General features: G+C 36.7%; 2 protein-coding genes and 1 pseudogene across 2 annotated transcripts; 1 reads left to right on the plus strand and 2 right to left on the minus strand.

Annotated features, from left to right (window-relative positions):
• Positions 1–282: 282 nt before the first annotated feature.
• Positions 283–130,560, minus strand: Taf4b (TATA-box binding protein associated factor 4b). Its single transcript, XM_063231824.1, has 15 exons — positions 129,759–130,560; positions 100,693–100,838; positions 99,554–99,661; positions 94,695–94,856; positions 94,471–94,593; positions 91,155–91,244; positions 87,671–88,288; positions 76,257–76,374; positions 75,390–75,492; positions 55,443–55,612; positions 50,454–50,584; positions 43,977–44,102; positions 38,208–38,264; positions 26,527–26,631; positions 283–1,357 (listed from the first exon to the last, which is right to left on the minus strand). Exons 1-15 carry the CDS (start codon positions 130,108–130,110, stop codon positions 1,193–1,195), a joined length of 2,574 nt encoding a protein of 857 aa, XP_063087894.1. The 5' UTR covers positions 130,111–130,560; the 3' UTR covers positions 283–1,192.
• A 13,003-nt stretch (positions 130,561–143,563) lies between these two features.
• Psma8 (proteasome 20S subunit alpha 8) lies at positions 143,564–192,102 on the minus strand. The gene is made up of 7 exons (XM_003474105.2): positions 191,913–192,102; positions 184,485–184,611; positions 182,802–182,926; positions 178,284–178,406; positions 146,357–146,476; positions 146,118–146,180; positions 143,564–143,845 (listed from the first exon to the last, which is right to left on the minus strand). Exons 1-7 carry the CDS (start codon positions 192,012–192,014, stop codon positions 143,753–143,755), a joined length of 753 nt encoding a protein of 250 aa, XP_003474153.1. The 5' UTR covers positions 192,015–192,102; the 3' UTR covers positions 143,564–143,752.
• Positions 192,103–206,171: 14,069 nt separating this feature from the next.
• On the plus strand, positions 206,172–206,742 carry LOC100715617 (large ribosomal subunit protein uL11-like; annotated as a pseudogene).
• Positions 206,743–220,807: the final 14,065 nt, after the last annotated feature.

Raw genomic sequence — 220,807 nt, forward strand, 5'->3', positions numbered from 1 at the left:
GCAGCACCTTCCTCAGAGGATCCACATCTCACACCACGCGCTCCTCACACTTGGAGCCGAGAACCCCAGGCTCCGAATCTGACAGTACCTTCAAAGTGTAGAATCCAAAGGGGACTCCTATTGCTTAAAACTTCTAATCACCAATTAGGATTTTTTAAATGTACCAAGATGCTTAAAATTTAAGGTAACTAAAATTTTTTTTTAAAGGAAGAGGAACTGCCCAAACCATCCTTTTTGGAATTTAAAACAATACAAGACAATAAAAAAAAAAAAAAAACTTCCTTTTGAAATAGCACTGTAATTCAAAAATGTTTGATATGCTTTCCTTTTTTGGTGAGGCTATGATTTTTTTCCCATCAACAAAGTGAACACCTGATGTTCTGGGCTCCAACTGCACCCCTTCCTCTTTGGACACGGGCAGCACATACCCTGTGTTATAATTCCATTTTCACTTTTCCCTGCTCAGCTTAAACTCAGTGCCTCACCATTCCTTCTGGAACTTTCTACCTTTTCCACTTCCAACGAGGTATATCTGTGGAAACTTTGATTTGAAGGCTTCCCTGACAAGGATGTCCCCTCGCTTGGTATCAGAAGCAGCACGTGGTGAGAGGAGCCAAAGAACTGGTAACCTCAGGCACAAACTGGCCCATCAGTCTTGTTTTGACAAGCACGGGGCTCATCCCAGCCAGGTCATCAAAGTGGTCTGTCACCTTGAACTATGATGACTATTACGGTTAACTAAGCAACTTGTGATTCCAGCACAGGAAACCTAATGTTCTAAGACAGGCTCAGCTTAGGATGAAGTACATTCTCGTACATTCCTTTCCTCAGTATCTCCACACAGGCTGTGTTGGGCTGCTATCCAGGGAGACACCTCGCTGTTATAGTCAGGCAGAGGAAGCAGGTAGTAACAAGCAGAGCCTTAGCCTGCTGTAAGTAAACACGCAGGAAGCAGCTGCCACTTCTGTGTAAAGTGTGCATCACATAACTGATTGTCAGAAGACAAAGCTGAGTTCTAGTCTGTAAGAACCCCAGGAGATGTACAGTAAGGTTTCACAAAAGCTTATTAATGGTAAACAGTGGTCTTCCATGTTGGTAACTGTTCCCCAGAAACCGAGACTTCAGGACAGTGCAGCAATCCTCTTTTGGTCTTCTTTGGCAGTAAACAAGGCTCTGGACGGTGACAGAGCAGTCACTTCAGAAGGGCACGGTACAGCGCTCGTGAGTACTTCATCTCCCTTTCCTGTTCCATACAGAATATCAAGTCCCTGAGGCAGATTCTCGTGATTCTTGGTCGGAGAAACTGTTTGGTGGCTGTCAGGCTGGATGTTCCACAAGCAAGATTGTCTTTTGATCCCTAAACAGAATGAAAAGAGAAATACTTTAAAAGAGAACTTTTTCATAAAGGAAAAGCCTGTCCAGTGCATGAGAGCCCAGGCAGGTACAGAGATCAGGTTATGTTGAAGACAGCCCTGTCCTCTATCAGCCCGGTGTTCAACCCATCTGCCTGGTACATGGCCTCAGTCATCTCTCCCTGGAGCCCAGCAATGGCCTCTGAACTTAGGAATTTCTCTTACTTTCACGCACTGTCTTGATTACTTTTCTCTCATTGCTGAGACAAAATACCTGACCCTCACAATTAGGGAAGGAAAGATTTATTTAGCTTACAGTTTTTGGAGGATTCAGTCCATAGTCAGCTGGTTCCAAGGCAGGGTGGCACGGTTAAGGGGCACCAGTTCATGGTGGCCGTAGCAGCCTCAATGAACAATGGCAAAAAGAGCAAAGCATGCCTCCTTCCTTCTCTTAAAAAGTATTTCGGCTCTCTACCCCTGGGTGGGCACAGCACTCACCAATCCCAATGCTGGACAGCAAACCCATCACAAACTCTAGATTCAGCTGCTTCTATGTGTGGAGCTTGGAGGACACCGCTGCACAAACTATAACATGCTCCTCACTCCATTTTCCTGCACATTTCAAATCAGACTTTCCACTTTAAAAGATCTTACATAAAACCTTTTTAAAGTGATGGATACATTTTTCATTTTGATAATGGTGATGATTTGATAGGTACATGCACACATAAAAACCTGATCAGACTGTATACTGTAAATGTGTGAGATCTGCTGTATGTCATTAGCAAAACTCAAAATCAAAGACTTGTATGATTCAGTGCTCCCAACTGTCCAGTATAGCTACATGGGAACTTGTGAAATGTTGAGAACTATATTATTCACTTTTTACAAATTATGTCTTTTTCTTTCATACAACATTGCAGTAAGTTATTTGAGTGCTATGTCCATTTATCAAATGAGCAAAGTGAGCTTAGAGAAATGAAGCCATCTGTTCAAGGTTGCATATCAAGGCTGAGTTGGGAATAGATTTCTAATTTGACCTAAATTAAGTGCTGTTAATCACTGTGCTAGATTATTACTCATATCAGGTATAAAATCAACATCCTGGCCGGGCATGGTGCCTCATGCCTGTAATCCCAACACTTGGGAGGCTGAGGCAGGAGGATCGTTGCGAGTTCGAGAGACCAGCCTAAGCTACAAAGTGAGCTCAAGGTCAGCCTGAACTGCATAGAGAGACCCTGTCTCAAAAAGACAAAAAAAAATCAACAACCTGGATTTTTTTTTGGCTTTACTTCTCACGTCTTCTTTACAAAGCATTTTTACTCCAGCCACACTATCCCTCTGCCAAAAGAAGGAGTCATCCCAGGCCACTCTATTTATCTTCTGAGATCCATTTCAAACGGGTCTACTGGCCCCCATCTGAAGAAATTCCCCCTGTGTCAACAGCCTTACACTAGTATGATGGTAATTTATCTGCTTCCACCACTATCACATGTCCACTAGAGCAGAAGCTTTCTGAGGGCAATGATTATTGTTTGTGTCCTGCCAGGGCTTAGTAAAATACAGAAAAAAAAAAACACAAGGCATCAATAAGATTTTCTGAATTGAATTTATGCATTCAAATCCATGTTAGGTCCAAAAGTCATTCATATTTACCATATTTTGCTTCAAAAATTATGTTGGTAGGATTGGCAATTCTCCTTTATCCACTCAAAAGACAGATATGAGAAAAGATGTACGCTTAACACAAATCTTCTGGTTTGTTACTGTTACTATCCTTTTAAAACTATCACATTTTGTTCTCTCTCTTTATATATATTTTTTAAATATAATTTTTAAATGTAGGGAGGGAGATTATGTTTCCAAAACATCAGAGTAAGATACCATGAATTTAATTCCATTCACATCCATATCATGATTTGGGGAAAACTAATTTGGTGGTCAAGTAAATTCTCCTAAAAGATACTTTCCAGTTTTTTTTTCATATTTCTACATTAGTTAGGCTAAACTTGTTTATGAGAATCCATGGAACAAACTAAGGAAAGCTCGGATTTTAGAAAAGGGAAAAGAAGTTGTTCTTGACTGTCCAACTGCTTGGCAACCCATCCTGGAGCTGCCTGGCAGTACAGCGCTTTCTGCAGGATTTTTAGTAAGAATGCAACCTGCACATATCACAGAGAAACCTCTGTGGCCCTAAGGACGGCAGGTGAGCATGTGGGCACGGCACACCTTTCTGCAGAGGTGGTACAACTATAACTTAACTACTATAAGTCTTGTGGGGAGATTTTCACAAGATTTTTTCAAACTGGGTCAACAAATTAGCTTTGAAAAAAATGAACAAAAAGTAAATATTAGAAAGAAAGTAAAACTTGTCATTAGTAGTGAGAAGCAACTGTGTTATTTATAGGAGTTCTCTGTTTAAAATTATAGTACACTTAACTAAGGCATTGTTCTTAAACATAAATTAGACATATTATGCTAAAGCTGACCCTATGTTCAAAAATATTTCCTACAAGATTTGCCTAAGATCAGTAGTTCAGTGCTTCACAACAATTTTTACATTAAATGGCCAGATGGATATTATGTCACAGTAATTTTGTTTTTATGGAACATCCAGAAATATGTATTTTATCAAAAATCATGTACGAGAATGTTTTACGCCACTATTCACAACAGCCATAACTGGAAACAATCCCAGTGCCCATTAACAGCGGGCTGCACTGGGGAATATCACACACTGAAGATATGGCTTAATGGTACTTCACTTGCCTAGCATATGTGAGGGCTCTGGGTTCAACCCCCAGTATCACATACAAGATCCTGGGGAATATACCATGGAATACTGCACAGCAATAACAGGAGGGTAACGTAGCTATGTCAACGAAGTCAAGTGAGAGCACGCAGAAGAGGGGAAGACATACTGACTGATTTCATTTTCATCAAGTCCCCAAACGGTAAAAGCTACAAAAAGGCAAAGCTATAGAAGTGAGCAGAGTGAGTCCCTTGAGAGACAAGTGGAGGCGTTTCTGAAGTTCCCAGAGGTGATTTTCCCTCTGGGTGTGGCCACTGTCTACAGGAGTGTGTTCTCACTATGAGGAGGCCTGTGATCTGTGTATTTTCTCCTTCGATGTTATATCTTGATAAAAATTAAATTGCTTAAAAAAATGCTATCTCCTTAGGAAATTAAATGAAGGTAAGGGGTAGAAGAAAAGAAAAAAGACAAAATTATTAAGTGATTTTAAAAACAAAGACTGCGTCAATCATTTGGGCTAAGAACAAAGGGGTCACAGTCCACATTTGTCATGTGACAAGCCTGAAGGGTGGGGGTGCAGTACAGTTGCCAGCATAGGGTTGAAAAGGAGGTCATTCCAACAGGATGCAGCAGAAGGCCCGAGGCGACGTTATAAATGAAACAAACCCCGAGGGACAGTCTGTGAGCTGACAGAAATGTCTTCCATAATTCACAACTTCTCGAAGGTGATAGCATTCTCTTTCCCCAAATAGTGGCTTAGAAAGTCAATCTTTTTTGATCTTGAATACAAATATATGTCTAGCATTTTCATTTCCTTGTGTATCATTTAGGAAAGCCACAATTCATGATGACTTGGTCAGCATAATGGGCCGCCTCTCGCCATCCACAGTGAAGAGAACAGAGAGCACCCTGGTGACTACACAAGCACTGCATCTGCCTTTTCACGACGTCTTCGATTTGCCTTCATCCCACCAAGTCCCTTGCATGAGGATCAATCAGCTGACATGTGGTCACATCACACTGTAATGCCTCGGAACACTAATGTAGTTAGAGGTGAAGTACTGAAAACAAAAGCCAGCTCTTGTCACAAGGCACTGTTCATTTCTGCAACAGTTTTATATTTTTTACCACCATTTGGGGGAAGGGGTACCAGGAATTGAACTCACGACCTCAGGTTTGCCAGGGAAACACTTAGGCCACTAAGCTAGATGAAAATATTTTTTAATCTGGACTCTTCATCTGTAGGAAAAGAGGGTGGGCGAATGTAAGATGAAAGAATTCGCTTATCAAGCACCCAACACATGTCCTAGGAAGCCTCAGCAAACTTCACTACTAACATACTCCAACACTGCCAGGTCAGTCAACACTCATTAAAACTTCTAAGGATGTCTTTGCTTTCATAAGAAAAAATAAACTGAGCATCATTAGTTATTGGTTTTAGAGAAACAGCACTGTTTTAAGAATGAAACTGAGCAACTAAAAGTAATCGGTCATCCTGGTTTTTCTCCCTTTAACTTAAGAGTGTCGATGTTATGAAATACACCTTGAAAAGCTTTTCTATACTTCTTTTTCCACGTTTCCTTAAGTCAGATTTCTGCTTTACTATGTTAGAAGCAGAAACAACAGGATTAGGAACTCAGTGGCTTCCTGACTCCTGCTGAGGTTCTGTGGCTTCATATTGTACCTGTCTCCCAGTGGATCATCCAGGGTAACTGAGCTTCACACGAGCCCATGTTCTGACCCAACTCAAAATCAGCTGGGTACCGGACTCCTCCTATGGGTGAGGAACCAAGCTAGGCAGCACATGGTAAGCGTCAGTTGTCAACTTCATAAGCAATTTTCAACAAATTACTTAACTCTCTGTGCTCTAGTTTCCTGGCGTGTAAACCAGGGATAGGAATTACCTTTTAAAGCTGGTTATAAGATTGGTTTGAACACTGGTGCACACTGTACATCTTGGTCCTTATCATCAGAGTGAAGTCACTCAGTAGAAGGCAGTGAATGTGACTGCAGCTCCAGAAGTTTCTTCCTCATACCAGTTAAAATGTCTTGTCTACATTCCTATTTTTTGAGTTCTTGTTAAATCTCTGGCTAACTTAAGGAAAATAATTCACGCTGTCACACTTATCTTGTGTTACACGATCTTGGATCTTATCTCAGTGAATTTTTAAAATTTTAGTAGAGCCCAGAATGCTTAAAGCTAAGAAGCAGATGAAAGCCATTTCAGCTATGTGGCAGGTGGATGAAAGATATATGCAGGGCCAGAGGTTTTCTTTACACTCTTCTAGTGACACTGTTGCTGTAAAAAGCCAGCTAGATCCTTTGGTTCGTGAGTGTGATACTTGGGTGTTTGTGTCACACGTGTAAGATGTTCTTTCCTCAGACCTATTAAGAGACCTTGCCTGTCAGAGTAAAATCAAAGACTCAAACCAACATACAAAAAGCCAACTGATTGTATCGATACTGCCTCTAGAAACTCAAAGTCAACATGTTTCATTCTGTTCCCCCAATCAAAAGACAAAGAAAACACAAGTTTCCTGAATCTTAAGTTAACTAAGCACAAAACAAGGACATTTTTAATACCCATATTTCTCAGCCTCTCCACCCAATTTATAACTAAGTCCTAACTCCATGTCACCATGATGGCCCTTAGGGTTGATCCCTTTTTAAACTTCAAAGCGGAAACGAAGACTAGACATGAGAAACATGGAGTAGACTAAAGCTGTAATTTGGAACAAAAACTGAACATCTTTTAAGGCTCAGAACCAAGGATAAATATAAATGCCCTGGGTGCCGGGCCCAGTGGAACAAGAATGCTGAAAACCTGTATTCCAAAGACTGAACTTTCTAGGCCTAAAGGGAACACAGCAGAAAATACTGAGCTTTGAGATCGACTGCCCTCTGCTGGTCAACAAGCAGAACTTTTGAATCAACAGCCCTATCACTCTACCACTTTCACTTTATTCCTTTTTTGAGTTATTTCAGAACACAGACAACTCAGCTTGTTAACTTCTGCCCTAGAATTTTGTCATTCCTAAGTACCTGCATTTCAACAGTCTTTTACAGGAGTAAAAAGACAGATATGGCATGTAATTATGGGCTTTGAGTTCTAATTCTAGTTCTGTAATTAGGCAAAGTACAAAGATAATATGCTAATTGTCATAATGCTAGTTGTCATATGCTAATGACTCCCAACTTTATCCCAAACAGAGCACTGACAGACCCATTGTTCAGTTTTCTAATAGTCTTTAAATACTACAGGTATCCCAAATTTAACATGTTTTGAAGCATTATTCTCTCCCATTCTTCTGTTTCAAGGAATAGAGGTAACATTTCTATCAAATTCCCACACCAGAAAATTGGATGATGCCCTCAATTCTTTTTTCCTAGTCTCCAGTCTCCCTGCCACTCTTAGCAACTCCTCCTCCTTAATGGCTTCCAAACCATCTGCTTCTTTCTACATTCCTGTTTCCATTATTTGCCACCTAGATTACTTCAGTGTCCTTCTTTGTTAAAAAAAAATCTCTTTGGTATTAATGTCACACTAATGACATTAATTGTGCAAATCATCTAAAATAACATTACATAATCTGACAAGACTTTCTCCTTAAAATGTTCCAATGGCTAACTTTCTATTGGAAAGTTTCCTATAAAATCAAGTCCAAGTACCCAAGTATGACATGAAGTGATCAATGACCTCTTTCCCCAGTCTTCTTTCTCATTCGTTTCTTCCTGTCGCAAACTACTATCATGCAAAAATTATTTTTGCCTTATGATCCAAACAGTGAACTGCCAGAGCATCTTCTCGTCCTAGAACTCCACTCTCCAACCCATCTGTCTGTCCTCGTGTCCCATGACCTAAGTTATTCAGAATTCAATTTACATCCCATGTTTATTCATTGTCTACAAGCACACACTGACCCCGGGTCTGGGTAAGGGGACCTCTATGTATGTCTGTTTTTTCCATACCATTCTATGTCTGTATTGCAATGCAATAATCCTTAACTTGTCATTCACTAAAGGAGGAAGATTTTGAACCTTTGAATATTTTAGTGTTTGTCACTTAAGTGGAATTTAATCAGTGTTTATAGGACAGCCACAAGTCCAATGTCTCTCAATAACACTACTGTTATGAATGAACAATGAAAATAAACCACTCTGTGGGCCTTGGGCCTTCTCATTAAAAATACTGTGGTCACTCTTAGCTTTAAGCCAACAAATGCGGAAGGAAAATGTATTCCTTTGATGTCTTATTCACAAGTATTAGCCTCTAAACAACTTTCTTCAGCTATAACTCCCTTACCAAAGTGTCACTAGATGGGATTTATTCAAAATGATTTTTTTTTTTGTCTTGCCACTTTAACAGTGAAAGAGTGCTTCGGCCACTAAGTGATATAATACATTGGAATACCAAATAGCAACATGAACAGCCAACTGAAAGGTAGGAACTTACTGTTTCCTACCACCAAGCTGAGAGTCCCTGTCAGGACTTTACTATCTGTATCATAGTTACTTTCGTTAAACTTGCATTAAAACACCTGCAAAGTCCTCAGAAAACTACAAACTATGACCACTGATTACTTTTTCCTACTGTTTTATTAAAACTTCCTCAAGGACTGACAGTTAAATCCTTTTCTTTACGAATGAGTTTTGATCTTAACCTTGAAGAACTGTGAACATAAAACAAAGACTGCAGTAACAGTAAGGGCTGCTACTTCCCGGAGAAAGGTGAACCAGCTATATCCCTAAACATATTCACAGTAGCATTGTGGAGAAGCCTCCAATTCTAGAGCTGGTGAGCTGCATACAGGCTGGTGGAAAACATTATCAGAAATAAAGATGGTTTGTAGGAAGAAAGCTGGAAGAGCACTAAAAATGGTAAACATTAAAAAAAACCACATTTTTCCTTTAATAGACATATGACCCAATAATAACAATATATGATGAAAGTGAGCTGAGGGTACATTACGTGAAAGCAAACTAGGTGGTAACAAAAGCACAGTGGATAGGAGAGGTGTGTGTAACACAATTCTATGGCTTAAATCACTCTCGTGTAAGATAGTGTTAATTTAAAGTTGAGCACTAAGTTGAAGATGCATAGTTTACCTTTAAATAGCTAAGTACAGCGACTAATGAAAAAATAAAAGCAGTATAGCTACAAAAGTAATGAAGGATATAGAATGAAATACTAAATTATTGTTTAATAAACACAAATGATGACAGTAAAAGAGAAACAACAGAATAGAAAAAAATAGATGGTGGACTTAATCTAGTAATACTTATGATGTGTGATAAATACAGTGAATGCTTACATTTTTAAAAATATTTGCTGCAGTAAAACACATATTCCCCATTAATTTCCCTTAAAACACCGCCACCCCTGCTTCAAACACGCTTATCCTGTCCTTCTTTCTCCTTTCCAAAGCACTTCTGGAAAATCTGTAGCTGCACTGTCCTGGCTGTCTTGATACCCTAAATGAACTCACAACATTTACTTTCCGTGGTCATTTTGACTTTGGGGAAGAGCCGAAAGGCATAGGGGTGCCAGCAGGTGAACACTGCACATGTTTTTAATGAGCCTACCTTTCCACTGAATTACATTTGGCAGCTATGTGCATTCTAGATTTGCTCAAACTGTGCAAAGACACAAAAGAGGACTTCCTGAAATGTTTTAGAAAGTGGCAAGAATGGTGAGCTCAAAGTAAGGGGAAACTTCGAGGAGAATTAACAGTGTTGTGTTTTTATGGTATGTTCTTTTTCTCAAAGGGGAGAGCAATTTTAATAAGGTAGAGTAACAGAGTATTTATTGAAACTCCAACCCTCATCTCACATCAGACACAAAACTTAACTCAAGACAGACCTTGAGTAGTAGTTACATTTAATCCAGCACATTTACATACATAAATCATAGCCAGAAGACAAATGCAAAGTTTACATTTTTAATTTAAAATTTGAGATTGCAAAATCATTCTTCCTCAGGACGCCCCCCAATAGGACACATCACTCTTCTCTGTGTACTTCTATATAAAAGTTTAGGAAGTCTATGATATCTACAAACACATACAAAAACATTTACTCCAATATTTATGTGGAAATTTGTTTATTAAATTAAAAAGCTGCATGGAAGATACTGTAAGATCTTAGAATACGGTTACCTCAATACTGCAAGTATTGAAATGCATGGGAAATTCTGTTATCAGCACTTCTCAGTGGGGATGTTATTAGAATTCAGGGTAGTTGTGTCGTGTGGATCTCCCCTCTACATTGTGTGATTTTTAGTATGACTGGTCCCAAGCCACCAAATGCAAGCAGTCCCACCCACCGCTGAGTCACTGAATCAAAACAGAACACCCACAGGAGGAGGTGCTGCCCTTAGTTGAAAATAGCCTATAAGCTAATGACCAAAAGCATATATAAGCAGCTTTAAAAAACCCATCCAATTAATAGGCTTAATCTACCTTACCGTTCTATTTCTAAAACTGATGATTTAATCAACATTATTTACTTAATCTCCAAGGAGAAAAAAATACATGCTTTTATTGCTATATATAAGACTGACTTGAATAAATGAAGAATAACTGATTTTGCTGAAATTTCTACTGAGGGAAACCAAATACAACCCCTGAAAGCACTGTTAATAGCCACAAACTACAGCACACAAGAAATAAGATTGGAAATCAAATTACTGAGTGAAGTAATAAATCCAGAGATGACCTGTCCCAGGCAGCGTATGAGAGGCTAATTTATGTCTAACACTGGGTTGAAACATGCACAAAAACACAATGATATTCCCAAAGTATCCCTTGTGGGACAACCAGAATCTCCTTAAGCAACACAGTCTAAGCTAAATCGAGGATATATTAACTTCTTCTTAAATGGTTTTACATTTAATCTTGTTTTTCATGTTGCAATTGAAACAAAATAAGCACTTACAGGTTTTTACAAAGGTTTATCAATTTACTGTACTTTCTTCATACATGATGAATTAAGAAAACATACTGAGAGCAAGATTAAAGAATGAAAAAGGATGCAAGATACATACGTTTCTAGTACTAAGAGGCAAAAGATTAAACCTCATATGGTCCTATAACAAGAAACTGAATTAGTCAACAATTTTTTTAAGTCAAACAAAGGTCAGGATTAAATATTTTTTAGTAATAAGGCCTATCAAACATTTAAAGAATTAGTACCAATATTTCACAAACTTTTCCAAACAAAGAATGGACGAAAATACTGCTATTCCACTTTACAAAAACGGTATTAGTTTGATAACAAAGACAAAGAAATCAGACACACAGGCACACATATGTGGAGGGAGGGAGGTGGGGGGAGAGATGAAGAAAAGGAGAGGGAGGTAGGGAGGGAAGGAAGGAGACAAAGAGAGAGGAGATTATTATCTCTTATGACTATAGATTAAAATTCCTTAATAAGATACTAGAAATGAAAATGTAAAAGCATTTAAGAAGTATAACATACCAATGAATGAGAGAAATTTATCACAGAAATGCCAGAACACCAGACAAGAATGCCTAATATGTGCCAGATCCTGGGTTTCATCCCCAGCACCACAAAACAATCAATCGATCAAACAAAGTAAAATAAAGGTAAATGATCATCTCAATAAAGGCAAAATTTTTTTTGATGAAACCTTCTTTACATCTTTTCAAGATAATACTAAGAAAGAAGTGAACCTCTTTGGTTTAGATTTAAAATATCCTCCTGGAGTCTCAGGTGTTGAGATGGGATTTTAGGAAGGGGACTGAATCATAGGAGCTCAGTACTCATCAGTGGGTTGATCCATTGACAAATTCATAGTGCTGTAAGGAGTGGGGGTTTGGTTGGAAGAGGTAGGTCGCTGGCGTGTGACCTGGGAGGGTGTATTTTGGTCACTAGTTGCTCTCTTCTCTCTCTGCTTCCTGGTTGTCCCTGGTTCAGCAGCTTTCCTCTGACAGATCCTTCCACCATCTCATTTCTGCCATGGAACCAGCTGACAACATATTTACTCTACCTGAAAATAAACCTCTCCTTTAAAATATAAAAGTTGGTAATTTTGTGTCATGGACAGTAATCTGATTAATAACATTTTTCAAATTTATATTCACCTCTACTGGAGGTTCTAATCAGATCAACTTTGTAAAAAAATGAAATGAAATGTGTGTTAGTTAGCTTTTTGTTGCTAAGACAAAATACATGGCATGCACAACTTAAAAGTGAAAGGGGCTACAAATCCAGAGGCCTCAGTCCCTGGATGTTGTTACAGTTTGTGTTTAGAAGACCCCCCAAAGTCTCATGCAGTCACAGGGGCAAGCTTCTACAGATTCTGATTGATTCATGGTCCTACGCTGGGATTATGATTGTGAGTGCTACACCCACCCTGGGGCAAGTAGCCTGCATACAATGTAAGTGAGAGAAAGAGGCTTGCTCTATCGTTTTTGGCCCTTTTGGCTCTTGCTGCTTTTGCTGACTTCTGTAATCATGAACTATTGCCCTCGGCCATGTGCCACTCCACCTTGGAGCCAGCCAAATAGGGCTGAACCCTGCATAAAGTGTGAGCTAAATAAATCTTTCCTATCTTAATTTTGGACATCAGGTATTTTATTACAGCAGTGAGAGAAAAGTAACCAACATAGATGTATAGCTTCAAGGTAGAATAATCTTGGTGGAAGGGCATGGCAGCAGAAAGCTGGTTATCTCATGGTACTCAGGAACCAGAGAAAGGAAAAGAAAGAAAAAGAGAGGAGAGGGGAGGGAAGGGGAGAGAAATGGAAAGGGAAAGAATCCAGAGAGAGGAAGAGGAAGGGGCTGGAGACATGATATGCCTCAAAAGGCATGCCCCTGGTGACCTTTTTCCTATAAGTGGGCTCCACTTCTCCATAGCTCATTCCACTGTAATATTATCAGTGAGTTTAGAGACCTCATGACCACTGTTGGAGACCACTACGAAGTGTCTCTGAGCAGGATTTAAAATTAACTAATTGGCTTTCTATGTTTCTGTGTGAATCTATCCTAGACCTAGATCCCTTGCTTGGTGATGGGAGCTGGTTTACAGTACGTGCATCTCTAAGAATCATTGGTTCTGGCCGAGGCCTGTGGTGTCAGAGATACCTCAAAGAGCAAACTAAGGCCACAGCCGAGGACATTTGGTTCAAACATCAATTAAGTAGATAGAGACTGCAGCTGCAGGCATCTCACCCTTGCAGTCTCACTCCTACCATAAATGTCATCATGGAGATAAGATGGCTCTCCTAAATTTACTACTTGGAGATGTCTTTGAAGTGATTTCCAAGGTCCTGCTCATTTCCTGCACTTTCCTGAGTATCCCCACTCTTTGTTTGGAGATAGAATAAATATAAGCAGTCCAGAGAAGCTCTTTGTCTTAGCTCTCATCATAACCACAGAGTCAAGAACTCTGAAAAAGGGTTTTGATCCTCCTGGAGCTCTAAAAATCATACCACTTGTCTCATTTATTTAAGCCTTCACTGTACACTTGTTTGGGAGACTGGGGATCCAGGTCAGACATCAACAGTCCTCTCTAGAGCCCATCTCTGAATACTGCTACATTGAGGATCCAGCCCTCAAAGAATAAATCTCTAGAGCACCACGTTTAAACCATAGCAAAGTTGTATTTCTTAGACATGGTTTCAGTGTATTATCCAAGGGCTGGTTGTATTAGAAGTTTGTTCTCAGTGTTGCAACACGAGACGTGGTAGAACTTTGAACAAGTAGAGCCCAGTGTGATTTGGCTGTGTTGTTGGCACTGCCACTTTTGGAAGAAAGAAGACAGTGTTTGTGGGAATCTCAGTTCTCATAAGAGCAACCTGTTATAAAAGGAGGCCTTCCTTACTCTCTGGTTTTCTGTCTGGCCATGTGATCTTTCTTGCACACACTCTCACCACTGTGATGTCATCTGCCATGATGAGATGTATCATGGTCCTCACCAGAGCCAGCCCCTTTCAACTTCTAAAACTGGGAACCAAATAAACTTCTTACAAATTACCCAGTGTTACACAGTTATAGTAACAATAAACAGACTAATAAACAAGGCATTTGGAGGTGAATGGAAGAAGCTAAACCACCAGTATTTACAGATAACATCATTTTGTTTATAGAATATCTTACAGAACTAACACAAGTCCAACAAGGTTGCTGGACAGAAAATTAATACACAAAAATCATATATTTGCACATACCAGCAATGCAAAATCCAGAAGTGGAATTAAGAAACCAATATCATTTACTTATTACATCAAAATGAATACTTAGGAATAAATTTAACAATAGAAAAGCAAGACTAGGGCTGGGGATTTAGCTCAGCGGCATAAGCGCCTGCCTTGCAAGCAGGCAGTCGTGAGTTTGATCCCTGGTACCAATAAAAAGACAAAAAAAAAAAAAAAGAATAAGAAAAGCAAGACTCATGATGAAAACTACAAAACACTGCTGAAAGACACTCAGTAATAGCAATAAAAAGATATCGTACATTCACAGACTGGAATTTTTAATATTGTTAAGAAAGCAATACTACCCACATTTATCTACATATTCAATGTAATGCCTATCAAAATAACATCTACTTTTTTGGCAGAAATTAACAAGTTACATATATACAAAAATGTAGTAGCCAGAACAATTAAAACAACAAAAGCAAACAAACATGCTCAATAACTCATACTTCTTGATTTCAAAATTTACTATACAAAGCTATAGTAATCAAGACAATGCAGTAGGAGAATATGGGCAGGTATACAGATTGATAGAATAAAACTGACAATCCAGAAATAAACTCAGTATCATCAACTGAATTTTAGTAAGGTTGCTGAGAATATTCAATGGTTTACCACAAAAATCGTCTTGTAAAAAAATTATGCCAGGACAACTGCATATCTATGTGCACAAGAATGAATTTGGGCACCTACTTCACAGCATATACAAAAAGAAATAAAAATGAATCCAACATGTAGTAAATATAAGAGCTAAAGCCATATAACTCTTGGAAACAATAAAGGAATAAATCTTCGTGAATCTATATTAGGTCATGGTTACTTAGATATGACGAAGTGCAAACAGGCAAAAAAAGAAAAACCGGATTGAGCTTTGTTTCTACAAAGTAAATGCTCAAATGACTAAAAATGCAAAATGATGCTTAACATCACTAGTCGGAGAAATGCAAAAACAAAATGAAAAGAAGATATCACTTTACATCTGAATGGCTATAATTTTAAAAAACTGATCACAGTAAATGTTAGCAAGGAGAAACTGGAACCTTCCTGCATTAAGTGGCAAAGTAATATGGAGCAGCTACTATGAAAAAGCAGTTTGTTGGGGCTGGGGGTTTAGCTCAGCGGCATAAGCACCTGCCTTGCAAGCAGGCAGTCGTGAGTTCGATCCCTGATACCGATAAAAATGAAAAAGACAAAAAAAAAAAAGCAGTTTGTCAGTTCCTCAAAATATCAAACATGACATTACCATTTAACTCTGAAATTCTACTCTAAGGAGTTTTCCCCAAGGGAGATGAAAATATGTCCACACAAAAATGTGCATATAAATGATTATAGTACACTATTCATAAGAAGCAAAAAATGTAAATAATCAAATGTCGATAAGCTGATGAATGGATACGTAAAATATTATACATTCACACAATGGAATTTTATTCAAACAAAACTGGAAATATAGTATTGATATGTTACAATAAAGATAAACCACAAAAACAGTAAGTAAAAATGCCACCCAAAAGGGCACATATTATATAATTCCATTTATAGGGAAGTTCATATGGATTACTGTGAATGCTTTTCTCAATAGGCAAGTCCTCAGAATTTCAAAATAGTTGGCAGGAAGGGATAGGGAGAGTAACTGCTATTGGCTAAAGAAATATTTTTTTAGGATAATGAAACTCTTCTGACATTAGATAGTGGTGATGACTGTACAGTTATGAATATAGTAAAACTACTCAATGGTACACTTTAAAATGTTGTACCGACCGTACTATATGAATTCCATCTCACAACAACAAAAAGAAAACTTCAAACCTGGTAGATACCGATATGCCAAAAAAGTTCAGTTGTATTGTTTCCTCTTTATTCAACATTCTGTGGAACTCTTGGGAAAATGCATAAATAGGAGTTCTAATGTCATTAGATGGTACCATTGCAAGTATACCTGAGGCACATTGATTTTTTTCATGGAGACGTGGGTTTTTACTGGTAACATTAATTGAAAATGTGAACATCCAATTTAGGCAAATTGCACAGAGAAATTAACTGTCATTTAAACTATGGAAAGAGATGTTTAGTAATAGACTAACAGACAACATTAGCTTGTTGTTAATTAGCATTCATCTATCATTTTGGAAAGCTCTCTAAGACCTGACTGATACTTGCTACAGGTAATCCTGTATAACAAGCAATTACTGCTTATCATAGTCACTAAAGTGTGAACAAAGAGCTGCCTAAGAGTTGAAACAAACCCTACTGGTAAAGCACTAGGGAGTGCTCATAACAATATAACTGGTAATGTGAGACTACTCCACCTTAAGGAGCATGGAGCTAGTCCCAATTACAGAAGCATGAATAGAAGCAGCACACAGATAAATACAAGTTTTCAAGGACCCTGAAAACTCAAAGCATTCTTATTAAAGCTGGATGACTTTAAAAACAAGCAACTTTCTCAACATAAGTTCATCAGTAGGCTTGTTAATCAAAAAACTTTGAGGACAAAACACCAAGTCAGGGCTATACCAGTAAGATACGATTTGCCCTAGAAGCAACAGTGACCAAAATACTGAATGTAGCATGAAGTATAACTTGAAGAAAAGGCATGGGAGTTTTAAAGATTTATAGACAGCCCTGTATGGGTAAGTTTTATATACATTCTGCTAACTTTCAGCCTAATTGCAAGTACTTGTGGACAACTGCTAAAGGACCAGACCACCAACTACACCCCTATGCTCAGTCATAAGGCAGCAAGTAAAGGCCAGAGCAGCATTAATCAACCACTCCTGTGATAAAGAAAACTGTAACTTTTGGACTGTTAACTTGCAAGACAGTCGGGGCCTCTTCAATTCTTCTCATCACTGGGCACAACTGGGCAAAGAAATGAATTAAAGACTACAAATGGTAGCTGAAAAGTTTACTATGCTTCTTAATGGAAGGTGAAGAAAAGACTGACAATTTAAAGACTGAGATAACAAATGGCAGGATACAAATGGAAATGGGGACAATCTCCCCATTTAAAAAACAATATGTAATATTGATGAGATGCTAAAAACACATACTTTCATACACTGCTGGTAGAAATATAAAACTAATTCCATTTTGAAGGACAGCAACTGGCAATAAATACATTTTTAAATTTACTAATTAATACATATCCAATCTGATCCTCCAATTCTATTTCTGATATTAAACAATCACTGCCTCCATAAAATAAAAATATGGCTCAAAGATTTAATTAGCAATAGGTTTGTACAACATTACACTGACAACTAAACAAGTTCAACTTGCTTAGACAGAGATGAGTAAATTATGTCAATGAAATGTGTACAACCCTAAATGACATGGATTCAAATTACAAACATATCACTAAATAAAGTTATTAAAATATTATTACAATACAAATTTTTAAGGAATTTGATAAAATGTGAATAACTCAATTTCTTCTTACTTTTAAACACTTATTTTGATCAAAAGTCTTAGATTGAAAAATTCCACTAAAGAGGACGGAAGAAGTAAAAAGAAATCACCACTTTGGGGAGTTAAAAGGTATAAGTAAAAAACAAAAGACAGAAACTGGGGAAGAGGTGACAGTAAGAATGAAATCATAAAAGAAAGATACTAAATAGAAATGCAAAGGCCACTTTGGAGCTGCTGCTGAGGGCCACAGAGCCAAACAAGACTCATGAAAAGGGGGACAATCTCCCCATCAAATAAGCACAAGCTGCCTTTAAAATCCAAAAGTACCTCTCTCTTTGTGACAGCAGAGGCCAGATTCAGCAAATGGTATTTCCCATGCAATGGTTGTCTCCACATGCTCTTAACTACTAAATCCCTAGAAAGTCTGCCACAATGGAAGGCCTGAGTTTTGGTAGGATTTACTGCTCACCAGGCATGCACCTTATCAAAATGTCTAGAGGTGTTGTGACTTCTTGCTCACCAGGTCAATCAGTATGGTATCAATACAATGGACAGGCATAATGTATTGAAAAAAAATCTTGAAGACTGCCTTGTCACACAAGGTTCAATGGAACCCTGCAGTTATATGAGGCTAATGAAGGTGCGTGCATAGGTGACCTTGCCAGGCAAAAGCAAACTGACTGTGATGTCTAAATGGGCATCGAGAAAAGCAGCCGATGCCAGATCAGTATCTGCGAATCAAAAGCCAGGAGCTGCACTGAGTTATTCCAGTAGCAAAACCATATATGGAAAAAAGACCACTTGATGAAGCTTATGCCAATCTCCTGTCATTCTCTTTAGATTCACTCATCTTCCTCTAAACCAAATAGGCACACTACATGGGACTGCAGGAGGAACCACTATGCCTACATTTTTCAAATCTCGAAGATGGCTCTGTGATCTCCTGGGGAACAGTGTAATATTTTGGTAGGTAGACACCACTCTTGTGACTTTTACTTGACCTCCTCTTACTTCTACAGACCAGGGAACCAATGTGGGAAGCCTGTTAGTTGCTGACTATGTTAACCCAATTATGCATTTCAGAAATGTGGCGGCAATCAGTGTGGCTTCAGGGTCCAATGTGAGATGGACCAAAAGCAAAACTCCACTGACACTGATGGAAAACAGCAGTGTTTTGGGTCTTTTGCAGTCCATGTCCAGCTATTGCTAAAAAGTCTAATTGTTTTCTCCTTCTCCAACGCTTTCATTACTGGCTGCATATCCTTCAAAGAAAGGTTAGGAGATTTAAAGTATAAATTCTGTGCTGTCTGGCAGGGCTTGGGCACAAGAATCCCTGGCCTTCTCTTCATTCAACAGTCTGGTCTGTAATCTGGTTTATGTATGGGGATTAAGGGTCCACGACTCTGTTCACCAGACCTTGTGCAATTTATATATACAAATCAGAAAAGACTATACGGCCAGCCTAGCTATTTCAGACCTAGGACACCATGATCAACTAGTGAGTCCCAAAGATCTCTACAGCTCAAAGTCTTCTGATTACTGCACTGACTCTGCTGACAATTAGACTAACCATCCCTACCTGTGTTTGGCAATTAAGTGCCACTACCTGTCTCTGCCCTCTGGGGTTCCATCATTCCCAATAAAGTCAGGGAACCTAGTGTGATAGCAGCCTCTGCTCTCTCATTATTGGCTTAAAGCCAGTAGCCAGTAAGGCTAATAAATACATTTCTCATAGGCATGACAAAAGTAGCCTCTTGCCCCACCCAGGGAACATGTGTGATCAAAGTTTACCTGATAAATCCCCTCTAACATCTCAGTTGCCCTAGCCTCTGCCAGCAAACTTTTATAGTTTGTGAATAAAATTCCTTGTGTATCTCAAGTTCATTTAGTTTAGGCCACCTTCAGACCTAGCTTTCAACCAACCAACTCAAAACTACTGTTTAGGAGCCACTCCTAGACCTCTGATCTAACACCTTCTTATCCCAAGTCTCTGCTCAGTGAAGCCCAGATCAATATTCAACTTCATCCAACTTTACATTCCTTCCATTCTGAACTCACACCTTTAGGGTCCATTTCAACACCAGCTCCCCAGGTTAGGCAAAATTGCATTATTCATTTAAAATGTATCACCTCATGGGTAACACACAGAACCTCACCTGCTGGGCTGGTGAATTTGAGTCAAGTCATAGGTCAAGAAGGAAGAGAGGTGGTGAGGGCAGGCCCTAAGGAAGAGCAGTAGTCCCTTGTATGACAACTATCTTAAAGTCATTACTGATTCATTGGGAGACTGACTCTGCTCAAACAGGACAAGAAAGACTGTCAAAGGCAGTTGGGGAAACTGAGGAGTTCAAGATACCTAGTTTCGTAAGAATCTACCCATTGTCTCCAACCCAATTTTTAGTTTTCCTCTCTCTCCTAATACATATTATAACTTTTAACAAAGAAAGATCCTACAAGGCTGGAAATTCAGTTGGCATTTAACTTAAGTCATCTTCAGCATTAGACTTTGAGTATGGTTTTTGGAAATCTGTCTTTAACCACAAGAGAAAAAGATTTCTTTTAGGACAATTACAGAGTCTTTAACACTTCTCTGTGTATTCCGAAGTTAGAATTTAAAGGTTTTTCCTTTCCTCAGTTTTCCAGCATACTAAGAGGGGTCAGAAGTATCCCCTTACTCTTATTTTCTCTCAAATAGTCTGTGGTAGTAAATACTTGGTCTTTCAGTGCCTTGTCTTCCAAGAGCATTTGTCCACAAGTTGTAATTAAACTATTTTGGCATCAGGTTGTATGAGGCTTCCTTGATCTTTTGCCACTAGAAACAGGGTCATTACTGTCTTTGAAATGAGACCTAGGAACCAGTCCTCCACAACCCAGAACTAACTCAGGAATGCATCCTAATGTTCTATCACTCTCCAGCTACTTATGACATACATTTCTGTATCAGTGAGCATTTGCTTAGGGAACAGGGGACGTGATATAGGAATGACATGGCATTTGTGAGAGTGATTTTGCTGTACAGAGTGCTTATGTTCAGCTGTTAACTCTCAAACCATGCTGGGTCTGGCCCAGGCTCCAAAGAAGCCAAGAGAGAGGAAGAGCTGAAAGGCCCAATTGCTGATCCATGTCAACAGCTTCTAAGGCACAGCAGTGCCTTTGTCCTCATCCCAGCCTTCCAAACACAAAAGGAGTATGGCTGGAGTTTAACTTCCATTTTCCAAGATCAAAATGCCTCATGGCACATACTACCGAGGAACTACATAAGAAAAGGGATTCTGGGAAACACCAGCTCATCTGACACAGTGCGCGCTCAGCACATTCCTTCCCCTGCTTTCTCCTCCCTCGTTCTCCTCTTCCCCTCCCTCTCTCCCTCACTCCTGAGGGCTGCCATGACTTTTCAGTGCTAACTTTACTATCACTGCTTATTTCTGTCATTACGTGTCCCACTTCCAAAGACTCGTTCACATCCTCCAGTGATTTTTAAAACAGTCTTCTAGTTTTATATTTATATAGTTACAATACCTGCCACACTTCCTCTCGAAGTCTGCTGTAATAGATGATAATGAATAGTTCAGAAAGCTATGCCACCCTGCAGCCCGGTGGAAGAAGGTGGTGAAAATGAAAGCCTACCACGTGTGCCCGGTAAGAAAATGAAATTTAAAGCTGGCCTTTCACGTCAACAGTCCTTTGGTGTAACTACTTATGCACCCTTCCAGATTGAAGGACTGCCTGCAACAGCATCCAGAAAAGATAATTCTCTTTAAAAACAATTTGTTCTCTAACAGATTTCAAACTTCTGGATTTTCTAAAATCATTTCAGACTTAATATTTCAATTATAATTTACGTACATTTATATAATGATACATTAGTACAATTATAATTTACGTACTACTCAAATAATAAAAATTAATAAATTTGGTAAAGAAAACAGCATCGACTTAGGTAAATCAAATGCCCATATGAATTCAACCTATTTCAAAATATATATATTTCTCTCAAGGAAAACTATCTGTAAGTGTTTAAATATCCAAAAATTAATCTCATATTAAACATTTCTGTATATTATGTTTCCATATAGAATCACAACCTCAACATTGAAAAAGGTACATAGGAAAGGTAGAGAGACAACAAAAAAACCACAAATTTCCTATGATGAATATGTTCAATGTGTATGGCAAATATATACCAATAAAAAAAGAAAGCTAAGAAAAGAAACTGAGTTCATCAATATATATGATATTCACTGTTTATAACAAATAACTGGGGTAAAAATGAATAACTGAGAATACGCTAAATGTCTATGAGTAGATCACACACATGTATTAATTAACAGAACTCTCCCAGTTATCATTCTTTCTAGCTAAAACATGAAATACAGCTGCCAATGTGATGTAGCATGTTATGTTAAGTGGTCTCGCTGGTCTTCTTTTCTATACTCCAATACACCTGTTCATAAAATACTATAATATGATGATCTCTATTATTAATCTTAGCAGGAACATATTAAGAATAGGGCTATGCAACTGAATTATAGATCTGTTCAAATAACATTTACCTCATTAATAATATTTTAACAACAGTTGGTTTAAAAATAAGTATTTAGAAGTGTCCCAGGATGAAATTTGTTTTTTTTTTTTTTTTTTTTTTTTTTTTGTCTTTTTCGTTTTTATCAGTACCAGGGATCAAACTCACGACTGCCTGCTTGCAAGGCAGGTGCTTATGCCGCTGAGCTAAATCCCCAGCCCCTGAAATATCTTTATTTAAAAAATAGTTTCAAGGCCCAAAAAATTTTAAAAGTTCAATAAAAAAATACATTTTAAGAAAGCTTCAAATAGCCATCGACTGAGGAATGGATAAAAAAGATGTGGTATTTCTATACAATGAAATTCTACTCAGTCATAAAGAATGATAAACTAGACTCATTGATAGGTAAATGGATGCACCTTGAGAACATACTTATTAGTGAAATAAATAAGACACGTGTAAACATCATATTGTTTCATTAGTGTGACAAGCTAGAAAAAATGTGTATGTGTAGGAATATATATATAAAAAATAGTTAAGACAGTTTAAAAAAAAAGTAGAAGATGCATAATGGCCTTCTCTGTCATCCACATGGTGTGTTTAGAAGCAAATTCAGTGCCTCCCTTCACAGAACACCTCTGTAGGCTCTGCCTTCCCTTCCACACCCAGTCTTTTTGTCCCAGAGAGAATGACCTCAGCCAAAGCAATGACTCAGGTTACACCACCTTTACTTTAACTAACCCACTGTGAGCCATTTAGAGTTGACTTTTGGATGTCTTAAGTTTTTGACGTGCAGTAAGGTTTGAGATTTTTCCATGTGGATATCCAGCTATTCCAGTTTATTTATTGAAGGTACAATCCATTTGCCACTTAACTGTTTTTGCATCTTTGCCAGAAATCAAGTATCTATTACATGGGTATTTATTTTGGGACTTCATATTGGTACCTTGGGGGTTTGTCTATCTTGGTATCAATGCCATTTTGTCATGACTGGTATAACTGTGATAAGTCGTGGGACTGGGGAGGGTTGGAGCTCTAATTTTGTTTCTTTATCAAAGTTGCTTAGACTATTCTGAGTCTCTTGTATTTCTACAGAAATGTGAAAATCAAAATGTTAATTTTTATGAAAACTGATGCTGCCTCTTTGATAAGGGATTGTGTTTTCAGATCTCTCTTACTTCAATTGTGGTTTTATTCTGTCTTTTATTTCTAATTCCTTAAGGAAAGATATGAGGACATTTCATAACTTTCTTCTTTGCTAATAAATGTACTTGGTATTAAAAAATTTAAACAAGAATGCTTCAGCTGAGAGACATAGCAAAGCCAGTATCAATATCTGACATTCCGGACTTAGAACTCAGCTATAGCTAAATCAGAATTACACAATGTGATAAATTTTCAAAGCTTTCAAACCTATTTCCAAGCCAAAGTTCCAAAAAGTACTTTATAGACATTCCTTGGTGTTTTTTTGTTTTGTTTTGTTTTTTGAGGCAGGGTCTCACTATGTAGTACAGGCTAGCTTCAACTCACCTAGGTAGCCCAGGCTGGCCTCAAACTCATAGTGATCCTGCTGTCTCAGCCGCCCAAGTGCTACGATTATAGGCCTGCGCCATGACACCTGGCCTTCAGACATTCCTTGTTTAATGAACTACCTGGTTGACTGTCTGGATTGTTCAAACTTAAGATCTTCCCCTCCTTTTCTGGGTACAGTTTTGTACATTTTGTTTATAGAGTCACCTTGTTTATATAATACTGTAATTTTTGCTGATCATACAGTACAATGCAGTAGTGTAGTTTTATGTTCTGTTATACAGTACTGTGTGTAAGAGTTATACAAATAAAAGCAAGTCATCACGTTGGAGTTTCCTTTGGCCATTTCTTTGCTTTGAATATTGTAATGTACGTGAAATATATAGTTCTTCATTTAATCACCAGTTCAGTTATGACCTAACTGCTGAATCAGTTGTTAAAGGAGGAATGTTATCTGTAAGAATTAAGAGTTACATTGGGAAGCACTTAATCTTCTAGCGAGAAAGAGGTTATATACGTACACGTTTAAACTTCACTTTGGCTAACAAAGGAACACTATTTTAACTAGGTATACCAATACTATAACGCACCATGTAGATGTTCTGGTACTGTAAAACACTTAACGTTTATAGAAACCATGTTTCTGAAGCCAAGTACATAATTAAATGTTCTTGGCAGATTTCACTTATTTATGTTAATAAAAAACTACTTAAAGTAAAACTGGTGACACTGCGTAACTCATATAGATGCTCCTTATCTTCCCAGTAAACCTATTTTAAACTGAAAACATAATAAGCTGAAAATTTAAGTAATGAACCTAACCTACAGAGAAGGTTAGGTTGCTGATAGCCCAGCAACACAGAGCGCAGGAAGCCGCTGCTCTCCTCCACTACCCAGCAGCTGACCGGAAGCCGCGGCTCCTCATCACTACCAGCCTGCACTGCAAGAAAAATCGCACTGCACTGCGTAACACTAACCCGGGAATAGATCAAAATTCAAACGATGAACTGTATTTTTTACTGGATACATATATTTTTTATACCATCATGAAGTCTAGATATTGTTAAGTTCAACTAATGTAAGTTGGGGGCTATCGGGACTTTCAAAGCTACAAAAATTGATTTTATGTACAATGATGTGATTTCTTTTTAATATAAGGTTAAAACAAACTTAATTTTATATTTGTCAAAAATAAACATTGTATTTATGATGGGTCATCAACAGATCAGATAACTATCTTAAATTATTGCAATTGGGAAAAAAAGACAGATCCTTTCTAAGCAAAGCTCTTTAACATAGAATTAATATTTCAAAATTCCCAAGGACCACAAACATACTACCTTCTATCCACACAAAATACATATGCAAATTTTAAAGTAGTTTCTATTTCTCTGTATCACTTAACTGTGCAGCTACATAAATTTTAAAACTAATTTCATATATTTCAAATCACAATAGTAAACAAAAATCACACGGTATTTTCCACATATAAATTTTAAAACTACTATCCCCAAGCCAACAGGCTCATGCTACAAAGATCTGATTCAAAATGGTAACTGGCACCTGCTGCTCTTAGGGTAACATGAGGAGACAGCAGCTGATGCTACTCAGCTTTACCAAGACTCCTGAGAATATCAAGTATAAGTTTCCAAAGGCCAGGTTAATACACAAGTTGTACAATCAGGATATTTTTAAGGAAAGGGAGATTCACATTTTAATCATGACACAAACAACACAAAAGAAAACTACTAAAGAACAAAGATCTAAAAATAATTCCTCCAAAATACAGTCAACAAAAATGGTAATCTCTGAATACAAAAGTCATCAAGTTTAATTTTCTGAATTTTACTGTTTTTAAAATAACCATCGTTCTATTTAATCTTTCAAACTGAAACCATTCCTTTTTTAGGAAAAAACCTAGATTTAAATGAAGAGTTACTCTTTGAAGAACTATACTTTTTCTTCAGATTTAAATCAAACAGGTAGAACCTCAAGTTCCCATCTATAAAGTAAGAAGCAAACCAAAAGGAAGTCTGTTTCCAGGGTATAGAATATTAAAAAGCAAAAATAATTTCACAACAGCATGTGCTCCATTTCCCATTTTTAAAATATATCATAACTGAGTTCCTGAGGATCCATCCCCAAGTATAACATTATCTCAAATAATTACTCTAGAGAAGTAATACCTTTTTATGGTGCCACACAATTAACAATATTTATTGAACACATACAGCCCAGCTCTACAGGGAATACAGTAGAAAAGGTAAGAGTCGTTAAGAAGTTCATAATCTAACAGAAAAAAATATTCAAACAAAAAACAATAACAAACATTTAAGCCATGCAAACACATTCCATGCTCTGAAAGGGAGAAGCTGATGTGGGAATAGTCAGGGCTCATGGAAGAAAAACAAGAGGCCAGCTTCAGTCTTAGGAGATGATACAGATGCACAGGAGAGGATTACATAAAACCGCTAGAAAGAATACACAGAAATAAAAAAATTGACTCAGTATGACTGGAGATGGAGATAGGAAGAAGTACTAAAAAAAGTAATATGCAGAAATAAGATCCAAGATGATGTACCTCTTAAAAACCTGGCAAAACACTGGCAAAGAAGAGTTTTAAGAAGAGTTTGGCAGCACTGGCAGGCAGAGCAGTACAAACTACCACCGTATCTTTGCTGCTTTTTGGCTTGCTTTCTTGACATGAAAAATAAAATAATCAACACATAGTATCAGTACCTCGTTTCCAGATTCTAGTGGTCTCTTCTTTCTTGGTCCAATAGCTGCAAGAGCAGTGAGATTAGCATCTCTGTGCTGTATCTGGGCAAGCTCCAACTGCTGCAACTAGAAGGGAAAAAAACCAATGTTTACACACAGTCGGTCTCGGAGAGAGAAAGAAACCAATCACTACTCCAACTTCTGTACCCTTCCCCAACCAAAGTACAATATGAAGTAAGTATTAGGGGCACCTACAGTCAAAAGAGGGCTACCTGATATCTTAACTCCATAACTGCTTACTCCTTGAAAGGCAGAACTTGGGTAAGGGGAACTACAGGATAGAAGAAGAAAAGAAGGTTTCTAAAGCATAATTTCTGCCATGTTAAGCACAAGTAGGAAATTCTAAAGAAAAAACTGAACAGCAAGTTGAAGAGAGATTGGGTCGCTCAAACTATAGTCAATCTTTTTAGATTAAGGAAAACTACTTTCAAGTAAATTTTTGTACATTATAAGACACAGTTCTACCACTTTATATGATTAACAAATCACCTCGTTAACTCTCACAACCACACTGAAAGGTATTCACTAAAGGCTGTAAAATACAAAAACCTACACATATATATTATCCCCTATTTTCTAACAGACAATGAAGCTCGGAGAGGTTAGGACTTCATACAATTCACAGACACAGTACGTGACAAAAACAGTACTTAAAGTCAAATGTTCCATTACAAATGCGTTTGTACATTATGCTCTCTCTCTTATGGATTTAACTATATTTTTCTTCATAGCAAAAACTGAGAGTGATATAAATACTGTTTTGTTGTACAGTTTCCCTCACATTTATTTCAGAATGCCCAATTCTATGAAGTATTTTTCAGTGTGTGGGCAACATAGGAGAAGGAGCTGGGGGAAGAGTGAGGGAGACTGGGACAGGGACAGGGAGAAACAGCATCATTTTATCAAAGCAGCTAAGTGTCAAGTCAGAGGTTCTTAAAAAAAAGGAGAGAAAGTAAAAATAAAATACCACTACACAAGTCCTTAAGCTTTTTCAGAGGATAAATAATATTCAACTTCATCAAAACCTTATTGCTATGGAGGGAGATGGGGATGAAGCTCAGACTGTGTTAGGACTGGGCCTAAAATGCCCCTCCAAAGTTCCCTGTGCTGGGGATTGGTGGCCAGAGGTGGGGTCTTTGCAGAGTGATTGCATCACGCGGGCTCTAACTGCACTGATGTGGTAAGTTCACAGCTCACTGGCCTCATTCAGATGTGGGACACAACTGGAGGAAGCAGGTGGGGAAGGCGGCTATGAAGTGTAGGTCGATTTTGCTCCCAGTGTCCTTCCTCTCTGGCTTTTTCCCCCTCTCTGCTTCCCGTAAGCAGCTTTCCTCCACCAGGCTCACCACCAGGCTCTTCTGTCTGTCAGAATGTTTCTGCATTGCTGCAGGCCTGAAGCAATAACCTTTCCTTCCTTAAGTTGTTTATTTCAGTAATTCTGTCACAGTGATGGAAATCTGACAAATACAGGATGTTTGATAGCTTTGGATTTAAATAGAATCAAACCAGTCCATTGAAAGTAACCTGTGGAGACATCCTATTCACTGGGAATAGTCTTTTAAAAGCACTAAAGAAATGTAAGCACATGCTGTACAACAGAGTAGGATAAAAACAGGGAATTGTGAAGTTGTCAGTCTCTCAAGAAGTTAGCACAAAAATAAACCCCACTTTTAGACTACTTCAAATTATCTACGTATTAGGACAGACACTGAATGCCACAAGTAACTGAATATTTAGTAAAATAAATAATTGCTATGGTGGAATGTTTCCGTCCCTCTAAAATTCTAATGCTGAAATTTTAATCCTCCAGGTGATGGTACTTTTGCCTACTTATTCCAGCCAGGGTGTGAAGACAGATGTGCACCTGTGCAAGGGCAGGGGCCTAATTCCAGTAAGCACCAGTTAGAAAGCACAGATGGGCTTTAAATAGGTCAAGTTCCCTGCCCATTTTCAACATTTTCACTTGCATCACTCTACTGAGCTCCTGCTCGCCTCCCCCAACTCCTCTGCTCTCCCTTCAAAAATGCCCAGCAAACTCTACAAGGATCAGTTGAGACTGGTCCAATCATGTTGAACTCTTTTCCTTATTGCACAGGTCTATTATGATTAAAATCCACCCTTATCCCTTTAGTATCCAGTAAAGTCTTTTTGGAAAATGCTGTAGGAGCAACTGTTTGTCTACTGAAAAATATATCAATCTGCATTTACCCATTTTATACAAAGTAACTCAAAATATAAAACTGTAAATTTTAGGAAAAAAGCTCAAAACAAATTAGTTACAATTGAGGTCTCAGACATGGTATGCAAAGTATATGTAAGAAAAATTGAAAAACTGGTCTTTATCAAAATTAAAATTTTTGATTTGTGGAAGACACTTAAGAAAATAAAAGGACAAGTTATTTTATTTCTCTGCCTTTATCTGTCTTTTCTTTTCTTCTTGCTCTGGTGAGGATGTATAGTGTAATATTGAACCGCAATGGTAAAAGCAGACATGCTTACCTTTTTCCTAACCTCTGGAAGAAATCATTTAGTTTTTTACTATTAAAAACACTATGAGGCCAGGCTGCAGTGCATGCCTATAACTCCAGCCACATGAAAGGCTGAGGCAGGAGGACTGCACACTGAAAGTCAGCTGGGAAACTTAGCAAGACCCTGTCTCAAAATTAAAAATAAAAAGATGAGAAGTAGTTCAGTGGTAGAGTGCTTGCCTAGTATTCCCAAGGCCCAGGGTTCAAACTCCTGCACTTGGGGGTGGGGGAAATAATACTAACAGTAGAGTTTTTAAAGCCACCTTTATCTGACTGAGGAAGTCTCTTCTCTTCTAGATTGAGGGTTTTTTTTTTTTAAAAATCATGAATAGATTCTGAATTTTAACAAAGCACCTCTGACATGTAATCACATCATTTTTCTTCTTAGACTATTCAACATGATACTTTATATTAACTAATTTTTCAAATATTAAACCAACTTTTAATTTCTGGAGTAAACTAATGGTCATGGCATTATTCTTATTAAATATTTCTAGATTTGACTTGCTGTTGTTTTGTTGAAGTGAGCTTAATGAGAGATTCTGGTCTATTAATATTTTTTTGTACTACCTTTCTGGTTTTTATTATGAGCATTAAGCTAGCCATATAAAATGAAACAGAAGTATTTTCAATTCTTCTTTTCCCCAAAAGAGACTGGGTAGAGGTGATAAAATATTTGCTAAAATTTAATTTAAAAAGTGATTTGTGGCCATGTTGGAACTTAGGACTCTGGGAAGCCAAGCCAGCACCTCCCCTCCCTGGTAAGCAGTGGTAGTGTGGCCCACTGCAGCCCTTCCAGGGGGAGAACCAGCAGTGTCTCCTGAGATCCACACCATGCTGGAACTAAGGACGCTGTGAAAACAAATGACCATCCTGCCTCCCTGCTAAGCAATAGTGAACCTACTGCTACATGGCCTAGAGTTAAATATCCTACTCCCCCTATCCTCCTTCTGAGCATCTCCTGGCAGGCTGACCATAGCAAATAAGGGGGACTCCCTTCTACCATTTCTTTGAAGGCAAATATTTTTATTACTGTTTTGCTCTTTTCTGATTAATGGTACTGCTCTATTCAATATTCTGTTTTGATAAGTTCTATAGTGTTCTATATTTCATCTCATTTTGATATACAGGATTGAAAGAACAACTATTATAAAGATAACAAAATATACTGTGATACCTAATACTGTTATCCCTGCTGTGAAGTTCTGTACCAATTTCACTGTACGATCTTAGTTGGCTTTATTCTGACTTGTTCTGTTGTATACTTTCAAAATAAATATTAAAAAAATTAAAAAAAAAGTGATCTGTGTTTTAGGTTTAACAGCAAATTTAATTTGTTTACTACAAATAAAATTTATTTAATAATTATAGAACTACTATACTATATTTCATATTAGCTTAGACAGTTTATATTTTTCAAGAAATTGTTAAGTTGACAAGCTTATACATAATTGTTTGTTTGTTTGTTTGTTTTGCTTCTTATCCTTTTGAAACCTGCAGGGTCTATAGTGATACTCCATCTTTTATTCTTGATATCTGTAATTTGTCTTTGGTTTTTTTTTCTTTCTTAGTCTAAGAGATTTATCAATTTTTTGAGCAATGAACCAATTTTGAATTTCATTTGTCTTCTTTTTCCAGAATCACTGATTTCTGCTCTTATTCTTGTAATTCATCTCTTTTTGCTTGTTTTGTGCTTACACTGCTCTTCTATTTCTAATTTTTAAAAGTAAAATGTGTATTATTGATTTGAGACTTTTCTTCTTTTCTAATACAAGCATTCCCCATTCTTTTAACCTACCTATATTGTTACCAGAATCAATTTTCTTATAGAGGTAGTTCAGTCAGTTTTTAATCCATTCTGACAACCTGTTGTCTAGTTTAGTTGTATCATGAACATGTATTTTGAATATTATGTGACTCTTCATCTTTTTAAACTCCTTTATAGAATGCTGATACTTCTGTTTTTGCATGTAATCAACAGGTCAGGACACCAGCTCCACCAGGACTTTTGTTGGTTTTGGCTCCAAAGCCAATTTAGTTTTCAGTGCTAATTAGATCTGTCCCAATTAGGCATTACCCAGTCTGGGACCTGGTGGTAGTCTTTTCATTCAATTCTTAAAAGCTTTTAGCATGCTCATCAAAATCACATGCATGCCAAGGATGTAGCATAGAAATAGGCATAGTAGTTTAATCAATGACATGGGGTTGCTTTCCTGAATCCTCCATTCTCTACGTCTTTGCAGCTACCTGCTTCTTCTCTACAACTCCTCTTTTGTCCTCTGGCTAAAAAGACAGGGCTTCAGTCACCTGGCTTTGCCATACACCTTTCTGCTCCTGTTCACATCTAGACAAGCAGCAGGAAAAACGGCAGGACACAGTGGCAGAACGGTAACCTCACTATGGGCTCAGCAGTCTTTTGAGTCCTCCTCTTCTTCCCCAGTCTGCTACTGTTTCCTTTTTTAATGCTCTCAAATAGCTGCTCCATGCATCAGCCTACATTATATGGCTGCATTCAGTAGGAGAGACAGTAACTGGAATCTTTAGGAGGTATTTTAAACAGAAGCCTAAGAGGTTTCTGTTATGGGACGTTCTGTTCAGTCTGTGCTGAATAAAATGCAAGCTTGTTTGCTCGCCAACAGCAGCGATGCGTACCTTTTTCTAAACAAACTAAACAGATCTGGCACTCTGTCTTTAGTATTCTCACTCCTTCCTTTAAGGCTAATGAAAATGGCAGAATTTTTCATTCCCCTTATCACTGTGTCTTTCATATGAAGTAGAAGTTCACTACAATTCAAGTCAGTGCCCTAGAGAACCACAGAGCAACAGTAATTGAAGATTTTTTATTCTTGGAGTTCAATACTTGCCTGTTAGTCTTTAAGTACAACTCGAAAGTACAGCACTTAATCAAAACTCAAAACCATTAACAGAGTGACTTAAAGATCACATAAGCTTTGAGAGGTTGAGTTCAACAGAGGTATTTCTTGATGCTAAGCACACAAATTTTAAAAACAAAGGAAAATAAAAATTAATAAAAACAAATACTTAAAGACTAAGAATCAGAGGCAATAGATTAAAAAAAATGAGAAGTGTCACACTGGTTACTGCCGGGAAAAACATGTGGATATGTCCTACAAGAGGGACCAAGTTAATCCAGATAGTTATGACATTGGAGTATTAGAAATCCAAAAGTGTGTTTCTTTTTCATGCCTAAGGCAGCCAAGATACTGGGTCAAAAATGGGAGCACTGAAAGTACGAAAGGTGACAGCAGTCTTACCACGGGCTCAGTCTTTCATTAATAAATGATTCAAAACCATGAGGTGGTGTCGCCATCAGGCTGATTGTGCCATAAGCTTTAGAAAAGGAATAATAAAGCCCGAACAATGATATAAGGATAAAAAAGGGAAAGGCTGAGAGGTAAGTTTTCGTCTTTCCAAGACTGCTGTGTATCCTCTAACAGTACATGAATAACAACCAAGGGAGCTCATTTCACCAAACCGAAGTATCTGAAAGAAACTAAAGAAATGAAAGAGCTAAAGTATACTTCCATGCTTTGAAGTCAGCATTCAAAGAATTAAGCTAGTCCTTTACGATTTTACAAGGAAGGTGAAGTATGCATAAAGATAACAAACCCAAAAAATTAAATTGTACATATGCTGTGGGAAAAAGTAAGTGACCACACTTTAAAATTCTCAGTGGTACTTACCATTACTTCTCAGTTAGTGCTAAAAATATCAAATTTACTAGAGAAAGCAAGTTTAAATCCTACAATACTGTACTTCAAAATGAACAAAATAAATATTAAATGTTAACAGGTGATATTAAAGCAAAAAGCATATTACTCTCCCCCAATCACAACCCTCACTTCAACCAAAATGCACGGAAACCACAGTAGAAATACAGCGTCCTTTTCACGCTCTCAAAGACAAGCACCAAACAGGTATTCTACCACATCCAAAGTTGGTCTGACTAGTTTCTTCTATCACTAAAGCTAAGGCTATCAGAAAACACTGGGATTCTTTCAGTTACAAAGATAACTCCGACGCCTCACGAGATATGCCGTCACTTCTCATCCATCCCAACCTTCAGAAAGACAAAATATTCCTCATAATCTCCATTAGGCACTTTTGCCTTTAACTTAAACGTAACACTTGACTTAATTTTAACATTTAAAATAAAAATCTACTAGTTACTTAGATTACTCTAAAGTTTTCCCTGCCCTTCTCAATCTTATACGGCTTTTTCTTCTTTTCACTTTTCCTTTGGTTCACTTTAGTGGTGGCTAAAATACCCATGGCAAATCTCAAACCTAAGACTAAGAGCTTCAGATATCTATCATCAATGTTTCCATTGCTATATTTAAGCCAATTATTTTCCCTCTTATGCTTCACCTTTCCCTAAATTAAGACAGCTTTGTTCATAAGCAGAACAGGCACTGTTCAACACACACACACACACACACACACCCCCACACACACACACACACACACTGAAGTAATTTAAAGAGATAGAGTAACTTTCCAAAAGCAAGATCTGGACAGAATGGCAGTCTGAACATGGAACTCAAGATGCTTAGCTTCTGGGTCAATGTTTTGGTTTCTGGTTTTTTTTTTTTTGTAAATAACATGTACCTCTTCTATAAAGAAAATGATGTCTCTCAAGATACGTAGAACCTATATCTCCAAAGTAAGTATGTATGCATTCTTCTGATGAATCTCTACCACCAATAAGTCTCCTAAGAATAGCCACGAAAATATCTAGTGTAGTCCTGTTCTCAAGAAAACACTTACTGAATATTTACACTGAATATCAGCTGGATGCTAATTGAACTCTGCCAGTTCAACACACCAAGTCTCAGATCCTCAAATCATATTTTAACCTCCACTGTCCAGTTAAGGGAAAAATAAAAGTGACAAATTTTAAAGCCCTCTTTTTTCTCCTCCCACAGCAATAGTTCAAAAATATGATATGCAACAGCAGCAGCATCTGGGAATTTGATAGAAACACAAATTCTCAGGCCCCACCACAATACCTACATGTCATAATAAACTACAGATGTCAGGCCCCATGTCTGTATGCTGATAACCTTCCAGGTACTTTTCATGTACACTGAAGTTTGAGGATTGCTCTTCCAGACTACCAGTGCCTCAGTCACTGTTTTTCTGCTATGTCATATACAAGGTCTTCATATCCTGTCATTTTAAGAATGTCTTCTCCATACTACATTAATCTGCTTGCTAAAATGTACTTTTATGATAAATTTGCTTTTGCACTGTCCCATGTCCCATGAATTTTGGATCAGGTGGAGCTAGCATTATTTAAATATGTAATTTAATAGCCTAAATTATTGTATTCCACTGGCCAGATCTTCAAATATTACTTCAAAATTATACCTTGCCCTTCTTATTCCTAAACAATATATTTTCTAGTCAGTAGTGAATTCTGTAATTCATTAGTGATGCTTTATGGAGAGCCATACATATAATTTTTTTAAACAAAAACCCTAAATACTTCAGGATACATGTTTCCTAATCTGTCATATATTTTAATCATTCGATACTTCTTGTATTCCCTAATTCCTACAGGTTACTCTGCAAAGTCAATGTGCCAGCAAGTAGATGTCTTCTATTCCTTTTTCTCCCCTCTCTAAAAAATGATAGAATGCTAAGAATTTCTAAAAAGAAAGTAAATGTATTCTTTGTCTCACTCTGCACAGATGCACGTTACTCAAATTTCCCAAAAGAGAAAGAAGAAATTCAAAAGGAAATAAGGGTCACAAAGTATATAATAAATGTTTGAGAAAGGATGTTTGAAGTGCAAGGTCAGACAGCTTGTTCTGCAGAATTCTGGATGATAAGAAATGAAAACACTGGGGGCTAGATGTTAATTTAGAACACACAACTCCAAAAAGTATTGCAGTTGCAATAAACAAAGATGTGCCTGCTTGTTTGAAGTAAGAATTTGGCAATTAGTAGTCTATTTAAAAACCTTCACAAATTGATCCCAAAGTGAAAGAATGTCAACACTTAACATTTTAATGAAGTATCCAAAACACAGATTTTGAAAATGTTAGTATTGAAAATTTGGTTACAGGAAAGATAACTTTGATTTTTTTTTTCCTGGCAAACATATTTAAAAAAGGGGAAAACACCTCCTAATTTTCAAATAATATGTCTGAATTATAAGAATACTCACAGACATTATGCTAGATGACAGTAAGGTTTTCAAATAGACAACCTGTCAGGTCAATGAGAACAGTGCGCAACAGGAAGTACTTCAATGGTTTAGGCTAGACTGGAGGCAAACCCAAAGACAACTTACTTATTTTTAAGTGCCAAACGAGAATGACAAAGTTGGAAGAAGTTAACAGGCAGAATGAAAACAAACTATTAGACACCACCATAAAAAATCTACCCAATTTAACAAAATTTGTTCATATACTTGGAATGCAACAAAGATATTAACGGTCTCTAAAATTTAGAGAAAAGAAAAGACTCAGGAGAAATGCTCAAGATCAAAATTCTAGTACTTAACAGTTGAAAGCAAACATGGATTATGATGTAGATTCAGGTTGGATTTAATGTTTAAATAACTGTCATTGTTGAACGATTTTCCAGCAGACAGCCTATACAGAATAGCATTTTGTGATTATAATATACTATCACTGATCTATTTCCTGTGGCCATCTTGGTAAGCAGGTAGATACCTGGGAAGGGAAAGCAAACATTTCTAAATCAAGCAATTGTAAGGGCTCTGTGTTCATTTTTACAATCATACAAAGAAAGCTTCCCAGGTAGTCAAATACCAAAAGAATCACAAACCAAAGTACTATAGTTTATACCAACGTGATAGCAATTAGTACATAACTCTATAAATTACCATCCACAAAAAGAATTCAACTCCACTAAGGTAGCAATAATAAGTATTCAGTCAAACAAAACATGCTATCTGTGTGTTTGATTCTGATTGGGAACCTCTTTCAACACTGAAGTCACTAAGAGCTATGGGGACAGCAGAATGACAAAATGATAACATTTAACTTTCAAATATTTGCAACTCATACAGAACAGCTCTATTTTTGGACCAGAGCCAGTACATTTGATTCCTTTTTTGATCAAAGAGGATTTATGGTACAAAGCCACTAAAAAAACTTCCAGAATACTTGGAAAGAAGCTATTTTGAGTTCTTTTAATCTTGCTTTTAAAAAATTACATGGTGATACAAAATGGAGAGAAAAATCAGGATTGCTACCACCTGTTCTCTAGTAAGAGGTTTTTTTTTTTCCCTGTCTCTCTCAATATTCTTTGAAAAATGCTGTCCACTTATTTATTCTTCAGAAAATAATTAAACACAATACTAAAAAATAAATAAAACAAAACCACCCTATACAAAGCTAAAGGAAAAATGAATCTAAGATAGAGATGCTTAGGAGGATTTATGAAAGAGGAACAGACAGGCTAAGATCTTTAAGGGTAAATGGGTGAGCTTTCTAATAAATATTTTCCAGCACAGTTATATACTAGAAGGGAGATAAGAATGCAATCAGACCTTAATTAAAGAAAAGAAGGATACCCACGATTCAGAGGAATGATAGCTTGCTCCCTAAATAACCTATCATCAAGCCTGGTTTGCTTAAAGAGCATGACAGGTATACTTCTTCATGTTTTTAAACACTTTTTCCACTGGAAAGGAATTAGTATGAGGGAAATTTTGTTGTTCAAAATACATGATTCTGATTTAAATCCTTTTAAATATTCTCCCTTTCTAGAGCTCCTTGTCCTGATCCTGAAATCGACTAACAGTTCACGCATTTTCTTTCTTTACGTTAACGAAAACACAACACATTGATTGTAAGACTCTTACTAGATTTCCATTTGTTTTGCCTCAGCTCCTACATTAATCTGAACAATAAGGGCCTTTAAAACATTCATAAATAACCTGCTGCTGCTGCTGCTGCTGCTGCTGGCACTGAGGAGCCAAGTGCAGCAATGTTAAGCAACAACAAATTTCATAGTTCAAGAGGCACAGTTAAGGAAAAAGGTTACTAAGAAAATCACTGTTATTTAGCACAAAGATCCTTAAAAATTGCATGAAATCAGTCAAGTAACTATAGAAACCAATTTCTTCAGCTCCATATCACACGTCTCACACCTCAACTGTCTTTATTATCGTCTGCTATCAGATCCTTAATCAGAAATGTGAACAGGCTTGATGATTTATTCAGGAGAGAAAAGAATCTGTAGGTCAAGTGAAAAATTTCACACACACAAGCATGCGCGTGCACACATGCACACACACACATACACACCCATACACACACACACCATCTTCAACCTTAGGTGCTTTCATTTCATTCTGTTCTCAGCTGCTCTGGGGGCAACTCCAGTGAGATCCAATATTAAGGCTCAATTAAAATAAGCTCCAATTAGTGGAGCTTTTTTCTCTGGGGCTAGAAAAGTCAGGAAATGGATATTGGGAAATGTAAAAAGTCAGCTACTGAGAGGAGGCTGCAGACATAAATGAACTTATTTGTTGATTTCTACAGTTGCTACGCAGAGGCCTCTGGGAGTAAAAGCTTAACCAGTCTAAGCTATAAACTAAAACCCCTGCAGCTAAACATGAACTGTGTGAAACAAGGGCTCCATTCCAGAACAGAAAACTGCTGGGCCCAGAAAATTAAAAGCCAGAGGCGTTTTCCATTTAAAACTAAATCCCAGTACCGCCTCCCAGCCAAAGAATTATAAGCAGTATCAGATTTACAAAACGAACAATTACCCTGGAAAAATGTAGCCTATTGTACAGTCCCAGATGCTAAATCTCAAAAGTTTCTTCTTCTTTTTTTTAATCCCACATTATATTTCTCTAAGTACACTGCTGTAGTTTACAAAGAGCCATTTCTAGACAGGCCTAAGCCCTGAAAATAAATTTTAAAAAGAGAGCACATAACTCATTGACCTCATTTGAAGTACTGCCCTTGCCTTTAGCAGTTCCTGTCCTTCCCCAAGGCTTCTGCAAATGGTATGCAACAGCAAAATAAACCCTGACCTAATTGCCAGGAGAGCGATGCCAACCTTCCCTCCAACACAAAGACAAGCATGGTAACTTGAAAGTCCTACCTCTTTGGCTTTCTGCTTTAATCTCAGCTGTTCTGGGTCTTCTTTATTAGAACGACTCTATCAAAGGAAAAGAAAATTTTAATAGAAATGACAAGAATCTAAACACCATAGTCGCAGTTAAATATTTAATAAATGACAATTTCTCTTGTGATTGAAAATCCTAGCTCCAGGGCCAATGCCTGAATCCAGTCTGGCTGCACAGCCGCCTGCCCTCCCCCCTCATCATGTGGGCCGGCTGCTGCAGTTCTAGCCTGGAGGAAGCTTATACTGAAAATGATGCTAACGATGTCAGTCAGGTCCAGTTGAGGCATGATGCTGTTCTTGCTGGAACACTGGAAACTAAAAAAATGGATGGTGCAGATGATAAAAAGAACTATTGGCTCAAATGAATGAGACCATAAAAACTGGTTTATCTTCAGGTAAAACCATTTGGGGAAAACATATGGTATTTCAAGGACTATTAAAATCAAGAACCTGACTAACCTTGAACCAAATCTCTGTCTTTTAAAAACATAATGCCAAATGTAGGGAATACATCCCAGTATTTTCATTACACTATTTTTTCTTTGGGTCCTTTATAGCATTTGATAGACTACTACACACAAATAAATGTTCATACATGTTTATTCGATGTCACTTTTCATAACACAATCATAGTATAGGACTGGAATAAGAACAGTTATCTATATGTGAGGCATGACAGACAAAGGGTGAGGAACTTCATTTATGATACCATGACTATTTTGTTCACAGGAAAACATGCTTAAAATAGGTGTATCTTTTTTTTCCTTTTTATTTTAACATATTTGCTTAACTGCTATAAATCTGAATAACTGTTCTATAAAATGCAACCTTGGCTAACTAAGCTAAAGGCAGATAACAAAATAAAAACCAAAGTATTCTCCTATTTCATAAGTTTTCCTGATATTTTTATTGCTATTTTCGTTAAAGGAAAACACAAGACACCATCTGTTTAGACTTACCTAGGATCTTCTCATCTCCACCACTTAAATACTGACCCAAAATTGTGCTCAAAGCTAGTAATGATTTTCTCCATTTACTTCCACAACCTACTAAACCAACTTTACTTCAACCCAAAGCAGGTCAAACACCATTATTATCCTACCGACAATATTAGGAGATAATGAATGCGTAAACAGATGTGTTTATATTCAAATGTGTATTTGTTATATAAGCATATTTGTATGAGTCTGTACAGTTTTTTGCCCTAGTATAAAATTGACACATGTACATATTATAAATCTTTATCAGGCCTTGTGTATTACTGTACACAGTCAGTAGAACAGACTTCATGTGCCATTGTTTTAGACTTTGAAGACTCAGGACAAATAATTAATAAAGCCTCTGATCTCAGGTAACTCACATTTTAAGAACAGAAAAATAATAAGACAAACTTTATAAAAGCTAAACACATTTATGAGATGTGAAACATTTTAGATGGGTAAAAATGAAAAACCAGTCATTACTGGTACAAAACCATATAAAGAAACTACAATACAGCAATGTGATAGAAGAGAGACGACTACTTCTCCAGTTAAGACAGTGGGGAAAGCATTTCTAACTGTGTAAAGTCTGAATGACAAGATCTGTGAGTCCACGAAGAACATTAAAGCAGGAAGCACAGTAAATGCCAAAGATTTAACATGAGAACATAGCTCTGAACAGAGAGAAGGCCCAGGAACTTAAAGCACAAGGAAACTTCGAAGGAAGGAAAAGCTGGAGATCATGTGTTACCATGAAGGCCATGAAAAGGAGCTGGAGGTTTAATTCCACGTACAACAAGCCACAGAAGGTTCGCAGCAAAGAAGGATGCAACTTGAGGTGCCTCTTTTGAAAGGTGGCTCCAGCAACTACGTAGCAGGCACCAGGAACACACCCCAGACTCTGTGGAGACTTTTCAAAGCAACTGCTATGAACAAGTGAAAGATTGGCAGAAAGATGAGAGGAGCTTGGACTAGTTTCGTAGCAAAGAAGATGATCACAAACATTTAAAGCACACTATGCAAGGAAAGCCAACCAGATTTATTGATGGACTGCATAAAGGGTATAAAATAAACAGGAAACCAACATGGCTTGTAGGAGTTTGGCCTCAGCAAGTGGGAGGGTGGTAATTTCAATTTCTGGAGAAGGAAGACATCTGCAGAACAGCCATTAGGAAAAAGAACTCAATGACCAGTTTTAGATGCCTAATTACAAGTCTAATATCCTAAGGTGGGCATAAGCATGGCACACTCAAGAAACAAAATCTCATGCAACTGTTGTAGCGTGAAATGGCACCTAAAGGTAACACTAGGCAAGCTCAGGGAGGGAGGAATGTGCCAAAAAGTTTAAGGCCTTTTAAAATTTGGTAAGAAGTTTGGATTTTAAGTGCAACAGACCAGAAAAAATAACCCAACAAAACAAAATAAAAGAACAAACAAAAGTACAACAGAAAGCCATTAAAGGCTTCTCATATTATTAAAATAGTATTCAAACAATGGCATGATGAACAGATTGTAGAAGGGTACAGAAGTCATCAGGAAGATATAGATGCCCAAGTGAAGACATTTCAGCCTGGAATAGTGACACTGATGATGAAGAGGAGATGGATACACTTTGGAATGAATAGGAAATGAGCTGAATAAGAAGGGAGAAGACAAAGGGGTTAAAGATGACTCCTCTAATTTTTTGACTTGCACATTGGTACAAATGATGACCTCATTCACAGAGCTAAGAAAAGTTATACAAGAAGGAGAAAAATCAGTTTTTAAAGAAATATTATATTTGAGATGCCTATCAGCCAACGAAGTGATGTCAACTCTGCAGTAAGCTCTATGAACCCAAAGTTTCAGAATACAGACTGAATTGAAAACACAATCTTAAAAGGTAATAAAGACACAGAAGACAGGCTGAAACCTGGGACATTCGGATGTTTAGAAGTCTGGTAAAAGAGGAAAAGCCAAAAGACTAAGAGCAAGTATAATGCCCTAAATCCATTATAAATAAAATAATATTAATAGTTTATAAACTTGTTTACAGCCCCAATAATTGGTACTAAACACCAATAAATGACCTCATTACAATAGCTGAGTGCTAACTTATAATACACTCAGAAGAACATCGTTCTGTCCCATTTCCCTGTCCCTTCTTAAGCACAGGTCAGCACTGGGTTTGAAACTGGGGCAGATGGAAGCTGCACAATGCCAAGGCTGTGGTGCCCACATCTTTATGCGGGTTGAGGCAATTCACCACCAGGTCAGTGGCTAAGAACATGGGGTAGTAAAGGACTAAGGAGCCCCACTGAGGCATGGATCAGCCCAAAGCATGGACAATGAAATGAGGAGGGAGAAAATGAGTTGTGATAGTGTATCAGTCAGCCAGCGTGGGTGGTTGAAAGAAAGTAAACTGATTTAGGACCAAAGTTTAATACATCAAGGATAATGGGAGCCAAGTTTCTTACTACTGGAAAAAATTTTTATAAACATGGAAATATTAACATTAAAAAGATCCCTGAGTTACTGGTCTGCAGTTGGAACTATTCATATGAACTCATGGTTTTATAATGTATGTATACATACAGATACATGTGTATACACACACATTCATAACGTGCAGTTATTTCCAATACCTGGCCATAAGCTATGAGAACAATGTATGCTCTAATATTGCATTCTAACAATTTGCCTCAACCAAAAAGAAGCAGGGTGCAAATTTTTAAAAAGCTGATTCCAGGACTGAGGCAGAAACAGTAAAAGCTGGGGGTGGGACATATATTATGCCAGAAAGTAAGGAAAAGCTCAATGAATGATGAACAGATGACAAAGGACCAAAGTGTTAGCTTGGGAACAATTTGGGCATCAAAATAAACAACGACAATATTATAACTGATTTGGTCAAACAGAATCCATGATCTTCTACTGATATGAATAAAGGAAAAAAGAAAGCTCTTTCATATGGTAGTTTCTAAAAACAGAAAGTTGACAGGAATAAAAAAATCAGAAACTTCACAGAAATGGCTGATTCAGGCATACATCACAATGGACGCTAAGGGTGATGCATGATGAGGGACTTCACCTTAAAATATGTTCCTATGAAAAACTAAAAAATTATAATAGGGGGTAACAGTTCATTCAGAATGGAGAAAACTAGTAGTCACTCTCTGACAGATCAAGGCTGCCCTCTGATACAACTAGCTGAGAAGAACGTAGCACCGTTTTTGTGTAGTCCTGCCAAGAATGCATGATTTAAGTCATAGGGCTGTACCAAATGAATCCAGGCTTTTCACACAGGGTAAAGCCAATGCTCTTGAGAACTGATAAAGATGTGAACAAACTTATTAACTGAAGAATCTGAAAAGAGATGACACTAAATGAAATGTACATTCCTAAATGAGAAAAGAAATGTGAAAAGAGACAGGCTGAGATAGCAGGTAAAATCAGAACAGGAGCCTGTGCAATGGATGGCATGTCACTGTTACTTCCTGCCTGGGAGAGGCACTTAAGAAGGTCCTTAACACAGAAGAACGTCGAGAATGGGACAGCCTATCTGGAAAACACTTTCAAAAGGTTCAGAAAAAATAATTAGTTCCCATAGTCCTATAACTGCAACCATACTAAAAAATTCTAAATCAAAACAGGGAAGGAGGGAAGACAGAAGTATAGAAGTGTGTGAGCATACACATATGGCCTAAGAGGGCAGAGGTGGAGAAAATGCCTAAAATATTTCCAGTGGGGGAATCTGGGAGCAGGAGCAGAGAATGTGCACTTCTGGTCAGCTTTTCCTGGGAAAGAAGATTGAGAATGTAGACTTCTAATTAACTTTCTGTAAGTTTGAAATTATTTCAAAATAAATTAGTTTCCAAAACAGCAATGTTAATGTATGTGAGTAGCAACAAATATTCTAGAACGAGGAGGCTTCCAAGAACACTAAAAATTAGAACTAAAGTGCTTAGAACAAAAATTAAAAACTTTAGTGTTCTAACTTTAAGCCTTCTCAGAAGGACCTTAAGCCTATGAAGAAGCAGGGTGCTACAAAAATGCAAAATACCAGAATTAAGTTTTCCTTCCATCTGGCAGTAACAATCCTGAGAAACATTTAAATAAAGGAGAAAGAAGAAGTTAAACAGCCTCACTTGCTCTCCTTTTTAATCTCTAAGCCATTTATACTCCATATATATTATAGTCCATGTAGTTCAAATTATACCTAACTTTACCCATAATCTTCCTGTCAACTTACTAAATTTTTTCTTTTCTTTTCTTTTTTCTTTCTTTTTTTTTGCAGGCAGGGTAGGGGCAGGGTCTCCCCATGTTGTTCAGGCTGGTCTTAAACTTGCTTATGTAGCTTAGCCTCAAACTCATAGTGATCCTCCTGCCTCAGCCTCCCAAACACTGGGATTACAGGTATGTGTCGCCACATCCGGCTACTTTCTAAATTTCCTCTCTCAACTTCCCTTTGGAACAACTCCCTAAAAAAGACCCTGAAATTTTCACAGAACATTTTTACTGAGGGGAGGAGGCGAGTGGGTATGATGCCAGGCACACAGGAAATGAGAGTGAGGAGACAAGGATCATAACTCATTAAACTAAATTAACCAAAAGTTACTGTACCACACCATCCTGGCTGTGAGACATTCTGTTAGTAGTTTCACTTAAGTAAGAAACCCTCCAGAGGAATCTAAAGGTTTGATCAAACCAAGACAATCAACAAATGATGACAGCAATTCTGACTTCTGCCAGGCCATGACCACCCATAAACTACACAGGCCCTTACCCTGGCAGCCTTAAGTAGCATTTCTCTTTCTTCTAAGTCCTTTCTCTGCTTCTCCAATTGATCCAGCTTCTCAAGAAATTTGAGCTGTGACTTAGTATCACTAGACAGGATGTAATTTTCACTTGCCTGGAAAAAAAAAATCACGATGACCCTGGGTAACACATTCTGCATTAGTATTAGGAGGCAATGTTTTTACTTACATTAAACAAGCTCAACAAAACAAATAACACCCAGGAACTTGAATTATCCTTAAAATTTCACAGATGATTAAGCACTTACATTTCAAAGTGATTCTATTAAATCTCATTCTGAGGAAGGGAAAGATATTAAGACAAGCAGATTCAAACACGAAGAAGAAGCATACAAGAGGCTATATGCCATTTACTTATAACTTAACCTTTTTAACTAAATTATTTTCTGTTTTGGTAAAACAATATGAGTAATTACTATTTAGGCCTGTGAAGACAAACAGCAAGAAATAATCTTCTCATTGAAAAACACACCAAACATGAAAGCTATCATTCTGGTTAGCATTGTTGGATTGGTTTACCCTTGAAAAATGAATATGATTTCTATCAACAAAATACAAGATATTGGCTGGGGATTTAGCTCAGTGGCATAAGCGCCTGCCAGACAAGCAGGAGGTCGCGAGTTTGATCCCCCATACAAAAAAAAAAGACTAACTGGCAAGTGTCAAAATCCTGAAACTCAGAGGATTCACTTAAGGTGTGAATTTGGACATAAACTGTAGCCCAAAAATTAAGTACAAAATTTATGAATTTATAAAATTTATGAATTTATTAAGCACGATGGTAGAAGTATAATTACATGTCTTAAGTGTTCCATAAAATAAGATTCAAACTGTTCTGTTTGTTCTGCTATGCCACAGTATAAAACAGTGCTTTCCAATCTAAGTATTTTCCAATTCTCTTCACAATAACCACCTCTCTTGATAATATATATACAGTACCTAGTGTGTGTGGTTTATTGGGTTTGGTGGTAGGATCCTGGGACTCTTCCCAGTCCACACTTAGGACACCGAGCCTTCTACTCAGCTCCATAATTCAGAGAGCCGAGGGGGTCTAGACAGCAGAAAAACTGAAATATTTAGTTGGATAGTGAGTGCCAGGCCTGGAGATCAGGGGACAGCACACCCTCATCCCCACCTCTGCTTTATTCCCATCTCTGCTTTATCCCCATGCTTCTGGTTGATTCAATTAACCCAGAGATTTCATATGCCCAAGATTCTTTTTAAATTAAATTTTATTGTGGGTATTTAGGTAGATCAAAAGAGTATTACATAGTTTAAGGAACAAGGATGTATTCATGCTACTTGTTTTACTTCATATTTAACATGAAAAGAATTCCTAAATGTTTTTTTTAAAGTTAAATAATATAAGATAGAATATGGAATACATTACAGGTCAACCTTAGAGATTAAACATAGTAACAGTGGTCTCTAAAATACTTCATCTTTACCAGTCATGTGCTCAGGCCCTCTTACTGACAGGATTTAATTTAAAAGAGACAACAAACACTAAATCAAAAAGGAGTGCAGACTTTCTAAATTTTAACCCTATCACATTCCCATGGTAAATTACTCTTTCTCTTCCAACACAGATACAACTGCCTCTGGTATAATGCATTCTTTCTTTTTAATTCCAGATACTATTAAACAAAGAAGTACCTCCCCTAGTCCTATTGAGTCGCTAACTTTCTTTAAAAAACAGGAGAACAGGAGAACAGGTGTTCCTTCCTGTCTCAGTAGATCCCATTAACTGAACTCTTCATGCACCAACAGAGTAGGGCTTTGCAATCTTAGGGCCACTACATATTAAATGGCTTAGCAGTGAAAAATATAATGACCGAGTCCTAATGGTATCAACACCATCAAGTGAATCCCACCTAAAGGAAACACTCTAATACCTTCCAACTGGAAAACAATGAAACTTCCCCCTTAGCCACAGGCATACAGAAGACTGTAATATATCTTTAGTGGGAAAACACCTGGCAGCCAGATCAAAAGCTCTCTTTCATATGTCACTTTCCACTTCTTTACTCAAATCTCAGTTTATGGCCTATGATTAGAGAATTATACCTAACCAGGTAAAACATTATCAAAAGCAAATGGATTTCAAGAGTGTAAAGAGATGGTGGGATTTTGCTTTTAATAATAGTGGCTTGCATTTTTATATAATTCATGGAGTAGAATTTCAAAATATTGTATAGATAAAAATAAATCCTAACAAATATAAGCTGAAATACAAAGTCAGAGCTAAATCTATAATCCAAAGATTATTACAATTAAGGCCTATAAAATAAGGGTGTTTTTGAACTAACTTCAAATATAATTAAATGATTACTATTTCTGTTTAAAGGACGATGACATCCTTTCTGCCCTTCTGAGTGTGTAAATTTAGACAATATCCTTAGCTGTATGAAGCAATGTGTAGGGAAACGTGAGCAGGGAAAAATCAGAGTAGGCAGTATAGAAGATAGGATTAAGGAGGTTTTAGCTTTAAGCTAAGTTACTGAGGTCTTCCAGGTGGCATAGATATTACCCATTTTGCCTAGGGCAACTAAATCCTTGGAACACAGGCTAGTGAAGTAAAACAGAAAAATCATGTCTAAAACTACCTCAATAGAACTTTAAATAGCACCTTCACTAAGCCCTAAATTGTATATATTGCTAAATTGTATACACTAAATTGTATATATTATGTATTTGGCCTTTTGTTTTGGTTTTTGTTGTTTTTGCTACTGTTTTTATAGTGCTAAAGATGGAAACCACAGCTTGTAGGGAACCAACTCAGGCTGCTTCAAAGCTCAGGGGTGTCTAAGAAAACCTGAGTATGTGACCCCGCTGTCCAACACAAGTGCACAGTGGGATATATGGGGTCATGACTTAGTAGTAGACATTTACGCAGGCACTAATGAGGCTAGCATGAAAGAATGTAAATATGAGGTACCAACCTGTATAGGAATGATACAATAAAAACCCAGGTGCTCTGCGCTCTTGTGCTCTGCTATTCTCGATGCTGCCTGCTGTTGCTGATGTCATGCACCTGTGTATTCTTTAACCTAGGGACCACACCTGCAAAAATTTCCTTGGGCCCCAAAAGCTGGCCAACACAGCCTTACACACACGAGACAGGCACTCGCCACTGAGTACATCCTCAGTCCCGTTTTATAGAACTCTCTCAATATAAATGGTGATATACTCTCCTATTTCTGAAAGAACAATGAGAGTAAGGGAGGAGTGGGAAAATCCTGATGTAAAAAATTAGGACATACTTCTAAAAGTTACAAGGAAAAAGACTGATTTCCCCACAAAGCTGAAGATAAGCTAGAATCAATTTATACTAGATTTCTGTAGATTTTGGATTTTTAAAAAAATTTATTTATTTATTTATGTCTTTTTGACATGTGGTCTAGTTACGCATTTCAGGCTGGCTTTGAGCTCACTGTGAAGCCCAAAGTGGTCTCAAACTCATAATGATCTTCCTGCCTCAGCTTCCCAAGTGCTGTGATTACAGGCACACACCACCACATCTGGCTAGCTTTAGAATTTTAATTATAGCTTCCATGAAAACCACTAAGAAAATAACTAAAAAGTCACACACAATAGAAGAAATCAAATAACACAAAACAAAAACAATCAAATGCAAAAGACAGTAGTAATGGGAAAAGTGAGGGTCAAAAAAAACATTGGAAAGAATACAGAAAACACTTTTCCTATCAGTAATTACTTTAAATGTAAATGGATTAAACTCACCAATCAAAAACCAGGGAGTGACAGAATGAATTAAAACCATGATCCAACTATATGCTATCTACAAAAGTCTCACTTTAAATAAAAACATACATGTAACTTGAAAGTGAAATTTAAAAAAGATACTCCATGAAAAAAATAAAGCACTTCTGTTTATAATAACATTAGACAAGCAGACTTTAAGTAAAATTTGTTTTAAAAAGAAAAAAAAAAAAAAGAACAAGCTGGGAGTGGTGGCATGGACCCATATTTCTAGCTTCTTGGGAGGTCCACTTGAGCCCAGGAATTTAGGGTCCACCCGGGATAACACAGTAAGACCTTGTTTCTTAATTTAGAAAAAAAAGAGAGATAAGAAGACAGCACTTGATACAATGATGAAAGAGTCAATTCAGCAAGGACACTGCAATACTTTCTATCTTGAAGGTCTCCCCAAGTCCCATGTGTTGCAGACTTAGGCCCCTGCCAATGGTGATGGGAAGTGAGGTGGGACCAAGCAGAAGGAAGTCAGGTCACTGGGACACTCTCTTCAAGGAACTATTTATTGGGACCTTAGCCCCTCTTGCTATTTTTTGCTATTTGGTTATGATGAAATCAGCAACTTTGTTCCACTATGCATATGCCTGCCATGATGTGCTGCCTAGCCACAAGCCCAAAAGCAATGGTATCAACTGTATGAGTGGAACCTTCAAAACTGTGAGCCAAAATAAAATTTTCCCCATTTAAATTGATGGTCTCAGATAACTGTTACAGTAATAGAAGATACCTAATATAGATGTATCTATTAACAGAATTTCATGTATGTACAAATGAAGCAAGCAGTACTGGAAACTATTTTTGGTAGTATTGGGGATTGGCTAGGACTCCTTGCACACTAAGCATCTATTCCACCACTCTTCTAATAGCTGAAGACTTGTTAATACCCTGCTTTCAATAATGGATAGTAATCTAGATTGACAATCAACAAGGAAACACATTCCTTAACATTACAATCCAGCTAACATATCTAACACATGTATCAACCCAACACCCAACTAAAACAGAACACTAATTCTGCTGCGGTGCATGTGGAAGTTTTTCCAGACTTCATGCTATAAAATAAGCCTCAAAAAATATAAAATGTTTAAATTATACAAAGTATCTTCTCTGATCACAATAAAATGAAACCAAAAAACAAACAAATAAATAAAATCATAGACAGAAGGAAAACTGAAAAAAAACCACGAACGTGGAAATTAAACACCGTATCTTCCAATGGATCAAAGAGATCTCAAGAAACAAACTTAAGAGACAAATGAAAATGAAAACATAACAAACCATAACAAACCAAAACTCTTAGTATGCAGTGATAGCAGTATGCAGAGGGAAATTTATAGCAGTAAATACTTACGTTAGAAAAGAAACATCTAAAATCAACAACCTACACCTACACCTTATAGAATTAAAAATAGAATAGCAACCTAAACCCAAAGATAGAAAGAAGAAAATAATAGACTAGTGTTGCTCTAAGTGAAGAAGAATAGAAAAATAGAGAAAATTAACGAAAGCTAAAGTTGACCAAAAAAAAAAAAATTCATTAACTAGGCTGACACAGACAGAAAATGTGAAAACCTACAATCAGAAATGAAAGTGGGATTATTAGTACTGACCTTACATAAATAAAAAGAATCAAAAAAGTATGAAATTGATTGGTCCACAAATTGGATAACAAAGAAATGAACAAAATCCTAGAAGCACACACACACACACACACACACACCTGCTACCTTATTTTTCCATAGGCTTTTTTCTAGGTGATCACATATTTTAAGTCAGCTTAGAAAATTCTCACAAAGATTTGTGCAACCAAGGACCTCTAGAACTATATATAGTCCTTCCAAAGTTCTTTAACCAAAGCAAAAAGGAAGGAAAACAGAAAGATTCTTCCAGAGAATTTACTTGTGCTACGATAGCCAATATTTTCCTGGAGTCTTCTCAGTCTATGGCTAGAGAGCCATGCAATCACCATTCTTGCAAACTCAAAACCCGGTACTCAAAACTTCACAAGGTTACCTATTCTCCATTGTGTTAAAAATCTAGTTATCAATGTTTTAGATAAAGAAGGAAAAGATTTTCTTTTATTCCAGTTGTTTTAATTTATCATCCAATTTACCTGTCATCCTCCAAAATTACAATTCAAATATATCAACTGCTTTCATCTTAATAATGAATGGCAAATGGTTTAGTTCATATTACTAGGGACAAGACAAGCTATTTGTGCATTTCATTTTTTATAAAAGTAGCCAGTAATTGTAATGATTGGCACCAGTATTAGCACTCAATGAAATCATTTAACTTTCCGAAAGGAACAGGAATGCTGGCAGAGTCCAGACCACTGAAGAGAACACAAGTAGCCAATATTCCAACCTAATAAATCCTCCTTCCCAGCTGAACCCTGGAGCATGAAAAGCCTCAGGCAGAACACATGCATATTCCAAACTATTCTAGCATACAAGCTTCGGATACCATTTCCAATGGTATTTTATTTGTCTTGCAAGCATATTTGAAGCCAATTAAGAAGAAGACTTTTGATTTTCCACTAACATGAAATACAAGTTTCAATCATTCCTTTGAAAATATATGTACAATATGAATCCATGCTCACAAAACTACCTTTAGCATTACAGAAGAGAGACAGGAGTATATACTCCTTTAGTGATTTCCTTTACCTTGTAAGTAGTCATTCGATGCTGAGCAATTGTAGTCAGTTTTTCTAGAAGGCCTCGTAATCTCTCTTGTGTTGCATGGGAGATCAAGTTCACAGCATCAGAGTTAAATTCTGTAATGTCATGCTTTTTACCTGTGGAAGCAGAGAAAATCCATTGCATGTTTTAGTAGTGGCTGATAATTGAAATAATTAGCACAGCAGGTATTCTGTTCCCCTGGAAGTCATACCCATTATGAATAAAGGTTTGGAGATTATAATTTTCCTGGTAAAGTCACAACTTCAAAGATCTTAAGACATTACATTAATAAAACCTAGCCTGAAGCCTTAGAAAATACAGACATTGTTTCACTTAGCCTCTAGAATCATTCTTCTCACAAGGTCATTTATAGGACAAAGTTAATAAGAACACAAATCAAGTCTACTGTTCAGGGAGAAAAATGGTAACTGCAGAAATTAGTGCCCTACTCTGTTAATTTTAGTAATTAAAAAAAAATAGAAAATTCTATTTCACCCTGTTTGACACTGTTAACAATTTATGGCATTTATTTCAATGACTACAGATTGGAAATCTCTGTTAATGTCTTGTCTATAAGATACACCTATACTGTTTTTGTCCATTAACAATCATGCCTATGTTTTACATTAATGTTCTGATTTGACCTGGTAAGCAATTTATAAGATGATATGGGTTCAAAGCTTCATTGTTTCACCCATCCATATGAATAGCTTGTCTCTTCTTTGAATAACTTTTTTCTACTGTTTGCTAACTAGAAAGTTTCAGGGAAACAATTTAGACCACATATGTAAAGACACAGGTTCATTTATAAATTAACCTTATTAGTATTTAACTAGTATTTCTCAGATACAGTGAAACCACCTGTATCAACAGAGATCTAAATCTAAAGATGCAGGCAATTAGGCGGTCTAATTTAAATGAGCTTTTAAAACTGCAATTATGATTCTTTTTAACATATGTGTGTAAGTACAAGAATTTAAAATTTCTGACTTGCATACCAACTTATATGAAGCAGTCAAACTCTCATCAAAGGGTGTATAACTACAGCAAAAATATGTTTCACTTAAGCCAACAACTTTTAAATATACTTTGATATTATCACAATATCAAACATGAATTCAAAACACGGCCTATAGTAAACCAGATAGGCAAAACACACACAATTATCCAACTTCTCCTAATCCAAGCCTTCAAACTATAATTCACTATCTTACTGCAAGGCTGAATTCACGCCTAATTTCAGAATCCAGTAGAGGTCCAGTAGAGGGGAAAATACACTATACAGTGAAATTTACACTATTAAAACCCTTCACAAGGCCAAGGATTTAGCTCAACAGCATAAGCACCTGCCCTGCAGGTGTAGTCATGAGTTCGATCCCCAGTACAAAAAAAAAAGCCTTCCCATAAACAAACCAGGAGTTCTGTAGGAGTAGTAAAATTGCAAAATAGTTCAATGATTAATTAAATACAAGGTGGATACGGTATAATATGTCATTCTCTGCTCAAAATTTTAAAATGAGTTTTTAAGAATATTTATGTTTGGAGAAAGGAAGCTTTGAAACTAATTTCAAACGTACTTACAAAACATCCAATGTTTAAAAATTCATATATTTAGCTAAGCATACCAGCACGTGCCTATAAACCCAGCTATTCAGCAGGCAGGCTGAGGCAGGAGAATCACAAGGTCCAGGCCAGTCTCAGCAACTAGTGAGAACTTGTCTCAAAATAGAAAACTAAGAAAACACATACACAGGCAGACTATATTTTTAAAACATTAAAAGTAACCAAGTGCTAACTTTAACAAGCAATTCCATGGTTAAAGAACAGTAAATGCTCTAAAATACACCTTCACTAGACTGGTGATAAAACATGACTTAAAGTTATTAAGTTAAATACAATAAAAATTTTCTCCCTTTTAAGAAAAATACTCTTTGTTTACCATCACCGTAACTGAAGAAGATCTACCATATTCCATAGTCAGTGCTTGCAAGCTTACCACTGACTTTATTATAAACATCTGCATGGTTTAATTTAGGCAATTACAAAAAATTATCATTTAATATCCTAACATTCAAGTAGAAAAATATTTTTTAAAAAGCTTCGGATAATATAATTTCTGTTTAGGACTCAGCAGCACAAGTGCATGCTAGGCAAGTACAAGGTCGTGTGTTCGATCTCTGGTACCAAAAAACAAAAACCAAAAATAATTTCTGTTTAAGTAGTGGCCTTGATTACTTCATCTATACAGAAGGAATTTTATTGAGTGGAAAACATTCCTAGAAATACATGAACATCATTTGCTCTGTAGTTTCACTTTAAAAAAACAAAAAGCTTAAATAGTTGCAGTTTACCTTTTTTTTTTTGGTAGCAGAGATCAAACTCACAACCTTGGCACTTAGCAGGCAAGCATTTGAGCCACTGAGCTAAATCCCTGGCCCTACCATCTTATTATATGACAAGTTTGAGTTTTATTATAAACAAATAAAAATGAAAACAATTGTCACCTTATTCTCCTAAACTTAGTTTATCAAACTATGGCCAACAAGCTAAATCTCATCTTTTTTTGTGAATAAAGTTTTATGATAATACAACTGCATTGGGCTGAATGTTAGCCCCTCTCCCCTAGTTTATGCTGAAACCCTATCCCCTGTGATGATATTTGAAGTGGGACCATCAGAGGCTAATAAAGACATACAAGTAAATCCCTGATGAACAGGCCAAGGAGAAGTCAGAGAGATCTCTCTATCCCATGAGAGCAGAGCAAAAAGACAGCTCTCTGAAAACCAGCAGGGGGGCCTTTACCAAAACCCAACTCTGTTGGCACCCTGATCTCAAACTGCTACCTTCAGCTCAATGAGAAGCAAATGCCTGTCCTGTGAGCCTTGTAGTTTATAGTATTTTGTTATGGCAGCCCCAGCTGAGTAAGATAACAGTCTTGACTCTCTGCTTATTGTTTTTGTCTATGGTTCTTTTGCCCTAGGATAGCAGAGCCTAGAAGCTGTGACAGAGAATGCAAATATTTATCAAGCAGCCCATGGAGAAAAAAAGGGGCCAATCTCTGTCATAAATGATCAAAAATGACCTTTAAATGCTAAAAAAAAAAAAAGTTTTATCATACAATCACAGTTTAAATCAAACTAGAAATGAAAATTGGAAGAAGAGGAAAATTAATAAACTTTACACATTTTCTAGTCTACCAATGCTTTATATAACTTGATGGCATGAAGGAGTTAAAACATCAGTAAACTTTCTAAGCCACCACAGGAAGGAGCTTGAACTTATTCCAAAACCAAGGCGCTGGCACCTGTGCAGTACAAAATATACATGCAAAGAAGAAAGTAGGAGAGACTAGAAAAGACAGAAGAGGAAGGAGAGAAAAAGACAGAAGCAGGAAAAAACGAGCAAACAGCAAATGTTTTATAGGCATTTTTAATTCTTACCTATTGAACTACTCATATATTCTAGCTGTTCATAATAAAAGAAATATATTCTTTGTTTAAATGAGAAATGAAAAAATGGTCACTTGTGCAGCATATGGCAGCTCAAACATTTACTTGTGAAGTAAAGGAACAGTAATCCTTAAATATATCATGGGTGAAGAAAAATCAGAAATCATCACATTTATTATTAAGCCTTCAATATAAAACACAAAGGTTTCTATCTAACTCAGGTATACTCAAAACTCATTGGTACCTGTCCCTAGAATCTGACATGGATAAAGAAGAAAAGGTGATTTTGGAAAGTACTAGAGTATAGACACAAAAAATGGTATAACTCACACAGAAATCTCTCCCTAACCTTTCCCCTTTTTTAGTTAATATGGAGAGACTGCAGACTTTCACGTGATATTGAATCTAAGTTTAAAAACCAATAATCTCGTCATCTTTATTTCATAAACACAAACATATAATATAAGCATATATTTGTACACACATCTGCCCAATAGCCAACCAAGGAAGACCAGTACAGAAAAAATTAAACATTATATACTTACTGTAAAAATACACATGTCTATTACCCCATCAGGAAATAAGAATACTGATTTCTATTATCTAAACCAGAAAACATAGGTTATATGATTTAGACTATATTAGTAAGTTCTAAAACAAAACACTTCTTTTTATAACACCCAGGAAATCTTGATTACTTGTAGAACCGCATTTAAGTCTTAGAGTCCCAGGCTTTTTTGATAACACTTTCACTGAACATCCCTTTGAGGTCTGTAGAAAAATCCTTTCCAGTTCTCATCTCAGTCCAGGAAGTTTATCTTTCTAATCCCATGGAAAAATTATTAGATCTCCAATAACTTAATTCCAATCTACCACTTCTAGTGCAGCCCACGGCAAGAATGCAGACACTAAGACATATTTATAGTCACGGGGAGCCATGTGGCCCTAAGTCTGGTCAAGAAGATTCATCAGAACAAAGGCCTCAACCCAGCGCCCAACTTGGATTTTATTAACTTGTGAAGAAGGCAGTGGCTTAAGGATGAATAACTATGAGAATGGTGGGAAGCATGTGAGTACTCTGAGCTGAGCTAGGTAGGAGGCCTCAAATCATCTCTGCAATATGCAGAGAGAAGGCAAAAATACTAATCTGAATAACACAACCTAGGTAATATTTACTGTTTTGAGAGATTCAGCTCTGATGCTGAATGTAAACTTTTCTGCCTGGTAAATCACAGCCTCTTATCTCTTATCTTTGTCCCCCCAGCTCAACCATATTTTTTGAAGTGGGGAAACAGTGACTGTTGCCTAACTTCAAAGATTATGCATCAGCACCTCAGCCAGCCCTATTTACACTGCTTACAGCCAAATAAAGGGAAAAGGAAATGTCCTAGCCAGCTCTGTACATATCAATTAGTATGTGGAAATAGGGCCACCTGTAGCAAAAATGGAGGTAAGTATTCTTTACTCAAGGAGAGTCATCCAGGAGGTCCACCACACAGGTCAATGATCATAATTCCCTACTTACCAATGTCTAAGATTCTCTTTTGTAGAGCTCCAATAAAAAGAAACGGTTCATCTTTGCATGACTGAATGAGTGTGCCGACCAATTCAGAGTTTGTTTGTAAGATGCAGGCATTTTCTTCACTGAGGTTGACTCCTGCCATGGAAGTCACATCATTGATGTCATCTTCATCTCTAGTAGAAGGAAAGGGTAATGTTTTGAGGGATTGGAGTATATATATGAATGCATGATTTCAAAGAACAAAAGATCAAATCTCTCTTTACAGCTAATGACATTATTTTACTTATTTCATCCAAATAAGAAAAGAACTGGCAAAGAGCTACCTTCCCTCATAAGCCTTTAAAATTAACTGGATTCTCTAATCACGGGTATACATTTAGTAAGAAAGATGAATCAGAAGCAACTGTCTGCTAGAGCTTATCTTTCCCTGTCTGGTGTGAGATACACCAACTGGAATTTGGAGTTACACTGAATCATCCACAAATCCTCTACAATGAAAGACACAGAAATAAAAAAACAGACATCTTTGTTTTCAATCAAGATGGTTAAAACCCCCTCAGGCTTCCCCAGCACACCTCACTGCTCCATTGTGTGGCAGCAGATCCCTCTCTCACTGCCCTCAAAGGTCTGAACCCACATGGAGGCCTTTGAGAAGCTGCTTCTTTGTTAGTTATTGTGGGATTAAACTGTTAAAACTTCTAGTTTTTCTACTTTAGATTTTTGGTATGCTTTATCTATATCAGCTACATACATTAAATCACATCTGTAAGCAATTGGCTACAAAAGACCTATATACAAAAATATACAATTAAACACATATACTTACATGTGAATGTATAAAAGATATACATATAAAATACAAAACGTTTGGGTTTGTTGTTTGCACCATCAAAACTGAACAGTTGTACATATTGCCTAGAACTCCCACACGGCTACAGTACTAAGATAAGTAACATATTTAAGGTGTGATAGGAGAGAAAAGAAATACTAAAATTCTCTCTCTGGATTCTTACCATTACATATAATAACAGGCAAGTTGCTAGTCATAATTCAACACCAATGCATGATGTAATTTAATTTACACAAACATGATTATATAAAAATATGTTATTTCTCTTTATTGTATGGGCCAAGTGGTATATCAGGTGGTTTTATGTCATAGACTTAAATTACAAAGCTCCCTGTGGTAATACATTTGTGCATAGAAAGGGGAAATAAATTTTAATTGTCAAACAGTCCAGAAATAATGGCTGCTGGTTTTCAATTTCAAAAAGTAATACATTAGTGGTGGGGTAAGGGGAGTCCACACACAAATATAGAGGAGGAACAGCAAAGAAAGAAATTGGCAGACACAGCAGTTGAAAGTGAAAAGAACAACTGTCTTATCACCTAAACAGTACCTGAAATCTCAACATTAAAAGGCATGTATCTGCACTGAGAAAAAGACAAACTAAAAATCAATCCCTCGAACCAATGAGTGAAATGTGCTTATAAAGAAAAAAACAGGGGGCTGGGGATTTAGCTCAGCGGCATAAGCACCTGCCTTGCAAGCAGGCAGTTGTGAGTTTGATCCCTGGTACCAATAAAAAGGAAAAAGACAAAAAAAAAAAGGAAAAAAAGAAAAAAACAATGTCTCCATCTTATCAAGTATTACAAAAGGATATTTGGGATGTTGAAAATGAGTCTAAGAATCAACTTCAAATCTATATATATTTTTAAAAATCGAGATTTAAACATCTAAACATTTAAACATCTACGTTATAAGAATGGTAGAAATCATAAATGTCATGAGGGATCAAATTCTGAGTTAAAAAAAAAAAACTGTTTTTGAGTAATAAATATTCTGAAATAAACCCCAAATATTCATGGGTACTAATACACAGTCAGACAGAAGTAACAAATTTTAGTGTTCTACTGCACAAAAGAGTAACTACAGGTAACAATAATGTACTCTATGTTTCAAAAAGAAGCTAAAAGTATTCTAAACATCTCCACAAAAAATGATAATTGTTTGAAGAGATAAAAAATGATTACACTGAAATGAACAATGCACAATATTTACAGAAATAAAAAAATTACATGGTACCCTATAAATACTTACAATTATAAGGCAATTAAAATTAAACAAGATCAAGAACACATCAGTGAAAAGTAAGGCATGCCAAAATAATTCACTCTTAACCAGTTATTTAATATCTTTGGGACTCAGTTTCCTTTTCCATAAAATAAGCAAAATTAGCTGCTTTCTACGGTCCTTTTTGGTAGTTTTTTTTTTTTTTTTTTTTTTTTGATTGCTATAGGGTGAAGAGACTGTACCTTGAATACACTGTGTGCTTAAATGAACATAATACAGACCTGGAAAGGTACCTGAGAAATTCTCCAGAAAGGGAAATGGGGATGTGGGAACCGGAATAGACTTACTTGCAATATTACTTCCCTTTCTATGTCTTGGAAAGCGTACAATATACAGGGACTGCCCAAGCACAAGAAAACTAGAACTAAGACAGGAAATAAGATCAGACTTAGACATACGACCTCTTTCTTCTCTTAAATAAAGAATTGGACTTATCAGTAACTCTCCAAGAACTTACACAAACACAGTCAAGACTGAGTGTTTACAATCTCACATGTGTACTGGCACACAGGCCCCAGTAAGCAAGATTGTTTCTTTAGCAGGGTGCCTGCACAGCCCCTGCTGAGCTCTCACACATGGGCTGGAGAGAAGAGTACCAGTTCCTAACACAGCACTAGCATTAATGAAATTTAGTTCATGAAGATCTATTCCCCTGTCTTTTACAATCCTGCAGCCCTTCCCTGCAAATCAGCAGGGAGCTAACTGCCCAGTAAGATTTGTTCCTACTTGTGGTTCCCCCTTCTATCTGCCCCCAAGCCGAAAACTTCCCTATAGTGTAGCTGCAGTTGCCATGGTTACAGATGGCAGCAGGTGCAGAGGAAGACCCCTACTGAGGAAAAAAGAGAAGGTGCCACAATGAACAGCACCCGGGCCACTTTTTTCTTCTAGGAAAACACTGTCCTGACAGCATTACCAATAAAGTCAGGACAGGCCAGCACAACAGTCAAGGATACAATGTGTCAGGCTACTTCTGATTCAGATTTGTTTCTACTTAATTTTAAAGAAGTGAGACTCAGGATACCAAGACTTTAATTTAAGGTTAATGTGTTGGCTTCTGTTATTTCAAAAGATACTCAGAAAAAGAAACATGCACAAAAAACCTTAGAGTCAGATGTGCATACACTTGCAATCCCATCCACTCAGGAGGCTGAAGCAAGAGGATCTCAAGTTCAAGGCCACTGCCACAAAATAGTAATTTTTTTTTTTAAAGGGCTGGGATGTGGCTCAGTAGTAGAGCTCTTGAGTAGCATGTGTGAGGCCCTGGATTTAATTCCCAGGACCACAAAAAAAAAAAGAAAGACAGACAGACAGATGTTCAGATCTTCAAGTCAGCATTCTATGGAGTGTAATATGGTTATAGGCAAAAAAAAATAAGAAGTATCACAAACATGTATTTTGGTTTTGAAAACTGGTCTGATTAACGTTGCTTTTTGACAGTTAACCACTGCTCACACCAGCCTTCTTAAATCTCTTCCACGCTCCTTAAAATCTGCAATAACGCTACATTAATTCTGAGGTAGACCGGGTCACATTATTTTCCTGCTCAAAAACTTTTCGTGCTCCTGTGAAGTCCATCTACAGCCTCCGAGGTACTGATCCAGTTCTCCCCGCTCCTCTCCAGTACTGTCAATAGTTCTCTCCCAACCCCACCCCTCCTGCAACCTTAGCTCAGGGACCCCTTCCCATGCTGCTCTTTATGCCCCTTGCTTGCCCATTTTCCAGCTTTAACACCTTATCTAAGTACCAGGCCTACTTCAAATGCCCACTTCAGAAATATCAGCTTTGTTTCTGTAATTCTAAATTCCTCCAGTGCCTACAACTTTTAGTGTCTCAAGGCACATTTTTGTGTATTTTACACTGGATTTTAACATGACTTATAACCTAATTACCAATGTGTTTACCTTGAACTCCAATAACACTAACTTTATTGATCACATTAGTCATCTTTCTAACAGACTATATAGGCTACACTTAAATGTTGTGGGGTGCTTTGTTTTGTTTTGTTTTTGAGGTAGGGTTTTGCTATACAATTCAGGCTGGCCTTCAACTCACTCTGTAGCCCAGGCTGGCCTCGAACTCCCAGAAATCCTCCTGCCTCTGTCTCCCAAGTGCTGAGACTACAGGCATGTGCCACCATGCCAGGTTGCATTTGAATGTTTAAGGACCTTCCTTCTGTGTGCTTAGAACAACACACTGGATATCTATCATAAGGTACTGAGGAACAAAGAACAGTGGGTGGAAGTAAAGGTTCTGAATCAAACTGCCTACACATTGGAATCACGAATCTGTAACTTATTATAAAGCAACTTTTCTTAAACTGCATCTTTAGTAAAATGAGAACCATAACAGTCCCTGTTCAGACTGAGGTTAAAGAAAGTAATTTTTATCCTATAAAAAGGAACTATAGATGTTCCCTGACTTATGTCAGGGTTACTTCCAAATAAATTCACCTTAAGTTGGAAGTACCACAATTTGAAAAACATTTAATGAAAAACCCATCATGGTTCAGCCTATTTTAACACTTATATTAGCCTACAATTAGGCAAAATCACCTAGCACAAAGCCTATGGTAAAACAAACTGCTGAACAGCTTGTGTAATTATTAAATACCTATGTGCAAAAACATCTGGCCACGGAGTTACCACAGAGGATCAGGCATTGTCACTGCTGACTACACAGCTGAGCGGGAGCCAGTAACGCGGCCGCTGTCCAGCATCATGAGACAGTAGCTCACCATGCAGGACTAGTGCAGAAGATCGAAGCTCACAACACAATCCCCACTGAAAGCATGAGTATTTCCACATCATTTGAAATAATAGGATTCAATAAACACTTTACAACAATATATTTCAATGGCACTTGTCTGAACCAATCAAAAGACACAAACTGGTAGATTGGATTAAAATCTGCAATCATATACTGCCTACTGAAGATACATCTCAGCCAAAAGGAAGGATACAGATTAGAAGTGAAAGAATGAAAAGTGATATTCCACATAACCAATAGTCAAAAACAAGCAGGAGTAGCTACCTATATTCAGAAACCTACTTCAAGCCAGAATTAACCAGAAGACAGATGGCCACTATACACCAGTAAAGGGAACAATTCACCAGGAAGAGATACTAACTGTTTATGTGCACTGAATATTGGTGCACCCAGCTCCATAAAACAAAAACTACCCCGCTTAAAAGGACAGACACTAATACAATCACTGTAAGGGACTTCGATACCCTCCCCTCACAGTTAGGTCAAATAGACAAAACAAACAAAAAACTAAACAAAGCAATATCAGAATTAAACCACAACAGACCAGGCATGGGGGTGCAGGTCTGCAGTCCCAGCACTCAGGAGGCTGAGCGAATTCGAGAACAGTCTGGGTTACAAACTAAGTTCAAGGACAGCCTGAACTGCAGAGCGACACCAATATCGTGTCTCAAAAAGATTAAAAAAAAAAAAAAAATCAAACCAGTTAAACCACACCACTGAACAGACTTAACAGGTATCTACAGTGTTTCATCCAGCGGCAACAGAATACACATTTTTCTCAATAGGAGATGGTACTTTTTCCAAAACAGACCATATCTTGAGTCAAAAGAATGCTTAAATAAATACCAAAAATTTAAAAAATCCTATTGGATCACAGTGGATTAAAGCTAGAAATCAACAAAAAAGAAGAAGAAGTAGTCACAGAAATTACACAAATATATGGAGATTAAAAGTAATATAATTCTGAATAATCAAAGAATCACAAAAAAAACTAGATAAGAAATAAAAATAGTTTCTAGACTCAAATGACATTGAAAGCAGAACATATCGAAAAACAACAAAAGCATTTCTAAGAGGGAAGTTTATAGCTATGAATGCACACATTAAAAGAAATGAGCAATCCCTAACAAAGATCCTAATGATGCATCTCAAGGTCTAGAAAGACAAGAATCATCCAAATTTGACAGTAATAGAAAAAACTTATAATGATCAGAGCAGAAATCAATGAAGTTGAAAATAACAAAAAAGAACACTACAAATCAGAGAATCAAAGAGTTAGTTCTTTGAAACAATGGGAAGGGAATCTGGAGAGTGTGGAAATGGGAGAAAGTGGAGGGGAAGAACAAAAGCATCAAGATAGAATATGTATGTGTACCAATTTCCCCTCTGTATCACAAACAGGGAAAAGTAAAACCCCGAGGAAACACAAAACATTAACAGGAGTGATTCTATAGTTAGAGACTAAGGTTTCAGCATCTGTTCTGGTAATTAACAGAATGATGGGAGACAATTTAGGTTGAGGGTAAAACTCAGCCTATTACATGATTTTAAATGAAACATTATATACCAAAACTGTATTAGAAACTAAAATGGACATTATTTATCAAAAAATAAATTTATTATACATTAACAAGTAATAGTTTTATGAAAACCATCAAAATTTTAAAAGTGAGAATGTCCTGTTTCATATTCTTGCAAATCTATTTCAAATCCACTGGTTCTCATATACTCTGAGTGAGTTTTACACCCATGCATGGTTTTGTAACATCACACCAACTAGTAATGTGGAAAAGAATTCACAGAGTTACACAGATCATCCAAATTTAGATTCATTTTATATAATCCAAAAATCATACTTCCAATCAATCTCTACCAATCAGATCAGAATATATCAGTGTTAAGAAGCTGCCAAATTCAAGGTAGCATAAACTTAGAAAATTTTAATTTTTGCTCAAAAGCTCAAATTTTACCATTGGTAAAAAAAAAAAAAAAAGTCTTTTCTTTTTCCCCAGAAGTAACAGTTCATTTTATTCATTTGTATAAAACTGTCAGATTTCTTTTTTCTTTTCTTTTTAGCACCAGGGACAGAAAAACGTCAGATTTCTAAGTCTTAAATAACCATAGTTTGTGTGTTCATCCTTCATTTATGGTATTACACAAAATACGTGGTCAGCTCAGCTCACTACTCACAAGCAAGCACAAGAATTGTCTTGAGATACTTTTGTACTATGGCATGCAGTAGAAAAGCTCTGAGAGAATATGAAAGAGGTACATACTCAAGAGGCAGTAAAATAATTTTTGTGGCTACATTAAGAACATTCCTTTAAAAAAAAAACCCCAACTATCTCTTTTTTGTTTTGTTTACTCCAAGTGTGTGAGGGTAAAGAACAAACAGCCTGCAGTCCAGCGGGCTACTGCTGGCTTCGCTCTGTCTGAGGCATGAGCAGCTAGGACACCATGAAAACTGCGAGTGACACTATGATGACAGGAATACCTTGCAAACCCCCTGAAAGGTTCAGTTTTGAAATTCTTTTCTGCAGATCATATTGAGACCTGATGGTCTAAATTTGTACTTATTTAAACTGTAACAAATATTAAATATCAGAAATATTATAATTTGGGGAGTATTGGGATCAAACTCACAACCTTGTGCTTACCAGGCAAATGCTTCTTGAACCACTGAGCTAATCCCCAGTCCCTTTAAATTTTTTCCAAACATATATTCCTCCCCAAATTTCAAATATTTCATTCTGAATAGGTATCCAAAATTTTAATTAGTTCTCCAGGTATCTCTGAAATTGTTAATCTATATCACACTAGCAAATATTTACTAATAAATCATTTCAAAAGTGTCTAACTTGCTGTGTTTATACATATATATATATATATATATATATATATATATCCTCATTAGAACTATTAATTCTGTTAAAGTTTTAGTGTGACTCACACCACAATCACAGAATTATCACAGTCTTAGTTTTGATCCTTCTTGAGAATGCCTATAACTGAGCTTATGGTGCACCTAACTCTAAGGCTTCTCCTTCTCGGTTTATTTTGCACATAAGTACAAGGATAACTTTCACTGAACATCATTTTACTGTGACAAAATGTGACTAAAAACTTCACAAGACTTCACAATCTCATTCGCAAGTAATTCCTCTGTGTGGTATAATTTAGAAATCTAATTTCCATAAAGAGCTATCATGAGAACTTTTTGTTGGATTTTAACTCTGTGACTAATCTTGGGCAAGGCTACTACAGATGATGCTTCTTTGTGTAGTTTGGCTCTCCAAGGTAAGAAGGGATTTTGGTTTTTACTTTAGACTGGTTTCTCTCTTTAAAAGAAAAAAGTCTTGCTCTGCCATGATTAACCCCTGTATCATATCCTGTACTATATAAACAATGTATATTATTAATAGGCTTGTATACAAAATACTAAAAACAATGAGTTACATCTTTTGAAAGCTAAACTAAACAAACATGCAGAAGCACTATAATACTCATCACTTCTGACTCAAAAGTATGACATAAAAAAATGAGTCTCTGGCACCCTCTGGTGGTTAAGCATCATACAGCTTCCACTCTTCATTCCAGCTATGATAAACTGAATAGAAAATAGTATTTTCTAGTGGAAAGAAACCAAAAATCAACAAAAAAAATTTAAGTTAACCAAATCCCTGGAAAGTAATGCTCAAAACTGAAAAGTGCATCTTATTGCAAAAATAAAGGATATCTACAAACAGCCAAGATTATAAGCATTCCTGTTAAACTTCTCAAAACTCATTATTTCAACAAATATATGAGTGTAGCCAGACACAGTAGCTCACATCTGTAATTTCAGCACTCTGGGAGGCTGAGGCAGGAAGACTACAAGTAAGAGGCTTGACAACTTAGTGAGATCCCATCTCAAAATTTTAAACAAGGTGGGGGCGGTGTTAATGAGAGAATTGGGGCTGGGAGAGCTCAGAGCAAAGGCCCTGACTTCAATGCCCAGTCTCTCTGTCTGTCTGTCTGTCTCTCTCTTTCACATACAAAAAATAATCTGAATTACTAGGTATTACAATAATAGAAAATTTATCACAAACTCTCAAAGCAATTTAAACAAGATGAGAAATACACACAAGTGGACAAATACATGAAATAACTTAGGTAAGTGCCTCAAGATATCAGATATGACTGAAAAAGCTACTTTACATTCCTTGGCTAGGCAAAGACCCTCCAAGGAAGTAACTGAAATACAAAAGACCATGCCAAGCTGGGCATGATTATATCTGTAATCTCAGTTCTCTGGGAGGCTGAGGCAGGAGTATCGTAAGTTCAAGCCTTACATATTGGGCAACTTAGAAAACCATGTCATGAAATGTCACAAAATGAAATATTGCAGCTCAGTGAGAAAGTCCTGGGCTCAGTCCCTAGTACCAAAGGGGACACAGGAGACCACGCCACATGAAACTTGAAGATGAAACCATTTCATGTTCCACAACTACACCTGTGCGGTGGGAACCTGTCTGCAAACAAGAAGCCTGAATCCCTAACACCATGAAACACATTAGCTGCAGCAGTTGGGCCGCTTTCTGATTTTCCTGAACGTGAGAAATAACCTTCATCTTGAGAATGCAGCCGTTTTTCAGCTTTTCTGTTCTCTATATCCTTAACATTGACAAATACAACCGGGGTTCTAGATGGAAATATTTCATATCATAAAGTTTATTCTTCCCCCAAGTTAAATCTCAAAACAAAATTTTCATGGAAAACCATTTTACTGAGCTTTTGTTGGATCATTAAACAGAATTGTCTCCAATCTCACTGTATATGCTTTATATTTCCACTTTATATGCTTTAATTTTATAATTTGGACAACTGTTTCTAAGAAGACAAAATGTAACCTATTAACTAGTGATTTCTTACTGTATATTTTTTTCTTGAAATTCTGTATTACTTGTACCCTTTTACTGCTTTGTTTATTATATCCTTTCTTTTTCTCTTTAAATAAATAGTGAAAAAAAAATTTCATAGAACTGCTATTCTCACTTCAAAATTCATGCAGCAGAGAAAAATAACTACTAAAATCAGGATACTTTCAGTTCTAACAAAAAGATTTATCACATTATACATAAAAACAAATATTTATAACATGGAAAAGCATCAAAGTAGTAACATAAAATAAAAGCATAACAGTTATGTAAGTAGAGGTTTACTAAGAAAAGGATGACATTTCAAATCAGATAGGCAATGAACTCTTCAATAACTACTATTGAGACAAAAATTACTGAAGAGGTAAAGGTGAATGTGAAGTAAACATGTATCTTAGAAGAAAACAGGTACACATCATTATGAGCTCATAGAGGCAAAGCATTTCTTAGAGTTCAAAACCCAGCAAGAGACTGGTAAATCTAAAAATGCAAATTTAAACTTCCCCATACCAAATACACTAAATACAAAGAGATAAGTTAAACTTAAGATTGCGCGAAAAATATTTACAAAACATGTAACTTTGAATTACTTTTCACCATCTCTGTCTCTGTCTCTGTCTCTGTCTCTATCTCTATATATTTAGAAAGCAATAAGCATCCAACAGATAAATGAGCAAAAGTAGTAAGAAATCTCCCAAAGAAAATAACAGTGGTAACATTTTTGCTTTAAGCAGTAAGTGAACTACATTTACTGAGGAGTAATTACGCAGTATTATACTTAGACCAATACAATACATTTTTGTTCCATGGTTGATTTCATAGAATCCGTATCCCAAAAAAGTGTCAGGAAAAGTAAGTAATGAGCGCACCCTACAGAAAAATTGCCTTGGGGCAAGTGCCCATGGCCAGCAGTAGTTCTGAGGGCTCTGCTACAGTGGACCACTGTATCCGAGTCTGATGAGAACAGGGCACAACAGGGCTAAAGTGGCCCCAGGCCAATAATCATCAAGATTCCTACCAGAAGTAGTCACGAATCTCCGAAAGAAAGATAATTTAATTTAGACTCCCAGGTTAAATCTGATTTATCCATGTGATGAAATTTTTGAAGTCTGAAGGTCAACTGCAGTTTTCATTTCTAAATGTTCTATTTGGTTTTTTCCTATTTTTGCATTCATTTTTAATAAATAACTTTCTCATCTTTTATTCCATATATATTTCATTTTTAATATTTCATAATAGTTTTTAATATTCAACAAGTGACTTATCCAATGATTGTGGTCATGAGAATTCCAAGTGTGCTACTGCTGTTTCCCTGTAATTCAACTCAAGGTGACTTTCTTATATGTTTACTTTTGAATGTAAACTCATATAAATATGAGAAAACAACAGAATCTTTTAAATATTGAAAGTCTCACTCAAAATGTTTACTCACAATTCTAATGTCATTCCTGACACTGTATATATAACCTAAAATAATAACCTAAGTATTCTAACCTAAAATATTCTAAATTTATTAGAAATAATAGGACTGTAAGGATACTAGCAAATGAAGAGGAAAAGCAACAGAAAAGGCAGTTATCAAAATTACTACTTCCAATAATAACAAAAAATAAGGTACTCAGAAATACACCTAACAGATCCATGTAACACAAATTGTACAAAAACTACCCACATAAGATTGTAACACTTGATGGAAAGATACTCAAGAACGTATGAATAAATGAAGACATATATCATGTTTACAGAGGCTTAAAATTACAAAGAAGTCAGCTGGAAGTCTGGACTCAAGGCCATGCCAATTCAAACTGGAACCAAAATTTTTGGTGGAACTTAACAAGTTGATTCCGAGATTTATAGGAAACAGCAAAAGCCCAAGTACATTAGAGAAAAGTGAAAGATTAAGAAGTAATGGAGAGGTAAACAGGGGATGTGTCTTATCAGAAGGGAAAGTTATTCTGTAATTAAGGTAAATCAAACTGTACTATTGGAAATTTAAGATAGTTATTATCAGAAAGAAGAGACAGGGCAGAAAAGACATCTACATATATGATACACAGAACATTGTAGGTAACTAGGGAAGGACGGACTCTTCAGGAATGCTGCTGAAACTAGTATCGACTTCCGGGAGAACATGGCGGACAGACAGCAGCAGACGGAGGCTCTCTGAGATTAACAGTTTAGAATCCAGGAGTGGTACCATGTGAGGAGTCCTACGCGAAGGGAGATGTACCCTGCCGACCCAGGAACGAACTAAGCTGAGAGAAACCAACTGGAAATGCAACCCCGTAATAGGAACAGATAAAATCTCAGTGCGGAAGCTGGATCCTGCGCCATTGGAAGCAGTGATTTGAATTTCCTGCTGCCAATACTGTGTCCCAATCTGCACGGCAGGGAGAGAGACATGCAAAAGCTCTGAGAGCTGGAATCGGCGAACCAAATGGTGTTGAGAGCGGGACTGGCAGGGAGCCCTGCATCGACCTGCAGTGAGTGAGAGAAATGGGGACCCTTTCATAGGCTAGGAGACTCCAACAGAGGACATTCTGGGAAACAGCAGACTAGCCAGAAAAGGGCCCTGCAGTGACTTTAGTCGCATATTCCCTTCTCAAGGGGGAGTGGTGGGGAGCGCTTGGCCTGGTGACGTCGCGGACTAAGATCCAGTAGGCTAGCCCAAATCAGGTCCCTGCGCCTGGCAGTGCACCCTAGCAATGAAGCATTCAGTAGGTTGACCTGGAGGGGCGGGCCCAGCAGAGGCTACCCAGGTCTATGTCTCCCTAGTACACTGCAGTGGGCGGGAACACCTAGACGGCGGATTCAAATGAACTGTAACAGACAGAGAGAAAAAAAAAACTGGGCCTCCTACATACGCTTGTATGGAAGGAACAAAAAGTATGGGAAAAGGGAGCAACAAGAAAGGGTCCTCGTCCCCAATTCTGAGAACACTGATCCAGGAAAGGTAAATGCAAAACAGAATGAAGACAGAAAACATGCAATATCAGACACGGCACCTATAGACATAAAGCGGTAACTCCGGAGCCTCCTAGACGAGTTCAAAAATGAAGTATTTAATGAAATAAAGCAAGAAATAAGTAGAATAGTTAGAGAAATGCTAAGCACCACCCAAGAAAAAACAGATGGTGGAATGGAAGAACAGAAATAAAGGGAGAATTGTTTGATGGAGAAAACAGAGAAAACATAGAATATGTGAAACAGGTTCACAGAGATTACCAGGAAACTAAAAACTCTATTGAAAGCTGGTATAACAGCTTGAAACAAACTAAGGATAGATTATCAGAACTGGAGGACTGATTTGTAATGTGGGAGCATGAAATGAAAAACTTCTTAAAAATAACAAGAAAACAAATAGCAATAATACAAAGACTTGAAGATGATTAAGAGGATCTATAACTTAAGAATTAAGAACATAAAAGAAGAAGTAGGGACTCAAACAAATGAACTACAAAAGCTATTCACAGAAATAATCCAGGAGAATTTCCCTAATTTAGCAAAAGGTAAAGATACTCAGATGTATGAGGCATACAGGACCCAAGCCACCTACAACCCAAACAGAGCTACACCCAGGCGTATAATAATCAAAATTCCAGAAATCCAATATAAGAACAGAATATTAAAAGCCGTCAGAGACAAGAAACAGATCACCTACAAGGGAACACCCATCAGAACTACAGCAGACTTCTCAGCACAAACCATCAAATCACGAAGAGCGTGGGGGGAAATAATTCAAGCTTTGAAAGATAATAACCTCCAGCCAAGATTGATATATCCTGCATAACTGTCCCTAGAAATTGATGGAAAAACAAGGTGCTTCCAGGATAAAGAGGAACTAGGGGAATTTGCAACCACCAATTCAACTCTACAGAGAATACTGCAGGATATTCTAAAAATGAAAAATATCAAGATTCCAGAAACAGTGGCAGAGTATCCACAATGAATAGAGCAGAAAGCAAAATGAAGAGGATAAACTGACAACTAATGACAGAAAAAGAGCTCAACAGAAATGAGGCAGAGAAGGTTGGATGGTAGGAACAGCCATTTTGGAGAAAACAAGACCTCATAATAGGTAGTGCTGATTTAATATCCTCTTGTTTTGAAGTCCCATCAGGCTTTTGTTCTTCTGTCTCCATCGGTTTTAAAATGTTGTATCTTATTGGATTTTATTATATGTGATAATATAAACAAAAACTTTTATAGACAATGAGATTATCCAGAAACCATTGTTTATTTTCTGTTAGTTGATTCTAAATACCCTGTAATACTGTCATTCTCTTGAATGGTTTTACATTGTCTTGATATGTTTGATGCTACAGTATATGAAGTTATACCCAAAGATTTTAAGGGAAGAGACACTATGGTAACTACTATTACGTCGAGACTATCTTGTTGTGAAACACTATTTTGCTTCAATGGCTATGTTTTGACCTGCACTGCTTTTTGTTGTTATGCTATTTTATCTCAATCTCCTTTTTATTATCTACTTTTTCATTTTTATCTTTTTAATTAAGGGAAAAAATAAATAAAAATAGCAGGATATATTATAGTAACCCACTTTGATTTCCTATTAACTTGATTTGAAACTCTGTATTGCTGTCACCATCTTGTTTTGACTGATTTTCCTGTATTCTGTTGTGCTAGATAGTACCAAGTTTGAAAGTATAGGCAACAACTATGAAGACAATAAGATTCATTGTGATGCCCATTCTGGTTGACTATTATCTTCTTTTGAAGTCCTCTAATGTCTCCAATGTTTTGGTTTTATTGGTCTTATTCTTTACTGTTTTGTTCAATTTTATTATAACTGATGATATAGGCAATTCTTTTTAAGATAACAAGAGGCATTATGGTAACCTTGTTGATCACCTTGTATTTTGTTTTTACATTATGTGTTATGTCCATCCTTTTGATTTGACTGACTCTGTCCTGGAATGTCACATTTGGTTTTACTTTCTTCTTCAAAAAAAAAAAGTAGTAAGAATTGTGGGAGTAATGAAACCCAAAAGTGTAATTGTCATTGTACAAAAGAAAGTTCTCTAAAAGATATAACTGCATATATATTTAAGTGTATAAGATAGATAACGATATTAGTGAGTTTTGTTGGATCATTGAACAAAACTGTTTGCAGTCTCACTGTTTGAATGTCCCCTGTATCTGCTTTAATTTTGTAACTTCAACAACTATTTCTAAGATGACAATATGTAATTAACTAGTGATTTCCTACTGTTAATTTTTTCTGAAATTCTGTATAACTTGTACCCTTTTTCTGTTTTTTTTTTCTTTTTTCTCCTTAAATAAAATTTTAAAAAAAGAAACTAGGATCTACAATCTACATCACAGAGATAAATACATACAAAATTAACTCCTGATGATATAAAGATTTAAGTAGCAAAAATAAAACTTTAAGACAATATAGAAGAGCATCTTTATAATTTCCAGGAAGAGCTTTAAATGAGGCCTAAACAAGCACTTTTCATGGAAGAAATTGCCAGCTTTACTTACGTAAGAACATGTGTTCATCAAAATATGCTATACAGAAATAGAAAGTGAATTGTAAACTAACTCCAATAGATCCTTGAACACAAAATACATAAAAAATTGCACACAGAAGCCTGTTTCTGTTTATAGACCATTATTCATATGAAACAACTGTTCTGAGTACAGAACACTGACAGCACCAATCCTTTTTAAAAGTTTGTCTGAAGGCAGCAGAGAGCTGCCAGGAGAGCAGGCCTGAAGGGGCTGCAGGTCTTGGAGCAGACAGCCTCACTGAAGTAACCAGGTTTTCTTCATCTTGTTTTTCCCCCCGGCCAGGTGCTAATTCTGGATGTGGAATAAGACACTGAATGGCCACAGAGATAGCAGCTTCCACAAGGTGGAAAAGCCAACATCTCTAGGCAATCTCATGAAGATGGAAGAAGCTGCAGCTCAAAGCCTCCAACACTTGAGGGATGGGCCACAAACCTAGGAAGAAATAAGGCAGTTCCCATTGAAGCACCACCAAAAAAAATTCAAAGAAGTCAAGCAAAGAAAGCCTACGGAAAACACAGTGAGTTGTAGGTACCAGAGAAAGTATCGGAGAAATAAAATGTTAGGGTTCATAACCCAACAAAGAAAAGCATCCTAAGTCTTCTGGACATACTGAAATGGAAGAAACAAAGTTATGCAGAGACTTGGAAAGGTCAAAAACCACCTTTAGCCAGCTCAGTCACCATTTAGATGAAGACAATTCCTCCTCTGCTGTCCTCCGGGATACATGATGAATTTTTTCTCAAGTAGGTTAATTCCAAACTCCTATAATTTTTTTCTCAAAATTATACAGACACTAAATTAAATATAACCAAATACACCAAGAAACAGAACTAAAACAAGAAACTCCAAGACAAACTGAATATCACATATGGCAAAGCACTGACTTTAAAATAACTGAGTAATTACTTTAAAGTCAGTGCTTTAGAAAGAACAAGAAAAGATAGATAACTACACCAGAACAATAAGCCATTAAAAAAGAAAAGTAGGCTGTGACTTTTTGACATGGCAGAATGGCTTGATTAACAGCAATTACAAAAATCAGTTTACATTTTTTAAAAAGTAAGATCTTTTGAAAACTGTACAAAAACAAGCACAAGTCAGAGGGCTGCAACTACTGGATAATGGGAGCACAAGGGGCAAACTGCATGCAAGTTTATGTCTTGAGGCTGTAGCACCCCCACTTGGTCTGCACATTCCATTCCTAACAGCTGAGGTGCTGTCAGGCAAACCCACAGCTGGAGATTTTCAATACCCACTCTGATTAAGAGATACAAGTCTAAAAACCAAAGCAAAAGGAGCCAGGATACAGAGTTATAAACACAGGTACCTTCACCAAATGAACATTTACAAAAGGGAAAAAAAAAGCCTCTCAAAACTAATTACAAACATTTTTCCAAGTACTCATGAGACAGTCCTCAACATGGGTCATATTGAGGTGAACTAACAAATGTAAAAAGACTGAAAAACCATGTTCTCTGATCACAAAATTTTATAAGAAAAAATCTAACCTGGAAAAGTCTCAAGTATTTATACTACTAAATAGAAGGAAAAGAAAAAATTATTTCAACATGAATGCAAATGAAAATAAATTGTATTTAATTGGATATTAAATCACTACTTAACAGAAATTTAGAGTTATAAATGCTTATATAAGAAAAGATTCACACTTAAAGATCTAAATTTCCAACCTAAGAAAAAGAGGAACACTGTTACGGTACGGCTAGATGTTCCCCCAAAGCCTCATGCAGTCATAGAGTTTTTTGGAAGGTGGCTGAATCTAGCGTTTGTAATTCATGGTTCAACACTGGGATCCAGGATGCTCTAATGAAGGGTGGGTGACTGCTGGATCAGTCCACTGACTGAATAGGCATCGCCCTAATTCCAGGGTCTGGATAAAACAAAGGGGCAGAAAGAGGCTTGTTTTCCCCTTTTGCTCTTCTTACTTTCGGTATCTTCTACCACCACGAACTGTTGTCCCTCTGCCATGTCATCCTGCCTTAGAGCCAGCTGATTATGGACTAAAACTTCTACAAACTATGTGCTCTCTTCCTTTTACTTTTAGGTGTTGGGTATTTTGTCTCCGCAATGATAGAGAAAAAAGTAAGATATGCCTTTTAAGCCTGAAGTTAGGGCTTATTTTTGTTTAAAATCAATGAAATAGACAAAATGAATACATAAGAATAACAAAATTAAAAATTAACTCTTTTAAAATGGATTAAAACCTTAGGTAAATACAAGAAATTCCACTCTAATAGATATGATTAACAATTATATATCCAAAAAAAGTCAGTTATTAAGATACCCAACATTCTTTAAAGCATGCATAGTACTACATTACAAATACAGATGTACAGATATTTAAAATAAAAGAAGTATCTGGAACAATTCCATGCCAATAAATTTAAAATACACAAGTGAAATATGTAAGATCAAAAAAAGAAAAAATTAACTCTGAAACTGACATTAAGACTGATAGCAAGGGGCTGGGGATTTAGCTCAGCAGCATAAGCACCTGCCTTGCAAGCAGGCAGTCATGAGTTCGATCCCTGGTACCGATAAAAACGAAAAAAAGACAAAAAAAAAAAAAAAAAAGACTGATAGCAAATCAAAGAGCCTATACATTTAAGTGAAACTGGCTTCATCACAAACCATCCTCTAAAGAAAACAAGAGATCTATTTAATTTCAATGGTAGATCCAGTATTCCTTTTAGGAAGGAAAAACTAATTTTACAGAAAATTTTGAAACTCAGGAAAGGCAGCAACTTCCTGAGTCATTTTTTTGAGTTTGGGATAATCACAAATACCAAGGACTGGCAAAGTCACCGTAAAAACAGGAAACTACACACTAAAGTTCATCAACATACACACAAAACCCTCAGCAAAAAATTTATCAAAATGAGAAAAATATAAAAAAAGCTAATAGTAATGCAAGGTTGACTTAACATTCAAAAATTTAAAAACCAGTACAATTCATAATACTAATACAAAGAAAAATCAATGATCATCTTAAATTTACTAGGAAAAGTTCATGACAAAAGCAAGCAAAATATGTGAACTACCATTTCAGAAATTACACAAATGCACAATAAGACAGGAAAATAAAATCATCATTAGTTACCATGGAAATGCAAATAAAAATCATAATGAGTTCCAACTATATACCAACAGGGAAGGGTTAAATTTTAAACAATTTGGCAATTTTCCCATGAGTCAGCAAATCCACTCCTATGTATTTACAGCATGAAAAAAATGTATGCTCAAAGCTTGGACAATGTTTGCAGCAGTTTTATTTAAAATTGCTACAAATAAATTAACTCATATTTCCATCAAGAGAGGAAATCATAAAATAATTTTGTACAAATAAAGGATATGTTTAGCAATAAAAAGTAGAACTATTTTATACATACACACAACAACAAAGAAGTATATCAGACACACACTGAGAAAAGAGGCTGAAGAACACATTTTATAAAGTCATTTATGTAAAATTCTAGGAGAGACAAATCTAATCTACAATGTTAGGAAGCAGATTAGGGGTTGTTTAGGGTCATAGGTGTAACATGGGGACTTGCTGGGGAGAACAAAAGGGTCCTTTGAGGATGCTGAAAATATTCTTTGTGGTGCTTGGATTTAACCTTTTTTCAAAACTTAATTGGAAAACATGACTACCTATATCACTATCTTCGAATGTTTCCTCTGAAAACCACATAGAATGATAACCTGAGCCTTAGCACAACCTGAAGAAAAAGAATATCCAAATTTCAAAAAATCCGTAAATGAAAAAGAAAAATAACAAAACCTAGTTCACAGACTCTCAAATATCTTACTTTTTGCTGCGTAGTACCCTTCTTGTTACGATCTGAGATGATACAATGTCTACGTGATGAGCCAAAGTAAGGCAAAAGACAAGCAGAAAAGAACGGCCTTGGCACCGGGAGGGAGCCTTATGCAGCAGCATTCGCTGATGATGCTGAGAGGTAACGGGAAGCTACCTGAACATAAGCACCATGCTCGTCAATCTGGGAAGGAAGACAGCGGTGATAGGATCAAGCAGTGGACAGCACGTCCAGCATGGACAGGCTGGAGGAAGGGATGATTCTCCTACGGGGTGAAGTGATTTCATGCTATTCAAAATAGCACATGATTCAAAATTTATTATTTGTAGGATTTCTATTTCATATTTTTAGAGCACTGTTGGCTGCTAATAACTGAAATTACAGAAAGCAAAAGCACAGCTAAGGGAGGACATGACAATAAGGAAATAGTCTGCTTATGTGAAGTTCAAGGAAAGCAGAAGAACAGTGACCACCAGAGGAGCGGGGGAAGGTAACTGATCTGAAAGGTAGAGAATGGCTCTGTTCACTGTCTTACTCCAGATGGGACTACACAGGTAAATGCTTCTGAAAATTTATCAAGCAAAACATTTAAGATTTAGGGATTTCATTTTTTATAAATCATACTTAAGTACTATTCTGTTTTTTAAAAGCATCAATCTATCTGTTTTATTTAGGTATTACTCTTGACATTTTTTTCTTAAATATTACTTCCTTCTAGTCAAAACCAGACCAACTTTTAACTATTTTTTTTCTTTACCTGAAACATGTTCCATTCTCTTTTATTTGATTTTTCTGGGTAGTAGATGCTTGAAGCGACAAAATTTTATTTCCAGGCAAAGTTATTTGCTTTAGAATGGAAGCTATAAAACAAAAATGAGAAAAAATAGAATATAAAAAAAAGCAATCATGCCATGTTAGAGTTTTTTGGGGTTTTTTTTGATATTTTTACCAGTACCAGGGATCGAACTCATGACCACATGCTTGCAAGGCAGGCGCTTATGCCGCTGAGCTAAATCCTCTGCCCCTAGAACAACAGTTTTTAAAATGTATAGAATAATAAAAGAAAGTTTTAAGCTGCCGTAAAACTATATTCCCATAGGGTGATATATATACTCCCTGGATAAGAAATTATCTTAAAAAGATTTCTGTGTTTCTTTTTCATACAGTCTCAAATTATTATAAAAAGCTGCATGAAAGGTGACTGAAACATGCTAATGATCTATCACTTAGATTGATATATTTTTTAAAACATTTAAAAACTCTACCTGACATGTGAGAGACTGATTTCCAATCTCAGAGAAAAAATTTTTAAAAGGAATCATGCTACAATGAAATTTTAAGTTAAAAGAATATATATTTACTAATATTGTTTTATCTAATTTCAGAATACCATGAGCATTTGCTCCTTTTATTTCAAAACAATATATATCCCAAAAAAGTATCTGTATTTGTACAAAGATGTAACCAACGAACAGTTTACCTTCCAGTCTTCTCTTAGGAACAACTTTATTAAAGGTCAAACTTCTCTTAATCCAACAATAAACAAATTCAGCAAAACCCACTATGTTCCAAATTCCCTGCAATGGAACACACAAGAGCTAGTGTCTACCTGGAGGAAACTTACTAGTAGGTATTACAGTGTTCACTGGAATCTTCTGTGCAGGTTTCTGAATGGTCAGTGCTGAGGAATGGGAAACTGTGGTCCCTTGTTTTCCAATGCCTCCTGACGGCTGCTGTACCACCTGAAGTAAGGAGAACTGTCAGTCATTCAAGCAAACGTGCTTTAGGAGAGGACAAAGATTTCACTTCTAACAGCAGCTTGTGCTCACCCAGTTATGCATGCTGTATATCTTTATCTTCACATAAGAAAAATACTTAAATTTTATATTTGTATGTGGTAAAATTGTCTTGCTCAAAAGTGAAAAACATGGCCATTGCATGCATTTATACTGTTTTTATTAGTGCATATTAATTATACGGATCAGCGGATTTCATTTCAGCAGATTCTTACTCATGTTAACACACTCAGATAATTTCCACCTGCTACTGCTTCCTCCTTCCTCTCCCTTCTCCCTCTTGTTCCCCACCTCTTCTCTAATAGCCCACTTTTATATTCAGTCACCTCTCTCTTTTTTGTTATTTTGTTTTAAAATTTGACATATGAAAGAAAACTTTCAAAATGTTCTTAGTCTGGCTTATTTCGCTTAACATGTCCAGTTTCATTTTCCTTTATGGGCAAGTAAAACATAGGTATATAAATTTTCTTCTTTATCCATTCATTTGCTGACAGACTCCTAGGCTGATTCCATAGCACAGCTATTGTAAATTGAGTTGCAATAAACATGGATATGCTGATATTTCTATTAAATACTATCTTTAGAGAAGTTGAAATTGATAAAAATTTCCATATGGATCTTATTTTCTTTTTGTAATTATCATTGAAAATTTAATGTACACAAAAGTAGAGAAAATAAAATGAAAGTACTCATACTGTTACCCAGCTTAAACAGTGATTAATTCGACAATTAAGCTTCATCCTCTGTACACTTCTCTAGCACTCCCAATTATGTGAAAGCAAACCCAAGATGTATCTTTAAAACTGTAAGTATTTCAAAATATATCTCTAAAGGATATGGGCTTTTTATGTGCTGTTTTTTTAAAAGTACCTTCCTAAACCATCTGAGAAGTGACAATGCTAAAGGCATCCTCCAAGATAACAGGTCATGAAATGCAATGAGGTTTGGGATAAAGGGAAAGAAATAACAAGGTTATTGCTTTTTAGCATCAAAGAAAAAGAAAACAGAATAGTTATTTTTTTTTTCAATTCAAAGAAGAAACCTTCACCATGAATTAACACTAGCTCTTGACAGTGAACTATTTAGAATTATTTAAACCCCTACAAAGTTAATACAAAGAAGTCATTGTCTGGGCAGGAGACAGACTCCTTACAAGAATTATGAAACTATAATTTATTCTCCTTTCTAATTATTTGTATAAAATTTAAAAATCAATTGTGCACTATGAAGAAAAAAGTAACAGTGCAAAATATTTAGTAAGTAATCTTATAGAAACTAATGTCCTTAGAGAAGAAATGTAAATTGGCATAATTCAATTGCCATTATTCTTTGATAACAGAAAAGAACTCCTGGAAAAATAATGCATTTCAATGAACCTGAGATCACATTCATGTCTTGAAAATTTCTCAGGATGAGGCTTAACATAAGAAGTAATACATACCTGAAGTCTTATTTTTGCATTCAGGCTGAAACTCAAGACAATGCAATCAACAACTTAAGACTTATTCCCCTATTTTTCATATTTTCCTTCTTGATACCCTTTATTAGGTACCGTTTTCAGCATTTCAACTATGAAGGATTTTAATAAAATATTATTATAAAATTGTTTATCAGGGAATCTTCATACTATTTTTGATAGGTACTTGAAAATATAACGAAGTTTTGAGCTGAAATTTAGCAACCCATGAGTAAGATTTAGATTCCCATCACTTCTCATATTAATTACTCAAATACTTGGATAGCACATGTACTTAATCTAAAATATATGTAATGCACAATGTAATGGACAGATACTCTGAAGAAGAGGAGACACTAAGATACCCAGTGCTAATTCTGTAGCATTATGATATAAAATCTAGCAATACTATTATTCACTGTTCAGAGTGATATTAGTCTAGTCCCTTATGTTTAATTTCAGCATATGTGAAGATATGGACAGCTACTTCAAAAAGAATGAGAGACATTGTGGCAGCCATTGTTGACTTCCATAATGTCAGGTCTTAAAGACCTAAAAAGTCTTCATCATCCTGTTCTGATTAGATTAGTTCTATAATGTTCAGTATGTATTCACTGTGTGTGAAGATGGGAACAACTATTTGGAAGAAAACTAGAGACAATATAAAAGAGACAAGATCTCCAGCAGACTTGCTTTGAAATCCATGTTTCTTAAAATTGCTTCCTTATGATCTGTTTTGTTCTGTTTAATCTTACCCTCTTTTAAAAAAAAATCTAAAATATATGAGCAGCACACTCCTACATACTACCCGAACAAAATAAAACATGAAGCCTAGCATGGTGGCTCACACCTGTAATCCCAGCACTCGGAAGGCTGAGGCAGGAAGATCATTTCGAGTTTGAGACTAGCCTACGCTACAAAGTGAGCTCAAGGCCAGCCTGATTTGCATAGAAAGCCCAAAAATAAAACGTAAGCGACAACATGTAAGAGACTTGGCTGCTATTTTTCCTAAGAAATGACCATAAAAAATCACATTGTTGGACAACTCTGGAGACTGAAATTATTTTAGAGAAATAGAAGCTGATGCACAGTACAGACATTTGTTCTTAAGTGGCAAGAAAAAGAAAAGCTATTACTTTGCTTAACATTAACACCTTAGCTGAGTGCAGTGAGTGGTACATGCCTGTAAATCCTGCACTTTAGGAAGCTGAGGCAAGAGAGTGACAAGTTCAGATCCCACCTAGGCAAATTACTAGGCAAAATAAAAAAGGCTGGAAAAATAACTCAGTGGCAGAGCACTCACAGGTTTAATACTCAGTACCCTCTATCCTCAAACTCAGTTCTTTATTGATCTTCCCTCCAAAACAAACTATAGAATTAAGGAAAGAAACATAAAGAGTACACATATTCGCTTTTTCTCGCTGCATACCAGGGCCCAGTGTTTCATTTGGGATATTAATTCAAATTAACATCCCAGTAGTTTATTAAATCTACTAATAACTACATTAATCATGATCTGGCTAGCTGACATGGAATGATTCTTATATTCCATCAGGAAAGGAAGCAAATAAACATGAGCACAGATTAAACAAACAGATGGGAACACCCTTACTGTATGATTCCACTTCCACTGAGTTCTAGAAAACTAATCTGTGGGGAAAATCATCACAGAGCGATTGCTTCTGGGAAGAGGGGGTTACACACCGACTAGGAAGAGCATGAGAGAACGCCAAGGTAATGGGAACATTAAATATTTTCATGAGTTACAAATAAGGAATGAACCTTAAAAACTTTTCTGATGGAATCCATAAAACCTGTGTGTTACTGCATATAAATTTTATCTCAAAAGAAAACAATAAACAAATATTTAACTGTAGGTAGTGATATCTATGTTTAATTATTTGGGAGTTTTGAAATCAATAAAAAAACAAGATGGATTGAAAGCAGACTACATGATAAATCAAGCTTAATGGCTATAAGTAGTGGAATCTAGGCAGTTGATATATAGATGTTTACCACAAACTTCGATATTGCTACATTCAAAGTTTTCATAATCAACCACATTTTCTTGGCTAATATAAAAATAAAAGGACATATGCACTGTAAATATCTCTAGCTTTATTTTCCATAAATTCTAATGCATTCTTACAGAACTTAAAATAACATTCAAGCAAACTTAAATAAACAGTCATGAACCTACAGATCGAGACTACTGTTTCAGGCTATCCTGGCATTCCTGGTGCGTGCCCGTCCTGCTTCCCCTTGGGTATATTTTTACTTTTTTCCTCTATTACCTGGCCCAAGTTCACTCTGCAGAGCCAGATTCTTTCTCAGACTTCACTTTTACTTTTTCAGATAAACTTTGCTGCTGCTTTTTGCTCATTTTATTCAGTTCTCCGTTTGAGACAAGAGGACCCTCCAAGGAAAAGATTCCTGCTTCAAGTGTAAGAGGACTGATTACTGGGCACAAGTTTGCACCAAGCCCCTGCCTGAGCTCTGCTCAATATGTAAACTGTGCAAATGAAGGCTCAACTGTACCAATCCCAGAGGGACTATACCAGGCAAAGCCCTCTGTCCCTGCTCTGACAGCTGAAGTAGCCCAAGGGAATCTGCAATATGCCTGTGATTCATGGACATCGCCATTTCTTTTAAGGAACCCTGGATAATCTTAGCCACCATGGTTGAGCCAATTCATTTACTTTATTCTGTTTTAACTCACTTCGCTAGAAAACTCTCCTCTGAATCTATTCAGAGTTGGGGTTGAGGGCACCTCTACCAAGATTCTTTGAAGCTGCAAAGTTAACTTTAGGACAGATACTAGAAATCCTGACTCTCCCACCAGATCTGAGCTATTCTGGTGACAAAGGCTACCTATGGTTAACAGCAGAATAGCTCACCAAGTATTTCTTAGAAATCCCTAAGGTTATCAGAAAAAGTTGCACTACTAGAAGCACCACTCTGCTTCTTTGATGCCTACAGTCCTAGAAGTTAGCCACTCTTGTGAACAAGTGATCTCCCAGACCTTTGGAAGCAGGCAGGACAACAGGGACCTGTCCATCTAAAACCTTAAGGAGGTACAGGTCACTGATGGAAGTAGCTTTATCCATCATCTAAAAAACACAGGCAGGAAATTCCACAACTTCTAGAGAAGTCCATTTTCCCAAGCAGGTCGAAGCCATGAACTGTAAAGGGCACCAAAGAGACATGCCTGAAGTCTCCTTGGGAAACTAAAAGGCTGACGGGGAAGCAGAAAGGATAGCCCTACAGCCCCTCAAGGCCCTAGTCTTAGGCTCAGTTTCTGATAAACTGTTCTGGTCTTTTCCCAAGAGACACAGTGATAAGGCATAAAACTCTACATGGGAAGTGGGCCTTAATCTTCTGGAAAAGAGATTCTTTTGGTCAAGAGAGCCAACAAGACCCTAAAGCTAGCTCTAGCAAAACTCAGCAAGAGAAGTCCTAAGCTCAGACTGCTGTCAACAGTGCTCATGAGGATTCTTAACACATCCAAAGATGGCTAGGTTAGCGCCCACTTATGTCCTCTGGTATGAAGGCAGACCCTGACACCAGGAGGCTCATAAAATATCTCACTAACTGGGCCAAGAACAACAGGCCACCCAAATGTATAAGAACAGAGTCCTGCCAACTCTTAGCCCAGAAGGATCACACACTTACTGTCCATTCTGGAGACCAAGTGCCAGTAAAAACCTGGAGAGAAGGGACACCCACTGACCAATGAATGCCAATATGAGAAAGCCGTCCTCAGTGATACTTGCCTCATCCACTACAATAAAGGTGGCAGAGACAGGTAATTGGATGCATCTTTCTGGAATACAGCCAGTCTCAACTGAACTGTCTGGAGACAGCTGCTCCTGTGAGCTGAAGATGTGAAATTTCTCTTCAAAGTAAGACTTTAGTGCAGCTACAGAAGGTGTAAAAATCTGACTGCTCTTCCTATTTGAGCTAAAAGTGAAGATGATGATCATTAATTCTTATTTCACTCTTTTCCGAAATGTTTTTTCTTTCTTCAATCTAGCCATTAAGCCACAGTGTCCCAAGGTAGTCAGAGAACACACAATCCCCATTAGTTGGCTCTATGGCTTTCTCCAGCTTGAGAAGCTATAGATGGAAGACTGAGCCCTCCACTCCTTTGGCACCTCAGGAAAAAAATCACAGCTATCTGTGTCTCTCAGAAGGAAATGAACAGGAGAGCAGGGCGTAGCAAAGATGAACGGGGCAGTGAGTGTGACCTGGTAATTACAAGATCCTGCACACAGGCACAGAACAGGTCCCAAAGCCCTGAACACAGACCTCTCACAAGAACTGGACCTGATGCTTTTCTGCCTTTCCTCACCGTAGCCCGTCCTGCTTTTTCTTGTCCTCCCCCTAACGTCACTCTGCAGAGCCAGTTTCCCTCACTCTTCACTTTTACTTCTTAAAAAATAAACTTTGTCACTCCTAAAAAAATAAAAAAACACCACTACTATTAAAATGGTGATTACGGCCTATGAAAAATGAAAACTTTTCTGTGTAACTCCTAATTATATGTGGTAAATAAAGGGCAGATCGTACTTGGATTCAACCTTTTTTCACTAAACCTTTCATTAGCCCTATTTAAGTGACAGTAAAATCAGTAACTAAATTCCACCTTTCCTCTCTTAATGCAAAAAAGGCAAAAAAGATAAACCACTTTGGCTCCTAGGTTAGCATAAAATATTGCAGGTCAACTACTTGAGTCAATGAAATAATTTTAGCCACTTTTATTTCTTGCCTATTCAATTTTTATTTATTCTTTTCTATAGAAATACTGGTTACCAGCACACTAAGAGACTAAAATTTACACCATGAAAATATGTTTCCAGAAGCAAATGGCAGGCTCATATCTCACTGATTATTTCATATAAAATGTTGAAAGTTCTTTTTTAAAATTTATTTTTATTGATGCAAATTTTTCAAAGAATTTCTTCTTCAAAATAATTAGCACTCTGGAGGCTGAGGCAGGAGAACTGTCAAGTTTGAGGCCAGCTAGTGCTACATAGTGAGACCCTGAATCAGCAAACTAAAATAATAACAATAAAAAAATAATTAGGTACAAGTAAAACTACAATGCAGTACCATTTTTTAGACTATTCAGGATCAATTTCTTTTAGGAGTTCAGCTTCACTGTAATATAATGAAATTGAGAGTTGCCACATTAATTATTTTCAAATATTTATTATTTGCTTTTTCTTACACTTATATAACTGGTATTTGAAGAATAATTGCTGAAAATACTTGGCCATTTATTTATTAAATATCTGTGATATTAAAGAAGAAATGCAAGTAATAGAATTAGTTGGAAAAATATTTCCTTAAAATAGGAAAATATCTTTAATGATACTAAAACTTTCCTTATCTTGAAGTATAAAATATTTTAAATGTTCAATAAATAGATTACCAAGAATAGCAATACCCAGCTTACTTTCTAAAACTATGTCTGCCTTTCTTGGCAAAAATAAAATACCAGGGCTTTTGAATTAATTTGCTCATTCATGAAGTTTATTTGCATGTACTGTAGATTTGAGAGGTCTTATTTTTAATTTTATATGCTGAAATTAGTTATCAAAATTTATATTTCAAAAATGAGTACCATGAAACTAAAATTTAAGTTTTCTAACTTAATTTTTTAAATTTAATTTAGCTTTTGTTCAAACAAGTTTATTAACAAACATCCAAAGGAAACTTTTCAAGCACCAGGTCTCCTAAAAATGCCTATTTATTATCTAGTAATTCATAACCCAATTCTTCTACTCTCTTTCACTAATTTTTTTTTGTTTTGTTTTACGGTACTGGGATCAAACTCAAGACCTCACACTTGCCAAGCAGGTACTTGTATCACTGAGCTAAATCCCTGGCCTCTTTCACTAATTTTTAAATAAAAATGAAGGCAAAATATTAAGTTCAATATTTAATTTGCGTGTACAATACCATATACTAACTGCTGTGCCCAAATTGATGAGCAGCCAGTAAGATCTACCATTTGTAAGAACAGAACTCATTAATTAATAAGAACTAAATCCTTATCTAAAATCCTTGGAACTAGGTCCATGTTTCAACATTCCAAGCTTCTGAGTAAAAAAATAAAAAGCTTACACCTAAAATAAAACAAAGAATTCCACTTAATTTTCTTGAAAGCTTTGGCAGAATCCCCAAGTACAGTAATATGTAACAGTCAATGAAACAGAAAAATAGCATGCATTGATAAATACATCTCTTTTATAATGGTAGTAGATACACTAAAAAATGAATAATTTCATCAAATAATAAAGTCTAAATACTGCAGTGGTAGAATTCTTTTTACAATTTGAAAATACAACACTTAAACATTTTATCCAAGCAGTAGGAAACCTACACAATGCTTCAGAACTACTACTGCAATCAAGAAATAATTAAGAAGGAATTCCTAAGTCCACAATCGTTAAAAGAAATAAATGATAAAATGATAATTAAACCTGACATTAAACAAGACAACCATATGCATATCCCTTCACACTATACTGGGTCACACCAACCACAAGTCTGATACTTACATTTTAAGTTATTTGCCATATTTCATAAATTACACAGAATGCTTTCTACTTTTCTAGCATCCTGAGCAAATTCCTCCTCACTTACATTGAATTAAATGGAACTATTATTAATAGTGGACCCAATAGTATTCCTTATTTTCAAACTTCAAATTAAATTTAAATTTATTTTTAAAAAATATTCTCAACTTGTTGGGTGTGCTGCCATACACCTGTAATCCCAGCACTCGACAGGCTAGACAGGAGAACTACCATGAGTTTGAGGCCAACTGGGCTACATAGCGAGATTCTGTTTCAAAAAAGCCCCCAAAATTAAATAAATAACATTTTTAACAAGTTAAAACACTGGTTTTCTAAATTAGTTGATTTGAAAAAAATACCTTTGTTTGGTACTCTGTAGCATTACCATATGAAGGGTTTATGTTGCTTTGTCCCAGGTAAAACCTATTCTAAAATAAGTTCACAATGCATCTTCAGTGTCTTACTACTGTGCCTTTCTCCAATCTACACATAACAATATTCAGAACAAAGACACATTCAAAGGAAACTCCAACTTGTTGACTTTCCTTTTATTTGCACAACTCTTATATGCAGCACTGTAATGTATAACAGAATACAAAACTACAAAAAAACTACAGCACTGCGCTATGCAGTACAATCAGCAAAAATTACAGTACTGTATAAACAAAGTGTACTATACAAAAAAAGAAATGGAAGCTCTATAAACAAGATGTACAGAACTGTGCAAAAAAAAAAAAAATTCTAAATTTGAGTAGGAAGTCCTAAGTCTGAATAGTTGATAAGCAGGTTGGTCATTAAACAAGGAATCTTTGTATCTGCTGACTGCTACAGGATGAGTTACTCAGAATTTCTGGGTTCTTAGCTTTTTCCCCTGCCTTTTCCTCACCATAAAATTATTTAAAAATCTACAGCATATATATAGAGGACAGTTTTCGAACTCAAGGTAGCCAGCTAAATATAAATGCATCTGAGGGACCTACATACTAGAGCTGGGCAATAAGGATTAACACTGACTCAAGAATCAGCTATGACCCGGAAAGAGAATTTAAAGTCTTCAGTTCTACAAAACAGTGGCCTCTCTTTGGGGCAAATCATTTGTTTCAGTGGCTCCCAAACCTGGCTGTCTGGAACACTGTTTAAGAAGGACTGCTTCTCAAAATGTTTCATAGCTAAGGTTAATTTCAGCCACCCTAAAAATCTAACACAGCAGGCACATATTTCTCCATTTGAAAATCAGACCCAGGCAAGGAATAGATAAGAAAAGCTGTAACAGTCATCTTTTGGAAAATGATTGTTACTTCCCAGCTGCCTAAGACTTAGAATCCCTCCAAATCTGACCAACTGATCTTATGTGTTAGTCTCTATTTCTGATCACACAAACAAGGATGGGAAATACATAGAAGGGGCAGAATAAACTAAATTTGATTTGAGGCCAGGTGTAGTGTTGAACACCTGTAATCCCAGTTCTTGAGAAGGTGAGGCAGGAGGACTGCCACAAGTTCATGGCCAGCCTGGGCTACACAGTGAGTTCAAGATCAGCCTCAACTACACACCAAGACCCTCTCTTAAAAGACAAAACAAAACAAACAAACAGAAAGATTCAAAATACAGTCTTTAACATAAATGTTTATAAAAGAAAACAGAGCAATAGCCAAATATCAAAAGAAATCAGCCAGCGCTGATATAGTATAAAGGGAAGGACTTTACAAAGAAACATTGCTATTTCTAATGAGTTCACTATGTACTGTATAGCTCCCATGGGTTAACAATGCTTTTGTAGTCTTCTGATTAAAACTTGTCTTACCCGAATAAAGAACATTCTAAACATCAAATAATCAATAAACAGCTAAAACTTGCTTCTTTCATTCAAGAGCCTCCCACCCTACCAAAGTTTAGGAAAAACATACAACTTTTTATTTTATACCCCCTTCCTGTTTCCTTCTCCTCTCAGCACTTTTTTGTTATCGCAGCACAAAACTGTTATCATGATATCACCTATTTAATAACCCTCCTCAAAATATTTAAAACTGAATCTAATCTTGCAGAAAAAATCAGCCAAAATAAAATAAAATAAAGGAACATTCTACAGAATTACTAGGCTGCGCTTTTAAAACACTGCCATATAATGAGGAACTACAAGAAGCTGCAGAACTGTTTTAAATTGGAGACCCAAAGAGGAAAATAACTAAATGTATGTAAGAAGCAATTCTTCATTTGAAACAAGATCACAAAAATATAATGTCAAAAGAACATTATTATTTTTTTAAAAAGAACATTATTGGGACAATTGGGAAATAGTGTACCAATATTAATGTCTGATATTAGACTATATGTTCCTGTGATGTAAAAGATAAATTCATTCTTTTGTGTTTTGAGGATGTAGCTCCATGGTAGAGTGCTTACCAAGGCCACAAAAAAGAAAAATTCTTCTCTTTAAGAATTTAAAGGATGTACTGCCTTAAATTCTGCAACAACAATTCAATAAAAAATTTTAGTGATGCATGCTTATAATCCCAGCACTCTGAGAGGCTCAGGCAGGAAAACTGGAAGTTTGGGCCCAGTTTAGGCAATTTAATGAGACCACTAAAAGCAGAGGCTATAGCTTAGCACAAAGGCCCTAGGTTTAATTCCCAATGCAAAGGGAAAAAAAGGTGCGCACATCTGTGTATATGACTACAACACAGGAAACAATGCACATGAGATAAAAATTAACAACTGGTCATATTTGATAAAGTGTATGCAGTCTTTTACTAGTCTTAGCAGTTTTCTGAGTGCTTGAATATTTCCAATAAGGCCAGGCGTGGTGGCTCATACCTGTAATCCCAGCACTCAGGAAGCCGAGGCAGGAGAGTTGTTGCGAGTTGGAGACCAGCCTGGGCTACAAAGTGAGCTCAGGGCCAGCCCAAACTATATAGTGAGACCCTGTCTCAAAAAGACAAAAAAAAAAAGAAGAAGAAGAGAAGGAGGAGGAGGAGGAAGGAAAAGTGGAGGAGGAGGGGGAGGGGGGCAGAAGAAGAGGAGGAGAAAGAGGAAGAGGAAGAAGAAGAAAAGGAGGAGGAGGAGGAGGAGGAAGAGGAGGAGGAGGAGGAGGAAGAAGAAGAAGAAGAAGAAGAAGAAGAAGAAGAAGAAGAAGAAGAAGAAGAAGAAGAAGAAGAAGAAGAAAATTTCTAATAAGTAACTGAAGAAGTAAAATGTTACTCACTAGTTGCTTGACTTTGACGGTTGGTGGCATCCCAGCTGGCTGTGCGAGGAGGGTGCCCGGCTGGGTGAGTTTGATTTGGAGGGGCGTGCCAATCACAGGCTTGTCCAGCTTGGTCCCGGCAGAAGCAGCAATGGGCTTCACAGGTGGAAGACAAAGAGCTGCAGCTGACTTGTCTCCAAAAGTTACTGATGGAAGAGCCAGTGTAACTGCTGCTCCAGAGACGACTGGCTTCTCAGGCTGCAGAGAAACTGTTGTCACTGCATTTGGTACTGATGTCACCAGTGGTTTTGAGGTCTGGAGCAAAACAGTTCCAGCTGTTGTTCCACCTGCCACAGTAGCTGGGCCCACAGAATGTAGGGTCACAATGCCAGTTTTTGCTCCAACTGGACCACTGAGTGGGTTCAGAGCTTGCACAGACACGGGTGCGGGCACTGCTGCAGTGGGAGCGATGGTGGGCTTTTCAGTCTGGGCTGAGGACACAGAAGTCGTCACCGCAGGAGAAGTTGTGACTGTTGTGGTACAGGTGGAAAGGATGACGTTGCTGGAAGTTTCCTGAACACACTGCTGAATGAAGCTCTGGGCGTTAGGCAGAAGTTGTCGTAAGGCAATCACACTTTTCTAGAAACAGAGAGAGGAGAAGGAAACATTTGATAAATTACTAGTAGCACAAAATTTTGTACAGGGATTGAAATATACACCGGGGTCTACCAATGAGCTACATCCCCAGCATAAACCTTTGTATTTCTTGTTTTTACAACATAAAGCAAATTCAAAGTGTATCAGGTATTTCAGTGGAGAAAACTTGTACCCTTTATTTTATCCTATCTGTATCCAAGCTACGTTCAACTTAAAGCCAAAAAGTATTTTTCAATATAAAGTTAATCATGACTCAATATCAAACTTATTTTGGATACCTCAATTATCAGTATGGAAAGTAAAACACTATGTTATACTTCTCTGTACACATCTACAGCCTATAAAAGATTAGTAACCTTGGTATCTGTAAGCTTATTTACAACACATCCTTTGTTAAGTAACTTTCCAACTTTCAACAAAAATAGTCTTTACATCAAAATAAAACTAATACAAAGTAAATTTCAAGATCCACAACCATTTCCATAACTGAGGTCATATGTTCTCTGACCAAATTTTAAGTCACTGTCCGTCTTTCCAGTCTTCTGAAAAAGCAAAGAGTTCAAAATAAAACCATGCTTTTGAGGCGGGAGTTGTCATGTGTTAGGGAAAATATCCAAAACTAGATAGGTGGTAAAGATTATCTTCACTGACTGTGAAGATTTCCTTGTTGTAACACCTAGATTCATCTGGACCATCTACTAAAAGCTGGAAACAAAGTACTTAAGAGACAAAAAAATTTCAGGAACAAAAATAAAACCATCATCCTATCTTACATAAAGAACTACTGTTCCCTTTAACTTCTGGGAAAAAAAAAGAGATAGATTCAGGATATCCCTAGTTGGGGAGGTTTTCAAAATTTACACATGTAAAATCCCTCATAATCTTTTCCTAAATTCAAAAATGGCAGAAAATAAACCGCTTTTGAAATATATTCGGAAAATGACTTAAGTTTAAATTGGAAATTTAAGAGGGATTATCAGGAAAACATAACTGGAAAGACATTTTAAGTATCTCAAAGTATCTCTTAAAGAGATGTGTTTTGAATTATCTTGATTGCTTGGCCAGAGTTGAGTTAAAATGCTGAATCGCTAATCTCTATGCAACATCCACTCCCTCTAAAACTCTCAAAGATGAAAGAAAAAAAATACAGGTAAAACTGTTAAGAATTTTTTTAGAAAACAGACACAAAGCGCAAATCCTCAATAGTATATAATTTTAAGTAGAGTCAGATAAATTCTAGACCTGTGAGTTTTATCTAAAGTTAGCTGATCTAAATGGTTTTGCCCTCTCTAAAATGACAACTTGGGGCTGGGGATTTAGCTCAGCAGCATAAGCGCCTGCCTTGCAAGCAGGCAGTCGTGAGTTCGATCCCTGGTACCGATAAAAACAAAAAAGACAAAAATAAATAAATAAATAAAATGAAAACTACTCCCTAGCACATATTCTCCGAGTAAAACAATTGAACACACGCAGTGCAAATCATGTGACAGTACCCACGGGGTCATCTGCTGTGGCCTGGCTCTTGGTATCCCTCAAACGCCCGTTTGTCAGAGGCCTGGTCGACAGTGGTGCTACCAGGAAGCAACAGGAACTTTAAAAGGCAGGGCCTAGAGTTCAGCCTCATCTGTGGGAACTGGGAGCCCACCTCAAGGGGAGCTGTGGGACCCTGGTGTCTTCCTTTCTCTGTTTCTCTTCCTGGCCATGAGGCGAAAGGCTTTACTTTCCCAAACACTTCCACCACAATGTGCTACCTTGCCACAAGACCAATGGGCCAACGGGTCACAGACAGGAGTTCTACACCTGGGAGCCAAATAAACTTTTCTCCTTAAAAGCTTATTTTCACGGGTATTTGTTATAGTAATGAAAAGCTAATACAGTGCTATCACACTGTAGAAAGTCACTCATTTTCTTCCTTCTCCCTCTGTGTGTACCAAATCAATACAAACTCCAAAGTAGAAAGAGCTGTCATTTTTATATCTAGAGCTCAAGAACCTTTGCAATGAAAGCAACCTGGGAAGAAGGCCTCTAACTTCTCCGTCAAGGGAGTCAACCAGGAAGAGCACAGGCAATCACAAATAACCCACCTCTGGCTGGTACATTCTCAGTTTTACTCAGCCTTTACATCACATATTTGTACTCTCCTAGTCAACTTGGTCACCACTTAGAAACAGTTTTTGCTGTTTGAAAATCCTTATGAAAATGGAGTGCTCCATCCTCCTTGCCGTTCTTCTATAGTGAGACAACAAAAGGAGTCTGAAGTATGAGGCCCTTTCATCTTGCCTACACAATTATTCCAAAATTATTCACAAGGCAACTCTTGATGATATTATGTCCAAATTTATGGTGATGAGTGTTGGTCCATAATAGCTCTGAGTGCTTTACTGACTTTATAAATTTCACTTTAATTCCTTTGTAACTTCCAGGAATCTAAATGGATTTTTTAGGCTGCTAAAACAAGCTCTTGTTATATAAATTAATTCTTAAAAATTATACCCTTCCAGGAAATGTGACTGTGTGATTTATAATTCTACAATAACATGAGTTGTTAAAACAGAAGACCCTATTTTCACACACATATATCAAAAATTTCTTGAATATATTCCTGTTCAAGTATTGAACAATACCATCAAGTAACTTCACAAGCAAATGTTATTCCTGCTTTTCAAAAGTGTTCAAATGAAAACAATACTATGAATATGCTTGCGTTATAGTTTACTGAGGTAGTAAGGGTTGTCCCACACTGTGAGCACCTTCACACTGAACTACTACCATACCGAAATATCCCAGTTTAAAATTGTTTTATGAAATCAGACATAAAAACTGCCTTCAAAGAAAGACACAACACTACCTTGAGGAAAGGAACTAGGTGAGGCTGAGGTGACGACTTAAGTTCAACATACAGTTTCTTAGTAAATTCTTCCGCTTCAATTTTTGCATCCTAAGAAATTGGAGGAAAAAATATTTTTAGACATACATTTTAAAAGACACAAACTCAGGCATGGTACCACATGCTAGTCCCAGCCCCTCAAAAAGGGAGAACCAGGAAGTTCACTGGAGCCAGAGCCATGTCTTAGGCTGCCTGGACAGCACAGCCAGCTCGCCAGACTCTGTCTCTTTAAACAATAATCAAATTAAAAACTAAAAGAGGCAAAGAACGCAACTCATGATTGCAGGCAAGCTTTTCAGAAGCTGCGAAGTCCTTCATTAGATGGAGGAATTTTTTTTCCTGCCACTGAAGATGTGAGAGAGACAGCATAAATAATGCGGTGCTTATTCACAGACATCACAATGAAGAGCTGACTGGCTGAAGACTGCTCCATTATTACGACAGCTAAGAACAATAAAGAAGGGAAAACATGGAATCCTAAACTTAACTGCAGGAAATAGGAAGCTAGTTGTTTTGGAGCCTTTGAGGTGTTTTTTTGTTTGTTTGTTTTTTTAATTTTGGTTCATCAATGTTTAAATTATCTTAATCAAGGTAAGATGGTTTTAGAAAACTGCTGCAAGACCAGAACGGCAGTTGCAAACACTGGGGACTCCTTATTGATCATTTTACACTCCTAAGCATTCCAAGGGACTCTGAGATCTAAAATTATTTTCACTGTAATAGAAAGGGTGTGTGTGTGTGTGTGTGTGTGTGTGTGTGTGTGTGACAGATGCAGCGGCACACGCCTGCGATGTCTGCTACACCAGAGGCTGACCGAGGAGGGTGGCAAATTCAAGGGCAATCTGGGCGATACAGGCAGACCCTGTCTGAAGATAAAATTTTAAGAAACTACAATAGGGTGTTTATCTAGCATGTGCGACTGGGTGGGTTCAATCCCTAGTACATGGGGAACAAAAAGGAGGCAACAGCAAGAGCTGTAGGCACCAGTAGTTTTAAAAAGAGTCAGTTACTCTTTTAAACATCCAGGATGAAACAGTAAAACTTAATGTTACTACATCTCAACTCCACTACACATGTTCTTTAGTCCTGAACATAAAGAAGAATCACATGAAAAACATTTCTGCTGCAAACAAAGTAGAAATATGCTCAAGGAAAAGCATTCTGCCACTGAGTCACCAGCTGAGCCCCTGCTAGCTTTCATTTTTACTGGAAAGAATGACAAGGCAACTGAGACAAATGACCAAATACTTGAATATTTGGTAGGCATTTTCTAAAAACTAAATGAAGTCTGTTGTCATGAGCAAAAATAACTGATAGCAAAATGATAAAATTAAACTCTCAAGCCAAAATAACAATTTTGGAAAATTTATAATCACTACTATGGACTTGATAGTTTCCTACGAGTTAAAAGAATTCTCTTTTTTTTTAAGAGTGAGAAGTTCATTGGGGAAAAGGAATAAGGAATGGGAATAGCTCCCAGAGACAGGAAGGGTTCAGAAAAGGTTGCTCTAAAAGAATTTTCTCATAAGACTGTCCTGTTTGGCAAACTCGAGGTCGTGAGTTCAATCCCCAGCACACACACAAAAAAAGACCGTCAGTGAAATTAAGGACCAAGTTATTTTGTCATGTTAAATAAAGTATCTGAAAAAATGTGGAAATTTGTATAACTCGTAAACTAATATTTTCCAAGGGACCAACACAAGCTATGGTAGCAATTGTACATGGATAAAAACTCCATTCACTGTGTGAAGTAAGTCAGTACACTCTAAAGAACACCCACACTGTACTGGAGGAAGTTACTCCAATGCTCCTTATTCCAACCACCTCGTCACATGAGACCAGGTATTTCTCAAATACTCTATGAAAAAAACAGCACAAAATAGATTAAATGCCAAAGCAGGAAGGAGAATGTAGCTGTCATCTGTTAAACTAGACATTAAAGAGATTTACAAAATGCAAAGCTGTTTTCATCACTCAGTTTTACTGTTTTGGATACTACACTTTCATTCAAATGTTATTTATGTTAATAACAGGTTTATTATTACTTTCAAAGATAAAATTCTTTAAATTTCACAGCCAGAATTCCAGGTCCCCAGAAAAATAAAAATGCCTGAAGGAAGCCTTGATTTTAGGAATATAAAAGTATCCCAAGAACAAAATATTTGAGTGTTACTGTTTGCTGTTCTAAGACAAACAGTTCTTAAGCTAGAAAGGACATTTGATTAATTCTAACTATTGCTGTCTCTCTGCAAAATTCACACATATCTTTCTGGCTTAAAAACTTTAAAATCTTTTATAGACTATATATGGTCTCTCAAGTATTTTATTTAGAGAATCAAGTCACTATATACTTTTTCAAAACTAGTGTACTTCAGGGAAAGGTAAGAACAAAAGTTCAGTGTTTACTTTTAAAAAGACTCTCAAATTTTAAATTAAATCTGTATATAAGACATATAATTTTAAATACCTTAAAAACATTTTCCCAAATGGGAAACTAGCCATTTCAAATATCCTATTTCTATTATCTGTAAGAACATTTTTAAAAGACAAAGAATGTATGACATATTTGAAATACACATGGGTTCTACTTGGAGAAGGTGCCAATTTTACAATTTTTAAAATACATTAAAATGTTAGTTATATGACAAGATAAATCTATGGATTATAGTAGTTCAAAAAGTTCAAAACTGGCCAGGCATGGTGGATCACACTTGTAAATCCCAACACTCAGAGGCTGCAGCAGGAGGAGTACTGCAAGTTGGAGGCAGCCTGGGCTTCACAGTGAATCCCGGCCAGCCTGAACTACATAGCAAGATCCTGTCTAAAAAGAAAAGTTCAAAATTGGGGTGGGGTGTGGCTCAGGGCTCCTACCATGTGTTAGGCCTTGAGTTCCATCCCCAGTACCCATCCCCCCCAACATACACAGCTCAAAATTATCTTTGTTAGATGGATGTGATGGTACACTCCTATAATCCCAGCACTTGGGAGGCTGAGGCAGGAGAATCATTTGCAAATTCGAGACCAGCCTAGGCTACAAAGTGAGCCCAAGGCCATCCTAAACTGCATAGCAAGACCCTGTTTCAAAATGATAAAAGAAACAAACAAATAAACAAAAACCTCAAAATTATCTTTGTTATATTCTCAGTTCATGTCTTAAATACATGTACTTTTACCAAGAAGCACATTTAAAATAAACCTCATCAAAAATACATAGATATTCCCATTCAAAACATGTTCTATGAATTCCTATAAAACTTAATAACATTTACTAACTTACCAAAAGTTGTTCCACCAGCTTCTTCACATTCTGCCCCATCTCTGGAGACTGTGACCCACTGCATGCTAGTTTTATTAACATGGCAAGGAAATTTTTACATTTCTTCACATTTTCTAGCATTGCCTAAATATCAAGAAATATAAAATCACAAGCATGAGTCAGCATTAGCCAAGATTCAAGACCACTAGTAAGAAATTATTGGTGTACAGCCAGTAAGAGCTTACCGGAGAAAGATTAACCTGAGCAGCTGCTGAGCGCTCTGCTTTGGAACCAGGCTCATTTGAGGGTACAGATGATGCTCCCAAATCTGAAGGCTTCAGGGTAGTTACAGTATTCACCGGCTTTACAGGAGTAACTGTGACAACACTGGCTGGCACAGATATAGACTGAAATCCAATTAGTACATACTGAGATAAGTATTGCTGGGTACTTCACTTCACACTTACCAAACTACAAATGAAGCTCGACATCTTTGCTTTGATGGGATGCGCTAAGAGTCTACAAAAATGTAACCCAGAACCCTGGACTCTAGCATATCTGTGTTTGATTCTACTTTTTATTGCCACTTACTACAATATTAAGTACAGACAAGTTACTATTCCCACTAATCCTCAGATTCCTGCACACGAACAAGGATAGCAACAGTGCCTGAACCCTAGGATTGTCTATGAAAGAGAGTACCACACAGATGAGTACTCAAAAAATATTGTTCACACTTTTCTGCAAGTATTTTAAATAGCAGGTCTTTATAAGAAAACAAAGAATTATCTGTCTGGTAATTTTCTGCTTCTTCTTACATATTAAGCAAAGTGATCTATTGATTATCTTATATTCAAACAGTCTGCTTTTAAACAGACCATTAAAATAAGCATTAAGACTGTTATAAAATGTGATCTTTTCACGCTGAAAAGAATTTCTCCCACACTCTGTTGGACTGATGTATGACTCTAGCACCATCTGCAGGGCAAAAAATTTAAAGCAAGAAATCACAACAGGTAATAATTCAGAAAACCATACTGTCTCAAACATTAAAAGTTGCTGAAAAGCTTGGAGTGGGAGGCAGATAGGAAAGAATAGTATTCATAATTTACATAGAAAACCAAACATTGTACCATGATTTTAATTTACATGCTTGTGTTCTGCAAGCACACACATAGAAAGGTGCTATAATCCTCAACAAAATTTCCTTCTTCACAGTCAAAATAGGTCAGTTTCAATGCACAACAAAATTATCCATATCCACTCTAAGAAAACTGGCATATATATCAGACAAAGCTTTGAGGCAAGAGAGAAGGAAATTTAAAATATTGATAGGGACTAGAACTAATGCTGAAATATTGAACAAAAGAGGCAAAATTAAAAACTACAAATAAAATAGTAAAATTCTATTAAGTAGAGAACACCTTAAAAGCAACAATAAAACAATGTCACCCACCTTCTGTTCACACTCTTATTCCTACTTTCCAGAGGCAACAACTGTGCAGTTTCTTCTAAAACCTTCTAGAGATTTTTAAAATTAACCTTCAGGCTTATATACTATAAATAAGACTTTTTTTCAGAGTATCTTAAAACCGGTCATGGTAATACCATATTTAAGAACACATAATCTAGAATTCTGGTTAGTAATTATGTCTTTGATAACTGGTGAGACTCCTCAGAGGAGTACTGTCCCCTTACCTTTGAAGCAAAACAAAATCCAGTGAAATGTGAACTGAGGAAAAATGTTCCAATGTTTGTGAGAAGTGTAAGTACTTACGACATTTTACTTTCTTTGTCAAAATTTTACTCTTTGTCCATACTACAGCTTGGATCATAAATGTTCCCAGAGGTCCATGCATCAAGAGCCTCGGGGCTGGGGATTTAGCTCAGCAGCATAAGCGCCTGCCTTGCAAGCAGGCAGTCGTGAGTTCGATCCCCGGTACCGGTAAAAAACAAAAAAGACAAAAAAAAAAAAAAAAAAAAAGAGCCTGGTTCACAGCCCAAGGTGCTCCTGGGAGCAGGTGAAATACTGAAAGAGGTGGAGCCTACTGGAAGGCTTCCAGTCACTTGGAGTAGATACTTGAACTAGATAACTGGGACACAGACCCCCACCCTTCCTCTTATCTCTCATGGTTTCTGATACCTGAAACCTTCAATCAACCCATCTGCCTGTCTGTCTGTCTGTCTCTCCAGAGTCTCAATATGTAGCCCAGGCTAGCCTCAACTCATGATTCCCCTGCTTCTACATCCCAAGTTCTGGAATTATGCATGTGCCACCATGCTCCAAAACCTTTCCAAATCAATCTACCTCAGATATTGCTGATACACACCAATACAAATCTGTCCTTCAAAATGCTTTCCAATAAAGCCACTACCTGTGTCACTACCTATACCTTTCACACTACTTACAACTTTTTAGGGACATGGAAAGTATATAATCCTGGCCTTCCTATTCTAGTGTTGGATGAATGCTCATATTTAATCATAACTTAAAACTTAGTTTTCTAGCATAGCCAATGGTAGATTGTGTTACAATGATTAGGCATGTTTTGGTGACAGAAGTCAAAGGCTTTGGAGTATTTATGAAATAAATCCATGTGAAAATCAGTTACATATACAGCACAAAAATAAACTACATGCAAATTTAGCAGACCAAATCTCATTTCAAGAAGGTGATTTCTGTCTGAAAGAGTAACCCTTTTAGGATTGTTCATATTTGATCAAAAATGCTAATTCTAAAAGAGAAATCATTATCACAGTTACATTCTAATCAAATAGGCAAAACTGTATCTTCCCCATTAATACAATCTAAGACTGAACATAAAAGTTTTTAATTAGTTTTCTTGTTATAATTATTAGCATAGGCCATATAGCAAGCCATTTTAAACAAATATTGATACCTATTAATAGGAAAATACGTATTTTCAAAATTTCTTAACACACAAATTTGCCTTTCCAATCAAATAATCAAGTATGAGGAGTCCTGTGTTGTCTCATTTCCAAGTTCTTCCTTATTTTTAAAAAGTATCCCCCAAAACTAAAAAGTTTTGTCTCTCAAAGTGGATACAGAACCTTTAACTGCAGTCTTTGAAAATTTCTACTGCCCCAGACAATCGATGAGGAATAACCTAACTTAAAATATGCATCAATGTAAATTAGGAAAATCAATCCACACATAAAATGCTAATAATCAATGAGAGGCATAAATTAGTATATGGAAAAATAATCTAAGAACAATACATAGTAAGTAGCTCAGGTATACCATTTTATTAACACTATGTACAAATTAAAAAAATAAAATAAAATAAACCAATCTGTACTAAATCTTTCTTTGATATGTAGCTTCTCTATGAGTATACTAAGTAACAGAGGCTGGAGGCTGGGTAGTGGCACCTATCCGTAATCACTGGGAAGGTGAAGGCAGGAAAACAGCAAGCTTGCGGCCAGCCTGCGCATCTTAGCAAAACAGGTCTCAAAATTTAAAAATCTTAAAAATAGCTGGGGACATAGTTTAACATTCCCCAGGTACAATCCCCATTACCACAAAAAGCAAAACAAATATTGACATGGAGTTAATAACTACATATAATGCTAATTAGTATGACTTTTACGATAATTGTAACATTTGAGAAAATTTTTAAAAATCTATTGTGAAAGTCTTGGGTATACACTAACACAGCACAGCATGCCATACTTTCAGTTTGAAGCCTACATTCACAATTGAAAGAAATTCTTAGTTTTGATTTGACCTTTATACTTTCCTACCTATATGAATTCAGGTCCCTAGATGTCCTTTTTTTTATAAAAATTATGAATGTAATTAGTGTCCACCAATTGTGATTAGTAATTAAATGAATACAAACTTCACTTTTGAGAATTATTAAAACTTCATTAAACATTCAGAGAGCACAGACATGAACCACAGCTTCAGTCAGCAAAGAGGAAATCAAGGTCTATGAATGTGGAGAATCTCTTAACACAGTGTAAGAACTAACTTCCAAGAAATTTCCTTTGTCCTTGAAGGTGAGTACAGTGGATTCCTCCAGTTACCGAGCTCAATCTGTTCTTCATGTCATGACATCCCCTGATGTACAAATAGTAACCTTAAGTTTCTAAGGTCATGTTGCTAAGTATGCTTTCTCTCTACACTATCTGTCTTTAATCAATATTATAAATGCACTTAATGTCTAAGAAATACACCCACTGAAAAAAATACTAAGGTACTGCTAGTCTAAATACTTAATAAGATAATTGGCACAATAATCTTACTAAAACCAACACAGTTGGTAGTTTAGGATCAGGGAATATGAACAGAGTAGGGAGAGGATTAGTGTCAACTACAGCCCAACATCAACTGCAGCAGTGGATTTGCCATCCAACCTATTAATCTCTTCTCTGTTTCCCCCAAGGAAGAAATTAATCAGAACAGAGAACAGCCAGTTCCAACAAATATGACATAGTAGATCCAAGTGAGGTAGACTATGAGCAGACTGTGTGTGATGAACAATCACAAAGGAAAGATCTATGTGGCCCTTCCCACTGGGAATGCTCATGGACAGCTTCCAGCTTCCAGCTCCATCAGGTGCAGATACTCACCCTGCTCAAAAGTCGAACTTTCCCAGCACAGTTCACATCCACTGACTGATCCCAGAAGAAACCATCTGACTGTGTTGGCCCAGATGGGACACTGTTGACAAGCCATATAGCTCCAAGTTCTCCACTAGGTTGGCTGATGTTGTACTGGGTCTACATATAGTTTAAATTCTCACTCTCCTCCCTTTCTACAGGTAATGATCCCTAGTAAACATCTGAGACACCAAATTTTATCTCATTACCTACTTCAAGGGAGTGTGACACATGGCTATTAGATGTATTTGCATTGCCTTAACACACTTCAGTAAAATATATCCAAGAATATACACCATATTTTCTTGTTTCCCATATCTCCAGCATTTCCCATTTTAATTTTTCCCATTATCAGTGAACTGCTCTCTTCAATGTCACATATTCAGCGACTTATACATTTGGCAGGAAACAACTAAATAATAAAGAAAGAAGCAAAAATAACCAGCATGCACATAGCCACAATTAAATCACAACTCACTTGAACTGAGGAAGGGTTTGGAACAGTGGATGCCATACTAGTTCCTATTTGTGCCAATGTTTTACCTGGTGCCACTGCTACTTTCTTGATTAACTGTGAGCTAGAATTCTGAAAGGAAAGAGACAAGATAATAAAGTCATCAGTATTAGTCATTTACAATTAACCAGTACTATGGAGAATAGAAGAACAATTTCCCATAGGAAATTACTTGCTGTAACTGGCTTTGTAATGGTAAAGTTTTATGCACATTCCATACTATCAACCTAAATGGTCATCTCGCCATTGACATTCATTTCATATTTCCAAGGAGGCAATGATTCAGTAAATATCCCTTTTATCTGAAGTCTCACACTAAGTAATATAGCTTCTTGTATTAAAATCTGAAACTTGACTCTGACTATACCGAAACCATATAAATTCTTGTATTTAATATTTAAATAAACAAAAATGTGCTACTTTATATTCTTAACCTATTAGAAAAAGCAAATTAGAAAGGGAAATCACCAAGCATTATTGACAAATGAAATAACTAATTAAGCACTTACAAGCAAATTAGGAAAACATAAAAACAAACAAAATGGGCAAAGAATAATACTTGCACAACAAATGGAATTTTTAATTCAAAATGCCTTTGAGTCATTAAAAAATGTTAAGACTATATTCAACATTTTGTGTTTAAATAAAAATATTCACAGAAATATTTTTAAAATTTTATCACATAAGCTCAGTTATCTAGAAAGATCACCAGGTATATAAAAAAATTCTAACAATGTAAAGCTAATGAAACATTATAGCATTTTTCTATATTTCTTACTTTCTAAAAATGAATACTATACATAGAGTCTTATTATTTTACCACAAATTAAACTGAATCAGAATATTTTCTTTCAAGATGCAAGCTACCCTTTCGAACATGTCTTCAGAGAACTATAAAATCTTTGAGTATAAAGACTGAATTTTCATTTCTTTGGCAATTATTGAATGATAAACCAAAAATCTTGATTAAACTAGTATATTTAAAGAAAGTCACTTAATTTTAAAAGCTGAGTCAAACCATCTCAAATTATTCTTACTAAAAATATGTACATCTTCATAGTAAGAGATTAGCTGAGAAACTAAGGAAAACTAAGGTACATTACCGTCATCGTACAGATTTTGACAGTTTGGGCGTTGACTGGTACTGCTGGCCTGGAAGATACGGTACTCGCAGTCTCTGCTCTTGTCACCCCTTGCTGAGGAGATACCAACATCAACTGACCGCTGTTACTTTTGATCAAAACTGTTCCTAGAGTTAAAAGGAAAAATGTGACTTCTAAGGCTAATAAATATAAGCAGCATCATGGACAGTACTTTCTTCCCCAATTTCAACACTGTAAATGAATGCCTAATTCACAATGAAATCCCTGCCTGCTAATTACCATACAAGAGGGTGGTAAAATGTTCACTGAAAGGTATTTAACATATTAAAAATCCAATAGGCATATGGCAAAATAAATGAACACGCAAAATATTTTTTCTTCATGATATCAAAACTATAAAGCTCTATTATTAAGTTTACATGGTAACAGCCTAAAATTAAACAGGCTGGCCAAAAGTATAGAACAAAGAACCTCAAGATAGACTCAATTAAGTATGACTTATGCAAAAATGCTTGGTGTTTCAGATTTTGGAATTTTTTGGATTTTTAAATACTTGAATATACTTCAAAAATCGAGCATATCTAACCTGAAAACCCAAAATTCAATATGCCTAACACCCCAAAATTTCAGATTTTGAGCCAGTTATAATGGCACATGACTTTTAGGGTTATGGAAACCCAATACAGGAGGGTCAAAAGTTTGACCCCACCCTCAGCAACTTGCTGACTTGGAAAGAACCTGTCTCAAATTTTTTTAAAATAGAGAACCTGGGGAAATATCTCAGTAAGAAAGTCCTGGGTTCAATCTCTAGTACTATACACACACAAAAATAGTTTTAGATTTTGGATTACAGATTCTCAACCCATTTTAATTTTTTATAAGCGGCTCTACAGACTTGCAAGGAAAAATCTGACTACAAAATAAATAGGGTTGGGGCAATTAGTTGTCTATATGTTAAAAATGAAATTAGATGCCTGTTTCTCACACATTCACTAGGACCCAGACAACATTAATGATACATAGGTTTAAAAAAAATCCTAAATTTAACTTAGTGTAGAAAATTATCTTTTGAACTTGAGCTAGGGAAAGACTTCTTAAAAATAAGTAAAATCTGATACATTCAATTACATTAAAAGAACTTTTGATCAGTAAAGGATATCATTAGGTAAAAGATAAGGCACAAAATGGAATAAATTTTAGTGCACATATATTTAAAGGACTAGTATCCAAGAATGCATTCAAAAATCCATTTATACAACTAAGCCAAACTGATAGCCATTTGCATACCCTGCAACCCAGTACTGCTAAAAAACATCAGAATTAAACCACACCACACCAGCCATGGTAGTGCACACCTGTAATCTCAGCACTCAGAAGTCTGAGTCTGAGGAATCAGAGCAAGTCCAAGGCCAGCGTAAGTTCAATGCCAGCCTAAACTGTATAGTGAAACCCTGCCTCAGAAAGATAAAAAACAAAACAAACCTACACACACACACACACACACACACACACACACACACACACACACAAAACCACTGAGAGTTTTTGGAAGTTTGTCTAAAGGATACAGAAAAGAAATATGTAACTACCAATGAAGATCTACTGAAAATCATGAAGAACAGTAAGAATTAGTGGCAAGTGAACTACAACCCTTCCTTTCTCCTTTCTCAGCTTAGCATGACAGAAGCTGCACTCCTGATAATGTGGCCAAGAATACAAGCTCTCTGAAGCTTCCAGCAAAGGCTACGGCATGTTCCTGGAAGAAGCAAGTCCCAGCATTTCTCCCCTAGAATCCCCCACCCCACTACATAGCAAAGAAGACAGATTTATGACATATACATCCAAGAGGTTCCAGGCTCCTTTCTTTCACCCATCCCTACTCAGAAAAAAGAAGGTTCTACTTCAGAGATGTACACTGAGAATGTTCGACTCCAATGGCCCTAACCCCAGCTCTTTCAAAGGATCAAGGCTTTATGTGGAGTCAAACAGGAAGTAGCACCCAGCCGGCCCAGTAGCCTGTTCCTAAAGCAAAGGTGTCACTCAGAGAGAAGCATGCTATAGTCCTGACGCCTGCTCCAAATTTCTGCCCAAAGGAACAGAATTGTTTCAAATACAATGTGAAGAAGACCAAGGGTATTCTCAAATACAGCAGAGTTATTATAAGAAAACTGATCTTTTCATGAGAAGCTGAAGCTAAACCACAGGTACATACCAGACAGAATCAAGCAAGAGACAACTAAGAAGGGTCTTTCCCAAATTTGATGGAAAACAATCTAAACAGCTCAATAAAACTTCAACCAGGATAAATACAAAGAGCCATGTCAAAACATTTCATAGTAAACTGTTTAAGGAATAATGAAAAAATGCACATTACAAGATAAACCAAAACTGAGAGTTTTTAAGGTTAGTAGATTTATCATCAGGGTATATCATACTACCTGAAGTTCAAGCTAAAAACAATTGCCCTCAGACAGTAACACAATTTCACAAGTAAGAAAGAAGAGTACCAGTAAAGGTAATTATCTGTATAATTTGACAGTGTAAAATGCACATTATTTGTCTTCATTTAACTGGTTTTTAAAAATCATCTGTATACAACTTATATAAAATTTCATTTTTGGAACTACAGTATACATAAATATAACATTTTGCAAATATTAATGCTCAGGAGGTAATGGAAAAACTGTATTGCACTAATGAACTGACTTAACATGGTAGCTCACTTTCACAGGGAGCAAATAAAAACTAGAAATGTCATATGAGAGGTAATATAAATGCTAAATTATATCCTTATTCTCTCACAGCTTCTTTTAAAAACATGTTATATAACATAACATTATTTAATAGTATCAATTATATAGCATTACATAACAATTATAACAAGATAGTGCTGAGTTTGTACATATCTAGATGCAATAAATATAGCAAAAATGTATGTATACACACACAAAGAGTTAAGGACTTTTAAACTGTATACAAGAAAGGCTTACCTATCTCACCTTAATAAGTTAATATAAATGTAAACTAGGCTTCAGATTTATACCATAAGCGCTATAAGCAACCACTATAAAAAAAATTCAAATAAATATGTCGCAAAAATCACAAAGAAATAGTTACACTATAACAGTATTGCTAAGCCTATGATATCAGTTCCAGAGGGATGTCTGTACTGTTAAAAGCTCTAAAAGACTTGCCGCCAATGCACTAGACAATATCCATTTTAAAGAGAAAGAAGGACTGGAGAAACGAAAAAAGCAAAGAAACACAGAAAACAAAAGTAAATGGTGGACCTTAATCCAACCACATAAAACATTAAATGTAAATGGATTAAATATTCCAAGTAAAAGCAGAAAAAATACAGCTGGATTTTTTTTTTTTTTTTTTTTTTTTTTTTTAGGGATTGAACTCAGGATCTTGTATCTGCAAGCAGGTGCTTATGCTGCTGAGTTAAACCCCCAGCCCATGCAGCTGGACTTTAAAAACCCCAAATCCATCTATATGTTACCTACAAGAGACATATATTAGATTGAAAGATTTAAAAACATTCAAGTATCCAGGCATGGCAGTACACACCTGTAATCCGCGCATTCTGGAAGGTTGAGGTGGAACAACTGGAAATTCAAGCCCAGCCTAGACAATTTAGAAAGACCCAGTCTCAAAATGAAATGAAAAGAAAAAAAGTAAAGGGCTGAGGATGTACCTCAGTAAGAAGGCTCTGGTTTCAACCTCTAATATTATTAACCCTTTAAAAAAAAAAAAAAACATGATCAGAGTGGTCACACTAGTATCAAAGTAGTTTATGCAAGAAAAAGTTATTAAAAATTTATGTAAAAAGAGGTGTTCTATAATGATAAAGGGTCAAATCAGAAAGCTATTACAGCCAGAAGTTATGGCACATGCCTATAATTCCAGTACTCAGAAGGTTGAGCAAGGAGGATCACTGTGAGTTTGAGGCCAGCTTGGGCTACATAGCAAATTGAAGGACAGCCTGAATTGTAGAAAAAGACCCTGTCTCAAAAAAAAAAAAAAAAAAAGCTATAACATTTTTTAAAGAAAAGCTTTAATACCCATAGACTTCAACACTTCACTTTCAACAAAGATTAGGGATGTGGATATAGCTCAGTAGTACAGTGCTTGCCTCGCACATTTGAGGCATTTAATTAGATCCCCAGCACCACACATGCACAACAAACACATGTATGACACAACTAGACAGATCAATGATATGGTTTACATGTCCTCCCAAAGCCTCATGCACTCATAGGTAGGACTTTTGGGAGGTGACTGGATCAGGCAGTATAACTAGCTGATAGTTCATAGTTAAATGTGATGGGAAGAGGCAGAAGCGTATTCACAGGAGACAGGTCAAAAAGGGTATACATTTCCTTTACAGCTGCATTGATTGAATATTCTCAAGTTCCTGCCATGCCATGCCATATGCTGATTCTTCTCTACCATTCCCCTCAAACTCTTTCCAAAAAAACCACAAGAAGGAAATATGTCTCAATCCATTCTGTAAGATCAAGTATCATCAAGAACAAAACAGACTTCAAATGTAAGGTCATATTACCTGACACAACACTTCATCTATAAGCTCAGTATTACCAATGCCAAAAGCAGACAAGGACATCACAAGAAAACTGCAGACCATTACCTCTTATGAACACAGTTGCAAAAATTCTCAATCCAGTACGAGCAAACTAAATTCATTAACATATCAAAAGGACCACAGAACATTTTTTTCATGCAAGGTTGGTTTAATACATGGAACACTGAGAAAAACATCACATTAGATCTAGCATGGCTGATCAAGGGAGGAGTGACATCTGAGAAACTCAAAACAGCAACCAAAAGTAATTAGAAGAAAAGTGAGACATATGCCTTTATACAAAAAAATTGATTTGAAAGAAGAGACGTATAGATTAAACAAAACATATACGCAGGAGTTAAAAAGAGGAGAAGTAGCCAGGCAAGGCTGGCCTGCAGGGCCCCATGAGAACAGCCATTTTGAGAACTTCCCAAATAGTTGGCAGGACCCAAGGAGTGAGGCAGAGATTAGCCCAACAGGACACATTTGGGGATATATGTGCCCCTTCACCCTATCATCTGCTCTCCAAACACGGAGACGGATATAGCCAAACATTTTTGCCAGCACACATTAGGGGTCAGGCAGGATCAGTGGCTTAAGAGGCTCCCTCTCTACCTATCTGAACGCCGAACGGATAAACAAGTAATCTCTGCTTGTGTCAGGAGTCTTCAATAAGGGACCCTGGACATGCTGGAGTCACTGTCAAGAGCCTGAAATTTATCCCGTAACAGCTGAGACATTCATCCAGCACACAGAGCTAATACTGGTCCAATTGAGTCGTAGCTGGCCCCTTGGGCTTGCTTCAGTCTATACCCAGTTCTGGCAGCCTTCCTCAATCCTAGACTAGCTAGCGACTCTGACACTAAACAGCACTGCTGGGTACCTGGGTCTCCCTAGGGAGCTTCAATCACGTGCAAGTTCCACCATGTACAACTGGACAACAGTACCTGTTTAGCACCAGGCACACTGCTTCCTCTCTGGGCGCAATCGAGTCTCCGCCTGCATTTTACCAGAGTCCTGGGCATATCCCTGCCTCGCACAGTAAGCCAGTCCTTTACCTGGTTAGCAACAAGGGTTAAGAGTCTGCCAGTTTTGCCCAGTGCTCCAGATACCCATGAGATACCACCAACTGCCCTGCACCCTCAATGGGCCCGCTAGAATCTTCCCGTATCGGTCCTGGGAGCACCTGAATCTCTTCTGGGTGTCCAGTGAGACATAAACCCCCACTTGGTGTCTAGAGCTACTCCCAGGAACACCAGAATACACATCAGGTACCCAGCATTAGCTCCCAACCAGCAAGAATCCACACCAAGAGCCAATGCTCCACATCAGTCAGACAGTGTGAGAGCTTGACCAGTTGCCACAAACAATGGTTTACAAATAGGGAGGGACCCCACTGAGCTGAGAAATCTCCACACAAACCTACAGACTACAAGGAAGGGCAAAGGGGAATGTGATGTTTAAAACTAAAGTCTGCAGGCTTGGAAGAAAACACTCTTCTAAAAATACATAGGAGTTTTTTTTTTTTTTTTTTTTTCTTTTCCTTTTCTTTTCGCTTTAACCCAAAGTTTCTTTTCTTCTCTACTGGTATTTATTATAATTATTATAATTTTTTAAATTTTATTTAAAAGGAAAAAGAGAAAAAGCAAAACGAAACAAAGCGGTGTATGGGTACAAGTAATATAGAAATACAAAAAAAAAAAAAAAACAGTAAGAAATCGCCAGTTAATAGATTATACATTATCATCTTAGAGACAGTTGCTCAAGTCACAGTATCAAAGCATACAAAGTGGACATTCAAACAGTGAAACTGCAAATAGTTATGTTCAATGATCCAACCAAAAACATTAATATGGTCAGCTATTTAACACCCATAAACACACTTGCAGTTGTATCCTATAGAGTACTTTTTTTTCCAAATTTTACACATTTTGGGTTTTATTACTCCTTAGTTCTTAATACATTTTTTTGGAAGAAATTAAAGATAAATATTGCAAAACAAAGCTGTCAGTCAAAAACAAGGATAGACATAGCACATGATGTAAAAACAGAGTACAAGGTTATCAATAATGGTTACCCTAATGCCTCTTGCTTCCTTAAATAGAATTGTCTATCTCATTAGGTATTATAAAGTTGAACAAAACAGTAGAGAACAAGACCAATAAAACCTAAATCTTGTAAACATTGCAGGACTTTCAAAGAAAATAATAGTCAAACTAGATCGGGCATTATAGTGAATCTTATTGCCTTCAAAGTAGTTGCCTATACCTTCAAAATTGATACTATCATACAGAATAGAACAGAGTCTAATCAGTCAAAACAAGATAGTGGGAGTATTACAGGACTTCAAATCAAGTTAATAGGAAATCAAAAATGTTACTATAATATATCCTGCTAATTCTTTTGATTTTTCCCCTTAATTAAAAAAATTGTAAAAAATAACTGATTTTTTTAATGAATAAGGGAAGGATTGAGATAAAAGAGAACATAACAACATAACAATGCAGGTCAAAGCATGACAGTTTCAGCAACCTAGTGCTTCACCACCAAATAACTCGATTTAATAGTAGTTACCATACTGTCTTTTTCCTTGAAATATTTGAATATAACTTCATATACTGTAGCTTCAAACATATCAAGTCAGTGTAAAACCATTCAAGCGGATGAAAGCATTGTAGGATATTTAGAACCAGCTAACAGAAAACGAACAATGGTTTCTATATTATCTCTTTGCCTATAACAATTTTTGTTTATACTATCACATATAATAAAATCCAGCAAGATACACCATGATAAAACCAATGGAGACAGAAGAGCCATAGTTTGGTGAGGCTTCAAAACAAGATGATAGTAAATCAGCACTAGCTATTATGATGACTTATTTTCCTCAAAATAGCTGTTCATTTCATCACAGCCAATAATATCAAGCAGCCCAGAATAAAGTTATTCCAATTAATAAATGAAAACTTTATAAGGCTTCAAGGTCACATAATCGGGAATCATGATTACCACATACTTTTATATATTTGAATCATTACTTACATTAGGGAAACTATTTGGTATTCACACATGCGAGATTGATTTATTTCACTTATGAGTATGGTCTCAAGCTGCGCCCATTTATTGATAAATATCTCAATGTGATCTTTCTTTGTAGCTGAGTAATACTCCATTGTATAGAAATACCACAACTTTTTTATCCATTCCTCAGTTGATGGACACTTGGGTTGTTTCCAAGATTGGGCGATTACAAATTGTGCTGCTATAAACATAGATGCACATGTATCACCGTAGTATGATGCTTTCAGTTCTTCTGGGAATATGCCTAGAAGTGGAATAGCTGGAAAAAATGGGACTTCCAATCCCAGCTTTTTGAGAAATCTCCAGACTGACTTCCACAAAGGTTGTACCAGTCTACACTCCCACCAACAGTGCAGGAGAGTTCCCTTTTCCCCACAGCCTCTCCAGCATTAGTTGTTGTTGGTTTTCTTGATCCTGGCCATTCTTTCAGGAGTGAGATGGTATCTCAGTGTGGTTTTAATTTGCATTTCTCGAATGAGTAATGATGATGAACATTTTTCATGTATTTGCCATTTGTATTTCTTCATCTGAGAATTGTGTGTTTTTCTCAGATGCCCATTTTTGGATTGGATCTTGGAATTTTGGGGGTCTGATTTTTTTTTAATACTTTGTATGTTTTAGACAGAAGTCCTTTGTCTGAGGGACAGTTCACTAAGATTTTTTCCCAGTTTGTGGGTTTTCTTTTCATTATGCTGGAGATTTCTCTTGACATGCAGAAACTTTTTAATAAGAAGTGATCCCAGTTATTGATTCTGGGAAGTATTTCCCGTGCCGTTTGATTCCTGTTTATGAATTCTCTACCTACCCCTATGTCTTCAAGGGTTTTACCCAATTTGTCTTCCAATAGATTTAGTGTTTCTGTTTTAATATTCAGAACTTTGATCCATTTAGATTTTAATTTAGTATATGGCAATAGGCATGGGTCTACTTTAGTTTTTGGCAGGTAGAGAGCTAGTTTTTCCAACACCATTTATTAAAGAGGCTGTCGTTCTTCCAGTGAACCTGCTTGGCTCCTTTATCAAAGATAAGGTGCTTGAGTGTGTTTGTACTTGTGGTTGTATCTTCTAATCTATTCCATTGATCTTCGGCTCTGTTTTGATCCCAGTACCATGTTGATTTTACTACTGTTGCTTTGTAGTATAACTTCAAGTCAGGGATTGTGATGCCTCCTGCTTTGTCTTTGCTGCTTAGAATTGTCTTTGCTATTCTAGATCTCTTCTGGTTCCAGATTAATTTTAGGAGTGATTTCTCTAGATTTATAAGGTATGTTGATGGTATTTTTATTGGGATTGTACTCAATCTGTCTAAGAGTTTTGGGAGAATAGCCATTTTCACAATGTTTGTTCTTCCTATCCATGAGCAAGGGATGTCTTTCCATTTTCTGAGATCATCTTCAATTTCTTTTTTCATTGCATTATAATTTTCCCTGTATGGGTCTTTCACTTATTTCATAAGCGTAATTCCTAAATATTTCATTTTATTGCTTGCTAGTGTCGAAGAGTATGGTTTCTCTTATTTTCCTCTCTGTGATTTTGTTGTTAGTGTATAGGAATGCTATTGATTTCTGAGTATTGATTTTCTATCCAGCTACATTACTGAATTTATTTATTATATCTAAGAGTCTTTCAATGGAGTTTAGGGGGTCTTCTATGTAGAGTATCATGTCATCTGCAAACAATGATAATTTAACTTCTTCTTTTCCTATCTTTACCCCTTTTATTTCTCTCTCTTGTCTAACTGCTCTGGCTAGTACTTCCAGTACTATATTAAATAAGTGTGGTAATAAAGAACATCCTTGTCTTGTGCCTGATTTTAAAGTAAAGGATTTCAATTTTTGGCCATTTAGTATGATGCTGGCTGTTGGATTCTAATAAATGGCCTTTATATAGTGAGGTAAAGACCATCTATTCCAAATTTCTGTAAAGTCCTTATCATGAATGAATGTTGGACCTTATCGAAGGCTTTTTCTGCATCTATAGAAATGATCATGTGATTCTTACTTTTGGTTTTATTGATATGGTGGATTACATTTATTGATTTATGTATGTTGAATCATCCCTGCATTCCTGGAATGAATCCCACTTGGTCATGGTGTATAATCTTCTTGATGATTTGGCTGCATCCTATTTGCCAATATTTTATTGAGGATTTTTGCATCTGTCTTCATTAGGGAGAGTGGTCTATAGTTCTCTTTTTTAGTTGGGTCTTTCTCAGGTTTTGGTACTAGAGTAATATTTGCTTCCAGGAATGACTTAGGAAGGATTGCTTCCCTTTCAATTTCATTGAATAGTTAGAGGAGTGTCGGCATTAGGTCTTCTTTGTATTTCTTGTAGAATTCTGCAGTGAATCCATCTGGGTCTGGGCTCTTCTTTGTAGGTAAGGACTTAATTACATTTTCAATTTCATTAATAGAGATTGGGTTATTCAGCAGTTTTACATCCTCTTGATCTAGCTTTGGTACTTCATATGTTTCTACGAAGCTGTCTATTTCTTCTGTGTTATCAAATCTTTGAGAGTAGAGGTTTTCGAAATAGATGTTGATGATGTTCTGTATTTCTGTAGAGTCTGTAGTTATTTCACCTTTTTCATTTCTTACTGCATGGATTTGAGCTTTTTCTTCCCTTTTTAAAATAAGGTTGGCTAGGGGCTTATCAATTTTATTTATTCTTTCAAAGAACCAACTCTTTGATTCACTGATTCTTTGGATTGTGTTCTTAGTCTCTATTGTGTTGATTTCTGCTCTGATTTTTGTAATTTCCTCCCTTCTTTTGGCTTTGGGCTTGACTTGCTCTTCTTTTTCTAGCTGTTTGAGGTGTAGCATCAGGTTATTTATTTGTATTCATTCTGTTTTCCTGATGTGGAAACTCAGTGCAATAAATTTTCCTCTGAGGACGGCTTTCATTGTATACCACAGATTCTGGTAAGTTGTATCTGTATTTTCATTTTCTTGTAGGTATTGTTTAATTTCTTCTTTAATTTCTTCTGTGACCCACTGATTACTCAATAGTGTGTTATTCAGTTTCCATGTGTTTGTGGGATTTTGCCGTATCTTTTATCATTAATTTCTAATTTCAAAGTGCTATGATCTGATAACATGCAAGGGATGATTTCAACTCTTTTGCATTTGTTTAAATATGTTCTGTGAGCTAATATATGATCTATTTTAGAGAATGACCCATGTACTGCTGAGAAGAATGTGTATTCTGATGTTGTTGGGTGGAACATTCTGTATACGTCTATCAAGTCTATTTGTTTACAGGTGTGATTCAGTTCTGTTATTTCTTTGCTCATTTTGTCTGGTTGATCTGTCCCTTGGTGTCAATGGCATATTAAGGTCTCCTGTTACAAATGTGTTACTGATAAGTTGAATTTTCATTTCTGTTAATTTTTTTTTATATAACTGGGTGCTCTGGAGTTTGGTGCATATATATTTAAGATAGTTATCTCTTCCTCTTGGAGTTTTCCCCTAACGAGTACGTAGTGACCTTCTTTGTCCTTTATGATCATTGTTGGTTTAAAGTTCACGTTGTCTGCAAACAGAATGGCTACTCCTGCTTTTTTTTGGATTCCTGTTGTGTGAAGTATTGTTTTCCATCCTTTGGCTTTCAGTCTGTGAGTATCCTTCTGGGTTAGATGGGTTTCCTGTAAACAGCATATGGTTGGATTTTGTTTCTTGATCCATTCTGCTAGTCTGTTTCTTTTGATTGGTGCATTGAGACCATTCACATTAATGGGTATAACTGTTATATGCTGGCTTACTGTTGACATGTTATCTCTCTGCTGTTGCATCTTTATCTTTCTGTTCTGTTTAATTATCTGCTTTGCTTAGTGATTTTTTTCCTTTGTGTATCTAAACTATCTCTCAATATTTTTTGCAGGGTTGGCTTGGTGTTCATGAAGTTCTTCAGCTGTTCTTTCTCATGGAAGTATCATATTTCACCATCCATTTTGAATGATAGTTTTGCAGGGTACATCAGTCTAGGTTGGAAATCATTTTGCCTTAGGATCTGGAATACTTCACTCTATGCTCTTCTTGACTTTATTGTTTGTGCTGAGAAGTCTGCTGTGATTCTGATAGGTTTTCCTTTATAAGTGATCTGTCTTTTCTCTCTGACAGCTTTTAATAATCTATTCTTGTGTCGGATTTCTGGGATGGTGATTATTGTATGTCTGGGTGTAGTTTTATTTTGGTTATGACTATTTGGAATTCTATAGGCTTTCCTGAACCTGATGTCAGTTTCTGATCTCATGCTTGGGAAATTTTCAGCTATTACTTCTCTAAATATCCTCTTGACATCCTTTATGTTGTCCCCTTCTTCTTCATTAATCCCTATCAATCTTACGTTGGTTTTCTTTGCATCATCTTGCAGTTGTTGAATTATTTCCTGATTCCTTGTTATTTTTAAAAGATCTTTCCTTTCCTGTTCACTAGCTGCAATCCTGTCTTCAAGGTTTGAAATTCTATCTTCACTTTCATTGAGGCAGTTTTTACAGCTTTCAGTGGAGTTTTTTTATTTCCTGTATATCTCTGTACATCTGCTTTATGTATTCTGTTTGTTTCTTATATTGCTCATCTAGGGATTCTATCTTTTTGTTTAGTTCCTCCAATTTTTTAGATATATTTTCTTTAGATATATTCATAATCTCTTTCATTTCTTTTATCATTTCTTCTTTTACCTGGGAGATTATTTCAAGTTTGAATTCCTTTAAAGCTTCCTGGAGTTGCTTTTTTATTTCAGTAACTATTATGTCTGATATTTGAGGTGTATGGTATATATTTTCTTCTATATACATCGCTCCTAGGGTTTCTTGAGATGAGCTGGAGGTTTGAGGTTGTAATTTGGTCTTTTGTTTTGTCATTTTCCTGTATTTCTGCATTTTAAGTGTTATTCAAAAGCTTCCTCAGGGTCTGTTGGAAATCTACTTCTATGTTCACAGCTCCTGGGACTCTGGCACCCAGTTCCCCCAGGCCGCTGGGCCTCTGGAACCAGTGACCATCTTTTGCCTGTTTAGAACTCCGTAGTTCCAGATAAGCTGGGCTCCAGGGACACTGTGCGGGCGCCTGCTTGCTCGAAACTCCACAGTTCTCTGAGCACAGCCAGAATGGGGAGGCGGATATAGGTGCCTCAGACTCACTTAGCCACTTCACTGCACCCGGAAGCCTGGAGGGTCCCAAACAGTCTGGGATTGGGGCAGAGTGCACTGGGCACTACAACAGACCACAGGGCCTCTGGAACTGGTGATGCTCGCCTGCTTGCTGAGAAATCCACAGTCCTCCAGACACATGAGGTGGCAGATGCAGGCGCCCCAGATCCGCCCAGCCCTTACTCTGCACCCAGACGGTGCGAGAGTCCCAAATAGGCTGGGCTCCAGGGATAGTCAATAATTATTATAATTAATGTCAGTGGAGTTTAGAATTGTATCACCCATTTTCTTATTCCTCCCTTATTAAACATGATTTTTTATTTGTTTGAATAGCTTCTCCATTTTTTTCTCTCTTCTTACTATCTTTAATGTCTCTCAAGTATTTCTTCTTATTCTCTTTTCCTCTAGTTTAATGTCCATTCTTAGTAATCTCTTAGTAACCTTTATCCTAATTGGTTTTTTCTGTTACTGTTATCTAATACTACTAATGTTCTTTACTCCTTAATAGTACCTTTTACATCAGTCTTACCACCTTCCATCATTTAATTTTGCACAATCTGTTCCCTTTTTTCTTCATCTTCCCAAAGCCACATCATTTACCCTTATGAATCTTTAGGTAGTTAAGGATGTCTTTCTACAACTGAATACTGTTCTATTTTGAAAGGAGGCAAAATTGCTTTAATGAGTAAATATTTACCATATATAAATACCTGGCTGTGTTACAGTTTGTTCTATAGTTACAGATCTTGTTCCTACAGTTAAAGGTGTTAGTTATTAGAGTTCATTATTATCCAGTTTGTGCTTGATACTTCTGTTATCCTGGAACAGATACAACAGCCAGCTTAACCGCGAGGACATCTCTGAAAAGTTAATGCTGTTATAATCAAAAGTAATTCTGATTTCAAAATACAGGGACAGAGACCAAATCACTTAATGAAAGTAACAGGGAGTGAATACTATTAGTGGACTTGTAAAGCTGAAGAGACTTCATAGAGGTAATACCTTACAAAAAATCTTCAGATAAACCACAAACTCTCCTCAATCTACTAAACCTTAACCCATGCACACTGTTAGGGTTTGTGTTTGGAAGGTCCTCAAGCCTCATGCAATTATGGACACAGCTGAGTCTGGCATTTGTGATTGGTTTGTTGTCTGGGACTGGTGGTGTGAGTGATGCATATGCCCAGAGGCAGAGCCGACATACAGTGTAAGGGCAGAAAGAAGGCAATTTTCCTTTCTTTTTTGTTCTGTTCACTCTTGCTATCTGTAGTGGCCATGAGCAACTGCCCTGCCATGCATCCTGTCTTAGAGCCAGCTGAGCATGGACTGAAACTTCCAAGAACTGTAAGAAATAAACCTTTCTTCCTTCATTTCGAGCATCAGGTATTTTGTCTCAGCAACAAGAGAAAAGTACCAACACACACACACACACACACACACACACACACACACAGAGTACAGATATACAAATACATTGGAACATGCAGAAACAAGGCAAGAGAAGATCCCTGAAGTATTCTGACTCTTCCAAGACAAAGCAAGGAATCACAAAGGAAGAGGAAAGCAAATACCAGGTAGCAGAACTCCATGAAAAGTCTATAGAAGGAATGAAGAAACTAGACCAGTTTAAAGGGGAAACGAACCAGAAGTTACAGAAATTTCACTAAAAATGTTCACAGTGAATTCAGGCAACATAAGTTAAAAAACTGGTTAAGCTAATCCAAAATAGTCCAAAAGTGATTGACAAATTCAACAAGGATACAGAATTCTCAAAAAGATGTCAGACAGAAATACCTGAAATAAAAACTGTAGAGCATTTATACACTGCAAAATGACCAGTGTAAAGACAAAGTATCTGCAACTGAGGACAAAATAGTGAGTTATGATGAAGTACTCATAGAAGCCACAAAGAAAACAAGACATTATCCTGCAGCTACTAGAGAATAAGAGGCTAATTGCTGTTAGAGAAAAACTAGAAGATAACCCAGGTGGATTTACTAACATGTTTCCAAAAATCAAAGAAAAATTTCCCAAATACAGTGAAATCTCAGTTTTCAAACAACTCCAAGCTTAAGCATTCCATGACTCAAACACCAAAGTTGGGGGTGGGGGCGAAGGGCGGAGAGGACTCTGCTTGGTGTTCCTAATTTAGCTTGATGGTGACCCAAAAATCCAACTTGAAAAACCCTGTGTGGTCCAAGAGTGAGTCATGCATTGCATCTCACAGAGAACACAAAGAAGCAATACTTCAATATAAGCACCACTCTTTCTCAGACAACAGAGAGTGCTTGTGCTAATGTGCTAAAACATTCGCCACTGTATTTTTTTTTCAGGATTTATTTGCATAAAATAACATAACCATGACTCCAAAGAATCTCAACAGTAAAGCTGTGAGAACCATGGCAGAATTAAGAAAGAAATCACTGAAAAATTTGCTAAAGTCCTAGAAAAATGATTTATAAGTGTAATTTTTGAGACTCAGAACCAATTATTCGGTTTTTTGATATTTTCCATGGGAAAAATTTGTTCAATTCTTGAATTTTTCAGTGTTCAAACATGAATCTGATATGCAGTGAGCGCAACTACATAAAAAAAAGTTTAAAACACAAGTGACGCTTACATAAAACCAAATAAATCTGACGAAAAAGCTCATCACAGCATATACTTATTAAATTACCAGATATCCTGCCAAAAAATAAAAAAGCCCAGAATTTTAAAAGTAGCCAGAGAAAAAAACAGATCACATATATAGGTAAATCAATTAGAATCACAGCAGACTTCTCAACACAAACCCTGAAGGCCAGAGCTTGGAAAGAATTATGTCATGCCCTAAGAGCAAGTAACTTTCAACACAGATTATCTTACCCTGCAAAGCTATCCTTCAAAACTGAAGGAGAAATGAGGTATTTCCATGAAAAAGGCCAGCTCAAAAGATATCTGGGTGCTAAACCAGTACTCGAGAAAATACTTAACACTACTGATGACAGAAAAAATGAAACCAACACAGTTAAAAACAGGGGAAATGAAAACACTAAGTAAAGTCAATGGATAAACAATAACCCAAAAAATTTTCAGGAAAAGAAAACCAAGTCATCAACTGGTAAAAAAAAGGCATTGACAGTAAATAATCAACAAATCTCAGTAATATCTCTAAATGTTAACTGTAAGGAACAGTGCAAGGTAGAAATTAACTGAGATTACTAGGCTTATGTAAAGGCAACATAATCGCTTATGTAAAGGTGTGGCATTTACTGTGCCTGGGTGCAGGCAGACAGAGGGTGAAAAGGCCTTCTGTAGGGAGTAAAGAGAAGTGGACTTTTTCTTTATAGGGCTTGAAAAATGGCAAGGGATACTAGGCAGGAAGATTTTGGTAAACATCAGTGCTCAAAATTCTCTGGATATCTTGTTCCTCAGCGGGCAAAGTTCTTGAGGCATCTGTTGTAAATGTTTGGGTATGCACATGTGTTTCAAAGATTCCAGGCTCCATTTCATCTTTTATGACATCCTATGTTTGCCAAGGACACCAGTGCTAACAATGCCTCTGCTGGTAGAGAGACTGAATATTGGGAGAGTCATGTTTGAATAAAGCCTTATATTAACAGATCCAACTCTCCAAACTAAAGAGTTTTGGAAGGGTTAATCAAAACACAGAATCCAACAGTCTATTACATTCAAGAAACTCTTCTAATCCAAAACATTCATAGACCAAAATTTTAAAGGATGGAAAACAGTATGTTATACACCAGGACCCTGAAATACATGAGTAGCAATTCTAATACCAGACATGGTTAAGTTTCAAGCTAAAACTGATTAGAAGAGGCAAAAGTCACTGCATACTAGTTAAGAGAGTAATTCAGCAAGAGATAGCATTGATAAATATATATGCACCAAATTCTGGAGTACCTATCTTCATAAAACAAAAACTGCTGAACTTAAAAACACAAGTAAACACTAACACAATCATAGTAGCCTACTGTAGCAAAGAGATAAACTAAACAAAAGATTAATTTAAAAAAAAATCAGCACTGAACCAGGCGTGGTGGTGCACTCCTGTAATCTCAGCACTTGGGAGGCTGAGGTAGGCAGACTGTGGCAAGTTTGAGACCAGCCTGAGCTACAAAGTAAACCCAAGGCCACCCTGAACCGCATAGCATGACCCTGCTTCAAAAAGACCAAAAAAAAAAAAAAAAAAAAAAAATCAGCCCTGAACTACATCAGAGTATTCATTCTTTTCGGCAGTGCATCCTCTTTTTTCCAAAACAGAGGAATATATTAGTCTACATATTAGTCCAGGCACATGTTAGTCCACAAAACCTACTTAAGTAAATATAGAAAAACTGAATAACACTGTGCATATTATCAGACCACTGTGCAATGAAAATAAAAATCAATGACAGAAGAAATTTGGAAAAGGTAAAATCTAGAAAATTAGCAACGTTCTCCTAAATAGTCAATGAATAACAAAAGAAATTTTAAAATTTCTGGGAGTTAATGACAATAATCATACAACCTACTGAAACCCCTGGGACGCCATTAAGCAGTTGTAAGAAAATTCATCATAGTCAATGCTTACACTAGGAAAACACAGCATGCCTAAATAAATAGCCTTATAAGAAATCATAAGATACTTGAGAAACAACAACAAATTAGCCGCACGCTGAAATTTAAGAAGGGAAATTATAAAGATGAGAGTGAAAAACCAATGAAATTGATACCCCCCAAAAATGGTAGCCCCCCCAAAAAAAAGAAAATCAATGAATCAAAGACCTGGTTCTTTGAAAGAATAAATATACAAGTCCTTAGCCAGACCTACTAAGAGAAAGAGAGAAAAGATTCACAACAATGCAACTATAAATGAGAAGTTGAAATCAAAACACACTGTTGAAATACAGAATTTGAAAAATTGTACTTCAATAAATTAGCAAATTTTGAATAGATTCCTAGATTCATACAAATTACCAAAGCTAAGATAATAACACATAAATATGATCAACAACCCAATAACAAGCAATGAAATGGACATAGTAATAAAGAATCTACCAACTAAAAAAAGCCCAGGACCTGATGGATTCACGGCTAAATTCTACAAAACTTTTAAGGATGTTATATCACCAACACTTCTTAAGCTCTTCAAAAAATTGAAAAGGATAGAGTACTGATAAATTCATTTATGGAAGCCAGTCAGCAAGCCAAGCCGCCCCAGCATTACCCCAGCAGCTAAGCATCAAATAACAATGCCACAGGGGATGCACATACTCAGAAATGTGTAGTGGCTTCAGGTGATTCCATGAGCCACAGCTCATTAGCCATGACTCCCTTGAGCTTTTTCCTGGCTGGTCAATGCACTGCTGCTTGAACTGTTTGTGAAGTTTTTTGTGTTTTGTTGTTTTTGTTTTCGTTATTACAGATTGTACCCAGGGCCTTTGCTCTTAGCTATATTATCCTCAGCACTGTTTTTTTTTTTTTTTTTTTTTTGTTCAGAGGATTGAACTCATAATCTGTGGCTTGCCCAGGCAGACACTTGTGCTGCTGAGCTATATATCCCCAGCTCTGTCCGTGAGTTTTAATACATATATTTTCATCAATTCAAGATTTTAAGTTTGAGTCTTCTTATGAAAAACTAAAATTTAATATCAAAGATTTAGCAAAGACGTTTTACAATTAAGAGACTGAAATTCTTTTATCGTGCTGTCTCCCAGGCATATCTGAATCTGTAGCATCATATCTAGTTGCTTGTGAAGATCTGTGAAAACAGAAGCAAGGATATAAACACTTGCTTGGACTGGTTGTGCTATTAGCAGAAGCCCCCACCCATAGGAAATGCAGGCAGTTGCCTTTTTCAGAGCAGTTCAAAAGCTAGTGGTCAGTGGAACATTGCCCTTTTCTACTAATGGTCAGCAAATTCAAGAGGAGCCCCAGCAAAGAATCACTGCCATCGACTGTTAATTCAGGAAATAAACAGTTCTTTAGTGTTCAACTAATAGTGTTAGCTATTTTTGGTAAATGGACAGATTTATATTAGGTGCTTCATTTTTTTTTTTAAATTTTGTATTCTGGTAGACTCTACATCTCGAACACCAAAAAAAAACTATAGTAAAAAAAAAAAAAAAGAAAGAAAAAAACTGAAAATATACAGTTGGAAGATCATTCCAATAGGGCTGGACAGCGATATCTGGAATGCCTGAATGCAATAAGAAAGTTTATAATGTATTCTGAGTACTGAAAGTATTGTGGGTTACACGTCAAGCACCACATTGGATGGTACTTTGACACCTAAAACAAAAGTTTCCAAACTTTGTGAAATTGAAAGTTTCTTAAAAGGAAACTGAAGAAATATCATTCCTGTATCTTAGTTTTCACAATTACCTTTCTAAAATAAATGATCTGACAGCTGCCAGCTTTCAAATTGCACTGTGCACAATAAAATATGGTAAGCCCCTCTTTGATGGAGATTTTAGCAAAATGACCATATTGTCTGGGTGTACTTCCCTTTTTCATAATTCCTCAAACAAGGGTAAAATTATGTGATGCATCTCTGAGGTGCCACTTAGCAGAAATACTGTTAAAGACTGAGTCCTTCTCATGGCCAGTGATGTTGTTAGTCAGCAGCTCACCACTAATTTACAAAAGGCAGCCTGTAACTCCTTGTGCTTGGATGAAAGCACAGATATAAATAATCATGCAAGGCCAGCAGTAATTTTGCTATTGGTGACATCATGAGAGAAGATTTGGTAAAACTGGTGTCTCTGCCTGGAAGAACACAAAGGATAAATATCTACAATGATGTGACAGAGGCTTTTTTTGTCACAAGACACAAGACCAGAAAATGCAATTTCAATTACTAGTGACAGGACACCATGCATGGTGAGGGCAACATCTGGTATCACATAGTTTTTCATTAAAGAAGCAAAACATCTAGTCATTCAGTATCATTATATTACACATCAAAAAGCTCTTTGTGACAGGGAAAAGCAGCAAAAAAATAGACAATACCTCCAAGATGTCACAAAAATGGTGAATTACATCGTGGCTGGTGCTCTTAATTTTCAAGCACTTCTTGATGAAGTTCAGGTATAGTATAATACTTTACTTAAATATAATAATGTCCCATGACTGAGCAGAGGACTAGAGAGATTTGTAGCCTGCTTGGATGAAACTAGGCGATTTAAGAATAAAAAAGGGCAGGAATGGCCACACATCACCGATATGGCCTAACTTCACAATCTCCAACTTTTTAGATTTTACATTACACTTCAAAGTACTGAACAAAAAGACTACAGAGAAAATGGCAGAAAGGATATTTTATGATATTAAAATATTTCAGAGAAAACTGCAGGTTTTTGACAGAGACCTTGAAAGTGGGCAGCTGAACTATTTCCAAATCTAAAAATGCATTTAGAAACTTCTACATTTGTGGAAAATCCTGCAAGCCATCAGGAAATCTTCAAGGAATTTTCTAGCACTGCAGCAGCTGCAAAGAACTTTAGTAACAGATTTTTACAGTTCTGTAAGTAAGCTAGAGACAACCTTGACTTTTTTCTTCTCTAGATGAAACCAAATTTGAAGAGCTTAATCTTTCTTGCCTATACTGGTTATGGACTTTGGAAATCTAAATAATGGAGTTAATAGAATTTTAAGAAAACTCTATCTGGAAAAATGAATTCTATGATCTGCATGCAACACTTGAGAAGAGAGAGTGTGAAGGAATAACAAAGGACAGCACAGTAGGCAGTTTTGAAAATGAAACCCTTAAAGTGCAGAATTCTCTGCCAAATAATGTTAAGTCAATGAAAGCACTTGAGATTGCTTTTCTCACTTTGTTTGGATCACCTTAGGCTTATGAGTAACTGAAGTATATCAAATCCAGAACAAGAAACAGAAATAACAGATGACCTGAGCGCTGCACGTGTTGCTCTCAGCTAAGTATGAACCAAGGTTTGACAAACTGTCAGCATGCATACAAAGGCAAAGACCAGATCACATTAATTGTGCAAAAACATACCAAATGCAAACTTTTCCCTTTCAGTAAAAAGCTATTTATACTGTTGAAAGCTCTGTTATTGTGTTTTTCTTTTAAGACAAAAAAAAATGTTATTGTGTGAGTTGTTTTTCCTAAACTAAAACCACAGTATTCAGGTTGAATTGTAGTGTTGTGTTGGCACTTTGCCATAAATAGGTGAGTTTTAGATTGAAGTTTGAGCACTAGGTCTCTAAAAGGTTTGTATTCACTTCTATAGGTCAATCTCCTTAATGAACAGATGCAAAAAAGCTTCAACAAGTTATTAGCAAACAGAATGCAGCACGTCATCAAAAAGGTCATTATCATAGATCACGACCAAATCGGTTTCAAACCAAAGATGCAAGGACGGTTGAACTTACATATGTCAATAAATGTAGTGTATCATAAAAACAGAAGCAAAGTAAAAAAAACCTCATGATCATATCTATAGATGCAGAAAAGGCTTCTGACAAACTCCAACATCCCTTCCTGATAAAAACCCTAAAGAAAACAGATATATAAGGGCTACACCTGAATTTGATAATAGTTATTGTAGTAGTTGATTGATTGTGTCAACTTGAGACATTAAGAAGCTTAACTAAATGGGTTTAGCAACTCTACACCCAAGGATGTAGAAGAAGACCCGCCCTAGGGGTGGCTCATCACCTGGAAGTATAAAAGGAAAGGAGGAAGGAAGAATGCATTCCATTCTTGGGAGAAGCCCCAGTCTTTGACTTTGGTTTGGACACTGTCTCCAGGTTTCCAGTGTAGACTCTTCAGCTTTTCACCACAGAGCCTTCGGCCTTCTGTCGCAGACTCATCAGCCTGCTAGTGGGGACTTGCACAAGACACTAGGATGAAGGCCAGACCTCTGCACACTTCCTCATCAGACTCTGTCGTAAGCCAATCTTGTTGTTTCGTTTACATCTGTATATTTCGTGTTATACCTGTTCTCGCTAGTAAAACCCTGACTAATACAGTTATTTATGACAAACAGCCAACATCATATTAAATAAATGGGGAAAAAAATAAACGCATTACCCCTAAAATTAGGAAAAAACCATTGATGCCCTCTATTTCAACTTACATTCAACACGGTTCTTGAAACATTAGCCAGAGCTTAATAGCTCTAATGGCAAGAGAAAGAAAGAAAATGGATGCATACAGGAACTCAAATTATCCTTATCTGCAGATGATGTGATACTTCACATGGAAGACCCAAAGAACTCTACCAAAAGCTCTTACAATTCATTACCTGCCCCAACAATGTAGCAGGATACTAGATCAAAATAGCAAAATCATTAGTATTTGTGTTCACTACTGGGGACCACATAATTTAAACCCAGTCAAGGGGTCATCCAAGCTTGTTGTCCTGTCTTTTTGGCCCATAATGGAATGCGGAACCTCCCTACTCTTTTCTGGCCACAGCTGGAAGCCCTAGGACTAATGACTGCTGTGGAGCTCACAGGGCAAGATAAGACCTGTCAAAGAAGATAAGGCACCTCCAGAAACTACAGTTTCCTTATTGTCCCCTAGTTTCATCCTTGTCCTTGCAAGAATGTTTTGATCTCCCAGCGCACCTTGGTTACCATTACTGTTCCCAGAAACACCCACTGTCCTTCACTCATTGCCCTTGACTCAGATACAATAAATGCTAAGAGTCCAGTATTTTGTTCCTAAAAAAAATAGGAGCAGGGTCATTCCCTATCCCTGCTATGCTTAATCTTTCTTTCTTTTCCCATCATGTACCATGACCCAAGCAAGAGACTAGAACCCACTGCAGGGGTCTCTAATAGTTCACCAATAACAAACTTAAGGAGAATAAAATTATGAAAACAATACCACTCATAATAGCATCAAGAAAAATATCTAACAACTAACCTAACCAAGGAAGTGAAGGACTTCTACAAAGAAAACAACAGTACTCTGAAAAAGGAGACTGAAGATATGAGAAAATGGAAAAATATCTCTTGCTCCTAGATAGGCAAAATCAGTATTGCCAAAATGGACATACTCCCAAAACTGTTACAGATTCAATGCAGTCCCAATCAAAATACTAGCAGCATACTCTATAGAACTAGAAAAAACAATTCAAAAATTTATATGGAACCAGAAGAGATCAAGAGTAACAAAGCAATTTTAGGCAATCTGAGCAAAGCAGGAAACTTTATAAATATCAGATTTCAAGCTATACTACAAAGCAATAGACAGTAGAAAAAAGACTTGCATGAATAAATGAAATAGACATATTCAGCTATTTGATCTTTCACAAGGAACCCAAAGGCACACATTGGAGGAAACACAGCCTATTCAGCCAGTGGTGGTTCAAAACTGATTATTTGTTGGCATAAGGTTGAAACTGGACCCATATCTCTATGTACTAAATTAAAATCAAAATGGATCAAAGAGTTAAACATTAAAACAGAAGCACTTAAATTACTAAAATATAAAATAGGTAAAACACTGGAAGATATAGGACTAATAAAGGTTTTTCTAAACAGAACTTCAATTGCACAAGAAGTAACAGCAATAATCAACAAATGGGATCATATCAGACTTAAAAACTTCTATGCAGGAAAAGAATCAGTAAATAGAGTGAAGAGACAATCTAAAGAATGGGAAGAAATGTTTGTCATCTATTCCTTAGACAAAGGACTAACATCTAGGATGTATAAAAATTTTTTAAAAATTGACCACCTAAAGTTAAAGATCCAGCCAAGAAACAGGAAGTGAAATGAAGAGAAACTTCACAGAGGAAGATGTACAAATGGCCAACAATACATGAAAAGTATTTTCAACACCTCTTGACATTTGAGTAGATTTGCTAATGGCTTTATCTTTATTAAACTTAATATTTTAGGTAGGCCATTAAAATATTAGGTGTTCTTAACTTTCTTCTTTTTTACTTTCTATATTTGTTGTTGGCTTTATAAATATATAAATTATATTAAAAAACTATGGTTGATGAAGTAAAATTCAGTTCAGAGTAAGGCACATAAATTCAGAAAATCTATTTGATTTCCAGAAGAGGAATTCTGTCTGCCTTAAATACTATCATATCCATGGTGTTTATCATAGAACTCAGCATATAGTGAGCAATAAAAATGCATTAATAATAAAATACACTAATAACGAATTACTCATATTTCTTTGATCCAGAAATTCCAATTTTTACTATGTGTTACAACAAAATAATTAAGAAGTGCATTGCAGCCTAAATATAGGAACACTTAAATTTACTCTTTTTAATTCTAAGTTATAATTCTAAAATAAAAAAAGAAACAGTCTACAGGGAAATTACTGATGGATTATGCAGCCATTAAAAAGTAACTTATGAGTTTTTAACAGAAAATTGTCACTAATATACTGGTTAAGAACTAAATATGAAAATAGTATCACAGAATTTTAATTGTGTAAAAAGAGAGGAAGTATGCAGACATTTTTATTCCAGAGACTAAAAGCTTCTGAAAGTAAAATGTTTCATGAATATATTTTCTATACAACTGTGGCTATAACTTCATCAAATTTTTCAACACTTACTATAATGGATCTCTTTGTCTAAAAACAAAAACTATATCTTAGTGAAGCTGAACTTTAAAAAAAGATAGAGTACACTCAAAATATTTTGGAGAACAAATCCTTTCCCAAATTTTCTACAACACATATAATGTTTCTAATCCCTTCTCAAAATGATAGATAGGCTCCAAAGTTAAAGATTCATCAGTTTAGAATGCTGAGAATTTGGTAGATATATATACATGATAAATAACAACCACCAAGTACAGTACCTAGAGGCAACTTCTATAACAGGTTCCTTAAATATTCAGGACTTTACTGAAGTATTGCACTGTATCCCACATACATGGTATTCGCCAGAGTTCTGTAAAATTCATGTATGTGCTTTACCTAATCCTTACAGTACCTCTAGGAAGAACTTACTAGTCACTTTTTAAAGATTAAAAAAAATTGATATGAAGAATGAGACTAAAAACTTACCCAAACCACAAAGCTATTAAGTGGTAAATTTGGAATCCAAATCTAGGTCTGTTGACTCCAGGGCCAGTAATCTGCCCTTTATTGCTACATTCCATCACTGGTCAGAAAAGTCTAACCATCCAAGTTCCTTATTATCTACAAACTTAGTAAACATATCACCTGGTCCTTATTCTGTGGTTCTAGTCTAAGTTTCCAGGATAATATACTATCATATATTCAGACAACTTCAAACCACTGACAGCCCTCTTAGGCATTGTCTGTTACTAGTCTCTCACTGCTGAGACAAAATACTCAGACTCCCAAAATTAAAGGAGAAAAGGTTTATTTAGTTTATAGTTTGTAGAGGTTTCAGTCCATAATTGGCTGGTTCCAAGGAAGGGTGGCTTTGCAGAGGAGAACAGTTCATGGTGGGCAAAAAATAGCAAAAGTCCCTTCTATTGCATTCAGGCTACTGGGATTAGTGCCATGCCAAACCAGTGGAGTGATTTAATAATCACCCATCCTTAATTCTAACACCCTTAATCCTAGCACTGCACCAGGAATCAGTCACACACTCTAGAGTCAATCACCTCTGAAAAAGCTCTACCTAGAACCACATAAGGCTATGGGAGGACATCTAAACACAACCTATCACAGGCATAGTTACTCAATTTCATTTCATAGTATTATGATTCAGTCCTCATTTCTCTTTAATCAAAGTCAACACTCCCCCACTCAATTATAAGGCTCATCTATTCTGATCATTAATTAAATCTGAAAATGACTTCTTAGATTCCTATGGGTAGTTTTTTTAAAATTAAGTACTAATTTTGTGAATTATGCATTTAAGCAACCTTTTGGGGGACAATTAGTCAATGCCTACTGCAATACTACCATTTGAACCAATGATTTCACTTGTAGTAATCTATCTTATAATAAATCAGTTTATAAAACACCATAGAAACATATGCACAAAGACGTTTATTACAGCATCATTTGAAAAGGAAAAAAAGCAGTGCAAAATTACCAATGCTTTGAATAGAGACCTAGTCAAAAAAACGAAAGAATGGCAATACAATGAACTAATTTTCAGCTGAAAAAAGGAAGAAGCACTTACAGGTTCTAACATTAAAAAGATACAATAAAATTGTTAGTAGCAATACTCTGGTGACAAGGAGATCACATTTCAGTATTTGTTAATGTAAGTATACACTGCATTTACGAAGAATAAGCAATGAAATCAAAATTCAACACAATGCTAACTTTCTTGGCCCTCAGAATCCTGTGCAGTGGTGGTAAATCTATGGCACTCCTGCCTTTCTGTTGGTGCACAAACCAAGTAGTTCCAGCAGCCAAGTATCATGTATTCAGATTTAAACACAGTGTTGGCACTTTGCGATAAAAATGCAGGTTCAGGGTTGCAGTTGGGGCACTTGCTCTCTAACACGTTCACCACCTCTACAGTGTAGGGGCTATAGCCTTCCAGCCCCCACCCTCTCCATTATAATTTGCATTCTAATACTATTTAAGTGGCTTCTCTGAGCCCTACAACTTACTCGGGCCCTAGAAATAACTAGGTGACACAGAGCGGCTGCCTTTGTGGAACTCAGAAAGGGAAATAACAAGAGTGTAAAAATACTAGCGTAGGCAAAGCACAAAGTGAGAACACACAATAGGACCACCTGAAGGACTGCCAGCATTTCCTGCTGCGGGAGGAACCCAGAGAAAACCTGTCATGATGTTCTCACACTAAGCTGACTCCACAGCCTTTGAAATCCAAACAGCAGATGGTTGTGGTGGGCACTGAAGAGAAAGAACAGCTTTTCATTTCACCAAGCCCAGCAACACAGGCCTGACTGTGGAGCTGATACTGTGTACTGCTGCATCTTTTACATAAACATAGAAACACAGACTGGTTCAGGAATGCAAGAAAGGTGCAAAGTCTGTGCCCTATCTCTGCAAGAAGGTAAGACCTCAACTGCTTCTCAAGCAACTTTCACACAGTATGACTGTCATGCAAGATCCATCAGTTTATCACCTAGAAAAAGTAACCTGAGTCCTCAACCATCCCTCTCAAACAAGTGCTAGAGGAGACCAACACCAGAAAGGCACAGTTTAGCCTAAAATCCCACATGTTGACAAAAAGAAGACTAAAGAGAGCACCAAAAAAAAGTTATATCCTCATATGCCAACCCCACAAACACCTGCACTTTTTTTTACACCCCAGCTTCCTAGAAAAATCTGTGGTGTATATGGATTTTAAAACCAGTTCTGTTCAGAAGAAATTCTGAAGAGAATCCAGTATTTTAGATGAATGCACTACTTGAAAAATTAGTAACAGACATATCCTTGAATAATCAAATGTTAATTCTCAGCACACAAGAAAAACAGTACAGGATTCATAACCTAAAGTTATTTTAGTAACTTTTCAACTTCATTCTTCAATTTTTGGCTTTTCTGCCACACATCAACAGAAATTTCCAAAAGCAGATCTTGAAAGAACTTCCCAACTTCCTCTGTAACTAACAATTACTGAAAAACTACTGCCACTCTTGCCAGGGTGTGTGTGAATGTGCCCCTCCATGATCAACAGAATAAAATATTTTAGTGTCACACTTGGACTGTGGTCTTAATTTGTTGCTATTTAACTCAGGCAAATGTTAGCTGTGGTTTCTGGATGATAAAATCAAAGATCAGGCTCTAAAACTCTAACTCACCTTTTAGCACCAATGTTCAAAAGGCACACTGTACAAATGCATGCAGTAAGTACAGTGCTACAGAAAGAGTAGAGTTTAACAGACTTGGATTCAAATTCCCTCTTTGATTCTTATGAGTTTCCTGACATTGGGTAAGTTATTTGTCTTTCCTTATTTGCTATGTATTCTGGCTGAAGAAAAGAATGTATTGCATTAAAAGTCCCTACTAAATTCTCACCAAGTGATTTGTTCCAGTTTACCAGCAACTTTTCACTCACAAGTTTACATCTTAATATTTTTATTAAGATGTTTTCCAAAGAACGTCAGTTACAAGAGAAGAATTTATATTCTTTTTAAAAAAATGTAATTGAATTGAAACACACTTAGAACTGCTTTGTGAGCGTACACAGGATGACAATTTAGAACCAGCAAATAATGTATCCAGTGTTGCACAGCTTTAAGGAGTGTAGGTATCTTGTGTACAACATAAAACTGAAACATAATTTCATTAAAAGTGAAGAATATAATTAGCCCATGATGTTCATAATCAAATACAGCATCAGCTATAAAAAACAGCCCCTCTCTTTATTTCTTTATCATCCAAGTGAAAACTATGAAAGATTTCCTTGGCCAGTTTCTCAGAGGTCAGACTTCTAATTTTTGCTAAGCAAAATTTATAGAAGACAAATTTTGAGAAACTGTCAGTTAAAGAAACAATCAAATTTCATTCAGCACATTTACCATGTGTAATTATTGCAAAGCCTCTATGTAAAACATGAGAAATGGCCCAACAGAGTAATAAGCCCTAGGATAAAAATCGAAGACTCATTAACAGAACATTCATGCATTGCTTCAAAAATAACTGCAGGGCTCTGATCTGTCTGTCAGCTGTGGCACTTGTTTTCAGAAAGTTGCCATCATTAAACATTTGAAGACTATGCAAAAAGTGGCATTTGTTTCTGAAACTAGAGGCTGTAAATTTCTTCTGGCTTGCTTAAATTTAAAATTCTCTTTCATTCTGAACACACAAAAACTTTTAAAAGACACTTTTTTTTTTTAAGACAAAGTCTCATTATGTAGTCCAGGGTGACCCTGAACTTTCAGAGACCCCCTTGGCTCAGCCTCCCTAAATGCAGGGATTACAGGCTTGAGCCACCAAGCCTGGCTCCAAAGAGACTTTGAAAACATCATAATCTAAGCATGTGGAATTATAAACTGGTCCTTTATCCCCAAGGAAATTAACTCTAGCCTAGGTCGTGCCTCAAGAGCCCTCCTGAATATGCAGCTCCAAACTTTAACTGTGCCACTGTGGAGAAAATGACTGTCTTCTCAGGTGAAAAGCTTCCTTCACTAAATAGGAAATGTAATGACACACAGAGGATGGACTGTCAAACCAAAGCGTTTCCCAAAGAGCTGTTGCCCGTACACTCACTGCAAAGTCAAGATTATGAAAGATTCTCTTGCCTCAGGGTTGTTTGTTTGGTTTTTGTTTTTGTTTTAGCCACAAGACAGAAGGCGCAATCGGGGGTATGATGTCTCCAGGGACACCCAGGCTGGACTGACGAAGTGGTGATCAACATACCTGGAGGAAGCTGCAGATTAGCAGGCAGCTGGATCGTCGCGGTGTTGGGGGCTTTCACGGTGACAATCTGGGGAGCGGGCAGCCTGGGGCCGCCGCTGAGTTTGGGAAGAGCACTGACAGGAGCCACTTTGGTGACCAGGGTCCCAACGGGGGACCGCAGCGGCTGGGACGCGGTGGACTCCACGCAGACGCTGACGGGCGCCTTAGTCACGGCGCCCAGGGCCAGCGGGGTGCTCTCCACGCGGACAGGGGTCGCCACGGCGGGGGCCAGTGCTATGGTCCCCGAGGTGCTCACGACCGCGGGCGCACCGGCGCCGGCCGACTCGGTGAGGCCCGCGGGCATCCCCGGCATCAGCGGCAGCCGCGGCGCTGCCGGTGCGAACGCAGAGGCCAAGAGGGGTTTGGCAAGCGGCAGCCGACTCCAGCGCAGTGCCGGCTCCACAGCATCGCTGAGGACGGGCGATGGGGCCGCAGCGGGGAAGCCAGAGGCGGCGCCGGCCGGGTAGCAGCTGCCGCGCGTCCCGGTGCTTCTGCTCCACCCGCTCGGCGCTCGCACGTGTGCCGCCTCAGCCCGGCGTCCCAGGTCCCGGCTGCAGCCCAGTCCCTGCGCGCGTCTCCCAGCAGCGCTGACTTCAGCCTCGACTTGCGAACCCAACTCTGCGCGGCGGTTTCCCCCGCCAGAAACTTCAAAACTGAAGCCCGGGAGCGTCCCGTGGACCCCTACGCGCTCGCGGCAGGGCCGGGCTGCTCCGCCACGCCAGCCATGTTTATATAGCCACGCGGAGCCCTCGCGCAGGCGCACAGCCCGCGCCGCCGCCCGGGGCTTCCCCGGAGTCCGCGCTCCGGATTGGTCACTGAGCGGAATCGCGCTCTGACGTCACCAGGGACGGCTCGACTGAGCGTTAGAATCCTGTTGGAATCCGGAGCGAGTAGGCGCAAGCTCCGAATTCGTGACCGCGAGAGGCAAATGCGGTGTCGACCGGCCTCTCCTTGGTATCCTCCCTAGGGTTTTCCTGGCTGATCCTGAAGGTGGCTTTCTCCAAGCTTCTGTATTTTATTTTTTTTAACTTATATAATGTTGCACTTTCTGGAGAAAAGCAAAACATATCACGCATACAAGCTTCTGCATTTTAAACGAAAAATAGAGGACCCATTTGGGAGAAGGTGTAATAATGCACTTAAGAACTCAGTCACGTTACTCCAGTGTTAAAACCGGCTTCGGTCAATAGCGTCGCTAAAATTAGCATTACAGTTGACATCGTGGCACAAAGACTGGTGGTGTCTCTTGCCTGTACGTGCCTGTCTTCATATTTTAGCTCCGAACCGACTAAAATCTGAAAGAAGATTTCTTTCCTTCGCCTTTGCCGCTTTGTGAGTTAATGGTAGTGTTGATTTGAATAAGAAAGTGCGGAGCCCATTAGGGGAGCACTTCTGGGTGTGTCTGCATGATGGATTCACTGAAGAGGAAAGACCCAGCCTGGGTGTGGACGGCACCAATCTAAAGGCTGGTAACCTGGATGGAATTTAAAGGGGGAAAAAAATAAAACAGGCGGAGCGCCCACGCCTGTAATCCAAGCACTCTGGAGGCTGAATCAGGGATCCCTACGTGGTCGAGGCCAATTTGAGTATGTAGTGAGTTCAAGGCCAGACTGAGCTACAAAATGAGAAGAGAGTGAAGAAGATAATCTCCTTTTTACTTTTTCCCAGGAGCTCCAGTCTTGACCATCGCCTCTTTGGGTGCCCCATCCAGAATGAACTCACGGGCATCACTGCAAGGTTCAGGATCTGCAAATTTTGACCTGTGACCTCTGGCTTTCCTGAGCAGACAGCCCTGTGCATTCATGTACACCCGCCCCCGACTCTGCAGGGATACAGATACATAGCTAGAGCTATACATATAGATTTTTTAAAAAATATTAAATCTCTTCTAGTGAACTCTGATACATTCTATCACTTCTTTTTTTTTTAGTCTTTTTCCTTTTTATCGGTACCGGGGATCGAACTCACGACGGCCCGCTTGCAAGGCAGGCGCTTATGCCGCTGAGCTAAATCCCCAGCCCCACATTCTATCACTTCTAAGCTTAAATTCTTTGTAAGTCTTATCTAGAAAATCAGGACAATGTCTTTCTATACTTATGTGCCCAAATTCTAGCACTTAAGTTCAGTCAACTGTAAAGAGACCCCTTCCAGTCCATTGTAGTTTACCTGATCATTACCTTCCAGCAAAGGCCTCCAAGTGGAGTTTCAGATAGGAAAACTAACCTATTGCATATTCTGTGTACTGCTAAGAGAGTTCCTGTCTTTTGTTTTGTTTTGGAATTTTCATTTCACAGATTTAAAAACTGCAGCTAACATAATAATGTATTCAGGAAGCTGGGATTCAGACCATTCTGTAGGATGCTAGAATATAACTTTCCATACTATACAAATGTCTGATTCATAATATAGCCCACACTGGCTCTGGCAGAATGCCTTCAGCACAAAAGGTATTTAAAAATATTTGCCAAGTGGATAAATTGAATGGAGCCAAGAAACATTTTCAGTATAGCCAAGTGCAGTGGATTTTAACCTTAGATCTAGTCTTCTCACTGAGTAATTAGTTTAGCCTTGATTTTTCTGTCCAGATTTTGAAGGTAATGAAGAGCAGAAACCTACTCAGTGACCATAGTACAGTATGGTTCAGTAAATAGTTGAGGCAGGAAGGTTCACTTTGCTCTAAGGACTTCCTCTTCACTAGACTCACCCCAATTCCTAGACTTTATTTAGGTGTACAATTTACAAATGATACAGAGGCTCGGTTCAAATAATACTGAGTATGATAATATATACTTTCTTTTTAAGGTGACCTCACACATTTTTTTTTAGTACTAGAAATTTAACCCAAGAAATACTAAGGTAACAACCCCAGACCTTTTTTTTCTTTTCCTTTTCTTTTTAATTTTGAATCAAATTCTCCCTAATTTGTCCAAGCTAGTCTGGGATTAGAGGCTATTATAGAATCTATACCCAGGACTCATAATTATGTTTGCTTTATAATTTGCCTAATGAGAATTTACACTTTTGTATCTCAAAAGATATACTCCTGGTTGGGTGTGGTGGTACACACCTATAAGCCCAGCATTTGGAAAACTGAGGCAAGAAGATAGGCTACATAGTGAGTTCAAGATAAAAAGAAATCCAGGCATGGTTATGTTTTCAGAGCTGCTTCACAAAGAGGCGAGAATAATGGAGTGAGTGTGTTTTAAATAAAGGGGAGTACTTTCAGGGAGATTAATAGCAAAATGTTGTACTACAGTCATTGTTTTAAAATTTAAACATTCACTGTATTTTTTATCACATAAGTTATTCTTATGGTCTTTTTGAATTTCCAAATGTCTAAAATCTGTTCAGCAAAATGAATCAAAATTGACTACTCTGTAGAATTTGAAGGCAAAATCTCTACATCTGTGAAGTGAGACTGATATATACACAAAATCTGCTCAAGGCTAAATACAGTCTCAGCTTCAAAGCCGCTCAGAAACAGATGCCTTCAAGTTTCATGCTCTTGAACGTCGTCCACTCTATACTTTTATGTATAATGTTTAAATACCTTCTGCAGCACAGCAAACCACACTCCTAGAATGACACAATTCACTGTCTCATTCCCTTCCTCTTAAAGGAATGTGGCTTAAACCCTTAAAGTTTTGAACTTCATAAATGACTTCTATGTTTTAATGCCTTCATTGATGGCTTAATGAAATTTCAGGCACTTTTAAACTTATTTGGTATTTAAGAGTAATAATCCTTTTAACATGATATTCAAAATATTAGTCAAAGCAATAAGGCAAGAGAAAGAAAAATGATAATTATAGAAAAAAAGCCAAATTATTATTTGCAAGTGACATGATACTTTACATAGAACACCCAGAGAATTCCACCAAAAGACTCAGAATTAATAACCAATTTCAGTAATGTAGCAGTTTTCAAAATCAATACAAATAAGTCGATAGGATCTGTGTATACCAATAACAAACTCACTGAGAAGGAAATTAGGACAACAATACCATTCACAGTAGCATCAAGAAAAAATCAATATCTGTGAATTAACCTAACCAAGGAAGTGAAAAACCTCTACAATGAAAAACTACAGTTTCATTCAATGAAACTACAGTTTTCATTGTTCTTTAATAGGCAGAACCAGTATTGTCAAACTGGTCATTCTCCCAAAGCTGATATGTAGATTTAATGCCATCTGAATCAAAATACCAATAACATTTCTTACAGAACTGGAGAAGACAATTGTAAAATTCATATGGAATCAGATCCAAAATAGTGAACACAATCTTGAGCAACAAGAGCAAAACAGAAGGCATTGCAATACCTACTTCTAGTTATACCACAAAGCAACAGTGATTTATCATATCAAGAAATACTTGATCAGTGGAGCAGAAATGTCCCCAGACACAGTCAGCTAGCTAAGCTTTGACAAAGGAACCAAAACCATATCTTGGAAGAAAAATAAACTCTTTAGCAAATGATGTTGCGAAAACTGTTCATCTAAATGCAGATGATTGAGAGCTGGACTCATATCTCTCACTATGCACAAAACTAAAAATGGTTCAAAGATCTAAACATTAAAGCAGAAGCAACCTCCTTGAAAATGAAATAGGTAAAGTTTTTGGAATCTTAGTGATATAGAGGAATGAAACTCCCAACCTACTATATGTCCCATATAAATTCGTGTTCTCTAACATCAAAGAATGAATTTTAGAAACAATGGAGGTTAACAGCAGAATATACTTATTGAAAGAACGAAAGCATCTGTCTGGGAGAGACATAAGAGATTCCAAGTAGGTTGGCAAAGACTGTCTTTTCTAAGGACTTTTATAAAGTAAATCCACAAGGTGGGACAGGTCCAAGGTGGGGAAAACATGGGAACTCACAGAACTATGAGTAACCAATAAAATTAATTGTTCAGGTAAAATTGACCTAGTCAGGGACAAATGGGGAAGGGAGTCACATAACAAGCAGGCATGCTTAAAGAACAGTGACTCTTCCTCTAAGGGGTTTGGATGGGTGACTCTTGGTTTCCTTGGGGTGATGGAGAACTATCTGAACTGTCAGTCCTTAGGATGTGGGTGTATTTGCTTTGCCTTTGTCTTGAGATCTGGCCAACAGCAGAAGGTGTTTGTCTCCTCCAAGGTTGCAAGGTATCTGGTTTTTTGCATGGATCCTCCCAGCCCTGTCTGACTGCCTATAATAGTTCTAAATAACTCAGCTTGTAACTCCTCTAACAATAGGAGTAGGCATGGACTTTCTGAACAGAAATCCAACTGCACAAGAAATAACAGCAAGAATCAACACCAGGGATTATATCAAATTAAAAAGCAATAAAATGAGGCATGACTGTATATATTTGTCAGCATAGACATGACATTGTTAAAGCCATCAGACTCAATAAAGTCAAAGAAGAAAGAAACAAATAAAGAACAAAACACAATAGTCCTGTGTGCTCTCATGTTGAAGGTCAGGCTGATAAAAAGGATCCAGCCATAAGGGATGGGGAAAGAATCTCCATCATTAACAAGAAAATCAATAGAGTGTGGAGACCTAGAAGCCAAGAATTTACCAAGTTTCAGATGAAGAAAGTGATTGACTGTGTCAAATGCAGCCAACAGGCAAAGGAAAATGAACACTGGAGAGTGTCTATTAGATACAGCAATACCCCATATAGATCGTTGGTCATCTTGAATCTATGCGCAAGTGGAAGAGTTGAGCTCTGATACAAGCAACAGACCACTCATCTTTTAACAACAGAAGGGAAGGTGGCACTCATAGGGGATACTTATGACAGTCCAAATCTGTATAAATTCTCTTCTAATGCTGCTCCCTTCCACTGATCCAACACACACCCTTCACTATTTTTAGGATGCTATTCCTAAAATACAAATTGAATTAAGCAACTCTCCAACATACCATCTTTTAACATCTTTCTGATACCCAGAGGATACAAACTCAAGGAGTATATGGCATGTAAAGTTCATTATGATCTGGCACCTGCTAAATAGTGCAAACAATCTCAGGAAGGGAGACTGGTCAGAGGAAGCAAAAAGGACAACATCTTGAATGACACTGGAAAAGCAGAGTTGACTGATTCTTTAGTCTTTAGTCCTTGTAGGTCATGTGTTGTCAAAAGAAAGCAATTAAGATATTTTAAAGAGACGAGTAAACTGAATTTATTTATATATTCCACCCTGATTCTAAAATTTTTAACAATTTGATGGTATCATTTGGTATTTGTTATTTGATGTCTCTGCACATAAATGTGTTCACGTATATGTACACACACACAAAAGCGATTCCCATTATTTATGCATTCTGCAGTTGTGAATTTGTTTACTTGATAACATTTATTTGTAACCTCAACACCAATACTTGAAGCATATTTGCAGTTTTTTCTAGAAATGCACAATACAACAGAAAATTGAGACTTCCCAGACTGCATAGTCTCAGCTGAGGCTGAACAAGGTTAACACCCTGCTCTTGTGTTAGTCAGCTTCTATGTTTTTGCAATGTATTCTGTGCCATGTTACTAATCTTTTTGTGCCTTTTTTTCTTCTGTGGGTCAAGCCCAGGGCCTCACTGAGTGCTTTACTGATGAGCCGCATCCCCACCCACTCAAATTTTTTTTCTATTTGTTGATGATTTTGCTGTTGAATATGGACTGTAGGTGTAGTGTTACAGGGATCTCTAGGGTTAATAGTTTGCACTACAAACAAAATATAAGCTTAAACAATCTTTATTTAGGTATGAATTGCATATAGGGCTGTTGGCTGTGAGTACAATGTTAATAGGTCAGCAATATATATTAAATAAAATGTCTTCAATCACTGACACACATAAAACAGTGCTATATGTTGGTCAGTGGACATAGGGTTATGGGCTATGACTAGAGGCTTAAAGGAACCTAACCCTCTATTCCTAATGTGAGCAACGGTTGAGTGTGCACTAACTCAGCATTGGTAGACTTGTAGAATTTAAGTGTTGAGTAAGGAGAATTGACTGGATATGCTTTTCTCCTGAAAGTTGAAAATCACAGACACATTCCTTTAACTCTAAATAATTTAATGGATACAGAGTCTGCCAAAATGTATACACATCTCAGAAAAAGAAAAATAATATTTTTTTTCAGTAGATGGTGTTATTCTCATATGGGAGATCCTGAAGGATGTTGCGTATCACAAAAAACCCGCTACACTGCGGACCCTTAGAGAAAAACTGAAACTGCATATGCAGCGATCTCAGTGACCAAGGTTGCCTAAGCAGAGGTTTGTCCTGCTAACAAATATCTGGAAGCTCATAGCCACTACTTTGTGCACCTCTTGTAATCACAGAAGCCAAAACTAATTTGTATTAATCTCATGGTCTTAATAAATTTATTATTAAAATATTTATACCAGTTTTTCTTTTCCTAAAGTCTGTATACATTTTTTGCAGGCTCTATATTTCTGAGAAATAAAGACGTTCACTTACACAGCTTTAGTGTAATTCAACAAAATTAGGAAATTTAACATTAGTTACTCAAGAGATCTTGAATCAACAAGCTTTTTAATTTTTGCCAATTGTCCCCATAATGTCCTTTATAGTAAATTTTTTCTAGCCCAGGATCCAACTCAGGAATCGTGCGTTACATACAGCTTTATATATCCCTTTAGTCTCCTTTAATATAAAGCACTCAGGATTAGGGTGTAACTTAGTGATAATGTAGTGTGTGTAAGGCCCTAAGTTCACTCCCCAGTACTGCAAAAAATAAGTACAAAAAGAAAAATATATTATATATATATTTATAAAATGTAGAGATAAATATATAAGTGAAGTATTTAACCTTCCTCACTTTGTTTTTCATGATTCTGGTATTTTGAAAAATGGGTCAATCATTTTATAGAATGTTCTCAATTTGGTTTTGTCTATTGTTTCCTCTTGATTAGATTACAGTTACTTTTTTTCTTTCCCCATGTGTGTGTGTATGGGGTTAGGGATTGACCCCTGGGCCTTCCAACTGAGATATACCCCTACCCCATTTTTTATTCTGAGATGGAGTCTTGTTAAGTTACCCAGTCTGTGGTCAAAGTTGCAATCCTCTTGCCTCCCAGAGTGCTGGGATTAGGTTATTCATTTTGACAGAAGGAAAACACAAGTGAGGCCATCATTTCTGAATCACATTAGGGCAATATATAATATAAATTTGCCTTACAGTGTCTTGTGCTAAATGTGATCACTTCTTTGGTTTTGGTGCTGGGGGTTGAACCCAAGGCCTTCCATGCAGGATTGACTGAGCATCCAGCATCCCTGGATCCTTACAATATGTCCCCGTCATTTTTCTGAATAACTGCCACTCCTACAAGATCGCCCTCATTCTAATTGCATGGAACATGGGCTTGGGGAAGGTAGGAAAGGAAACAAGAGACTGTTTAGACGGTACCTTGAGCAAGCTTGTTGGAGATGAGAGTGGCCGTAGTGCATATGGAAAAGCTGGGCAGATTTGAAACATATTTTAGATGTAAAACTCTGGATCTCACTGCAGATTGAATGAAGTGGCCAAATGAGTGAAGCATTAAGAATTTCTCTCGTTGGGGCTGGGGATTTAGCTCAGCAGCATAAGCACCTGCTTGCAAGCAGGCAGTCATGAGTTCAATCCCTGGTACTGATAAAAATGAAAAAGACAAAAAAAAAATTTGTCTTGCAGGATATGGTGACACATGCCTGTGATTGATTCCAGCACTTACAAATCTGAGGCAGGAGCCTGGACTCTATAGCAAGACCCTGCCTGTAAATGCCAAAAAGAATGTCTTTCACATATCCAGCTTAAGAACTTGGGTAAATGATGATTTCATTCATAATGCATGAGGAAAGGGAGGATGAAACAGTTCTGATATGAAAGATCAGGAAAGAGCCAGTGGCACTCTCATAGGCCAAGCCAGGAGAATGGCAAAGTTGAGTCTAGCCTGGGCAACTTAGTGGCTTAGTCTCAAAAAGAAACATAAAAAAAATGGCTGATAATGTAGTTCAGGGTGAAGGCCCTGGGTTTAGACACCAGAACCGAAAACAGAGAGGTTCAAGTGGAACTTGAAAAGAAAATGTGATCTAGGTTTTATGTTACCTTTGACCGCACACTTCCTGGCACAGGGTTAAAGTGATGGGGTTGAATGCTATCACTGAGGAAGAAGAAGTACTGTAAAAGGAGAAAACCCCACATCAAACCTCGGCATTTCACAGCAGCATAGAAAAAGGAACCAATAAGGGGAACAAGAGACGAAAGAGAAGCTGCAGACATAGATAAAAACAGCCACAATGGGTGGTCAGGAAGCCATGACAGAAGGGTTTGAGTAGATGACATTCAACAGACCAGTAAGATTTCATTATTTTTCTTGTCTAAAATGTCATTTTTTTGTTTGTTTTTTGAGACAGAGTCTTGCTAAGTTGCCCAGGCTGGCCTTAAACTGACAATCTTCCTACCTTATCTTTCCAGTTGTTGGAATTATAATTGTGCACATCTGCCCACAATGATTATGCAGACAAGAGTCCTGGTGTTTGTGGCCTATACCGTATACCCTGGAGCAGGGCCTGATCCATGGTAGATGCTAATGAATGCTGACTAAAGGAATGAATTTATAAATCATGTTTTGTAGTATTAGTACATTGGTTAGATTCTCCTTTGTCAGGCAGAGAGAGAGGAGAGCTTTCCCCATGGACCCCTCTCTGTGACAAACACCTGCCACTAAACTTCTTTCCTCCTATCCTAGTGATGTCTTTCCAGTAGACTTTAAGTTCCTTGACAAAGGATCTATGTTATTTTACCATTTGACTTTCAATTCCTTCATTTTGTGGGAAATAGCTAAAACCTCCCACTCGTCATCACCTCTTTTGTGTTTTTTTCCAGGTAATTCTTCCCAGAGGTCTTTCCTTGCTCTTAGATGTAAAATTTTACTTTATCTCTTCTTCGCCACCAAATGATACCAGTATATGATCACACTTCAACTGTACTATCAGTGGGTAAGGTGTAAGCTCCTTTGCCTCTATTGTTGTTCCTAAAGAGACCTTAGCTTTATGTACACTGCACCTGGGCTTAAATTTAGATTTCCAATGAGCATTCACATATTGAAACTCTGAGGACCTGTAGTCAAGCAGTGGTTCTTGAACTTTAAAAATTGTTTATTTCTTTTAGTCTGGAGGATAAGACCCAGGGCCTCAAACATGGTAGACAAGCACTTTACTACCTAGCTGGGTATATTCTTGTCCCCTGGGTCCTCTCTGCGTCCTCACTGACAGAGGGTTGATGTCTTAGTGACTTTCCCATAGCTGGGCCACATCTTAAGAGGGGGACAGGTTTATATTGGCTAGCAGTTTCATCCATGGTTTCAAGCAAAAGCAGGATGATCAAGGGAGATGGCAGAGGAGAAGATGCTCATCCCCGGCAGGCAGAAAGGAGGAGCTGAGGACGAGAATGCACTATTCCAAGTCACACCTTCCAAGACCCAGGTTGTTGGTTTATACCTCGATGTCATCCCAAAGCCTCACAGATGGGAAGTGACTGGATCATGGTGTGTGATTCGGGATTATCCCAGTGACTGGTTTAGCATGGTTCTGAGTGCAGGTGATGAATTTACTGAAGAGGGAAGTGGATCCACAACACTGATTGTGGATGGCACCAACCAACAAGCTTGCATGCTGAATGGGGTAGAAAGTGAAAGAAGAAGGGAGTCTGGCTGCTCCTTGCCTGCCATGCTGCCTTGCCTCGGAACCAGCCCACTATGGACTGAAATCTCTGAAAACCATGAGTTACAATACATCTCACTTTCTTTACCTCCTGAGTGTTGGATAGTTTGTCCTAGCAATGAGAAGTAACTAAGACAACCCACCTCCAACCAGGCACCACCTCCTAATAGCATATTTAGCTACTGTATTTATCAACTGATAAATCCACTGATAACTATAGTGTTCCCATGATCCAATCTTCTTCCAAACACAGAAAATTTTGCAGGGACATTTTAGATCTAAATGATAACAGTTGTGCAGCTCTCCTCTGCTGGACCATTACACCATGCCATTTTTGCACTGGAGCCAGCCAACCACGGACTAAACCCTCTAGAACCTGGGCCACATAAACTTCTGCTTTTCTAAATTGGGGCACTGGGTATTTTGTCTCAGTGACAGGAAAGTAACTAACACACTGAGGAACCTTCAAATATTCCAGTTACATGGGCTATATCTAGAGAGAAAAAGGAGCAAGGAGAGAGAGGAGAAAGAGAGGGATTTAAAATGAGAAAATTACAAATTATTTATTATTCTATTTAAAAATAAGTACTTACCATGTTAGAAATAAATCTAGGTGTGACAGCATGCATCTGTAATCCCAGATATGGTTGAGGGTGGAGAATCACAAATTGAAACCTAGCCAAATTTAGCAGCACACTCTCAGGGAAAAAACAAGCCAAGAGTACTCACACATAGGGGAAAGAGAGGGATGGATGGAGGGGGAGAAAGAGAGAGAGAGAGAGAAAAAGAGAGAGAGAGAAGAGAGGAGAGAGGTAAGAGGAATTAAACAGAAAATTACAAGCTATTTATTAGTCTATTTAAAAATAACAATACAAGTCTCATTACAAGTCTCATCTGAGAGTCCAATTCACACTACTTATTGAAGAGGGAAATTTTAATATAAATTATTATTAGAGGATGGATGTGGTGGCACAGGCCTATGATCCCAGCATTCTGAGACTGAGCAAACAGGATCACACGTTTGACCCCACCTAAGCAATTTATCAAGGCCCCATCACATAGTAAAAAAGAAAAGAAAAAAATTGGGAAAGTAGCTAGCTCATTGTAAAAGTTCTGGGTTCAATCCCTAATATCATAGGGGGAAAGAAAGAATTACTAGGTAATATGATATGGCTAACTGACAAAAATAAAAAGAGAACTACAAGTTTTCCAGAAGCGGCAGCAAAAAAATCATTGCTAGTCCTTTGGTGGCATTAGCTAGTTTCCAGGCTGAGGCAAGAGGATCCCAAGTTTGAGGACAGGTTGGGTAATGTAGCAAGGAAAAAAGTGCTGGACTGTACAAGAGGCAGGAGAAAGTCCCTCACCAGATGCAACCCTTGGATCTTGGACATCTCAGCCTCCAGAGCTGTGAGCCAGGAAAGTTTCTACTCATTATAAATTATCTGGTTTGTGATACTGTTACAAGTAGTAAGAAAAGAGAGCCGTGCACTCTCTGCAGGAAGAGTGGACGGTGGGAAACTGAGAGAGGAGCCCTCTGCAAGGTTGAAAGTCAGATGCCTCACAGAGGCTGCATGGTGCACCTGCCCGAGGGAATGGCTCACTGAGGGTGGGGAAGTGTGGCCTGGGCTGACCCTGGAGTAAGCTGCCCTGGGGAACCAAGGAATACCCTGAGCCAGCCTCCCCTGATCCAAAGCTACTATAGCTCCATAGTGTCAGTTTAGTGCCCTCTACTGACACAACTTGGTATTTCACCAGCTGGTAAAAGTCTTCAAGACACAGTGCAGTTTACTATCACAGAGGAAGTTGGATATATACCTGAGAGATGAGAAATCAATAATTAGAACCCACATTACCAAGATTTTACAATAGTTCATAAAATTTTTAATGAAAAATAACCACAAATTTCCCCCACAGTAGGGAGAATAATATTGTTGTAAATTTTCTTCAATGTCTGCTTTTACACAGGGCATTTGGATTGCATGGACACTGCATTCAGTCTGCTGCAATATGTTGTTCTAGTTCGAGTGCTGTATTTGAAGGAAATATTTCACACAGATATGCAGTTGGAAAGCACGGGAGTATTTTAATAGCTTTTTCAGATTGTTACAGATCTTCCTCATGCTACAACAACTTTTGACAAGCGGTAGCTTTTTTTAAAGGTGAATTGTAATGTGGAAAGTGAAGCCATATCAGTTAACTTTTCACGCTGTGATACTTAGAGACCTTTGATTATATTAGAATTCTCCCAATGAATCTTTTACTTATGCATGACTTTATTATACCATGCAGACTTTTGGAAAATGCTGGTTCACTGAGTTGTTTAGTTCTTCCAAGTGTTCACATATGTCAACACTCTCTCTCTCTCATGTGTTATAGGTGAGGCTTTAGGGAGGTGATTGGATCATGGGGGTGTGACACTCATCAGTGTCCAGGTTTAGTCCACGGATGACTTTATAGGTGACCTGTTAAGAGGCTGGGATCACTTTATATACTTGTCTTGTCCCACCTACTAAGCTCAGCATGATGCCATGTGTAACATAAGCATTGAGGTATTTGACAGAACATGTAATGAACCTAACATACTGAACACACTTGAGATGAAATAAAGTCTAAACTAAAAATTACAGGTATTTCAAACTAGCATCCTATTAGGATGCCTTTATCAACTCTTATGACACTTTACCTGCCCATTTGGATTAAGACTTTAATATTCCATGAATAAGATAATACATTGCAATTTATAAGATAAAGACAGTAAAAGTAAAATCAAAATATTTATTTAAAAATCAAGTCTAACAAAATTTTGACAATTTACCAATATATGGATGCTTTTTCATTCATCAATAAATGCAATTCAATGTTAAATCTAGTATATTTTGAAAGAGCTGCTTAACTGAAAGTGAATATTTAAACTTCAGTAAATTACTAATTTTTTAAAATTAGAACTTCTCTTAATTTGCTTATATGAAGAAAAATAACACACTGAACAAGCTACATACTTTCAGGCATATGTAGAATTAGAACTGCTGTTGACAATTACTAGAATCTCCTTTTCAAGAAAGTCATCTCACTAGCCTATGTTTGACTTTGTAATAAAGATGGCCACATATTTGACATTTTCAAAGCAGCACATAGAAGTTCTAAACATAACACTGAAAACTTACTTCCTTTAAAACTGAAGTAAGTAATTCCAAGAAGTATAACAAAACATCAAAAGTTTCAAATGTTCATCCTAAGAATTAAACAGCTTTCTTTGGTTTTTTCTTCTCTGCTTCTTCCTTTTCCTTTTCTATTTCAGTTACTTGTAATTCAATTTCTTTGGCATTAAACATCTGAAAAAAGGAAACAATTTTAAATGCAAATTTTAATTACAGTAATATTTAAATAATGACAATATGAAGAAGTTCCATCTTTTACAAATTTATAGTTTTGTTTGTAACTTTAATAACTTCAAATATACAGTAAAATGTTTCAAAAGCAGCACACTTGTAATTATGGACAAAATCAGCCCTCTAACATTTCCATTATCACTGTACTATAAAAGAAAGCTGGGTAAAATGTGATACTAAATTATACACCTTATGTATGCATCTAACTCTATAAATACTTTAATGCAAGGCTTATTGCTATTCATGAACAAAAATACATTATTGAACACACACACACATATACACACACACACCTCACCCTATTGAGTGTTTCTCTGATAGAGTTTAACTATTTTACAGTAGCTCACAAAATAGGCAACACAGATAGGAAAAGATGATTTACACTGCTTTTTTTCCTTCACTAAGCAGAAAGTAAAAAGAGTTTTTTCTTCTAAGAATTTGCAACGTAATTTTATTTGCAATTTTACTATTCATGACCAGATCCAAGATTACATAATGATGCTAAAAAACCATTTAACTGAAGATATTTATATAGAGAGATCTAAATTTAATAATCTCAATCATGAAAGAGTTATCAAAGAAACTGATAAAGGAATCAATTTTATGACAAGCCAAATTTTTAAAGATGATGGGGAAGGAAGGTATTCTAGCAATTAGTCTGCCTACTACCAGTTTTACATATAAGGAAGTTGAGGTTCATAAAACTAATTTAGTCAGCTCAAAATTGAAGAAGTTTTAAAAATTAAGACTGACTCCTGATTTAACTGCAGAAACTTTCTGTTTCAAAAATAAGAAAATATGTATACCAAAAAATATGTATTTGGAAACAATTTATGTATATTATCTAATATTATGATATAAATTTACCCATCAAGCATTTGCTGTTTCATAGGTTCTGAAAATAAAGTGGAACAATACAGTTCTTGCCTTCCAGTAAGGAATCTACAGTTTAGGAAAGAAACCAGACAGGTAATAAATCAGAAAACAAAATAGTATGTTCCAGAAACAGCACAAACCAGGCTGAGAGCTCTGTTTAGTCATCTCTGATTGCTGGTACAGAAGGTAAGGAGGAGAACAAATTCAGTACTGGCGGGGGCAACTTAGTTATTTACTGGATCCTATCTCAAAATAAAAGTAAGCAAATAAAAACAACTGGGATGTAGTTTGGTGCAGAGTTCCTGGATTCACTCCCCTATGCCACAGAAAAAAAGAGAGGGGAGAAAGAGAGAAGGAAAGAGAGAGAAAGAGAAAGACTGATTTTCATTAAAACCAATAGAAAGTCCATTACAGTACACACAACAGCTCTGCTAGTATGTTTAATACAGTTTCTCATGATTTGAGTGCTTTAGTACATTCTTAACTACAGAGAACTAATTAGCAACCAGACTGTACAGAATTCTACCTAAAACAATAATGGACTATTTTAAATGGTCTTTAGCTATTCTTTATCACAATATTACGAGTTGTTAATTTTGTGGTCTGGAAATTTTAATCCTAATAACTGAAAAAGGCAACCAAATAATGTTAGACTTAACCACAAATAAAAATTGTCATGCTGGGTTTTAAAATGTAAGTCTGACAGATGCTCTAGGCACTCTCAAATGAAAAGTAGAGGAAACAATCAAAATCAGCAGACGGGGACTAGCGATGCAGCTCAGTGGTAAAGTGTGTGCTCATTGACAAGGCCTTCTGTCTGATCCCTGCTGCCACCAAAAACAAACATAAAAACCCCGCATCAATCAGGAAGGAGTGCAGGCGTTAGATATAATAAGGACACAACCTGGAGGACACACAATTATATAAAAATGCCAGCTGAATCATACTGCCTGGAAGCACACCTGGATTTCAGAGGATCTCAAGGACAGGAAGACTAACTGCCCTCTCAGTGGTGCGGCAGTGAATTTCCATGGGGACATACTACACTGACCCGACAGAAGACTAATTAGGTGTTCCTCCTCCAGCAAAATACGCTAAAGGGCAGGCCCTCTTCAGAGACTGCAGCACTCACAAGTATTCACAAAGAGACAGAGATTGATAACTGCCTGAAATAAGCACATAAAAATAAGTGTTTATTAGCCTACAGAAACAAAAGTCATCATGTTATCAATCAGTATGAATGGTTATCTAATCCCTATAACGAAGAGTCACAGGTGTCAGTAACAATTCAATTTTGATTAAAATATACTATATTTTTTCTCTCTAGTTAATGACTTACCTTCAAAGGTTGATTTCTCCTTATTATAGCCAGTTCAATGTTCTTTCCACCAGACTGGACAACCTAATGTAGAACAAGTACACATCAGCACAGCTCAAGCTTGCTAGAGGTGTAGCTCAGTGATACAGAGTGTGCCTAACCATGCCCAGAAGACTACTTCTTCAACAAAATTTGTGTTTAATCAATTAAAATGAATAAGGAAAATAATCCATGCTTTCATGAACGTGTCTACCACTTACTTCTAGTAAGGCTCTTATTGCTAATTTGATAGCATCACTGTCATCTGATATAGCATCTTCTGTGTAATTCTTTTCTAGAAATTCTCGAACAGTTTTAGCACTTCGGCCTATTGCATTTGCCTTGAAAAATAGAAATAATCATAAATATCACTATAACATGAAATAATGTATGGTTACTAAGTAAAATTTTGGACTTGCAGTATTTCCTAAGAGAATTACAAAGTGGAAATTATTGAGTTGGACACTTAACAATCATTTCAGGAACTTATTTGGTTATTATGGGAATAATCTGTAATGGCAACACAATTTTTACTTGTAAATATACCAGTGCTTTGTTCTGGTTAATGATTTTAGTTAGTTTAAAGGTTCCAAAATCCTGATAACCAGAAAAGAGTGAAAAATGTGAAAGTCCAAAAGATATGAAGAGCAGAGGAGGGCTTAGTCTTCCCGTGGGAGAGAGCAATTGTCTGGAGCCATTTTGGAGCCAGGCCAGATAAGCCCAGAACTAGAACCGCTGTCCGCATCCTCCAGCAGCTCCTAGCTGGGTGCACACCCATGGAAATTGCTTGGACTGTGGCAATTCAGTGAGTCTGTTTTTGGGAAAGGCCTGCTAAGGTTACCTAGTATTCTGCCATAAAGCAACAGCTGGCTTGCTGGAATACAGGGGCATGATTCAGGACTCTGTCTCCACAGGCTGTTTATAGTGAACACAGAGAGAATCCTAAGTGGACTTTTTTTTTTTTTTTAAAGTATTCTTTTCTTGTTTGTTTTGTTCAGTTTGTTTTTTCTTTCTCTTTCACTGTTTTTTTTTTTTTTTTTAATGAGTGTGAGAGTGGTTCCTAACCTCTTTGTGGGTGTGGTTCTGGTCTGTTCTTTTATCTCTTCTACCTCTCTTTTCCTTCAATCTTCTGCACTAGTTTCCTCTAGTTGGTGGGATTTATCTTTGTCCTCCATCCTTACTTGTAATCTCTCTCTCTCTACTTCTCTATTTTCTTCTTAATCCATTTTAAATTTTAACCTCCAAGTCAAAATTGACTTACATACTGCATATAAATATCTGGTTTGTTTTACATTTTGTTATATAATCACAAATCTAGTTCACATGGTTAAAAGTTGCAAATTAAGGGTCAGTTCAATTTGTTGTTTTATAGGCTGTGTTTGATGCCATTGCCAAAATTGACATAAGTGTTCTAAATAGCTGTTGGCCCTGATAATCCATGACTGAGATTAGCTAAGTACTATACTGTGCACAGTGACAAAGAACCAGGGACTAGGCCAAATGAGCAACAACTTCTCATCACCAACAAACTGAAGAGGTAAGATCTTTCAACAGACTCAAAACCCCAAAAACCAGCTATACCTGGAGACACCTCAGAGATGTAATCATCATTCTAACTGTCCTAAATAAAACCAATAAAGAAACATACAACAGGCAACTTAGAAGCATCACCCCAGGGATTAAATTTTAAAAGAAATAAATTAGAAGACACTTAAACAAGATGCAACCCTAGACATCCAGTTCTCCAAAGGCAAATCCTAGGGGCAATTTAGTGGGACAATCAGGCCCCCCACCAGGTCTCTCCAAAGTGGTAACAACAAAGCAATTGAATGAGGATCTGGAAAAAATGAAATCAGAAATAATCTCTCAAGAGATTAACAAAATGCACACCATGCTTAGTGACATTAAAGCAGACACAGACACAAAATTAGATGAGCTTATGCAAATTATGAAAGCACAATATAGGAAAGAAATGGAATCCATAAAGCAGATTCAAGCAGATATCCAGGAGAATAAAAACTCCATTGAAAGTATTTGAAGCAGATTAGGCAAATGTGAGGACAGAATCTCAGATATTGAAGGCAGGATTGTAGTTAGTGACCAAAAAAAGAAAGACTTCTCAAAACTATCAAGGGACCATGAGAAATCAATACAGCAACTGCTAGATGAGATAAAGAAAAACTTAAGATTGATTGAAGTCAGTGAACAAGCAAGAGGTACCACAAATGACATTAAAAACATATTCACGGACACGTGACAGAAAATTTTCCTGGTAGAGAAAAAGAATTTGACATACAAATAAGTGAGGCATATAGAACTCCAATTAGCAATGATCAAAAAAAATCTACATCAAGGTATATCATAGTCAAGATTTCAGAAACTCAACACAAGACTAGAATATTAAAAGCTGTTAGAGAAAAGAAACAAATCACCTATAAAGTAAAGCCCATCAGAATCACAGCTGACCTCTCAGCACAAACTCTCAAGTCAAGGAGAGCTTGGAGTGAAATACTCCCAAGTTCCAAAGGAAAACAACTTGCAACCCAGATTTATGTATCCTGCAAAACCATCTTTCAAAACTGATGTAGAAGTAAGATATTTCCGTGAAAAAGAACATCTGAGGAAATTTATGACCAAAAAAGCACTCTAAAATATTCTGAAGGACATTATAGAAAGAGATAAATAAGAACTATAGCTCCACGAACCCCAACAGAAGGAATCCACTAGGAAAGACAAACAATTGGAAGGAAAAAAGGGAAGAATTAACAATGAGAAAATAAAAATGACAAGGATAAATCAATATATATCAGTTTTAACCATCAGTGTTAATGGTCTCAATTCAGTCAAAAGTAACAGACTGGAAGAATGGATCAAAAAGCAAGAGCCAACATGTGCTGCATATAAGAAACACATTTAATTCAAAAAGAAATTCATAGACTGAAAGTCAAAGGATGGAAAACAATACCCCATGCAACAGGAATCCAGAAAAAAGCAGGAGTAGCTATTCTATTTGCAGACACGGTGAATTTCAAGCCAAGACTGATTAAGGGAAATAAAGAAGGTCACTACATCCTTGTAAAAGAACAATCCAAGAGGAAGAGATAACAATCATAAATATATATGCAACAAATACCAGTGCACCAAACTATACAAAATAATTACTAATGGACATGAAAAATTAAATAAGCCCTAATACAATTGTATTGGGAGACCTCAATACCACACTGTCACAAAAAAACAGATCAACTAGACAAAAAATCAATAATGAAATATTAGAACTAAATCAAACTTGTAAGCAAATGGACTTAGTGGATGGCTATAGAGTGTTCCACCCCACAAAATCAGAATACACATTCTTTTCAGCTGCACTTGGGACATTCTCCAAAATAGACCACATACTGGCTCCTAGAACATGCTTAAGTAAACACAGAGGATTTGACATTATCCAATGCATACTATCAGACCACAGTGCAATTAAATTGGAAATCCATGCCAAAGGAAACCACAGAACTTCATAAAAACATGTAAATTAAATAGCATACCCTGCTAAACAGCCAATGGGTCACAGATGACATTAAAGAAGAAATTAGACAGTTTTTACAGTTGAATAACAACAACAATACAACATACTGGAACTTGTGGGACACAATAAAAGCAGTCTTAAAAGGGAAATTTATAGCAGCAAATGCCCATATCAGGAAAATAGAGCAAGCACATATAAACAATTTAATGTTGAACCACAAACTTCTAGAAAAAGAAGAGCAGACTAAATCAAAAGCTCATGCAAAAGAAGAAATTACAAAGATCAGAGCAGAAATTAACACACTGGAGACTAAAAAAAAAAAATAGAAACAATCAATGAGTTGAAGAGTTGATTCTTTGAAATATTGAATAAAATTGACAAACCCTTAGCTGATCTTATCAAAAACAGGAAAGAAAAAACTCAAATCCATGCAATTAGGAATAAAAAGGGTAAAATTATAATAGACCTTGTAGAAATCCAGAAAATCATCTATATCTACTTTGATAGCTTGTATTCTAATAAGATGGAAAACACAGAAGAAATAGACAGATTACTAGATCATATGAATTATCAAAGCTGAATCAAGAAGATATGAAAATCCTAAATAACCCAATATCAACAAATGAAATCAAAGATGCAATTAAAAGCCTATCAACAGACCCTGATGGATTCACTGCTGAATTCTATAAGAAATTTAGTGACAACCTAACACCATTACTTCTCAAACTCTTTAATGAAATTAAAAGGGAAGCAATACGCATAAATTCATTCCTGAAAGCAAGCATTACTCTGATTCCAAAACCAGAGAAGGATGCAGCTAAGAAAGAGAATTACAGGCCAATTTCCCTAATGAACATTGACGTGAAAATACTCAGTAAGATCCTTGCAAACAGTATGCAGCAAGATTGTACACCATGATCAAGTGGGATTCATCCCAAGGATTCAGGGATGGTTCAGCACATGTAAATCCATAAATGTAATATACCACTTTAACAGAGCCAAGGACAAAAATCATATGATCATCTCAATAAATGCAGAAAAAGTTTTTGATAAAGTCCAGCACCCACTCATGGTAAAAACCCTACAGAAAATTGGAATAGATAGTCTTTATCTCAATCTGATAAGAGCCATCTATGAAAAGCCAACATCATACTAAATGGACAAAAACAGAAAGCTTTCACTCTAAAATCAGGAACAAGACAAGGATGTCCACTGTCTCCATTCTTATTCAACATAGTCCTGGAAACTTTAGCTGGAGCAATTAGACAAGAGAAAGAAATAAAATAAGGATGGGAAAGGAAGAAGTTGAACTGTTGTTATTTGCAGGTGATATAGTACTCTACTTAGAAGTCCCCAGAAACTACCAAAAGACTTCTAGATTTAATAAGCAAATTCAGTAATGGAGTTGGTTACTAAGTCAACACTCAAAATCAATTCTTGTATATGAATGAAAAACTCATTGAGAGAGAAATTGGGGAAATAATACCTTTTACAGTGGTATCCAAAAAGATGAAACACCTAGGAATCAATCTAACAAAGGATGTAAGAGACTCTACATTGAAAAGTATAGTACTGTAAAAAAGGAGATTGAAGAAGGTATTAGAAAATGGAGAGATATCCCATGCTCTTGCGTAGGAAGAACCGATATAGTGAAAATGGCCATTTTAATAGCATATCTCACAGAATTAGAGAAAAATAGTCCTAGAAGTCATCTGGAGTCAGAAGAGACCTAGAATAGAAAAGAGGCAACAGAGGCAAGGCGGGAGCATCACAATCCCTGTCTTGAAATTATATTATAAAGCTACTGTGATAAAAAAAAATAAAACAACAGTGTGGTACTGGCAACAAACAAACAAACAAAAAGAATCCCCCAAAAGACAGCCCCAAAGATTAATGGAATAGATTAGAAAATGCAGAAACAACTGCAGACACACTAAGCCACCTTAGCTTTGACAAAGGTGCCAAACAGATTCACTGATAGAAAAACAGCCTCTTAGTAAGTGGTGTTGGGAAAACTGGCTCTACACATGCCAAAGATTAAAACTGGACCCATATCTTTCACCAGGTACTCAGTTAAAATCAGAATGGGTCAAATGTCTAAATATTAAAACAGAAACATTAAATCAGATGGAAGATAGAGTAGATAAAACTTGGTGTAGGCAGACTTTACGAATAAAACCCAAGTTGCATAGAAACCATCACAAAGAATCAACAACTTGGATCTCACCCTACTAAAAAGCTTCTGCACAGCAAGAGAAACCACCAACAGTGTGAAAAGACAACGCATAACATGGGAGAGAATGTTTCCAGCTGTTCCTCAAAGGATTATAGAGAACATATAAAAACTCAAAAAATTCAACCCTCCCATATTTAAAAACCCAATCCAAAAATGGGCATCTGACATGAACACACACTTTTCAGAAGAAGAAATACAAACAGCAAATAAATACATGAAAAATTGTTCAGCATCACTGGTCAGTTGAGAGATACAAATTAAAGCAACACTGAGATTCTACCTCATCCCAGAAAGAATGGCTAGAATCAAGAAATCAAGCAATAATTTTGGAGGGGCTCTGGGGAGAAAGGAACTCTTCTCTACTGTTGGTGGGAGTGCAAACTAGTGCAACCTCTGTGGAAATCTGTGAAGATTCCTCAAAAAACCTGGACTGGAGGTTCCAATCCACCTTATTATTCTTCTGGACATCTGCCCTAAAACAGTAAAAACATCACACCACAGTCATAGATATAAACCCATGTTTATAACAGCACAGCTTATAATAGCCAGATCTTGGACACAATCTAAATGCTCACTGATTGATGGATGAACAAAAAAGATGCAGTATTTTTATACAATGGAGTACTATTCACCCATAAAGAATGATAAACTGGACACTTATAGGTAAATGGATGCACCTAGAGAACACACTCATTAGTGAAATAAATAAGACATACATGTGTAAACATCATAAATTGTTTCATTAGTGTGACAAGCTGAAAGAAAAAACATATATATGTATGTATATAAAAATAGTTAAGATAGTTATACTACTGATTCCTCTGAGTTCATTGAAGAGAAAGATTTGTATTGGTATTATTCAGAAAATTGAAGGCAGATGTCCTGTGCTCTGAGTGAATGACTTGGGGATGACTACACAATGTATGTATCATTGTTAGCCCCTGACTGACATGCTTTCAATTTTTGTGGTAGTTTTTTTCTTCTTCTATCTATGAATGAAATAGATTTGAAAAAAAAAGGTTAAGAAATGCTTTCCATTATTTTCTCACCTTCTTCACTAGATCTGGATCTGTGAGAATTCTTCCTCTTCCCTAAAGTCAAATGCCCATGAAAACAAACATTTTGAAGTGATTAGAGAAATTTAAGCAGCTCTGAGAGTGCAACTAAAGATACTCATAAAACAGAACTTCCAGAACTGCTTCCATAAGTGGCAAGAATGATGGGTTAAGTGTGTTTGAGGTGATAAGGATTATTTTGAGAGGGACTAGTGGCAATGTGTTAAGAATTTTTAAAATTACTATATTTTTCAATCACATCTCATAGCAAAGTATGTACCAGGCATGACACTAATTATTTCAAATGGATTACTTCATGCAACCATCATGAAAATGATTAAATAGTCTCTATTCCAAACCCCAATTCTGGATGAAGAAATGCAAGCTTGAAAAAGTTAAAGCTGGACGTCTCAACTTCAACATGTTAACATTTTGAGCCAGGCAATTCTCTTTTTTTTTTTTTTTTGTCTTTTTCGTTTTTATCGGTACCAGAGATCTAACGGTACCAGAGATCAAACTCACGACTGCCTGCTTGCAAGGCAGGCGCTTATGCCGCTGAGCTAAATCCCCAGCCCCTGAGCCAGGCAATTCTTTTGGTCTGCCTGTGACTTGTAAGATGTTTAGCAGAGCAGAGGCCCCATCCTAGTTGTGAAAACGACATATCCAGATGTTGGTAAATGGCAAATATTTCTTACCTGGCCCTATTTGGGGCTATTGGTTCAAGTAATCTTGCTCAGAATCACATAGATCTGGGATTTGAAACCATGTGGTGTGGATGAGCAAACTAAGCATTTAAAATGGTACACCTTGCTGCCTCAGCACTTTGCTATGATGATCCAGACAGTGGCAGAACCAGCAGAAAAGCCCATCCTATCACTAGTGGTACAAAGAGAAAGATGTGAGATATAACCATTTAGTATTGTAATTACTATAGGAAAGTGATCTCAAAGAACTTAAGAGGTGGGCATGAAAAGACTGCTCTTGTAGTCATGAGAGTATATTCTCTGGCCAGCAGAAAATTGTTCCTAATATAACTTTTTCTATGCTGTTAGATTTCAGAGGCTGTTATAGCTCGTGTCTAGATGTCCCCCAAAAGCCTCATGCAGACATCAGTGGAGCTTTATCAGAGGTGGTTGGATCTAGAATGTGTGATGCTGGGATCAATTCATGGTACAGTGCCAGTATCAAGGGCATTAGGACTAAGGATGTGACTTCTACCTGTCTTAAGTAGCCTGGATAAGATATAAGGGATAGAAAAAAACAGTGGTCGACTCTTGCTTACTTTGCTACCTTCTGCTCACCGTGAACTGTTTGTCCTCTGCAATGCCTGTGCCATGCCATCCTGCCTTGAAGCCAGCTGACTATGAAATGAAACCTCTACAAACTGTGAGCTACACCTTTCCCCCTTCAACTTCCGGGTGTCAGGTATGTTACCTCAGCAATGAGAGGAAAGTAACTAAAACAGAGGGTTAAAATAAGCAGCTGTTAAATTTTTCAGTAAATTTTATAGTACTGAAATTTCACTGAGACCAAAAGCAAAGTTTCTGCCTGGCATGACTATTAAACCCATTTGCCTTGAGTTTTTTTGTTTTGTTTTGTTTTGTTTTCTGGTAGCTGTTTGCTGCCCAGTACGGAAGCACATAGGGCTGTCATTAAAAAAAAAAATCACCAAGTCTTTAAGGTCATCCTCTAAATTACTTTCTCCAATTGCTGATGTTGAAATTCTTTAACTTTTACCTTTATAATTACTTTCCTTAAGATTCTGTTATCAGTAGATTCATAATCTCAGCTTCCCATACTCATCACACAATCCAGCCCACTTCAACAAAGAATGATAGTTTTGCGGTATTCTTTCCATCCATCTACTCAGATTGGCTATGAGGTTGTGTGTGTGTGTGTGTGTGTGTGTGTGTGTGTGTACTAGTAGTTGTCATCCTCAATATCCATTCTTCCTCTGTGATGGAACTCTAGATAATATGCTGAAAATGTCATTTCCTGACCTCTGATACTTGTATATAAGCATAAGTCACTTCCAGGAATCAGCTTCTAAAGTGCAGACTTGCTGGCCATAGATCAAGAAGATACCTTTGGGGAATGGGGAAAAGCTAAGAATAGAAGAGACAAACGCTCATTATGTGACAAAAATCAGTCTTTATGTATTATTATCAAGGCTTTTTTGTTCAAAACAATATATACCCCTGAGGTTGATCCTATGATGTGATGCCACATATCATTTTAGAAATTCCTGAAACTGCTATGCATGGTTGCAGATGCTTCTGATCCCAGCACTGGGAGGCTGAAGCAAAAGGACTACAAGTTCCAGCCCAGCCTGAACAATTAAAGTAAAATCTTGTCTCAAAAAACAAAAAATTAAAGGACACGGAATGTGGCTCAGTGTATACCTCTAAATTTAATTCCCACTGCCACAAAAGAAAGGAAAGGAAAGGAAAGGAAAGGAAAGGAAAGGAAAGGAAAGGAAAGGAAAGGAAAGGAAAGGAAAGGACAGGGAAGGACAGGACAGGAAAGGACAGGACAGGCAGGACAGGGCAGGACAGAAAAGAGAAAAGAAAAGGGGTGGAGAACGTCCTGTAGCTGATAACAGTACCAATAGTAGGCAGCCCTCAGCTCTTAAACCTTTTTGGAAGATCACGCAATTAACCAGAATGGCCTCATGTCGGGGCAGTGTGCTCTGATGGACAGCCTTCACTGGAATGTGGAACAACTTGGAAGATTCAACTCAGAATCAAAGCTTCTTGTGGGGTCATCTGTGGCTTTCAGCGAGATCTGCCTTAGTGCAACTGCGCCCTCTGCCCTTCAACACATGCTGATACCAACAGCATTTTCTAATTCCCTTCCTAAAAATAATCTCTATCTAAAAGATGATTTTCATGGAATTTAATTTGTAATAATCTTTAAAAGTCTAGAAATTACTTTTTGCTTTGGTTCTGTTCTCCCTTTCCTGTTGGGGACTGGGTTGGGTAAGGGATAAGCTGCTAACCAGAGTTCTCTGAAGACAAGACAATACTACAAGGCTGCCATCTACATGGGCTCTCACTCCTTATTCCAGAGCAATAAACTGCCAACGTTAGAGACAAAGTGGTTCTTTCAGTTAGCAAGATTTACTGCCTTTGTTCTAACTTCTCAAGGCCCTGCTCATTTTCATGGGCTTTTGTCTCGGAGGTGCCCTTCACTTCCTGCACTCCCCTGAATTGTGAAGGAGCCAATAAATATGGGTGATCTAGGGAAAACTTTGTCCTGGTTCTTAGAGAGTTATGACCTTCCTGGATTCCCCAAAACTCATGTTAGTTGTCTCTTTTAGTTAATCCTTTGCCATAACTCATTTTAGGAGGTTTGGCGCTCGGGCCACATCTCTGATAACTGATGCCTGAACAGAGAACCTGAATCCAGAACTGGGACTTTTAAAGCCTGCAAGATCCACTCAGAGTGAAAAATGTGCAAGACTGAGAGAGACTTCACAGAAAGTATGACTTTGGGTTACTTGGAGAAAAGAGGGAGCCAAATGCCTTTCTAAAGAAGATAGATAAGTATTCTCACTGCAAGTAGCCACGTATTCTGTTATCCACAAATAAAGTATGGGGTAAAATATACAAGTTGTGGAGCAAAAATACAGTTTCTCCAAGGCCTGCTAAAATGCTCAACAGCTCATGTAACAACAAAAGATTTATTAAAAATGCTATAAGACGCAACCAAATATAACCCATGATTTCCTCAGGCAGGTACCCTAAATCTTGATAATTGGGAGAGTTGGAAAATATATCCTAAATGGGCACATGACAGAAGAAAAATTATTTCCTCTGAGATCTTTTCAATTTGGAACTCAGTTCAATCAGTCTGAAATCCATTATAAGTTCATAATCAAAAGCTCCTCCAGGCACAGAGAAAAACAGTGCTCCCAGCAGAGGTTTCCACCCCGGGTCAGAGCCTGTGTGGGAAGAACTGACTCCCCAGGCACCAGAGTCTTTACAAGGAGTCAGTCACCACCACTGCCAGAAGTGTTTGGAGAAGGATAAATTTGATCTGACAGGCTCAAGAAAAACAAACCCACACAAATCAATCTAGACCCCTACAGTTTTTTAAAGGGGCCACCAGGAGCAAAAGTGTAAGAATAGAGACAAACTGCCCTGTGCTGCTCCTCCTACCACCTCTCACAGACCCAGGGTGTAGGAGGGAGCTGGGTCAGTAAGCACTAGCCAGTGACACAGGGGCTCATGAAGTTCTGCAACCCACAGACCCTAGAGCTGGGCAAGGGAACTGATTCTGTGCTGGAGCACACTTTATAGCCTAGCACAGAATAGGAGGGACCCTGAGCTTCACCAGAACAGGAGGTGGCTGTGGGCCTGCCCTCCTCCATGGCCCAGAAACCAAGCTGTACCATGAATGGGGCTCTTCCCAGCTGCACACATGGCATCCCAGTGCACACACATGATTGATGTTTTTATGTTATCAAATGGGGATAGCAATAGCATCAGAGAGAATTTTATGGACATGGCAATGTGCCTGTAGTCCTAACAACAGGAGCAGTGACAAATTCCTCATTCTCCATTGGAAAAAACTATACTTCAACTGACTTTTAGGAATATAAATAAAAATTACAATTGGATCCTTGGAACAGATGCTGAGGTGCTGTGGGGGTGTGGAGCCAAGGAATGGGCATGTCCTGGCTGTGACCAAAGCAATAAGATCAGTTGGAGGTCAAGGCCACAACAAAACATTAAAAATCATCTAAAAGTTTGTCCAGATGTAATATTAACTCAAATTATATTAAGTCTTACACAGAAATTCCACAGATGCTGCTAAAAGCAAAAGGTATGAGTAAGTGAAAGAATACATAAAGGTGACTGAGATGGAAGCTAGATGAGGAGGAAGAAAAGCATAGAGTTGCCAATATTCTCTTTTTGGTTTTTTGCTTGTTTTGTGATACCACGGATTGAATTCACAACCTCACACTTGTCAGGCAGATGCTTATGCTGCTGAGCTAAATCCCCAGCCCAAGTTGCCAATATACTTAAGACAAAACAAAATTTAAAAACAAAATACTAACTATAAAAAGGCTTTTATTCTAATTCTTACTAAAAGAGATCTCTGTTAATTTACCTACAAAAAATTCTGACATCTATTTATAATTACAAGCTTAAAAATTATAAGAAGTATTATAATTCAATTTGACCAAATATATCTGAGTGCAGTCTGGTTTTATAAACAAATTGTGTGTGTGTGTGTTTTCAACCTGTAAACAGTTGTATTTGAACTTAACAAATTTTTCTTCTTTTGGCATTTTTGGATTTTTGACACATTTGTATACAATTTAAATTGGCTTATAGAGTCATTAAAATTAAAGATATGCTTCCACCTGAACTGCCAGTTAATCCAAAAGATGTTAAAATTTGTTTTATAAATGTATATTGTTATCTGTGTGCAGTATCTTGAGAATCTTCCATTGGTCAAAAAGGATGTATCAATTGTTATGATTTGGTTCTCATAAGTCATCAAAAATTTGTCAAAATAATTAAATAGAGAGCCCTTGGGCCTGGGTAAACTGTTGAACAGGATTCCCCTTGGTGAACGAGGAAGCAGCAGCCTGGAAATATTTTTCCAGTTCCTGCTCACTAAGGAGACCCTAATAATTTCCATAGCCTTATGGGAGACACACCCCACTAATAACTGTTAAATATATTAATGTAATATGTTTACATCACCAAAAAGTTAAGTTTTCTATAAATAAAATAGTAAGTTTTCCTCTTTAAAAGATATTCTTGGTACAAAACTAAAATAAGGGACAAGAGTTTTCATATACCTATGACATTCATTATTGCTAATTTCATAATGTAATAAACAGTCATGCCTTCTGGGTGTACAGGTCGTCTAAGACATAAAACCAGTATTTTTTTGTCTTTTTGAGATAGGGTCTCGCTGTGCAGTTCAGGCTGGCTTTGAGCTCACTTTGTAGCCTAGGCTGGTCTCAAACTTGCAACGATCTTCCTGCCTCAGCCTCCTGAGTGCTGGGATTACAGGCATGAGCCACCACACCCGGAAAAACCAGTATTTTTATGATGGTAAAATTTTTCCTTTAGACTTACACATCTGCCTTTCTCTCATGTTCCAGTCACTTATATTAAGAGATATATTTCAAATGAACTTGAGGTTACCAATAAAATAATACCCTTTAAAAATTTATGTCATGTATATGTTACATATATTATTATTTCTGTATTAAGATGGATATTTAAATGTTACAAAAATAATCTCATCCTGCTTGCCATGCTGAAATACTACATGTATTTTTTTTTTTTTTGGTCTTTTTCCTTTTTATCGGTACCGGGGTTTGAACTCACAACTGCTTGCTTGCAAGGCAGGCGCTTATGCTGCTGAGCTAAATCCCCAGCCCCCTAACTACATGTGGTTTTTGATCTCAAGTTTTCTTTGCAAAATTATATAACTGTTGTCTGTTAACATTCTACTAGTATTCAACTACTGAGACAACCATGGGTGGTAAGGAATAACAGTCCAGTGTCTACACTTTTTATTTCAAGTGGTTTTGTATTCAGATAAAATTATAATAATTAAGCTCAGTAGTACTTCCACAATAGTACTAATGTTACTGATCTTCTATTGTGGGAATAAAACAGAAGTTTAGAGGCCAGAACTAAAAAGATAGCCAGGCTAAGATGAAGGTCAATATTCTGGCCCTGGCCCTCCAAGGTCAATGATAACTCAAGACATGAGGGTCTTCTACAAGATCCTGCAACTCTGGTGAGTTACCCAACCTCCTGACCAAGGAGACTGCTGGGCCACTGAGGATAGAAATCAGTAGTGTATTGTATGCCAAAGGAGGGTCACTGGAGGGAAATGTTTCCCAAACTTTCACAGAAAGCAACATGCTCAAGCAAAGTCATGACCCATCCTGATGACTGGCACTGACAGAAGAGCTAAGAAGCTCTATAAATGATTCTAAAGTAATGTCTGAGGAGACTTAGCTGACTTTCTGACTCAGTTGAGTAGCTAAGATAGTCTTGGATTTATGTATCTTGCCAGTGATCATAGTTCTTAAGAGACTCCCATCAAGGAAATCAATTCCAGATCACCTGAACCCCTATGTTCCCTTAAGTCTGTGTTACCTAGGAAAGACATCCTGATACATGTAAAGCTGCTTTTCCCATCTGAAGGTTTGCCAACTTACAGAGTAAATCTTGAGTATGCTCTTCTATAGTAAGAAAAAAAGAGATGTGATACTAGAAAATTTTACTCATAATAAAGTCAAGCATTTTCCATTATATTTGAAATATTAATAGTGAAAAGCACAATAGGCCATGTGTTTCCAACAACAATGAACTGGATTAGTATATGAAACATTCTTTATCTTTTCACCCTGAGGTTTTATCTTTATGGCAGCAACTTTAAAAATACACTGCACATACCTATGCATGATGGCACACACCTGTAATCCTAACACTTGGGAGGCTGAGGCAACCAGATCATTGCAAGTTTGAGACCAGCCTGGGCTACAAGTGAGCTCAACACCAGCCTGAACTGAATAGCCAGACCCTGTCTCAAAAAGTTGAAAAAAAAAAAAAAAAGAAAGAAAAGAAAGTATACTCCACAGAATACAAGTGGATACAAAAAATGTGTGATAAAAGGGTTATAAATTCCAGAAATTTGGGGGACTACTATTTTACCTGCATTAAAAATATTTTCAGTGCTTTTCAGAGGACCCACAAAGTATTTCAGTGATGAAATTAGATATTTTAGAGAAGCATCTCCTCAAACTATTTAGCTATAGAACTTGTTTACATCTTTTATCATCAAAAAAAAAATCTTGAGAAACACTACTCTTAAATATAGCACAGTAAATGTTTTTCCCATTTGTGGCCTCTTTTGACAGCAACAAAACATGTCCCCTAAGTCATGAATATCACTAGTCACAGTGGGTCTTAAGACTATGGATGTGTTTTCTTAAGGCAGTAAATAATCAAGCGACCTCTTCACTCACATAGTATTATTAGATGCTAGTTTATGTCACTGTTCACTATAAGCTACTTTATTGTTTTAAACACGAGTTTTTAAAGAAAACAGTGAACAAAAGATTTGAATACAAAATTTGGTAATGGTAAGATTGGTACCCCTACAATCTACAAGTTGTATCATAAATGAAAGAAAAAAAACTTTTACAAGTGTGTACAATTTTGTAGATATATCATTACCTATATTTCAGAACTATTAACCAAGAATATATTCAATTTCTATAATCAAATGTCTATGGAATATTATTTTGAAAAATCAGTAAAACAAAATTATAGTAAAAGACGTTTCAAAGTAGAATATTATTATAAAATCTATGTTGTTTTTGCCATAAAATCCATGATTAACATTTCCTGTAAAATAAGCCTTGAATGCTTGAGAAACAAACTTTCTTTAAGTTGTTAATAAAAGGAGTACATAACAAATAATCACTTTTTTTGTAAGAATTGCTAACACTTTAAAAGTTCAAAGGAAGAGATACTTCTGAGAATTGAGTAGTGTTATGTATTCCTTTCTAATTTACTTACTAAGTTAATATTTATGTTGACAAGATATATAAGATTCTATTCTAAGCATGTATCTCAATAGCATAAATAATTGACAAATCCCACTGCATTCTTGGGCTTAAAAGCCAGGAAAGGAAAGACAAAGTGAAAATAAAATGAAATACTACCTAAAATAAATACTATGTTTGTGGAAAGCAGAAAACACAAGCAGGAAAGGGAAGAAAAAGCATTGGCATTGACTGCAATGCTGGAAAGTCTGGTACAGATGGCAGCCTGGCAGACGCTTGAAAAGGAGACCTCTAGGGAAGGGAAGGTTATAGAAGGTCAAAGGAGAAACCCTCAAGGAAGGCAAACACCTGACTTTTGAAGAACAGTGAAGGCACCAATGTGGCTCATAAGGGAAGGCAAGGGGAGGGTTAGGAAAGTATGGGTAGGGAGCTAAGGGGGAGCCAGGAAACATAAGGCTTTGTAGGTAGGATCAGGACTTTAATATTTACTATGAGTTATATGGGAGGAGAGGGGATTTGCAACAGAAGGTGATATCATCTAGCTTAAAGTTTAACTGAATTGTCTTCTTGACAGTTAGACTAAAAGGTCAAGAAAACAAGCTGCTGACCTCACTTGCTAGCTGTTCCTCAGGATTGTGCTAGTGTGCAGCAAACTGTCTCCCTGCACAAGAAAACCAAACTTCCTCACTGCCTCCTATGAAGTGCACTCAAACTTTCTTGGTTACTAGATAAACTGCTGCCTCCATTTGGGTTCTTTTGTTTTCCTCTCTTGGCATTTAGAGGTGATGCGGAACTGGTACCATCATGAAACTCATGATGCTTGCTGTGGTCAGTTAGGGGGATGGAAGCTGTTCTGATCAACTGAGGCTCTGTGTGCTTTTTGAAGAATAAAGACACAAGTAATTTCAGATTGGTTTCTCTTAAAATTATAATAGATTATCCCAAATGAATGGTTTATGTCTTCCTAATTAATCTCCAAGAAAAATTGCTCCCACACAGCTTTATGGCAGGACACTTACCCCCCAAAATGGGATAGGAGCCTTCTCAAAAAAATAAAAAATTAAACTTGACATAATTAGATCCTACATACACACATATACTTCTAATATGGCTGTATAAAAGAGATTATACCCAATCAGGCTAAAGTTTGTTAGTGGCCTACCATATAAGAGAGATGAAGCTACAAAAATTATTTAAAAAGGCAAAACTCCACAATGCTTGGGGGATAAGCCTTTAAATGTGAATCCACTGTCAGTGCTGGCACACTACTTCCTAACAAGAACCTCAGAGATCTAGGTAAAAATCCAGCTACAGTTTAAATCTATATTCGGGAACTTTCCTCTACAAGGCTTCTATCAATTTGTAATCGATACATGCACCAATGCTACAGTCCAGGAGTCAGAAATTGTAGGCTAGGTCTCTTTTTCTGTAAATAAAGCTTTATTGGCATGTGGCCACATTCATTCCATATTCACTAGTCCTTACAGAGCTTAGCTGCAAAACAGACTGACTTACAAGGATAAAATATGTATCATTTGGCCCTTCAAGAAAAAATTTGCTGATTCTTGCTATTTAGATCAGCTTACAATCTTAAAACTTAGGAGAACTTAAAATGCTTCTGTTTGTGTTACACTATTGCTATTTACCAAATTACTGTTGAAAGAGATCATGCTTGAGTCCATAGGCTAGGCTCTGTTTTTTAGGGTTTCTACAGCTGATAATCTTGAGATACAGTAATGTCCTTTTCAGACAAAGAGCAAGCTAGCTTACTATTTTTTATAAATGTAGCAGTTTCTGTCTGTGCTCAGTGTTATTCTGCTGTAAAGCAAACCAAGTTTTTATGTAGCATTCAACCAGGAGATGTGACATCAACCCTGTGCGACACAAGGACAAAAGGAATCTATGCAAATATAGTGATATTCATGTCACTTGCAGTGCCTTGAGTACTAAAGTCCTTTGTTTCTGACCCAGGGGGGTCTTGTATCTTCTGCCATATCCATGAAACAGCAGCAGGCTACTTTACTAGCATGTAAGTATTAAACTGTACAATCAAATCCAGACCCACTAATTAGAAAGTAGAACTAAGAAAATTTTAAAATATTGAATGCATTTACAAATAATAAACTCATTACATGCTCTATTAGCTGTTTTGTTCTGGCATAATAAAATACAAAAGACTAGGTGGCGTAAACAACAGAAATTTATTTCCTCAAAGTTCTAGAGGTTATGAATCCAAGACTGTGCTGACAGTTTTGGTCTGCAGCAAAGGCTACCTTGCTAACTGCAGTCATCTGCCGTCTCACTATGTATTCACATGGCCTGCTTTCTGTCTATGCAATCCCATCCATGTGCATGCAAAACACAGTGCTCCAGGGAATCTTTCCCTTCTTACCAGAATGCCAAAGTTTGGACTCCACCGTTACATTTATGTCTTTATATTTACTCATTTATGTCTCTAAAGATGGTATGTTCAAATGTAGTCACATTGGGGTTTAGGGCTTCAAATTATTGATTTGTGGGAAAGATAATTCAGTTCATAAGACATGTTAATATAAATAACATGTTTTATGAAAAAATATTTTCTAAATTGACTTTATGAGGAATGCATGTTTTATATTTTATAAATAATATTACTGTGTGGCTTTATAAGAAAAAGCTGGATTCTCATCATCTATCTATTTATCTATCTATCCATGTATATTTTTTTTTGTCTTTTTTGAGACAGGGTCTCGCTTTGCAGTTCAGGCTGGCCTTGAGCTCACTTTGTAGCCCAGGTTGGTCTTGAACTCGCAACGATGATCCTGCCTCAGCCTCCAGAGTGCTGGGATCACAGGCATGAGCCACCATGCCTAGCTATCCATCTACATATTTTGAGACAGTCTTGCCAAATTGCTCAGGCTGTCTTTAAACCCGCAATCCTCCTGCCTGAGCCTCCTCAATAACTGAGATTACAGGTATGCACCATCGTCTATTTTGCATTCAAATTTTTATAATGCTGTTATTTTGGCTGAGGTATATAGTCTTATGTACATATGCAGTTATGAAAGTGAGGAATATTTTAATGCTCTTCTCAGAAAAGTATAAATATTCCAATTAAAAGGCAGTAGCTTCTAAAAAGGTAATTGCATCTTGGAATTTGCAACCACATGGGTGAACTTTTTGTGCTTTATTAAAGTCTCTTAGCTTATTATTTTAAAATAAATTAATATTTTAAATTCCTCAGTTCTGATAATCAACAGGGATTAGTAAAACCTACACAATATTTGATTTGAATAATTCTTTTATATTGCAAGATTTTGCAACATCATGTTTGGGTTCACTTCACTGTGCAAAGCTTCTGATTTGTTTTGTTGAGTTTCTGATTTTTAAAATATTAAAATTCACCCTGATTAATTGCCCCACAAATATCATCAAGAAGTCTTTAAGTACTGAGAAACTGTCATGTTCACTGTGGCAAATATAAATGTTTTCCAAACTTCTTAAAAATTTCAGTTTTATCCTTAGTAACATACTTGTTTCCTTAAGGCAGCAGGCTTGCTTTGTTCTTCATTGAGCATGTTCTGCCAATCTCCATGTCTTCATAATCATAGTCATTGCCTATTCCATTAAGTAAAAAGGTAGTCTAGAAAATGCATGATTTCATCTGGCAATGCAATTGTATATCTGTACATTTTCTAAATGTAATTATCTTCTTACCTGCCATAGATACACCTCATGGATACTTCTAGCGCATCACATAAAGTGTTAAAAAAAAAGTGCACTAGAGTTAAGTTTTAATAGAATCAGTAACTTTTACTATTTTATCAGACAACTGATATGAAAGCTGAATGTATTCATTTACTGAAAATTCATGATGGTGAAGAATAAAATGAGTACTAACACAATTGAGTGCTAAGGAACCAGCAATTTTATTCACCATTACTTTATGATACCAGTGCACATGTCTATACATGAAAAAGGAAAAAACTGTCATAGTATTATTTTTATGAAAATAGTTTTTTCCCCCTTGGGTCACTGAGACTTTCCACTTAGCACACAAAACCACTGAGGTTCTTTCCTGTGACCACTTTGAAGATTTCATGGAAGATATATCCATCGCCAGAGAGTTCAAAGGAAGCCAGGTAACAAAAACAACAATTTGAGCCAATCACATGATTACAAAGCTAGTTGCAAACAGGCAACTATGTGGTGGTCAATCCTGGATTTTATAGAAGTTGTGAAGAAACAGTGAGGACATCACAGGTGCTTAAGAAGGAAGGTAACCACAAGAGATCTCTGCACATATTGTTTGGGAACTGCAAGCGCCTGAGGTGATGTCAGGGGCCAGGGTCTAGTTAGCTGGGTAGTGACTGAAGGATTCAGGGCCTCACATGTTCACAGCTTACTTGGCCAGGGGGTTTGTCGAGTTTCTACCTAAAAACTTAGTCTTGATGCCTAGTTCCTTTTACACTTGACCACCTCCCGAGATCAGCAAGGTGCCAGTCTTGATCTTGTCAGCGCAAAGCCCTGCTACCAGGTTGGTACTGACGCTCTCTTCAGTGTCCCTAGAATAATGAGACACAATGATGTCCTAACTATTGATTTGTACTACCTTGCAGACCTTGACCATTGACTTTGGGTTGGTTGTTGTTTGGATAAATACATTATCTGAGAACGTCCACAAGGGAAGATCCTGGTCAAAGGAATCTTTGCTAGACAATACTGGCTAGTCCTTGATGAGAGACTTGTACAGACTGACTAGTTTGTCAAACATGATATAACTGCTGATGTCATCAGAAGGGGTCACACTGTTCCTTGCCTTTATTGATGTTGAATTATCTTTGAGAATCTTGCACTATAATATCCCTAAGTATTCTCAACCTACAAACATCCTTCTCTGGCACTTAATTCCTTCTTTCTTTCTGCCCCTTTAGGATTTTCCTTCTTGTGAGCTCAGTTATGCATTGAAAAGCTGGTAATGATCATTTTAGTGCTGTAGATGTTTAAAACAGGACAGTTTTTAGTTACTGCAGTTATCTCAGAAGCTGTTACTCCAGTGAAAAACATTTTCTTCTAAGTCAGACAGAAAGACAGATATTGTATGATCTTACTTATATGTAGAATCTGAAAAACTGAACTCATAGGAGCAGAGTGGGGGCTAGCAGAGGCTGGTGTGTGTGTGTGTGTGTGTGTGTGTGTGTGTGTGTGTGTGTATGTATGTAGGGGAATTGGAAGGTGGCAGGGGAATGGAAATCTGTTGGTTAAAGGGAACAAAGTTTCAGTTAAGAGAAGTAAGTACTGGAGATCTACTGTATAGCTTGATGACTAGTTAATGTATACTTGAAAGTTGCTCACAATACATTTTAAATGTTCTTATTACAAAAAACAAGTATATGAGATGATGGGAGTGTTAATCAGCTTGGTTTAATTATTCCACAGTGTAGGTATATACCAAAATATTTCATGTACAACCTATGCTCAATTAATTTGTCAATTTAAAAAATTAAAAGATAAGTGTCTTCAACATTAAATGATTAAAGGAAAAATATAAAAATTCAACCTACCAACTAGCAGATTTCAAAAGATTCTCCTATCATTGGAGAGGTAGCAGTTTGCTTTCACTGGAAGAGGCACCTACACTGGATGTTTCCCTTACCTGTGCCAAATGCTTCATTGGCTTTCCTAACTGCAGGCTTACTGACTGCTCTAAATATTCCACATTATGGTATTCCACAGCACACTGATTCTGAGAATGAACATATTTGTGACACAATAAGGGAATAGGATACAACCAAAAGAGTCAGTGGTCTTATCATGTACTCTATCATCCTGAAATAGCCAATAGGAAAAAATCATGAAGACTTAGTCACATCAGCTGCTTGGTGACAGTATCTTATAGGGCTAGGGTTCTGTTTAAAAAGATCTCGTATGTGTCCTAAACCGTGCTCCAGTTTTAATTTCTCCCAAAGCCATAAATTGCAGTACTGCCTGTAATATGTATTAACATAAGATTAATGCAGTTATTGTAAAAATTTATGGGTTTCTCAGTGAAATTCCCAAACTTCTTCTTATTATGCTTTGATTAAGCTTCTCTTTCACCTTCTGCTGTTCTCTCTCCTCTTCCTCTTCCCCAATCTAATAGTTCATCTTTCATATGAGAAAAAGCTTATTTGACTTTCTGTTGTTTGACTTATTGTGCTTAACATGACGATTTCCAGTTTCAATTACTCTCTTGCAAACAAACATATTTTATTCTTCTGTATGGCTGAGGAGCAATATACCTTATTTTTTTTAACCATTCATCCATGGAGACTTAGGCTGATTCTATAACTGGCTACTGTGTAACTGCTGCAATAAAAATGAATATACAACACTCTCTTCTGTATGCTAATTTAATTTCTTTTGGATAAACACCCAGGAGGGGGAGTGTTTCATCAGATGGTGGTTCAACTGTTAGTTTTGTTAGGAAACTCCACATTCCTGCCAACAGTGTATAGGGTTCCCTTTTCTCTACATCCTCACCTGCATTGGTCATTTTTTATCATAGTGACTGACTGGGTTGAGACAGAATGCAATGTAGTTTTGATTTGTACATTTCTGATGGCTAAGCATAGTAGGCATTTTTCACATAATTATTGGTTATTTGTACTTTTTTTGAGAAGTACCTATTTCTCAGTTTCCCACTTTGTTGGAATTACTTGTCTTTAGTTCTTTAATTCATTATATATTCTAGACATTAATCCTCTATCAGCTAAATGATTGACAAAGATTTTTTTCTCATTTAGTAGGTTGCCTCTTCAATCTGTTCATTGTTCCCTTTGCTGTATAGAATCTTTTTAATTTGATAGAATTTCATTTGTTAATTCCTGCTACTGTTTCCTTAGCTAGTGGAGTCCTGTCCAGGAAATAATTGTATGAGCCGGTGTTTTGAAGTGTTTCCCTGTTTTCCTGTATTACTTTCAAAGTTTCAGGACTTATGTTAAGGTCCTTGATCCATTTTTAATTGATTTTTGTACAACATGAAAGAGAGGGGTCCAGTTGCAATGTTTTACATGTAGATGTTCAGTTTCCCAGAACAATTTGTTGAACAGGAGGTTTTCTCCAATGCATGTCTTTGCTATCTTTGTCAAGAATCAGTTGATTGAAGACACAAGGAATTATTTCTAGGTTTCCTATTCTGTTCCATTGGTCTATAGATCTCTTTTTATGCCAGTGTCATGCTGTTTTTTAATTATGGATCTGTAATACATTTTGAGATCAGGTACAAAGATGTCTCTAACATCAGTCTTTTTGCTCAGGCCTGCTTTGTTTATCTATTGGATCTTTTGTGCTTCTATATGAATGTTAGGACTTTTTCTAGTTCTGTACAGAGTATCATTAGCATTTTGATTAGGACTGCACTGAATTCATAGGATGGCTTTGGTAATATGGCCAATTAAACAACATTAATTCTTCCAATCCATGAGCATGAAAGATCTTTCCATTTTCTAGTGTCTTCACTTCTTTACTCAGTGTTCTATACTTTTAATAGAATAGAGTTTCTGCTTCCTTGGTTACATTCACTCACAAATATTTTATTTATATGTGGCTACTGTGAGTGGGACTGCCTTCCTAATTTCTTTCTCAGTCAGCTCATCATTGGCATTTAGATAGATACTCGGTTTTCTTGCCTGATAATTTACCAGTTCTAAGAATTTCCATGGGACTTTCAGGTTTTCTAAGCATAGAATTTTATCTGCAAACAAGAATAATTTAAATTCCTCCTTTCCTATTTTTACCACTTTTATCTTTCTCTTACCTAATTTGTCCGGCAAAAATTTCAAGTACTACTATACAACAGAAAATGTACCCCCTAGCCAGTATACTTTAATTGCCCAGGTAACAGTTCTTGTTTCAGTTCTGGTTGTTTTTGTCTCTTAGAAACAGCTGGTCACCGTGATGCATAGCTGGTCACTATGATGCATACTGTAAGAACCAATTCCCAATTGACAAGCCATTCTGCCTCTTTTCTTCCTGCTTGCTTATCTCATATAAGCCCTAGACCACCAGATATCAAGGCCTGTTATTTTGGGAATGATCTCAATCAGCATCCATTGACATAAAGTAAGTATGCCTCCAAATTCTTGTATTGGGTCCTGACCTAGATCCTTGATCTCCCAAAAGAGTGTACGGCAGAGGTTAAATAAAAGAGACAAATTGTATGGTTTTAGCGCTCCAGGAGGGTCAAGACACTTTAGCTGAGCTTGACACTCTGAGGGCTATGACAAAGACTTCTCTGGACTGCCCACTTTTATTAGGACCCAGGACAAAACGTAGGGAAATTGAGGAAAGCACAGGGAATGAGTAGGACCTTAGGAGTCACTTCAAAGACTTCTCCAAGTATTAAATTATGCCAATATAGGAGAACGGTCCTATCTCCAAGTTGACATTTATGGTAGGAGTGGGACTGCAGGAGTAAAATCCTTCAGCTGCAGTGTCTATTTACTTATTGCTGTTGGAGCCACGAGTCCACAGCTGTGGCCTTATCTTGCCCTTTGAGGTATCTCTGGCCTCACAGGCCTCAGCCAGGACCAGTGATTCATAGAGGTTCACTTACTATGAATCAGCCCATCAGCCAGGCAAGGGGCCGAGGCCTAGGACAGACTCACAGATAAACATAGACAGCCAATTAGTAAAATTTAAATCCTGCTCAGAGCTGCTTCATAGTAGTCTCCAACATGCTGGGTTGTTCTGGTGTTTCTGCTTGCTGTTGCAACTATACTACACGTGATGTAAGCAGGTATCCTGGACAAGTATCTGATTTTAGAGAAAACACATTTAGTTTTTTTCCCATTTAATAAGATTGCTGTTGGCTATAGGTTTGTCATATACAGCCTTTATTATGTTGCAGTATGAACCTTTTACACCTTGTTTATTCAAGATTTTGATCATAATGGGATATTAAATTTTAATGAAGGGTGCTTTCTGTATCTATCGAGACAATCAGGTGATTTTTGTCCTTGATTCTATTTATGTCCTGTATCATGTTTACTGATTCATGTATGTTGAACAATCCTTGCAGCTCTGAAATGAAACTAAGTTGATCATGGTGTATGGCCATTTTAATGCTGTTCAATTCAATTTTTAACTGTCTTATTGAGAATTTTATTTATTCATTTGTTTTTAGGGACAGGATCTCACTGTGTAGTTCAGGTTGGCTTCAAACTCATAGTATAATGACAGCCGGGATTATAGGCCTGCACCACCAATGCCCCGCTGATGATTTTTGCATGTATGTTCATCAGGGTATTTTTCTATTGCATCTTTTTCAGGTCTTGGTCTGAATAATACTTTATAGAATGAATTTGAAAGAATTCCTTTCCTTTCTGCCTTATCTTTGAAGAGTTAGCTCTTATTTTTTTATGTTTTAAGAGACAGGGTCTCACTATGTGAGACTGGCTAGCTTTGAACTATGTAGCCCATATTGGCTTTGAACTGAGAGTGATCCTTCTGCCTCAGCTTCCGAAGTGCTGGGGTTACATGTATGCACCACCACATCTGGCTTAGTTTGTTTTTAAAATCTGGTAAAATTCAGATGTGAATATATCTGATCTTTGACTTTTCTTTGTTGGTACACTTTTCACTACTGCTTCTATCTTAGGTTTTTCAATATCATCTTGGCTTAGTTTTGGTAGAACATATGTGTCCAAACTTTGCACACTTTTTCCAGATTTTTCCAATTTATTGATGCACAATTTTTTTTTTTGGTACCAGGGATTAAACTCATGACCTTGCACTTGCCAGGCAGGCAGTTATGCCGCTGAGCTAAATCCCTGGCCCAATGCACAATTTTGAAAATATTTCCAATTAATACTATGAATTTCAGTGGTATGTGTTATAACATCCTTCTTTTAACCTCTTTTTTTTAGGCTTCTCCTTCTTTTGGTTTGCTTAGCTAAGGGTTTGTCAATTTTGTTAACCTTTCAAATAACTAAACTCTTTGTTTCACTGATCCTGTATATCATTCTTTCAATCTTTGTCTCATTTATTTCTGCTCTGATTTTTATTATATTTGTTTCTTTTGAGTTTGGGTTTAGTTTGTTCTTGTCTTTCTAAGATCTTGAGATACATTACTAGGCTATTTGAGTTTATTTTTTGTGTTTGTTTTGAGACAGAGTCTCACTGAACTCTCAGTCACTCTCCTGCTTCAGCTTCCCAACTGCTGGGATTAGATAGATTATCACATCTAGCTACCTCTATTTTATTAATGTATGTACTCATAAAATTCTCTTTTGCTACTATTTTCAATGTACTTCATAAGTTCTGGTATAATGTCATTCTGTTTTCATTAGTTTCCAGGAATATTTAAAATCCCCCTTTGATTTTTGCATGACCCACTGAAGGTTCAAAGATGCACTTACCCATTTCCATGTGCTTGCATAATTTCTCTGGTTACTCTGTTGGTTTCTTGTATTTTCATTATGATTTGATGTGTAGAATTATTTCTTTTATTTGTTAAAATTTTATGACACTATATGATCTAATCTGAAAAAAGTTTGTGCTGATGAGAAAAGAATGTTTAGTCAGTAGCTGTTGAAATATTCTTTAGATTTCTGTTAAATATAACTAATTTTTAGCATGACTTTACTATGCGGGGTTTTTTGTTTTCTTTGGCCAAGATAATGTATCTATTGGTAAGAGTGAATACAGATATTAGCCATTATTATTATATTAGGGTGCATCTATCCTTTTCTGTTCAATTACTATTTTATATAAATACACTTGAGTTCTACAACATTTAGTACATATATATTTAAAATCAAATCTTTTGATGAATTATTCCTTTAATATGCAGTGACTTTTTTGGCTCTTCTAATTTTGACTTAAAGTCTGACTTATCAGATATGCTTATTGCAATTGTGGCTTGCTTTCAGATTCTATCTGCTTGGAATATCAGGTTTTCACCCTTTCACTTCAGTCTATCTATGTCGCTGCCAGTGAGGTGAGTTTCTTTCAGACAGTATATTGTTAGGGGTCATTTTTATTGCAGTCAGCCAAGTCAACCATTTAATTAGAGAACTATGATCATTTACATTCAGGATTATTCAGTGGTATGTACTTGTTCCTATCGTTTTGTTGTCTTACCTCTAGGTGTTTTGAATATTCTATGTTCATTTCTTTCTCTCATATTCATTTTACAGGTTTGATGATTTCATGTATTAAAAATGTTTTCTCCCTTCCTAATTCTCCTATGTTTTTCTTCTCTTCTATGACACCTACTTTTCTCCATACTCTTGAATTGTGTTTGGCCTTCTTCCCTTTCTGGATGCAGGATACTTTTATTATTATTTTTGTATGACTTATATGGTGCTTATGAATTTCCTCAGTTTATATTTACCTCAGGAGTTATTGATTCTGAAGACAAAATTTGCTGGCTATTATAATCTAGGATGGTAATTATTGTCTCATAGGGATTGAAATATAAAATGCCATCCTCACATGGGTTTGAAGAGTTTCTGATGAGACAATAATATTCTTTAAATGTGACTTTGTTTTTCTCCATTGAAGCTTTAATATTCTTTGTTCTGTAGCTTTGGTATTTAACTGCATCATGGAGAGAATCTACTTTTTTATTTTTAAAGAGGGTAAAATTAAACAGAACAAAATAGATCATATGAAAACAATGTATGAGACACAGATTCAAAGCAAGACAACTGGAGCTCTTCACTGTCTATCATATTGTCTCTTGTTTTATTCCAAATAGTTGTCCATATCTTCACATACAGTGAATTCATACAAAACAAAATAGTATAGAACTGATCAGAACAGGATGATGAAGGCATTTTAGGTCTTCAAGACCAGACAATAGGGAAGTCAACAATGGTTGCCATAATGTCTCTTATTCTCTTCAAAATAGGCTGTCCATACCTTCATGTATGTTGAAATTAAACAAAACAGTACAGACTAAAATCACTCTGAACAAAGAATAATAACACTGCTGGATTTCACACCATGACACTATGGAATCAGCATTGGGTACCTTAGTCTCTTTTTCTTTAAAGTAACTGTTCTTTTCATTGTGCATTATACAATTGAGACTCATAAGCTTATTAGAAGTTCTATGCATGCATGATTCTCTACATGTATACCTATCCTTTCTGTATTAGAGGGAAAACAAAATGAAACAAGACAACACAAACAAATTTCTAGAAAAACACAAAACAAAAAAAGACATATAAACAACAGCATTTCTTTTCTGGCCATATTTTTTGAGCTCTAAATGCCTCCTGTATTTGGATATCTGTATCTTCCTCCATATCTGGACATTTTTCTGGTGTCATACATTAAATAGAAAGTTTTCTCTGCCTTCAGTTTGTAGCTCTTCTCCTTAGTCTATTTCAGTTGTAAGTTCATTTGGTCTTTTAAAGGTGTCCCACAGATACTGCATATATTGTTCATTTGAGTTTTTTTTTAAGTTTTTGTTAGAACATGTTTGCAGTACATAATGATTAAATTTCTTGTGAGAAGTTGGTACAAATACATAACACATTTCAATTCTTTGTCTTTTTTGTTTCTTGTTAGTTCTGTTTATCAACCTTGTCTTCAAACTCTGACATTCTTTGCTGTGCTTGGACTAGTTTATTGGTGAGGTTTTCAACTGAGATTTTTATCTGACATATTGAGCTTTTCATCGCCAAGATTTCTATTTGGGATTTTTTTTTTCAGAATCTCTACCTCTATTGAACTCTGCTCTCCTATTCTGCACTGGCTTTCTTAACTTCTTCAATTGTTTATTGGCATTGCTTTGGAATTCATTCATCTTTTTAAAAATCATTAACTTCTTTGTCTGGTATATCATCCACTTTGATATTTCTGGGATGTCACTATAAAATTATGAGCTTTATGAAATATCATACTGCTTGTTTTTTCACATCCTCAGTTTCAGTCAGTCCTTTTTAGTTTGAGCCTGGGTCTCACTAAATTGCCTAGGCTGGCCAGAAACTTATGATCCTTCCTGGGTAGCCAAGATTACAGGCATGTGTTACTGTACCCAGGATATTTCCTGTGTATCTATGTTGAGTTTTGTGTATCTGTTGGTATCTCTTCATTACTTCTCTTTATGGTGTTTCATAGCTTACTGACTTACTGTATAATGTTATGTTTAATTCCACTTGGACTTCTTAGTGTAGTTTCATTGTGGTGCTTTGGTTGTGATTAGTGGGTTCTGACATAATGTATATTATGTCAGAGCCTGAGGAGTCATTTCTCTGTATGTCTCATAAAAATGGGATCCCTTTAGTGGTTCACGCAGATGCAATACAGACAACAGAATATACTACATATACCTTCTGTGGTTATTCTTCAGACTTGTCAGCAGTTGTGGTCTAACAGCATGGGAATAACCAGTGCCAAGGTCCCTTGCAGGTGTGGTGTGCACAGATTTTGTGTTATTTCTCTTTCCTTTTGTTATGAGATAAAATGTCCAGGAGCAGACCTGCAGGGCTCCCTAGGCATGCATTCTTGGGGCTAGCTCACAAGCTAAGATATTTTATTTCCTTTACCCTTTAAATTGAACTGCCCATCAAGGCTTGTATGCTACTGGATCATGAGTAGAGTGTGGTGAAATTTCTGTTAGTTGGACTGGAAGTATAGCTCAGGAACAGAGCATCAACACAGCATGCTCAAATTGTCAGGCATCATCTGCAGCACTACAAAGAAAGAGGAACACAAACAACAACAATAATGGCAAATGAAAGCAAACCAGAGACAGAAATAAAGTAAAAACCAAATAAAAACTCTAACAACTACACCAGCATAAAGAAATGGTAGAGGTAAAATGATATACAATAAACCAGAATCAAAACTGATGTGAATTTTTCTTCTCTGCCAAGATTATTAATTTTGCAGACCAGAATGAATGCTGGCAAGGTAAGTCAATCAGATCTTTTCCATATGTCTTCTCAGCTATGGTCTCTTCAGGGAGTAGAAGCATGGGATTACTCCTTTCTTTTTACTGTTGCATTGTTTCCCCAGGAGACCAGCACTAGTCTTCAGTGCACTAGTTTGTGATTACAGCCAGTTGAAGTAGGTCTTCCCTGCCCTGCTCACTTGTCCAAGCTAGTATTGAATGCAAAGCTAACTCAGCAGAGATTTATTCCAGAGATACTTGCTGTATGCATTCCAAGGTCAGGTGTATGCCAGTTGCTGCCATACTTGGGTCCTCTGATATCTTTAGTGATGACTATCTCAAGAGTAGAAGGTTATGGAATTACAGCTATCTACATGGGAAAGAGAGGGTCAGTACAATCTACTAATTACTGTTCTGATGTTTCAACACGTAGGTCCTGCGCTTCCCCAGTCTCCTAAACTCCTATATTCCCAAGATACTGAACTTAAAGAGATAATAAGTCCCATTCCCTTCCATATGGTTTAAACTGGATCTCAGGGCAAATGATAGTTGGGTCAGGGTAGTAATGCTTGTGGTAAAGTCTTAAAGACAGAAAACTCCAAAGGCCACTGACTCCCAAAATAGCAAGCTTAAAGAAGGCCTTCTTTAGCTTGCTCCCTGTCACTGCACTAAATGTACATGCTAGCAAGTCCAGTGAGTTCTCAGTGCTGTTCTCAGGCAGATCCCAGATCCACTGTATGTTCAGATTGCCCTTCTGCAGTTACCAGTTCCTGCATTAGGTGTGTGTAGTGGGCCTTGCCCCCTTTCTTCTCTACCTATACCAGATTTCCCACAGTGCTGCATAACTGGTACCAAGGAGCTCTGTCTCTCTCATTACACTATTTGAAGACTCAGGGTTTTTCCAAGTCTCTTGTCTGTCTGCTATAAATGAGTATCTGCTCTCCAGTTTGATTTTATCTCATGGAGAAGTGAGCGAGTACTGGATACTTCTAATTTGTCATCTTGAATCCTGAACCTCACTGTATTTGCTGAATTTTAATTCCAGTGTTGCTATTAATGAGGGATATGAGCCAGAACAAGTCACTTAAATTTTCAGTCTTAGTATGGAAATATGAAAAGGTTTTAAATGTTGCACAATTAAAATCTTACAAGCACATCACATAAAATGAAGATAGTGGGGTGTACCTGTGTATACACATGAACAGTTCACATCCTCTTGACCCTACCACAGGACTCAAGATAAACAGCAGAGCACAGTTTAGACAAAGATGATAAATGAAATTTCCAACAATCTAAAAATGTGACAATTTTCCTAAATGATATAGAATGCAAATATACCCCAGAAAACAACCAAATTAAAATAAAAAATTATATAAACTTCAAACTTGTAATATGATATTGAAATGAACAGTAATAATGTAATGACAAATGCCAACAGAAGATGGCAGGCTTCAAAATATTTAAAGATAGAATATAATTTTGTTTAGGTCATTGATTTGAGAGGCAGAAGAAATCTTGTATATGTAAAAGGTTTCTAACTGGCAAAAAAATTTGATACTGTAGCAGGTAAATCCGTATCTTCTGATTACCAGTTAGATTATTTAATAGATTTAAAGACATGCAGTTAACAGAAGTATTCCAAAATTTGTTGTAAGATTATAACACTATTCAACTGGCTTGGTTCAATAGTTTATAAAACAGTATTTTATAAGTATGATTAGATAAAATCAAATCTTACCTTTGGTTTCTGTTTGTTGATGGTGGTACTGAAGACTGAACTTAGGTCCTTCATGCTGAGTAACACACTGTCTGTTTTTATTTTGGAACAGGGTTGGATTAAGTCACTAAGTGGCCCAGACTGGGCTCAAACTTCTTGTGGCCTCAGCCTCACAAGGTGCTAGGTTTATATCACCAGGTTGGCTTAAATCAAATCTTTATTTAACACAGGCATAAACACCATGCAATATTTCCTTATTAACCTATTTGGTTCTTAGTAGTGAACTTGTTTAAAGCTTACATACTAAAAAAAAAAAAAAGATAACAGCAAAGATAGGGAGATAGCTCTTTTGTAAATGGGAAGGAGACCAAGAGATGGTGTAACCAGGGAGGAAGACAAGGGGAAGAAGACAAAAGAAAACTAATAAGATGTGTTATGTACCAACTTCCCATGGGAAACGTCATCATTTTGTACTGCACACATGTACTGATAAAAGAAAATTGAAAAAAGAAAGCATTTACTTTTAGAAACCGCCACTACTTTCTGGGTTCTAGTCTGTTTATATAGGGTTTCAGTCCACCACCAGACAAAGTAAGTAGCTGAATGTCAAAACAAGAGTAGTAATTGATCAAGAAAAGCTTGATTGAATCACACAAAGATCATGGCTATTTCCCCGGCGTGCTGAACTTACGGCAGACTGTCTATATCGCTGGAAGTTCTAATAGGTTCACCATCACTGCTATACACTAACATGTAAGTATATGTAATAGTTTGCAGTGCCCTGACTCTCCTAGAAGACACAGTAAATACTGCAGTGTTCAGTTTAAATTCCCATTTAATTCTCTTTTATTAATAGCAAAAGGACAATTTCTACTCAAAGCAAGCAACTATATGATATAAAACTAATTTGGAAGAATTTACATTGAATCGGAACTGGAGAGGATTTCTATTACTTGGTCTGTTACAGACCAAGGTTTAGGTTTGCCACATCTTTTCAAAACTAAAGAAAACATCCTTCAATTAATAAACACCAAAGTGTTCACTATTCAAAATCATCATTTCTAAGTAAATGACTACCTTTTTATCATTTGTGCCATGATCAATATTTCACTACAATGTAATTTTTTCATGTCCCTGGAAAGCAAACAAACATTTACAGTGAATACATTAACTCAACTTCTAAAAAATTTGTGACTCACTTTCCAAGCATGATAAGTACCAGAGGGATCTGTCTGATACAGTCTTGGGATACCATCATCATCAAAACCTACAATTAAGGCAGATATACCAAAAGGTCTTCGTCCATTGCTCTGGGTATATTTCTGAAAAGTAAAATTTAGCTTTAGGATAACACTATTAGCTATCAAATAAAAATTTTAATAGTAAAGCATTTGTGTCAAAATGATCTACTTTCCTGATTCTTCTACATACTATTAGAATCCTTTCTGCACTAATCACAATTTATAATGAAATTTTAAATAAATAATTATATATATATATATGTAAAATAATATGTATGACAAGTTTGTTTTATATACTTGAAAATATTTTTCTGTTTGGTGTATATTCAGTAATATAATTAGACTGTAATTTCTTTAATACAGAGTTAACAGTATATTTATACCATACCTTTTTGGTTACTATGATTGTCAAGTATTCTTAGTTGATACTTTATGATCAGATATTTTCTGCTAACTGTATACTAAACCATCTCTATTAAAAATCCAAGTGAGACATTTCTTTCAGCCCCCAAACAAACAATGTTTATTTCTCCTAAAGAAAAAGCATACTTTTTCTCCTCATAGATAATGGAGCACTTTAGTGTCAGAGAACTTCTTGGATTTGTCTCCAAGGCATGAATTCACAATGACACTGGTGTTCCTGGATGTCATGTAATGAGGAAGCACTGACATAAAGCAAAAGACTAATACAAAGGCAACTATGTATTATAAATTATACATAATTTTATGGCTATACATAACTGTGTATGTAACTCTGTAGCTTAATGTACCTTATTTCCTGGTCTTATCTATATATACATCTATTTTCTTATTTTTCAATTTTATTATATAAATTTTTATGAACATTTCAAAATTTGAATGTAAACACTTGCAATGTATTCAGGTACAAAGTAAAATGACTTAGAGAAAAGACTTTTTTACTTTACTTGATCAATAAACATTTTTTTTTAGGCAGGGTCTTGCACTATAGTTCAGGCTGGTCTTGAACTTACTAAATAGCTCTAGGCTGGCCTCAAATTCAAGGTGATCCTCCTGCCTCAGCCTCCTGAATGTTGAGATGACAGGAATGTGCCACTACACTCAGCTTGAATCAACTTTTTTAAATAAAAAAGTAATATATTCCCAGAGTTAAAATGATTTAAAAGTGGGGATTTAGCTTAGCAGCTCAAGTACTTGCCTGGTAAGTGCAAGGTCATGAGTTCGATCCCTGATACAAACAAACAAGCAAAAAAACATGAAATGATTTAAAAGTGCAAAAAGTACACAAGAGATATCAATCTTCTGTCCTGGATCATTAGGCTTTCTCAGAACAATCTTGATGTTACAGATTCACAACTGTGTTTCCATAGATATTGCATGTATACCATTGATATTTCTAGAACAAATCCTAAAACCACAATTAGAAACCTTGTGTATACACTTTTGTCTCTTGTTTTTTGGTGGATGCCTTTTTAACAACTGGAAATATCAAATTAAAGAAAATAGAAAAAGTAAAATAAAATAAATAGATTGTACTTTCTTTCAACATAAATTAATAAATTAAAAAAGAAACAAATTTGTTGTAAGTCAAACTGTTATAGGCAGCTGAGCTAGTTAGAAATACTATAGGCAGTCAGACAGGGGTAGGCCCTTGAAAAAGCTGGCACAGAGGACCAAAATGTCTTGTGAGTTGGAGACACACACTTCTTGCTGTGGGCCAGATCTCAAAACAGAAAGCAAAAAAAATGCAATCATACCCTTAAGCACAAACATTAGGGATCAGGTATGGATCACCTTAAAAAGCTAGGAGTCCCCATCCCAACCCCATAGGAAGAGTCACCTACTGCTCTGTGACTCCTTCCTCACTTGTCCCTGATTTGGTCAGTTTTATCTGAACAATTAAACTGACTGGTTGACCATAGATAGCCTTGTTCCACCCCATGGCCACCTGCCTTGCGAGTTCCCAGTTTTCCCAACTTTAGACCTGTCTACCTCATGGTTTTACTCTTTAAAAATCCTTAGAAAATATAGCATCTTTGGCAACCCACTCAGGATCCCTTCTGTCTCTCTCTCTCTCAGACAGAAGCTTTCTTTCTCTCAATAGATACTTGTGCTCTTATTGTTCCTAAAACTCATTCTTTGATTTTAGAGAACACGAACTCGTTCTGGACATATAGTACATTGGGATTTCATTCCCCTGTATCAAAACTAGTGTCTAGAACACATTAAGTTTGTGAAAACTCTTTCCACAGATCCATAGTAACATCTATGCCAGAAAATATTTTATATGCTTGAAATGCAGTAAATCATTTATCTATAATGTAATTCAACCAAGTAGCAGTAGGCATTATTATAATGCTCTTTTTATATGTAAGAAAATTGAAGCAAAAGTAAGCTAAATAATTTTTAGGAAGCACTGACTAAGAAGTAGTTAAGGCCAGGATTCAAACTGCAAAATTCTGGCTGTCACAGGCATATGCTTAAATGCTCAATTGCCTATTAAAAGATATTTCACACGAGGAGAAACGGAAATATCAAATTAACTCAGAAAAATTCAACCTCGTTAATTATAAAACACAAATTAAAACAACTATTGCAGTACTATATAATACTTATTTTGCAAAATAAAAAAGTGAAAAACTCAATTGATAGCTCCTCAGGGATAGCTAGTTGCCTAGTAAAATTTTGTTCAATCTTTCTAGGAAGCGATTTATCTCCATAAAACCAGAGCGTTAAATTACAACCTAGAATCGTATAATCCTTTACTAAAAATTAATTAACAATACAATTCAAAAAGAAAAACAAAAGCCATGACCAAGATAATATTATGATGGCAGAGAGAATGAATACAAATGTTAAAGAAATGGACACAATGTAAAATTTCTAATAGTAACTACAGTCTAATGTAGTAAAGGAATATAAGGGTAATGCTGCCATATATGATGAAAATACAAAATATGTTTAACATAATGCTCATGTATATCACAATTATATTTAAATGTTAAACCATTTATCTATGCATGGATTTAGAAAAAATCATATCTAAACCTGATCAACTCTATTTAAGTTTATAGATAAAATAATGTTTGTTTCTTTCTAAAACTTTACAGAATCATTATTATTGTATTTCCAGAATATTCCTTTAAAAGATTAGACTTATTCTTTTTTTACATTATATATAAAATCAAACTGATTGAAACATCTAGTAATTAAATCAATCAATTTCTACCTGGATAAGAGTGTGATTATGAAGCAGTTGTGAGAAAGAATAAGGAATTTAAAACTGAGTGTGGCAGGGGCCAGGAATTTAGCTCAGTGACCTAAACATCTGCCTGGCAAGCAAGAGGTCTTCAGTTCTATCCCTGGTACCAAAAAATAAATAAACAGACAAATAAATCAATAAAACTAGGTGTGGTGGCACACACCTGTAATCTCAGCACTCAGAGGCGAGGCAGGAAGATCACAGCAAATGGAAGGCCACCCTGGGCTACAAAGTGAGTTCCACACAGCCTGAACTGCATAGTGAAATCTTGTCTCAAAAAAGACAAAAAAAAAAAAAAAAAAGGAAAGAAATTTAGTAGTTCTGTTTTGTTTTTGTCCTTAACCCAGAGCCAACAGAAGATTCTAGAAAATGCATATGTCAATAGATTCTTTGTTTGTTAAATTTATTTTATTAGTACATACTTGTCATACATACTAATTACATTCATCACAGGGAATGTGTACCTGTACCTAATGTGTCTTAGTTCTTTTGTTTTTTCCCTCCATTCCTCTCTCCACTCTCTAACCTACTCTTCTCTTCATTTACAAAACCTTTTATAAAACATTTTTTCTTTCTGGTCTCCTTTTTTCTCTTTTCTCTCCTTTCCCTTTTTTCCCTTTCCCCTTCCCCCTCCCCCTTTCTAATTCTCCTTCCCACTTGAACATTTCGTTCCTACTTCTCAGTATCTATCACCCATTTTATTCCTTATTTATGCTTTTGGTTTCTCACAAAAGAGAGACTTTGCAATATTTAAACACAGGAATTTGATTTCACTTAAAAGTACGGTCTCAAAGTGCATCCATGTACCTAAAAATGTCTCAAGTTTATCCTTAAAAGCAGAGTAGTAGTACTCCATTAGAGGTTCCTTTTGACTCAGCTATTCCAAATATTCTTAGTATCTTCCCAAGAGTTAAAAGCATCGTAACATAGCAATTTATGCACATAAATGTTTGTAGCAGTACAATTTGTAAGACCTAAATCTTGGAAATAGCCTAGATGTCCATCAATGGATGAACTGATAAAGAATTTAGGATTTTTTATAAACTGACCACTTGTAGTGATTACATGATTTTTTTTTTTTTTAACCAGAGCTTGAACTCACAACCTCACAACTACAGGCAGGCACTTGAGCTGCTGAGCTATACCTCTGGCCCCAGATTATATGATTTCTATGATAGACTCTATTATGATTGTAAAAGGGAAACCTTAAAAAATCTGTTAGAATATTAACCTACCTGCTTTAAAGTTGCTATGAAGCGAGTTATATATTCCACGGTGACCGAATCCTCAACCGTAAGCTTATGGCTCTGGCACTCCACCCGGGCTCTGTTTATTACTACCCTAGCATCAGCAGTCAGTCCTGGGAAACAGTCAAAATTTTACAGAAATATATTTTTCACTATACATTTTTCCTGTCAAAATGGTCTCAGCCACCATGGAATCTTCCTTATAACACCTCCACATGCAGCACATGCCTTTTATAAAGAAATTGTGTTTTTTCTCCTAAATTTGGATTTATTTCCTTTTAAGACTTACTTTAACATCTTACTTTGAACAGAAAATGATTTTTAAAGAATAATAGTTTAAATACTGATAGTAAACTGGATTTTCTTTTAAGGCAATGTTACTTCATTGTCAAACTTATATCCATTGAATTTAAGCTTCATTTAATAAAACTGTTATATGTCATATTTCACGGGTTTTTTCAGTCTAAGACAAAGCATTGAAATTCAAGAATTGCTAAAATAGAAAAGGAAAACGTTTGACCTTGCTATATAATCTCCAACATCTTGTGCTTAATTCTCTATACTTCCATAAGGAGGCAGAAAGTATTCTAGTAAAAGAGTAACAACTGACCATAAATTTTAACTGATGCAGTGTCTGGAAATGTTTGTATTAAGGACTTTGGCATCTGTTTTTCTCTGGCCATTTATTTCTTTTCCAGTTCTCTTAAGACTATCTAGACAAAACATTCTTTAAATCTTAGAAATATAGTTATTTCTTACTTTGGTTTTTGTTCTCACAAAATCATTTCCTTTCATTATTTCAAATCTATTTTTGCAAATCTAAAGGATTTTCAGACTATGAAGACAGTACTAATCAAAAATTAAAAAAGGGTCTGAATATGCCACTATTTTTCAATCAGCCTAATACTCCTTGTGAGGGTATAATTCCAATCAAATACTCAGTTGAAGGAAAAGAATAAATTTTTTTTCTCTTTGCAAATGTTATGGAAAAGAAAGAAATGGCAAGACACTCACTTAGTCTACCTGCTGGATTAAAATTTCAATGAGAAATATGGTACAATAAAATATTTTAAATTATTTCTTCTGTACAATGTGAATATAATCCAAAGCTAAAGAAACATGGGGATGGGGATTTAGCTCAGCAGCATAAGCGCCTGCTTTGCAAGCATGCAGTTGTGTGTTCAATCCCTGGTACCAAAAAAAAAAAAAAAGAAAGAAAGAAACGTAACAGGAACATATTTCTTGTGAATCTATAAAAAGTAATATACTTCTTGTGAATCTTTATTAGTTCAGAATAAAATGTTTAGGAGTAGGGGTGTAGCTCAGTGGTACAGGACTTGCCCGGCATCTGTAAGGCCCTAAGGTTCTATCTCCAGCCCTGCCAAAACAAAATACACACAGAGAAACATATACACAGCAAAGTTTTAAAAGAAAATAACACCTTGAGTTACTTAATCTATAGTATAGAGTAAGTATAGTAATCTAATACACATATTTTAATGTGTATGGTTTACCATCACAGTTCATCAAAAATCTGTTTATAAAGAGTTATGATTTTCTTTGGAAAATAGGTTGTTTTTAATTAGAAATCAGTATATTTGTTATATAAATAAGGCAAAACAGAGGTAGTAGGGCTAACCATTATGCACCATTATTGTAGTTCATACGTACCTGCAAAAGCCATGCAAACGTGGTCATCAAGAGCACAAATTTTCCTCACAGTTCTTTCATCCTGAAGCTTGGCGACAGATTTTTTTTCTACCCCAAGCACAACTATATTTGTGCCTCGAATTCCAACCTGTAAAGTTATTAAAAGAATAATAAATTGAAACTTAAAATCGACACATTATTCTAACATATGATTTAAAGGAAAAGGCTTTCCTTAGATATTCATTCAATGAAAATAAGAAAAATTCTAGGAAAATAACTACATAGGTACTGGCTTACTGAAAATCCATTTCCTATAGTCAAAGGAGAGAAGACAAATAGAAAATGCAAAGAAAATACCAACATAACAACATAAGTGTCTTAATCTCATACGATATACCTGAAAAAGTGCTACATGAATATAGGATTTTAACTCAAATGAAAGATGCTGGCAATCCATCTGAATTACTGGTAAAGTGGCAGTGCCAGTACTGATAATGGAAGTAGTAAAGAAAGAAAATAAAATTCTGAAAAAGCTCTCCCATGTATCTTACAGTTTGGAAGGATAGCAATTGAGTACTGACTGCTATGGCAAAAAAGTTTATTTCTTCTTCCAAATGCTTATACTGTATTCTAACCCTTATTAATTCTCCCTTCCAAATACACATGGTACAATTTTAACCCCCAAAGTAATGACATTAGAAGATGGGACTAGTTAGAAAGGACATGAGGGACATGAGGGTGGGGTCTTCATGAACTGGGCTAGTACCCTTATAAAACAGGCTCAAAAGCTCATTTGCCTCTTCCACTATGAAAGGACATAGCAAGAAGGCAGCTTCTGTGAACCAGGAACTATGCCTTCACCAGACACCAGATGAACCTTGATCATCGATTTCTCAGGCTCTAAAACTGTGAGAAATAAATTTGTTATAAGCTACCTATTTTATGTTAGTTACTACAGCCCAAATGAGCTATGGCATGCTTAGTCTGAGTATGCTCCCCAGGGCTTCGTGGGTAGAGGCATGGCCTTCAGTATCAGTGTGGCTATTCGGAGGTATTAGGACCTTTAAGAGGTAAGAGGCTAATAGGTGATTGAGACCCTAACTTCAGAAGGAATTAACATAGTTCTTAAGGGTCCCAGAGTTCAAAAAAGAAGAGTTCTAAAGTTAATGCTCTTGAGAAAATTATCATAAAAAGAGCAAGCTTGCTGACCCCTGTCATTGATAGGGCTTCCTGTTTGGCCATGTGAAAGCTTTCTCTTGTACATGCCTCACCTTTGTGGTCCTTTCACATGAGATCCTCATCATACCCAAGCTGGTGCCACTGCTGGCACTGGTGCTGGTACTTGCACTTACAGAACCACGAGTTAAATAAACTTTTTTTATAAAGTTACCCAACTGATGGTGTTTTGTTCTAATAATGCAAAATGGACTAATATCTCCTATATATTGATGAAGTAATCTCACTTCAAATGAGATGAGAAAATAAATAATAATTGTTCTTTCCTTTTTTCCTTTTTATGGAAGGAAGTGGGGGAAATCTGAAGAATAATCTACAAGGATACTACCAGTTTTCAAACAGGAATTTATAGAGAAAGCCATATTCTCCACAGTCTGACGGCAATCTATGAGAATTTTATTTTTTATTTTAAAAAGCAAAACAAAAGGATAAAAATGATACACAATTTTAAAAGAATAGTAGAAAAATTTTTTTTTGTCTTTTTCATTTTTATCGGTACCGGGGATTGAACTCACAACTGCCTGCTAGCAAGGCAGGTACTTATGCCGCTGAGCTAAATCCCCAGCCCAAGAATAGTAGAAAATTTAACACTAGTTAATATATTGCATATTTTATCTTAGAACTAATTGTTCAAGCTTCAAGATTTAGGCATGAAAAAAGTGATCTAACAATGAAAGCACAAACTATTCTTTTTGATGATATAGGTATACATATATATGTGTGTATGTGTATATATACACGATAGATAACTATACTGTAGCCTCTGTTAGTTCATAAATATGAGAATTTTATTTCTGTATTACAGTTGTACTCTAAAAATTCGGATATAGGTACTGTTTATAATTCCCATTTGGGCAAGTATGACAATAAAAGTACTGTTTAATATAACACAGCTGTGCAAAAAGTGTGGTTTTAATTAGCATTATTGAAGTAACTACAGAACAAACTAAGTAGGAAACTAGACCTGAGATGAAATTTTTCAGTTAAGTACAGCACAGATAATTTATCAATGTACTTACTTTTATTATTGCATTTCATTAAAATCTGTAAGTTTGAGATTTTCCCCAACTGTTTGTATCTTAGAGTCTTCAATCTTTCCTACACATCCCACCTTCATCAAATGAACAAAAGTTCAACCCTATATATTATAGATGACACATCTTCTTATTAAGCCACAGGACAATACAAAAGTTTCGCAAACATTATGACACAAAGAAAATCTCAGTATATAATTTCTCACATTAAAAAAAACAAATTTTTTATCACAAGGAAACTTGATAATTCTTATAATTCACTTAAATATTTTTTACTTAATTAAGAAATTAAAACTCCAATGTAGACTACCTAGAAAATATTGATAATTAAGATATTAATACTAAAAGTAGTCAAAACTATGGTCAGGTGAAAATTTATCATCTTTCTTTTTAAATTAAATAAGGAAAATTAGAAATAATAAATCATTCAAAAGTACAAAAAAGTAAGAAGAAACAAGAATTATAAAGTAAGGTTAGGGAAAAAATAAAATTGTTAATACTAAGGGTTGTGTTTTTAATAATCAAAAGTAATTTCTCAATTAATTTAGCTAAATCCTCTTACACTAAAATAAATATATACAAAGGAGAAAAAGTAGTAATTTTATAAGCCCTAAGTTTGAAGTTGACTGACTGAAAAGGATGAAAAACAGAAAAACTTTTATTTCCTATATTGACTAAAAAAAGAATAAAAAACACAATCTCATTAACAAACATGAAATAACTTCAGAAAAACAGAACAAAATATGATCCCTTATGTCTTGCAGGCATGAAGTCCTGAGTTCAATTTCCAGTAGCCACCTCCCCACCAAAAATATCCCTCAAAAACAGATGTCTGGTTTAGAGGATTTGTTGATAAATTCATCTTAATTTTCTCCTATGAGTTAATTTCTAAGCTATTTAAATTATTCTATAGTACAGATAAAATTACAGCAATAACATATTAAATACAGAAGAATGTAAATGACAAAACTTATAAAAGCATTTGATAAAACTCAATATCCATACCTAATTTACAAACACTAGAAAAGCAGGAAAAAGATTTCCCATAATTTGTTAAAAGTTTTACAAAGAGGTAAAACATAAAATGAACATCCATCTACTCAAATGTTCAAGTCAAATACTTGGTTGCTATTTCCTAAAGCATAAATGCTTTCTTTGTAGCGAAACAAACATGGGACAACAACCACCTTCATTACATCCAAGCAGTTCTCTTAATAAGAAAAGTCAGCACTGCCTCCAGGCAAGTAAGTCCTAAGGGAGGACTTATAATATTGAATGGTGGATTTACAACATGCTCTTGACTGTAGCCAGAAAAAAAACTACACACAATTCTAGCTGGGTCGTGCAAATATCTTTAAGGCTGAACAAATGCAGTCTGCTACTGAAAATACAGAATAGCGACAAGATTCTAGAGATTAACAATATTATTTTTCAGGATCAAGTATATTCTCAATAAAATAGCTTAAATATGACCTGGTTCTGGATTCTAGCTTTAGATCTTCCTACTTTTCCGTCAGTTTACCATTTCTGAATGCCTTCTAGTTCCTAGAGCATAGCTGTTGTTTGCTACTTGTCTTCCCAAAGGGCGCATCAATGCTGTCTAAAACCGGTGTCACTCTTTCAGTTTTTGTTTTGTTTTGTTTTGTTTTTCAGTTGGCTATCTTCCATCTTTTAAGTGGCTACTTAAATATTTTATTTTTAGGAAGGGTTACCCTTACAACTTAGAATTCCCGTCATGTCCGTATCTTCTGTGTTACTACACTTGTTTAGGCCTTTTAGGAATTGTTTTCTTAATCATCTAAGTTTTCTGCTAGACATTCAGGTCTCTGAGTCTACCTTGTTCGCAGCAAAATCACAGGGCCCAGAACCCAGTTTAAGATATATAAGTATGCAACTACAAAGTCTTGTGATAATAAATGAAAGTACTGCAAGAACCACAGACAAAGTTTAAGACAAAAGAAAGAAGAATAAAAATCTGAAGAATGAGTTGAATCTCCTCTACTGCAAAGAAAAAAGGTGAAATTTATTAACTACTTTCTTTGAACTACATACTATGAAAGATGCTTAAAATGTATTAGTATTTCACTCGATTTTTGTATCAACCCTATGAAACAGGTACTATTTTAATGTCTATTCTCTATTAAATAAACAGAAGCTTAGAGAACTTAAGTTTTCTTAGGTGACACATCTATTTCCACATTCATGATAATGACATCTGGTTAATATTCAGATATTTATTGAACAAAACTCATGGTGCAATGCAGAGTATAGGCTTTGGATATGGAAAAACTTAAGTACAAATATGAGCTCTATAACTTTCTAGCTGAATACATTCCACAAGCTATAAAAGCTTCCAAATTATAGGTTCTACATATGTAAAAAGGGGGATTAAATACTATCCTTAATATTAAATAACATATATAAAATGCCTGTTATAAAGTAACAGTTAAATGTTGGTTATTTCTTTCCTAGCACCTCTACTGTATTCTGTGTAGCAGAAACACATAACAGGAATTATGCCATTTGGATTCTCAAAAATCTTACTACATAGTTGGAATGAGAAGAGTATATCTGAAATTAAAGAGAATAAGATATCAAATAATCAAATAATAAATAGTGCCAAGCACCCTGCTAAAGCATTATAAAATCATAAAAAGAGGGGCTGGGGATTTGGTTCAATAGTATAAGTGCCTGCCTGACAAGTGCAAGGTTGTGGGTTTGATCCCCAGTACCAAAAAAAAAAAAATCATATAAAGAAAAAGTCCTATAATGATTGGAATAGATCAAAAACCATGGGCTAGGAATATAGCTCAGTGGAACAAGCACCTGCCTGGCAAGTGCAAGGTCCTGAGTTTGATTTCTGGTAAAAAAGAAAAAAAAAGAAAGAAAGAAAAAACACTTCACAAAGGAAAGAAAGAGAAACATAAGGAGTTAAAGGATGAAAATGTAGCTCAGGGACACAGTGTGTGCCAGGCATTGAAAAACATATCTGTATATATTTATGTATCTCTAGAAGTAAGGATAAATAAAATGTAAAGCAGGAGAGAGGCACTTTCCTCTCTTTCCCTTACATGGCTAGAATCACGTATTAGGGCAACCAAGAAATTGCTCTTTTATTAAAAGAGCGTGCATGAAAGACTTACATGGCTAACCTCTGGAGCTGAGATCAGTAAAGTAGGAAATATACAGCCAATAAGATTTTGAAGTTAAAGACAGAAAGAGGAATGATAACAAATCTTATCTTTTTTCATGGGAACATCATGATTTATTATCTTCCCAAAAGCATTACCACTCTAAAATATTATTGAAACATATGCACTTACAGAAAAGGAAATTAAAGCAAAAACAAAAAACAGCCTTCTGATCCCCCTTTATGTTGTCAGATAATTGCTAAAAAAAAAAAGTAGAATCCAACCCACTAGTTATGGCTCATATAATTTTTCAATCATTATATAATATCACATCTATATACTGGTCAAAATTGGACAACCCTGGCTTATTTGTAACTCTTATCAACAATTTATAGATAAGACTATTTTACCAACTACTGTAATTAACAAGTGCCAGTATAAACTTTACCCTATGTAAAAGGTCATAGCACCCTCAAGGAAACACAATGAATAACTCCATAAAAGATGCAAATTATAATTTCAGAATCCTGAGACAGAAGTCTCATCTTTCCAATGTATCTTCAAAAATGCCCACTATAGGTATTTTTATATCCTTACCCTTTTACAGCTCATTACAAAGGAACTATCAATCAGTTCTATAACATTCTTAAAACATTTTAAATGAGCCAGTGTGGTTTCTTATTACACCCCTGTCTTCCTCCATTACTTCCTTTATTTTAGGCTCTAAAACTTGGGCATTATTTTCTAACCATATGCTACATGCCAAGCTGGGGATTATATAACTTTTTGTTTTTATCAGAATGGTACCCTTCTGGTTTACACTACATCAGGTTTTTCTTAAATTTACAATTCAAAAAAATTACTTATAAAACAGAAGCAAAACTAGTGGGCCCAATTAAATAGAAAAATACTTTAAAAATGATTCTTTCAAGTGTTTTTTTTTTTTGCCACTTCTCATTTGATAGATTTATAATGCAAGTGAATGATTTCCTTCCATTATGAAGTTGGTATGAAAAGTCAGAAAGAATACAGACACTTGTGGACTTAGAATTCGTCTGTGTATTCTCATAACTACTGTCTCAATTTCCAGGATACACAAAGAACCATGCCCATGAAATTTGGAGAGAGATTTTTTAAAAATTAGATTTTTTTTTAGTTCACAATCTAAGACTTGCAAACTTGAAGTAACAGATCTTTGGTCACTAGGGCATCTTTGTCCTTTTTAATTTTTATAAATCACAAAGATTATTGGCTGTAGTTAAAATTTGGCAGCAGTATTACAACTATCTTGAGTATTAAAAGTTATTCAGTAATATGGATATATAAGTCTAAAATAGGATATAGTTTCTTAAAAAGCTTCAGTATTGCTTTAAAACAAAATAAATGAAAAGTGGCAGAAGAGTAGAGATTCTTAGGTTCTAGGCTTTTAAAAAGTCAACACTGGGGTGGGGACTGTACACATTTTTAAGAGATGTATTTGGAGTAGCACTTCTAACCATTTCCTCGTTAACAAGGATTAAATCCTCATCATATTGATCGTTTTGTAATTCAGACGCAGGCCTAGATGATTTCAATCTTTTAACAAAATTATTAATTAAAAAATGGTTTCCACCACAAAGGAACTGCTAACTTTTCCTTGGTTATGTGAATCCCTAGGTTTGGGCCAGGAACATTCAGGTGGGTTGCGCTAGGAATATTCTTTCATGTTAGACACAGCATTAATTGATCTTGGAGAGTCAACACACACACACACACACACACACACACACACACACACCCCAACTAATTTTGGGTCTGTAGCCATTTTTAAGCAAAAGAAGCTGCATAACAGAAGCCAATAAAATCTATTAACTTTACTCCAATATTAAGGCACTTATTCTAGAAGCATTATCTCCTTCAATTAAAAAAAAACAAAACCAAAGTAATTTTCACAAGCAGGGGACTCTAATCTGCTCTCATGGGTTCCCAAGTTGGAGCACAGGCAGCCCGGGGATGTGGGGTGAGCAGGTCTGACAGGCGCGGGGGTGACATAGACGTCGCTGGCTCACCGCAGTGGATCCCTTCTTCACTGCCTCCTGAGCATATTCCACTTGGAAAAGATGTCCGTCTGGGGAAAATACAGTGATCGCCCTATCATACCGAGAAGCCATGGCACAGGACTACGAGGATTCCTGTTGCTCCTCAGACAGCACCAAGCTTCGCAAGGAAGCACAGGCACCACCGCCAGCTAGCACCGGAAGTGCGCATCAAACTGTTTCCCAGAATTCCTCACACTCATGCTTTTTCGCCATCTCCCAGAAGTCCTTGCGCTGGTGCCTTTCACCGATTTCCGCATATTCACACTGGACAATTTGTGTAACTCCAGCAATGCTTGAAAGTTTTCCCCATTGGTTCCGTCTTTCTTGCTTGATCCTTATCTTTCAGTTTCCCATCACACTGTTGCTTTATTCTGAGTTATTAAAACGAATAAAAAATCAGGGCTTAACAATAAGGTCAACAAAAGTCAAACATTTTTGCCTTAGGAAAAAAATGATGAGTAATGTTTCAATCTCTTCACTTTGGTTTCCAGTTTCTTTCTTTCAACCAATCTTTCTCTCAGCCTCACTCCCTCTCAACTCTTGTTCCTTGAACCCGTGGAAAGAAATTCTACTTTTGTAAATAGTGTTTTTTCAATTTTTTTCATCCTTGTGAGCAAAATAGACCTGTGAGCAAGATGGTCCATTAACAAGACCCCAAAGAAAGAAATTCTACTTTTCTAAATAGTGTTTTTTCAATTTTTTTCATCCTTGTGAGCAAAATAGACCTGTGAGCAAGATCCATTTACAAGAACAAATAGCCCATCAAATAATGACAACCATAGAAATTAAGGTAATACTGCTTTAACTGAAGAAAAATTTAAAAGCCCAAAAATGTAACTAAAATGCCTGAATATTTAGGTATAGAAGAAACTCTCGTGTTCCCCAGTAAATCATTATTAACTGTGAAACAAATCTATGTTTCCTTGTCAGTAAAGTGGGAATATTAAAAACTGTGCAACAAAGTATATATTCTGAGGTTAAAATGTGTATATAGGCATAACTTAAAATGATGCCAGGTGGGTAATAACCAGGCAAATCCATCTATTATTGCTTCCATATGTTATTTATTAGGTGCTATTTTCCATTGGAGAGGATCTTGAAGTTTGTGAAATGACCTTAATTTAAGGGTGAAAGAAAGAAAGATCCATAAAAGAGAAAGATTCACTTGTTTCAATTCCAAAAACCTAGAATGTAGTTGACTCGGGATTGATGTAGTAACTGCCACATGTCTTTTCTTCAATATTAGAAACTATTGAAAAGTTTGGTTCTAGTAAGAAAAATAGTACTACCTAACCAAAACAATTATAATAAAACAATATTTTCAGGAGATGTTTTTGTTTGAGAAGTGTTTCATTATCTTTGTTAAATAATCAGCTTTTCTTTTTGTGTCTTGAAATAATTGTAAATTCACAGCTAGTTTCAAAATAAAAATAGAGATTATGGTTGAATAAAATAGGTTTGGAGAAACAGACAATAAACAGTAATAACTGTAAAAACATAATAAAATAATAGTAGAGAGCAGTCGCCTGTATCCTTCACTTAGTATGGTTCAGTAATAATATCTGGCATGCCTATAATACACGAACAAAACCAGGAAACTGACATTGGTACAGTCCACATAAATTTTACAGATTTAATCAATTTTTTATGTTCTGTATTTGTGCGTGTGTGTGTGTGTGTGTGTGTGTGTGTGTGTGATATTTATCGTGAATAGACTGGTGTAACCACGACCACAGTCAAGACACAGAACTGATCTGTAACCATAAGGATTCTTATATTGTCTACTTACAAAACATAGCCATTCTCTATACCTTCACCACTCCTGAAAACCACTAATGTTTTCATCTCTATAATTTTATTATGTTGAAATAACTTATCTAAGTGGAGTTATTCAGTAGGTAAAGATTTCCAATACTTTTTACAAACTCACAAGAAGTAAAGGGGCCAGTACAGAGTGTTCCCTCGTACTGCTAACTTAGTTTTCCCTGCTTACCATCTCTTATGTAATTATAGTACAGTACAAAAACTGGAAAGTTGATATTTGTATGGAGGGTATTTGTAGCTTCAATATATATATATATAACTTTTACATTGCATTATAACATATATTACAGAAATATTGATAAAGACTAGCATATTCAGGCTTTACATTGAAACTACAATCTAACAACTTTTCCGTTTGGGATAAGTGCATTTCACATGAGGATTCAGTTTTCTTACAGATGAAATGAGAATAATTCCTGCTTAAACTGATGCCAACTTTTAAAACATGTTAGTACATGATTAAAGTAGTGAATTAGGCGAATGAAACTCCCAACCTACCAAATGTCCAGTACAAGTTCGTGTTCTCTAAAATCAAAGAATGAATTTTAGGAACAACAGAGGTTAAGAGCAAAATATACATATTAAAAGCTTCTGTCTGAAAGAGAAACAGGAGTCCCTAGTAGGTTGCCTAAAATCCTGCCTTTTCCAGGCATTTTAACATGGCAAAACCACGAGGTGAGATGCATTCATGGTGGGGAAAAAATAGAACTCAAAAGGCAAGCGGGCATGAGGTGGGACAGAACTATGGTCAACCAATAGGATTATGAGCATAATTGCCCAGGTAAAATTGATTAAATTAGAATCAGATGGGGGAGTCAAGTCAGCGGGCATGAATACAGAATTGGGTCTTTGCTGGTAATGACTCCTGGCTTCCTCAAGGTGACTGATTTAAAATATCATTTAAAATATCAATCCCTGATATTTATGATTAGGATGTGGTTGTATTTGTTCTGCTTTTTTGTCTTGAGATTAGACCACTAGCAGAGGTGTGTCTTTTCCGAGGTTGCAAGGTAACTGGTCTTCTAAATTGGCTCCCTAGGCCCTAATCCTGTTTGGCTACCTATAATATTTCTAACTCAGCTGCCTGTAGCGTTAGCAGTTGTCAAACTGTAGTCCCAGTTCTTTGGAGGCAAACTGTAGTCTCCAAATTTTTGGAGGTAGCTAAAAACCATTCAAGAATTTCATAATATCAAACCTAAGTATCAAATACTAATAATATCAAACCTAGTATCAAATACTAATAATACTAACACCATAGTTACCTTCTTGATGCATAGATATTTTTATTCATAATGCAAAAGCAAAGGTGGATAAACTACTGGAGCCTTAACATGAATCAAGGCAGTAGCACTAAACTTACATGATTATGTATTGCATTTTTTATCACTGAGCACTCACTGGAAAAAAATTCATTTTAGAATGTCATTGAATAATCAGTAAATTCTTAATTACATTGCTTTAACATCTCAATATCTATCTTACTATTCAAAATGACAAAGTGGGAAGTACATATAAAGCACTTTGGCTGCATTCAAAGTAACATGTTAGTTTGGGGGAAAAAAAGCAAGTGTATAAAGCTTTAACCATTATTTTGAAAGAATGACAAAACTTTGGTTAAATCAGATTTAAATATTTAGGCAGACGTTTGGAGATAAGCAAAATGAGTCTACCACTGCAAGAAAAACAACAGATAACAGATTTTTATCCTTTTGTGAAGATACAATTCCAGCAAAAATTAGTGTTTTCGGAGACCATGAAATTGAAAATTTTTAAATAATTAAAGGCTGTGGATGATATCATTAAATATCATTTTTGATGTAGTATATTTGCAAAATATGCATAACTGTGAACCAGAATTTTCACTAAGTAAAAGATCATACATAACTATGCATAAGTAAAGGAGACAAATAAGCCCATACATTTTAATGTAACAGAGTACTATAAGTTCATTAATATAATTTTAGATTACATATTTCAACTAATCTTCAGGAAACTATCACTTTTTCAGTTTTGATTTAGTATCAAAGGACATCCAATCATGTGAAACATGGGGATATGTAATGAGTTTACTTTTTTCATGAAATAATAAGTATCTTAAATTTAAATATAAGTATTGATAGATATAACCCACATTGTGTTAAAGGCTCTGTGAGTTTTTGAGTAAATTTTAGGTTCATTAGGTCAAGATTTTTAAACTATTGAATAAAACTTTGCTAGCAAGCTTTTGACTACCTTTCTATGAGAAGCAAAAAACATCTTCAGGGAAGATAATGTCACGCAGAGCTCCATAAATTGTTGCAGTTTTTTTTTTTGTATGCAATACATTGTTCTCAATCAGTGATAACCATGCACACTCAAGAATAATGTAAATGAACAAGAGAAAAATATAAACAGTATGAAATCCAAATGACAGAGTTACCAGATTCACAGTTTTACAATGATAAGATAATTAGAATAAAGAGGTTAAAAGAAAGAACTAAAACTATCATGGATTAGATCAATAAAGAATCAATTGGAAATTACAAAAATGAAAATGTTAACTAAAGTTAAGAGTTTAATGAGTGAATTTAAAAGTGAGTAAGAGCATATGAAGAGAGAAATGGAAAGCAGACAAGACAGTGTATGCCTGTAGTCCTAGCACTGGGACAGGCTAAGGCAGAAAGATTCCAGGTTCGAGCCCAGCCTGGGCAAGTAAGTGATAGGTTCTGCTAGCCTGGGGTTTAGTTACATCCTCTCAACTTGATACCAGACCCAGAGAAACAATTTGCCTCTCCTAGAGTAATTTCTATGTTCTCCTTCTTATTCCAGAGACAAACCGCCTACTCCCTTTTGTGCATGCACCAAGCCCTTTCCAGTCCCAACTCCACAACCACCCCGGCCTCTACCTCCAAATCCCCCTAAATTTTTCTGCCTCCTGTTTTACACAGGCAGAATGTCCTTCAAATTAGTGGTTAATATGTCATTTTGCCCACTTCCCAAACTCCTCCCCCAGCCAAAACTGATAAAAATAAGTCCCATTTCTTTGTTCTCATTTGAAGCTCCCATGCCCACATTAAAGGCCTTCTCCTTTGTCTCCTTCTTGCCTCTCATTTTCTCTGCACTACTTCAGATTGAATGCCAAAAATACTCAATCAGATGGTGTCATCTTACACTTGGGGTGCCTGGGGCTGCGTTCTGCCTGGGGAGCCTCTCCCCTGGTTTGAATCTTCCTCAACCTACAAGCCACCCTCTCTCTTGCTCTGTCTCTCTTTCATTCCTTCTCTGCTGTTATTAGCCACCATCCGCACAACTCCAGTCCTGCCTCATCTCTTCAGGGTCTTACAGGTGAGCCAACTCTCTTTCGGGTGCCTGTCTCGTAAACTCCAGGCCTGTGTCAGGGTACCCACCGTGTGCTTGCCCTTCCTCCCTCCCAGTTCCACCAGTGACAACTGCTGGGCATAGGCACTGGGGATCTCGCTCTCATTCGAACTCCCTCAAGGGGTGAGGACTCCTTACAGGATACTGGTTTTCATGCTCCTTGGGCCTTATGGCTTGAGGCAAGACTGACATTTTTGTTCACTGGGACCCACCCTGTACTCTTTGGTGACCAGCCAAGGAGAATAGATGTTGGGACTTTCCGTGTCACACTTTCAAAACTGGCAAGGACTTTTTGATAGATGTAATCCAGGACAGCTTCCATGCTCCTTGGGGGAGCTAAAGCTCTTACATCCCGAGGCCAAGTTGTTCTCTCAGCTCACTTATAATTTGGTCATGGGGACCACTTCCTGTCTCCCAAAAAACACACCTCTGGGTGCCTGGTTCATAACCTTGATGCTCTTGGCCTCCAGAAGGCGGTAAAAATCAAAAAGCTGATCTTTTATTTATGCTTTTGTCACAATTGGCAGAAAGTTGGCAGAAACTCTTCATTTTTGGGCCCTTTTCACTTTAAGGATGTGTCTTTCTCTGTCTTCTGTGACTGTCCAAATACTTCTGGCTCGCTCTGCTCCACCAGGATCTCTCCCACTGGACCTCCTTAGATGATGCATCTCCTGTCTTTATGGCTCCTCCCCTGCATTTCTCATACCAAATCTCGTGGCCTTCTCAGCCAGAAGTTTCTTTGCCCCCTGTGCCATCCTCTCCCCCTCCCTCACCCATAGCAGCCTCTAATCCTTCCCTTCGCGTCTCTCCCCAGTCTCCAACTTCTCAATCCCCCCATCCCAGCTCTCTGCTCTGTCTGAGGGTTCTTTGTCTGCTTCCTCTGCATCGCCATTTTCTCTGCCGGCTCACCATATGCGGTCTTGGGCTCACCATATGCAGTTGCCAGCAGCCATGTTGCTGCAGTTCACGTGGCCCTCTGCCACGTGACAGAGCACTGCCATCTTGCAATGGGTCTCAGGGTCAATGGCTGCCTCCTTGTGACTCCTCAGGGGATGAACAGCAGGCAGCCTGCCGCGGGTCACATGATGACTAGCCACCATCTTGCACTCACTCACTGTGCTGTTGGCAGCAGCTAGGCTGCTGCAGGTTACATGGTGACTCACCAACAGCCTGTGTTTCTTGTTGCATATGATGAGTGGCTGCTTTATAGCCAATCATTAGGTAACTGCCCATACATGCCTGCTGGGCAGTTGGCCGATCGGTGGTCATCTACTCCACAGCCTTCTCAGCCACAATCTCTACTTCCGCTATGGGAACAGGCTGGCCTCAAATGATTAGCTAATATTCATATTTATTTTTTCCTTTTGAGCTATCTCAGTTTAGTCATAAATTAGGTTCCTTTCTGGTATTATTTCAAGAGATCTCTATTAATTGACCTACAAAAAGGTTCATGCTAGTCTGTTTATTATAGTTCAAATTGGCCAAATATATTTGAGTGCACTCATTTTATAAGATGATTGTCAGTCTATATATCTTTATCTGTCTATTTGCCTGCTCTGCAAACAGCTGTTTCTTTTTGTTTGAGCTCAACAATTTTTCCTCCTCTTTTACATTTTCAGATCATTTAATCAAGTTTTATTTGGGTTATAGATTTTAAAAACATGCATTCACCTAGGTTGCCAGCTGGTCAAAATGATGCTAAAATTGGTTAACCAAAAATCCCTTGGGGTGAGGAGACATTGGACAGGACTTCAATTGATAAACAAGAAAGTGGCCACCTGGTAACTTTAACCAGCTCTTGTTCATTAATTGGAGGCCCCAATAATTTCCATAGCCTTATGGGAGACACCTCAACTAAAGTTCATATGACTAAGACAATTCATTGTTGCTAATATAATGGTATATTCATGCCTTCAAATATAAAATTGGGATTGTTTATGATGACAAGTGCTTTCTTTTTCTTGTCTGCCTTTTTCTTGTCCTCCTTATAGGAAGCCATTGCTAAAGTTATAATCATAAATATCCTGTTGATTCTATAATTTGACTCCTGCATACTTAATTGATTCTTTGCCTTTATCTCCTTTATACTTAAAGCTATACACCTACCCAAGATAAAAACCAGATGTCTTGTGACTGTGGAGAAGACAGATACCTTACACTGTGGGCCAGATCCCAAGACAAAAGGTTTTTCTTGTTTTCAACAACAGAGACAAACATCAAAAGGAAAAATTACAATCTGACTTTTAGCAGTGACACTTGGAGCTCTGAGACAGGTAAACCAAGATGAGGTGGAGCTTCTCAAACCCCTCCTAGATCATGCTTCAAGTGCAACAAAGAAGGACATTGGGCAAGAGAGTTCCCCAATCCCAACATTCCTCTGGGGCTTTGCCCCTATTGCAATTTCAAGGGCCATTGGAAGAGTGACTGTCCTAGCTGCCAGAGGGCGGGTAAGCCATCCTCTAACTCCTTGCCCTCATAGGAGATCTCATCACCACCAGATTCATCACTGACTGATCTACTTGGACTTGCTACTGAAGACTGATGGGGCTTGGGGTCCACAGCCCTCCATTATAAGGTATCCTTCTCAAAACCCCAAGTCCCACTAGAGGTCTCAGGTAAGACATTCTCTGTACTTGTGGACATAGAGGCCATGTATAGTGTTCTTCCTGAGTTTTCAGGCTGCTATATTAAGTCCTCTGTTTCTATAGTGGGTGTTGATGGCCAACCTATGCAGCCTTTGCAGACAGGGCCTATTCCATGCAGGTTCCAGACTCCCTTCTTCTCTGGTCAATCCCACATGCCTACCCATGCCTATTTTAATTCATCTCAGGGATCCTTCAATTTTTTCTTGCATTCCCCAATAACCCATAGCTCCCAAACATTTACAGGGATTTGAACCTATAATTAAGTACCTTTTAGACAGTGATTTTCTTAAATCTACCCATTCAACCTCTAATACTCCCATTCTCCCAGTACTCAACCCTGGTGGGTTTTATCATCCAGTACAGGACCTTGGGGTAATCAGTAATGCCATTACCCCAATCCACCCCGTGGTGCCAAACCCTCATACCATGCTCTCTCATATCCCTCCCTCCACCATTCCCTTTACAATTGTAGATCTTTAAAAAACCTTTTTTATTCCATTGTGTTTATGCAGACTGACCAGACACTCTGTTTCCTATTCATCAATTTCGCAGACACAAACCTGCTCAGGACTGGCAGGTAGATTTTACACACATACCCTGCCACAGATCTCTCAAATACCTTCTCACCTTTGTTTGTATTTTTTCAAGATGGAAAAAAGCCTTTCCCACAACCAGGGAGACTGCCGAAATAGTTACTAAAGTCCTGTTACAAAAAATCATCCCAAGGACTACAACTAAAGTGGAGTGTCCCCTACCCAGTCTTCCTCAGAAACTCCAATGGTGGTCAGAGTTGCTAGACTGCCATCCTGGTTTTACAGGACTCAAGCTAAGTGGTGTCCTCCTAACCCTAACTCCCCTGACCCTACACATTCTGAGAGGTCATCTCGTCTCCTATCTCCCACCCATCTCATCTCACCAAGGCCTCACAGCCACAACTCTCAGGCTAAGTCATGTTTTATTACCCAGTTTGGTTCCTAATTCCTTATATTCTATTAATTATTTTTTACAGCAGGACTCTTGACGGTCTTCCCTAAAGACTCCCACATCATATGTAAAATCGTCTTCATGTTGCTCTGTGTAACAACTGTCTTAGTTCTCTCTACCCTCAGCTGTTTAGTCAAACATGAGATCCCTGTGGGCCTAGGCTCTTATCTCCCTTATAGTGACACAGCCACGGCCATCCCCACCCCTGTTATTCTTTCCAGCTCAACTCCTAGACCAGAGACAAGTCCTACCTACCTACACTTTTAACAGTTACCCTTTCAGATGGAGAAATAATCACCTCTCATAACTTGACTCCTAAGCCCACACTTATTTTTCAGAATTCGACCTCACTGTGGTCCTGAATGAATGGCATATTTAAATCAATGGCACTTTTCCTTCTACCTCACCTGGGTCCTTAAATATGACAGTGGCCTTCCTCCTCATAGCACCTTGTCTCTTTGTTTTTTAAGTCTAAGATGCAGGCATTCACCAATGATGAAGTTGTCCTAGCTAAAACACCTGGTACCAGCTTCTGCCTGGGCATCAACCAGCATCCTGTCAACCTTCCTAAACCCCAATACGGCACCCCCTTTCAACAGTAAGTAATAAAAGAGACTTCACCCTTTTCCTAACAATACAAAGATGAGAATGAAAGTTTCTTGCCTTAGTAGAAATCATGGCGGTGGTCTAAGGTGGTGGAAGGCCAATGTGGAAACGCCTACCACTTCCTGCTTCTTCCTCAGCCTTCTTGTTTGCATGCAAAGAAAACTCCAATCAGCTCCTCATGCCTCAGCCATGCCTAAGCGCCACTCTGGTCAGAAGTTATATATATCTCATACCCCATGTTCTGGCCAGAGAAAGCCAGGCCACTAGTGGTCATGGACTTCTATGTCCTTGGAATAAAGGCTATTTTTACTTTATATTCTCTCTCTCTTTCATTGTGCTGAAAATTCTTTCAGCCTCACTACAAGCTTGACCGCAGCTGCTACCCTCCATGATTTATACAAATTTGCTATCTTAATGGCAGAGGGTCAAGTTCCTTATCTTCAGGCCTTTTTTGCTCTCAGGGCAGCCCCTCCCCTTCATTCAAGCATGTAGGACAGTCCAAATGCTTTGACCTGCTCCACTCTGCCCAAACCCTTCCCTGACAATCCTGACGGCCTTGCCCACAAGGTCCCTCCGCTCCCGATCCGCAAAGCTCCGGTTGTTCTCCTTCGCTGCCACCTTCACTTTTACCTCCTACCTCGCCCACTCTTCCTCCGGTGCTGCCTTCTCTCCCCCTCAGCCCACCCGCCCTTCCTTCTCCTCCTCCACTCCACTGTCACCATCCTCTCTACCACCAGACCTCATTCCTTCCTTTGGCCGCCATACTTGCGCCCCTCATACTTGCTGCCATACTTGCTGGCAACACTCCCCACTCATTGCCTTCATTGTTTGTACCCCAACCGCCTTTGACATGATGCTCACCCCAGCCTCTCCTCAGAGACACTTACCTGCTTCTCAAATCACCAACTTCATGGACACATTCCAGACAAAAATAATAGGTTTTACACACATGCCTCATCATAAGAGCTACATACATCTGCCTCACTCAGTCATAGTCCAGTGTTCTCTTATTCTCTTTGCTTCCTTGTCATTTTTTTGCTGCTGATCTCATCTTTACTGTCATACTTTGGACAGTCTCTCCCTAAAACACCAAATCTCTCCTATTCTTCACTACAATTTTATGTTCAAACACCTTACACTGCCTAAAATAAAGCCCTCAATCTTACTCCCTCTTCCACTATTCCTGCTCATTCTCCTTCTAGGACACATAACTTTACTGACAGCATACTCGACAATTTTCAGTGTCACTATTCCTCTCTCCCACATACATCCCAACCTAAAATCTCAAGTTCAAACCAAAATCCTCCAATACTACAGCACACAACAAGTATACAACAAGCATACAACCCCAACTCAAACCCAGCGTCTTTCTACCTTTTATACAAGCCCCCCAGTGCCTCCACCTTCACCTCCAGCATCTCCAAGACTGATTACAAACCCTTAAAATGATCAACTACATGGCCATTAACACATCTGTCGTTCTTTGTTTCCTACACTGTCAGTTTTACCCCTCTACACAACCAGGAGACATAATTATAACAACTAACAAGAAACATTACTTTAGACATAATCATACAAAACACTTCCTTTCACCAATACTCCTTAGGTAAAACACAGAGATATGCTTTTATGATGGAGTGGGTCCCTTTTCGGGTCTCATATTTCACTGGATGCCCATTAGAGCCCCACTTCAAGTACCCTTACTGACGTCTCCCCCATACACCTGGACTCCCCACACGACAGCTCTCCATTTGTTTTTAACTGAAGCATTTGAGACTCTCCCCAGCAACATTAATATCACTGACAAGGTTTTCCATCTGGTCTTCTCTAAAGTGGGGAGGCCCCCTATCTTCTTCCCCTTGACAGGACCTCTCATATTACTCATCATACTTTTACTTTTAGCTCCCTGTCTTTTAAAAGTTTTTTGCCAAGATTTCTTCAATCCAGGATACAGACTTTTACTACCTGGTTGAGACCCCTGACACCAGCTTCTCCATGGGCCTAACCTATCATCCTAACAACTGCAATAGCCCCCATTACAATGCTCCTCTCCAGCAGGAAGCAACCCAAGATAAATACTGCCCTTGTTCATCCATAAATCCAAAAAAGATGGGAAGGATAGCTTGTGCTAGCCTGGGGTGTAGCTACATCTTCCTAACTTGGTACCAGACCCAGAGAATTTGCCTCTCCAAGAGTAACTTCTATATTCTCCTTCTCATTCCAGAGATAAACCTCCTACTCCCTTTTTGTGCATGCACCGAACCCTTTCCAATCCCCAGGCTCCACAACCACCCAAGCCTCCACCTCCAGCCCCCAGTAAATCTTTCTGCCTCCTGTTTTACACAGACAGATACTTCTTCAAATTAACAGTTAATATGTCATTTTGCCCACCTCCCAAAGTCCTTCTCCAGACAAAACTGATAAAAACAGTCCCACTTCTTCGTTCTCATTTGAGAGCCTCTGTACCCTCTCACCCATGAAGCTCTCCCGTGTCCACATTAAAGGCCTTCTCCTTTGTCTCCTTATCTCTCTCATTTTCTCTGCACCACTTCAGATTGAGTGCTAAAAATACTCAGTAACTTAGTATTTTTGAGAAACTCTGTCTCAAATTAAAAATATTTTTCAAAAAAGGCTTTTAGAGGGGGCTGGGGATTTAGTTTAGTGGTATAAGTGCTTCCCTGGAAAGTATTAAGCTGTGAGTTTGATCACCGGTACCAAAACAAAACAAACAAACATATATATATATATTATATACAATATATATATACCATTGTTGCCCACTGATTAATGTTTTGACATTTTTTGTAGTTTTTCTCCTCCTCCTCTTCTTCCTCCTCCTCTTCTTCCTCCTCCTTCTCTTCCTTCTCCTCCTCTTCCACTTCTACCTCCTCCTCTTCCTCTTCCTCCTCCTTCTTGAAATAAAATGCATTTGGGAAAAAATACAAAAATAAAAAGACTGGGGATGTAGCTCTCTGCAAAGCCCATGGATTCAATCTCTAGCACTATGTAGGCAGAGGGGGAACAATAAGATAGTTTAAGAAAGAAAGAAGCAAAAGGAAAGGCAAAAGAAAAAATACATATTAAAGCACAGACAGACAAAAATATAAAGAATACTAAAAAGAAAATCATTGGTTATATGGAAAAATCTGCTATAATTGGGAGCCCATAAAAGAGAGGATTTTAAAATCATCTACGATCAGGGCAGTTTATAAAATTATTTGTATATTCATTGATACATTGTGTCAATTTGAGAACTTTCAAAGTTTAACTAAGTAACTCTGCAAACCTACATCCCTGGGTTTTTAGAGGACATGCCCTAAGGAAACTGTGGTCCAGGATGTTGTAATTGTTGATTCATTGTATCAACTTGAGAAGTTTAGAAGTTTAACTAAATGACTCAACAGGGGTCCTCATTTTGTGAACATATTGAGCCTATGCAGGAGGAAAGCAAGGAGATGATCTGGAGTTCTCTCTTCCTTTCACCTGAGTGGGTAGCCTATTTACAATATAAGGGAGGAAAAGAGGCTTGTTCCCCACTTTTTGTTCTTGATGTTTTGCTGTCTTCTGCTGCCTTGAATATCCCCCCAGTATCATACCACTCTACCTTGGAGCCAGCTGATAATGGACCGAAACCTCCACAAACTGTGAGCTAAATAAACCTTTCTTTCCTTAATTTTGGACATCAGATATTTTGTCTCAGTGAGAGAAAAGTAAACAAGACAGTTTGGTTTGGAATTTGTAAAATTTTTATAAAGCAAAAGATGTAGGCAAAACTATGAACACAAACTGGGATAAAAGTCACACTTTAAAAATTATAATATATTTGCTGTAAACTGGGGATAATAGGAAAACTTTACAGCTATCAAAAGGCAAAGCAATGTGGGAGCACATAGCATTAATAATAAAAATGTCAACTGATTTATTTGAATGCTAACGTATAGGAACTCTGTGTTCAACATTATTTAAAAATCAATGAAAACATGATACTCTGTATCTTGTGAAAAATATTCAGAATTGAAAATATTAATGAAGGTTTTATCATACAAAGAAAAATGACCAACACTTGCTAAAGAAAACACCAGAGACAGAAGCGAATGATCGAAGTTGGAAGTCTGAAGATGAAGGAAGAAATGAAGATTGTTAAGGCAAGCACATATATAAATTAAATAAATATGAATCGAATAAGACAATCATCACCTTGTGGATTTCTAAAGTCATAGTATTACAATTAATGGCAAAACTAAGACCTAACTTGGGTAAAAGGGCAGTGAGGTTAAATGTCCTAACTCCCTTTAATTGTTGAACAAAGTGACAAAGCATTGTTTTGATAAACGAAGCTTGAGCTTATTCATACCCACTGCTGTATAGTTTTTCTCTATATAAATAGGCTACATTTTCTTAAAATTTGTTTTTTTAATGGTGTCTATTTCAGTTGTTTCCAACTCTTTGCTCTTATTGGTCCATAGATCTTTAGCCACAATTCAAAATTCAGAAAACCTGCAAACTTGAAACCATTTTACTATTTATTTGGCATTAAGATCTGACCTGAATAAACAGAAATCTATTTCACCATACCCTTCCCTAGGCAGATCAGGGGACTGATCAGCCCTGATAAAAATTAATGAAATATACATATATACTTTTTTCCAAGAAAGTAAACTGAAAAAAGCTAATTACCAAACACAACAGAATACACATATAATCCAAGCTTCTTGGGAAGCTGAAACAGAAGGTAGGGATCTCAAGACCAGTATGGCTAGAATACCTAGACCCTGTTCAAAAATAAAATAAAAGGTTTTGACTTTTGGCTAGGAGGGTGCTAAGGTGCAACTTTCTTAGGTCTTCTGGAATCTGGGTTCATCTGTCACCTGCCACCTCCATGATGCGTCCCAGGTTTGACACCAACAAGATCAAAGTTGTGTACCTGAGGTGTACCAGAGGTGCAGTCGGTACCACGTTTGGCTCCCGAGATTGGCTCCCTGTGTCTGGCTCCAAAAAAAGTGGGTGATGATATTGCCAAGGCAACTGGTGACTGAAAGGGTGTGAGGATTACAATGAAGCTGACCATCCACAAAAGACAGGCTCAGCCTGAGGTGGTGCCATCTGCCTCTGCCCTGACCATCAAAACCCTCAAGGAACTGCCAAGAGACAGGAAAAAAAGCAGAAAAACATTAAACACAGAAGAAATGTCACTTTTGATGAGATTGTCAACATTGCTGGACAGATGCAGCACCAGCCTTTAACCAGAGACCTCGCTGGAACCATTGAAGAAATTTTGGGGACTGCCAGTCTGTGGGCTGCAATGTGGCCAACTAGCACCTAATGACATCCTAGATGACATCAACAATGACGCCATGGAATGCACAGCTAGCAAAGACGTTTAATAAAAGATTTCGGGAAAAAGATGATCTGATTTAAGAAATAAAAAACGAAGTAAGTATATAATAAATGACAGAAAATGGGCAAATCTAGTCTGGAAAAGGACAGACTATAATGTTGGTAACAGACTGAAGGCACTGCTATAGCTCTTGGTGACATTAACATGTTGTGAGTCACTTCATGCCAATAAACTAGAAAATTTAGGTGAAATAAGCAAACTATTAGCAAACATAACAAAACTCACACAAGAAAAAAGTCTCAGTGTAGAGCTGTTAAGGCTGATAAATAAAAACAACCGCAAAGAAATCCTTAACCTAGAGTAGAAATGTTTTCACTTGCATTGGTATGTGGAATGTTTAAGAAATAATACTGATCTTATACAATCTCTTCAAGAAAATAGGTAAAGGGCTGGGGATTTAGCTCAGTGGCATAAGCGCCTGTCTGGCAAATGCGAGGTCATGAGTTTGATCCCTGGTACCAAAAAAAAAAAAAAAAAAAAAAAAATGCTGGGGATTTAGCTCAGTGGCATAAGCATCTGCCTTGCAAGCAGGGGTCATGAGTTCAATCCCTGGTACTAAAAAAAGAAAGAAAGAAAGAAAGAAAGAAAGAAAGAAAGAAAGAAAAAAAGAAAGAAAAAGGTGAATAAAGACTTCTTTTATGCTTGTTCTGTGAAGCAGTACAACAGTGATGAAAATTGACAACAGTATTATAAAGGAAACCTATAGGCTACTCTCACTCATCAATGTATACAAAAGTTCTAAGCTAAATAGTAAGTAGAAATCGGCAAATATGAAATGGAGTATGTCGTTTGTACATTACATAAAGTTGAATTTATTATATGGAGCAATCGAGGAATGTAATTTATCAGATTAATAGAATGAATCAAGATTTGGCAAACTATCCTAGAACCACATCTGACTCATTTGTTTTGCCTGTTCTTTTAAATAATTTTATATTGGAGCACTGTCATGTCTATTCTTTAGATGGTCTGTCACCACTTTCCTGAGACAATGGCAAAGTTGCATAATTGCAACAGAGACCATATGACCCCCAAAGTCTAAAATATTTAGTAATATTTATAGAAAAAGTCTTCTGATTTAAGAAATAAAGGGAAAATGATTAGTTGATAAATGCATAAAATCAGTTCACAAAAGTCAACATGTGTAATAATCACATTGACTTATAGTAATCTAAGAATAGAAGGAAATTTCCTTATCTCCAAAGAACTTGATAAGAAGCCCTCAAAAGACATTTGATGGTAATATTTTGGAACTTTTCTCATTTAAGATTAATAAGCTGAGGTTGGCGGCATACACCTGTGATTCCAGCATTGGGAGACTGAGACAGGAGGATCTTTGCAGGTTTGAGGACCGTCTAGGCTACAAAGTGAGTTCAAGGTCAACCTAAACTGCAGAGTAAAACCCTATCTTAAAAAAAATCAATAATAGACATGATAGTGCCTGTTGTTATCATTTATATGTCTTTTTAAAATTTTATTTAAGGAGAAAAAGAAAAAAACAGAAAAAGGGTATAAGTTATACAGAATTTCAGAAAAAATAAACAGTAGGAAATCATTAGTTAATAGATTACATATTGTCATCTTAGAAATAGTTGTTCAGGGCTGGGGATTTAGCTCAGCGGCATATGCGCCTGCCTTCCAAGCAGGCAGTCCTGAGTTCGGTCCCTGGTACCAATAAAAAGGAAAAAGACAAAAAAAAAATTTAAGAAATAGTTGTTCAAGTTACAAAATTAAAGCATATAAAGTGGACATTCAAACAGTGAGACTGCAAACAGCTCTGTTCAGTGATCCAACAAAACTCAGTAATATGGTTATCTATCTTATACACTTAATATACATGCAGTTATATCCTTTAGAGCACTTTCTTTTCCTCTATTTTTTACAATGACAATGACAATTCCACATTTTGGGTTTTATTACTCCCACAGTTCTTATTACTTTTTTTGAAGAGAATAAAACCAAATGTGACATAACAAAACAGAGTCAGTCAAATCAAAGGGATGGACATAATACATAATGTAAAAACAGAATACAAGATGATCAACATGGGTTACCATAATGCCTCTTGCTATCTTAAAAAGAATTGCCTATATCATCAGTTATAATAAAATTGAACAAAACAGTAAAGAACAAAACCAATAAAACCAAAACATTGGAGACGTTACAGGACTTCAAAAGAAGATAATAGTCAAACCAGAATGGGCATCATAGTGAATCTTATTGTCTTCACAGTTGTTGCCTATACTCTCAAACTTGGTACTATCAAGCAAAACAGAATAGAGGAAAATCAGTCAAAACAAGATGGTGAGAGCAATACAGGATTTCAAACCAAGTTAATAGGAAATCAAAGTGGGTTACTGTAATATATCCTGCTATTTTTATTTATTCTTTACCTTAATTAAAAAGATAAAAATAAAAAAGTAAACAATAAAAAAAGGAGATTGAGATAAAAGAGGGCATAACAACAAAACAGCACAGGTCAGAACATAACCATTTAAGCAAAATAGTGTTTCACCACAAGCTATCCCGACATAAAAGTAGGTACCATAGTGTCTCTTTCCTTGAAATCTTTGAGTATAACTTCATATACTGTAGCATCAAACATATCAAGACAATGTAAAACCATTTAAGAGAATGACAGTATTACAGGGTATTTAGAACCAGCTAACAGAAAATGAACAATGGTTTCTGTATATCTCTTTGTCTATAAAAGTTTTTATTTATATTACCACATATAATAAAATCCAATAAGATACAACATGTTAAGACCAATGGAGACAGAAGAATAAAAGCTTGATCGGACTTCAAAACAAGATGATATTAAATCAGCACTAGCTATTATGATGTCTTGTTTTCTCCAAAATACCTGTTCCTACCATCCAACCTTCTCTGCCTCATTTCTGTTGAGCTCTTTTTCTGTCATTAGTTGTCAGTTTGTCTTCTTCATTTCACTTTCTGCTCCATTCATTGTGGCCTCTCTGCCACTGTTTCTGGAATCTTGGTATTTTTGTTTTTTAGAATGTCCTGCAGTTTCTCTGTAGATTTGAATTGGTGGTTGCAAATTCCCCTAGTTCCTCTTTTTCCTGGAAGCACCTTGTTTCTCCATTAATTTCTAGGGACAGTTGTGCAGGATATATCAATCTTGGCTGGAGGTTATTATCTTTCAAAGCTTGAATTATTTCCCCCCACGCTCTTCATAATTTGATGGTTTGTGCCGAGAAGTCTGCTGTAATTCTGATGGGTGTTCCCTTGTAACTGATCTGTTTCTTGTCTCTGACAGCTTTTAATATTCTGTTCTTATACTGGATTTCTGGAATTTTGATTATTATATGCCTGGGTGTTGTTCTGTTTGGGTTGTAGGTGTCTGGGGTCCTGTATGCCTCATACATCTGAGTGTCTTTACCTTTTGCTAAATTAGGGAAATTCTCCTGGATTATTTCTGTGAATAGCCTTTGTAGTTCATTTGTTTGTGTCCCTACTTCTTCTTTTACGTTCTTAATTCTTAAGTTATAGATCCTCTTATCATCTTCAAGTCTTTGTATTATTGCTGTTTGTTTTCTTGTTACTAAGAAGTTTTTCATTTCATGCTCCCACATTACAAATCTGTCCTCCAGTTCAAATAATCTATCCTTAGTTTCTTTCAAGCTGTTATGCCAGCTTTCAATAGAATTTTTAGTTTCCTGGTAATCTCTTTGAACCTGTTTCATTCTATGTTTTCTCTATTTTCTCCATCAAACAATTCTCCCTTTTCTTCTGTTCTTCCATTCCACCATCTGTTTTTTTCTTGGGCAGTGTTTAGCATTTCTCTAACTATTCTACTTATATCTTGCTTTACTTCATTAAATACTTCACTTTTGAACTTGTCTATGATGCTCCAGAGATATCACTTTATTTCTATTGGTGCCATGTCTGATATTGCATGTTTTCTGTCCTCATTCTCTTTTGCATTTACCTTTCCTGGATCAGTGTTCTCAGGATTGAGGACTGAGGACTCTTTCTTGTTGCCTCCTCTTCTTATAATTTTTGTTCCTTCCATACAGGCGTATATAGGAGGACCAGTTTCTTTCTTTGTGGGCTACAGTTTGTTTGAATCTGCTGGCTAGGGGTTTCTGCCCACTGCAGTGTACTAGGAAGACACAGACCGGGGCAGTGTATGTTGGGCCCACCCCTCCAGGTCAACCTACTGAAGGCTTCACTGCTAAGGTGCATCTCCAGGCACAGGGACCTGGTTTGGGCTAGTCTACTGGATCTTAGTCCGTGGTGTCACCCAGGTCAGGCACTCCCCACCAATCCCACTTGAGAGGGGGATATGCAACTAAAGTCACTGCAGCGTCCTGTTCTGGCTAGTCTGCCAGGTCCCAGAATGTCCTCTGTTGGAACTTCCTAGTCTATGGAAGAGTCCCCATTCCTCTCATTCACCACAGGTCGATGCAGGGTACCCCGCCAGTCCTGCTCTCAACTCCGCTTGCTGATTCCTGCTCTCAAAGCTTTTGCACGTCTCTCTCCCTGCTGTGCCGATTCAGACGCAGCAGCAGGAAATTCAAATCATGGCTTCCAGTGGCATGGGTTCCAGCTTCTGCACTGAGATTTTATCTGTTCCTGTTATAGCACCGGGATTGCATTTCCAGTTGGTTTCTCTCAGCTTAGTTCATTCTTGGGTCGGCAGGGTATATCTCCCCTTGCTTAGGCCTCCTCACATCACATTGTTCCTGGATTCTAAGCAGGCTATCTCAGAGAGCCTCCATAGCTGATGTTATCTATCCACCATGTTCTCCCAGAAGTCCCATTTATATGTCTTCATATCGGAGGTTCTTTTAGGAATTTAAGACAAGAATAAAGACGAGTTCTAAGAATTGGAAAAGAAGAAAACAAAATTGTTAATTTTAGGCTGCCTAAGTATATAAATAATGAAGAGTCTAAAATAAAACAGAAATTACTAGAATTAGCAAATGAATTTAGGAAGATCATTGGATATGAGATTTATATTTAAAATCCATTGTATGTCTATTTACCAGGAACAAGAACAATGTGAAATTAATAAGTATCAAGTATAATAGAATATATCTAAGAAATACCTAATGAAGCATCTCTAAGATGCTATGGTTTGAATACATCCCTCAAAGTTCCTCATTTTAAAGACGTGGTCCCTAGCCTATGGCATAATAAAAAAGGAATATACAATGGATGGAGTCACTGATGCAAGTCCAAAAAGGAGATATTAAGATCTCAGCTTTTCTTGTCTTTTTACTTCTGGTTGCCATGTGGTGAGCAGTTTATTTCACCACATGCATGCTTCTACCCAGAAGTATTGTCTTTCCATAAGTCCAAAAGCAACAGGGCCAACTAATTATGAACTACAGCCCCAAACCTATGAGCTAACATGAACCTTTCCTTCTTATACACTTATTATTGCAGGTATTTTGTCACAGCAGCAACTGACTAACACAACCCTGAGATATTTTGGTAGGGTGCAAAAGAAGATTTAAGATGAATGGATAATAATTGATCTGGAGATTCAATGATATCGGGTCTGACCTAAATTTCCATTCTCCCAAATGACTGTACCGAGAAATCTTAAATAAAATGAGACACGTGGTATGCTTTGAGGGCTCCAGGAGGGTCAAAATCTGTTAGCAGAGCTAGAGACTCTGAGGGCTAAGACAAAGACTTCTCTGGACCGCTCACTTTATTAGTTTCAATAAGAAGGGGCGGGGAAACTGAGGAATGTGCAGGCAATGAGCAGGATCTTGAGAGTCACTTCAAGGATGTCTCCAAGTGATGAATCATGTCATTTTAGGAGAACCATCTTATGATGAAGACATGGTAGAAGTGAGACTGGAGGAGTAATTCCTGCAGCTGCAGTTTCTATCTACTTAATTGATGTTTGAGCCAGGTGTCCTTGGCTGTGGCCTTATTTTGCCCTTTGAGGTATCTCTGGCCTCCCAGGTCACTACAGGCCTCAGCCCGGACCAGTGATTCATAGAGATTCACTTACTATGAATCAGCTCCCATTGTTAGGCAAAGGGCTGAGGCCTAGGACAGACTCACAGATAAATATAGAAAGTCAATTAGTAAAATTTAAATCCTGCTCAGAGCTGCTTCGTAGTGGTCTTGAACATAATGAAGTTCCAAGAATTCCAGTATTTTTTGCTTATGAAGTACTTTCACTATTATTTAAAATAAATGCAAGAAGATGAACTTTTACAAATATTTATACCCTTGCAATCATGATCTCAAAAAAAATTATGACTTCAATTTTTTTAAAAAAAGGGTACTTTATTATTCTAAAACATTCCCTTGTGCTTCTTGGTTTTTTTTCTTTTCTCCTTTTTATCAGTACCAGGGATTGAACTCATGACCACCTCCTCACAAGGCAGGCACTTATGCCACTGAGCTAAATCCCCAGCTCCTCCCTTGTGCTTGTTTATAGTCAGTATCTTTGCTCCACACATCCTCATTCTCAGTCTCCTGTTGATCACTTTTCTGTTACTACACATTCATTTCATCTTATCTAGATTTATATATAGATGGAATTAATAAAAGTACCTGAATTTTTTATGTGACCTGTTTTTGAGATTCATACATTTTGTTGCAGATATTAATATTTTCTGCTTTTATCACTTAATACTACTTTATGAATGTACTATATGCATCCATTAATTATGTTGAATATTGGGGATATTTCCAACTTTACACTATTTTTATTAAATGTTCCATGAACATTTATGACAGACTCTTTGTGTGGTTAGTACACTTTGGATAGAGAACAAATTATCAAACTTTCCAGTCTGCAACATCTAAGTATGATTCAAATATATAGTGAATGTTTAAATTTAAAAATTAATTACAGTAAAAGATACATTGTTTAGTTTTCTTTAAAATACTTCTCCTTACTTTGAACAGTCTTATTCTTTTTTTTTTTTTGAGACAAAGTGTTGTTCTGTAGTCCAGCTGGCCTCAAAGTCATAGCAATACTCAGTGAACTAAGATTATGTTTCAAGAATTAAAGGAAAGTATGAAAACAGTATCTATAAACTATAGAAAACACACAAAATATATTAAAATGTATAAAACATGAAATAATCATTCATAATAGGCTTAAGAGTAGACTGGAGTTACCCAAAGAATGAACCAGCAAATTGATCATTTGTCAAATGAGATTATAGAGTCTGATTTTTGTAATAAAAATTAGGTAAAATTAGCCTCATTTAGAGACTTTATTTAGCACACCATCAAGTATTTCAAAATACAGAGTGAGAGTTCTAGAATGAAAGGGATGGTAGAAGATTTGAATAATGTCCACAACCTTCTGAACTTAATAAAAATAATATATTTTATGTGTTTTCTATAATTCACTGAATATATTTATAAAGGATGAGGGAAAGCCTTTAAATGGTAAGTTCAATAATTAGGCTTTCTCAGGAATCGTTTATACTGACTGTTTTTCATTCCCTGTATGGGCTATACTTTCCGGGTTTTTTTTTTTTTTTAAGTTTTGACAATTTTTGTTGACAAATGTAAATTTTAAATGATATGTGCAAACTGGAAATCAGAATCTTCTCTACTCAGTTTGTTGCCATTGTTCGTTTATGATTTTTTGATGACTTAATGTCTAAAGTCTACATTTATATTCAGCCACTGAAGTCTCCAGTTAGCTCAGTGATTAAGTATCAGTGGATCAAGGTTTTAAACAATGTCTTGAACCAATAAGTTTCCTTCCCTTTCCAAGAGCTCTGTATATATGGTAGGATGTAATTTCAGCTCTGCCACTGTTTTAAACTTCTGTTTTTTCACAGCCTTTAGGTCAAAAAAAAAATGATAGAGTAAGGACAGTGCAGATTTACGTGAGAATGTTCATAGCTCTGGACATGTCAGTGCCTTTCCACGTCTCTAGGTGTAAGACAGCTTTTCAAGCCAATTACCCTACTCATTTCCTTCCTCCAGTTTTCCTTGAGCCTTTGGACCCACCTCTTGTTTATCCCACATGGTAGCTCTTCTCAGGCAGATGTGATATGCAAGTGCTACTTATTTTTTCTGCAAAAATCTTTGGGACAGGGTTTTTCTACTGAGTATAGTCTTACAACAAATAAAGTACGCCCGATGAACCGAGATTGTCCAGGTAGGCAGGCCAAATAGTCACAAATCACTGAGAATGAAGTGTGCATGTGTGTATGTGTGTGTGTGTGCGCGCGCGTGCACATGAGTGAATGTATGAATTCACATGTATTTGTGAATTCCAATCCTATTCTGTCCCTTCCAGTGATGATATACTGTTGCTTTTTTGATTATCATGGTTGTGAGTCTACTGGTGTTCAAGCACATCATGGAGCCTGGGAGAGATGGATCGTCATAGATCAAATTAAAAAGCTACAATGCTTACTACTGTTGGTATTCAGTCACTTCTTAAAAAATCAACACTAACATATCTAGATACGTGCAAGGGCAAATCTTTGATTGATTTTCTGCAAAAATTTTGTTTTAAAACATTTTTTTCCAGGTTTTTTGTTGCTTCTATGGAGGATTGAATTTTCTAAAGTGAAGTCCTGCCTGACTTTATAATTTAGGAAGTATTTCTCTTAACTTTTGCCTTCTAATTGGAATGTTTAGATCATTTATATTTAATGTAATTATCACTATGCTACAGTTGAAATTTATTACCTATTTTTGTCACTTTGTCCTTTAAAAGGTTTTGTTTATTTGGTTCCTGGAGTTGAACCCATGTTCTTATACATGCTAAGTATGTTTTATACCAGAGTTATGATCCCAGGCTGAAAGTTGTTTTTCTTTTCCTATTCTTTCTTATTTGAATTTTTAGTATTGTTTTATCTTCCCTTTATGAGTTTTGTTTTAAAATGTTTATTTTTTTATACTAGCAAACAAGATCTTGCAGTACTTGGAGATTTTTTTTTCCTCTTTCCTTTGAAAGGTCAAATAAGTGAAAAATATTTTTGTAATTGTACTAAGGTTTTGGAGCTTTTTCTTTGCTTTTTAAAAAATCATTCTGTCTTAAGATTGTATCATTTTCCAAAGATACAAGATGAGTGTGAAATCTCATTGCTCTGATAATCAATTTCATGTCTGTGATTAAAAGTTTTCAAGTTTTAATATTTAAGTAGGCAATTATTATGGGAACCCACTTAAACAAAGGATTTTTGAAGCATGTATTACTTTTTAAGAATGCAAAGGATTACTGAGACCAAAGGTTTGAGAACTGCTACTCCTGGATTTGTGATATGCATGTGTAATTTATCACAGTACATTTGTGATTATGCTACCATTGTGTGAAATATAAGTATCTTACAGTAGTGCAATTTTATTTCTTTCCATGTTATGAGATGATTTTACTTTTGATTTTATGTTATGGTCGCTCCAGCTATTATTTTATTATTTTTTCAATAGAGTCTTGCTATGTACTTCAGGCTAGCCTGAACTCACTACGCAGCCCAGCCTGACCTCGAACTCATGGCATCCCTCATGCCTGTCTCCCCAGTACTGGAATTATAGATATGTGCCACCATGCCAGGATCTATTGTTTTATTTATTTTTTGCTGTGCTGAGTTTTGAACCAAGGGCCTCACGCGAGGCACATATTCTAACACTGACTTATATTTCTATCATTTTTCCTTTAAATGAAACATGACAAATGTCATTGTGAGTTTCACACATAAATCACACATATTATATTGGAAAACCCCATTATTCTTCTAACAAATTAGCAAAAACTTAGTAGCTTAAAAATATAAATTTCTACATTGTTTTATAGTTTTGGAGGTTAGATGTCTGCAATAGGCCTCACTGGCCTAAAATTGAGGTGTCAGCAGTGCTAGCAATATTTATTTGGGTCTTTTTCCAAGGTGACATTTTTCTGATTTTGATTCTTCAGTGTCACTATTCCTTCATTTAAAGACACCTAAGATTTTCCTGGGCCAACCTGGACAATCTAGATTCATCTCCATATTTTAAAGTCAGTTCATTACCTTAATTCTATGTGGTACCTTATTTCCACGTGGTTATGTAATTTAACATAATCATGATTTCCAGGGATCAGAGGTAGTCATCTCCGTGGGAATGAAAATTATTCTGCTTGACGCATTTATTAATAGGAAAATTAGGTATTAGGTGATAAAGTGCTGTTAATTGTGAAATAGCTCAAGGATAGTTATACTCTTTTAATAAGGACATAGTAACTGAACATAGTAACTAAAGACAGAATATGCTAAATGAAAAAAAATTTATCTCTCGATTCTGAACAGAAAATTTCCCAAGGGTAGACTGCACTCTCTAGTACTTTGCATCATTTACATTGGTGAAATGTACATTTTTCTCATTATATTTTAACATACAAATTCTTGTAATTTATAGTAACCCATGTGCTTTTATGTATTTTACGTTTAACGACAGTCTTGAAGAATCTAATGTAATCATTAGCACAGCAATAAAAGCATAATAAATGCTAAATTATTAAATACTGGCTGAGAATGTAGCTCAGTTGTGGAGCTCTTGTCTAGTCTGCAGAAAGCCCTGGGTTCTATCTCTAGTGAGAGCTCGCATGAATTTGCATGCATATACACTCATACAGATACACATACACACACTATTATTTCTAATAGATCTTAAGATAGGGTAGCTTTTCAAGACAAGGAAGTGAGATATAGAAATGAACTGTCCAGTATTATTCCCTGTGTTTTTATACACACACACACACACACACCACACACACACACACACACACACACACACACAATACTGTATCACTGACTCTCAAAATATAATTGATTCAATCCATCCTTAATTCATTCAGTGTTTGTTAATATAAGAGGTGAAATGCCCCAGATAGGCTTTGTTATAATATATTGTGAATGAAAATTTCCAGAATATCAAAAATAAAGTGGAGAATTGGGAAAAGTGATTTGTTCTGCCCAGAATAAAGATTATATAAATATATAGATGTATACTGCTCTCACTATACTTTTGAACTCTGTGAAATCCACAACTCAAATTGACTCATCAAATGCCACAGAGACTGTGCAGAAATATTTTGAAAGATATTACCTTAGAGGTTTTGTTCTGAGCCCAATTATGGGCAGGCAAGCTTGGTCTATGCCTTCCCAATATAGTTGAAGAATTTACTGCAGCTCAGTGGCTTAAAATGTCAGCAAATTTAGAAGTATAGATGTCCCATTAATTATGAAACAATAAATATTAAAGAAATTGTTGTATGAAAGAGTTGTCTCCATTGTCTGCATGCATGATTCATTTTGGGGAGATTAAGACAATTTTTAAACCCATGACTCTATAGTTTCACTAAATAATGAACATTTTCCAGGAGTAGTGAATTTCATCAGTTGCTTGAAATATACTTAAGCTATACAAACAAATTCATATAAAACACATTAAATTTGAGGAATATTTGAAATTCAAGCATAAAAAGTTTTCTGCTTCTGCACAATAAAGTACTATATTTTTGTGTGTGGTAAATTAGTTTACCTTCTTGAATGAATTAGCTTTATCTCTCAACCGAGTTAATTGTTTAGGCAGGTTATGTTACTTAGTTTAAGGCACTCTTATATTCTCCTATTAGGATTATTCTTTAACCTTGTACCTGTTGGTTATGTGATCAGATCAATCAATACAGTGGCCATCTAAATAAAGAGATTGATTTTTCTGGTTTGGAAGGTGATTACCTGGGTAGCATTTTTTTTTAAAGTCACCAGAGTACAAGAGGTGATCAGCAAATACAGTGAATGTTTAACTTAAAAAACATATTACAGTAAAAGACCCAATGACAAAAGTGATGAAATGTATTTGAAGCAAAGAGCAGGACTTTAAAAGGGTTAATGGTAGCATATCTTTTTTTTTTTTGTCTTTTTCTTTTTTATCGGTACCAGGGATCGAACTCACGACTGCCTGCTTGCAAGGCAGGCACTTATGCTGCTGAGCTAAATCCCCAGACCAATGGTAGCATATCTTATGCTGTCAACATTTTTTTAACTTAGATGTTCACCATATCCTTTGATCACCTTTTGTTCAGCAAATGTTTACAGAAATTTCTTTCAAACAAAGTGTCATATCATCCACCTCATTCACAGGATCTGGCACTGTGTGACTTTTGGCTTTTCACCAAAATGACCAGGAGAGGTAAAGGATTTCAATCAGTTCAGGGCATGAAGACAGCCAGAACAGCAGAACTAAAGACACTCATGAAAGAGATTTCCACAACTGTTTCACAAAGTGTGAAGAATGATGGGGATGTGTTCAGAGAAAGGATAGTATTTTGAGGGGCATAAATGGCAATCTATCTTTTACTGTAATAAAATTTTTAAAAATTTAAACATTCACTGTGTGCTTCGACGATACCTTGTAATATAACACCAGTTTTAGGCCAACTTCTCATATGCATTTCCTATATCTTAACTAAAGGCTGGAGAGTTGTTTTTAGTTTTTGGTAGTGCGGATCAGACCCAGGGCCCTCAGTTTGCTAGGCAAGTGCTCTACCCCAGACTCATCAGTCCCTAAATGCTGAAGACCCGTATTTTTTTTTTTTTTTCTCCTCTCAACTCTTCCACCACGTGGTCTACTTTGATACTTTTCTCCAAAAGAAAGGTGAAGTGAGACAGGATTTATAGTGTTGCCCTAAGTGTCCCCTAGCTCAGGCATCCTTCAGGCTTCAATCTCCTTTTTCTGAATTTCTGTTCTTCCAGGTCAGGGTAAGTGACTGTGTTTCACAAAGGAAGCAGGAGGGTGAGGGTCACTTTTAAGTGTCCTCTCTTATAGAAATAATTTGCATTACTGGCCGGCCTTTAACTGCTTCTTAATGGATTTTATGTCACAGGACACCTTAAAAATGACAGTATCCTACTGCACACGTAGAAATTAGAAAAGGCTCCAGTTAATTCTGCACAGGTCCTATCAATAGGTTACTCCAGGCCCCACCTTTATACCCTGCAGGAGTGACCTCAGGGAGACCTGGTACTGGTTCTCAGTCACTTTCTCATTCCCAAGGTTGGGAAGCTTCAATTTAAAAATGTACCTGTCTTTGGGTACGGAAATGAAAGTCCTCTCAGAACATTATTTTTAAAACTGGGATACAGAAATCCATAGCTTATATTACTAGTTCTTGCTGCTTTTTAACATTTTCATGCTTCCTGCCAGCTGAACACAACTGGAGTGAAGGACTCCTCCAGAGTCACTTTGCTTGCTGAAATACTGTTCTTATCTATCCAGGTCCTTTTGGGTAAACAAGACATGGTTGTATGGCAGGCGTTGGACACACATGGTTAGTGGCGGACAAGAATTGGTTTCTGCTTCCTGTTGCAGTTCCAGCATCCTGTAAGACTGAGGTTTGAAGAGTCAGTTAAACTCCAGCCTGCGCAATGTAGCAATTGAGGGAGACTGTCTAAAGAGTCACAGGGCCAGGGGAGGCTTGGTTTTTGTTATGAATTCAACAGGTTTTTCCAATTTGGTGTGATTACATTAAGTCCAAATATACCAGAGTTTTCTTCAAGACGTAGGATAGTGAAAGACAAATTTAGAATATTTATCATCCTAAGAGAAGGATAAGTGGGTAAAGTGACTCGAGCCTTCATGTTTTAGGTCTTAGTTCAAATATAATGGAGATTCCCCACATTAACACACATAAAGGCACATTCTTGTTCCTTATTTGCTAGTCTGTCTTAAGACTTCATATACATTTACTTCTTTTTGGTCTATGCTGTATTAGAGTGAACTACGTCCAGGTTCCACGTCCAACTTCTTGACATTTGTATCACTGGCACCTGACATAAAACCATGCACAAGCAATACAATCATATATGCTCATTGAATGAAGGCCACTCTTGTGAAAAGCATCCATCTGAAAGGACTTTTTTCAAATGTTTTTACTCTCAGTTTATTATATATAGAAGCCTATAGAAATTTGAGCCTCCTTAATGGTGGATAACATTTTATACAAATTTTCCTTTTGTGCTATAAGGCAGTGTGAATGTACAGAACTAAAAACCCATAGTAATACATCGCCCACTTTTGCTTATGTTCTTTACTAATTTAAATTT

The sequence above is a fragment of the Cavia porcellus genome, unplaced genomic scaffold (genome assembly GCF_034190915.1).
Source record: "Cavia porcellus strain 051 isolate PalLab524CR breed Dunkin Hartley unplaced genomic scaffold, mCavPor4.1 scaffold_20, whole genome shotgun sequence".
NCBI classification, from domain to species: Eukaryota; Metazoa; Chordata; class Mammalia; order Rodentia; family Caviidae; genus Cavia; species Cavia porcellus.

What these genes read in the sequence shown, in the direction of transcription:
- Psma8 (XM_003474105.2), bottom strand. Translation starts at nt 192,014, where the DNA reads ATGGCTTCTCGGTATGATAGGGCGATCACTGTATTTTCCCCAGACGGA. An exon ending in TCATAGCAACTTTAAAGCAG is followed by an intron (nt 178,407 to 182,801) that starts GTAGGTTAATAT and finishes TTTACTTTTCAG; the next exon opens with AAATATACCCAGAGCAATGG. An exon ending in GTACTTATCATGCTTGGAAA is followed by an intron (nt 146,477 to 178,283) that starts GTGAGTCACAAA and finishes CTATTTTTCAAG; the next exon opens with GCAAATGCAATAGGCCGAAG.
- Taf4b (XM_063231824.1), bottom strand. Translation starts at nt 130,110, where the DNA reads ATGCCGGGGATGCCCGCGGGCCTCACCGAGTCGGCCGGCGCCGGTGCG. An exon ending in AAAGAGAATCTTAGACATTG is followed by an intron (nt 50,585 to 55,442) that starts GTAAGTAGGGAA and finishes CTGCTTCCACAG; the next exon opens with GTAAAAAGCATGACATTACA. An exon ending in CACTAGAATCTGGAAACGAG is followed by an intron (nt 1,358 to 26,526) that starts GTACTGATACTA and finishes CATTCTGTTTAG; the next exon opens with GGATCAAAAGACAATCTTGC.